This window comes from Accipiter gentilis, chromosome 8, assembly GCF_929443795.1.
Source record: "Accipiter gentilis chromosome 8, bAccGen1.1, whole genome shotgun sequence".
NCBI classification, from domain to species: domain Eukaryota; kingdom Metazoa; phylum Chordata; class Aves; order Accipitriformes; family Accipitridae; genus Astur; species Astur gentilis.
Genome location: NC_064887.1, coordinates 31,291,645 through 31,580,002, shown reverse-complemented (window position 1 = coordinate 31,580,002; position 288,358 = coordinate 31,291,645). Strand labels below are relative to the sequence as shown.

The following is a 288,358-nucleotide window of genomic DNA, read 5'->3' as shown; positions in this document are numbered from 1 at the left end:
CTCAGGAGACTATAATGATTATACAGAGAGTTTCGGCTCCTAAGTTAACCTAAGAATAACTGCTTTGTGTAACAAGATGTTCCGTAGCTTTTTGTTTTCCTACACTTCAGTCCAGAAATTTGGTCAACAAGTAGGGACTTGTTTTCTCCTCATGGGAAATTCCTGTAGAAAAGCTTGCACTGGATTCCACCATGGTGCAGATTTTGTTTGGGGTTTTTTTTCAGCTGAACCTTAGCTCAACCACTAAGTCAAACAAAAATAACAACTGTTTCTTTTTGGAATCAGGTTCAGCTTCTAGAAAATTAGCAAATCAATCCTTGGGGCAGGTAGTAAAAGGAACTACATACCCTAATCTTTTGAAGAAATCAAAGTCAGGTGAGGGTAATTCATTGCTCTATACCACGATTCCAGCCCTCTGTGACACTGGGTTCTAGTTTTGTCATCATTTTCCACTTTCTGTGACTGTTGTTATTGATACTAGTTATTCAACTAGTGCCACTTACTGCAATTCCCTTCTTTTCTTTGAATAACTGATACAAATAAACAGAGGATGATTATTTTTTTTTCCAGCCTTTGTTAGCAGCAAGCCTTTGAACTTCCATCCCATTCATAGCAACTGCAGTGAAGGGTTGAGTCAGTTGACAAAGCTGATATGCTTAATGTTATTGTAGATGACTTTACTGTATGCTTGAATGCAAATAATTAAGTGGTTTATTAGTCCTTTGGATGCTACTAAACAAAAGCTAGTATCTTTGCCAAGCATTGTGGTGCAAGTTGTTGTGTGTGCCCAGTCATCCTTATGCTGGAAAAACGTTGGGAGTTTCATGGAAACAAGTCAGAATTACTTTGCCTGTATCAGCAAGCAAAGTCTACTGCCATCTCTCTCTCCTAAAAAGCACCTTGGAAGGTCTCTTTCAATGCTACTGACTTAGGCATGCTAAAAAGGAAAAGACACATGCGCAAAGTGGCATTTATCTCCTGCTCTCCAGACGTTCATAGATATTCTGCTAGCTCTTGCGTCAGACGGCAGAGCCTGGGCTGTGCAATAACTCTTGCATGGTGCTTCGTCCCTTATCGCTTAGAGCTCACCCAAGTGCTCGGCACCCACCAGCGCTGGATGTGATCGCTTCCCTGCACTGCCTCTGGGAGTCAGAAGACCTTCAGGTTCCCAGCTGGCAGGCACTTCCCTGCCCTCTGACACTTGTCCAGGAATCGCAACGCATACCCCCGTTGTGTACAGCCAGCAAACTGCCCAGTGCACTCAGTGAAAGGAGAAGCAATTGCTGCCTCTTCTCCCAGTCTCCGAAAGAAATAAATGCCTTCCGCAGTGAGACCCATTATAAGACGTGTCTCTGCTTTGTTGCTGCCCAGCACGTCAGTCTGTGCCTTCCTCAGGCTCCTTCTGCTCCTCATGTAGTCAGAGATCAGGTGAATCTGGTCTGGACCTGAGCCTTAAACTTTTCCGGGCTTTATAACAGAGCTGAAACAATGTTAATAACTTGGCAGGTTAACACTGATTACTTCCCCAGTTACTTACCTTGCTGAAGATTACCAGGAGTTGTTACCTGAACTTGGTGGTTTGGTTCCTCTGTAGAAAGAGGTTGTAAGTTGAGCAAGATAAAGCAGTATATTGTACTGATAATTTAAATTACAGCGGTGGCTTTCTTTTTAGCCCACTTGTATAGAATTGCTTCATAGTCCAGCACAGGCAGGAAGTATCTTCCAATTTTTTCTTTTCAAAATCTTACTCGCTGCACTACAATGGAAGTTATTTATTTTTGAAACCGTAATAACAACATGTATTTATCAGTTGTAGCTACAATGACCTTGAACTTCATTTTTAATGAATAATGAAAGTCAGCAGAATAGTAGCTCTTGATAATCTGTAAAAGACATTTTAAAAAAAAAGAGAGAGAGAGGTTAGGTAAGGAAGGCACATAAAACCAGGTAATAATCATTTAAAGAGTCCTGTTATTACTATTTATATTGTTACTGGGAGCTAAACATACTTAATATAGCTTTTCAATCCTTCTTTCAAAATTAAGTCTTGTGGGGTATTTTCTTAACTAGAGAGAAGGACAAAGATAAGCAAAAAGGAAAAAAGTCAAACCAAGGTCAGAGATTTAGTCCAATATAAAAAGAATGTAATTCAGTAGGATATTGAACAGTGTGTATTGAGGGGGAGGGAGAGGACATGTGTCAATGTAGAAATTAAGAAAACCATGAAAATATTATTAGAATTGTTTTCTTTATAAACTTGCTGTAATATGCCTGCCCATTTCTTCCTTCCTTTTCATAATCTAGGTCTAACCAGTTAATTACTGTACAGGGTGGTTGCCTGTGGCTTTGTTCTTGTGGTCAACTGCCTTTTAAATTGTCAAGGGCACCTACAATGCTGTCTAGGTACCGTTTTGGTCTGTAGTTAAAAAACCAGATAAACATAAGTGGAAGTTCTACTTGGAAAAACTCTGCTGTTCACAGAAAGTGTATTTATAAACTTCACTCTTGAATAAGTCTGAGCAGTTAACTCTGAATTTGCATTCTGCAAAATATCTTACAAGTTACTTATCAAATCAGAGAGCAAGAAAAAATGTAAGGGACTTGGAACCAAACTTACTTAAATTGTAGTTTGAGAAATTAATTTTGACTAGCAAGCAAATATGTAAAACAAGCTTATCGAAAAGCAAAAATAAGTTGGTTTTTTTTTAATTTAAAAACAACCAAGAAAATCTCAAACAGACATACAACAAAGAGGAGTGATATATTGTTGGATGAGCTGTGCAGTAGGTATTTCACTGAGTGGTATGCAGCACTGAACATGTGACAGAGTCTAAAATCATGCTGGACATTTGCAGAGCCTCTGTGCTCTGCAATGAGGACATAGTGTAGCAAAGTACTGATTTACATCTATGTATGCTATGCACTCCCTCTTCTGGATAATCTTGTAGTGGCTGTGCTAGTGGAATTTCCTCCCTAAACTGCTGAGCCTAAAAACTCATCAGGGCTGAAATTATGGCTGCATACGTGCTGTTACTGGACTGTGCTTGCTAAAAATAGGAGCAAGTACAGGAGGAGCAAGCAAGCACAGCAAGCAATAGGAGGTCTATGAGCTCCTAGGTTTATGACCTCTAGGAGGTCTTATGACCAGATCACAAGCATATAGGTTGTTATTATTTGTTTGGAAGGCTTGTATGTCTTGAAGGTAATGGTAGGACACAGGGGACCTGACCAAGTTTAGGCAGGTGCTGTCAGAACCAGCATTTTAGCACTGACCACTTCAAAAACTGAAAATCTGGATCCAAGTGTGGTGGCTGGCCTCTTCCTTTGTAATGAATCACACTGAAACAGTGTTTTGAATGCCCTAGGTGCCAGGCATCCAAAACTCTGATCACAATATGGGCACTGCAGCTCAGACTAATCACTGTGAAAATACCAGTTTCATTTAGGAAAGCAACTGTGATCTTGCAGTTATAGCATCTAAAAAAGACAGGACTTTGACCCTTTCCCACCTCTGCCACAGACTGCCTGGCTGACTCTGGGCATGTCATCTGGTCTCTTTTTGCCATAATTCCCTTCCTGTAAAACAAGGCTGACCACATTTCTTGTTACCCTCTGAGGAAAATGAAGCCACATACTTGAGGTAATTTGATATATGGCATTATGAGCTGTAAATAATCTTGTCAGGCAGAGAAACAAAAAATTTTATATGAAATATTTTTTTCCATTAACTTCATTTATTTTGAGCTGACTGTTCACTTTGGTTGGGGAGGGACTTCACAGTATCTCTTCTTGTAATCTCTGCATTACTCCCCTGCTGCCCTCCAAGCTCCACAACTAAGCAAAAAGCCCCAACTCTCCATTGCTCTCACGGCTTCTCCACCTGAAGCACACTGATAAGCATTGCCTAATTAATTCCTTAGGGTTGGAGAATATACCAAACAATTTCTTCCTCACGGAGATACTTTGTACCCTTCCCTACACACCCCCAACACCTTTAGCCTCCTCCACTCTCAGACTTCCAGAATTTTCCAGTCTTAAATGCATTTGAGGAAAACAGAATTTGGGGGTAATCTGTTGTTCAGTCCCTTCCTTCCCACACTCCTTATGGGGTTACAGATGTTTTAAGGCGCTTGTTTCTCATATGCCCCCCCAAATAACAAAATCATTAATAACAATCTATTTTCAAAGTGTAGTTAAGACATCAAAGTCCTATTTGGGCCATGGAATTTCATTGCTAAGCATTGTGCTGCTGACAGAAGGGAATGTTTCAATTTGAAGCCCATGAGATTTACAGGAATAAAGTAAAGCTTTGCTTTAGGTTTTCAAAAGCCCAAACTATGCCTGTGCAGCCATTATACATGACAGAATGATTATACTAAAAAAGAATAAAAATTACATATCCAATCTTCAGTATTTTGGCTGCAGGCAGTTCAGCTCTGTCTGGTTGAGTGCACGTTGCGTGTTCTTCCTTTTGATACACAAACAACTCTAGGTTAGTGATGAAAGGGGCAGGGGTCTGAAATCACATTAGACTGTTTTCTCACTGTGTTTAGACAATGCAAGAACATGCACTGCATAAAGAGGAATCTCTGTGGATCATCAGTTGCTGTAGGCAAACCCAGTCTCCCATTGCTCTCATGCAAAATTAGAAATATTGGTTCATAATATGTTGAAAGGTTTCTGAAAAAATGACGGAGTCATCAAACATGTGGACTTGCTTTCTATCAAGACATATATCCACCTTCTGCAGTTGCATATCAGGCCCAGCTAAACCCATACAATTTCTAAGGTAAAGAGCTCAATAATTTGGTAAGGGTTATGTTGATGAAATCAAACTGTTACTTACCTGCCTGCTGCATTTATGTACCTGGAATAAGTGTTCATATACAAGTAGGTGAATTGCTCAATATTTTTAGCATGACATTCTTCTACAAGCAATTAAACCTACAATCTACCTTCTACAAGCAATTAAAACACAAGGCTCTGAAGAACAGCGACTTATTTCTACCCACTTCAGTGAAACTATACTGGTGTTTGAAATGCTTCGTGTCCTACAGATATAACTGATACAGCTGAGGACTCGTTAACCCTTTGGCATGAGTAGACAGAGTTTGGGGTTTTACAGATTATCTGATGTGAAAGGAGAAGTTTGTGATCAAGTCAGGTACATCCTTATGAACTAGCAAGGCTGTATCTAGGTATATATAAATACCATTTTCCAGAGTGCTGGAGGATAATTTTCTTGTTTTTTCTTTCAGCTGGTCTTACTGATCCATAACATACCATTGAGCCACTCGTTCAAAGTCACACTGCAGGCAGTCCTCAGTCAACCTCTTACCTCTGTCACATACATATCAGTCTTGCACACAGATGTGTATAAGGTGACATGTTTGTGTACTGCATACACACACTTGTATCTGGGTTCCCAACAAAGCTGCTCATCTGCAAGCTTCAAATTCCCAAATGGACTCACATGGGACTGTAGCGTTTTCTGTCATTTATTTCAACCATCTGCTTCTTACTGATGTCTTGCTCCTATGGTAAGTGAAGGACAAGTGTTACACATGCTAGCCTTGACAGGGCTTGAATTTTTTTCCAACAGAGAGCTGGTTTTGTTCCAGGTTTACCAACATCTCTTGCTTATGTTGTTGCCCATTATTTCAAAGTGTTTTGAAATACGCTAGCACTCTTTTTATTTTTCTTTTTTTTTTTTCTCCTGAGTTGGATTTACTGTGTGCAGGGGTAACAAAAGTAAAGGAGAAGAATAACTACAGCTCCTGTTAGTCAAATGTGGAATGTATGCTATAAATCACACGTGATGTGGTCACTGCTGCACTGGTAATACACTGGACTCCTTTCTCTCTCCCTATTTTGCTACCTCCAATCTTTTTTTTCTTTTTTTTTCCCCCCTCCTTCTTCTCCTTTCTGCCCTTCCCTCAGCCCCCAGAGGATTTCTGTTTTCTTTGCTCTGCTCTGCCCATGGTTGTCTACCCTATTATCTACTGAGGAACAGGATGAGCTGAACCATTCCTCATGTGAGGAAAGGCTGGAGTGAATATAAAACTGTATTTTGAATACAGTCTTTCTCCAGTGAAATCAACTGGAGGTTAGCTACTGACACCAGTAGGATGTATCTAGACCTCTTCAGGTTCTCAGCATCTGACTTTTTGCAGTTCATGAAACTCAGGTTGAAAAAAGGGTGTTTACTGCTTCCTAATGCAGGGATGAACAGTGAGTTACTTCAGCTTCAAGGGCCTGAGAACTCAGATGATTAATAGCTGACTTTCCAGCCTCTTGTAACATCTAAACAGTTGTGAGGTGAAAAACAAAGCCCCGTGCTAAGGAAGGAGGAGGAAGTTCAGACTGTTTATGTGTGGTTATGGCTTCCTTTGTTTCTTCCTATTTTGCTTTATGCCTGTTTGGTTTTTTCCAAGTTGCAGAAAGCAGACTTCACAGTGCTGGCAATAATATTCACTGAATATGCTGGAAAATACTGTTAACTTATTTTTCCTGGGATACAGAGCTGTGCTTGCGTTTTTCTGAAACCTGGGCTTCTATCAGAGGTCCTAAGACCTGTTATAGAATACAAATAGAATAGAACTGTACAGAATATAAAATATGTTTTAGTTGCTCAAGTGGATAATTTCAGTCCATGACAGGTAAAGGCCAGTTTCAGATTGAATTAGCTGTTCTCAAGCAGTGAGTAAATCAATTAGGCTGTGTGGGAGGGGTGGGGTACACCCTTACACGGACAGTACTTTTCTATTCAGTATGCTCTATCTTTGCCGGGCCCAGTTTCAGATGTTTTTCTCTCCTAGCGTACTCTGTTTATAGCTCTTTTGTGACTATGGTCAAAGGCCTCTCCTCCCACTTTTCTGTCTAGTTCATATCACATTTAGTTTCTCATTTCCAGATACTCCCTGGCGCTATATCTTTAGATGACGTGTAGTATATTGCAAACATTAATGCTGGTCTTTAGTAATATATGTCTTTTTTTTTTTTTCCAGGTTCCTTTTCAGTGGAGGGCCACCGAGGGTTTCTTTCTGGACTCTTCAAGCAAAGCTCAAGCAAAGTAAGTCACTTACCTTCTGGGATGCACTGAACACTCATTGTTACAGTTGTCTTAATAGATCTGAAGTTTGCTCTCTCTAAAATTGCTAATCATGCCTCTCTCTGAGTCAGCAGCACTATTATGTGACTTCATTGCCAGCCAGATGTGGGAGTTGATCTGACTGGAAAGCAATTTATTTTTTTTTTTCCTCTGTTAATTAGCAGATGGATCTTCTGACTTGGGACAGCTCTGAGGGTAGGAATAGGGAAAGGTGGGTACATGCCTTTTTTGCAGCACTAAATTTAAATTGGCTTAAACCATTTATAAATAACACACCTATTCTCACTCATAACTTTGCCCGTTTTAAAGAAAACATTGACCATAGGAAAATGTCTTCTTGCAGGTGCAATCACAATGCCTAACTCAGAAATCAGCTTGTGTTTATTGCCTACATGGAAGAGAAGGAATTCTGCAGCCCATTGCTAATGGTTAACACGTTATAACTGCTAAGTCAACAACAGTGTAAGTCCTATATCTTTTGATGTTGCTATTTTCAAACTTATGTCTTCCAATAATAAGGCTCCAATAATATTTTTCAATGAAAATTTAGATTTTGTATTCAAAAAGCTGGGAGCAGGTGAAAAGCAAGAAAGACTGCAGTAGCTAGAAGGTGTAGTAACACTAGGATGTTTTAACACTAGGGTGTTGCAATGCTGTTTGTAGTGTGTGAGGAGGAGGGTGTTGACACCCAAGTGGAAGAGACAGACTTGATCTTGCTGAAAGCAAGAGGACAGGGCTGGTATATAGTAGAACCAACACTTCAGAGCAACCATGTCAGAGTGGCAAAAGGCCACCGCTCTCAATTTCTTGTAATTGCACGTGCTTGTATTCCACTGTAGTCTGGTTGTAAAAAGAAGTTTGATAAAGAGCTTAGCACTTAGGTGAACAACCTGATTGCTTTTACAAAATAATAACTTAACTGCAAAATTGCCACATGTGTGAAATACATAAAACCTTGGGAGATGCACTTGGTTCCTTCTACCTCCCTCAGTTCTTGTCTTAAGAAAGTCACTCTGTTCTGCCACTGGTTTCTGAGATTTTGTGAGCCAAAGGCTGAGTAATGATGGCTTAAGGCATGGCTTTGAGCCCTTGCATGTTGGCATGATGTCAATGGGGTGGAGTGCAGGATGTAGGTTTGCAAAGGTCTCAAAAGAGCTATCCCTCCTTGTGGTGTGTTTGGCTTTCTGATGACCTAAAGCCATTCTCCACCCATCTATGAAGTAATTTGTCTGAGTTATCTGCTTGGACGTCAGTTAGAGTAAGTAATATCCCGGTGGTCTAATTCTCTCCTTTTAGTGACCTAATAACAAATTAGGAGTTTTGTTCAGATAACTCAAAAGGATTTTATTAACATAGTGCTTATAATAAGGCATTTTAACAGAAATGGAAGGATGTCGCTTAAGTCAGAGCTGTACCAGGGTCACCTAGCTCAGTTTCTCTTGAGATTACTGTGTACAGTGTGAATGGAGGTGTGTGTTTTCTGCCTAGGGGAAATTAGTCCCATTTTTCATGTTTTAGGGTATCGTTTTCTTGAGGTGAAATAGAGACATACCTGGATATGTATTTTTGGTGGATATAGGCTATTTAGTGCATCTTCTAATAATAATGCATATCACTTTGTTTTAAGAGAGATAAATAAACATGGTTCATCCCCTTTTGTCTTTGTGTTTGCAGTGTCTTCCTGGGGAGTGTTGGTTAGGTACTTGCCACGGATTGTGCAATTAAAACACAGTATATCTTTGTATATAAAGTCAATGACCTAGAGCATTACGGAGCATTGCTGTACTCTTTAAAATGAATCTACAGGCTCTGAAAACTATTTCTGTAGCACTAATTGTTCTCCTTGTATTACATGTACATGCTCTGAAACAGCACCTGCCTTTGGTCTTGGAGTTACAAAGCCATCTCTGATGCTTTTGAGGTGGTGAACTGCGCCTTGAGGGTTGTGGAAGTGTACTGTTGTTACTGTAAGTAACGGATGAAAGCACTGGCAGAAGTAAGGCTGTAACTCTTAAAATTGTGCAATGGCCAGACTGTTATTTTTCCCTGAGGATAATTTGAAAGAAAAGAAATGTTTATGCTGGCTTTGAAATGTTTCAGTCCGGTCCCAAACCACTGACCTCCTAAAAACAAAACGGAAATATGCCAACAGCTCACTGAAAAAAGGCCATTCCCCAAGCATGTGCTAATACCAGTCAGTGTGGCTGAATACTCACAAATAATAAATAAAATGAGCCACATGTCTTGTTGAATCACAGAGCAATTAGGAACCTTGAATGAAGGTTTGCAGATGCTGGCTTTGCGATTTATGGTTTGCACATTCCTGCTCCTACACTTTTTAAAGACTAAATGAGAGTATTAGATCAATGAGGGCTGTCAGCATATCCTAGTTGCCCTAATATCCTTACTTTTAGCTCTTAATATTTCTATTTTGAGTATGTGTTTAAATAGTGAAAGAGAGGAATTTCATGCCTTCTTGCTGAATCAGCAAGGCCTTAAAATCTCCTGTTGCTTTTCTTTTCAGTTATTTATAGCTAGGGTTGTCTCCTCCCCAACACTTCACTCTTGGATCCTGTAAATCCAGCTAAGAGTCACGTAAGACAAAAGAAGCCATGATGATACAAATTACAAAAGCCCTTGAACTTCTAGTTTTAGACTTGTGTTGCCTATATGACTTTGTTACCTTTTCCTCTTGCTCCCGTTGCCTCAGTTCTTCTCTCCCTGACCTGACCTAAAATGTTTCCTCTTTCCCTCTGTTCTGAAGGCTGCCAGACAGCAGATATGCTCCTGCGCATCAGTACTGCTTTCAAATGCTGCAGCTCATGACAACTTTTTTTATAAGTCTACTTGTTGTAAGTAACAAACAGCCATGAATCTCTGTTCTGCCCTAACAGACTAGGGTAAACAGTGGGCAGAGAAAATGTTAATTGGAGTCTTGACAGCTTTAGCTTATTGGAAGGGAACAGAGTTAAACTGCAAATGGAGAAATGTTCTCTGAACTGTGCTTTCTCTTAATACTGGTGCAAGAGAATTGAGGATGTCTGTTGTCTATAGCATGTAATGGCTGCCAGCATGTTGAGGAAAGGCTTTGCACAAAGGACTTTGAATTGGGCTTTCAGCTGGATGCCTTCCTACTGTAGGCTGAAGGAGAAGTCAAACCAAGGAACAAGAAACAACACAGTCCTGAGAAGTATGTGGCTTTTGTCTCCCCACAGAAAGCTGTATCACTGGAAAAGTATTGCATTGTTTAGGGCAGCAGCTGACTGTAAGCAGCATGATTGCTGTGGCATTGCTGGTTTGCTTTACAGGATGGCTGCTGTAAGGGAAGGAAGGGAGTGGGGTGTGTAGAGCAGGATCTGCCTCCACTTTTATATCTATTCCTGGTAGTAGGATCAACAGGCCAACTCTAAGTCTTTCCTTTTGGCTTTCCATACCACCTCCCTCTCCCCATCTTATGGTGGAAAAAGAACCATTCCTCAGCCTTTGAATACCAAAATCCAGTTTTTGCTATGCTTCTGGTGTAGAAATAAGGCTTCCAGCAAAGGCTGGGCAAAGGGCCAAAAGCACAAAGGACCCCCAGCAGGAACCAAGACAAATCTGGTTGTGTGGCTCCAAGAGCGAGAGGGTTGTAGACGTGTGCATTGCACAAGAGGTCTGCTCTCGAGATCAGAAGTGAGCTCTTCAGCTGGGCAGGATTTGCATGTGCACAATGTTCACAAGTGCTTCTTTTTGCACACTCTCACACAGTACTTCTAACAAAACACAGAGAAGATCATTTGTGGGTGTAGGAGTTTTGTGTGAGTGTCTTTGATCTCTTTGTACCTGCAAATCAAGGTTTAGTTCCAGATTTCATGTTTGCTTACCTACTTTCAGGGTTGTTCCCTAAGCCACTGTTTAACGTACTTTCAGAGTGATCCAGCAATAGGCAAATGTTTTACCTTAAGCCACTAAGCTACTGATTTAAAAGTAGAAAAGCACCAGCTTCTGGGGTTTAGTCACTGCAATTTTCCATCTGCTGTAAATTATAATTGCAGGGCACGTAAGGCTTGATCGGCAGGGGCAAAAAAGTTGCTCTTTCAGTTTCTTACGTACCAGAAATTAAAAGCCAACTTGCATTTGTTTATCAAGTTTGTGATCACAACTATGGGGCAGTGTCAAGCTCTGAGTCCCCCTGGCTGGCATAGAGCACTTTTAAGAAGCTCTATATAACGTAGCTGCCTCCGCACTAGATGAAATCTTCACCTTGCAATAGTTACGCACATAACCGGTTGTGCCTCCTACCTATACATGAGGCTATTAAGATACTTGAACAGAATTATCTTTTTCCTCTGGCAGTGATAGTGTATCTGCAACCGTTCCTATCAGTAAGGTACTGCATACAGATCCTGGTAAAATATTATTTGAAACCAGGTAGATGAAAGGAGAAACACCAAATATGGGCACACTGTCTGGCATCTGAAACTCATTTTCCATTGAGATGAAATTCATCTGCCATTGAAAATCCCTCCGAAACAGATGTCAGCATATAAAATTATTTTTAAACTTGTCTGCTGTATTTGCAATTGCAGCAAAATGAGATAAGACTTAATGAGTTGTTTTGAAATGCAAGTACATCTACATTGAAACAAAATAGAGCCAAAGTGTCACCCCAGCAAAGTCTAGGTAACCTCATCTACTGATTAAGATGACTTTAGTTTTAAGGATGAGATGACTTGTACCTATTTGGATATCTAAAAACTGTTTGTTTAAGGAAGGTAAGTAGTTTTTCAAATAGCGTACCATGAGTTTGGAAGTGAGGTGCTTCTGTACAGTGTGTTATCTGTATTTGTTACAGTATTATATCAAATGTATTGGAATAAGTCCTGTTGTATTTGTCTAATGAAACATATTAGTAAGTAAGCAAGGGAGAGGGGGATTTCCCTTTCCACAGTACATCACCACAGTCTGGTACCTGACTGGGTAAGCCAAACAGTCTGGTTTTTCAAGTTTGATATTGTGATGAAAACAAACAGGCCTTGGGGGAAACGACTGATGGAACATTTTCTACTGTTTTCCTTCACAACTTAGCATATCTGAGGGACTGGTTATAAACCAAATTATATGGGTATCTGGCAGTCCTGGCACAGACTTTCCCACAACACTTTCTTTAGGTTTCCACCAATTGTGCTAGCACTGCTTGCTCTATTTAGTTGATTTAAAAAAAAAAAAAAAAAAAAAGTCAAACAAACAAAACCTCAAAACATAGTTATGAATTATTTTCTCAAATGATTTTTCATCATAATGCCTTGAACTCTTCCATATCACCACGGTTACAAAATCAGCTGCATTAATTTTATTAAATACTCTGTTGAAATCAGTACTGAGATTTTTTACTTCACTGAATGGGCATACTGAGGACATTTGCACATTTGAATGATTCCAACGTCCTTTGACCAGCATCTTCCAGAACACAGTGAAAAAGGAAATGAAAACCTTTCTGTGTTACATGAAACAGTAAATTGTTCATTGAAACACAGAATAGGAGTTACAGTCTACCCATCTGGTTGTCCATCCATCTGAAATACTAGTTAGATGATCAGGCTCACAGAGACATGGTTCTCTACCTGGAGGCTGATAAAAAGTGGAGTACCACAGATACCTGTACTTGGACCTGTCCTGTTTAACATCTTTATCAGAGACCTGGTGGAAGCTATGAAGAGCAGTCTCACCAAGTTTGCAAATGGCATCAAACTGGGGGTACCAGGTGACAGCCTGAGAGCAGGGCTGCCGCTCAGAGCAAGCTAGACAGCCTGGAGGGGTGGGATGAAATGAAGCTTCTGAAATTCAGGTCAGTGCAAAGCCCTGCCCTGGGAAAGCAGTCTTTGGCAGTGATCCAGCCTGAACCTGCCTGGCTGGGGGCAGCTCTACAGAAAAGGTGCTGTGGCCTGGGGGCATCAAGGAGAGGGCAGCCCATAGTTCCCTGGCGGCACTGAGGGCAGCAGCATCCTCAGCAGTGTGAACAGGAGCATAGCCAGCAGATCAAGGTGGGGGTTATCGCCCCTCTGCTCAGCACTCAGAAGATCACATCCAGATAGTGTGCCCAGTTTGGGGTTCCTAGTACAGGGAAGACTGTAAACGGAAGTGAGTTCATTGGAGGACCTCCAAGATGCTCAGGGCTAGAGCACTTCCTGTGTGAGGACAAGCTGAGGAAATGGAGGTGGCTTAGCCTGGAGAAGAGACAGCTTTGGGGGGCATGTCACAGCAGCCTCCAGTACCTATGAGGAGGTTATTGAGAAATTGGAGTTCTTCACTGTAGTGCAGGGTGGGAGGAGCATAAACCTCAATGTGAGAGGTTCAGACTGGATATAAGGAGTAACTTTTCCACCATGAAGATAATCAAACCTTGGAGGCTGTGCAATCTCCATCCTTCGACATCTTCAAGACCCTACTGGATGAAGCCCTGAGCAGTCTGGTCTGACCTCAGAGCTGACCCTGCTTTGAGTAGGAGCTTGGACCAGAGACATCATGAGGCTCCTTCCAACCTGAATGATCATATGAAAATTACAACTTGGAAGGATCTCTGGAGGTCAAGGTGAGCTTAGATAAGGCTCAGTTGAGTTCTTAATATCTCCAAGCATGGAGACTCCACAACCTCTCCAGGTGACTTGTGCCACTGTTTGACTACTCTCAAGCATGACAAGACTCTGCAGGTAATTGGGATTTGTCACATACTTCATGTCTTTAAATAGAAGTTTTGGTAATATAGGTCAAGGTGGGGTCAATACAGATAGGTAGGGTAGGTAGCATCAGTATAGATAATGTGGCACAAAACTTCAAGATACTCTTAAGAACTGAAATAAGATTAAAAGTTTGCATATTGTTATTATCATTGCTGATCTGATAGTTAAATTGTCTTTCTTTCATGTGTTTAGATGCATTATCATAGTACACTTATCTTGTTTTCTCTCTGATCATTTCCTACTATCTCCATGGTTATACAAAGCCACTAACGTAGTGGATTCATGGTGGATCTGCAGCTCAGAGAGCGGCCAGAAGTGAGTAAAGTCTGCAAGCAAATGTTTTCCTCAACTAGTGCAGATGTAGTGCTAGCAGTTGTGCTTTGTGTTGGAGTTGATACACATTTATTGGGTATGGGGAAAGGCTGGGGGAGCTTATATTGCCTCAAATGGTGCTACACTGGTCCAGGACAGGGGGTCTGAGTGCCAAGGGCATTTGACTGGTGCTTCAAAGGAGTTTTATGTTGGAAGCAGTACGTACATCTGAAAGATTTTATTTCCCACTCTGCATTGCACTGAAAATTTCTTTTCTATCATATAACTAACATATAGTTTAACAAATCATTATGTGGTATCTGGGGGAAAAACAGGTCAGTGGAAATGCAGAGATTGAGGATCATTTCCATAATCTTCATTAATCCTTTCCTTTGAAGTAAAAATATTCTAAATGGCAGTAAATGTCCTTACAGCATTTTGGCACTAGCAGCCAGCCTGTGGTGTCTTGAAATTCATTGCTGCATATGAATAGATATGAGTGGATAATTTAGAGCAGGGGGTTATAGTTCCACAGGGACAACACATAAGAAAGCAAAACAATGGCTTTGCGTGAGACCCTATTAAAACCCTGTAAGAGTTTTTCTATAAATAGTGTGTTGTTTCTCTCAATCTTCTTTGAGAAAATATTAAATCCAGCAGGGCTGGCATATAAAATCCTGACTTATGAGAACTACAAATGTTGTTTCTTTCTAAAGAGATGCTAGAAAGGGGCATAATCAGTAATTAGGGTTACTTAAGGGTGGTCACTGATCTGGGAGATATGAGAGGCAATGTGTTGTGATGGACAGTTTGCATGTTTTGAATGACACTGTGAAAGTCCAGCATGGGAAAGAAAGCACAGCAGGAAGAAAGGGGAGTACCAGCCTTTTTGCAACAGCTGACTCTTCATGATTTAGTAGCAGTGCTGTCATGCCTGCAAGGAAAAGCAAGCCAGGTGTGAAGGTAGAGTCAATATCCCCTAGGAGACCAATTACTATAACTGGGGAAAAATAGACAAAGGTGTAGTAAGACACGCAGTTCTTGAGGTTTTGATGAGGCAGCACTCTGATTGCTTTTAGCTCATTAAAAGCATTAGCTGGCAAGGGGTGCTCCAGAGTAGAACAATTTTTAGTCAGGTTTGACAGTTTGGGCCTGTAAACAGTATCTAGCTAATGCAAAAGGCCTTATCTGAAGTCCATGAAATAAGTGGAAATAAATAGATTGGTTGGTATATCTATGATCTGGCAGTGGTACATGATGTTTATGAATGCTACTACTGGTAAGATGGAAGAGAAGAGAAAAGGATGTTCTTGGGAGAAAATGTGGGAATCCCTTCCTAGTAGAGTTAGCCCAAGCAAGACTTGAGTTTGTATGTGTCTAGGCTTTTGCCCTCTAAAGATAAAAAAAACAATCTATGTAAATTGGTTGTTGAGACTGAATGGAAATTCTGGCTCTTTTTTTTAAAGTAAGAATCTGTGCGAGGAGCTGGAGACAGTGAATTTTCCTCCACCCTCTTGTTACAGATCATAATTGGTCCATTTGTATGTACCCCCAATTCATCAATCTTCCCTGAATCCTCAGGCTGTCTGCAGAGGTCCTTCAACCAGCTGTGTGTACTAACCAGATCTGAAAATACCTTCCCTTTTTATTATTTTGAGTAATTTTACAAAAAAACCCAGGTTATTGCCCATTGCAGCCCAGAAGGTTTCTTTGCCATTTTAATGCACTATGTTGGACAGATTTAAAAGTTAAGATGTTGTGAAACAGGTGGAGAAAGACCACTTAAATGCAAGGCCTCCTTTCTTTTGGCCAATTAATATTAGTGAGATTTAGGAGTCGCCTTTACAGGAACACTCAAGCAATAATCTAAATTAACCAAAAAATGTGATTTTAACATGGATTAGTCAAACTGCATTAAGCCTCTGGGTGGTTAATCATAGTCAGAATTAAACTGGCCTTAATTTGACATAGCTGGCTTCATTTCCAAAGTCAAATTAAAGTTACTTGACTTCTGAATAGAGATTTTATTAATCTGCTTTAAAATTTAATTTCTTGAATGTCCCTGTTTACGCAAGCTCTTGATAAATACAGGAACTTTAAAAAGAGTTACTCCTGTCTTAACTTGGTTGAATCACCAGCATTGGTTATTCCCATGTTTGGTGGTGTGCTAGCTTGTTCTCTTGCTGTAGTCATTGGCCACCTCCTTTGTGGGTTAAAGAGGGAGGATTTCCCCCTTTTGCTATGAAATTTTTACAGGTGCTCAAAAAGTTTTCTTTCTTGTCCTTCTCATTTTCTAGGACAGTGAATAATTACCAATATTCTTACCCTACCCTTACATTTATAAACTCGGATTTATTTCTTCTGAGCCACTTGGCAATCCCTACAGCATCACTTGTTTCATAGCTTCCTACCAACATGATCTAATTAATGCTTTTGCATTTGGCTTCCGGAAAGCATAACCTTATCACTGCTCTCTTCAAGGTGCAGGCTGCTTCCAGGATGTACTCAAGGTAGTGCTGATGAGTGAACCTCAATACTTCCAGATTCTCAAAGAGTTTGGATAATCATCAGAAAGTTTGGATGTTTATCTGAACCTTATTTAAGCCCCTTGGCTCTGCAAATTTAGGTTAGAAATCTTTTATGTAAGACTCCCGGTATTTCCTGTTTCTGACAAGGCCAAATACGTTCAAGTATCTCTTTGAGGTGATATTTGCATCCTGTTTTTACTACCGTTACAAGGTTATCAGGTCACCAGTTCTTGGATTCTGGTTCAGGAAAAGCCTTAAACATACTCTTGGTTTTAAGTATAAAGTAAAACAACAAAGACTAGAAAATGTGCTTTAAAGGAATGAGATAGAAAATAGGAAAGTATATCAGAGACAAAAAGAAGTTATGACAGCTGGGGTGCACATGACTGATTTGAGACAGCAAACATCTGTAGATCATGAGCCTTTGATTAGTTTGTGGGAGAAGAGGAAAGTTACTTATAAAAGATAGATAAATTGAATGAAAAGATGAATTAAGAATGTAAATGAACATGAGAAAGTGCATTTATGTACATCTTATGGTTCACATTAAGCTTTACCAAGAAAGAAGGAATACAAATATTGTACACAGAAGTATGGAAACTGATAAAAAAAACTGCATTCACCTTTGTTGAAGATCAGAAAGGAATAAATCTAAACTTACAATACAAAAATAAATGAGCTGTAAGGGCTATATATTACCCTCTTTTTCCTCTTGAATGAGCTTGGCATCTTAATCAGGCCTCAGAATTCAGTCTTGTGGGTACTGGAAATATGTGCTTTCTGGGATTTCTAAAATTACAGGCCTACATTTTAGGACATAATTTATGTAGGAGTCACTTTAGGATTGAACTGCTAAGGAGCCAGAAGAGAAAGCATGTCTAATCATCCCCTAAAATACTCAGATTTTAGGAAGTGCCTTGAGCAAGGACATCGTCATCTGAACTCCTAATGCAACCATCCTGGCTGAGGCTTTGTGAGAGAAAGGTGCAGTTGTAGAGCAAAATATTAATCTCAGCCAAACTGAGAACAACAAGAAAAGAAGTTTTGTTTGTGAACTTAATAAAATTTTTAAAACAAGCTAACTATTGAAGAAGTATCTGAAATTTGCCTTTGAACGAGAATAGCTTTCATGTAAACTCAACTGAAGTCTTCTATGTGATAAAGTAAACAACTTTTTACCAAACAGATATTATTTTAATCTTTGTCCTTGAAGTTAGCAAATTAACTTTCTCTGTGATTTCCCCATTTGTGACAGCCTCTGGCTGTGTTTTTACTGTCGTAACAGCTTCTGGCAGACTGTGTGTCTCTCACATTCACTACAAAGTAAACAGGAATTTTTTCCAAGGGTAACTGGCCACACTCCAGTGGAAAAATGCAAGTTATTAATAAGTTCTGGTAGGCTCATTTCTGCTTAATATGGTCTGTTTTTATTGTGGATTTTTATGAAGAAAAAAAAGTTGTGACATTTTTTCAATCCCCTGGGATTATTTTCTTCAAACTAGTGGGAAATAATTACCTCTCCCCCTCAACCCCCAGCACATAGTTACATTGCTATTTGTCCTGACTATGTTCATCTTTTTTTCCACCTTCGGTCAAAAGAGGCTGCCAGAAGGTTACCAAGATGTGGCTAGGACATGTCACACTATTTTGAGGGCATAACTGATGTTGCAGACATGCACAGCAATCCATCATGGTTCTGGTGAAGGTCTGCTGGAGTGCCAACAGCATTGTCTGCCCTGCAGATTCCACTTCCCAAGCACAGGCAGCAGTGGCAGGAAGGGTTTTCTTTATGTCTGGCATAACCCTGGCAGAAAAGAGAGAAAAGTACTTTAGGGGTTCAAGCAGATTCAATATTAACGAGACAGATCAGGATCAGGTGAATCCTGCTCAGCGCCTGTGTCTTTTGTGGCCTGTGGCACCAGCAGGTCCCAGGTACCCATGCAGCAAAACCCGGTTACTGTGTTTTTCCTGCTTTTGTCTGTTTGGGTCTCTAGAGCTGCTGGGTTTACTTTGTGGTTCTTTCTGTTTAAATGAGCAGAGCAGCCCTTTGGTACTTTCCCAGGGACTTGTGGGAGTACATGGAATCATTCCTGTCTACAGATAGAGCGGGGCAGTGGTGGGTGTGTACCAGAGGGCAAAAAGCTATAAAGCTGAAGGCAGTTGTTGACATAGGAACAAAAGGATATGAATTGTCCAAGCATAAGCTGGAAATTGGATGGAGGCTTCTAAACAGAGTAATGAGGTTCTTTTCTTAGAAGATTTCCTAGTAGGAGGACTGAGGGAACTTGACGCATAAAGAAAGGGATTATATAATAATTACACAGAAACACTGTTTGTGGCAAAAGGACACTGAATTTGATGAACAGGGAGGTCCATTTCAAACCTAATTTCCTCTTTTTTCCTGGGTACACAAGAACGACTATAGAACTAGACTATAACTGAGGACTATTAGTACTTTATTGACTTTGTAAAATGGGTGGATTGTTAAGCCAAGTGAAAGTGTTATGACTCTAGCCTACATACTGGATAAATCAGCTGGTTGTAATTGGAAACAGCGCTACACACAAGTCAAAGTGGTTTGAATGTTAATGGGTGTGGAATTCAGGACATTTCATTAAAACCAATAATAAACTGAGTATTTAATTTTAATATTGGTAATGTTTCTATAATACCTTTTAGTTTGAAATTTCAAGCTGCTTTACCATCAAAACTGACTTTAAAATTACAAAAGTCAGTATATAATTGTATTTTATCTGATTTTGTGTATGGGGAAAGCAAAATAAAGGTGATTTCATAGAATCATATGGTTTGGGTTGGAAGGGGTCTTAAAGATCATCTAGTTCCATCCCCCCTCCTGCCATGGGCAGGGACACCTTCCACTAGACTAGGTTGCTCAAAGCCCCATCTAACCTGACCTTGAACACTTCCAGGGATGGGTCATCCACAACCTCTCTGGGCAACCTGTTCCAGTGTCTCACCACTCTCACAGTGAAGAACTTCTTCCTTACATCTAATCTAAATCTACTCTCTTTCAGTTTAAAGCCATTACCCCTTATCCTGTCACTCCATGCCCTTGCAAAAAGTCCCTCTCCAGCTTTCTTGTAGGCCCCCTTTAGGTACTAGAAGGCTGCTATAAGATCTTTCCCGGAGCCTTCTCTTCTCCAGGCTGAACAACTCCAACTCTCTCAGCCTGTCTTCATAGGAGAGGTGCTCCATCCCCTTGTTCATCTTCGTGGCCCTCCTCTGGGCTCGCTCCATCAGGTCCATGTCCTTCTTATGTTGAGGCCCCCAAAGCTTAAGGCAGTACTCTAGGTGGGTTCTTACAAGAGTGGAGTAGAGGGGCCGAATCATCTCCCTTGATCTGCTGGTCACGCTTCTTTTGATGCAGCCCAGGATATGATTGACTTTCTGGACTGCAAATGCACATTGCTGGGTCATGCTGAACTTCCCATCAACTAACACCCCCAAGTCCTCCTCCGCAGGGCTGCTCTCAATCCACTCAACTCCCAGCCTGTATTTGTGCTTGGGATTGCCCCAAACCATGTGCAGAACCTTGCAGTTGGCCTTGTTGAACTTCATGAGGTTCACATAGGCCTAACTCTCAAGCTTGTCCAGGTCCCTCTGGATGGCATCCCTTCCCTCCAGTGTGTCGACTGCACCACAAAGTTTGGTGTCGCTGGAAAACCTGCTGAGGCTGCACTCAACTCCACTGTCCATGTTGCCAACAAAGATAAGCAGTGCCAGTACAATATCAATCCCTGAGGAATGTCACTCATCACTGGTCTCCACTTGGACATCAAGCCATTGGCCAATTCTTTGAGCGCAACCATCCAGCCAATTCCTTATCCACCGAGAGTCCATCCATCAAATCCGTGTCTCTCCAATTTAGAGACAAAGATGTTGTGTGGGACAGTGTCAAATGCTTTGCACAATTCCAGGTAGGTGGCATCAGTTGTTCTTCCCTTATCCACCAACTCTGTAGCCCCGTTGTAGAAGGCCATCAGATTTGTCAGGCACAATATGCCCTTAATGAAGCCATGCTGGCTATCACCAATCACTTCCTTATTTATCATGTGCCCTAGCATAGTTTCTAGGAGGATCTGCTCCATGATCTTGCCAGGCACAGAGGTGAGACTGGCTGGCCTGTAGTTCCCCGGGTCTTCCTTTTAAAAAATGGGTGTTATGTTTCCCCTTTTCCAGTCAGTGGGAACTTCCCCGGACTGCCACGACTTCTCAAATATGATGGGTAGTGGCTTAGCCACTTCATTCACCCATTCCCTTGGGACCCATGGATGCATCGCATCAGGCCCCATGGACTTGTGCACCTTCAGGCTCCTTAGATAGTCTTGAACCTGATCTTCTCTCACAGTGGGCAGTTCTTCATTCTCCCAGTCCTTGCCTTTGTCTTCTGCTACTTGAGTGGTGTGGCTGGAGCACTTGCTGGTGAAGACAGGCAAAAACGTCATTGAGTACCTCAGCCTTCTCCATGACCTGGGTAACCAGGTCTCCTATTTCCTTCCAGAGAGGGCCCACATTTTCCCTAGTCTTCCTTTTATCACCAATGTACCTATAGAAGCTTTTCTTGTTGCCCCTGATGTCCCTGGCCAGATTTAATTCTATCAGGGCCTTAACTTTCCTAACCTGATCCCTGGCTGCTTGGACATTTTCTCTGTATTCCTCCCAGGCTACTTGTCCTTGCTTCCACCCTCTGTAGGCTTCCTTTTTGTGTTTGAGATTGTCCAGGAGCTCCTTGTTCATCCATACATGCCTCCTGGTGTTTTTGCCTGACTTCCTCTTTGTTGAGATGCATCACTCCTGAGCTTGGAGGAGGTGCTATTTGAATATTAACGAGCTTTCTTGGGCCCCTCATCCGTCCGGGGCTGTATTCTATGGTACTCTAACACGCAGATTCCTGAAGAGGCAAAAGTCTGCTCTCCTGAAGTCCAGGGTAGTGAGGTTGCTGTGCACCCTCCTTGCTGCCCTAAGGATCTTGAAGTCCACAATTTCACTGTCACTGTAGCCAAGGCTGCTCTTGAACTTCACATTCCCCACCAGCCCCTCCTTGTTGGTGAGAACAAGGTCCAGCATAGCACCTCTCTTTGTTGACTCCTCTCTCGAAGAAGAAGGAAGTTATCATCAGTGCATTTCAGGAACCTCCTGAATTGCTTATGCCCTGCTGTTGTCCCTCCAACAGATATTGGGGTGATTGAAGTCCCCCATGAGGACGAGGGCTTGTGAAGATGAGGATGCTCCTTTCTTTCTATAGATGGCCTCATCAGCTTGGTCCTCCTGGTTAGGTGGCCTGTAGCAGACCCCCACTATAAAGTCACCTGTCCCTGCCCTCCCTTTAATCCTGACCCATAAATTCTCTGTCAGCTCTTCATTTCTCCCAGGTCACTCCAGGAGAGCTGTATAAAGGTGAGCCACAGAACCTTTTAACACTGGATTTTTAGGTGGAAGACATCCTACAGAAACTGCATGCAATGAAAGATGGGTGTGATGGGTTGACCCTGGCTGAACACCAGGTGCCCACCAAAGCCGTTCTATCACTCCCCCATCCTCAGCTGGATAGGGGAGAGAAAATATAACAAAAGGCTCGCGGGTCGAGATAAGGACAGGAGAGATCATTCACTATTACCGTCACGGGCAAAACAGACTCAGTTTGCAAAATTAACTCAATTTATTACAAATCAACCAGAGCAAGGTAATGAGAAATAAAATGAAATCTCAGAACACCTTCCCACCACCCCTCCCTTCTTCCCGGGCACAACTACACTCCCGGATTTCACCACCAAGCCCCCCCAGCGGCACAGGGGGACAGGGATGGGGTTTATGGTCATCACACGTTATTTTCTGCCGCTTCACCTCCTCAGGACGAGGGCTGATCACACTCTTCCCCTGCTCCAGCGTGGGGTCCCACCCACGGGAGACAGTCCTCCACGAACTCCTCCAACGTGGGCCATTCCCACGGGCTGCAGTTCTTCACGAACTGCTCCAGCATGGGTCCATTCCACGGTGTGCAGTCCTTCAGGAGCACACTGCTCCAGCGCGGGTCCCCCACGGGGTCACAAGTCCTGCCAGAAAGCCTGCTCCGTGGGCTCCTCTCTCCACAGATCCGCAGGTCCTGCCAGGAGCCTGCTCCAGCGTGGGGTTCCCACGGGGTCACAGCCTCCTTCGGGAACCCACCTGCTCCGGCGTGGGGTCCTCCACGGGCTACAGGTGGAGATCTGCTCCACCGTGGACCTCCCTGGACTGCAGGGGGACAGCCTGCCTCACCAGGGTCTTCACCACGGGCCGCAGGGGAATCTTTGCTCCGGCGCCTGGAGCATCTCCTCCCCCTCCTTCTTCACTGACCTTGGTGTCCGCAGGCTTGTTTCTGTTACATGTTCTCACTCCTCACTCCGGCGGCAGTTTTCTCTCCGTCCCAACTTTTTTTTCCTTCTTAAAAATGTTATCACAGAGGCGTTACCACTATCACTGATTGGCTCGGCCTTGGCCAGCGGCGGGTCCGTCTTAGAGCCGGCTGGTATGGGCTCGCTCTCTCTCGAACACAGGGGAAGCTTCCAGCAGCTTCTTACAGAAGCCACCCCTGTAACCGCCCCCCCCCCCCCCCCCGCTACCAAAACCTTGCCAAACAAAACCAATACGATGGGCATCAAACTTGGCATGCAATTGGTCAGGGCCTGTGAGTAGGCCTCATGGGATATTTTGTGGCTAACATGATAGCAGCTAAACAGAAAATTATTTTCTTCATCTGCACTTTGGTTAGAGTTGAGCAGACAGGTTAACTCAGTCCATTGTCCCAATCACCTCTCTTCCCACTTTCTGTTTTTCCTTTGACTGTTTGAGTGCCTGTCTTTTGTTTCCACTGATGCTCAAAGAGGAGGTTTTAATTTCACATGAAAGAGCATATTGATGTGTGTTGCCAGGGATTTACACCAGCATTGCTGGCATACTCAGCTCTGTATTTTGGCTGCCTGTATGTATTTGGAAATTAGGGTATTAAAAAGAAAAGGGAGATTATTCATCATAATGCTTAGCATTATGTGGGTCTTCCAAATGTTCAAAGCACTGTCCAGACATCATCTAAATAATCCCATGATCTTTCTAGGGAACAGGAATTTAAACAGAGTTTATCTCCTTCTCTGACACTGAAGTAAAATGCTCGAGGCCAGCAGTGGGAGAGGCTCCCCTTCACTTATCACTGCCTTCCTTCTAAAATCATTGGTACAAATACATCTCTTCAGGTTTGGTATGTACAGCAGGATGAACGAGGAAGGGATGCTAGAGGAGAAGGCAAGGTGCAAGCAACTCAGAGATAAGAGTTCCTTCTGGGTGCCTGTGTGATAGATTAAATATTTTAATACATATAAAACACTGCTAATTCACGCTAAGCAAGTCTCCTTTTTGATGCCTTTCTTAGCCAAGAGGTGAGTTGAAAGGAGGTGAAGTAAAACTATATCTTCCCTTCACTGAATGGCAGGAGTATGACCAATTATATAAAATGTTTATGATATGCAGCTGGAGAAAACAAGAAGAGGTAGCCAAGAGACGAGGTGTACTCAAGCTGTTGTCCTAAATGGAGGGTGATATTTCATTGCTTTTCAAAGAGAAAACCAGAGAAGCCAACTTTATGGCACAAATGCATTATTTTTAGATATCACTGCAACTGCTATATCCCACAAAACTGACAAGATTCCTTTACCAGCAAACTTTGAGAAAGTCTGTATTTATTTACTTTTTAAGATCGAAGAACATGTATGCCACTCAATTTAACATCTGTGCATGAAAATTGTAAAAAGAATATACCTTGACTGCTGCAGAATTTGTTCATGAATAGGGTCTGAGTGTGCCTTGGAAGTAATGCTACATCATTTCTGCTCTTAAAGCACTAACTCATCAGCTCCTGCACCAGAGAACAGTGGAGAACATACCTTTAGGCACCAGGATTTTTGTACCAGAAAGCTTTATCCAAAGGTGGTCACAGGTCAAGGAATTTTTTTTATTCCTCTCCTTCACTTTATAAAGAATGGCAGATACGGGGAACTATTCCTACATGGAAGATGTTCTCCTTATAAAATTTTGGGGAACAAAAATATTTTTGAGGCAGGCTATAACAAAGATGTATTTAATTAAGGATGAAACTAAACTTCTTTTCTTTTTGTTAAAATGGAGATTTATGACATTGTATCTGGACGAAAAACATTTCTAATAATTGCAGTAAAAAATGGGGATACAAGGTGGTAAGTGTGTACCACCCGATGAGATTACAACTCAAAGTAGCTTGGCTAGCAGAAATTTATTATTTTTTCAGCCTATGCATTTGAGATAGAATGAACCTGTTCATTTCTGAAGTTCACTTAGGCTTGAATTTTCAGATTAATTTGGATTGAAGGTTGTGAAGGAGTTGGCTGGGAAACTTGCCAAGCCTTCCAGATCAACTCCACTTTGTCATCAGGCTGCTTTTGACCTGTCTCACTTTCATGTGCCCCCAAACAGTGCTGTTTGCTGATCTTGGTTTGTGTATGAGCCTTGGGTGCTGGTTCAGTGCTGTGACTAGCCTATGATGTTCTCTGAAAAGTTTGTGTGGTTTTTTTTTCATTTTCTCCTGACTTATTTGTCTTTTCCTCTCTCATGGATGTTCACTCTTTTTCTCTTCTACTAGAGATGAACTAATAGTCAACTGTGGGGCAGAGTTAAAACTTTCTGCTGCTTGGATAGAGCCCATATAATTTTTTCCTTGAGAAACACTAAAAATTAATGTTAATTCTACAGAAGTAATACAAAAAGTCACCAGATGATTGCCTCTCTTTAAAATTGCCTCATTCTCCCTCTCTCTCTGTTTCTCTTCCTCCCCCCATGACTTTGTTTTCAAAGCGTAATAAATTCCTTTCCTTGTTCTGGGTGTTTTCATACACCTGTAAAATTCACTAATGAATCCTTTGTGTTAGTATTAGCCTGATCTTTCAAGCAATAAATAGGAATAGAAAAAATGACAAAGCCAGATTTCAGGTTTCTGTATTTCATACAAAAACAGTTAGTAACATAATATTTGAAGATGCATTTTCCTGCATCTGCTTTGTTGTTACTGTAGGTGTTGCCTATCAGGTCTTTGAAACCACAGCTTTGTATTAAGCTGTTGTCAGTCATGGGTCTCTCCAGCAGGAGCTTCAGACAGGAGGGAGGTGTAATGTAACAAAAGATGAAGTAATGGCTCGGTTTTAACCATTGAACCATCTCAAGACCTTAATGTATGTTGATGGTCTGTCCATCTGGGCAGGGAAGTTTCCAGCTCTTCTGCTGTCTTGTGTCCTTCGATTCAAACCACATAGGGTAAACATATTTCCCACTCTCATGGATTTTAAACTGTAAGGTTTGATGAAGTAATCCTTTACGTACCAGATGGATACTATAACAGGGTCCTGTTATACAGATGGTACAGTACTGCCATAGTTACAAAATTTCTAGTCATAGCAAGAATTAAAGAAAGATTTTTAAAAGGTGGCTTCTTCCAGAAATCTCAGAAAGGGCCTCACATTCAACGAGTTGGCCATTCTTTCAAAATCGGTGCCTCGGCACTTAATCATTTTAATAATCCTTATAGAAATAAAACAATAACCGCAAAACCCACTTCCCCTTTAGGAATTTTCTTTATAAATTACTTCTTTTAATCCCTAGAAAGCACATTTTTCCTGTCTGAGGCATGGGAAATGGAGTCTCTTCCAATTAATAACATCATCTGTGTGTTTAATGTTCTGGTGTAAAGGCAGCAGCTATACATTTGAGAAAGGATCTAGTCCCCAAGACAGACCTGGACATTCAGGGCTAATAAATGTGCTCCTGTGGGTTCTCAGCCATTAGTACCAATAGCTGCCTAAATACATATCAGATATGTCTATGTGTGCAACAGCCGCACAACTATTTGTAGCACACATATAGGCTAGAAGTGGGAAACAGAAGTAAAAGATGTAATAGCAAAGTGGAGGAGTTCGGCAAAGACGATCTGTGTAGCATGTAGCAGTCACTTTGGAGCTCCAACAATTATCCAATGCAAGTTACAAAAAATTTCATGTGGCGTTAAGATGGCCATCACACAGCAGAACAAATACAGTCTCATTGCACAGCAGAAGAAATACAATTTTCCCCTGTAAATATTGCCTGTTGATATATAGTTGCTTTTCCTTAAGAAAATTGTGAGAAGACTAGGTTTCTTCTGCAATACAAAAGGCTTTTACAGTTACTTTGTAAAATATTTCCTAACTATTTGCTGAAAGAGCCTAAACTGTACCAGTGAATTTCCTGGGTATTGAAAGGCAAATTTCCTTTATAGGTTCCTCAAGGAGAGTAACTTTTCAGGTTGTTCTGGTTATTTAAATCAAATTAGAGTTTCAAACAAAACAAATCAACAAAAACAACATCAAGAAACCCCACTTGAGAGCAGCATAAACACACTTGTTTAGTTTCTCAGCGTTATTTTATACAAAAGATAGACACAATAGAAGATAGGGGTGTTTGTTTTTCAGCAGTTTTTGCGCAGTTGCCGAATGTTTCATTCCCTGCTTCCCTGGGTATGCCATGAAGGAGTAGTTCCCAGAGAGAGTTCAGTTCCTGTTTGGCCTCTATTTCATTAATATTTATGTACGCAAACATACTGACATGCAAAACAATAGATCTTCGTAGGGCGCACTAACACACATAGGCATATTAGGCTGCCAGCATATTGTTTTCTACGTGGCAGGAAATGATTCCCAAGTGTACTTTGCAGTTAGCTGGGAAGAAATGAAGAGTTACATATTCTTCTGCTTCAAATCTCATCCATAGCTGGAGTCAGGAAGGTATTTCTTATTTGTTTAATTGGACAAGTTCACCACTGGTCATGGTGATGGTGGGGGGAATGGTAGGAAATTGCTGATTCTAGTATTGGCTACTAAAAGAAATTGACTTTCTGATAGGATTGAGGGCTGACCTATTTCCATGTTTTGACAGCCTACATTCCCTCCTGTTAACACCCTCCCACTTGTGGAAGAACTGAAGTCACAGCAGCCAGATTCCCCTCTGGTTCCCTCCCAGTGACGTAAGTGTAGCTTTTCATAGGACAGTATTCTCTTTTTTTAATACAAAAGTTAAAATTTAAATTCAGAACTGTGAAAACTAACTGCCATTCTGTCTTTGAGACATTAAAGGTTGAAGTTTCATGGATGAAGTGATCTGGTCAACTTTTGTTAGGACTCATGTAGTCGCCTTCCCTCTGTAAACAGCATGAGTTTCTTCACAAACTTTGGGATGTAGATCAGTTTTTGCAGAGTCCTGGTGTCTCTGTTGAATTTCCACTAATCTGCCTGTGATAAAGAGCTTGTGGAATGGGAACATACTGGCTTCTATGAGAGCTTCCCATGCCACACACCTTTCTGCTTAGAGGACAGATCCCCAGTGCTAGATGAGAAAAATAATAAAGTAAAATAAAAGACTGGATAATCCCCTGAAGTTTCTTGCAGGTCTTGGGAGTAGTGAAGAATTAAACCCTTTCATCATGCTCCAGGTGCCTCCCAACAAGCAGAAAAGCTCTTATAGCCCCACAACATGTGTTGCACTTCCTGAGTTCCTAGGAGCTGGACCTTGAGTTCAGCTCAGTGCTGAGGTTACCTTCCAACCAGCAAGAGAAAGGCTTTGTCTTTCTGTCCTTCGTAACAGTTTAGTCCTCAATTCATTCTCTATTTCATCACTGTTCAAGAAGATTTTAAAAACCTCATAGAACTTTTCTAGAAGTGTGGGTAGGGCAGGAAAGAAAGGAATATGTTGACCCCCAATGTCTCTGCTAACAAAAGAGTGGTCAGTCAGGTTTGTAAGCAAGCTGGTGCTTCATGTATAAGAGCAGTTCTGCTGCCTGTTGTATGTGGCTACTGCGCTGTGGGAGACTGCATTTGAGAAATGCAACAGCAGAAGAAATTTTGAGGGCTTTGAGAGAACAACATGGTTAGTTAAATCTATGAAGGCAGTGGAAAGAGAACCCTCCCAAGAGGTAGGTAGGAAGTTATTAGAAGAGGCCTTCCATCGTTACATTAGACTTGCCCAAGTCAGCAGCGCCTGAAGACCAGCAACCCTGTGGAGAGGTTTCTCGTGGTGACTCTGCCCCATCAGTTACCAACATTTGCAATCCTTGTTAGAATTCACAGCACATGGGGTATGTGAGGAGCCATTTCAATACGAATCCTTCCACTTTGGTGAAAGAGGGAATGTGGCTCTAGAGCAGAATACAGACCCGCTTTAAATGGGGAGACTTAGTGGCTGTCGCGTGATCAAGAAGTTCACTTGATGCTGTGGTATGGCTCAATTTTTCCTTCCTGGGACATTCCTGATCAGAAGTGTGGGTGCCTCCTGCATACACTGGAGATACTCCATTTGCTCAGAACAACCACTGGGGTTGTGCACCATGACCATTCATCTGTGGCTTCCAGAAAAAACTGCTGGATGGAGAAAGATGGCAGAAACCTCTTGGTGCTGAGAAGGCCGGTTTTACTAGAAGGTCCCTTTTTTACCCCCCCCCCTTCTCCCTCCATTTCTCATTCTCCTCCATTAAACCCACAGCTGGTTGGTTCATTCATCTCAAGTGGATGTACAGTAGCATTAGCGTGTAAAAAGTCTGCATTTCAGTTTGACCTGCTGCATCAATGGGAAAACTTTATCATCTGAAGCTATCAAGCTAGTACCTTTTAACAGGAGCTCTGAAGTAATTAAAGGGGGGAAAAAAAGAAATAAAACTGTGCCCCTGAATTGTGAGCCCATCTTCCTATAAAACTAAGCTAAATTATTCAAATACCATCTAACCTCAGGCAAAATAACTCTTAACACCAGAGTGAGCTTGAAAGGACGGAGAAGCACAAACAGAAACTGGAGAGAGGAACTGTCTCTGTTAAGCCCCCCATGTTTGCCCTCAATGTTTCTTGTCTCATGTTTTAATGACTTGGTGTAAATGGGAAGAAAAAAAATATGCTAGGCATGTTGATGATCATAGAAAGCAGAGTTGTGACTTTTCTGTATACAGAGCTCATGTCATAGATATGCATGAGAAATTTATCTCATTTTGGAGTGAAAAGTATTTAGTGAACTTTTGGGAACATTCCCAGTTCTTTATCTTCCTTAATACTCATAATGCTGCTCTGAATATAGAAATGTAATGCTCCTTCAAATATAGAAATGCAGATAATCTGTCTTTATTAGCTGCTGGTGATGGGTTCTCTATTTTCACAATCATTTAATTTCACCGAGTTTCTCTTCCATTTGTTTAAGCCAGAACTTAACAATACTTCTCTATGTGCAGCGGTTTTCAGTGTACAGTGCACTTTACTGTTGTAAAGAGATGTGAACCAAGTTTTGACCTTAGCAGTTAGAGTGGTGTAGGCAGGCTGTGGAAGGATATGTCCCCAGGGACAGTTTCGGGAAATGTTCTGCCTACAGATGAGAAGAGATGGCAAGAACATTTCTAGGGGAGTGAAGCAGGAGCAAAGCTGCTCTGCTAATGGAATAATATTAACATTTTCTGAGACTGCAGTCTGGAAAGTTGCATGACCCCTTGCTAACTGAGAAGGTTTGCTCTTATTCCACTTGCATTCCTCATCAACAGCCATCCAAAAGTTTTTCCTCACTGTTGAGGCAGGTACTTGTATAAGAGGAGGACTGGGCTGAGTAGCAGGAAATTGGATGTACCGAGTTCTCTTTTAACAATGAACTGCAAATTGTGACTGGCAAGTTCTTTGACTGCTTTTTGTGTTCAGTATCTTCATGAATAAAATGTGCTTTGAGATCTCTAAAGGAAACAAGTTACATAATAGATAAGTGTTCTGGAAAGAGAGAGACAATGGAGACTATTTTAATGTAAATGTATCATCTGAAAGCAGTGAAACTGTTGGGAAATGAAACGAACAGTGCACCTTAATCCAAGCAAATGAACAAGTCTGTTTTCTGTTTAATGAAGTGGATCTTTTTTATTATTATTTTCATTATTGTTTAACCAGGTTCGAAAGGTAATTAAAACACCTCTACTAGTAAATAACACCTAAAACACAGACAGTAAAAATGGGTGAGTTGGGACTTCTTACCAGAAACTAGCATAATTCCAATGTAAGAATACAAAATGGTCCAGCTCACAAAATTTAGTACTGTATTTGGAGATCATCAGAGTATGAGCATCCTTGGGCCTATGGTTTTCATTTGGGCTGTTTGCAGAAAAATCAGGATTCCCACTTAACTTTAAATTCAGAGTACTACCTGATGATATGAAGTGGGAAAACAAACTATGCTATTCAACAGGCAATGAATTAATCACTGTTAAAGTAGAAAAGTTGAAGTTACCTTGGAGGTGTTCCTGGAGAATGTTGAGTTTGGCATTTAGCAAAAATATAGGAAAAAGGCCTGGGGACAGGAGAGAGGTGGTATGTTGACACAAACTACCTTCTCCTGCTCTTTTAGTTCCTGGAATATTCATCTAAGAATAAAGGAATAATTGTCATTGAATCACAGAATAATTTAGGCTGGAAGGGACCTCTGGAGGCCATCGAGGTCCAATCTCCTGCTCAAAGAAGATCCAATCAGGTCTGCTTTCTCCAGGCCTCATCCAGCCTAGGTCTGATTATCTCCAGTAACAGGGATTTCACACACGCTGGACAGCTTTGACCACCTTCATTGTGAAAAAGACTTTGTAGGTGACTGGAATTTCCCATGTTCCAACCTGTGTCCGTTGCCTCTTGCCATATCACTGTGCACTTCCAAGAAAATCTGGCTTTATCGTCTCTACACTTTCCTGGGAGGTGGTTGTAGACATGTCCCCTTTAGTCTTCTCCTTGTAAGGCTGAACAAACCAAATAGATTCAACCTCTCCTCATGTGTCACGGTCTCTACCAGGGGAATGTGGTACCTGGAAACTCGTTGCTGAATTACTTCATTGGTATTTGCTTGGAGATGTAAGACTATAGACTTTGTTTTTCAGGTACCTTGAAAATACTAATTCAAGTTGGTTTTGCCATCTTCAGCAAAGCAACCTGGGTCATAAAAGAGTTAAATATCTTGCCCAAGGTCCAGAGCTGAGACCAGTATGCAGAAATCTTGAAATTCAGCCATGGTCCTATAGTCTGTCCTAGGAAATGCTTCACAAAATAGGCTTTTAATAGAAGTTGTCACTTGTTTTTACAGTGCTGGATCAGTTTTTAGGTCCATCCTTACCAAAAAGATGGCTATGCAGATTGATAAGATTAACAGTAAATCACCTGCTAATGCTTTGCAAAGAAAATAATCTTCCTTAAGCAATCAAAGTTGCAAAAGTACATGTTACACAGAGGCTGACTATAGTGAAACACCCAGGTACCAGCTGCAGCCAGCCAACATGTACCTTGTTAACTTGAACATATCCTTTGGTTAGAACAGCTTGATGCTCCTGCTTTGACAAAGCAGCAATGTATCCTTTCTTGATCACTGTGTACCATGAAAAGAACAGCTATGTTGTGTAATAAGCTTTTGTAACAAGATGAGCCACGCAAAAATCAGAAGCTTTACAGATTTAACAGCCTCTACGGGTATTAAAGTGGGTTGACTGACAAAGCAGAGGAACAAAAGATAGCACTGAATGGAATTATTAAAATTTGAACAATGGGGTTACATACCATTGGCTTTAGTGCACAGTAGATGGGTATGAGTCACTGTTTTCAGATTTATTTAGATTTGTGTTGCATAAGGGAGATATCTGGGTAATAAAGAGGAAAGTTGTATGGTTGTAATTATTCACACTTAATATCTAATCGCAGTGTTGCTTAAGTCATATGGCAGGACATTGCTCTTGCTAGATTATTTAACTCCTGCAGTGGAAATCTTTAAGGTAGTTCCTGAAAAAAAAAAAAATTTATATTGAAATGTCTTTGAGAATAAAAGATAGCCTTTCTTCAGAAAGGGAAATGCTGCTTTATTCTGTGCCCATTATGTTTAACCTGATAAATTCGTAGCGAGATTTGCAAGTGTTCACGCTTCTTGCATTAAAGTTGAAAATGCCTGAAATGTTCTAACTGGCAGAATGTAGAAATGGAGAACTGAGAACAAAAAAAATTAAAATATTTTTTGCTTATTTTTTTGTTGGTAAGAATTACAATGTCTGTGCAAGGAAAACTCTCTCATCTGAACGTAGTCTCCTGACACTGATTCTGAGTGAGTGGGGGATATCTCCCCCTGGTCTTTCATGTATACTGGGTAAAACCTATGCTATAGAAGTTCTCCTTTTGCTGAAATGGTTGAAGTCTACAGGTTTGAGCTGTGTGCCCATGCTTTGTCTTCTAGTCCAGATGTCCACAACATGTGACACTTGTCTTGTCAGGCTGTATAGATTTGTTTTGAAAGGAACTTCACAAGGGATGAAGGTGAAGCTTGGATAATGTGCTAATATTCATAATCCGTGAGTCAGAAAGAAATCAAATGTCCCTTTCTGTTTTAAGCATAAACATATCCATAGCCATAACAAAACTTTTTTTTAAATGGATCTTTTTTTGACTCCCTTCATTACCTGTCAGTATTCTTAATATCCTCTACCCTAAAAAAGGATTTCTTTCCTTCAGCCCAGTAGTTCTGCATTTGGCAATATGCAAGAGCAATTTGTGGATTTTTTTGCTGTTCATATTCATCTGTTTCTTACAAGTTTGGGCATCAACTTAAAAAAATTATTACAGAAGTTACCTGCAGAGCTAAAAAGTTCATCTGTCCGCTGAATAACCAGCTCAGAGTTGAGTTTAGTACCCACTTGTACTTAACTGGGACCAGCTGGTTGGCTTCCTGCGTATTTTGTTTGGTTTTGGTTTTCCTTTTTTTTGCTAGTTTTTCCAATGTAAGTAAGCTGGCTTTTTTTGTGATCTTTCTTGAAGCCTTCCTCTGTACCTGTTTTCATTTGGAACGTTTTTTGCTAGTTTTTATGATCAAAACTGTATACAAATGAAGTCTCATGGTGTCAATACAATGGTACTAGCACCTCCCTGGTTTTAATGGAAAGCTGCTTCTAACATGCCAATGTTTGGATTTGCTTTTTTCTTTTTATTCCTCGCACCACATTAGCAATTTATATACATCTTTTTCTCAGATTAATGCATTCAAATACTTTTTTTTTTATTTCTTTCTTATTTCCAGCTGGAAATTTTGTAACTGCTCCTCAAGTGTGTCTGCATTACTTCGTACTGTAAAATGTCATTTCATTTCTACTATAATACCCTGAGCCATCCAGTTTTTTCTGGAGAAACTGTAATCCTCCCCAATCCTAGAAATTTACTGCATTTTTGCTCCATCTGTGTCATCACTCTTTTTATTGCTAAAGGAAGCAAAATGTTCATTTACTTTTAGGGGCTATATCTATATCACATTTAACCTCAGTTCCATCCTTGTTGCACAGTAGAAAGAGATTATCAATTTTTTAAAAGGAACTGCTTAGCCTTTTGGGGGAAACCCAAACATATGAATGTAGTTCATGCTGTATTTTTGTGTTTACAACCAGCGAAAAATTAGCCTAAATGATTCCCATTTGTTCCTCTGTTTTCCTCTGTTTTACCTGTTTGTTTGCTTACAGGAGTGGTAATGTATGTGTGAGTTTGTTTTCCTGTCTAGTCATTTTGACACTACGTGCTGATATCCTGGGGACCACTAATGGACCACAGGTTGAGAAGCAGTGATAAAACAGGTCTGTATTTACTTTAACCAATATTTTCATATGTCTATTTTTATGCTTTTTCAGTTTAAGACCTTTATTTTAAATCTTTCATTTTCATTTCATTTGCAAGGTCTAACTCAACCTCACATAAACAATTTGTAATTTACTGTACATCTGGCCTCCAAGACACGTTTATTGTCCCAGTTCCTTTTCTGTTATGCTTCCATCTAATATTATGCAGTCTTTTGCCCCTTTGATTAAAATAAACCCTAAGCCTTGTACGTATTAAAGCTCCTGACCTCATCAGCTTCTGATTTCAATATGTGGTGTGTGTATAAAATCAAATATTGAGGAAGATACACTGTGTGTTTAGAATACAAAAGTGTGTTGTACATAAAACTAGTTGTAAAGGGAGGTGCATTAGTCGCGTGGAAACACGTGCCTTGCTGCTGTTGCAAGACAAGCTCTTCTGGAGTAAGGTTTGCCTTTGGTTTATTAAATGTATATACCCCGCATTCAAGAAAATACTTTACCTAGCACAGAAGACCACCTGCCTAATGATACAAGCAGCTTTGCATATGGGCACCCCTTATTTCCTTATTAACAGTTATTCTATTCATTTTTGTTAATGTTTATGTAAGAAAAGAAGACTTTGTACATGCGTAAAGCTCAAGAATCCGAAAACTATACAGCATCAGTACATGTCATCTGATTTTGTAAAATGTCAAAAGGCAGTGCTAGAAACGGAATGTCTTTCTCTGTGGGATGTGTTTGGTGTAGGCAACATATACACAGGCACATTGCACACTGGCTTACTCTGTCTTAGATAGCTTTAGTGTCTTTCAAGCTGATTCTGTAGAGACATGCACAAAGTTGAGCTATTCCAGATCAACCAGTCATTGAATACTTTATGAAGGCCATGCCTCAGCATAAGCTTTATACAGTGTTTGATTTTTGATGCAGAACATGCTTCTCCAGAGCTAGGCTGAATTTATGGATTCCTCTTCTGCTTGCTAGGGAAACAGGCATGAGAGACTCCATGCTTTCTATAGCAAGTAAGTGAGGACTTGTGCATTTATGAATATAGATCTGATGCAACTTCTGTTAAGAGTCTGATACTTTGCAATTATTATAATGATCATATAGCAATGTAAAAAAGTTAATTATAGAAATTAATGTAAAAAAGCTGGCTATGACTTGCTTGTCCTACGGACATCAGGTTTTTACATTGTCTTTAAAGTGAAAATACTACTTTCAAATCCCTCTCTAGGTCTGTAGATGCACTTTATTGGGAGTCAATGGATGTGAAGCTGATTTATAAGAATGAATATTTTGTGTTGAAAAACACTTAAGCTAAGTAAACACAAGACATAAATCCAAAATAGCTTCTGTAAGGAGTTGAGTAACTGTTTCTTGAAGTTCTTCTTATCATAATACTCAGCATTACAGAAAGGTTTGTGCCTTTAAATGACACAAAAGATTTTCTATTAATTAAGCATCTATTACTATAGTTGTAGCACAAGATTTTAAACTTTAAAAAAAAGCTCGATATAAGCTCTTGAGAGCTCACGTGTTTATGAGCATATTCAGCTTTATTAAAAAACGGACATTACAGCCTGTGATTTATCTGCTAGGGAAATATAAGACAGTGAATGGAAATGAACAATCTCTATTGCTTTCTGCTGCAGGTGCCTTCAAGATGATGTGGAAGGACTATGTCTCAGGAAGGGAGTGGCTGCATTTGTGTCCCGTGATTTATCAACTGTAAGTATGGAAGAAACAAGTGAAAGAAGCAAATGTTAAAATTGTTTTAAAATTTGTGACTGCTTTTTTTGCATTTTTTTCTTACCTTGGTGGGGGAGGTCAATTTTGTAGGACTGGCTTTTTTGGAACCATATAGATGCTCCAGAGGGGGTGGTCTTCACAGTTTTGATTCCTCTTTTATTTATGAAAATTTTGATTCTTATGTGATCAGCTAAATCTGAGTTCTGGGACTAGTTATAAAACATAACGAGACTTGGTAACTCTGTAAGTGTTTGATCAGCAATTGCCAGATGTGTTAAATAGCGCCAGATGGTGGTGGGTTTATTCATGAAGAACAGTAGGTTGTGCTTGGAAGAGTTGGGCATGGAGAGGATATTGCCTTTATGAATTTGATGGTACTGAAGAATTCAGAGCATGATTTCTGGGTTTTGTAGCATAAATAATACCTCTTGTGCATTACACATACTATGTATTTCATAGCCCTTTCTAGTCAACTTGTAGTAGTTGCTTATTTTGGTTGTCAATTTGTAGACCATTTATATTGAAGGAGATTATTCCTCCTGAAGGAGACATTTTCTGTGTTTCATCAGATTGCAGGGCAAAGATCTTTAGCCCTATATTTTTTCCCATATGCTGGGAAAAAAATTCTTTTTCACTGCTTTAATATACTTAATCCTAGAGTCTGCAATTAGATCCATGGCCTGCTACTTCCTATATATAGACTATTTATAATCCTGGTTAATGAAATTACAGCTGCTTCAATGTCAAAGCAAAAAATCAAACACGAGTGTATTAAATTTAATTTTCTGCTCTTCATGTAGAGCTCATCTGCTAAGACAAAAGTACAACGTAATTCAAAATACAGGCAAAAATATGGGGGAAGTTGAAACAATTCAGTCTAGCTCAGCTGTTTTTAATTTAACCAACTACCTTCTGAAATTCCTCAGAACTGTTAGTGTTAAATTTTAACAAAGCCTGAAGAAAATGGGGAAAATATAAATGGTCTGGAGGTTTGCCATATACTTGCAATATTTAAAAAGGGTAAAAAGGTGACCCAGAAAATTACTGGACTGTTTGCTTGGTGTCAGTTCTGGTAAAAGTCGTAGGACAGTTAATTCAAGACTGTGTCAGCAAAGAATTAGAGGCTAATAATGTAGTTAATACCAGCCAGCGTGTTTTGTGCAAGGTAGGTTTTGTTAAAGAAACTTAATGCCCTTTTTTGGTAGAACAATGGGACTGGCTGACTTAATGTCATATGTCATTGTGAGTGAGAAAACCTGCACTGGGCAGAATAAAGAAGTTGAATATTAGATGAACTAAAAGCTGCCTTACTGCGAGTGTTTGATTATTATCAAGGCAGTGAGCAAGCAGAGTCCCTTGGGACCATATTTCTTTCCTGTATATTGCAATCTCCTGCTGACATCATCAAAATCCAAAAGCATATCTGCAGTCCCTAACCTGAGCAAAGACCTGGGTAGGGTTTCCTCAAATTCTAGTGGGGCCCTCAATGATGACGACAACTCAAAACTAAAAACCTGATGCCTAGTTGGTCATGTAGCTCTTCCTCCAAACCCAAGTGATCAGGCAGCCCTCACTTCAACTGCTGGTACTTGTTCAGGCCTAAAGGGTCTCTAGTAATGCCTGCTGTAGGATGAACAGGGGCTTGCCAGTCTGGCATATTCCATAGCATGAAATTTATATTTTTCCATACAATGTTGCTAATATTGTTTTCACATTTGCTCATGTTGGTGTTCCTTTTAGGTTTCTGTATACAAGACAATTAAGAATTTGACTAACCTTGTTGTTACACTGAGTATTTTTGCCAGTCTTGGGTTAGGAACAATAACAACCTCATACCTTCCACAAAACTTGTTCTGCCTGTAGTCAGGCATTCCTTGGTTTACTGCTGCCTATCGTCTACCTCAGAGAATTGAAAGGAGGAAGAAGAATGAAGTTTGAACAGAAGTGACATCTTGCAGTATGTCCTATTGTTTCTATTTAAGAGTAGGTAAATGAAATAGCAATATTAATCATTATAATTTCTCAGCCTTGAAGGAAAAATGAAATTCCTTCAAAATGATTCATAAAGTAGCAAAGTATATTATTGTATCTATTTTACTGTTGGAGAAAAACAAGTTTAAGTATTTTTTTCAAAGCCACAAAATGAATCTATTTTGGAAGCAGGAGTTTCTAGCTAATGATTCTGTTTTATATTAATTTGTTCCCCCTCCCACCATTTTTTATTAAGTAAGGGAAAAGAATAGGAATAGGAACCTATAAAATAGTATAAACTGATGTTTTCAAAAGCAAACTTTTCAGCCCCAAGACACCAATCTCTAAGAATCTCTGTCAAAAAATATAAACAGATTCCAGAAACACAGATGTGTTTCTGAACACAAAGGAGACGGTTCTCCTTTACCAGTCACATCAGTCTTTGTGGCACTACTGAATGTCCCTTTTAAGCCGGCAGTTCCTTGGCAGGGAAATACCGTTCTTGCACGCTTCGTGTGCTGCATGTGACTCTTAACTGGAGAAAGCAGCACCTGATACAGCATTTCCCTGTGCTAACCTCTAACACCAGCATTACAGGAGACATAGGTAGAGGTGCTAGCAGCCCCAGCCTCTTGATGGGCAGGTGTACATATTCCCAGCAGCCAGTCGTTTTGGGACTAATCCGTTGTAAAGGTCTCCACCTTGTGGCTGCTACTGTAAAATGTGCAGCTTTTTGAACTGTAAGCACCATTAACATCTTTCAAAAAAACTTAAGGTCAAGCAATTGTCTTCTTACTTTGCTAAATAGCCTTTTGAAAATGCTTTAAAAGATACAGTAATGTGAAAGATGGCTTTAAAGTAGTGGTCTCCTGGGCTCTTCAGTCCTAAGATTCATCAGAGTGACAAAATTATGGTGTCCAGCATAAGGGAGATGACATGTGCCAGAGCTTTACACCATGCTGTGCATCAAACCCAAATTTTCAGACTGTGCTCCATTTGCAGGGCAAATTAGTTTCACATCTGCTGATTACCCTAAAACAGTAGAGAGTAGAGACATAATGAGATCTGCAAGCCCTTATTTCTAGGAAGGTTTGCAAAAAGAAAAAATCCTGTGTTTAAGTTTTAGAGCTGACAAGTAGAAAAGTTGTCTGTGAGCATATTTGGGATGCAGTAAGGGACAATACACAAAGTGTGTATAACACTATAGATACAGTTACTTTTCTGAGCGGATCCTGAGTGAAAATTTATGCACAAAAGGAGAATCCATCTACACAGAAATTGTCACTGAAACAGCTAACTCTGTTTTAATTTAATACTTTGTTGGTGTAGACCAAGTCTGTATTCAGTTGCTGCTGGTGGGTACCGAGACATAGACTCACACCAAGAGGATACCGAAACAGAAGTTATTTCTGGGATGGTGTCTGTAGAGCTGAACTCAGAGGATGCTATATCCAAACAGCCTGGTGTTGGTGATCAAATCTGTTATCGTGTGCTTGTTCTTCAGAGACCAGGATAGGAATGAGTTCAGTTAGAGCAATCCTAATCTACTTGATGGCACGGCAGGTCACTGTACAAACCAGGCAGGCAGGTCATCCACCCTCATGAGTAAGAAAAAAAAAAATATACACCATATAACAATAGGCAACCTCCTTTTGACTTTCTAATTGGCTGCATGGGTGACTCACCACTAATAGGTTTTAGAAGCTGTTATTATAACACTCAGTTTTTATTTTGCCACTGAATGCTGATGGTGGATGCTATAAAAGACTACTGCTTTAGATAGACCTAAGCTTTTGTCTCTAATTATTGAGTGTCATATGGAATACCTTATTTGTGTTCATAGGTTTTTGTTAGAGATGACCTTGTAAAAATTTTTGCCAGTCTTTCAAAGGGTACCTGTTAAGGGAAAAAAGTCAGTGGCTTTAAGAGAGAGCGACTGTCTTCAAAGGTAGATTGTCTTCATTTCACATCAGCCTTTTTTGTGGTATTCCTACTGAGGGCTAAATGATGCACTGCACTGTTGGTTGCCCACTTGAGAATAGAAAGAATCTATTGTGTTGTTTAATGGACAACGCAGTGCTATTTATAAGCAGTGGATTGCCAAAGCACTCGGTGTGCAATGAAATGCCACAGGCTGGAAGCTCTACTGAACTTTTTGCTGAAAAATAATGTCACTGAGATATTTTGCCATTTGGAGTCTCCAGACACAATGTGCACATCTACCAGTGACTCAGTTCTCTGTCATGTTCCTAAAGGAGATTGAAAAGAGGAGGAGGATGCTGTTTGCATTCCTTTGCATTGCTGTGCACACTTTGCTTAACCTTTAGCAGACATATGGACACATCAGTCTGGATTGGCCATGCTGATGTGCTGTGCAATCCTATATCTGTAGCCAATTAGGCATCTCATATGTGCAGATCAGGACTGCAAATCACCAACTGTGGAAAAGAAGACTTTATGGTGGGGTAAAGGGAAAAGCAGCTGAGGAGTACTGCAGGAAAATACCTCAGAACTAAGATACAGGACAGATTTTGTATATGGTTGTTTGCTAAGAGATGACACTGGAAACGGCTTGTAGAACCCTTTTGACCAGATATGGTTGACCAAGTTTAGAAGTTTAGAACGGAATGGAATGGAATGGAATAGAATAGAATAAAATAGAACAGAATAGAATATTTCAGTTGGAAGGGACCTACAATGATCATCTAGTCCGACTGCCTGACCAATTCAAGGCTGACCAAAAATTAAAGCATGTTTTTAAGGTCATTGGCCAAATGTGTCTTAAACACTGACAGGCTTGGGGCATCGACTGCCTCTCTAGGAAGCCTGTTCCAGGGTTTGACCACCCTCTTGGTAAAGAAATGCTTCCTCATGTCCAGTCTAAACCTCCTCTGGTGCAACTTTGAACCATTCCTATGCGTCCTGTCCCTGCATCCCAGGGAGAAGAGCTCAGCACCTCCCTCTCCACTTCCCCTCATCAGAAAGCTGTAGAGAGCAATGAGGTTGCTCCTCAGCCTCCTTTTCTCCAAACTAGATAAGCCCAAAGTCCTCAGCCGCTCCTCAAAGGACATGCCTTCCAGCCCTTTCCCCAGCTTGGTTGCCCTCCTCTAGGTGCATTCCAGGACCTCCACATCCTTCTTAAACGGTGGGGCCCAGAACTGCACACACAGTACTCCAGGTGAGGCTGCACCAATATTGAATACAGCAGGATAATCCCCTCTCTTGACCAACTGGTTATGCTGTGTTTGATGCGGTTTGCCCTCTTGGCTGCCCTGGCACACTGCTGGCTCCTATTGAGCCTGCTGCCCTCCAGCATGCCCAGATCTCTTTCTGCTGGGCTGCTCTCCAGCCACTTCTCTCCCAGTTTATACTTGTGTCTGGTTATAATATCTGATGGAAAGACAGTAGAAACTCTGGTAGCATTAGAGAATTATTCATGATTCATGTTGTCATATCATATAATTATTAGTGTAATATAGAAGATCAAGCAAAGTCATAAACGTAAGTAAAGTTCTAGATGCCTTCACAAAACATGTACTACTTTTTGACTTTGGAGTAGTCTTCTCTCCAGTATTTTTAGCAAGTTTACAGCCATCCCATGTGACAGAGCAGCCTGAGCCAGAGGATGACTGAATCTTTGTTTTCTCTCCCAACCCTGATTAGCCGAACCTTCCGAAGCAGCTATGCTGTGTCCCAAATGTGCTGTTCCTAAGACAGAGGAAAACACAACTGTGGTGCATTAGGGCACCCGTTTTAAGCAGAACCTGTTCTTTCATTCTCAACTCCTCCATCTCTGGCCCCTTCTCCCAAGGAAATATGAACTGATTTGCAGTACGGGTCCTGTATACAGCTGTGTTTTAAACAGTTGTGTTTGAACATGAAAGCTGGTATTCTGCTGTGATTACGTATCTGTGTTTAATCATGAGAGCTGGTATTCTGCTGAGATTTGTACTAATTCTAGCTCCCCACTTAATAAGGCCTTTGAACACATTCTGAAAAGAGAGCCTTGTTTAAAAAATAAAATACAATTGATCTTTGGAAGTCCCAAGGTACCCTGATGACCTGAATATTCTCAACTTGTATGTATTTTCTTGCTCTCTAAAAGCAAAAACCACAAGCTTCATCAAGACTCTAACTAGATTAAGCTATGTCAAAACCAAACAGATCCTCTTTCTTTGCCAAGTCAGTTTTAAAAGAATGTGACAAATCTAAATTCTATAGTTATTGTTATTAATTAAAAACAAACAGTGGGTCACTTCTTGATTTCATCCCTCTAAACCTTCAGTAGGTCATACTATTTGTTTCAATATTATCTTTCTGCAGAAATCCAGTGAGAACATAAACAACTTAGAAATTTATCTAACTTTCATTTTTTTGTACAGATAACCTGCCTTTTTCTTCACAGACCTCAATTCTCTGGCAAAATTGACCTGGACTGAAGATGGTCATACCACATTCTTTACCCACTGCTTCCATTTCAATGCTCAGAGGAATACAAGGCCCAGTATCTTAATAATTGAGTTGTGCCTGTGGGTTTATGCAAATGCTACCTTGTTCTGGACCACGAGATCCAGGAACTGCCTTCACATTAGCTAGCTTATCTAATCTAGACCTTTGTTACTATGTCCTGGCACCAGAAGATACACTTTGCATAGAAAGCAGAGCTGTAACTGTGCTTTGTGAGCAGTATTTGGTGCAGAAGCTTCTGCTTGGTTCATAAAAATGTAACTTGGTGATTTAGACAGCTATTACTCAAAATCTGAATGTCAGCTAACAAGCAGCTTTAAGCTCAAAAGGGAAGCCAAAGGCGTATCAGGGAAATAACACAACTGTTTGTTAAGAGGGTAATTGTCTTACTTGAGAGCTCTGTACATCCAAACTCCATTCAATATATAGAGAAACCAGCCCTAATCACTACAACAGAAGGTTTTAGTGGTACCAGTGCACCGTTTATATCTGATGTCTCACCCTGAAAACAAGATCTTATTGCCTGGCTATTTCTGAAAGCTGTTTTGTTAGTTAAATAGCTAAAAATACTGCGGAACAAACTCAGAATCAGTGAAATAAAATGCTTTTGTTTAAAACCAGTTCCTGAAACATTTGAAAATTTTATTTTGCAAGAAACGGTAAACCTTCTATTTCCAGATGGACTTTTTAATTGAAGACGTGCAAGAATAGTCTCTTGATGAGGCCATCTACAATAGACCTTATTCTAAAATACCTTTTTAGATATTGCATACTAATATTTATGAATCTACAAAGAAGATCCATTCCCAGCTCCTGGAGTTACTGAGCCTGTGCTGGAAAAATTATGCGCATTGTAGTGTGGCAAATAACAGAAAAGGTTAGTTGGATGCTGAATGTTGCAGTTTAACTGTATATTCTTTCTGTTATACCTGAAAGTAAACTGTCACCAAGGTAGACGGCCTTCTCAAGGACGGATATGTGTCCCTGCTCAGACACTGTGCTGCCATCTGAATGTGTGGGCATCAGGGACTTGGCCTTGGGACCTCAGGCTGAAAGAGTCCACAGACTGGTCTCTGCCAGTGCCTTGGTGCTTCATGAGATGGCTCCGCTCTCCCCAGCCCACCCTCCTATGACCCTGTGGGAGGGAGGCTAAAGCTGGGCTCCCCCTTAGAGCTCTGGGGGTGAAGACAATGCTTATTGATATAGGGGAGTAGGGAAGAATTGCTATTCTTAAGTATTGTGCCTGTGGTCTCCACATTTCTTGGGACTGTGCTCTCTGCTTGTGCTGAGGAGGCTATAGTCATGTGAGAAAGATTTCACTACTTTCTGACCATCATCACTGCCAGATGGGTGTAGGCCATGGAAAACAGCAGTGCTTTTAGTGCAGCCTTTTGTCTGTAAGCATGTATGATCTTCTGCACTATTCTGTGCATGTTTGTCCTGGACATAACACATATTTTCATCTTCCCCCATTTATACTGTCCCTTAAAGAAAAAAATCTCTAATAGTTTAAACACCACATGAAAAAGCAAAGTGTCTTTGAAGAAATAACAGCTGAAATCAAGCAGAATTAGTGTAGTTATACTGAAAGAAAGATTAAGAAACACAAGATACGGGGGTGTATTTTTGCCCCTCTTCTGTTGAGATCCTTCTCTGAATTCTCAGATGGAGCTCTTTCTTGAAGGGTACACACGCAATCAGAAGACAACTCCTAAAGGTAATATTTCTCTGCAGTCATGCATTTATTGTGTTTTTGAGGAGTAGGTCTGGAAAAACTTTACCAAGAACAAAAGATGCAGCAATAAAAACTCTGTAACTGCAAGAAATAGTAACTTACATAACTGAAATAATCATCCCAAAAAGGCTACAGAGAAGCTCTGATCACGAGGAAATTCACAACCCCTGCGTTACTACCACTGGTGTTATTAAGCAGGAATAAATTTTATCTTGGCGTTCAAGAAGTGTAACAGAAAAAATCTGCTGCATTACATTCCCATGAATAATTTTATTGTGCACACATAAGTTTATATTTGAAGTTATTAAAGTGTGAAGATCTTAAAAATTTTTACAGTAGCTCAGGAAGGCTGGGCAAATAGAACACGTGTTTTACAGACACATGAAATGTGCTGTAGGCAGCAATTAAACCATATTCCCTAGATTTAATTAAAAAAAGGGAGATGGGGAGAAAGTTTAGTAGCAGTAGTGACTTTTTTAAAAAAACTAAAATCCTTTTTATAACTGTTAAAATTCACTTTCATTTAGACAAAATGTAGCTGATATGTAAAGGACATTTTCCCTCAGCTTCTGCTAGCCTTCAAGCCTTGGAAAGGAGAGGTGTCTATATATTTTACTGACTGGATTCTAAAACTCATTAAAATGATCATGTTTATTAGTGGGCACAGACAGAGGTTGAAAGAAGTCATGCAGAGATTTGCCAGCGTACCTACGGAGTTAAGCAGCATTCCTGCTAGTCTAGTCCCTATATTTTTTGAATTATTATACATGACAGTATACATGGCACCCTAATCAGTGGATTCAGAAAACCTCATAATGGAAATTAAGTGCACAAATAGCAGAAATGAGAAAGTTGATCAGACTATTTCTGTTGTGTAGCCTCTCATGCAGTCTCTTGTACTGAAGTAGAGCTTATTCTGGGTACGATCACATTGCCTGTATAAAAAGCAATAGTCTGATCCAAAGATGGCTGAAAATGAAGTGAAGAAGCCCATTAATCTCAGTAAGCTTCAGTTCAGGCCAGTAATGAGTTACTGTTTATATTTAACTGTAATCAACATTATTTCTGATGCCTTTCTACGTAACAGACAACCTCTTGCTTTTAGTCTCTTAGACCCAGGAACTTGAAGACAGGAGGTAGATCTAACTTAAGTAGATAACCACATGGCAAGAATGGAGCATTTAAATAGGATTTTGTCTTTTTAAGCATAGCCATTATTGTTTTCTTACTGAAATTCAGAAACTTTTTTTGTGTATAGGCCAGCAGCTGTAGTTGCAGGAACAATTAGTTCTCCCAGCTCAGCTAATGTTAGTTATTCAGGATGTAAACTCATAAAGATCTGCTGGGGTTCTTCAGAAAGGGCTTGTCATCAAGTTATACAAAGCAAGGAGGATATGCAGCTAACTCTTTTGGACCAGAGACAAAACACAGGCAATGACCAAAGTGTCACTTGATGCTCTACTGAGTTAGAGTAGAATGGGCTTGCTTGTCTCACATGCCACTCTGGTTTGGCTTCAAACCAAGTTTCTCTCTTGCAAGTTAGACTTCATAAGAGAAGTTTAGCTTGTGACATGGCACTGGCAAATCTCATTTTAGACTGAAGTCTTGAACTAGTGACAGCAACCACTGCTGTGCTCTAACAGCAGCCGAGCGATTCAGTGACCATAGGAAAATCACTGCTGCTGATTGTAACTGGCTTTAACCACTACACTGCTAACACACAAGGGGTTTTGCCATGCTGCATCAACCTCATGAGGTCCATATGGGATGTCATTTTACACCTACTATACTCGCAGACAAGCTTGTATGTGTATTTTGTATGGTAAAGCTGAAAATCCTGCAAGGGCTGTGTAGACCAGCTGCAGCTGTGGGTATTTATGCAAACAGATATTCTCAAGTCTCAGAAAATAAGCTTGAAATCCTGCCAACATAAATTAGTTTATAACTTCTCAGATAACTCCTGCTTTTAGTTAGTCTGGAAACATTGTATGAACAGAGATTTTTAAGGGTACGAGGATCAGAGTTCAGTTCTGATCAGATGCACCAGCTGGTGAAGCACTCGGAGAGCAGGAGAAATGGAGGGAGGAGCTGCCTGACAGCTCTGAGCTGTTCAGAGAAGTCTGTCTTCTGCATGTCACAGCACCTTAGTGGGTGGGTATGGGTACAAACCGAACGTAGAGTTTGACAACTAATTCATCTTCATTCATTGGGAGCTTTACATGGCAAACCAGGGCCAGTGTTTTAGTTTTTACTTAGGAAATATCATATCCTTCCTCGCTGAGTCCTTTCCGTAGTCTCTCTGAGGGACTAACAGACTCACAGTCTGAGCATCCTTATCTCTGCAGTGGTAAAAAGAAACAACCAACCAACAAAAAAAACCACTTTCTCATACTAACAGCTTTTACAGTTACATATTTAGTAAACACAATTCATGATACCATTCTTTCTCCTCTATCCTTACCTGTTTAAATAGGTGTGTATCAATGAAAAGAACACTAGGTTCTTCTACAGCTGTGTATGCAGGAAAAAGTTTCTCTACAGAGTGGTAGACTCTTAGGTGACCACTAAATAATACAATCTGATCCTTAGTGCATCAGTGTATGTGCTTTAAAGGACACTTGCACACTGAAATAGCAAGGATCTGATAAGGATAGTTGTGTATATGCATCATAGCACACCAGTAAAGATGCTGAGTGGTATTTGTTGCATATGAGGAATCAAAAGTATGAAATTATGCATGTCAGAAAGTATGCTGTATACAAGGAGACCTGTGGCTTGTGGTCTCCAGCTTTTATAGCTGGATGGCTGTACGTCACTCTGGCTTTTTTTGTTTGAACAGACATTTCTCCTGCTTCTTATAGTGCCTGAATAAGAGAAAATCTGAGCCACAATTCTGAGTGGCAAGATGTACTTGTGGTGGGAGGGACTGCAGTATCTGACTGGTGGCAAATACAGAACCTTGTAGGACATACTAAATTTAAAGTTTTTAGTCCGACTAAAGCAATTCAATTTTCAACAAAGTAAAAGAAAACAGCTCCTAATAACAGGGACCTGATTGCTAAGACTGCTCGGCTGGTTCAAGGAAGTCAAGATCAAGGGCTGTGCACTTGGACATGCAGCTGCAGTCTGGACGATGCCGTCAGCACCAGTCTGAGCACCTCGCCCAACACTGGTCTCAAGAGTCCCTCTCCATGGAGCGTGGGTTGCGTTCTCGACGGGGTCTACCCTGCAACCAAACAGCAGCCATGATCAGAGCGGTGTTGGTCCACTTGTGCTGACTCTGGAGGTTGTATTCTTTCCATCAGGGATGCAGAGCTCCTGGTACCGGTGGTTCGTACTTTGGGCACCATTTGGCTCCCTGCATTGTGCTCTGCATAGGTCTACTTTTAAAATCCATTCAGAAAAGTATACAGATGGTCTTTTCTGGGGCAGTGAGTGCTCTTGGAAACACCTGAGTTCTTTCAGTTGAACAACAACAAAATTCCCTCAAAGCAGAGATTTTATCTGGAACATGTCAGACCTGGCCATGAGTCTAACAAAACAACGGAGGCCTGAAAACAGGGTTGTAATGGAAACTGCCAGGTAACTTGATGACAAATGATGAATTAGCCTAGCCATTTGTGTATGTAATGAGGGCATGCATATAACAACTATATTTTGTAAGGGGAAGCTTTTTTTATCACCCTTCCCTATGAAAGTGGTTTTAGTCTTACTATGAATGCCTTTGTATTCTTACTATGAATAAAAGCTCAAGTCCGTTTTTATTTAACTCATCCATTTAACCCTAGAAGATGATATGCTGGACAGAAGTCTTCCATTTCCCAGTAGAAGGAGCATCAGACTATAATGAAAAAAAAATGATGTGAAAAACATTCCAAGTTTTAAGAACATCTCCATTATGCCAGGAAGAGTTTGACTGTGCAGAATATAGTCCATTTTGGTAGTAAAACTAGCTCTCCACTACTTTGAGGTCTTGGAAAGTTATACTTGGTAACTACTGGTGAGGTGCTAACTTACAGTCTGGCAGGATTATAAAGGACACTTTGGTCTTTATAGGTTTAAATGTAAAAACTGAATCTGCAGACAAAAAAGTCACTCAAAAATGATGAACTTATAAATTGGGCGACCTTTGTTTTTCAAATGCCAGGAAAACACACTTCACATGCCTGAAGATATTTAGTGCTGTCTTGCTGAAGAAATTTAAAGCAGGATATTTAATAACGTGAGAAATATTTCAGTCAGCCAAGTCTACAAAAGAAAAACCATTGAGATCAGAACTGTGAGTTAATTCTTGTAACACTTTCATGGGGATGAGGATAGGTAGTGGGAGAAGTGCCATGTAGTTTTCATCATAGGCTTAGCCAGTATAGACAGGTTCCCGGAATTTGGACTTACATTTGTTTTTAAACAGAATAAATTTCGTTTAACAGGCTTAAAAGGAGCAAAGCATATAACTCTGGAGAACTAAACGTTTATTTACTTATTTTCTTCTTTGTTATGTGAATGGCATAAACACCCGAACTCTGTTGTTGTTTAAAGGAGTAGTTTTATTTCATGATTTATGACCAAGGAAGTCTAGATCTCTCTTACTACAGCTTTGTCAGAATACACCTATAGGTCAGCTGTCTTAATTGGAAGGCCTTTCTGTCATGAAGTGTTAATACAATGTTGTACCCTAACTAGCTCCTCCTGAGAAATTAAAAATAGAAGAGTTCATTCCAAGGCATGAGGTGCAGTAATTAAGCTTATGGGCTTTAATCTGCCAACTGCATTCCAGAGGATAGCTCCTAGTATGAGAGGAATGGGATGCTTTTTGATGTTATCTATTTTTTGAGTATCTATCATTGACTCCAAAACAAGCTTAAGTCTGTGGACCGAAGTAGCAGTGCAGCTGCACTTTGTAACAGAAGATTATGATACTTGAAGTAATTTCCTCTTCTTTTGGGAACTTATTCTGGTTGTCAGCCAGGAAATATCACTGCTTGCTTGCAAGATAAGAGATTGCAGAGCTATATTGCTAGGCTAACTCTGTTAGAACTGCACCAAATATCGAATCTAAGAATCTTCTTCAGCGTATATGACTTCCTTATAATATTAAGATAATTGAGAATATTTCTTCATAACGAAAGTTGCTGTTTGCATGTTATAGACTATAATGTGGTGGAAGTTTTGTAGATTTTCAGAGTTCGAAGAGTCTATTGTAAATAATTCAAAAGTATTAATTAGCCAACATAAAACTACTAACAAATGCTAGACTTTCTCTGATCAAATTAATTAAACAAATATATTCTTTGTCCAGTTTTGAAAAGAATATGCTTTGAATAAATATCTTTTTTTTCCAAAATGTAAAAAGTACACTTGCTTTTTGAATTCTTATATCACTAGAATCTCTCTGTGCAACTAAACTTACTTTCCAGAAAAACATTTGGATGTAACAATGGTGTCTGTGTGTGTTTCTGTGAAATTCTGCGATATTTTAAGGTTGGCTTCAACCTTAACTCTGAAAAATAATTTCATATTATATTCCCTAACTTTATTAAAAATAAGAGTAAAAATCCATACTTGTAATCCATTTTCAAAACATTTCATTTGGATTTACCAGTAGAGGGAGATAGTGTTCTTGAAGCTCAACTTAAACTTGCTCGTTACTTCCATAATACAGCCAGGTTGCCTAATTGTTTGTAAACTCTATTGAAAATCCTGACTTGGCCAATAGAATATCCTGAAATTCTTGAGAATACATTCATTGTCAATGACAAAATTTCAAGAATACCTTTGTAGTAGTACTGCAGGAGTTTTGTAAAAATTCCTATATCCAACAGGCAATTACTCAAGCTGTGAAAGCAGTGACTGTGTTGTAACATTACCTTATCTATTTTGCTACATCTATACATTTATTTCTCTATAACTGTAATTTGATGAGAGTTCATGAGTGCAATTTAATGTACATACATGGGTATTTCTTGGAGAAATCAAATGGGTGACTTGGTGATTCTCCTCATTGATAGGGGAGATCTCTACTGGATTATGTTGCATATCTCTGTTGTGGTAGCCTCTGCTTTCTCTTATAGTTGCAGTGAAACAATCTAGTACTGCTTTATGGAAACCTAACTTGGAAAAGCCTTGGTAAAGTTATTTCAAGAAGGACCTTCAGGCCACAATACTGAAATCCTGTATATAATCCTGTCTCAAAAGTTTAGATTAAAATGCAGAAGTAAAGAGATCTGTAAGTAAAACAGAAAGGACACACACAGTCGCACAGAACTGTTATTGTATAGGTGTCATTCATCATCCATAGGCTGGATGTAGGTAGCTGCTGTGTAGATCACCTCTGATTCTATTAACAATAAATTGAGGCCTAGCTGCCATTTACTATATTGATCTCATCTCCGTGGTCTGGAAAAGGTACTTAGGCTGGATGTGGACATCTATGGTCAGTGGAGATATTTGCATTTTAGGTGTGATGAAGCCCACGCTGCCTCATGCACCATATTTAATATACAACCATAAGTAAGGTTTGCATGATGACATGACTGTGGGTAAAAATAGTTCTGAATTGTGGATAATTAGCATGTATTCCCCATGTGCAGAAATTTAAAAATTCAAGTATAGGATTTATTGATCTTCACGGAGCTGATCTTGAAAAATGACCCTTATGGCATGGCTCTCCTTTTGCATTCAGTGTATGATACTACTCCCATTGTTTTCAGAAGGAAATATATTATCTTTCTCAGTAGATATTTAATATCTTGAAATAGCACTCTGATATAGATTAAAAAGAAGTATATTCCTTAGTAGCTGTTCAGACATAGAATCATAGAATCATTTAGGTTGGAAAAGACCTTCATGATCATCAAGTCCAGCCATCAACCATGCATGGTGTAGATATTTCTAAAACTGGCAATATTTGGACTGCAATTAAAAAACAGAAGTGGTTGTGAGTACAGGTTCTTTTTAGTCAAGAGAATGCCAACAAATCATCTTGCAAATAATAAGGAAAAATTTAGTCAGTGGTAGAAACTAAGCTATAAAACCTTTTGAAAGAAACTAGCAAAACTTACAAAACTCTGCAAAGGAAAAAATTTACTGAAATACAGAATATTTTCACTTTCAATGCTATCTCTACAGCAAATAACAGGTGTTTTGTATTTTGCTGGCAGTTCCCTCCCTACAAACATTCAAGGGAGAAAGAGATGCATAATCCTCTTTTAGTGCCAAAGAATCTTGAGGACAGAGAAAGGTGAATGACTATCTTAAGCAAGGTGAAATTTAGGTCTATGTTTCTCACTATTTCTGCTTCAGATTTCCTGTGTGACTTTCAGCAAGTCATTTAGTCCTTCTCTGCTTTCATTCCTCATTTGATGGGAACTATAGAGCTCAAGGTTATGGACCCTACAGATTTTTTAAGGACATATTGATTAGAAATGCTTTTGCACTTTGTGCTAAGCAGTGCTATAATGCAGCAAAGAAAGATCAATAAAGAGATCAAGACTGCTTTGTCCAGTAGGTACAGGCCCCATACTTTTGATTATTCTGTTTCTCCATCCATCATTTCATCTGCTCTTTTTTTTTCCAAGTAAGCAAGGAAGTAGCAGAGCAGGGCCCAGCTTGGTCCTGATTTTGATACATACTTGTATTAATAAAGGCAACAAGTCTGTTTCTGAGCCAGAAACAAAACTTTTGGCCCCTGGCTTTTACTTCTATGTCATGATCACAGAATGACTTGTTTTATAAAACAAATTTTTTTATAACCAAAAGCAAAGTGACTTCATCTTGCAGATGATAGGTGATTCAGTGCTATAGCAGGGTGAAATGGGTTCTTGGCTCAGGCACATGGTTTATTAAACAAACTACTCCAGTTGCTACAGCTAGCTCTTTTTCACTATTATAAGATATTTTTAAATGTGTTGAACTGTGAATCAAACTGAAATTTATATTTAAGCAAACTTCTGTGGAGCAGAGAAAGAAGATTGAAAATGGCAAAAGATTATCTCTGTGGGACTTCTAGATTGTTTACAGTGTTGTGGTGGGTTGACCCTGGCTGGACACCAGGTGTCCACCAAAGCTGCTCTATCACTCCCCTCCTTGGCTGGACAGGGGAGAGAAAATATAATGAAAGGCTTGTGGGTCAAGATAAGGACAGGGAGAGATCACTCACCAATTACCGTCACGGGCAAAACAGACTCGACTTGGGGAAAATTAATTTAATTTATTGCCAATCAAACCAGAGTAGGGTAATAAGAAATAAAACCAAATCTTAAAACACCTTCCCCCCACCCCCCCCCCTTCTTCCCAGGCACAGCTTCGCTCCTGATTTCTCTACCTCCTCCCCCCCAGCTGCACAGGGGGACTGGCAACAGGGGTTGCAGATGATTCATTACACGTTGTCTCTTCCGCTCCTTCCTCCTCAGGTGGAGGACCCCTCAGTCTTCCCCTGCTCCAGCGTGGGGTCCCTCCCACAGGAGACAGTCCTCCATGAACTTCTCCAGCGTGAGTCCTTCCCACAGGCTGCAGTCCTTCATGAACTGCTCCAGCGTGGGTCCCTTCCATGGTGTGCAGTCCTTCAGGCATAGACTGCTCCAGCGCGGGTCCCCCACGGGGTCACAAGTCCTGCCAGAAAACCTGCTCCGTGGGCTCCTCTCTCCACAGGGCCACAGGTCCTGCCAGCAGCCTGCTCCAGCACAGGCTTCCCATGGGGTCACAGCCTCCTTCAGGCGCCCACCTGCTCCGTCACGGGGACCACCCCGGGCTGCAGGTGGATATCTGCTCCACAGTTGACCTCCCTGGGCTGCAGGGGGACAGCCTGCCTCACCAGGGTCTTCCCCACGGGCTGCAGGGGAACCTCTGCTCTGGTGCCTGGAGCACGTCCTCCCCCTCCTTCTTCACTGAGCTGGGGGTTGTTTCTCTTACATGTTCTCACTCCTCTCTTCTCTGGCTACTGTTGCACAGCTTTTTTTCCCCCCTTCTTAAATCTGTTATCCCAGAGGCGCTACCACCATCACTGATGGGCTTGGCCTTGGCCAGCAGTGGGTCCATCTTGGAGCTGGCTGGCATTGGCTCTGTCGGACATGGGGGAAGTGTCTGGCACCCTCTCACAGAAGCCACCCTTGTAGCCCCTCCACTCCCAAAACTTGCTGCGCAAACCCAATACAAATGTAAAACATACAGCATCTTAAAAACGTCTCATTTTTACAACGTTTACGTTAAAAGCTATCCATCATCTAGAAGTGTTTGTAGAACACAGAGAATTGCTAGCATTCACCTGTCTGCTCTGATTTTGCTGTAAAGCATTAATTGTCAAAGCCATGAAAAACTCCAGCATCACTGGGCTCATGATGCAGACTGAGTTTAAAAAGGAAACAGTAACCATAAAATACAGGATGGTCAGAATTCAGCCAGACATTATAGGTATGAACAGTTCAAAATACAATTCTGTTTCCAGCATATCTCTTTACACTGATACCTGAAGGGTAGGAATAGGGAATACAGCCCATAGCTTAATTTCAGATTCAAAGAAACCTTTTGGTAAAGTGGAGATCAGAAACTTGCAGTTCTTCAGAATCTGGATTATCTAATAAAAGCATCAATTTCTACAGACAGGTGGTCATGCTAGAATCCCAGGCACGGTTTGTTTTCTCAGCAAAAGCAGGTGGTTTCTAGTCATGTGGATTTTGGATAAAACTTAAAATATATGACCCCTCTGAAGATTCAGAAGCCAGAAGTCAAACAAAAGTTACATACATGCCATTTTTATATTAAATCATAGGTTTTGTATTGTTGGCAAAGCTAATGTGTCTCACAGGAAGATGTGAATCTACTGTGACTAAAACACTAAGAGGCATCGAGATTATTGGGTATAAAGGCTATCTTGTTCTGTCTGCAGAAGAGTTTTTAACTGTATCAAGCAAAGTGCCTTAGTCACAGAGAGGAAAGACAAGACGAGTACTAAAAGCATACTGTCTAAATGTGAGCCCAGCTGCACAGTTGAAAAATACAAGTCGCTGGCTGGAAAAAGGTCAGTGTTTACTTGATCACTTCAGAGTTTGAACTCTCATCATATAATGGCATTCACGTGAGAAAATCTCCCCCTAAAAGTAGTGCTGGTCTTTTCATGGTCTTTGCAGATGAATGTGAAGATTTTGCTACATATAACCAAAGATTAACCTATCAGTCCTTTCTCTTTTCCGCTCCTTGTTTATCTTTCCTTGCAGATCTGTTAGCAGCAGCTCTAGTGAGCTGCTTTACCTGGTTTCAGGCTTCTCAGCATACCTGCTAATTCCTGTTGCAGCATTCCTCTCTTAGGATGGCATTTTAACCCCATCCTTCCCCAAAGCAGCATAAGTTCTGCCTGTATACTTCAAAGCACAGAATTTGAGACCCAAAACATTATTTCCAGTTTTAGAATAGTGAATGGTTTTGATAAAAACAAAATTGTACCTCTCATATGAAGGACTGGAGTGTCTATATACATAAAATACAAAGAGAGGACTGAAGACTGACTAAGAAAACACTCCTGTCTGTGAACTGGAGAGATCTTACTATACAAAACATATACTTCTTACAGAGAGAGACAAAGCCAGATACCCAAAACAAATAGCAATGATTCCCTCCTTTTCCCCAACAATTAATTAAGTTCAAACAAAGAAAGGAAAAAAAGGAGGGATGGGACTTTGAGGAGGAGTGGGAGTAAAATCTTTAAATGTATATGGAGTTCCAGAGGAAAAAAATATTGTAAAATGTCTGTGACAAAAGAGTCCAGAGTATCTGGTATACGTGCAGAACTTGCTGACCAGAAAAGAGGTGTCGTGAGAAAGAGCTCTGGTAGATGCAGCCTGCTGAGAGTGGTCCATGGGATCCCAGGAGGAGAATCTGTTTTGGTATCAGCAGTTTGCTCTGTAATTACAGAGTAACATCAGCTTTAAAAACAATCATTTTGATATTCTCCTTCAGATGGAAACTTCAGGTTTTGAAGTGGATGCTCATTTACTATGAACAAGAATGAAACTGGCAACTCTTTCTTCATTAGCAGCCATTGGATAGTAGCAATTTTTAGCTGCAAATTACAAAATGGAGCAGATTCAGACACAAAAGCCCAAAGGGCGAAAAGTACTTTTTTTCCTTCCCAATCTTCTAAACTAGTATATTTCCCCTACAGCATACAAATGTTATGCTTTTTATATTTGAGACAAGCTAGGAAGAGAGAAGGAGTTAAATGACTTAACTCTTTACTCCACCTCTTCTAATAATTTACAACTATCCAGGATAAATAGTCATAGAATCATAGAATAGTTTGGGTTGGAAGGAGCCTTTAAAGATCACCTAGTCCAGATGGGTAACGCTTTGCTCACACTCAGAGTGGCAGTATATGAGTATGGTGGGAAGGACAAGTCCACATCCGTTGAATTCTCCTGTGCTACCAAATTGCATAAACAAATGTGAAATTCCAGCCCCAGAATAGGCATGAAAAGAATATCAAGGTTAAGTTAGAAATGCTCAAAATTAGGAAGTAAGTGTCCAAGACAACTATAATTACTGTGCATGCAAAAGAGACACTGAGACTCTATTGGAAATTGTGAGGGTGGTAGCCTGCAGTGGCAAAGCCAGGTCTGCGGGGACGTGGGGGACCTCTGCCCCACGGGTGTACCCTGACCTGGCTGCCATCCTTCCCCCTGTCCCCGGCCCCCCATCCTGATAATCTCCAGGTGTTTGTGCTACAGTGTGCTTTGACAGTGGCATGGGCCTGACCTCGGAGTGTTTGTGCTTAGTTATTATTCTGGCATGCTGTCAAAACCTTACTGTGGAGCATGTCAGAAGGAACATAGTGATTTTTTTTTTTTTCAATAGATGATTTTTTGGCAAACTATGAAAATAATTTCATTGGAGAAGGAAAAAAAAAAAAATCCTTCCTCTTGCTTCAGGGCTTTCTTCCTGCAAATTTCAAAGGCCTGCTGTGAATAATAGTGTTCGAGCTTCCAAGCTTCAAGGATATTTTATAGTGGAAAGTGTTAGGCAACCAAAATAAATATCAGTTTCCACTGTTACCAAATAAAGGGTTTTCTTTATCTTGTACCTTAAAACCCATGTTAAATGACATTTTTCTAGAGATGCAGCTGTTTGTGTCTGGGAGGGTTATTTTTTTCATAGAAGACACTAGGTTTGTTCTAGCTTGTTTACATTTAAATGAGAAATAATTTAAGACAGAAAGAACATGATGGCTTGCTTTGTGAGGAAAAATGTAACAGGAATTCATCTTCATAAAGGACTGAAGGAAATCCTTACATCCAAGTGCTGCCAGTCTCTAGAGTGTTCAAAATACATATTCCTATTTTATGGCTTGAATGCCTCTCTACTTACAAGATTTGTGAATATTTTTGACAAACCTGGTCTGAGTTTTCTGCTAGCAGAGTTACAGATGAGGCAAGTTTTCCATGGTTTGGTGTTTTATTGCGAATGCTTTGCACAGCTCTGGTTATGTGCTTCCTTCTCATGACATCAGTGCTGAAGGGGAGAAAGAATGTAAACATCTGTTTTTTATAACTCAATTCCAGGCTTATAACTTGATTAGGATAAGCAATGTTTCTACATGATTAATTTTCCAGTCACAATATGATGGTTCTGAGTGTGCAGTTTTAGCACCAATTTTAAGATTAGTAAAATAAGGAGGGAAACTAATGAGGTAAATTCTGCTTTGTGGTCTACCTTCCCGAGCTGCACCAAATGCCGCGCGCCTCATCCACCTCACTCGTCCCGCTGATAACAAAGGATGCGATTTCCCTCCCACTTGGTGTTTAAAATGATGTCCCGTTGCTCCCCGCAGCACCTGGTGCAGCCGGTGGGAAGGGAGGCTTGTGGTAGCAGCACTGAGGTGAGCGGGGGCAATGGGGATTCGGCTCCTGGCTCTCCCCCAAGAGCTTTCGTGTGGCGTTGGGTCAGCCCCGGGGTGTTCAAAAGGTGCCTGCTGAGAGGTGGCTGCATCCTTAAACAACTAAGGAGCTCTGAAATACATATATACCTCTCTCTCCTTTAATCTCTTCCACCGCCTGAGCAGGACTCAACCACCACTCTGGCCCCTTTCTTTTCTTCCTTGCCCAGCCTTTCTCTTGCACCAGACTGTCAGTGCCTGGAGCCATGGTCGGGATCACATCTTGGGCTCTTTACGACGCACTTTAATAGTCACTGTAAGAAAACATACATAGAAGCTGAGGAGAACCGAGGCTGGAAGGGGCCTCGGGAGGTCCAGCCTCTGGGTTTCGGGTAGCACTCGTGGAAGCGCAACCGAAGCGAGGGGAGGACGGGGGCAGCAGTGCACGGAGGAGCGATTTCAGTCTCGTATCAGGCGTTTATAATAATAAAAGAATAAATACGCTCCTGTGCCTTCCCAGGGATGAGCTCGGGTCAGCACCGCCGTTCTCTCCGCCCCGGCAGGTGGGGGCGCAGACCCCGCTCCGTGACGGGCAAGTCTCTACCGCACCCGCCGGCGCCCCGTTCCCGCCAGGGCTCTCCCGCGGGGCTCGGCGGCCGCCGGGGCCGAGGCCGGGGCCGGGGCCGGGGCCGGGGCCGGGGCCGGGGAGGCAGCAGGCGGGCAGGTGTGAGGGGCGGCCCCGGCGCCGGCGCCTGCCCCCGCCCCCGAACGGCCGCGGCGGGAAGGGGCCCTGAGGTGAGGGCAGGGGCCGCGGCGGGCCACGGGGGGCGGGGCCGGGGCGGGCGCCGCCTCAGTCCGCAGCCGGGGCTCCTGAGGCAACTCCAGCCCCAGCCGCGCCGGCAGCAGCTCCCGCACCCCGCGGCATGGCCGGGGCTCAGCCTTCTCCCTCGGGGCGGCGCTGCCCCAGCCGTGCCCGATAAGAAAGGCGGAGCGGGGCCGCGGTCGCGCGCAGACAAAAGCTGCGGCGCTTCCTGCCCTCCGCGCGCAGGGGAGCGGGCGGGCGCCGGGCTCCTGCGGGCGTCGCGTCGCGTCGCGAGCGCCTTTCTCGGCCGCCGCGGGAGCTGCGCGGGCTGCCGGGGACAATGGCTTTCCGCGGGGGCAGCGGAGCGTGGGGAGCGGGTCTGGGCGCGGTGCTGCTGCTCGCGGTGCTGCTGCTCGCTCTGTGCCCCCGCGCTGCGCCCGAGCCCGGCGGCGAGGCGGTGCCGGAGGGAGCCTCCACCCTGGCCTTCGTGTTTGATGTGACCGGCTCCATGTACGACGACCTGGTGCAGGTCGTCGAGGGGGCGTCCAAGATCCTGGAAACGTCCCTGAAGAGACCCAAGAGGCCGCTTTACAACTTCGCCCTGGTGCCTTTCCACGACCCAGGTAGGGGTTTCTCCCCTGAGGGCGCGGGCGGGGCCCGGGCAGGGTCAGGGGCGCGGGGTCTCCCCCCCGGCCGCCGCAGCGGGGAGCGCGGCGCGCCCCGAGGTGGGCTCGGGGGCGCGGAGGGAAGGCAGGGAGCCCGGGAAGGGGAGCGGAGGGGGTCCTGCTCGGGGCTGGCTTTTGTGGAAGGCTGGGCTTCCTGCGCTCCCAGGGGTCTGGAGCGTACGTGTTTCTGTCGCATCTCGGCCGTGCCTGCCACACGAGTGTCTCCGCTGCGGTGGCTTGCCAGGAGCCAGCAAAGTTCTCCGGACCCCCTCCCTGACTCCGTGCGGACGGGTACCAGCAGACCTTCCAAAAGCCTTCAGGGTAAAGCGAAGCGGACGCGAAGTGCGTTCGTTAGGGCATCAAGTACTCCTCTTAACCATTCTAACTCGAGCTGAAGCGGCTTCAGCGACCTTCTGTCCTAGTAGAGAGCAGGCATACTAGTAACAAAGCTATCAAGTTTTTTTTTTCGGTGCCCTTCTATGCGAATACGCTTACGAACGTACATAATACCGTTGCACTTTTCCTCCAGTCTTGTCCCATGTTTACATTGAGAAACTTGCACTGAAATGATCCAGGAGCTTTACATGATGTGCTTTTTGGTTTGGGTTCTTCTTTCTTTCTCTCATTTTACCCTTCTTTTCCCTTCTTTCTTTCTGCTATACATCGTGTGTTCCTCTCTCTCAGCATCTGTTTTCTATTCCTGTCCTGTCCCTTTTCTCTGGCTTTCTTACTCTTTCCTTGTCAAATATCTTCTGGTGACTTGAAGAGGAAATAGGAACAGGGTGCCCCAGGCTGGTAATGTGTGCTGTACTATGCAGTAAAAACTCTTTAAAGAATCAAAGAGTGGGAAAAAGCCCTGGAAAGTGACCTCTCTGATTCTAGTTCCCATGGAATGTCTCAGAATATGATATTTCAGAAGTCAGTTCTTAAGAGTTCAATTTTTGCAGGGTTGTCATCACATGAAAAGACACCCCTTCTATTTCCTGTCAGTCATAGATACTTATGCTTACAAGATACATGTTTGCTACTGTTATAAATACCTTAAACCAAATGCTTGGAAAACTAGAGAAAAATTTGTCTGTGCAAATTTTGCTGTTTTGTTATCTATAAGCTTGTATAGGTTCTCAATTTTTTTTTTTCCTTATAGGGAGTCCATCATGGTGGTATCAGAGTGTCCTATCTGTTTATGTACCTTACTGTTTTCACCTTTGGTGTCACTTTCTTCCCCCCCCCCCCCCCTTTACCTTTTTGTTATTATATGGAACTTAAAAAGCATCATGCCACAGAAGTAAGCAAGAAGGAAAATATTTTGGTCAAGTGTAGAGCCTAGAACTCTTACATCCTTTTGGAGAATCAAGCTGGTAGTTCTCCTTGGAGCTCTTTCTCCTTGGATGGGGCAGAAAATGAACGTGATGGGCTGGGAATGTCTTGGGTTTATTTCCTCTCCATAACCACATTTTATACATCTTCCCTTTCTGCTCACCAAAGTGATTCACTATAAGAATTGGTAGTTCCCTTTTTTTTAGAGGGCTTGGGTATCTGTACGAACCATGGGAGCAAGAAGATGATCTTGCGTGGTGCACTTCTAGTTTGCAGGTTTGTGTGGATGGTCCTCTGTTCCTGTGTGTCCTTGGTAGAAAGAAGTTCCAGGTTTTGTATCACAAGTAGTTCCAACACTTAGCTTTCATCACAGGCTGCTTTCAAATTCTTTGTTTCAGTAGTTGATTTCTTCTTTCTCATCCCACATGTTTTTTCTTCCTCATTCAGTTTTTCTTCTGCACGTTTTTACCTTTTCATTCCTTTTCTCCCCTCTCCCTGACCCTCTTGCTTCCATTGGCTCTCCAGGATCTTTGCTTCTGTTAGACTGATTCTTTTAATCATGCTTTACTGTACCACCACCTTCTTGCTCTGTACATACCTCACCAGCAACAAATCTGCTGCCACCTTCCTCCGATTCACATTTTTCCTCCCTCACGGACTTTTTGCTTCCTTGCCTCTTCCCCCCTTCCCTCTCTTTCCACAGGAGATCCCTTTCCTTGGCAAATATTAGATTTCATTCAGTAGAGTAACTGAAACTTAAACCTGCAGAGAGTGACCTATACAACAAAGAACTGCAGGCAAACGTGTATTGGTGTATCCTGTTATGTGTCTCTCTATGGAAGTCCAACTTCCCTTCACAGCCAGAGGGGGCCTTACTTTTTAGCGTGATGGGTGATTTGTGAGGTCATAAAGCTGTTTGAAAGTGAAGAATGTATAATTTTAAACATAATTTTGTCTTAGTTTCTGAAAACTATTTCTGTGTGTCCTTCTTTGAGTTAGAAGGACCCTTCACAGTCCAGTGTCTTGAATCTTGTGGATGTAGCAGTTCAGACTGCTGGTAATCTGGTATTTTACATCTGATGATGACCAAGCCTAGGCACTTGAAAAGAAATGCAAAAAATACTGTTGTGACCAGTTCAACATCTTTTTTGAATCTATAGAGAAGTAACTTTTTTCTCAAAAACCTCAAATAATAAAAAAAATATTGCTTGGCTTGTGTTTCAGAGTGTCCAATTTGTTTACCTAGTGTTGTTCTGTCTGAAGACTGCTCAACTAAATTGATGAGATTCCCCCCCCCCCCCCCCCCCCCCCAAGTTTTCTGGTTATTTGCTCAACTGATAATTTTTCTTCAAAAAAGAACTTTCTATGTAGCTGCCCCACAGACAGACTTTCATGATGTTTCTGTGGGGTACTGTGGTCCATGAGGCAAACGGGACTCTACAAGGAGTCCAACAGTTGGACCTTGAATTCAAGGAGCTTCTTTTTGTATAAAGCTGTCCTAATCCAGACACACTCTTTATTGATAGGTAATTACAATTTAAAGTTGGTATGGATTTGGCTTTTAACTCCATTGTTTTCTTAATTTATGTTGCACAGTGTATGCTGAACAGTGCCCCAGTCATTCAGTTTGAAGCACTGCTTGATTTGTACTGGTTAGTGAAACAGCTCAAGTGCTTTCTAAATACCATAAAGAAAGAGCTGTTGACAAGGAGAGTGTATTCAACAAAACCGTATAAGAACCTGTCTTGGAAGGGTACTTGACGTCACACAAGGTACAGCTGAATTATTTATAATTTTAGTTATTTAAAAATCCTCTCATATTCTACTGGACTACGTTGTTACCAAAGTGCTGCGTGTTAATACTGCATTGTGATATACCAACACATTGTGGCCTTTGGTAGATTTAAATGTAGTGTTATGACTATTGCAATGGTATTTTGCTCAGACTATGATGTTTTGGTAAAACAGTAATAATTAAAATGTGTATATTTTTTAGTAACAAACCTGAGGTTTTTAGCATAGAGTTATGGCCTACAGAAAAAATTTGTAATGGGTTTCGCATTCTGATACTGCTGTACCATCTGGTGGTATGCTGAGATCTCCATTTTGAAAAAGCCTTTTGTTTTGGATTCTACTTCGTGTGTAAGCATGTCCAATGCTTTAACAGATTACAGGAATTTTTCTATTGTGGTTTTTCAATGCCTAAAGATGATCACAGAAGTTTTGTAGATAGTGAAAAGGCTGTTGACAAAGAAATCTCTTGCCAGACTTGTGTTCAATGGAAAAACTGGAGGGGGAAAAAAATGAGTCCCAAATTAAGAAGAGTTGGCACAGGAAAATTTTGAATTGGAGCTAAAGCTTAAGATCAGCAAATGCTTTTGTTGTGTGTTGTGGGTCCTGATCTCCTAACTCCCATTGTATCCTGTGGAAACGGGATTGGACTCAAAATGTCTTTATTTAACATCTGTGGCCAGCTTTTTTATTTTTCCTTTATGCCATTAAGGAATTTTGGAATGGAAAATAAGCTTAAGAGAACGAATTAATCCCTAGTATTTTTCTGTAAAGCTAATGGAATTATACCAGTAATAACTTTGACTCCGTGTGATTTAATCCAGCATTCCTTTAGTGTGAATGATTATTTTATAGACCAAACTCCAATAATATTAATTACAAGAAAAATGAAGGGAACGTATAACCTCTGGACTCCCTAGTGCACAGGATGATGTTTGCCTGTTAATACTCTGCATGTCTACAAATCTCTGATATGAGCATCTTCTAACCCTTTTTCTTACAAATCAGATCAGCAACATATTGCCTATGTGAGAAAAGGGAAGACGTTAATACTACTTTGTTCAGATGGGAAAATGGTATTGAACTTCAGTCATCTACCTAGGGTCACATAGTAAATGGAGAACTAGAAATACAGTATTTTATTTTTTTTCCTTGATCCCGCTCCTCTTTTTTTGGGAGTAAAGCTCTAATTATATCATGGAGTAAAGGCACATAATTACATTTAACTTAATAACCTGGGGTCTCCTTTATTTAATAGACTTGCCGTGCTATATCCATAACAATGATTAGGCTGCTGAGCCACATACTAGCTTGGAACAAGTTCAGGTGGTCATATGAAAGGTCTGAGAACTTCGGTTTTTGCAGGTTTGATAGGTTTTTTAAGAAATTGTAATGAAGAAGAAATAATGTTTTTTTCCAGAGGATGAGCATAAAAAATTTAAATTAGGCTATTAATGGAATTAAAAATTTTCAAGCTTCCTGATATGAAAAGTATTGTGGTTATACAAGTGGATAGTAAAGGGAGATGGAAAGCCGTGTGCTGACATGGAGAAGTATAAGCTTTCCTTTACATGTTAACTTCTGCCTTGAAAAAGACGCTTGTGAGTGATGAAGAATAAATAGTCCTTCAAGTGTAGCAATAAAACTTCCACCCCTGCTCAGCTGAAATTCTTCCTGGTTTTAATTCAACTGCAGAGGCTGCATAGCCAGCCTTCCCAATATAAGCCACCAGTTTGTCATTTCTGTATCTACAGGTAAACAGTATCGCTGCCTCTTTGCTGCCCAGCAGGTTTCTTACATCAGACTCTTCTGACAGCTTTTCTCCAACATGTTGCCCTGCACTTCCCCTTTTGCATTCTTCTTTCACTTGAGGCCTTTGGCCACAGGCTTTACTCTCAGATTTATGGGTGTCTATTAAACTTTTCAGGCAAAGGCTGAATGTATATAAATCAGTTGTCTGAAACCTTTTCCCATTCGGGAGAAGCTGAATGGTCTGGTATAGCCTGAAGGTCACTGTCTTCAGGATTCCCTCAGCTTCCTTTGGGTGGGGGAAGAAATCCTTCAAGACTTGGTATTAGTTTTACTAAAGAACAGGAACATGGCTGTGGAGAAACTGTATGGCAGTTGTTTTCAAAGCAGGGAGGACAAGTTTAAAGGAAGTACGGTATTTTGTATTGGTACATTGAGTTTGCTAGCACCACAGAAGTGTCATTCGTACAAGGGATGGGTGCAGCATGAGAAAAGTCTAGGAGTCCTGCGGTGTGCCGTTCCCTTGCAGTTCTCATTCTGGGTCATGTAGACCTGTTGGTGTCATTGTGTTTGTGGGTAAGTAATAGCACTTATTTGAAGTTGGTTTGTTATAAGCCATGCAGTGGTGGGGTATAAACTTCCTTAGTGGGTGACATTTAGGACTGTGTGGGTGTAATACAGTGGTTTTTAATTGAGTTTTGAGTACACTGTGATGGAACTAGAGGGGTTAGAGGAGGGGAGGGATATTGCCGGTGTTTTACGGTGTATCTTTTACTTGAGAGAAAGATTCAGTGGGTTGCTGCTGTGTGTGTGTGTCCTGGGCAGATGTCTCATCAGTTTGTTGTATTCTGCAAACCACACAGTGAGATGGAAATGGGAATCTCTGCCCATCAGGAACTGAGGACTTGGTGGATTCTGGGAAGGTCTGCCTGTCTTTGGGCAGTAGCTCTTCCTGTCCACATTCAGTGGGTCTCCTCACCTTCCTCAGTATGCAGAACTGTTTGAAAACTGTCTAATATTTGAAATAGACAAAGTATTAGGTTGGCAAGGAGGAATAAACCGCTTGCCAATGAAGTTCCTGTGGGGAAATGTTTTGTAAACACTGGGAACTTACAAAAATCCCATAGTTTTTATAGGAAGGAAAGAAAAGAGTTGCCCCAGTTCTGGTTGGTAAAAGAGTAAGGCCAGAGGCAAAGAAAATTATAATCTCCACTTAATTCAAATGGTTTTCTTATTTTGAGCGTTGAGTGGGTTTCATATTATTCCTGAAATCCAAAGTGGGGCAAAAAAACCGGGCTAATTTAACAAGTCGATTCTCCCGGTTCTGGTGCACTAGCTCTACCAATGCGTCACAGAATATCAGGTTAAAGTTGTCACAGCTGATCTTTGAGTAGTGTTCTTTGGTGGCCTCAGAAATTTCTGAAAATCCTACCTGAAAAAACTCAAGGTTGTGTAAGGTTTTTTGGGGTATGATTTATTTTGGACTTCCTTAGATATATAATGACAGCAATAATGAGTGCATATCCAAGTTTTGAGTCTGTCTTTCATGTTTTAGGAGACACAATGTAAATTTACAACTGTTCAGTGCTGTCTTGGTATGCCTGAAGGCAAACGATAACCAGAACTGGGCATAATAACTGTTAGATCTGCCCTTTATGATATAACTGTTGAAGTGTTACTATTACTTATTATTTCACAGTTGACAATTTCAGCAGGAAATACTCTGTTTCCTTAAGGATTAAATACTGCCTCTTTATTGTTGTTACTACTACTACTACTGAATTTTATTGTTACTGTTATCAGTTGAATGACAATCACAAATACTGTATAATAGCGACCAACTCTGAGTTGATAAGGATAAGGTCTAAAGCACCTACAGATATTTTCCATCTCTGAGACTTCTGTGATAACTATACTGACTGTATGTAAAATAAGTGCTTTGAAACTTTATTGTCATCCTTAACAGAGATGTTGTGATATCTATAAAATCAATTTTATGTGATTACATGGCTGTTTTCTTGATCTTCCGGAAGGATTTGTCTGGGGTCCCTCTAAAAGTAACTGTTTATATAGATTACAGAAGACGCTATTGCTAGTGCCAGAAGCTCCAAGATCTGTGAGACAGCCAAAATGTTGCGACATCATCCAAAAGCCTACTAGACCATCACTTAAAACTTATTTTTCTGCTGTCGTAACTCTGCCTGTCCAGCCCTGAAGGTATGCACAATGGTAATTTTCCCCCCAATTCTTGTACCTTTTTTTGCAAGGGAAAGAATTTTTATCCCTGTTCTTACTTGAAGATATACTGGAGATTTTTTCCTTGGCAAAAAAAGTGGTAATGCCTCAAATATGTCATTCTCTTCTGCTTTGCATTATGAATTATTTTTCTTGTTACTTTTGAAACTGTTGCCTACTGAACTTACACAGAAGCTACTTGTTCTATTTTGCTTTGCTATCCCCAGCTCCAAGTGGTGACAATTACATGAAAAGCTCTGTAGCTCATTAGTAATGCATCCCAATGTTACTCTGTCCCAATAATTATTACTGATGTTGTTTAGCAAATGAGGCTTGCTGTTCAGCAGCATACGCATGTTCTCTATCGCTTCTGGAGTTCACATAGAGGGTACTTGCCCTGTTGTGTCCCAAATAGCAGTCACTGTTACAGTGCCATTGCAAACTCAACCATTAAATATGCAACGATGTAGTAAACAATTGTACAGAGTTTTAAATTCACTCCCAAATACAGTTGTTTTGAGCTTTCTATCAGTTGCCTTAGAATCTTTACTTTACTATTATCCCCCCATGCACCTGAAAAACTCTTTCACTTCCCAGTACAGTAGGTTTTCCTGCATATCATGTACTACTATTGTATTTTCTGAAGACTATTAGATAGCAAAATGCAGACTTTGCTGGAAGATTACACACCTTGTTGAGAATGGAAGGGTGGTGTGTAGCTTCTGTAACTTCCATTCCAGATACGGTTGTGTCTTTAGATCATCTGCAGTGAACTGAACCTGTTGAGAAGCCACTTGTCACTGTTTTGGGGACATCAGTATAGAAGTGTAGGTGTACATCACAAAATACACATTTAAAGAGCAGCATAAATCCACACAGTGACAGTATGAAGGTCTGGTTGGTCTTTCAGCTGCTGTTCTTCTGCACAAAAAGATTTGTCCCTGCCTTCCCATTAGAGGTTGCTGCCCCATTATTTCTGCTACTTCAACTATTTGCCAATTCTTCTCAAAGTAAATATCACACAATACTGAACCAGATTAGAAAGTGATCAAGCTGGTGCTAGTTAAACTGAAAAACCAGTGAACCCTTGCCCCAGATAAGAAGTGGTTGTAGAGTGTGTTTCACCATGCCCTGCATTACCCAAGCAGTGAATATGGCTTGATCCCTCTGAAACACTGTGTGAAAGGAGGATCTGTTGAAGCTGTATTTTCTGCTTGCATGGGCAGCTGGGGACTGTGCCTTCTCCTCCTTGTGAAGCAGGGAATGGTAGTTGCTCTCATCTAAGTTAGCAATGTCTGAGAACTGGGAGCAGTGGGGAGAAGGTAGATACCAACAGTGTAAGAGCTGAATTTTAGTCTTCTGCCTTTCTCCATTCTCCTTCCCCTCTTCTCCCCATTTTCCATTTATTTCTCAAAAGTTGCGGGAGCCTGCGTTTCCACACAGTCATGTATGGAAGCCAAGTTAATCCTATTCATGGTAATAATTGTTTAACAGTAGGCCATGTTGGCTATGATTCTTGATGGGAGCTCTAGGGTATGGAAAGAAAAGAGAAACTTCTGATGATGTATGCGTCTACTGAATTGGTTTAAATGCCCACAAATCAATTTTGTAATGATTTATAAAATTAGATGCAGATCATCAAGTGCTTTTAACCTATCACTAAGCTGTCCCTCCCTGAGATTGATATATTCTGTCTCTTTCTTATCTGGAGAAAGCAGTTATTTTTCTGAGAATGCACAGTAATTAAATGAATGAAGAGGCATAAATATTATATACATCTTTATCTCACTTTAACTGGGGCAATAGTGTTCATTGCAAGATGAACTGTCAGTGAAATATAGAGGGGGAAGTTGACAAGGAGGCCAACCAGAGAACGTTTGCCTCTTGAAATGCCAACCTTGCTCTTTTAAAGCAGCAATGCTAGAAGATAATGATGAAAACCAGTGCCTTCTGTGGTGGGGAATTAATAGCAAATGCCTTTACTGAAGACAGCAGCTTGAGTTCTCAGAGGAGAATAAAGGAAAAAAACCAAACAACCCCAACAAACCAAGAACTGAAGACTGCTGAAACTGAGACTGTGATCCTTAATCCTTGCTCCTTACTACCATCTGGCAATACCAACTTGATCTGGATCAGGCATGAGGACACGTTCATATGCCTTTTGAAAGCTCTGTATCGCGTGATAACAGAGCTGGGCCGTGTGTGAACTGCAGGGTGGTGAACAATACTTGTCCTATGTAGGGAGGCATGGACTGATGAGACTTCATTTGCTGGTAGAAATTGCTCTTTAACTTTTCTTAACCAACAGTGAGCAAAATGAGTTTATATTGGGTTAGTGCTTTATATGTCTGTGACATTCTTCATCCTGCTGTACCAACTTGTTAGGAACCTCAGAGCTATTTCTGTTATGCTGTGTGGACCTAAGGAATGTGTCTCTAGTCTTTTTCTGACTTGTGCTTTACACTTTTTGTGTGTGTATTGGAGGCTGCTTGGAATTTATACTAGAGTGGATTCAATTCAGTCAGTTGAGGATCTCGATAAGATGGATTAAGGAGTACAGAAAAGGAGATATTTCATTTAGTTAATGGATTTTGAATGTGGCCTGAGGAATGACAGGAGGCATCCTTTAGACAGAGAAAGCCCTCACATGCCAGTTGGTATATATTTTCCAATCAATGATTTGATTTTTGGCATGTGCTGTGGACTTTGGTTTTGAAGGAGATGCATACATCAGAGAAAATATTGAGAACATATGTTTTTCAGTTTGCAAATGGCAAAACAATTTCTCTGTTGAAAGAGACTGATGGTGATACTTGATCGGCTCACCATGCCTTGATAATCAACTGTTCTGTAAGAAGAAATAGGATGGATTTAATGAAATGTGCTCTGGGCTGGCTGCTTCATATGCTTTCTTTACTACTGCCAGAGAAAATGTGTTTTACCCCTCAATTACATTGTTGAATATAATTCATTTTTTATAACTATTGCCAGTGTTTGGTATTTCTTCTTTTAGGTGTGTTGCGCTCAGATCTGATTTATGAGATCCTTCAGTTATGCCTGTTATGAATTCATGCTATGCAGTTGTTTTTGGGTGAGCTCTGGGCCCAAGATTTGCATTTTGTATAGGGATAGTTTGCAATGTTATATTTTTAAGTGGGATCAGAGAGGTTTAGGTCACGCATATCCCCTTGTGGTCTATGGTTAAACTTCTCGTTGCCTTTTGAAGAACATATGCAACTATTCTTGGTAACTGTAGATGTGAGCTGAGCTTTTCCCTGTTTTTGCCAGAGAAAAAGCACAATGACTTCATGTTCCTGAAGCACTTGAATGGGGTCATGTTATGTCATGACACTGAAGACTGGATTAATCCCATTTCACTTCAGGTACTCAACTGGAGAACCTCAGCTGAGAGACCAGCTACCCAAAGGTTCTTTCTGTAATTCACAAAAAGAAACTGGCACCTTTATGGAGCAATTCATGACCTGTGAATTTTTAAATACTCTTTGGAGGTCTCATTTGCTTTTGCTGGCTGCACAGGGAGCAAAGGTTAGTTCAGTTGAAGCCCTGAATTTAGGAGGTATGAAGTCAAGTGATAGGCTTTCTGCTTCTAACTTTTTCCTGATCTGGGGCTGACTGTCCAAATAATAGTCCCCGAGATTTGTTTCATACTGTTTTTCATCCTACCATATAGATATTGAGGGCTCAGATGAGCCCAGCTCACATGGGGTAATAGGTTGTGCCCACACTGTGATGTCCTCTCTGGTTCTGATCTGACCCCAGACCTTCAGTCCTGCTGAATAACTTCTACTGGTAGGGCATTTTGAAACTTAATAAAACTGAGTAATGCTCAGAGGCAGCCTGTGCAGGCAGCTCCAGCATAAGATGAGGGGCTTCTGTGAGTCTGCTTTGCAGAGGGTTTTGGTGGATGCCTAATGATGTGGCTAAGCAGAACATCTTACATCTCATTTGCCCTTACCGCAGGTTGTCAGCAGGGTTTGGACCTTGGGTGTTCAGCAGAGACTGTTCTGTGTAAGCTAAAGGAGTAATACTGGCAGCTATGAGGATGATAATCTCTGTGGGGGTAAGCCACAAATAGGGGCTGTGATGCACATTGTTAATGTGTATTACAAATGTAAACGGGCTGTGTGTATCTATGAAGATATGTTAACTTATTGTTCTGTATCCCATGTACTCTTCCATCTTGGTTTTCTTTGGCATCCTTGGTACTTCTCTTTGCAGAGACTGTGTGCAGTTTTCTAGCTCTGCTCAAGTTGTAGCCCTTTTCCTAAAATATACTTAGCTGCAGATTTCAGTCTGCAAAGCATTACTGGTAAAATATATGCATATTTGAAAATGACATGTTCCCAGACACCAAGCCAACAAGCTGCATACATCACATGCAACGAAAGATAATTGAAAGTGTTGAATTTATTTTCAGTAATGTATCCCTATTAGCAGTTTCATCTGTTTGCTCTGGAATAGTGGCTTCCTTACCATATGCTTTTGGTAATACAACAGTTAGTGTGTGGTATTAGGTACAATGAATCAACCACATTAAGTGTTCAGAGCCTGTGTATAACATAATGGGTGTCCCAAAATAAACTTGGATGTATGAGTGTTGTACAGAGAGAATTTTAAATTATTCTTTCAAGGTGCCTGCATGAATCGGCTCTTAGAGAAGACAGCTGGCCACCTCACGGTACAGAAGCTGTTGCAGAATTGCAATTGAGAGGGAGCGAGCTTTAGCTCTGTATTTCAGTGCTTCAGTGTTTTCACGGGAGCTGTAGTGTGTCCTTCCTCTGCTGATTTTTCCCCAGCCATAGGACTACAAAATACAAAGACAGCTTTAAGAGACAGTTTCATGTAGCTTGATATATCGTAGAGCCAAATTCCGAGTATCAACTTTATAACTATAGGATAAATTACAACTAGTAGAGCTTGTTCTGCAATGAGGTGTAACCAAAAGCAGAATTTCAGACTGGACAAAACCCTGCTGAAGTGGAGTGAGTGGGGGTGGGTTTGCATAATTAAATGAAAATGAAGGAATGTCTTGTGTTGCTATAGTCCCAAATGTCTGGTCTGTTTGCTCAGGATAGCAGCTCTGATCTATGACTATAGGTTACTGCTGGATTCCTGCCATCTTGTTTAAATTAGATTCATAGCCTGGGGGGGTGGGGGGTGTAAGCAGGAAGCCATTGTAATTTTCATGCTTTGGACACCAGTGTATTTTCATGAGCTGGTTAAATCTCTCTGGGGATGCTGAATATCACTGAAACATTTCCTGAGTTCTCCTAAGCTGCACAATGGTATGTCCGAGTCTGTCTTCCAAAGGACAGAGCTTTTTGTTTAGTTAGTGAGGTCTTAGTTAGTTCACTGAACTAGCATGCTTTTGCACTTGCAGTTCATTGAGGAACAGAAGAGGAGGAAAGTTGTGCAGGAAAAATGAAGTCCTCTGCCTTAAACTAGCTAGGAATACCGTGGTTTCTTTTATGCCCCTGTATGAATTTATACTTCTGTTTACTAAAATCCTCAAGAGATTGTGACTTTACAGCTACTGTGTCAGAGGTAGTTTTTTAGGCTGTAAATGGGCGAAATGGTTAGGTAGGCACATGGTTTTAGGTAAAAGAGCAATAGCTGGAGCACCCAGGTAGAGAGGCTATGATTGCTGCCAGTCTTTGGGCAAATCACTTTGCATTGTGGCACTTCTTTTCCATTTTATGTTACTTAGCTTGTACAGCACCAACACAATAGTAGTGTGGTTTTAATTAGAGATCTTTAGCGTCACTGTGTACACACTTACTGTCTTTTACCAGACTCTGAGTACTGGAAGTACTGCTAGCCCCCACCAAGTGGCACAGGCAAAGCCAAGCCCCAGTGTCGCTGCTGGTAGACTGCTGAAGCAAGACGTGGTGTGCACTGGTTGGGATAACATTTTGACTGCTTTCCTACAGCATTTGGAGAACACAACATGGTGCTTAGGCAGTGGTACGTGTCCAGGATTGCTGCCTCCTGATTTAACAACAGTTAAGTAAACCTTAAAAACCTACATCATGTTGTTTTACAGCATTTCAGATGAGTGGATTTTTGTTTGTTTTGTTTTGGTCATGTCTTCCTCTTCTAAATTTTACATAAACTGAATCAAAGCACAGAGAATTCCTGTGACTTACTCCTGAGTCAGTCTTCTGTGTTAACCACAAACCCACAAATCACTTATTTGTCCCTGAAAAGTTTTACTCCTCGTTTTCCTTTCTTTCCCAATCTGTCAGACTCCCACATCTTTTTATCTTCGTCTCTGCCTTCAGCCCATCCCTTCCTCAAAATTTCCATTGACCCTTTTCCCTCAGAGGTTCAGTGTCCCTTCTCAGCACTCCCCTCCTTTATCTCAAGATTTCTTGGCAGTCTGGTATCTTTTGCATATACAGACTGGATCCTGGCGATGAAATGTGTTGCTGCTAAAGGCAGCATAGCATATTCTTGCTGTGAAAGAAGTGCTGTGTTAGCCACAAATAGGTTTGTGCAGGAGATGATGGAGAAATCTTTCTCTTGCTGCTTTCAGTGTGTTTGATGGCTGATGTTTGCCTTAGCATGAATGAGGGTGGTAGCAAGGACACGTATCGTTCTCACTTTGCATATTGGCCATGTGAGCGAGTATGTTTCTTGAGCTTGATCTGGGTCTCAATTAGACCAACAGACTCTGATGTTTTGTTCTCTGGAATTTTGACTGAATCTGTAGGCATACCTTTTTGTTAAAGGTGTAGCTGTATCTGATGAAAAAAATACTGCTCTGTGCTGCTATCTGCTTCCCTCTTCTTTGAGATTATGGCCTTTTCTTATCCCCAGCCATTAAGTGCTGCTTTGCAGTTCCAGGTTCATTCCAAAATGGTCCAGGTTAGCAGAGACTGCTGAAACTCTTTGAGCTCACTAGCTTGTTTAAAAAGGGTGTGCATCAACCGCTTTGCTGCCCAGTGGCAAAGGCGATGACTTGTTTTAGGATGGTTCTGGATAGCAGGGCTGGCAGTTTGTTCGGCTGGCATAGCTGCAGTGGGAAGGGAATGAGTGACCCTAGCACTAATGAACTGAATTGAACTGGAAAGATTGAGTTACACAGGATCTGTGTTTGTGCAGATCTAGACAGTCTCTGTGAATGTTGACAATGGGAGAAAAAAAAGTGTCTGCTTTGTTCTAAATACTATTGTTGTTGTTCATGCCTAGGGTGTGAAAAGTAGAGATCATGTCATTACTGTAAAAACTCAGCCTTTTCCCCACCCTTGAAAGTGTGTGTAATTGAGTATCATTCTGCTACCTAAAGTGAACTGTGGTATACGAAGATAAAAATAATCCGTGTTGGCTAAATTGCGTTTCAAAGAATTTGGCAATTTTATCTCTTCAAGCAAATCTTTTAAGGTCCTGGTGGTTTAGCATAGCCACCTATACTGATATGTACCCAGGTTTTTTCTTTTAGAGGGAAGGCACAGAAATACTCCACAGTGTAGAGGTGTGTGGTAACTTACACAGATGGACCTCTAGCTTAGCAAGTGGTGTGAGAGGATGAATTTGGTTCTGTAAAGGGTATAAGGGAAGCAACTTAAGAGTTGCTGTTGCATGCATACTTCATGGGGATGAGTCTTACTTTGTAAAGAGTATGGTTTGAGATGAAACGAGCAAATAAGAAAAGCCCTAAATAAGTGAAGCATGTTTTGAGTTAACTCTTTAATTTGTATAAAGTTTGTTTAGAGGCAGATTTGAAGTGCATAAAACCTTTCAAACTTGAGAAATTTTGGCTGTGGGTATTTATGTAATGACTCAAGTCCACCTCACCTTTTGTGTTGTAGCTACATAGCATTAAACAGTTTCTTAGTTACTTGCAATGAAATGTCCCATTGTGTAGATATAAAAGCCATATTTTCCACTTCAATATTCTGTCTCCTTGAACAGGTTTTGATCTCAGTTAACATGGAGTAAATCCAAAGTAATTCCATTACAGTCAGTGATGTTAGTTTGGATTTACACCAGTATAACTGAGGTCAGAGCCTGGCTTTGGTTGTCTGCTTTCTTAATTTGCTAAATATTACATATTTTGCAAATATCCTTTCACATCTCCTCTTCAGACCTTGCTGGCTCCTCCTACTTTCCCAAATTCCAAGAGTAACAATGTAGGTGAAATTTACTTGATGAAAGATTGTTTAAGCAGGGTCTGTTTTTTATTAGCTCAGCTGTTTTTCATTCTTTCAGCACTGTTTGAAGTTTCATTGTACTCAGGGTAGGATCTGAATTCATCATGCTTTTTCTACTTGACTCTATTTTGTCAATTAGAAGTGTGGTGTTTTAAATTATAGGGTGCTCTGTGACGGTATCATTGAGTAAGAATTGTATGCCTCAGTGACATTTCAAAGGAGTTTCTAACTCCCAAGATCAGAAAAAGGAAAAAGGTTGTGCCTTAAGGCATTACTGTTAATCAGCAATATAACATGTTTGAAAAAGCTTAGTAAATGCAAGATGTGACACTGGAGAATGAGATGAATTAAATTTTTCCTGGTTTTGTTTATATTTCCTGACATTACGCTAGTTTTGTAGAAGTGTACTCTGAACTTTGTTACAGAGTATTTTAATTTACCATGTGTGAGTGACATCTGGAATTTCATCTAGGTTACTCTGTTAGTTAAATTGGGTTTATTATTAAAGTTAGATGTTTGGACAGTTCTAGCCGTGCTTATATAGTTTAGCTGGTACACTGGGGTCTTGGTCCACATAATTATACCAGAAATGAATCCATAACATTTGTATTAACGTCTTTACAGTTGGGCTTCTACTGGTACAGTATCTCTATCTTCATATGATGATAAATAACCCTGCCCAGCATATCCAGCTTTTACTCTAGTGATAAAGAAAGGATGGGAGATGGGAAACACCACCTCCTTCAGTCTGGAGACCTTGGTCACAAACAAACTCTGTCTGTAGTTAAGCAAAACACTTAAGAATTTTTTTGTATATATTCTGTTGATTTTGATACAATTTTCATATACGCTTAAGTGTTTTTCTGAGTGAGGCCCTGAAGATTTGCCTCTGGCAACAAAGATAGACTTTGGCAGAACTACTGATTTAAACCTGAGTGATAACAGTCTTAATTTGGATGCCATTTTGTACTGCAGACACCTGAACAAAAGCTTCACAGAAAGACTGAATCTCTCCTGAAGTCCGTGCAGTGGCAGTCTTCACCATGACTATACCAGTGGGTGGTTCATAAAAACAGATGGTTCCTTGATCCTTCACAACAGACTGTTGTTTAAAGAGTTAGTAATGCACTTACAGTTCTTGTTCCTTGGCATTAGTGTTCAAGAAAGTTAGCCTGACTATTAATGTATGTAGGAATTTCATGTTGGTTTGTGAATGCCATTAAGAACTGCATGTTGTTGCTGTGGTTTTGAGCTTTCTTTTTGGATGCAAGAACTAAGGCATAAATGAGTAGCTCTGAATAGTTGTAGCACAGCCATCAGTTCTTATACCTGTGCTTTTGTTTTAGAAATGACTGTGCTAGGGGCTGGACAACTGCTCTGGTTTCTCAGGCAGCTGGCTGTGGAAGCCTCATGGCTGGAATGAGAAAGTTCTTGAGAAGATGTGCAGAAGCAGAAGGGGGGTTGGCAGAGACTGCCTTCTAAAGAGACTGCTCTTTGAGGAAGAGAAGCTATTCCATTATCATGTGCTGTTCCAAGGCCTGAGACTTGCATGGGGCAGTAAAGTCCCACTGAAGGGGGTAGCATTCAGAAGCAGGTTTTCTTCAGATCTGAACTGCTTATGCTGTTTAAAAGTGTCTGTGGTTAAGATGTTCCTTTTCTAGGACTGTGTTTCCTTGCTTTACTGCTAGGTTGTGCCTGGACAGCATAACTAGCAAAGCAGAGCTCTGAGCACTAGCAGGCCTTTTGTTGGAAAGTATGTTTGGAAAAGTCTGTAAGTGAAGGTGAAATGGGCAGTTGAAGATTCAGTTGTTGAGTCACTGGGTGGCTGGACTCCTAAGTCTTGCTGCCTGTGAAGGATGTTGGGCATGAGATTGGCACTTGAGGGTGTGCCAGAGAGACTTTGCAGCAGGAGCACTAAACAACCCACATTAGTACAAAGACAGAATCCAATCTATCAGGGCAAGATCAATCTATTTTAAAACTAGCTTCAGTGAGAAGAATATATTCCGAGAGATGTATAACTAGTGCTCTTGTTCTTTAAAGAAAGATGAGTGACATGCCTTGTGTGACAATTTGGGACACTTTAGTTGTTAATTCACATAGTCTATTAAAAATTATTCTTTTTTTGTTCTGTTTTTAATGGTGTAGAGTTTTTGGACGAGTTTTATTTTTTTAGCACTACTGGGATCTTATCAAGATCTCATAATTTTAAAAATTGTTCCATGTTATATGCTAAGCCACTTTGCTCTGAAGAGGCTGAGGAGTGCTCACTTGCCAACTCTCATATGACAGTAGTAGTGAACTACTTGAGGGTGGACTTTGCCGTAGTAACATCTAGAATAACTGCTGCTGTTTAGTAACTGAAGTCTTAAGTCTTAATGATAATAGAGGACTACATATATTGTGTCAGTCTGACAAAAGAATATGAGAGATGAGAAGCCCATGGAAGATGTAAAATAAAGAAACACTGAAACCATGCCCATACCTGCTTGATTCTTTGCTAGCACAAATAGGGTGGGAAACTTTGGTAACAGAGCAGCTGAAAATGCAATCAATTGAGAGCAAACTTCAGCTGATGAGATCAGCCTGTGAGCCCCTTTATTTCTACTCAGCAGTAGTGGTGAGTGACAAAAATCTTGCATTGCACTAAAAGCACGCTTTCCATGTTCACTGAGGTGGTATCCTCAGTTAATGTATGTGGCTGCCAGCTGCAGCAACTAAGAAATTAGTACCTACCTTTCACTTGTGTAGAATTGCAAGGGGAGTGGTTAAGACTTAAAATATCCCACCCTAAATTGTCAAAGTGTAGTTGAAAGCACCTGCATGTTCAGAGAGTCAATGTTTTTCAGGGTCTGCATTGTGCCTCAAGAAAATACACTTTTGATTGACGTACATAAAACAGTACAGGTCAGGTTGTAGCATTGATTTTTTGGAGCTTGATGGCTTCAAGGCCACAGATGCAAACTCTCCAAAGAAGAAAGCTTTGTGCTCTGTTGTATAAACAGGCTGAACAATTTAGTGAAAAAAAAAAAAAAAAATTCGTGGTATATGTTTCCATTTTTAAAATTTAATAATTGTTTTAGGAGTAACTTTGGTAATTATTTAGCGATTGATTATTTTATTTGCATGTGAGAATTCCATGTTTTTCCAGTATTCAGCTGAGTACAACCTAGTCTTGTTGGGCTATGCCAGACAGAAGGTGAAATTGGGAAATAAAGGGATCAAGGCAAATGAGTTAGTCTAAGTTAATTTCTGTCTAAACATAAATAGTGGCATTATTTTGAACAAATTTTAAAAGATGAGCAAACAGAAAACAAGGTTTCTGCATAATGTATTCCTGTTTAACCGATTTAAGTTATCCTCGTGTGAAATGAAAAATGCTATTTTGTTTAGGGTAAAAAAGTTAATGTTCTCATCTTTTTTTTTCCGCCTTCCTCACTCCTCACATCTGCTTTTTGAATTAGTTTGGAACATGCTTGCATTTTTACACTAGTAAAACTCAGTGGAATTTTATAGTCCACAGATAATATTTAATGTTTCCCTCTCTTCCACAGCTTCCTAAAAACTACTGAACAGTCAAACCTGCATCAAGAGCAGGAATATTCTCATGATTTTCCTTTTTCTTCTTCCAAAGCCATGAAACAGCTTTCCTATAGCCATTAACCTCCTGTTCTGTTCAGGCATCCCACCGCACATTTGGATACGTCATGTCATGTTCCCTGCGGTCAGTGCCAGGGCAATGAGCCCTTGCAAAGGGGTGATAGAAATCTGCACAGAACGTGATTCTGCCCCTGCCGACACTGCTAACTGCAGCCAGTTGCGCGGAGCTGTGGTGTGTAGATATGTGTGGGTAAATCTGGATGGATTAGGAGCAACACAGTTAAGCTCTCATGAATCTTGCTGTAATGAGCTGCCTAAAGTTATTGCTTGCATAGAAGAGTTGGCAAAAAGGCAGTGTATTTGTAAGTGAGCTGCCAGTAGAAGGGAAACAAATGCCACTTCTGGGACTCATAGATGGCGTCTCGGTACTGCTGCAGGCCAAGTGACAGGGCCAGGCCCTGTAACCTAGACATGGCTGTGTTATTTTTGTGAAGCTGTGCTTTGTGGCCTCAAAATTAGTTTCTTGTAAAACACTTCTGGTGGTTTATTCCGAGTTTATCCTGAGCCAAACGTGCAGGTTTGGCTGCCTCCTCGAGTTGGTAGCTGCTTACACAGGGAGTGAAGACATTGCACGGTAGTACTGCTAGTGGTTAGCAAAGGCTCTTGCTGTACCTGCTCTGACAGGGGGAAGGGGTAATGGGTAAAGCTGAGAGTCTGTTTATTTTTTTGCTGCAGAGTCCAAAACATTGATAGTCTATTCAGCTTTAATCCATACGATTTGTGAAATACTTGTGTTCGTATCTTTTCTGTGGAGATACCAGCAATGTCCTTCAGCTTAGTGGAGCAGCATCATCTACTTCAAAAACTTTTCATACCCAAGAGATTTTAGGTAGAGCCTGAAGGATGATGCAGAAGGTGACTGATGAGCTTTTAGGATGCTGACTCCTGAGTGGAGCTAGCTCAGGCTGAGATGGTGACATGCTGTGCGTGCATGGCTGAGCTGTTGGTGGTGAAACCCTGGAGTTGCTGTTTCACAGCAGGAGAAGCAAGCTGAGATTGGTGCTTTCTGAATGAGTGCACAACTCTCTTCCACGTTTGGTTCTCTTCTAGTCTTTTCTCAGTCAATTTTTAAAATTATGATGTTACATTATAAGGTGTTTTGCTGGCTGTCTGAGCCTCAATTTTATACACCAAATGACTGTCAGCAGAAATGGTGCTTAGACATGAATTGGGGGATTGTTTACATACCATGGAACTTACATAAGGTCAGTGAATTTGCAGGTTCTCTATCCAAAGTGATAAGTAAACATGTCTGGCTTGCAGCCAAATCCTGAGCAGCACAGTCAGAATCGGAGACTTCTGTGCAACAGGACTTATTTAACAAATATTCTCAGAGATTAATTGTGTGACTACTGTGGAGACAAGTTCTGGTTTTTGATTCTTCCGCCAGATTAAAAGGATGAAGTAAGTGCGATGCTACAGAGGGGGGAGAAGAACATTTTGTTACTTCCCGTGTGGTTGTTAAATGGCTCCCAGCAGCTAAACTTATGGGGACGGCAGTGTGATAGTTAGGACGGTTGACTGTGTGGCTGGTCCTCCTGTGTGCAGCCTGCACCGCTGCTGCGGAAGCCTTTGCATGCTGCTGTTCCAGAGCGAGAGCTGGGAAGAACCAGAAGCCACACCGTAAGGCATTTTCACTGGTTTGGACCACAGAAAGGAAGGAGAGACATAAGACCGTTGTCACCACCAAGCTATTCTGGCAGGCACGGAGAAACTCCTCAGCCTGGCTGCATGACTCCTTTTCCCTTACCCTGAGGTTGTGGTGGCAATTTGAGTTTCTCAGGCTTGGTTCCCTATAGTTCTGCAATAAGTTTATCCCTTTCGGAATTATTTCTGCTGCTTAAAAATGTTTTCGTTGGTGCCTTTTAGAAAATGACACAATTACAAATGATACAGGCAAAAAGTTAAGGGATGGGAGAAGAGCTGCTTTCAGCTGCCTTGACAGTTACCAAAGTAAACAGTGCTCTAATGAAGGTTTTGAGAGGCTTATCTGGCCATGAAAAACTTGCTATATCTTTTTTTTAAATTGACATTTAAATCCAAACCACATTTTTAAGAAAATAGAACTAAAATGTTTCAGGATCCTCTTTGCCCAGATTGGCTCTGTCAGATAAGCAATTTTGTCGTCAAGTTTTCTGCAGCTTTTCCCCATCACTTTCTTGTGCAACGGAATCCTACAGCAGCCCAGGTTGGAAGGGACCTCGAAAAATCATCTGGTCCAACCTATCAAACAGAGCCTCCTCAGGAGTAAGAAATCTGTCTGTTAAGTGGAAATAGAAAACAAACTATTTACAAAGTCTTCACTGTTAAAATTATTGATAGATTTTTAAAAGGACCAGAAAGTTCACTTTAACCTGGTGTACCAGTAACTGACCTTCTTCTAACATCTTTAAATAGATGGTTCAACTTAACAAACTAATTGATGCTTCTTTATTCACAGCAGTATTTGAGGCACCATTGAACTGTTGTTAGAGCCCTGTGGGTAATATTCACAACTGCATATTGTCAGAGGGAATAATAGGTGTATACAGACAATGTTATCTGCTGTAAAATTCCATGTTCTGTCAGCTGCATATGGATGAGTTTTGTGAAGTAGACATTTATTTAGAATGATGCATGGAGATTTGCATTTACAGTTATAATGGCTAAAAGGAAACGGTTTGGGTTTCTAATGGTTTTACACTGGTAATCCTTTAGCAATTCATTTTATAGTGTAATACTTGGAGGCAAGCTGGGACCTGTTCTAATTGAAATCAATAAAAACTCTGTCATTGACTTAAAAAGAAAGCAGATGCATTTTTAATAGTAAAAGGAAAAAGGAAATTTTTCGGTACAGAGTAAACTCATATGCAGAATACTCAGAGTTTTATACTGAATGTGACACAACTTCTTTTTCCTAGCAGCTGCTCTCAAGTTACTTTATTTTTGTTGTGCTTGAAAATCTCTGTTCTTAAAGGATGGCAACTGGATACATCATAAAACATTTTATATAGTATTGAATCGATTATGTTCATGCGCATGTATGTATATACACGCATGCACACACACAGACGATATCATCTCGTAAAAGCTTGGTTTTATTCTCCTAGAATTTTCTAAAAGAAATAAATATTTTTTTTTTCCTTCTTTGTTCCTTTGAGAGACAGGTGGCTTGGTATGAAAAAAGAGGAAAATCCATTTAGTTGTGTTTTAGTTATGCAAGTGTGGGTAGGTCTGTGGTTAGAGTCTCATCTTTTGTATTTGTTTAGGGCTAATTGGCTAATGTGGTTGGCTGATAATTTTCAGAGCAGAATTTATTTAAATAATTTTTCAAGGATTTTGTCAGGCATCTGAAGGATTTTTAGGTCAGTCTTTACTTTTTTGTGATTATTTTATCCTCTACAGAGGAAAAAACCCTAAAGTTTACCACACTGTGTATAGGCTTCGTATCTAACAGTTGTGCTGTTCTGTTTTGTGCCAGGTCATGTAACTCCCTCTTTTCCAAGAAAGCCCAATAGACCCATTTGAATGTGATACACCATATTCCATCTACGATTTTTAAAAAAATTCTTTTACCATGTGAAGGCATTACTGGAACATAAGCCTGTTAAAGAACAGCATAGGATTAATATGGTAACTTTGGAAAGTCCTTGTTTCCATGGTCTCTTGACAGTTTTAAGCACCAACTGATTAGTGCTGTGGTCTCCATAAAGCTTGTTAGGAGAATGGCTCCTTCAAAAAAACATTGACTCCTGGTTTATTAATAACTGGGTAGTAATTACACACATTAAGAATGGTTCCTGACTTGGGTTATCACTGTATGCTACATAGTGTGAATGTAGAGTATTTCTCATTATGACAGACTGAGCAGTACTGGGTTGTCCTGCTCTCAGGATGCTCAAGTTGCTGTTGGTAACTTTATTTGCTTACATGGTCTGTTTTTATGTAGATGTCGGTGCTGAGTGCATTAGTAATTCCATATCCTTCATGAAAGCAATGTGGCTGCAGTTTCAGCAGGAAAGAGCCAGTTGATTTTCAGTTTTGATTGTCTGATGATCAAAAAGCTGACTTGGCTTGAGTAAGGTAGCCCTCTCCAAGGATCTTGCAAATCTCTTTGAAGGAAGTAATCTGTGAGTATAATCTTCCAAGCAGCAGAAGCTTTTAATTAGACTTTGTAATTTGATTCCTCTGTTCTGGGGGGGGGGGGGGGGAGGGGAAGAGAAGCTGTGATTTTTTTTTTTTTTTTTTTTTTTTTTTTTTTTTTTTTGCCAGTCGGCATATGGACCTCTCCTATGGTGAGATACATTTGGGGACACGGTGGGAACCAGAGTTCAGTGAAGAAAGCCAAGGAGCCTTATGTGTGAACTTGCAAGAAAGCTGCAGTGCCAAGAGGCTCCCGATGGTGGAGCTCGGCTATTCTTGGCCGGCAGCAGGGCAGCCAGCAGTGTGGGCAGCAGCTCAAAATGAATCTTTCCTAGATGTTGCAGCAAATAAGTTCATTTTGCAATGCAATACCAAGTATAAATTTTGAATTAAAAATTTAGTTTTAAGTAGTGTTTGATTTAACTTCAATGGTTGAGGTTATTAATCACAAAACAACTCTGTAAAATTTGTTATTTATGTTCATTCCTGCCCCTATTCTTTAGTGTAAGTTTTATCCAGCGCTGTTACAAGTGTTGAAGGAGTATTGCCAAAATACACAGACCAAGAGATGAGACAGAAATAGACCTGGACTGAACTGGAGTTCAGTCTGGAGAAGGAATTTAAAGAGCATTACGAACTGAATTTTACTCAGTTCAGATTGTTGTTAACAAGGGGAAATAAACAAAACCAGAAAGTAATCTGATGACCTCTTCAGATGTTCAGTGTGAGCTAAGAGCATGGGCCAGCTTCAGTAACTGATTGCTGTTCTCATGCTGTACAGTAAGGAAGCTGTGGTTGTCGTCCTTATCAGCTGTTTATTCTTTACTGTAGACTGAGGGAGGCAAATTAATCAAAGCTTGCATGCTGTATAGCATCAACAGATGCTTTTTTTTTTTTCTTTCTTTCTTGTGCCTGCTGGTGCTTTGCCTTGTTAGAAAAGAAAAGAAGCAGTATGAACTCCTGTACTCTTGGCGATACTGGACTGACAAGCGTAAACCCAAACCCTCTGTGCACAGAAGCGATGCGTAAGAGCGTGGGGCAGCAGTTTGGTAGGTACTCGGTACAGTGGGGTGGCTCAAGGCTTGAATGTAGGGGACCACCTAGTTGCAAGAGACTCGCATAATCTCCATGGCTCTTTCAGTCCTCTGGCCTCTCAGGGACTGTCAGCTGAGTTGCCAGCTGTGGCTGTGTGTTTTGTGATTTGGGCAATCATCCATTGAGAGCTGGCTAGAGGCAGCCAAAGTCATTTCAGAAACAATGGCTGCTGGCCCCCGATAACAACAGACCTCCAGGGCTGTTCAGAGAACCAAGGAAAGGGAGGAGGAAGGTGGGTCTCCTGCAGGTGCCAGGATTCTGTATGTTTGCTTGTCCCCAGAAAGGAAAAAATCTTGCTTTGTGTCAATCTCTTTACATTTGGGACATTTAGTAGCCACTGGCATTAAATTTTAACCACATGGAGTCAAGTTTTCTGGTCTCTTTACCTCTTATTTGTGCACCAGCAATAGACAAAATCTGGCCTATCAGTGGAACTAGAGGGGATGTTCAAGTGGATTATTTCCCTGAACAATAATCAACCTGTAGACTTATTTAATTCAAGCTTTCTGATTTCCAGCCTGAGGGAGTAGATTTTTCTATCAATGGTTCCATGGTGAGTGTGATATAGTACCACTCATCCAAGGGGCTGGAGAAGCTCTAAGGCTGTTTTGTGCATCAGCCATTTAAGACAGAATTTGTAGCAAAACTAGATTTATTTTAATGGTCTCTGGGTAGAAGAGGTTACTCTGCACATCCCGTGGTTTGTGACTAGTTCTCAGAAGGTAGAGTTAACAGTGTGCTGGCTGTTACTCTGCTGGGCAAATTGGCACCTGATTTTATTATTTATTACCACATTTGGTTAATAACTTTTTAGACAACTGCACTTGAGGCTCATAAGCTAAACTTAGTGCTTGTTGCAGTAGACAAAGTTGATAATATTAGATTTTATCCACTGTAGGTCTCCAAGCTAGGTTTTCTTTTCCAAGAAAAGTAAACATATATAATGCCTTTTTTTTACCGTTGCTATTTTCCTTTTTAAAAAAAGGAGACACAGGCTCATAAATGTTATAACAATGGGAAATAACAGTATAAACATTGTACTTACTAAGGCACATCTTTAGTAAAACTTCTGTTAAATCTGTGGTCTCTGAGTTTAATCCAGGCTTTGGTGACTGCCCTGAGGTGACTGGTGAAGAATTTGATGTACAAGTGTGATGACCATTGCCATCCCTGAGGATGGAGCTTCAATGGTGCTCCACTGATGCTAGGTTAGGCACCTTAGCAGTGCTTTGCAGTTTGCCTGGACTATCTATCTGTTTTTTTATTTGAATAGCCAACTAAAGAAAAACTGTGTGCAGTCTGACTCCTTCCAGTTAGTTGTCGCCTTAAGCTGAAGCTTGCATATTAAAGTTAATAGTCATAAGTCATGTGGCTGAAAAAAAAAAAAGAAAAAAGTGACTGCATTAATGAAACACGTGAACTTGCTGGGTTTGTTTGGCTTTTTCCTGTCTGGTTAAGAATCTGGTAAAAGTTGCTCACTGCAGTTCTTGGGCTCTTTAAAAATTTAATGATACCCAGGTTAGACTCTGAAGGCTAAAATCAACTGAGTCATGAGGGAATATTATTTAGGAAGAAACTTTAAATAGCTTATTACATGTTCTAGTGCTAAGCATCTTGGCTTACTCCAGTGCTCCTGAGTCCATTGGGAGGGTCTTTCCAGTGGGGTGTGCGTTGGCCTTGGAGGACTCATTGTGATTGTAGGCAGCATCTCCAATGCTGCTTGTGCTTCTGGAAAAATTCAGCAAGGTGTTTATTACACAGCTCCCATCACCTTTAATACGAGCTGAGGGTGACCTTCACTTTAGAGCGCGAAGCACAAGGCCCTAAGTTTGGGTTTGTGGTTTTTTTTTTGTTTTTTTTTCCCCCTAGGTGGTGGTAAATAATCCTTATCTAGCTTGTATTTTCAGAGTCAGCTGCTTGGGTTTAGTAGTCTACTACAGAAATTTTCAGTTAAATCAGTTAAAAGTGGAGCAGCATTTTAATTGCATTAATGCTTAATACATAATGGTAAAAAAATCTTATGTTTCTGTGTACATATGTTTGTCAGCTGTTTGAGGAATAAAAATGTTCACTATAATTTGAGATGGCAGTTAAAAGTATTTTTCTTTTATTCAGTTGCACCTGTGAGGTCACACTGATGTTGGAAAGGACAAGAAAGCACTGTGAAACATTTCTGATGGCAGCTCATGAGTGATCTGTAGTGAGGTGAAGTCCTGATGTGTAGGACCCAATTTGCTGTTAGGAAATTAAAGGTTTCTTCTCAAGTGCCCTTAGTACAGACAGCTAGCTGGAGGCTGGTTAAGAGTAACTCTATCATTCTTATTTTCTTAATCCTTGGCAGGTAGCTACTCCTAAAGGTCTTAAAGGAATTAAGAGGAATTAAAAGCAAGAGCTTTACAATGAATTGGATACAGAGAAGGAAGCTTGAGCTCAATGCTCAGCACTGTTAGTAAACAGCTTTTATGGAATAATTGCACACCAATTGCTTTTGGCAGCAATCCTGGCTTAGGCATTTTAGCTCTCATAGCTGATTATTCCTAATCCTTTATCATCTCTTCACTTGTGACAGAAGTACTTGAGAGTGTGTAAAGGAAACAAGACCAGAAGGTAGATCTGATACAAAATTTTTTTTGTGTGTGTATATATATATAAATAAAATATGAGCAAGCAGGGGTATGTATGTATATATAAAACCCACATTAGTCTTCTAATCTCAAAAACTGCCAAAATTGCCATAGCTAGGAAGCAGCACTCGGATGGAAAGGCAAGATGAGAAGTGCTTAAGCTGGCACTACTCATGGAATGAATGTATGTAACCATCCCAGTGTGTGATTTTTTTTTTTATTATTATTATTTTATTTTTTTTCCCCACAATCAAACATACATCTCGAGAGGTAAGTCTTGACATATGTTAGAAATGTATGCTAGAGTACCTCCACTGGGTTACCTAATTCCCATTCACATAATTGAAAATCTTTCCTTCTTCCCTTCCACCTCCGTCCCTTTGCCACACATGTATTTTCAATGATCCCAGTAAATCAGAATCTCCCAAAATTGTGTTGAAAGAAGACATTTGACAGCCTGAAGATACAAAAAACTCATTTGCATAGTTTGACCTGTAAATTCTTATTCGTACTATTTCACTTGAATCATGATACTTAGTGTACAGTGGATGGTGAAACCAGTGATTGCTTTGTAAATGCAACTTCCTGATGAAGACGTAGCATACTTATGTATACGTATGTATACTGCCAGCTCTGAAAATGATTTTTCATGGGGATACCAAAGTTCTCATAGCACACTGTCCTGGTTTCAGCTGGGATAGAGTTAATTGTCTTCCTAGTAGCTGGTACGGTGCTGTGTTTTGAGTTCAGTATGTGAAGAATGTTGATAACACTGATGTTTTCAGTTGTTGCTCAGTAGTGTTTAGACTAAAGTCAAGGATTTTTCAGCTTCTCATCCCCAGCCAGCAAGAAGGCTGGAGGGGCACAAGTAGTTGGCACAGGACACAGCCAGGGCACCTGACCCAAAGTGGCCAACAGGTTATTCCATACCATGTGATGTCAAGCCCAGTATATAAACTGGGGGGAGTGGGAGTGGGGGGATCACCGCTCGGGGACTGGCTGAGTGTCGGTCGGCAGGTGGTGAGCAATTGCCCTGCGCATCATTTGTACATTCCAATCCTTTTATTATTGCTGTTGTCATTTTATTAGTGTTATTATTATCATTATTAGTTTCTTCTTTTCTGTTCTATTAAACCGTTCTTATCTCAACCCAGGAGTTTTACTTCTTTTCCTGATTTTCTTCCCCATCCCACTGGATGGGGGTGGTGGGGGGGGGGGCAGAGTGAGTGAGCAGCTGCGTGGTGCTTAGTTGCTGGCTGGGGTTAAACCACAACACACACATTTCATTTTTCAAGGTATGCCTTTAAAAAATGTGCATGTTTTACTGAGTACAGATCCTTATTTTTCAGATGCCTACTGCTAAACTTGTCTGTCCACTCCATAAATAAAAAAGCATGTGGGAGATAATTGCCACTAAGGTATTCTTTGTGCTAGAAGTTGGGGCAAACTATATATTTCTTGAGTTCTGTACTACATAATGAAGAAATAACTAAATATACTTTGATCTGTACAGTTCTAGGCCACAGAGTGCTATACTTCTACTCCATTGCAAAGATGCAGCCCTGGTGAAAATCTGCATTATACCAATAAACTAGTAGAGTTGGGATGACATATTGTTCTGTGTAGCAAAACAGGAATGTAGTAAAAGGGTGTTGTAATTACATTTGTTATTAAAATACCTTTTTTTTTTGTTGCTCTTGTGTGTGGTTTGGTGGTGTTTTGTTTGGCTTTTGTGTGTTGTGGGTTCTCTCTTTTTTTTTTAAGTTTTCATTTGTAGTGTACTAGTTCTGAAGGTTGTGTTCTTTGGAAGTATCCAAAGTTGTGGGGGCTTCCTGGGGGGATGTTTTGTTTTGTTTTTTTAATCATGGATATGCTTTTGCACCAGGGAAACGTCTTTGCTCTGAATTAGAAGAAGGAATTCTGTGGGTGAGAGTGTTCCACAGGATTTAGTCTCTCTTCTGAAATTCCTTCAGCTACCAAGTATCAAGTAGAACTTTTTTTTTTTCTTCCAGAACAAACAAATTCAGTGTTCTGAGTTGATGAGAGGTAGGCAAATGGCTTCCATATTCCTTTGCTAGATCTCCTAAAGCATCCTGCTGTCCAAAACAGATATTTGGTGCAGATGTCTTATGGTCAGAATTAAGGCAGTGCCAAATTCGCAGTCACCCTCAGTGGTAATTATACGTGATTGTGTGTCATTGGGTAATTTGTGGTTTTCCCAATGTGCTGGCTGTTCAGCTTGTATATAAACATGTTGTGATTATTTGTTTAGTTGCTTAGGTACGAGCTCAAACACCATAGTGGTTATGTTGAGTTTTGTGATTTCAGTTTAGGAAGTCTGGGCTTTGTTCAGTAATGTACAACCATTCCTTTAAAAAAGGTGTCCTTTCCTATGTTATCAGTTTTGTGTGTGTGTGCATTAAGTCTTGGATCACCAAGTCAGTCTGAAAGAATTGACATTGTATTGGCTTTGTGTGGCAAGGTTTTGGTAGTGTGTGTGGGGGGGGTTAGAGGGGTGGCTTCTGTAAGAAGCTGCTGGAAGCTTCCCTTGTGTTCGAGAGAGAGCCCATACCAGCCGGCTCTCGGACGGACCCGCCACTGGCTGAGGCTGAGCCAATCAGTGATAGTGGTAACGCCTCTGGGATAACATTTTTAAGAAGGAAAAAAAGTTGGGACAGATGGAAATGGCAGGCTGAGAGACGAGTGAGAACATGTAGGGGAAACAACCCTGCAGACACCAAGGTCAGTGAAGAAGGAGGGGCAGGAGATGCTCCAGGCGCCGGAGCAGAGATTCCCCTGCGGCCCGTGGGGAAGACCATGGTGAGTCAGGCTGTCCCCCTGCAGCCCATGGAGGTCCATGGTGGAGCAGGTATCCACCTGCAGCCCGTGGAGGACCCCACGCTGGAGCAGGTGGGTTCCCGAAGGAGGCTGTGACCCCATGAGAACCCCACGCTGGAGCAGGCTCCTGGCAGGACCTGCAGATCTGTGGAGAGAGGAGCCCACGGAGCAGGATTTCTGGCAGGACTTGTGACCCCGTGGGGGACCCACGCTGGAGCAATGTGGTCCTGAAGGACTGCAACCCATGGAAGGGACCCATGCTGGAGCAATGTGTTCCTGAAGGACTACATGCCATGGAAAGGACCCATGCTGGAGCAGTTCGTGAAGAACTGCAGCCCGTGGGAAGGACCCACGTTGGAGAAGTTCGTGGAGGACGGTGTCCCATGGGAGGGACCCCACGCTGGAGCAGGGGAAGAGTGTGATGAGTCCTGCCCCTGAGGAGGATGAAGCGACAGAAAGTAACGTGTGATGAACTGACCGTAAACCCCATTCCCTGTCCCCCTGTGCTGCTGGGGGTGTTGGTAGAGAATTCGGGAGTGAAGTTGTGCCTGGGAAGAAGGGAGGGGTGGAGGGAAGGTGTTCTGAGATTTCATTTTATTTCTCATTACCCTACTCTGGTTGATTTGTAATAAATTGAGTTAATTTTCCCCAAGCCGAGTCTGTTTTGCCCATGACAGTAATTGGTGAGTGATCTCTCCTGTCCTTATCTTGACCCACAAGCTCTTTGTTATATTTTCTCTCCCCTGTCCAGCTGAGGATGGGGGAGTGATAGAATGGCTTTGGTGGGCACCTGGTGCTCAGCCAGGGTCAACCCACCACAGACATTTACATTGTACTTTTGAGACAAGAGAATTTAGTTGCTGCCTAAGACAGACATGCTGTCATGCTGTATCTGTGTCAGATTTTTCATGTCTTGCATAATCACCTCTAGAGGACCAGGAACAGCTTTGGAGTAATGAGCCATGGGGAGACCTCCACAACAAACTAGTCCCAAATATTCCAATATCAGTGCCTAAAAATGGATTCATAGTTCAGCATCAGAATGGACATATTCTGTTAGAGTATTTCATGTGTCAGTCTTTGCCTAAAGAACTGATTAAGTTAAAAAAAAAAAGTTTTTTCTGCTTTACTTGGCATGCTTGCAGGATCTAGTTTCTGAGTAAATATTCTGTATTTAGAATGATACATTTGTAACTATGCTTGATTTGAGGAATGTCTGACTTGTGTGTTTGGCTTCTGCATGCAGTTATTAAGACTTTGGGCAATTTTGGATGTGTATAAAAGTGCAGTTAGACCTATGAGTTGACTGACTACATGGTACCATTAAAGATGCGCAAAAGAACAAAGTCATGCCTTCACTGCTTTTCTCAAACACCAGAAACTATTTTGAGTATTGGCACATTGGTCTTTTTATTTTTACAGTGTCTACTATTGTCTGTTAACGTGACTGTATGCTTTTTTGATAATTTATATTAGTTTAATGCTACAAAGCTTTTCAGCATTGTTTCAATGAAAGCTCTTACACAAGATGAACTTGTACAGTGTGGTACTGTAAAACTGTTAAACCCTTTAATTTCCTTCAGAAATTCTGCCATGAACTCATGCTTCACAGTTAGCATCTTGAAAGTTCTAAGAACAATTCTCCATCATGGTCTGTAATAGTTTTTACATTATTAATAGTTCTGTAGTTTAGCATTGCACAGGTATTGCTGTCTTAGCTGCACTGAGTCTCAGACCTGCCTCTCTGCATTTGTTCTAGAGAGCCAGATCCAAACTGATGACTGCAACTTGATTTAGACTATACAGTTTTTGAGGTTCTTAGTGTATCATTAATTTAACCTTCTCTGATGCCTTGTGAGAGAACTTGCCAGTCTTTCCCAAAGTCCTTTTTGGTAGTAGTTCCTAGCTGGCAAGTAAACTTAAAGCACTTCTGGTAATGTCTTCTTACTTTTGTCTATTCTGAATGCTTTGAAGGGCTGTGTTTACCTGCACCGATGAAACTGTCTTGCATGGATTGCACTTTGAGGTAGCAGAATGAGGATAAAAGAAAATGAACTTGGTGAAGGCTATTACAGCTTTTTTGGCAAGTGGGTCACACAAGCTGGTGGCACAACAGCATGTGAAAGACAGTAGATGCTGAGTTTTTTGGTACAAGTTGGTGAGCATTCAAATGGTGAGAATCAGTCCTATCACCATTTAGACCTAGAACAATGGGCTTGTAAGCTCCATGGGAAGAGTACTGAATAACCTTCATACGACTGAGAGAAGATCAGATCAAGTGGATGGGGGAAGCGATACCAGTCCAGAGTTGGATGGTTATTGCCATTCCAGATGCCTTCTGTATCAGTACTTGATTAGTTTAATGTTGGCAAACTGACTGTAGCTGTAGGTTTACATGAAGTACTAGCATCATTGCTTACAACTGGAAGTATTCCTGATGTCCCTAAGATAAGAGCTGACGTAGAGAGACATGGTTGCTGTCTTACACTGGGAATGTCGGTGTCGTTCATCTTGCCGCTGTTTGTCCCTGAGAAGAGATCGTTGTTACTGAAGATGTGAATGATCCTATTCATTCCTTTCTGGAGCCTTGCTTGACCTCAGGGGAAGCTGATGAACTCTGGCCTTGGTTGCGGGGTTGGCTGGGGAGATCTGCCCTCAGCATGGCTCTTGTGAAGTTCTCAGTTCTGTCCTGACAACTGGTAACTCTCCGCTTGATGCTGACTAGGCCATGCTCCCTTTCCAACCTCTGATCTAGGTGCCATTTCAAAGATCTGCTCTTTACTGAGCTCACACCACAGGGCAGCCAGAGCCTTGGCAGGATCTTGTGGCGTGCTGGCAAGGGCTTGGGCTTGGCATCTGCGTGTGCCGCTGGAGCGCGCCCTTGCTGCCTGCGGAGAAACAAGGCAAAATTCTCATCCGATCTAAACTGGATGTGCTGTCTTTGCTTAGCTGAAGTAATGTTGCTGTTCAGATCTTTATTTTATAGGGAAAGAAAGCCTTTCCAAAGGATTTACTGCTCTAGAATTGAAAAAATATAATCCTTCAACTGACAGGGAATAATGGAGCTAGTGGTTTTACTGTATGTATAAAACCCATTCTATTATATGCTTTAGAACAATGGTTGGCAGGGGATAGATTTGAAGCATAACAATTTGGAGGTAGCTTTATTACAGACATTTGCTTTAAAGAATACCCAGAGGAGGGTGATACCAGGTGGAGTGGTAGGAGTGGGAGTATCGCGGTATGAAATACGTGGAGGAATGGTGAGTCCTTATAATTGCCTTTTTGATGATACTGTAGTATTTTGGTAAATAACGTTCACAGACAAATGACTCAAAACCATACCAAAAACCCCTTGAGACAGTTTAATATTCTAGGAAAAGTTTTGTATGATCTCCTGGGTGACTTTGAAACAAATTAAAACCTACACTTAGCAAAAGGCACTCATAAATAGAGCCCCCCAAGCAAACGTGTGTGTGATTATAGTAGACTTCAGCGATGGCTGTTGTTGAAACTCCAGTGAAATAAAACTTTGGACCATTTAAAAAAGAAAAATGTCTAGATTATATGAAAGATAAGTATGTATTAACTTTTATAGAGCTTGGAAAGGGCTGTATGGTCTGCTGAGGCAGCACTTCCATGTAAGCTACAGCTGTGTTTAAATTGGTACCACTGCAGTTTCATGTTTTCCTTTCACCCTGACTGCATAATTGTACCCCATTTTGCATGCCAGTACTCAGCTGATCTCTTCATGAGTGGTTTGGGGCACTAAACTAGCGGAAATCTATTCACTTTTTTTCTTTTTGTGTGTGTGTGCCTTTATTTATTTATTTTTGGCTTAGCACCCTGACCCAGCTTGCTGAGCTAGATGAATGCCATTACTGGCACAAGGACAGGGCAGGAATGCCTGCCCAGGACAGGGGAAGAATGAACTGCACGAGTGCCAAGACAGATCAAGGTAAACTGTCAGGAAATCACAGCTGTAGGAAAACAGCTGGTTAGAATCACATTTGATACCAATTAGGAAGGCAATTGTTGAAGGGGCAGAAGGAGGCTTGTGGTACAGCTAGTGTGATTGGGAAATGCTCAAGTATGTGCTGCTGTCACACACCCCAGTCAACTTCAATTTGGTGTCCTGCCATTTCTCAATATACAAAGACATGGGAAAGACCACAAATAAAGTTGGTTCTGCTTCAATTCTTTCTGGCAACTGCTGCTAGATATGCTGCATTTGGGCATTGGGCTCACACCAGGCTTTTCCAGCTAGAGGGTACATGTTCTTTCAGGCAAGAGATGTGGCACCTCTTTTTTTTTTTTTTTTTTTTTTTTAAATGCATTGGTCAGTGAAGCTAGTATGTATATTCTGTTCAGAGAGGCCTCTCCTTCATGTTTACCTATACAACTGTTTCTGAAAAAAATACATAATTTTTTTGGTGCAGCCACACTTGTTTTGGGGATTGTTCTTCCCTTCTGATTACTAAGAACAATTAAATGATTGGTCAAAATCAAATGTGAAAGAAACACAACACAGAATGCTTTATGTGCCTATAAATGTTTAAGACACCTAGAAGTTGGTAATACTGGAATGATTTTAGAGTTACTAGATTTGGAATCATGGATTTCAGTGCTGTGTATATCATTCTCAATTATTCCTTTTTGTTTCTTTTTTACTACCAGATTTTTATTAATCTAAAACAGTTTCAAGCTCTTCACTTGAAGTTGTCTTTTGATAACTTTGCGTTTTCATCATAGTTTCCAATTGTTTTCATCCTAGAAATTGGTCCGGTGACGATAACCACAGATCCCAAGAAATTTCAATTTGAACTCAGGGAACTTTATGTTCAGGTGAGTAACTTGTGTGTTCTTTATGTGGTTCTAGCAAAGGCCCTGTTCCCTCCCTCTAATCTCTCCTCTCGTGTTGATGTTTCTGCTGCAATGCTTCATCAGGATGTAGGCCACTGGCCTCTGTCACTTTACCTGCACAAACTGTCATCTTCTTGTTCCCTGGTCATCTTAGTTTATGATTATAATTAATTAGTTTGTCTTAGTTTACGTCATTGTGTGGGGACTCAGTTCAATAATACAAGAAAGAACAGTTAGATAATGCTAACATTTATTTTGCATTTTAACTAGTCCTGCCACTCGTTCACAGATGCTTTTATGAATGGTTTTACTGTGTTCTGGAACTTATTTCCCATGATAACCCCTCAGCTTTAACTAATTTAGGTACAAAAGGACTGTAAGACCCATCAAGTATTACTTAGGTACAGCCTTCACTGCCATGTGTTACTTCGCACCTACTGATTCAAAGGCATCAGGCTGGCTTGGCTACTCTTGTCTTACGCAGACACCGTTGAATTGTTTCTGTAGCTGTGCTTAGGAGACAAGTAGCAGTTTTTAAACTAGCACACCAATACATCTCCCTTGGTGAAGTTTCCCTGGGTGAGAGTGAACCACAAATGACATCTGGATCACGTGTTGGAAAGAAAGGGAAGTATTGGAATGGAGTTACCCTTACTGAAAGAAAATATGATCCTATTGTCTTGTCATTTAATCAAGCAAAATGCTTCTAACCTGCGGAGAACCTTGTTGGAGTCAGTAGTGCCAGACAGACTCTTCCTTAGAAACTGGCACATGCTGTAATGCCTGTAAAAAAAGATTGTTTGAAAGCCAATAGTGCTCTTTTGGGAAGAATAAGTAGTTTAAATGTTGGCAGAAAGCTTGAAATTCAGAGAAGACAATAGTAAACTTTCAAGGAGGCAGAAAATGCCAGCTGTTATGCTTTTCTCCAGGACATCCTTCATGGGGAAACGTAAACTTTAAAAATCCTTACAGTCTTCACCTTTTGTTTTCTAAATAGCTATACTGGAAAATAATTGCAGCTATTTCTAAAAAGTATATGATTTAAAGGAAGCTTTTGGGAATTTAAAACTCTTCATTTTTAAGTTGTTTAAAAGTTACTAATGAATTTACGATTTCATTTTTTAATCCTGATTTTTATTGCATATTTCATAATTACTTTCAAGATATGCTCATTCAGCTAAATTAAGACTTTCACTGACTTGTGTTCATTCATTATATTGGTGAAAGGCCAAAATATAAACTAAAAAAGTGATTAGAACAGGACTGATAGGTCATCTTGCAGTAGTTCTCAGAAAATGTAAACTTTTCCTGCATGTTTGGTATTAGTTTTTTTCCTAGAAAGGCAGTTAAGATGGAGGAATAAATATTGTGGAGGTAGGGGAAATTTTAAGATAGGTTTATTTTGATAAATGGTGTAGAGCAAATATTCTCATTAATAAAAAAAGCTAAAATTAAGGTGAGGATAAATTATTTTAAGGAGTCTTATGTATAAAACAGATCAAAATATGCTGTCCAGAAATACTGCAAAATTTGTCCTCCCTGGACATCAGGGTAAGCCCATCCCTTGTTTTCCAACAAAATTCATCTGGTCACAGAACAACTGGAGGGTCTGTACATGACATTAGAAATAAGCTTTTGGCTGGCATTTGACATCAGGTAAAAATTAGTCTGTATACATTTCACTGAAGAAACTAGGCCCTGTTTCTTTTTACATTCAAAGTGATAAAAGAAGTATTCCTTTGAAACCTCATAAGTTGATCCTATTTTTGCCTGTTTCATCTGTAATTAACTGTGAATCATTCTTATGGACAGCATGACAATAACTTGTACTTGGCAGCAGTGGCTTCTTAGTGTCTTCTTTTTTCCTGAGTTAAGCAGATTTTTTTTTGTGTATTCTTGTATTAAATACTGTTTTCACAATGGATAATTATTTGCATAAGCAATATACTTAAATCTTGTCTATATAAAAAAATTCTAAAGTTATATTCACATAGTTTGAGTGTTACATGATCCTATGATACAGGTGCCAATACACTTGCATCAACAGTTATGAAAAGGCCTTACCTGAGTATTTCTCAGTGTAAAAAGTAACAACGAAAGTAGTATTCTGTAAGAGTTGTTGATAACACTTTTTAAATCTCATACTAAATTATCCATTTGTAAGTGGATACAATGGCATTTAAGGAAATAGTTATCTAGATATTAAATTTAGACATAAGAAACGTCAATAGTACAGATGAGCTGAGCTAAGAACCTACATTTCTGAATGCCTCTCCAAACCAAACGGAAGGTGAGACTTGCTGAGCTTTACTCACATCTGTCTTTCCAGAAAACTTCACGAAGTGATTGTAACCATATTTAATTGCAATTTGGAGAGAAAGGCAGGAAACACTTAAGGGAATTTTTTTTTTTTTTTTTTTTAAATAAAGCTAATACATTTCTGTTTCATAGTTTTACCTAGCTGCCTTTTGAGAATACCTCTCTTCTATGTTATGAGAATAAAAAAGTTCATGCTTATTCTCAGAATAACCATTTAGCTCAGCAGTGCTTTTCCTATTATATGTAGAAAGTAGATGCTGCCAGCAGTACTTTTCCTGTTATATGTAGAAAATAGATGCTGCCGTATAAAATACTACAGGAGACAATAATCAAGTAGACTTGAAGTGGGAATACAGATTTTCTTGTTCCAGGTAGGTATCTAAAAATTAGCTATTATCTTGATTTGGCCTACAAATTAAAGCTTTACTTGGAAGTCTTTTGCTGAATATGATACTCACTTTGCAGGAGCAGGAAAGAAATAACTTGGATATACTGATCTGTCCCATAGGATTGTATAAGCATTGCCAAGATAAAGTTCTGACGTGTGTCAAAAATGTTTTTGGAGAATTATCTCTTGAATTTCAGGCTGTCTGGAGTCTGCCACTTACTTTTCCCATAGAAGTTAGATTACATTTAGAAAGGACTGACTTATAAAAAAAGAAAAATGGCAATGTACCTATTCTTTAATATAGCTGAGAAGTTTATTGATATTCTTGCTTTGAAATGGGATTAAAGATACTGATAGATTAAAAATTGTTACTGACATGAACATTTCATTGGGGACAGCTGAACTTCTTAAAGACTGGGGGACTGTGGGACGCAAAGTTTTTTCTGGTTTATGTGTCTGTGTGAATGTTTAACCTCAAAACATAATTTTTGATGGCATCTCAAGGATTAAAAATAGACTCAACAATTGTGTTATCTTTTTCCTTCTTCCTTGCCAGCATGTGGAGATTTGTATATAAGTATGTGTGAAGGCTTGTTGATTGTAGAAATAAAACAAATAACTCCTATATTTAATCTTGAAAGTGCAGAGATCTGTTGCTGTTTACAGGGGCAGGCTTTACAGTTCGTATTCAGCTCTTTGGAAACTTCTGCCTTCAATATGCCAAATTAGTTTTTATGTAAGTTAAAGTGAACTTTTATTTAAACAGTGTTTTCCTCTAATTCTTAATTTAGGAAGAGAAACTGAGCCTTTCATATAAAGTTAAATAAAGTCATACTTGGAAGCATTTTGATGGAAGAGATGGACTGAAAAATCTCCAGTTACGCAGCTGTCTACTTAGTGATACAGGTCACTGGGAGCACATCACCTGTAGCCCCTCTGCTGAGCTCCCTGCACTGGCTGCTCTGCGGTGTGAAGTCTAGGTCAAGTTCTAGCTGTTGTGGTATCTGAAGGTCCTCCTGGAGCTCAGCACTGCTTGGCTGAGATCATTTCCCATCTGTGTCTATGACCGTGACCTCCCATGACTGCTGCATACTACCGGAGCAATTAAATTGTCAGCCAGTAAGGCAGCGTGTGAGTATAGGAAAAGGAGCTGTCGCAAGAGCTGGAGCTAAACAAAACATGGTGTTCCCAGAGAAAAGATAAGAGTGACCATGACACCAACCATTTTCGGAGCTAACTACAACCCTCCCTTTGACTTTATTTTCCCTAAGGAGTCGTTGCAGTTGCTGCTTGGGAGTGCGAGTCTGTGACGGCACTCTGCAGAAACCATACAATGCTTAGGATAAAAAAAGTTAATAAATTATTAGAATCTGAGAAAGCATCTGTCCTGAATATTGCAAAAGTAACTTATTTGGCATGTTCCTTCTCAGAAAAATGTTTTGTTTTTCTTATTGTGAGCAGGGTGGTGGAGACTGTCCAGAGATGAGCATCGGGGCAATAAAGATTGCTCTAGAAATCTCTCTTCCTGGTTCATTCATCTATGTATTTACTGATGCACGGTCCAAAGATTATAGACTTACCCATGAAGTACTTCAACTCATTCAGCAGAAACAATCACAGGTACAGAGGGGATTTACATTGAGCTGGCTTATGTATGTAATGCCCTGTTTTCTCAATATTGGAGTGTAAAATTTTTCTATGTGAGGCTCGGTGAAATCTTTTTACAGAAGGGAACGTAATACTTCAATTCTAGGGAACTTTTTTTTTTTTAAATAGAGAGTTAACTGATCTGGTTAAGAAAAAACTTAAAGGAATATTCCTTTTAATGTTGTGAATTTAAATAGTGCAAGTGAACCTTCTGCCAGTTTATGTATTCTTGGTCAGCTTACTACTTACATGGATGTTTTTATATTGTTCTGAAACAAGTATTCTGTGAAGTGCTGATAGATGAGTATCATTTCTAAAGTAATTCTTGGTTGTTCCTTTTCTTCTCCATTGCTTTTTCCATCAGTAGTGAGTGCAATATGGCTGTCCTTCATGCAAAGTAATATGAACCCAAGCCAAGTGATACAGTTCTTTTGTCGTCATGCCTTAACGCTGTCTTTGCAATGTTTTCCTAAATTTTGCACCGTGTGCCAATTGATTATTATGGTTTTTTTAAATACAGGTAGTATTTGTGCTGACTGGAGACTGTGATGACAGGGATCATATTGGTTACAAGGTCTATGAAGAAATTGCCTCAACGAGTTCTGGTCAAGTTTTTCACTTGGACAAAAAACAAGTTAATGAGGTAACTTTGCTTGAACTCTGCAATATATATAGAAAACAAGGCAGAGGCTTATACTCTAAATCTTTAAATGACCTGATTGTGGGTTGGGGAGCATAAGGGGAAATTCTAAATGTTGTACTATTGATATGTGGACTCCGTTCCACCTTTCCTTCTTTTTCCATCTGCTATATCAGGATGCAATTCTGCAACTTTTATTTACATTGGGGAAGTGTGAACTGCCATATCTGAACAGAACCTTGCCAACTTCCCTCCACCTGTGCCAGAAGGCTTCTAGGAGGAGAGCCTTTAAAATAAAGAGCAGTTTGGTGGTCTGAGTAGCCCAGTGACTTTACTGCTCTGAATGAGAGTGCAGTATTATCTTTAAATAAGCATTTTGTTAGCAAGCAAGGAATTGCTAGTAAGCCTGGACAAAAATGTTCTTCACCTTATGGACAGATGGGTGTGAGCTAGCAGTTTTCCATTGTTCACAAAGTAACTGTGGCAACTTTTTAATTGAGGTTACTGTTTCAATACTTTTGACAGTTCTGCTGACCTGCTGTTAACTGTGATTGCTGACTCACAGCCTTGAAGGACTATTTTCTTTGAAAACTCTAGTGAGTCTTAGGCAGAAATGAAATTTCCATAGTGTATGACAAAATAATTTGGAGAGATGAAATCACTTGTTAGGTATCTGGAGAGCTGGAATTGTTTATAAATGTTGTAAATGTTTTCTTTTGACTTCCTGGTATAGGCAAAAACTAGATGAGTGTTTTTTTAATAAAAAAACTACTTCAGTTTGTTCCTTCTTCTTTATTTCCTAGAATGGACAATGAGAAATGTTGGAAATAAATCGCAGTTTTCTACTGTTGTTGCCTAGAAAAATTGAAGTTCTTATTGGGGATGTTAGGTTAAAAGTCACAGGAAAAGAAATTAGCTGTTGGGACTGTGCAGTTCCTGACCTGTGTTTTGCTATGAATTGCCTATGAAGGGTAAAACTTCTCTCTGTGAGACTCCATGAAAACCCTTTATACAGAAGGGATCATGATGCTGCCAGTGCGAAATGCTTTTTGCCAGGACTGAAGATTTAGGATTAAGTTTTTGTTTGATTGTTTTGGTTTTGTTTTCTTCTGCTTTTGGGAGGTAGAAGTGAGGTGAAAAAGCCACTTAGAGCAGCTAGACAACACCATGTTCTTAAGTGGAGCTACATGTACTGTTTTGTTGACTGCCTGCCTCTGCTTTTTGAACTTCTTGGCACTTCTCTGTTTCTAAGAATACCAGCTTTTGCTTGAATCATTAGTCTATATGAATTTTGAGTAAGGTTTTAAGCTGGTGGTTTCAGTAGCCACTTTTACCTCCTTCCTGCTTCATCTCAGCATTTCCTTTGAGCGAATAATGGGCTCCTCATCTGTGGGCTAGACAGCCCATGGCTGCACAAGAGCCAAAGATTGATATCACTTGATATAACAAGGTGCTACTCATGCAGGGTCTTTTTTGAGGGGGAGGGAAGACTACACTGCTTTATATAATTGCATCTCCTTTCAGTGGCTATAGGCTGTAAGAGATCGCCTAGGTTAAAAAAACAAAACAAAAGCTCTGAATCATTTCCAGAAGTCTTTGACAATAACTGCTGAACAATTTGCATTAAAACCAAGTCCCAAAGACTCTAAAATAATTTTAGTGATCATTGACCTTACATAAAACTGCATCTGGGCTAAGAGACTGTGAAAATGAGTTTACCAAAACACTGTCATCCCAAATAAAACCTTCACTGCAGATTTCAGTTCTGGATCAGAAATCCTATTTTCAAGGAATGTATCTGCCAATGGGTGGATGCAAATGAACAGGAGATGTAGTAGTAATCTGCATCATCTGTTTATGGTATATCCTTCAGGCAAGATTCAACAGAAATAAAACTTGCCCTCCTTTTTATCTGAGTAGTCAATGATGTGTAAAGAATGAAGTTTATAAATGCTAAAACATATTCACTGTTTTGGGCCTAGAGACAGCTAATGCTAAATTGTAGATTAGGAAAGAGCTACAAATTCACTGACTGTGAATACTCTGCCAAACCAATGTCTTGTTTTGTTAAAACATTTTTGATTGTTCTACCCCCAAAAAACCCAAACAAAACTATTTTTAGTGTGTAAAGTTTCAAACCATTACTCTCATGCTTGCCCTTTGTGCATTAAGTGGAGAATGAAGCAATATTATAAGCTAGCTACAAGGAAACACAAGAAAACAATACTTGATACTTATCTAATTCTTGTGTTATTGAGAAGACTAAGAAAACATTGCTTTTTTTCACTTCTGAAAAATATGTTATGATCTCAAATACTACAATTAACTTGGTCAAAATTATTGTCAATTGACAAAGTGGTGTTGGGTTCAGTCCAGCGATGCGCTTTGTGAAATATATAAGTATCTCCGCTTATTGGCTGAATGAAGCTCCTCTAACAGTCTGACAGGAAGGTCATATTTTGACAAATTTGCAACAGTTTCTATGCATTAGATTAATAAGAATATTCTTAAAAGTCAAAAGCACAAGTTGTGTTTTTATTATCTAAAATTCTTCTAGATTTTTCCTTTATTTGGGATATTGGATGTACCATCATCTCCAGAGGTAACTCTGTATTGAAAAACCATGACAGGTTTCTAATAGTAAGAGGTGAAATATGTTTGTGTCATATTTGGTAAAATTTGATTAATTATCTGATTCCAGGTCTGTAAGAGAGAAAAAGTATTTTGTGATCAGAGTCCTTAAAAGGGAAAGGTTTACTGTTCAAATTTTGGTTTTGAAGTTCTACTTCTATTAACAATTTGTAAAGACTACCATTCTTAAATACGAATTAAGTGGTCTCCAGTTTGAATTTTTTTTCAAACTGCTCTCTAGTTTTGAGGTTTTTATCCTATTGAATCAGTTCTAAAATGTATGTCCATCCATTCAAAAGAATGGTAGCAGTCTCATTTTGCCTCCAATGTCTTGGAAAGGTAATTATGCTTGTTCTGTCAAAGCATTTAAGTCCTGATCTTGAAAGATGTTTCTTTAGGGTGTGATTTTTCTTGGCTGCAGTGAGGTTGCACGTCTGCTTTTGTAGGCTCAGGGCTTAATTTGCAATAATTGCTCGAAATTAAAATGCATTGAGAATACTCAGCAAACATGGGTTAAATTCTTCTGTTAAGAACAGATTCTGTATTTTCATAACCATATCCAATTTTATTTGTATCTTTCCAGAAGGTACTAATTTTGACTTGAACTGAAGTTATATTACACCACACTTACTTACTCCCCTCATAATGGAATACTTTAAGGAAATTCCTGTAAGTGATTCTGATGCCCGAAGGTTTGCACTGATGCCAGAACTGGTGTTAAGATGAACAGTGATGATCAGCAGAGTATGAATTTGGTACAGCTTAAAAACAGTGGAGATTAATTAGTCATCAGATCATGCCTCCAGATAATTTTGATTGTTTGTGGTAAAAATGAGTCATTACTGTGTCTGATGAATTGGACTGATCAGTATGGCTAAAGCTGGGAGTTCACAAGAACTGGGCTAGTGAGTGGTAGTTTTCCATTTCTTTTAGTATTGAAACATTTGATTTTTCTTATTTTAACCTTCCTGCAAGAAGGGAAAATTTACCCTGGGCTGCTTAGAAATACAGCTTGCTTGCTGATTTCTGAAATAAGTAGTAATTTCTGTACCATATATGGAACATTGATGGGAGGAGAACTGAGAATGACTGTGAAGGAGATTGGAGACATGGTGTTGACTTTGGTAGAAAAAGGGGGTGTTGTTGAGTGACTGAAAGTTGGATGAGACTAGATGAGGGAAAAAAAAAAAGTCTGGAACTTGGGTGAGAAGCCTGTGAATAAAAGCCATGATGTGAATGAGAGAAGATTGGGAGGGGACTGAAGACAGGGATAGGACAAGACTAGTAATAGAACACGTTAAAAGGAATGGTGCAAAAGGGGCCATTCTTATGGGGAAGTTGCAGAAGGCTAATGTCTGTAAGATCATGTGGATCTGGAATGGAGTCCAGTACACTTCACACTCATGAATGCTTTGGTGTGAACAGAAGTCTCTCAAACTCACTAGAAAAGCATCTTCTTTCTCCTGGCTGTTAGTCGTCACGGAGGATGGCAACCTAGCACTTAGGCCTACAGGGCTAGGTTAGTGTTAAAGGTCTGTAGTATGTATGAACCAAGCATATGTTTGGATGATGGTACATGATGAAGCAATTTTAAATGTTGTTTCACTTTGTTAAAAATGTAAAAGGCCCCTCCACTGCTTTACAAGAATCATATGAAGGTGACAAAAGCTCAAAAATATATATTAGAATTAAGGTTTGCTGCATAACCCTTTTTTCTTGCTTTCTCTTCTCCTTCCGTCCTGTCGTGGTTTAAGACCAGCTGGCAACAAAGTACTATGAAGCTGCTCGCTCACTCCTCCCCTGGCCCTGGTGGGATGAGGAAGAGAAAATATAAATAAAAGCTCATGGGTTGAGACAATGACAGGGAGGCATCACTTGCCAATTATGGTCACAGGCAAAAACCAGACTCAACTTAGGGAAAAACCAAAACCAATTTAATTTACTACCAATAAAATCAAAACAAGGGTAATGATAAATAAAACCAAATCTTAAACCACTTTCTCCCCACCCCTCCCTCCTTCCCAGCTCAACTCCACTCCTGACTTCTCTGCCTTCTCCCCCCCAGCAGCACAGGGGGACAGGGGATGGGGGTTGGAGTTGGCTCGCCACACCTTTTCTCTGCTGGTCCCTCCTCATCAGGGGGAGGACTCCTCACTCTTCCCCTGCTCCAGTGTGGGGTCCCTCCCATGGCAGACAGTCCTCCATGAACTTCTCCAGCGTTGGTCCTTCCCACAGGCTGCAGTTCTTCATGAACTGCTCCAGCGTTGGTCCTTCCCACGGGCTGCGGTCCTTCAGGCACAGACTGCTCCAGCGCAGGCTTTCCCATGGTGTCATGGCCACCTTCATGGGCATCCCCCTGCTCTGGCGTGGGCTCCTCCACAGGCTGCAGGTGGGCATCTGCTCCCCTCCATGGGCTGGGGGGGGACGACAGCCTGCCGACTCACCACGGGCTGCAGGGGCATCAACACCCTCTGGCGTACCTCCTCCCCCTCCTTACTGACCTTGCTGTCCGTGTAGGGCTTTCTCTCACATTCCACTCTCCTTCCCCGCTGCAGGTTTCCCCTCTTAAATCTGTTCTCCCAGAGGCAAGATTGATGGGCTCAGCCTTGGCCAGAGGCGGGTCCAACTTGGAGCCAGGGAAGCTTCTAGCAGCTTCTCACAGGAGCCACCCCTGTAGCTCCTTCCCACTACCAAAACCCCACCACAGAAACCCAAACCATGTCCCAAACAGTCATTATCCATTTTCATAGAAGAAGAAGGAATGGTTTCATGGGAGAGGCAGCTGAATGCTGCCTTGGAGAGTATGCTTCTACTCTGAAGATATGTATTGTACAGTGAATGCCAAACAAGGAAGGAAAGAAAAATAGTTACAGCTGTCTTTTCTCTACTTTATATGGAACTTGGATTCTCTGGAAGAAATAGACTGTGATTGTGTACATAAGCACTATCATAAAGCAACTGCAAAAGGATGTTTTAAACAAAGTTGAAAGCAGGCAGGCTTAATTCTTGTTTCCTAACTTTGAAGAGCTTGAGATTCAACACTAATAAACTTTTCAGTTGTGTGTTTTTTATACATGTAATTATATACATAATTTATGATTTATTTTCATGGCATAATTTTCACATGCACTGTCTCAGTCATATTTTTAGATGTGCATTTAAAAGCATTCTTAGAATATTTTTCTCTTTGGGTGGAAGTATGAACCCATATATACTTAAGCAATGAAACAGTTAACTTCAAATCCTGTTGGTTTGACTGTTTGAGAAATATTCTTGAGACCCAGAGTAAACAAATGGGAATAGAGACCATGCTCCATAGATTTTTCCAGGTTTCAGTATGCATTCCAAGAAATGACCTGACAGCAGGGCAGGTTGCAAGAGCAAATTCTCTGGTGAAGTGTTATAAATTATTTCTGTATTTGCCCTTCCCCCTCTAATAATATTCATCAAGTCACATTTTGGCAGAACAACAGAAGCTGCTGTTGTTTTGTGGGCTTTCTGTAAGGGTCCCAAAGGAGGGGGAAAAAAAAAATATATCTACTTCCAAACCAGTGTTACAGCAGTATTGCAAACCTCTTTGGAATGACAGGGTTGGGAAATGGGTGTCCCAGAATTGCTTATTGAACTTTGGGGAAAAAATTAACTATACAAGCAAGTTACTGCTGGACTTAAGACAGCTGGGTCATTCTGTTGCCTTCCATTTTCATTTTTTGAACATGAAAAACTCTTTCACTTCAGAAACAATTCCTTCACATCCCTGTACTCATGAACTACGACATATGAAAAAGAACATATAAAACCTGAGCACCCCAAGGAAGTAACCAATGGCAAGATGATAATTTGGCTCTAGGTGCATTTTATAATCAGTGTGATTGCTGTTAGGCATTGCTCTATATCTTTTGGTAAGAGGTGCTGGAATAGTGTCATTGCCAGTACTCTGATTTTAAGATGTGCTTTTTGTGTTGCAGTTGCTGTCAAATGTCAACAAAGTGCTTTGGGATCACTGCGATCATGCATGCTTTCAATTAGTAATTTTAGGATTTAAGTTTGTTATAATTATTTCTCATTCAATGCAGGAATGGCTTAGAGCAATCATGAACCACTATCTTGTGTTGGTTTATAATGTGGAGAGATAGTTTGTAAGCTTTAGTAGTGCTTGTAAATTGACTTAGATAGAATTGTGTGTTCTTTCCATCTGTGTTTTCTGTTCTAGCTTGTTTTCACTGTGAAATAATGGTTTCAATAGAAAACTGAACTAATTGTAGAGAATCTTTTCTCATGAGGCTAGAGGATGAGAGTGAGCTAAGCTACTGAAGGCTTGGACCTTCTAACTCTTTCCAACCATGAGCAGTAAACACAGAACTGGTCCAGGACTGCTGGATGGGTGGGTTGCCATGTCCACCCTGCCGGCTGCTGTGCTTACTGCTCAGGAAGAGGCATGCCAGGTTGGTCATGAGTTGGGCATGAGGTAGTGATGACTAGAAGACCCCAAAAATGTGTTATGGGGGCTAAAACTGTTACCTAATTTTGTTGTTTAAAAAAAAAAAAAAGTAATTTGGGAATAACAATTTTTTCCCTATTGTATCCATGTTAAAATGTCATTTTACCAAATTTTCAGGTAGGTATTATTAACCCTTCTGAGCTTAAGAAAGAATTTTGTGTATCAATACCAATGTGATTCCAATTCTTATATATATTGGCAAAGCTCCTGCAATGATGCTTTACCTTGTGACTTGATTTATTTTGCTTAAGTCTTTTGAAATGAGTTTAAGCTAGACTGGAAAATTCCTTTCTTCTGAAAATTTATACAGGTTCATTAAATTTTACAATTCATTTAAAAACTTACCTGTGGACTTAAGATCCTGGAATTAAATGGAAACTTTTCCATATACCTAGTACAAAAAAGCGTCATATTCTTCTCAATATAGGTGAGTAGAATAGATTGAAATTTCTTTTGGGAGCATTTTTGGACTCAAATGTATAATTTCTAAAGGTAAAACTTAAAATTAGCTGGATCTTTTTGAAGCCTTGTGATTCCTGTTCCAGGCTTGTCTAAAGTAAACAGAGTTGCTGAATAGCTGGTGTCACTAGCTGTTGCAGAAACAGTATTTCTCTCTTGGGTCACATTACTTCAGGGGTTTTGAGTAGTATAGTTAATTTTACTGTGATTTTTAGTATGTTCTTTTGAAAGTATGCTTAAGTACCTTGCTTATGCAGACCCGTGTGGAGAGGGCACGTGGCACTGTTGCTACATGGTCAATGCTGTTTCACTTCACATTGCGTTGAGAGCGTTCAACATGTCTCAGGTGAGGCATTACTAGTAGTGGAGGGATAATAATTTTTGAAATCATGCCCCTGCCATTTCAGATGCATTTTGAATGATGCCCTTCACTTTTGTAAACTTTTCACATTTGCACAAAGGTTGCTGGGCATTCATTCTCACACAGAAACCTATGGTATAACCCATTTTTTTAATGGACAAAGTAGGCAAGTTATGCCCAAGAAACCAAGGAAATGAGGCTCTTCAGGGCTAGTGTGTTGAATTGGGTCCTAGAGCTAAGGACTTACTCAAGCCCTCCATTGCTGATAGATGACATGTCCAGGTTAGTTTATTGTTGGTTTCCAAGTCTTGTGCACTGACCAGTTGAACTGGCATAATCAAAAGCTCCTTTAAAAGATGTTTCTGAATGCAGCCATGGTTAACTGTAATCTAAAATCATGGTTCAATATTACTGTAAATCATACTTAAAATGTTACACGAAACCAATATTGCTTCAGTGGGGTTAAAAAAAACACGCTGCAGCTCTGTGACATACAGAGCTGATGTAGTGTAATTTATTTTGACAGGGCAGGTGTGTTTTTGGGGGGTATGTTGGGTTTTTGGTTGTGGTAGGTTAGCCTTGGCTAACAGCTGAGCTCCCACTCAGCTGCTCGTTTGCTCCCTGCAGCCAGGCGGGGGGCGGGGGGGGGACGGGGACGGGGGACGGACGGGACAGGAGGAATGGAGTGAGAAAGCTTCTGGGTCGAGATAAAGACAGGGAAATCACTTACCAATCACTGTTGAGGGCAAAACAAACTCAACTTAAGGCAAATTAATTTGTTGCCAATTAAAATAAATATTTAATTACTCATTCAGGTAGTGGGAAACAAAGACAAGTATGAACACCTTTCCCCCAGCTTTCTCAAGCTCAACTTCGCTTCTGACTGCTCCTCCCTCCCCACAGTGCCACAGGGGGATATGGAGGTTGTGGTCAGTACATAGGGGTTTCTCTCTGCTGCTTCTTCCTCTCCTTCAGAGTGGTCTCTCCCATGGGCTGCGGTCCTGTCAGGAAAAATCCACTGTGGTGTGGGGAGGTTCCACATGCTGCAGGGAAATACCTGCTTCACCTGGTGTCCCCTCAGGCTGCAGGGAGATCTCTGCTCTGGCACCTGCAGCACTGCCTCCCTTCCTTCTCTCACCTGGGCACTGCAGGGCTGTTTCTCACACTTTTTTTCCTCACCCCTCACTGCCTAGGCAGCATTTTGCCCTTTCTTAAATGCATTTACACAGTGGTGCTGCCAGCGTGGCTGAGGGGCTCAGCTGTGGCTGTGGTGGGGCTGCTGCGGAACTGACTGGGACTGGCTATGTCCAGCGCAGGGCAGCCCCTGGTTTGGTTTTGGTCACAAAATTTCTCTTCTGAAGCATTGTTCCCCTCTATTCTGACCTGTATGCTGTGCCTAGTAGTAATTTGTATTGGGTGTTTTAGGGGAAGGGAAAAAAAAAAAAGTAGTCCATAGATGGTAATTACTCAGTATATCTGGGTGAGGGAGTTTTCCTTCTTGCTTCAGGTGATTAATAGTTAGTTGATGACCAGAAACATGCATAGATTTGTATCCTTAATTCCTTTTTAAAGGTGTATGTGTGGATGTTGTGTAGCCATGTATCCAGGTCTGTTTCTGTACTGCTTTAAATGTGATGGTGATCATGGCTTCAGTACTATCTTCTATTAAAATTGCATGTCTTCATAGTGTTAATATTTTTTCAAATATAATTGCCCTAATGTGGCAAATAAGCCTATTCACTTCAGAACTGGTAACTGCACTGGTAAGACAACATAGTTTTGGTCCTTGTTTTTCCAGGCTGTCTGTTTTGTCATATCACATGTAGTGATTCTTACATTGAACGGTAGAAGTTGAAGCTTACCTTAGCTTTGATGTTGCGGTTTTGTTTCCTGTGTGTTCCTGGCATGCTTTCTTCTTTTCTTTCTGTATTCCTGTGCTCTTGTGTGTTCCTGATACAAGTTGAAAACCTGTTTGTGCTGTCGCCAGAATGTCTTTTTTGAAATGGATGCATTGGGCGATTGTATTAGGCAAGTCCTTTACCACTGTGTTTGCTCAGGGTGATGCACTAGCTGCATATCATCAGACAATAGGATCATAGGTGAAAGTAGTGATCTTCTATTATAATAGAAGTTAACATGGAACCTCTACAAGACAGTAGAGACAGTATTTCAGCAGAAGACATTTCAACAGCAAATACAGTTGACAGTGTAACAACTGTTATTTTCTTTTCTAGGTGTTAAAATGGGTTGAAGAAGCAGTTCAAGCCTCCAAAGTGCATCTCTTGTCCACAGACCATTTGACTATGGCTGTAAATACTTGGCAGATCCCTTTTGATCCAAGTCTGAAAGAGGTTACAGTGTCCTTGAGTGGTCCTTCACCAGCAATTGAAATTCATGATCCATTAGGTGAAGTAGTTTATACCTTCTTTTGTGATAGCAAAAAAAAGTGAATAAAAAAGCCAAATCATCTCCAACTGTCTCCAGTAAGGAAGGCCATATTTGTGATTCATAAATGTCTTTCACATTTTGAAAACCAGTATCAGGATTTCAGGATATTTTTTTAATGTTATTTTACTTTCAAAATACAGGATTATTGGATATCTGCACTTCTGATATTTATTGTTCCTGATGTTCCATTTTTTTGACTCAGAAGAAACTGGAAGTCTCCCCTGTTCTGACCACTTCATCTTGCCTCCATCTACTTTCTTACTGTTTGTCCTTGCATTTCAAATTTCTGGATGCTGTTGTTTTTCATGTATTTATGTAGTCACTGAACCATCATTTAGGGGTTATACATGACAGTTGTTTTTTATGTGGTGGAAGGTAAACCAAGGTCTGGATTCTTTGAACTATGAAAAAATTCAGAATCAAACCCTGTCTCATGCCCATCTCTAGCTGAACAGTGTGTGATGGGGAATGCAATGACAGATTTAGATGCTAATTTGTAACTGAAGATATTTTGAACAAATCTACTGTTCATTATTATGTTGATGCCTGAAGAACCTAGAACAGCTCTCCAAAACCAAATTCAGATCATACTTTGTATTCTCTGAATTACTTTTGGCTAAGGATATAGCTTAGGTTTTAGTATCTTGGAAATATTTTATGCACAGGATGGGGTCCATGCAATATAACTTGGTCTCTTCTCCACTGATGCATTCTTCTTTGTTTACAGGAAAGAAATTTACTCAGACTGTTTCTCTTCAAACCATAACAACACACAGTCTTGGGCGCAACTGTCAGGCTTAGCTGAAGTTTTGACCTCATCTATAAGTTTTCCTTTCTCATAGGTCAGCTCCATGCACCTAAATCCACACAGTTTCACTGAAGTTAGTTGAGGCATGTCTAATAAGGTCTTAAAAAGTGACACTGGGACATCCCATTCTCAACTTCACCTTTCCCTTTCGTGCTCTGAAAGAGCCAGATGTGTTTTTAGTGCTGATGGTACTTTGTAGTCAGCCTTGAGTGAGCAAAATGCTTATATGGAGAACTAGTTCCTGCATACAACCATCCATATATTTGTATGCATACATGTATGTATAAAGTGTGGTATGGCGCAGTATGAAAACTTGCATTCTTTTATTGATGTCTGTGATGTCTAACAGGCTAAATTCTCTGTGAGGATCTCTATGCATTCCCACCCTTATTCACATGCTAATGCCCCTCTGCCAGGAGAAACCTGGCTTATCAGTATTTTTACTTGTGGAGTTTATCCTGCTTGAAATGGGTCTAGAGAATGGAAGAGTGAGTGGGATGGCAGCTGACAGGCAGGTTAGGGTAAGTCTGTTGTAAGATTTCCTTCGAGGGAGTTTGCTTCTGTGCTGCCTCCTTTCACTGAGAGCTGAGTATTTTCTGTGAACAAGATAACTTATTTTACTTATGCTTTCTGGGTTTCTCAGAGCTCTGTATTTTTGCAGGATGTATTAAATATCCCAAGTGAATAAAAAGAGTGAAAATAAATGAGCATTTTTAGTATTCTGGCAAAGAATTACAGGGAATTTTGACTGTTGTAAATGTCATTGACTGCTAAGTAGTAAGTCAAGTATTGTAAAATACATCAGTACAGAAGAATAATATTGTATTTACTCTCTGTTGTTGTTGTTTTTTTTTTAAGGCAATATTGTATTTACTCAATACTGTATTTATTCCTTGTTTTTTTAGGCAAGCAGATCAGTAAAGGATCAGGACTGAATGAATTGCTAAATATCCACAACTCTGCAAAGGTAGTAAATGTCAAAGATCCAGAGCCTGGAACGTGGACAATTAAGGTAAAGTTATGGCAGAAATCACATATGACTTGTCCTATAGCTTATAAGGGGGTTCTATAATGATCTACTATGCTATTTATCATAGATACTCATAGATTAGTTTGTGTTTATGGATGTCCTTTCTGACCTATGTGTTGTGACATATTCTGAAGGCAGTAGTATAAAATTCTATTGAGATGATAACGAATTAAACCCCTAATTTAGCAGACATTCAAGTTAACAGTGTATCAGGCCGAAAATTGTTTATCTGCAATCATAATAGGGAAAAAGGATGAGCAAGAGCACTCTTACTATAATGCAGTAAATTGGAAGATGAAGCTTAGGACTTGGCTAGACCTAGGGAAATGTATGTATTCATCATTTTGTTTTACGTGTTCATTATGTCATTTTAATCAACTGTTCAAAATGTAATTGCACCAAATGTAAATAGAATGTTAAAACTTTAAGGATTGTGCTATGGAAAAGATACTATTTAAACTTCAGAACTAGCCACAATGCTGTTTTTATGGCTAGATGCTGATGTTTCAAAACACTTGAAATGTGTTAGTTAATAAATGACACCCCACTACCACACCTTAAAATCTGCACAAGGCCTACCTGTTTATGTAGAAATCGCACCATTTAACTATGTTTTGTGGACAGATTGTCTTCAAACAAAGTCGATCTGTACCTTGAGCTGGTTTGTAGGGAGCAGCATGTGTTGATATATGTGCTTAGAGTGGGGTAGAGGAAGGGAGGTATAATGAACTGTAAGTTTTTACATCATTTTGTCAACTCTTTTGTGTAATTGTGGCCTAAACTGACTCGTGCTTTGTCTTATTGTTGTATACTTCTTTACATAGCTAAAGCAGCTTTCCTAAATTGATGTGGAAACAATCATACTGGTATAGGTCCTTTCCAACTGAACTATACTATTCTAGAAGTATAAATACTATATTGTCATTTTTGGAGGGGATGTCACCTGTGTAAGAGTCCTTTATAGGCAAGTTAACAATGAGGTGTGCTGAATGGATGCATGCTGTGTATTGTTCGTGCCATATGTGCAGAGGTGGTTTGAAAAGCATTATTAATTTACATACAGAACTGTAGGAAACTATTGATACTGCTACAGAACTGGAACTAGACAAGCAGGCTGAGCTCTGCAGCTCTATGGAGAATCGTTTGAATGTCTGTCTATCCTTCTGGGACCAGAAATGCTGAAAAACCTGGTGGTCTGTTTAAAAAACAAAACAAAATAAACCCCCAAACACCAAACATGTTTGGGTCCCGCTGGATGTAGTAACATCAGACATTGGGTACTGAGAGAACTTTTCCTACAGTCAGTGCCTTAGTATTCAACTCTGTAGCTCGTTGGAGTCTTTTAGGTTAAGCCTGCAGTCTAGTAAACATTCAATGCCCTGCAACACAGAGGAACAGAGTACAGAAAAAGCAAAAGCCCTGCGTGATCTCTCCCTGGCCCTGTATAGCTGTTGCTGAGCTGAGGCCTTTTTGGATGTGAGCTGAACCATGTGGAACCACTTGTGTATGCCTGCACTGCGTTGCCCAAATTTCTGGATTCCAGAAATTGCTGAGAGAGGAGCTTGCCACTCTTATGGGCTCAGTGTGTAACACCCTTCAGACCTAATAAGCTCTCCTAAAGCTGAGGCTGGCATTCAGTGTGGTGCGAACTGCCAAGTGGCTCAGCTGGAACCAGGCCAGCATGCTCAGCTAGATGCAAACCAGTCCCGGCCAAAGCATCAGGCTGCTCCTGCAGGAAGGGTTTTTAAGGTTTTTGGTTTTTTAAGCTCAGCATAATGCTGTTTCCAATTCTGTGGAGAATAAAATACTCAAAACTTATGTATTTTGGGTAGCAACAGAAAAAAGAGTCTTGAATATAGTTGAAATATTTTAATTAGTTTTATGAGCAAACCAGGTCTTAATTAGGTTTGTGCAAACAGCTTATACAGGTACTTGTCACCTGGAACTGCAAAAAGTTTTAATTTTAGTATGATAACAAATGATGGTGAGCTAAACACTATTAGCTGCTATTAAATCAACTGCAGAATGATCAGTCCAGGAAGATCTCACCTTAATCCACAAACAAGTGTTAGTGCGGTTTCAATGCTCAGTGAAGTCTTTAAACCAGAGGTTTGAGTAATATAAAACACACAGTATGCAATCCAGTAGCCTCCTGTGCTGCAGGAGGCCTCCAGTTGCCTTCAGGTACTTCAGTATGAGGGCATCAAATCTATGCATGTATGTGTATTTGATAAATAAGTTTTCCTTCCAGGTCTGCTATAGTACTCTTGGTTTACAAGGTGACAGGAGTCTTTCCAAATAGCAATAACATGAGATGAGCACGTGGCTCCTCCCTCCATAGTGTATCAGCGAAGGAAGCATGCTTCTTCAGAAAGATACTTCTGCTGTTGCTTGTGTTTTCTGCACCTCAGAGCTAGCTGTGAGACTAAATTCATCTGCTGGTCCTACTGCTGAGATACCTACCAAGAGATGGGCCTCAACAGGAACTGTTCTGTTAAACTGGCTCTGTTTAACAGAAGAGGGAGCATACTTTTGCTAACTCCCTCCCACAAAGACCTGCCCTGTGGACTCCTCTTAAAAGGTTTCTTTGGAGCAATTTGGGAGGCATCCAACATCTTGCAAGTAACAGTTACCTGCACACTCCAGGACAGCAGCATTAGAAGGCAGTTGTATCTAATTACACCTGAAAGGCCTTGGCTGCCCCGTGTTTTCAGTTGAAAAGGCTAGTGAGTGATGGGGGTGAATCAGTGGGGGAGAGGCAGGGGTGAGAAGCCATTAGCTGCTGTTTTGCTCTGTTCTTTCTTTGGTTTTGCTCTATTAATCAATAGCCCACAGCTTTTTCAGCTGAGCAATCCCACAAAAACTTCCCTGCTGCCTAGAGTTAAATGATCCTCTGTGTGGTTGAGAAAAGGAGAGGAAAATCAATGAGAAATCAGCAGAGAAACTTGGCTGTTCTTGTGATCAAGACAGGTCTTCAATGACTGCTGTTGTTCTTACTCCCTTACATCCCTATAGCCAAATGCAGCTGGTTTGATGGAGTGTAATGACAAACCAGTCCAGAGTAATTTCCATTGAATGAGCACATTCCTTAAAGCCTTAATTCAGCTGCATAAATATAAATATATAAATATAACAGTGCAACAAAAATTTATTTAGCCATTTTAGCTTGGTTTTTCTGTTGTGAAAACTAAGAGTTTGTTTTACAAAACCCCGTATATTTTTTTTATGTGTTTGTTTATAGATACCTGCATTTTGGGCAATTTTATTTTGTGTGTGTTTGCAAGACAGGAAAGCATTTTTTTCCTGACCTCTGTGACAGATACATGTTTGCTCTTTTTATCATATTTGTCCAGACTGGTAGGAAAAACACTAATGTACAATACCAGTGATCCGTGTTAAACTACAAATAACGAAAAGAGACTTGACAGACACTAATTGGAAAGCAATCTTTGGGATGAAGTTTATTCTTAGGTGATCATGTAAGACTGCCAGCTCCTAGGCACGACAGTGACAGATGCATTTATTGTTACTAGCAGATGGTGAAATTTTGTAAGGTTATTCTAGCCTTAAAAATTCGCAAGTATCCAAAGGTCTGAATAATTCTTAAAGATAAATAATTTCCCAATGTATTTTTCTATGGATTGTTTACTTGGCTTTAGTCACTGGCTTGTTTTGTTTGTACTAAGATTTTAAGGCTGTGACTGAAGACTTAAAAAAAAAACAACCCAAAAAGCTTTGTGAAAAGTTTATTCACACCATAAATTCCTTATACAGATGTATAAAGCTATAAAAAGAAAACTTTGTCACTGAGTTTGTCTAATGAAATTTTAACTGCCAATTAACACTTGATAACATAAATTGTTTGGCACACTTAAATATTTCTTTGTACTGTTAACAGCTGGTTTATATAAAAAAGGCTTTAGTAGTGATTTTTCTGAGGTGAAAGGCTAACCAAATAGAAGCAAATAGAGGTTGTTTTAATCAGATAGACATCAATTTGTCATAGTGTCTAAATGGCTGTCCCTAGGCATTTAGTTGTAAGAAACAACTGTTTAATATTCACATGCAGCTGTATCAGAGGTGGTTACTAAACTGAAGGAATTATGTATTTGAGAATGGATCAGATAATACTCTCTAGATAGATGAAGCTCAGTGGAATTATTTCGTTTTAATACTGATTTTCTTTCACATTGCAAGTCTCGTGTGCTGTATCGTCCCCCTGAACAAAAACTTGGAGTAGATTCTACTAACTGCAGATTTGATCTTGGCTTAATATAGCTTAGATACACTCTTCACAGCCTTTTGAACTTTATTTTTTCCTGCTGTTCTGGTTGAAATTGACTATGGGTTTGTCATTGTTAATTAAGTCTGTAAAAATCTAACTCCTAGCTTAGTGCAGTGCAGCAGTGTTTTGTTTGTTGGGTTTGTTTTGTTTTGTTTTTTTTTGTTTGTTTGTTTGTTTTCTAACATCTGAAGGGTGTGGAAGTAGGGGAGGACAAAAAGCCTTGGGTTCCTGTGCACTCTTGGCCAGAAGCAGTTGTCCTTTTCTTTCTCAGCATAGAATGATAGAAAGTAACTCAAGATAAAACAAAGTAATTCTGATTGAGGACTTGCATAAAAGCTACTGTAGTCTCAAACAACATAAAGCTAAGGCTTTTCAAGAGTGGGTGGATGGGTGGGGGTGTGATTTGTTTTTTGCTCATTCAACCAGAATGACAAGGTGAGTGGGGGTGGGGATGGAGGAAAGGGGTGAGAGGTACTTCTGCATCTTCTGCTTTCTCACTAAGACCTTGACTGGGAAAGAAAAGTCTTTAATATACAGTGTTTGTTGAGGTTGCCACTTGTTTCCTGATATACAGTGCCTATGATGTTTGCATATGCCTCATGGGTAAAATTAGTTTTGTGTATATTTAAAAAGGGAGCTTACTAATAAATAGAAAGGTAAGATAAATTATTGTCGCGCTGGAAGTTGTTCATATATATTATCAGCAAAAGTTTTAAACTGATTTTTCTGTTGACTTGTGTTTCACTTACTATTTTACTGGTATACTTTAGAATGGTCAAAATCCTAACTTCCAGGCAGTCTCCTGTTATAGTCACTGGCATGTGACAAGTAGTTGTTGATCTTGTGTGTTTGTGTTGTGATTTACCTCCAAGACAAATTGGCTCTTTTTGCAATGCTACAATTGCAGGGTCCGGTATCTAAGAGTAAAGCTTTATTAACGGCATTTTTACTTAAAACTTTTGACATAAGCCTCCTTTCTATCTTGTTTTTAATGAAGACTGAAGTCTGTCTACTGAACTCAGTGGATGGATCAGAAACTTTGCAATTCCTGAAATGCTAATTATGCACATGATCTTTCACTCTGTTGCTTTTTCAGACCTCGAGCAGTGGAAGGCACTCTGTTCGGATCACAGGTCTCAGCACTATAGACTTTCGAGCTGGGTTTTCTAGGAAGCCAACATTAGACTTTAAAAAAACATCCAGCAGACCAGTGCAAGGTTCGTTTCCATCTTAGTCTATGTTAAACAATAACCGTTTTTTAGACCCCCAAAATCAAGTAGAACTGTGATGATCTCTCTGGTGAATTTTGTGATAAACCTGGGGCTGCTGTTCTTGGGCCTTGAATGTGTGAAAGCAGCCAAGGTTCCTGTTTTATCATACTACAGTATTTTCTCGTATTGGCTTGGTTTTTTTTTATGTCATGTAAATCCAGATGTTTTTATGAAATGCCTCAAAATTGCAACACTGTTTCTGTTACTTTTGGAGCTTCAGGAAAAGCCTTTGGCTCTGGGGCATGGTGAGGAGTTGATAAAGAGGCTGCTGTTTCAGAAACACCTGTTGGAAATCAGTAATTTAAACCCTGATAATGAGTGCTGTGTCTCCTGACAGCTAATAAGCAGAGCTCAGCTTAGCATAACTTAGTTTTTTGCTACTTAGTCAGGGTTGAAACTGAATGGTGCATTCATGGAGTAGTGAGCCATAAATATGAATTTAACCTTTCCTCATTTATTTATTAACACTTGAAATAGCGTGTTTCTGTTTTCCTAGGGATTCCTACCTTCGTGCTGCTAAATACCACGGGGATCTTTCTTCCAGCTAGAGTAGACCGACTGGAACTTCTGAGTATTACAGGGGAACTTCTTAAGACCTTGCCTGTGAAATACTATCCTGACAGAAAGCCCTATGGACTATGGAATATTTCTGACTTCATTCCACCAGATGAAGCTTTTTTTGTTAAAGTAATGGGCTATGACAAGGATGATTATCTTTTTCAGAGAGTTTCAAGTGTTTCATTTTCTAGTATTACTCCTGGTAAGAGATTTTAACTTGAATTGAATGGATGTTTGTCATATCTGAATCAGTTAAAATTGATATCTAGTATCTTTTTCTAACCTATACAAGTACTTTCTGTGCTGTTTCCTTCCAATGTTCTATCTCTAGATCATGATGAACAGGTTAATATTATTATCTACTAAGTATAACTTTATCAGAAATTGAATTTCCTTTTAATAAAAGGAAAAGATGGGATGTATGTTAGTAGCTGTGAATAATCTCTTGGGAAATATTTGCTTTCTTCAGCTTCTCCAAAAGTTACAATGCCCACCAAGACTCCAGGATATTATTTACAGCCAGGATCTGTTCCTTGCCACGTAGAAAGTCTTATACCTTTTACTCAGCGTTTTACTAAAAATGGAGTAAAACTAGGAGTGGATCAGTTCTTCAAGTAAGTAGTGACTTTTTTTTCCCAATACTGTTTTACTTCCTATTTATGTCCTGTGATTTCTATTTATTATTTACTATTATATACTGCTTATATCCTATTACTTCCATTCTGTTATTTTTTGTGATATTCGTTAGGGAGGCTGTATTCTATGGAGAGATTTATAAAATATATATATGCATGTTAGAGGAGGGTGTACACTCTGTACAGATGATGAAATTATATGTTTCTGGCCAAAAATCCCCCTGTGTTCTTAAATGTGTGTTCTTAAATTATGATAAACTGGGTCTAAAAGTCTAGAAGGGAAATGCTTTTAATTTATATTTTTAAAAGTTATGTAAAGTAGATCGGTAACTAGCTTTTTTTTCTGGAACACCACCACCTCCACCCTCAGCCTCCTCTAATGATACATAGATGATTCTGTAGCATACATTAATGTTTGCCTCTTTAATGGCCTTTCATGGATGCCCTAGAAGTATATCATATGACCTACTCTAGAAAATTTTACTCTTCAGAAAAATCTCTCAGAATAGGAAAACTTACACTGAATATACCAGAAGGCTCTTCAGATTTCTGTATAGAAAATGGATCGCATGCTCTTTCTCTGTAGAATGAGATAAGAATAATAATAAAAGAAAAAAGACATAAAATACTCATAAAGTCCATCTTGTAATTCTGGTAGTTGAAAACAAAAGGGAAGTATGTATTGGAAAACAGTGTTGGTAGCCTCTTGCAAAGGGTTTTGTGTTTTTTTGTTTTCTTTTTTTTTTTTTTTTTAATGAGGTGTCACTTACATTTAGTCAACCCCAGCACATACTTTAGCAGCTGTTTAATTTTTTTCCATTCAAACCACACACTTCTTTTTACTCCTTGCTTTTCATGTATCCAACACCTTTATGATTGGGCTGCATTTTTCATTTTTTGTGTTACAGACCAGATAAATGAACAGATCATCCAAGTTAATTTAACAAAATATATCTCAAGCCAAATATTATTGATCACAGTTAAATACGTTCTAATTCAGCTTGGCTTGTCTGCATTTCATTAGAAGTGAAGTTCCATACAGGATTTGTCCAGCTTACTAGTTTAATGCAGACATGAGCCTGTATTATTGCTCTGCATTGAATGAGTTTGAGTTTTGTTTTGGTGACAAGATGTCATCTTTACTCAATTTTTTTTTAATACTTATTTCAAAAAGTGGTTTATAGTTTGAATATTATAGTTCTATTATGACAGTTATCTATGTGAAAATACCATTGGAATGAATATAGATTTAGGGTTCTTGAAGTGAACATACTTTGAAAATTTTATTTTCTACTGTGATTCCAGAGGTACTATCAGCTGTGATAATAATTTCTGATTTTAAATGAGTAATATGTAGGAAAAAGAAATTTCTCTAAAATTGCAACAGCTTTGTTTTTCTAGATTGCTGCATCCTGTGGTGGGTGGTCTAGTAGGAAAATCTGGATTTTGATTAATATCCTAGTGCATTTCTGACAAGTCTGATATAGGAGACCAAGAACGGTAGTTAAGTACCTCATGCCAGTGGGAAGTCAGTGGGCACTAAGCACTAATGTGTCTTTAAAATCCATTCTGTATTATAAATGGCAGATCTGACCAACCCTGCAAAGGTCAGAATTGGCAAAAATAATGCATGAAATTCTCACAAGAAAGCCAATCAATTTATTTAGTTAAAATACTAATTATAATTGAAAATTTTTTGCTCTGAATCAACTGATATTTGTGGTTGTTAGTCAAGTCTAGTATCTGATTTGTGAAACCATGCAGAATATATCCCTCCAAACTATGTGTTAGCTAGTGTGGTACAAGTGAATCTTAGGTTTTAGTTCATTCATGTGAGTCATAGCCTGCTGCTGGTAACTTCCCAGGTGAAAACGTGATAAGGAGCATGGTGGTTTGTGGTGACCAAGTGGTGTGGTTAGATACAACATGAATATCACTGTGCTCTCTGTCAGTGTTTCTACAGTAACTAATAATCAGGATGTAATTTGGTCTTCAGATTTTGCAGCTTGGCTAAAGGAGCATGTTTGTATTTTCTAGACTGACTAGGTAAGCAGCTTGATCAGCAAATTGCATATATTGTATAATGATTTGGGTAAATAAATGACTTGACACTGAAAGGTTCTGTGTTATCCCAATAACACATGTTGTAAAGAGTTGTGTGCAGTTACTGCTTTTTAGAGTCAGTGCCAAAGTGTGCAGCATATGCCTTGAGGTGTGTATTATTCATTGCTGCCATATTTAGTTATTTTTAATAGACCACCACAGGTCTCTGTTTGCCAAGCTTTTCCACTCTGGACACATTTTCTTTTATGCTTCTGTTCTCAAGGCGTCCATGTTTGACATCTGGTGTATAGCAAAAGTCAGGAATGAAGAAGAGGAGGATTGCGTAACTTCACTTTTGACATACTTTCCATGAAAAAGAGAAGTTTCCTACTTTTTACTTGGAAGATGCACTACCTAATTCTTTAGTGTTGGCAGTTACTGCCGTGTCCATTTGCCAGCATTGCATTGTAAAATGTCATAGATTTGATATATGATATATTAGGTTATCTAGAGTAAGTATGAATTAAGAGACAATAAGTAGGAAGCCATTTAAGGTCACTGTATACTGTTTTCATTTGTGGTGTAGTTGGATTGTCTGTCTCATGGTGCTACAGCATTGAACTTTCACTCATAGTCCAAGTTTCTTTCTCTTGTTCTTTATGTGTTTTTTAAGCATTGATAAATCTATTCAGACAAACGAGAGAGAGAGAGACAAAGGTTTCACTAATTTAGTGTTTTCTCATAATGTGTCAATTACTTGCCAAAGCTATCACAGATACTTCAGTGCTCATCAGTTTTGTTTATATGCCATAGCAACAGGCCACAGGGAGTGCTGGGACACTGCAGAAGAACCACTGTTTTGCTTATTAATGTCATCATCTGTGTGTCTGTTGCACCATTAGTTGTATAAAATGTGGTTTTGAATCTTGAGAAGCTGAAACTGTTTTTAAGCACATGTAACCACCAGTCAATGGACTTATACCTTTATCCTCTCCTTGACTTTGACATTATATGTGATAGATACATGGTATTATTGCCTATCAGCTTTGTCCTTGTGATTGATAGAAAAACTGCAAGTATTTCTTTGGATTCTCGTTATATTATCTTGCTCATCTCTCTTCTGTACTCCACCCTCCATTCTCAGTCTTGAATCTATCAATTCTGTCTTTATATGTGTTGTGCTGTTTATTTTTGTATGGCTAGGCAATGTGCAGAATATTGGATTATCATAGTTATTGCTGGTCGTAAGTTCGAAGGTGCAGCTGGCAGAGCAGAAGTCAGTGATCTTCATACCATCTTCCCATTCTGCTGGATTGTAAATGTTTGGGATTGAGGTAGTCCCTGCAGTTTAAAAAGTACAAAGAGAGCTGCCTAGATGTAGTCATCTTGTGGTAGGGTAGATGCTGCTGTCTACACTATATGAACCTAATAGTGGATTTGCATATAGGGGGGAGAAAGCAGACTATATCTGGTAAAGAATGTGGTCTCCTTTATGTGTAGCCCCTATCTGTACCTGTGAGTTTGAGAAGCTCAGGCTGGGAGGATGACCCCTTGTCACCCTTGCTAGTAAGAGCCACAGGTTTGGTACCACATACTGGGTCTACATAGAAACTTGTCAGTATTAAGGAAAGTTGTCTTCTCAAGTAGTAAATATAACAATAGAATACGAGGAGCTGAGTGCATGACTGCAAATACAGTGGGTTTAGTTACTGTGTGACAACTGTTGACATATATTAAAGGCATATTTGTAGATGTGCGAGTGAGACGTTCTGCAAAAACTTTACATTTCTTTATATTTATAAGAAGCCTGACAATGTATATACAATTTCTTTAAATAAAATCCATAAAGCTAGATCCAATTTGATTCATCAGAGGGGCTGTTTTTCCTCTTAATTGTTGTGAAACCCTCCTATGTCTGTAGTCAGGAAACCAAGTTCTTGTACCTCTTGATTTCTTCAGGAATTTAGTGAGTATACCCTTCTCTTCCTCCAGAGAATCATCTAGTATGAGTTGGGAAATTGCCAAGGTTTCCTTGTCTGATGAAGGCTTCTATGAATGTATGGCAACTAGCAGCGTAGGAACCGGACGTGCGCAGACATTTCTGGACGTATCAGGTGGGTAGTAGTCCATCCTTCTATGCTGAAGTGTGGTAATACATTGTACTGGAACACTTAACGAAGAGCAATGGTACTTTGGCCCAATAAAATACATTTCCAGTTCTAAATATATTTTTAATTTATGTGTTTTTTCTCACCCATGTACAGAAGTGTGCTGATGTTTATTCAGCAAATCTGTTTTAAATATTAAGATTGGATTTGTTTTAATTAGTTCCCACCACCAGTTGGACTTGCAGAGTAGATATGGCCTGTACAAGCAGAAATTGAAATCTCAGATTTCAATTGTTATCTTGACTGTATGTATGTATTATCTGATGGATGAGGAATTACAAAAGTCACATTAAAAAGTTTTCTTTTTTTTTTTTAAACGAGATTCAGTAAATTGTTAGAAATCCCTTCTCATCTATTACCTTGAATTTTTTAGAAGTGAATAATTAGGATGAAGGAAATAAAATTAAATGAGAAATAACTTGGGCTAATCATGAAGATAATTTTGAATAAACAGTAGTATTTAGTTGCTAGCCCCAAAATGGCTGGCAATCAGTATCTATCCAATAGATAATTTTAATCACTGTTTGTTTGGTTTTTTAAAATTTAATTTAAAATATTCCTAATTTCATTAAAATCTCAATTTAAAGGACAACTAGTTATAAATCTATCTGGTCATCCATTTAGTATGATTGGTGTGCTTTATGTGTTAAAGCCATTTTGAAGCTTAAAGCACTGATACTCCTCTTGCTGAGGGAGAGGGAGTTTTCCTTATGTAAGTTAATGACCTGTTCAGACTTGGGGCACTAAATGATTATGCCCCATTAATTATTACTGAAAGTTCAGTATGGTAAGAAAGAATCCTTCCTGAAAAGTGAATAGTATCATCCAGCTCAAGCTTTGGACTTAAAAATTTGGAGTGGGAGAAAGGGAGAGAGTAAAGTTGGTCTTCTGTGTAGACAAATGTAAAGCTATGCTCCTTGTGTCCTGTCAGGCTGACCGCTGGGACATGTGGACTTTGGTTATTGCCTGCAGATTATGATGTTGCAAGTTTCAATTGCAGATCAGCTAGAAAAGTTTCCCAAAGTAAAACAACAGGCTTTACTTCATAAGGTTAATCCTTTTACTCTGTCAGAGGAATTTAGTTTAAATAACTGTAAACCAAGATGCACCCAAACACAGATGGAGAAAACATAAACCCAGGCATGGTCTTGAACTGCTTCAGCAGACAGTAGAGGTCTTCTGCAGGAAGATGACCTGCAGGAAAAATTAAGAAGAGAAGCTTATTTATGCACATGGGTGGCTGGATGAAAACCCTGTCCATAGTATAGCATATTTTGTCACTTAATTTTTCACAGTTGCAATGGAGTCTGAGGGAAAGGGAAAAAGATTTTCTATTTTGAAACAAAAATCCATTCTATATAGCCTTCTGTTTGTGTTGATCAGACATTTGTCATGCAGCAGTGTAAGCAACTTACTCTTGACTAGGGAAAATACTGAAGCTGAGTCAGTCAATTTACAGACGCAGTGAGGGTAGTAGAGCTCAGAAGAACAGTTTGAATTCAGCCTCAAGGTTTCATATAACTGCTTGAAATTGAAGTTGTCTTGTCTTTTGTCTCCTGTAGCAGCTAATTCAGGTTAGTTAACCTGGATTACGAATCATAGAATCACAAAACCATTTAGGCTGGAGGGATCTTTGGAAGTTACCTAGTCCAACTCACAGCTCAAAGCAGAATTAACTTCCAAGCTTGATTGTGTTTCTCAGGAACTTGTCCAATCGAACTTTGAATGTCCCAAAGGATAGAGATTTCACAAGTTCCACGGGCAGCCTTCAGTGCTTAAGTACCCCCACTAGGAACATATCTTGCATGTCCAGTCAGAATTTCCCCTGGCTATGACCACAGGATTTTGCCTTTTTTTTCTTTCTTTTTTTTTTTTTTTTTTTTGATGGGTGCCCTGAGAAGACTTTAACTCTGTAGTCTTTAAAACAACCCACTTGCTAGTTGAAGAGGGTGACTATATATCTCTTCACCTTCTCTTTTCCAGGCAAAGATGTTCCTCTCTCTGCGGTATGAGCAAATCCAAAGAAACCAGTGTGATATAACTGATTCCGTGCCAGGCAAAGTTTGTAGAAAAACAGCCCTCTTACACCAAGTGGTAAATTTGAGGAGAGGAACATCCTTTTAGTCACACCAAGTACTCAAGTAGAACAGTAACATCAATACTTACCCAAGTCCTAGCTCTAGAGCACCATTTTATATTTTGGCTACAAAAATCCTTCAGGCAGATAGGGTATTCCCATATGCTTATCTCAAACCATGTTTTGGAGGACAAGAAGCTGTTATATTCTGCCGCAGAAATTGTGGGCATAAAGATTCTTGGTCTGGAAATTGCAACCATCCTCCTTCTCACAGAGCAAACAAAGAGAATCCTAACTCTTTTCTTGTGATGTTGGTAGCACTTGAAAGTCAAGAGTGAGGAGGGGAAAAATTCCTGTATCCTCTCATTTACAGAGCACTGAGAGATCTCCTGAGACTGACTCACTATGTAAACATGAGCAATTAGTTCTGTTTTGAGCCGTGCAGAGGATTAATGTGAGGGAGATGCTTTGAAATCCTTGTGTACAAATGTTTGGAAGAAAATTACTTGAAATTTCTTCTTTAAGCAAAGTAAACAATCTTTTCAAATATTCTTAGTTTGCCCAGCTGACAGTGCATCACAGATAATCCATTTTGTCAACTGCTGTGTGAAAGGTATTGGAACTGTGTCAACACTTTCTAGTTTCAGAAAAAGCAAACACTTGAGTTTAACTTTGTCTTACTAGTATTAAATCTTTAAAATTCCATATGGCTTGTTAGCTTGTGCAGGCACCTTAAATAAAGTGCTGGTAAATAAGTGCTCTAAATTCTGCTTAGAGTTTGGCTGGGGGATTGCTATGTGTGTGCACTATTGCGGTAAGAGGCTGGTGTAGTGTAGTCCAAAAGATGTTGTGCCCACTGGACTGACATTCAAAAGATGGGGATTTTAGTCCTATACTGGCCTTCATCTCTCTCTTTTTTTTTTAAAGTTTCTTTAAGTAATATACTTGGTGATATGCCCATGGAGAGCATTAGAAGCTTTTTCTTTTCTCCCAAACAAACCAGAACCTAAAGTGCAGGGGAGAAACTCCATTCTTGGTAAGAAAGGGTAGCTTTTCTTGGCTCTCCTCTGCAATTGTTAAAATACACAGCTTTGGTAATAAGGGTGATTGCTGTTAGGGACTGTGCTTGTAGAAAAGCAGAGCTGCACACCCAGCATGCAGAGTGTACGAGTGATTCATTGCTATGCAGAGATCTAGCACAAAGCTTGTGAACCTCATCTGAGACCCCACATGAGACTTAAATAAGGAGGAGTTATGGCTGTCTCTGAGCTTAGGAGTAACTTTCACCCTTAATAAACATAGACATTTTTTATTCCTGTTATCCTTGGTTTTCCTAGGATAATTGTTTTGTAGTGTGTACTGATAAAGATCTGGTCTTGCTCTTACAGCTGTCTTATTTCTGCTAAAGCATGCCTCTCAGAATACTATTCATTGCAGATCTTTCTTTTTTTCAAGAACCAGTCTGGGGAAAAGCAATTGGAATATATATATGATTTTATGCATGAAGTGATACCTGGTGTATTTTCTTTCTCGAACATTTAAATGTTGCCTCCTTTACCAGTGATATCTCAAGAAGGATCAGGATGACTGCTCCTGTTTTAAGCATCTGTGGTTTCAAAGTTTAATTCCAGTGCAAAATCATTGCTTTCTTCCAGGAGCGTGATAGAACTGTACAGATGAGTAGAGTGGAAAGCAAATAATAACAAATAGTGGAAGTTACAACATAAGATATGTAGAGATAGGAAGAAAAAGATAATTAAATTACCAAATATTTGAATGGAAACTGTTAAGAGATTTTTTAAGGGCTGCTGCCTAGAGCAACTCCAGCCTAGGAATTCCTCCTGTCTGGCTGCTGGAGCTCAGCCCCGTGCGCCCTGGGATCTGAGGGTCTTTGTCCCAGACCCTTGGACACGGCTGCTGCTTTCGTGTTTGCATGTTCGTCAGTAGCAAAGCTGAGCAGCTATCACAGAGACACATGCAGGGGACACTGACACAGCTGGCCCCACAGACTGCCACAGACAGGGTGCTGCCTTCAACAGCAGCTACATGTAGGACTTGCATAAAGCATGGGACAACCAGCTCCCCTCCTCCTCCCTGGCTGGTAAGGATTGAAGCTCACTAGTGAGAGCACATATGCACTGCTCTCTAGAGCCACACACACATTCACACATCCCTTGAGTAGTGGCATGGCCCCTCTGTCTCCCCGATACCCCTGCCTAGATTCAGGGCCCTCTTACCTGCTTCTTGCCAGCTGTTCCAACTTGAAGTTTGCCAACAAACTGCAACCCCCTCACCCCTGCATAACTGGTTTGGGGAAGGTACAGAATTGCCTGAGATCCTCACCGGCTCCAGTAGCTGGTATTAAGACACCCGTCCCTCTAGTAGCTGATGCCACAGGTCTGGGAAGCCTACAACCCCCGGTCTGACTCCAGTAGCTGGCACCCAGTCCACTCACACTGGTCCCACCAGTAGCTGTCACTTAATCCTTACAGGACACACACAGAAGGGATAGGGAGTGAGATTACACAGAAAGAGAGTTAAAAAAAGATTTAAGAAGATGACAGAACAGACTGTGGTTATCAGGTGCAGGGATCAGTCAAGACACGACTGGCCATGTTTTAATGCAACAGGTCCCTTTTATGCCCCTTTCCACCTACTTCCCCCTTTGCTCCTCTCTGATTCACTTCCCCTGCATATTCCTTCATCAGCTTGCATAGTTTGACAGCTTCCCCTGCCATATGTGGGACCCTCAGGTTTGTGTCCTTATCGGTTGCAAAGTCTAGGTTGACTTTGAAATTATGCTTGTGGCTTCTTGATAGCCCATCAATTAGCGTGACAAAATTGGTTTCTTGTAATTGTCTCTGTTATTGTTCATCTGTCAGGTTTGTGTGTCTGTATACTCTGGTTATTACCTCCCCTTTTCCTTATCCCATTTGACAAGGTCCTTGATCAGATAAACTTAAGGGAGTAGATGCTCTCTCCTTCCACATTCCCTTATAGAAACCATCATGGAAAGAACTCAATAGTGATGCTTAGACCAGCTGTTGACTTGGTTTCATTGTTGCTATAAGAAGAGCTTTCTAATAACATGTTGGGGTTTTTTTTCATGTAGAGCCTGTAAAAAATCTAGTGCATAGCTCATTCTTCCATGTGTGGTCATATCTCAGTCAGAGATCACACTGAGATGTGGTGGCGGTCCTGTCTCTTCCTTCTGTTGCTGTGGCACTCTGATCTCTTGTTGGCTTTCCCCAGCACAAGATGACCTCAAAGAACACAGCGCTACATCCTCTCATACATGATGTGATCTTTCATCCTATGTGATATGATAGTTTTGAGCTGAATCAGGTGTGTTCTTGTGATGTAAGCTCCTGTCGGGTAGCTTGGCATCCAGGAGTGAAGATGCTGCCCTGGGTTCTGTTTCATGGCTTCAGCAATGTGAAATTAAACTAAATGTTAAACAAATGGTACATTTTATATTTTTTTAAACTCTATAGTGTACTTGAAGTTGTTTATCAAGAATTCACAAATGAAGCAAAGGTTCCCAAATCTTTTTCTCTTACAATTTTGCTCCTTGTTCTTTCTACGCAGAGCCTCCACCCATGATTCAGGTTCCTAATAATGTCACGGTTGTCCCTGGTGAAGGAGCCATCTTGACCTGCCTAACTTTAAGCACAGTGCGTTACAATCTCACCTGGCAGAGAAATGGCAGGGATGTGAGGCTTAAGGAGCCCCTGCGAATAAGGATGATGAGCAACCTGTCTTTAGAGGTGAAGTCTGTAAAGCTCACGGATGCTGGCAAGTACAACTGCATCGCTTCTAATGAGGGTGGATCTACCACAGCATCAGTCTTCCTTACAGTGCAAGGTAACAAGGAAACTGCATGTTAGTTAAATTTACTCTGTCATGGTTTGTATTTTCTTTATCTTGTGAGCTGTCTCTTTTAGTAAGTCTTGTACTTTATTTGTGCTTGTTGATAAAAATGCTTGTAGACTGATGAACATTATGTAGTTCTTCCCTGTCTTAAAATGGTGGTGGGAGTCACCAAAGCGCACTAGTGCTCATTTTGCGAGACTGCCTTGTACTGTGTGTCTCTGAGCCATGGTTTGATCCTCCTCCTGTAACTGCCAAATTAACTGCTGCACAAATGAATGGAGGTAGTTTTGTTGTTAGTGCCTCCTAAAGAGTAGAGCACAGAAATAGCTACGCACGTGCATACTACTCCCCAATATTTGTAGCCAACCTCTACTTTGAGAAAATTTACAGGCTGGCTATGTGGATTAATTTTATTTTTATTTTTTTCAGTGAAATCATAACTATAATTATGTATGTGTAACTAAATTGGTAAAAGTTTCTGTGATCATCTGGGTTATTTTATGTCTCTTTATAAAAGAATAGTACTTCTAAGTTTTTCTGTGTATCATGTTATTGTATCTGGTTTATAGTGCTAAGCTAAGAACTAATCACAATTTTATGAAGGGCTAGATTTTATGAAGGGCTAGATTTTATGAAGGCAAGGACTTTAAAAATGTCAGAAGTGAAAATGACAGTATGGCTGAGACCAAACAAAGTCTAGATCTGTGCTCTTGCTGCATACCAGGAACAAATTTTTTTAAAAAATATGTATAACAGCAGTAATCTCTCTTGGAGCTAATCCTTGTAAAATTTGAAAGTACTGCAAGTTTCTCTCTGTCTGTCTTGGTCATGTGGAGGTTTGAACCTTTGGTTCCTAGCTACCCATCTGTGGATAAGAAGAGGCAAAACTCAAAATATTTTAGAAGGAAAACTATTGTCTGCTTGTAGGTGACTCTTGACAGGATTTCTGCTTGGTGATTATACTGGGTCACATTCTGTGCAGAGTGAGTAGCCTCATTAACTTTGCTGCTGTAATTCTAGTACTTTGTTAACTGATGGAAAACTTAGAATTATTGAAAGAAGAAAAATTCAATGGAATTGCCTGGCTTAAGGTGCTCCAAAACAGACAAAGGTCAAAAGTGGAGTTGTAACATTTACTAATGGGATGTAGTTTTTCTTATAGGAAGAGCATACTGGTTTATCAAGGTGGAATAACGAGGTGTGCAATCAATTATGTAGGACCTATTACAAAATACAGCAGAATGAAGTGTTTCTTCATTGATCTGTTCGAATTACCCTTAGATGGCTACAGCAGAGTGTAACTGTTAAATATCTAGCAAGGCTGAAGGCAAAAAAGCCATTAAAAAAACCTCAACGCCCATACGTTTGGAAAACTTTGTTTTAAATTCTACAGGATTTTTCCATCAAGACAGTCATTCAAGCATGTCAAAGGCAGCAAGAGAAGGCCCCCCCCTCCCTTGTTCATCTCTTCCTGGGATTTAGATTTTCCTCCCTAATGTCTGTAGACCAGCTGGGAGCTTTAACACAATGACCAAATCGCTTCTGGCAGTTTTTTATAGTAAAGTTAAAGAAGTTTACTGCTGCCACAGCAGAATATTGAGTTTCAAATCACTTATATATGTAGAATGATTATATCAAATATTTGGGAATTACGCTTTGGCTGGTACTGGTATTGCTAACAGCTTTAAAAGATGTTTGAGGTAACCCTCTTGGACAGTTTAGATGGGCTTAGTTGAGAGTCTGAGTTGTGTTTTCTTTCATTTATGATGAAAGGATGCTTAGAACTGAATAAATATGTAGAAAATGCTAAGCTGTGGCTGAATTCAGATTTCTGCAGTGGTGCCTGCCTCTCTTTGTTTAGAAAAAGTAATCTACTGCCAACCTTTCAAACGGCTATATGCAAAAGCTGAATGGTGTCAGGATGGTTGTATGCCCTATTATTTGTGTTCATTTTAGTTTGCTTGGACAACATGATTTCTATCAGATTTCTGGAGGTGCTCTCGTGTGTGATTGTCATGTACAACCTATAGTGCTTGACAGGGTCTAGAGTAGTATTCAAAAGAACAGTTTATTTTTGGCAGGAAAAGATTAAAGGGTGGCTATGTGTACGAAGCGAAAGCTTTGTAGTGTCATTAACGTTCTGAAGAAGGAAATCTGAAGTCTTGTTAATAGATTGAGATGGTTTGTGCTTTATGTAGCTGCAAATTAAATTCATATTGAAGCCCTTTATTACTGTTGGAACGGTTCCATATATATCTCTGAATTTTGGATCATAAGAGAATAAACACTGCTTTCACCCCCATTTTCTTTCTGGAGTGGGAGTTAAGGCAGAGAACAAATGTTGGTAGGTCTAAAAATAACCCAGCATCTGCTTCACATGCTTAAGTGGACTGTAGTAAACCCTCATTTTGAAAGCTTTGTTTGATGCTGCTGTTTCTGAAAGAGAACATTCATCTGATTTTGGGTTGTTGGTGGTTTGTGGGGTTTTTTTTGTTTTTTTTTTGTTTTTTGTTTTTTTTTTTTTTGCCAGCAGCTGTACAAATACAGACTGAAATCTTGAATGAGAGTTGACTTTTTCCCCCAGTTGTGTGTTCTGTGTTAGGGAGAACATGCTATATAAAGTCACTAATTGTCCCACACTAATACTGAGCACAGCTAGATGAAGATCCCATTTAAAACTGGTGTCTACTTGTGGAGGAGTGGTGTCCTGTTCAGGGTAGTCTGAAAGGTCACTGAATGCAGTTTTATAAGTTTCAACGAGTATAAGCTTTTGAGCCTTCTAGGATTGTATTGGTGCTTATAGAGTGCTATGACTAACTTTTAAAGTACTTGCTCATCTTTGGACCTTGTTAAATGGTGGCTACATAGTGTGAATTGTTCAAGTCCTTCCAACAGATTGGTCTTATATGGAAACATAAATGAATTTGTAAGGGCAGTCACTACTTTTTCATACTCTTCATATAATTTGTCAGAAGCCTGGAGGAGTGTATTGCAGCTGTGTGAGGCTAGAGATTGGCCAGGAGTATGAACCATTGGTGATGCTATAAACTTTTCAATGATATATTTCTCACTGATGAGGGAAATTCCATCAGCATGTAAACTTTTTCTTTCCAGTTTGTGACAGTCTTGTAGGCAAAATATGAATTTGCTATATGCATATTTATCAGGTTGATTTAATATGGTGTGTTTTGATAGCTTGATATTTTGTTCTTGATGTTTTCATACACATAAGTAATATTGATTGAGGGGGGGATTTTGAGGCGCTTACGCTTTTTTTTTTTTTTCAGTTGAAACAGTGTGCATGCTGAGGAGATTGTGTGGTGGTTTTTTTGTTTCCTTCCCCCTCCAAGAATTTCAAATACACAATTAAAACCCAGATCCCTGAAATTCAGGTGATGCTAAATGTGATTTTTATGGTAGTCTTGGTTTTGCATGTTTGCTGGTGTAAGTAAGAGTAGACAGTGAAGCACTTTTAATGGTTGCAACTGTGTTTTGCTGCTACAACACAGCTGTATAGTATGTAGAAACTTTTATGGCTTTTGCTTGTATTTATGTTGGCGATTAGTAGAGATGTTTGAGTTTAGTAATCTCAGCATACAATGAATTCCAGCAGTAGATTAACAAGAACTGAGGCAAGACTGAACATTTGTCTTATTGGGAGCCATCTAAAGTAATCATCTGCCAGCTGCTGTGCATTGAGCTCATTGATGAACAGCATGCAGGTCAGCATACTATTCAGATATATTTCTTTATCTGTATGTACAGGTAAAATGAAATCATACATGCTGTAGTTACTATGCTGTCCATAGCATAGTGGGTTTCCTTTACCTGCTTATTTTAAAATGTTTGAATGCCTGTCTGTTATCACCATCACAACTGAAAGGCGTTTTTAGCACCTTAGAAGTAGCACTGCTAAATAATTCAGAGCGATCTGTGCTAGTGGCTAAGTGCTAAAAGCACCTAAGCTGCACCTGCAGAAAAGAAGCAGACATACTATGTGTTCCACCTGCCCACATAAGTAAAGTGTATGTTTAACTTTGGGCACTGAAGAATTGTCATTGCTGTAATAACAGTCTGCTAAAGGATCTTTTGTAAAGCCAATGCATGGCCAATGCATACTCTTGCTGTATGAATGGAGTCAACTACATTAGATGTGCAGTGGGGTAAAGTGGGACCTATTAGCCTGACAAGATGCAAATGTGCTGTCTGCTGTAGGGAACTGATGTGGACACTTACCAGCCAACCAATAGCTTGAAATCCAGGTTGAAAAAAAATTGCCCAGGTGACAGTGTATGTGACTTGGCTCAACCAAAGCAATGGTAATACTTAGGTACATCCCAGACAAGGAGCAGAAAGCAGAACTGAACAAAGGAGCAGAAAGCAGAACTGAACACACACAATAGGACCTTCAGCATGAATGTACTTAGATGTGGAATAAGTCCAGGAAAGAAACTGTCTAGATGAACAAAAGGTAAATCGCCTCCTTGGCATAACCCAGTGCTTTGTTCCCTGAATTTCCTCTGCTTTTTTGTCTGAAAAGAGACAATACAGAAATAAACATCTTAGTCTTTGAGATAGCTATATAACTGATTGTGTGAATATCATTCACTTAGATACACGGATACACACTGTAATAATGGGCAAGGAGCAGTTTGTTATACTGTACTGAGTTCTTAAGCATGGAGAAAACAAGAAAGGGAATGAAATTGAAGTATTGCTGCTTTACTTGCTATTTCAAATTTAGAAAGTTAATTAAATGCAAGGTATCTGTCCTGAAGAATGAAAGGAGTTTAGTGCCTTCTGTGGTTCTTTCCAGGCTGTTATTTGGAACTGTCTGAGAAGATGAGTTCATGGTTGGTTGTTTTTTTTTCCCAAGCTGCGTATTTCAAAGATACTACCTGAAATCTGTTATCACTGTGACACTTCCAGCCCTGTTAGAACAGGAAGTAAAACAGTTGAACTCTCAGCAAAGTTCTTTAATGCAAATGTCACTATTCTTTGAAAGAAAGAGAGCTGAATCAGTAGGTATCCTAGATGCTAATTATAATTCACTGCAGACTCAATGATAGTCATTAAGCTGTTTTTCAGAAACTAGACTCTTGCACAGGAAATGCAGGTTAGCAGAAGGGTCAGGAATTGTTTGAGCAGCCTCTCTAGAATTCTCTGCCACTCAAGAAAATTAATGAGTATCCCCAAGGTCACTTGTCTTCTCCACACAGCTGCCGTTCATAAGAGGTTCTTTTCTACATTTGCTGAGGGGGAACTGATGGGGAAAAAATTGTGTTATTAGACCAATCACTCTTATGGCCTGATTTCATGAGTTGGACTGAATTTATTGTTTGGGGAGGTTTCTTTTGATGGTATTCCCTGGGTGAGGTTTGTACAGGTGAGTACAGAAGTGGGACAAAGAAAGCCCTTTTATCCAGCTAGAAGTATCTTTAAATTTTCTGTGTCTTTTAGATAACTTGTCACAAATTCAACTAAATAAGTGATGATTAAGCTTTTGCGATTTTTCATAGTATTCAGATCATGCATCGTAGGAAGAGGTTTTACTCCAAGTAATTTTTAGTCCTAACTTGATGAAAGATAAAAAATTAGGGTATTAAACAGGAAATTAGTGTCATGCATCTTAATTTCTGTCATTTGATTTCTTGCTCATTATTTTCTTGCTGCTTTCTCACAGAAAATGTAGGCCTTTAGAAAGATTTCTACGAAGAGTTTTGGAGGAGTGAAACCATAACATGTTCAGAAATTGGCATTTCTAGATGTCTTCTGACCTGCACAAACCTCTGGTTCAAGGCAATATTTTATACAGATCTCTTGGAAACTAGCTTCTTGCAGGATATTTGATCTCTGTTACTGCAACAATTAATAAAAAGCACAAGGAAATAATTAATTAATCTATTAAGTATTGTACTTGTAGCTATAGGAAAGGTGTTGGATTGGCAACCCTACCAGGAAGGCTACGTGCAGTCCTTGTTTATGCTCCTGTGCATTACCAAGTTCAATTTACACGTCAATAAAGTGAACTGTCTCTCATGTGAAGATGGGGACACATCCCCTGAGAAGAAGCCACTAAGTTTTGGATGTCAAAGTCCCCCCTTTCATTTTCTGTAATGTACTGATTTTCCAAGATGCTGTTTCTTTATCTACAGCATGTCAGGGCTGCTCTGCTGGAACAGGAAGCCTTGACATTTTCATTTATAAAGGTGCTCACCAAGTGTTTTTTTTCTGGAGTCTACCAAGTTCTAGGGCTGACACTAACATAATGTAGGTTTTCAGACAGTTTGAGATCAAAGCCATTCACTTCCATTTATATGTTTCCCTGTGGAAAAAACTAAGGCATATCTATAAAACTCACAGTAACACAAGAATTAGTAGACATCATTGTGGTCACACAGGACTTCGGTCTGAAGAGAATTTTTCATACCAGCACTACAGTTCCTGTATTACTAAAAGCAGGGCTTTGTGATAAGCATCTGCTCTTGCTGTATCTTGGTAGTTAGGATCCCAAGTAGGTCAATTCAGACCCTTTTAATTGATGCAACAGGAGTGGGTTGTACCTATAGAGAACTACTAGGGAGCAGACTGGACAGAGGGATGGGGCTCCATCTATTCTCTGCCAGTATTTGTGTGTGTGTAGGAGGATCTGGATGGTCTTGAAGTGAAGTTTTACAAAAACCAAACCCTTGTGAAAATTTGCAATAAACATGGGCAAACTGCTGCAGTGGTTGCATTCTTACATGGTGTTTTTTTTAATCTAGATACATTTAAATAGTTAGCCTTGTTAATGCATTACTTGTCAGGTGAATAGGTCAAATCATTCAGTTTTCCAAAAATGTTCTTAGTGTAAAAGGCGAGAAAGAATCTTGAGGGTGCTGCACAAAAATATTGGTACTTTGAGTAATGATTCAATCAAATATCATCTGCAGAGTGGCTTTTGGGGAAAAGTTTCTCTCAAAAAAGAAAAAAAATGCATACAGAAAGTAGTGAAAAAGCATCAGCAGTAAGTATGTTTTTTACTAATAAAGACTGATAAGAGGGGTTTTTTATGTTGTGTGAAATAAAAATTTGGTATTTGCTGTTCCTTTTTCATGCTAAGTTTAACTGCCTGAAATGGTTTTAATGACTACTAGGGCCAAGGATGGTTACAACTATGAATGCTTCAGACTCTGAAATTCTCACCAACCTTCTTTCTCTTAAGAAGTGTTACATATTATCTGTGTTGTTTAAGAGGTTTTATTCTGCAGCCTTGGCACTGTAAGGAGCTTGTGCTTCTCCTGACCATGTATGAATCTTCTCCCCTATGATACAAAGAACAAAGCAAAAGAAATCAAATTGGCCTGTCACACAAGAAAGCCTGTTCTATGTGCCTGCCTGATTGCTGGCTGTTGAGCAAGAAAACAATGTGGTTAATTAGTGGCAAATGTGGCCTCACTGATTCTAGCTGGTAGCTTGAGTATTACAGCTATACATATTGACTTCTTTTTTTTCTCAATTAATTTAATTACTTTATGTATTAAATACAAATATTTCTTCCATCTTCTGCTCTCCTGGTAATATTATTGTGTGAAAATAACTGCATGGACAATGGTGTCCTGCCAAAGCATGATGTGTAATTGCTATATGAGACAAACAGTTTCCTGATACCAACATGAGAGGAGACCTTCCTGAAGACCAGAGCATGCAGAATATCTCCCAGTGTCTCTTGGCAGGATTTAAAACAAAATTTAAATAGCTGAGAAAGCTGTGCACATCATGAATTACTTGAGGGACTGTTCTGTAACTTGCATCCATTTCTTGCCTCTCCCAGCCCCCTTGTATGTGGATTTAATCCTAGTACTTCTGGAACTATGGTTCTGCCTTCCTCTGGTGCCTTTCCTGCTCAGAGGTTTCAGACCCATTATGAAATGTAGCAGTGACTTTTCAGGACCCTGTAGCTTTTTATTAAATCTACTCCACAAGTGAAAACCTAATGACCTTGGGGAAGGTTAATGGCCGTAAATTTCAGAAAGGAAATAAGGCATTATATGCATCTGTGTTTACAATTTTGCAAATGTGTGCAAATTAGTTGCTGTTTATTATTTAATTCATTCTTGTCTTTGGCAGTATAGCTGTCTGGTTTTTCATACACTTTTACTTACAGATCTCGGAATCCTTTACAAGCTCACACAGCTAGTTAATGACTGAAAACAGAGTCATCAAGTCCTGGCAATAATAGTTCTGCTTCCCAGAGCACCCGGTGCTATACTGCACCAAAGAGCCTTCCTCAAAACAGCAATTACATTTCTCTTCAAAAGAGGGGGTTTATGTGCTTAATAGGGGCATGCAGATAAATTTGCACGAAACACTAACAGATGTGAATTATTCATGAAACTCTTAACACAAAATATTTTATTTAAAAGTATGCTAGAAAGGTTAAATCAAAGTTATGTCCATACCTGTATACTGATGTTACAACTAATTATATTTCAAAACTAATATTTTTTGTGGTAACCTTGCTCTCCTGTTTAATAAGATGTATTACAGGACAAATCATTCTACAGTAATTGTGATTGTGGCAGACAACAAAATGTCTTGTATCCATGGGACGCTTAGGTATTTCCCTGCCTTCCAGCTGTAATGTGTTGTAATTAGTCCATATTATCAAGTGAAGTTGGACCTGCAGAGGCACAGACACCTTGTTAAAGTCAGGATGTGACTCAATTGATAATATCTTTAGATTTGCCAACCTGTATTCCCCAAACCTATGCTACTCTTGATAAGCCCTTCCATGTAGAAGGTGAAGAGATCTCCTGCTGTTCTTACCTGTGTTCTTAATTTGATGTTTGAGCATTTGAAAATCGTTTAATTTCTCATTATGTCATTTTCTGTCAGTCACTAATCCCCTGTCATTAGGTGTGCTGAGATCACGAGGAGGAAGATTGTTTTCTGAGTTCTGTGTTTTAATGCCATTTGCTTAAAAGCCTGCTGACTAAACCCCATGGTGTTTATGCCCTGCAAGGAGCCAGAAGCTGCCTCGCTTCTGTCCCATAAGCAGCACAATCTTCTGCAGGGAGATTATTCTTCCAGGCCAGAAACACTGTGGGTTTTAGTTAGCTCTTTAAGCAAATGGTATTACAACACAGAACTTGTATGATAATCTTCCTCCCCATAATGACAATGGTATTAATTCTTCCAGAAAGGCGGTTGTAGTAGCACTCTGAATTGTTGCTGTTTGCATTATGACAGACTGAACTAGAAAGATTTATGCTGTTCACCTAGAAGTTGCATAGTATCACCCCTTCATCTTGTCCTCGATGGATTATGCCGCACATAAATAGATTGTGTGTACTGGCTCTTACATACATTTTTCCTTGGCAGCCACAAAAATGTGCCAAATGTCACCTGAGTCTATAGGAAGGTGTAACTCCCACTGAAGCTAATAAAAAAAGCTATGCAGAGCAGCCCTGGATTCAAAGTAACCTCTGTGTTACATGTATTTAGCCTCTTTTACTCTCCCAAAAGGGGGAGTTAGGCTTAGGCTTTTCATTCTATGGTTGCCACTAAAAAGATCAGCTGCAAAGGAATACATGTTAATACAATACGTGATTCACAAGAGGCAAAGCTCCTAAGATGAAGATTGATACTACTGATCTAATAGTAGCCAGTTTCATGCCATAATCAAGATGTAGTACTAACTGCTGCTACTTCAAGTTGCTACTTTTTCATCCCTTAAGTGGTGTGGATCATTTTCTTGCCACTCTAAGCAAGACAGTCATATGTACCATAGAAGAAAATGTCAATTGCCACAGTGAATTGTTTTGGTGGTCTTTTTGACTGAGGAAATCTGTCTAAGGATATAAGTGCATGAATTCTATGAAGTTCACCTAATGACTTTTCTGGTGAAAATGCAGCTGAAATCCATAACATCCACTGGCATGGTTAACACTGCAGATTCAATTGTCTTCAACATGATTTTGGTATTAATTTCTTTCTGTGTGTGTGTGCACATAGATTGTCACTTTTATTTTTATCACCCAGGTTATATTCTTACCATCGGCATGCCTGAAGATTTGTGGTCATTGGCTTTAACTTTCAGGAGCCTGCACAAGTTTGTCTTACGTTTATCAAAATTGGCTCTGCTGCTGCTTTGCTGAGTTTTAAGCATGCATTAAAAATTCTAAGTTAGTTATTACATTCAAGTTGAATCCATGTGAAACCACTAATGCTCTCATAGTTTCTATTCAGAATGATGCCCTTGTACAGCTTATGCCTATTTCAGCCTGGCTTTGTCACCTTGATGGATCATGTTGGTGAACTTTGCTTGGTTCTGGCAGCTTTTTGTCAGAATTGGTGCCCTCATTTGGGAGCTCCAAATTCTGCATCTCAGAACAAAGCTAACTGTGTAGGCCTGTGAATTAACTTGGTCTCTGTACCCTGAATCCTGACTTGCATACCTTTATAAAAGTTAGTATGTGTTATGCTGAGGAATTAGTAGATTGTTCTAGAGGAAGCGAGAGATGAGTGGGCTCTGACCTTTATCAGGATTGTTTTCTCACTATAGTACTGTTTGAAAATGGGAATAAGGTCATTGTTATAATCTGTGTTTTCTAAAAGTATAATTTTAATTGCTCTTTTTAATTTCTTTTACTAGAGCCACCTAGGGTTGTCATTTCACCGAATAATCAGACTTTTACGGAAGGCTCTGAAGTGTCTATCAGGTGTTCTGCAACAGGTTATCCAAAGCCAACAGTAGTATGGACACACAACGATATGTTTATTATTGGTTCAAGCAGGTAGGGGTTATAGCTTTCTCTATTTTTATTTGTTTTCCTATGCGAGCAAAAAGTTTTGAAGAATGCCAAAATATTCTATTTCTTCCACAGGAGTCTGAGTTTTGGAAATAGTACCTCAACCTTCACTTTTGTAATTCTTTAATTTCAATTTTCTCATCTCTAAAAGAGAAATACTTCAGTTCTTTTCTTCAGAAGGCTTTTTACAAGATTAATTTAAATGCTTTTCACAAAATGCATTGATATTCTCTGGTAGCTATAATAATACTAATATTATTGTTTATCATGAGAAAAAAACAGCAATACCTGTTTGTAAACCATCTGGTCATGCTGCTGCTGTTGCTGCTTGGAGTGTGGATGTAACTGTTACTCTCTTTTCTTTAACTAATCGTTTTGGTTGGTTCCCTGTGTGTTTCCCAGGTATAGATTGACCCCAGAAGGCACCTTAATCATAAGAAAGGCAGTTCCAAAAGATGCAGGAGTTTATGGTTGCTTGGCAAGTAACTCAGCTGGCACAGAGAAACAGACATCCACCCTTACATACATTGGTAAGTAAAAGAAACAACGTAGTGAAATTAAAGAAGCAAACTAATACATCAACAGGAAGGAACTGTTAAAATTGGTAGAACCATGCAGAATATACTAGTAGAAATTTCAGAAAACTCAGAAAAGATGTTGAACAGCTCACAAATGTCTTTTTTGTTTCCTATTCAAATCTGAGTACTATTGTTAAGTGATATTTAATGCTTAATGTTTCTTCTTATGCTGTTTTTAAGGAAAAAAAAAAAAACCTAACTAAAATTGGGTATTAAATTGAGGTAGGCTTGCAAACCTGAGTAGATCTTTGGAGAAGGAATTATGTGTCTGTAAATTCCTGTAGCATGCTTAGCACTCTGGAGCCTTAGTCCTAATTGTGTACTCTAAACACTACATTAATATATTAATAGACTACTGAAATTTTTGATGACTAACATCTGGTTGGAGTGAGAGAGAGACTGAATCTTTTTACTTTCTACATGATCAAACTCTTCCAATTCTTTCCTTAAATTCCCATATAGTCTCTGTATGGTCCCAGTGCTCTGGACATTCCAGGCTCTACTTTTTCCTGTTTCCTGGTGTTTGTCACCTTACATGATTTTTAAGGCTTTCTGACTTTTAATGCAAATACTCTTCCATATAACAAGAGAAAATTCGAGTATTTCATGGTTTATGTCTTAAAAATGGCATATATTTTGGATGAGGAACTTAATTTTTTCTGTATTGTTCCTTTTTAGAGGGCCCAACTTTGACCATAGTTCAAAGCGAAATTCTGATTGCTCTTGGAGACACAACTATTATGGAGTGTAAAACAACTGGAATCCCACATCCCCAAGTTAAATGGTTTAAAGGTGCACTTCTTACTTTGTGTTTGGTTTATTTACTTTAGCAATAACATTCAGAACAATGATCTTGAAGTGACTTATTTTCTCAAAAGCTGTGTAATTCCAACTAGTGACTGATCTGTGAAATTCTAAATCTAGAAGATGTGGGCACTTAACCTCTAGGGCATAAATTCTTGCTCCTGTTTAAATACAGTGAATGAACATTCTGTAGCATAATTAGTAAAAAAAAAAAAGCTGAGCTTTTTGCCTACTTAAATAAGGTTTATTCTTGTGACAGAAAAGCTGAGGTTTTTGCCTACTTAAATAAGGTTTATTCTTGTGACAGAAAATGGTTAGCTATATGCTACAAAAATTGCAAAATGTTTTTCTGTTTTTCCTATTGGATCTTTGCTTGAATTCTTTTGAAATGCCTAGGGAACTTTTATTTCTTCTTTCTTCCAAATCTCAGAGTTGTCTACTACAATTTCTTAAATAGGGGACCAGGATATTGGGTATCACAACTGCAGGAGTTTTCATAATATTAAGTCAGAGAATCCTGTCTCAAGACTGAACATTTGTTCTCACAAAAAGCAGTTGATGCCTGTGTGTTATTGTATAAACCACCTCCCTGCTGATTTTCTGGAAAACCAGTAATCTTGTTTGGTAGATATTGCTAACAGATAGCTTATCCAGTCCAATCCTTCATCTCCGACAGTGGCTGGAGGGAAGCACAAACCCTGTTGTGGTCTGTTTGCAAATAACTATCCCTCAAAGGAAGCTACGTCTGAACTCACTGCAGTTAATGCTTGCCTTGCATTTTAAAGCAGGAGTCAACAGGCTTTGATACTCATGCTAAAGAGTACATGTGGGTGAATTCTGAATGTTACATATCAGTATTGTGGCTTCTGCTGAGCTTGAGAGGTAGCAGAGCTGTTTTCTAGGTTTTGTGGAGTTCCCAACTTGGTACAGAACTGGCAGACAAGTGGCTGCCACACATAGTCTCTTAACTTGGAAGGAGAAATATAGCCTGGTACACTGTCCTAATGCTGATCTCTGTCCAAAGCTACTTGGGTTTGTGTTCTCCATGTGGAACAAATAAATAAAAAGGGATTGTATCTAATGTAGTAATGAATTTTCCACTCAGTTGAGCAGAAGTCAGAATGCTCATCTGCTAAATGAGTAAAGGCACATTGTGAACTAATCTCAAACTTGCACCCTGTTTCGTTGGAATAATTTTGGTAAATACCCTGTTTTATTTCAGTTACTTTTTTTCTGTCTGGACTTAGGTGACTTAGAGTTGAGGGCATCAGCATTTCTCATTATTGATACTCATCGGGGTCTTTTGAAGATCCAGGAGACACAAGATCTGGATGCTGGTGACTATACTTGTGTGGCTACTAATGATGCAGGGAGAGCTTCTGGAAAGATAACTCTAGATGTTGGCTGTAAGTAGCTTGCAATCTAAGGCAGTAAATACTCTAATTTCAGTGTTTCCATATCTGGTCAATGGTGCCTTGTTTATTTGAACCTTTCTCACAAATACGTGTAAGTCTGTGTGTGCTGGGAACATCTTTCTGGTGGTGTTCACTAAGCTGTTTCCTCGTCATATTTGGACTTCAACTTTCCTTCGCTCTTACCTCTTTTGCTAAGCATAAAAGTTATGAGGAGGAAGAGAGGCAGAGACAGAGGAAACTGTTCAAACCTCAACCTAACATAGTTCTCAGGTAGAGAATATATTATACTAACTTATGTTACTACATGTAACTTAGCCCTTCCTCTCCTCTTTTCCTAATTCTTTCTAACTGCTTGTAGCCTAACACATCACATCTTGTTAAATGCATGTTCCTGTCAGGCACATACACTTTCTGAAGCAATGAGCAATACTGTTTGACGGAGATGAGGAACTTAATAATGCTAACACTTGAGCATGCATGTTCATCTGATGGGGGTGGCTGTATCTTTATTTCTTTGAGGTGTTTAGCTTATTTCTGAGCTCCTCGTTGTAAGTACAGAGCATGCAAGGCTGCTTTTGTAAGGTGTTGCTAGAGGTGGGAATCTGTTGTTAGAAGAATAATTGTGCATGATGGGACATAAATTGAGGTTGTCAATAGTGCAAGCAGAATGCTAATGTCATGATGCAACCCCAAATCACTTTCTGTGTACTTTTTTTTTCTTTTTTTTTTTTTTTCCCCCAGCTCCCCCAGTTTTCACGCAGGAACCCAGTGATGAATCTGCAGATATTGGTTCAAACATCACGCTGCCATGCTATGTTCAGGGTTACCCAGAACCAAAGGTTAAATGGAGGCGGCTAAACAGTGCTTCCCTTTTCTCAAGACCATTCGCAGTTAGTTCTATCAGTCAACTCAGAACAGGAGCTCTATCTGTTAACAGTAGGTAGACTGAACTTTTTTAAAAAAAGATTCGAGAAGGAAATATGACACATGCAATGCATTCAAGTTACTATACTCCTTTATAAAATTGTTAACTTTGTAAAAAGACTGGATTTTTATCAGAGATTATATTTCTGATAATGACTTCATTGCTTTTGACATGCAGTTCATTTTCCTATGAGTTTGTGAATTCAGTGGTGTTTGGTCATGGGGCTTCATTCTTCTTCATAGAAACTATTACACCTTTGTTTAAACATATGTGGGTTATGGCCTCTGTTGATACTGAGGAGCCATGGATTATGGATTTTCTTTTCTTTTCTCTCTCTCTCCTTTTTTTTTTTTTTTTTTTTTTTTTTTTTTTTTTTTTTTGTTGAGAGAGAGAATAATTTCTAAACTCACTGTTTTAGACAAGTCCTAATTTGGGTAGTAAAAAAAATTCTGCAAGTGGCTTTGTAATTTTACTTACTTAGAGCATTTCCATCACCCTTACACTAAGTAATATTATTCTGTTTTCTTAATTAGCTTTTTTATTCCTTTCTAGACATAATCAGGTTGGGTGCAGTAATTCCTCGCTACTGTACATACAGTGGGGTAGCTCATGTCTTGTGTACTATTTTGTGGGTGTCTGTTCACATATAGACACACTGCTGTATGTAGCAAGTAATATTGCATAGTCAATGCACTACATGATAGCATATGTACATGTAGGTATATAGTGTACTACTATATATTATTTGTACACATTAGTATATACTAAAATATATGCAATAAAGTGATGAAAATTATACATATATATATGTATATAATGCTTTTTTTTTACTCAACTGCTCATATAGTCATTGCTCCTGTACTTGGTGACAGATGGAAAGGAATGATCTGACCAAAACTGAGTATTTGAAACTGAAAGATAAAAGGATAGGGTATCCATGTATTGCAAACTTTTCAATATAATTTCAGATGCTGCAATCAGATCTCTTTTTTTTCCCCCTCTAGATTTGTGGGTCAGTGATGAAGGAACTTATATCTGTGAAGCTGAGAACCAGTTTGGAAGGATTCAGTCACGGCCAGTCACGATCACAGTAACTGGACTGGGTAAGACTGGTTAATGTCAGTGACAACAGTGACAGGAAAGACTGGCAGCGTTTCAATACCTGGAATACACTGGAGGAGGTGATAGTTGGTGGTGTTTGTACAACAAATAGGATGTCTGTGGGTTATGTACATACATCGTGACGTATCTACATGCTATATTTACACATATGTAGTCATCCACACAAACTGAATCAGAAGACTTTTGCATGGATATTGTAATGGATTTCTAACCTGCAAAATTCACCGAACATTGTCTTTTGACTGGCTACATTAATTTGAATTAGTTCTATCTACACTTTATAGCACAGCCTTTAAAAAAGTGATTTATCTTGTCTTCTGTTTCTTATTTCTAAGTAAATTTATTAAGGAATGAAAAATCACTGTAATAATGAATGCTAATGATGGGATTTCTACCATTTAATTCATCTTAAAAAAAAAAAAAAAAGAAAAAGGCAGCAATGAACTTGCTTAGGTCAGTGTTTTGATGTAACTGGGAAGGAATTTTAGTGATTTGACAAGACAGTAAATGTCTAGCTTTGACAATAGCTGTGCTGTTAAGGAGTTGTTTATTACTTCAGTTGGACAATTGAAATAAAAGGAAAAATAATGCTATGGAACGTATACATCTGCAGGAGGATAAGAATGGAGTCCATCTGCCATCAAAGAAACCATTTGTTAACTTAGAACATGTAGTGGGAATCTGTAGTGCTAGCAGTATTTGATAGACATGTTTTTACTGATTTTAAAAGTGTTATTTAATACCCAGTACTTGAAATTAATTTACCAAGCATGTGCCCAGGGGTGTTTCCTGTTGGGTCTTCACAAAGCATGCAGAATTTTCTGCTGTGTTGTTGACCTCTCTTCTAATCCTTTAAAAATTTTATGCCCGAAAGAAATTACCGCTTATTTTTTGTCCTCTCCAAATCTGCTGCTTTTGGTCTTTGGTGTTTTGCCTAAGTAAGGAAAAATAATGTATCAACTTGGTAACAGGGGAACATGAGTTTTTAGGGAAATGCTGGTTTGGATCCAATTTCAGCTGGACAACGTCTTCCATTTGCTGGCATTCCTTAGTCTTAGGATCATTGTACGTGTATTCTTCCAGCTTCCTTTCTCTTCTATGCTACCCCACCCCTTCATTTGTTTCTTTCTTTTTTCTTGCCTGCATCGTTGACGTTTCAGATAGCAGAATCCTATCTGGTATTTTTTGTTGTAAAATTATGTTGGAACTCTCATGCTGTTTGTTGATGGCAATTTTTTTCTTGCCCCTTTTTTTCCTTTCTACTTAAATTGTATAGTTTTTATTGTAGGAAATGTTTCTTGCTCTGTATTTCTATAGTACTTTGCACAAGGAGACCTTTGTCTGATGCTGCTGCAAGTAGCATTAGTGACAAAAATAATAATAAAATGTAATACTTTACATGAATATATAAAAACTCCTAATAATTTATTCTAATTCTTTCTTTTGTTCAAGTTACACCTCTGATTGGAGTAAGTCCAGCCACAGCTAATGTAATTGAGGGGCAGCAGCTTACTTTGCCGTGTGTACTGCTTGCTGGAAACCCCATTCCAGACCGGAGGTGGATTAAAAACAGTATGGTGGTAAGACTGTGTTGCTTCCTGTAAGATTTATTGGCAGAGAAAATCTATGACTGACATTTCAAGCCACGATAACAACTTGGTTTAATTTACAAAAGTTGATGCACAAATATACTGATAGATTTTATGCTTAGAAGTAAAGATGCTTCACGAGATTGGACTGGCTCTCTGGAAACAAGGATCCAATGTCATCACGGTGAATTACAGCACATAACCACCACTCAACAGGAGCTGCTGCCACCTCAGGAGAAGCCAGTTGTCTGTATCTGTAAGACAGTAGCTGTTTCTGAGTTTCTGCCAGTGCTGTCATTCAGAGTACAGTCATTCCCCTGAGAAATGATTGTTTATTATCGTTCAAAATATGAAAGTGGAAGTGTACATCCTGACGGTTATGCCTCACTGATCACTGCCGTGCTAGGAAATTTCTAACTCTGAAACATAGATGAGGGAATAGGAGATGGTAGTGGGGGATGTGAAGGTTTAGAAAAGAACTTGAAACCAAAGTATTTGTGAATTGTTCTTTTATCTTCTATTTTACTTAACTTTCAAAAGCAGTTTTATGCATTCTTGTTAGCTCTTGGATTTCAGCCTTGGGCTCTGAATATAGGAATGCTGGTGAAATATACCTACCAGAATGACAAAAGTACTGGAATTTAAACCCTGGTAACTGAAAACCTTTTCTTTTTCCCCATTTTTTAAAAATAAAGATAACAGAAAATTTCTGTAGATTTAAGGTTTTTTTTAATATCATAACTTTTACTGTTGCTGATGGGATGAGATAAATATCAGTATCCCTGTACCATATACTCCTTTCCTAGTGGTCCACTGCTCAGAGCATGAAAGAGCGTGTTTTCTTTCCCTCTTGGGAGCATGCTGTTGCCAATTTATAACTCCTGCAGACAGAAAGGTGGTGTAGACACTGCGCCGAGGTTAGTTGTCTGAGTGAAGTTTCATTTCTTTAGTAGTAGCAAAATTACTGACTTTAACATCCTTACGAAGCTGTGCTTTTTATCTTGCTTGCTAATTTCTCCCTAAAGCCATTTCTACACAGCTGTAATTAAAAAATAATAGCAAAATTTTTTATTTATTGTCACCAAGCAGAACCCTGCCTGGCACTACCTGACCCTTTACTTGCTAGTTTTCTGCTCAATTTTTTTTATCACTGAGAATCATTGGCCTTTTCTTTAGACTGTGTAAGTGCAAGTAGCACAGGCTGTAACTTCTGTGAGAAATACTGGCAGGATCCTCCTTGTTGAGTTGCTAATTCCTCTGTGTAGTAGTGCTAGTTTCCTGTAATTGTAAGCTCATGGCAAAAGCTACACTCCAAGGAAAGTGTTGGAGTAAGTTATATTTAGAGAAGAATGCAGCTTTTTCTGATCATGGCATGACTGGAACAATTTTGCATTCTAACAACCTTTCTGTAAGGCAAGTCTATGTTGCAGAGCTCATGGATTTTTTTTAATGTTGCTACAGGGTATATAACTTTTAAAAAATTACTCTTTGGTGAAAGTTAAAACTTTTCTTATCTTTCACAATGGTATGCTTCAGAGCTGATCTCTTCTACTTGATAGATATGGCACGTTTGAAGTTTTTGATAACTGTAAAAAAAAAAAGGAACTATTTGTGGAAGAAGAACAAGTCATTGCACTCATCAAGAGCTGATCTATGATCAAATTTGGTTACTGGAATAACATAAAAACATGCAGTAAAATAATTCAGCTAAATTTGGTTTTGCTTCAGTGCATGATTATAAGCATGAGTGGCAGTTCTATATGTGCTGCGGCAGAGTTGCTGTTGCAGATCTTAATCTCGCTCCAGCAGTAAATACAAGGTGATACAAAATTCTCATTTAAAATTAGCTTTTTATGAAAGATGGAAAGTAGGAAAAGCTCTAGTAAAATTCTTCAGAAATATATTATTTTTAAGAATGTGAAACAGTCAAGTAAAGCCACACTGCATCCCAAAGTAAATATTACTAATGAGTATTTTCTTCAGTAAAACATTACATCGCTCTTTTGGCAGCTGGTTCCCAATCCCTACATTAATGTTCGCAGTGATGGAAGCCTGCACCTTGAAAGAGTTCGGCTGCAGGATGGTGGTGATTATACCTGCATGGCAAGTAGTGTTGCTGGGACAAGCAACAAAACTACTACCGTTAATGTGTATGGTAAGAAACACTGTCTTGTTGCTTTTGAATGCAAGATGAGAGTGCATTTCCTACGAACAGCAGCTTTCACTAGAGCTTTTTTGTTACAGTTATACTAATTTCTCAGATTTCCTCTTTTGTCATGATGTTACTTCGTAAAGTAACATGCAGGGAAATTGGATCCACTGCACAGGAAAGAACTGAGTGATTGAGACTGTTTCTAAAATAAAAATAACACCATTTTGTGAATTTTGTAAAAGATCCTTATTGTTAAACATCTACAAAGGTTGGGCTGTGCGGTCTTCATCTCTAGCTTTATTAAAAAAAACAGATGCAAGTGGAAATCTACTGGAAAACCATGAAAAGTGCTGTCTGTGTGTTTCATAATTGGTATAAGGAAGCACGACTCATGGGAGAATTAGAATTAAAATGAATTATTAGTTTGGCAAAATGTGTTGGGGTTTTTTTTTGTGTGTGTGTGTGTGTGTCCCCTATTTTTTTCTTTAATTAAAACATACCAAAAATTACACTGACAGCAAGACATAGTGTTAGCATTGTGGTAACCCATCTGTATTTCAGCTGAAGATGCTTGTATTAACTCTGTGTGGGGTCACAACCACTTCGTGGTTTACAGCCTGAAATTTTCTCACATGTTAAATTAATCATGGGAGATTTATTTTAAGCTTCACTGAAGATGCTGGAACATCCTTTTATGTTAGGAATAGCTGCTATTTTTTAACACAGGCAAGTACTCAGTGTCTGATTAGGTCTTCCATGTCAACACTAGTTTCTGGCGTATTTCAGAACTTGAGAACAGAAAGGAGTATATTTGTATGTTTTTAGAAAGAACTAGTTTTTTTGTATTTTGGCCTTAAATTTGATCTTTTTTTCCGTTGTTAATTCAAAACCAGCTCAGTTAAGTAGGGGATCTGGGGTTGTTGTTATCTCTTGTTACTGATTTTGTGAACTGATCTGGTATTTTTATTCAAGTTCATCAAGACTGACTGCAGTCAGTCCCTGCAGAAACCATCACTGCAGTTAGCACAACTTTGTAGCTTTTATAACAAAGACTAAATGAACTTGGAGTGTGATCAGTTCTTCACTCTCATATCTGCTCTGTTCAAAATGTTGTCTATCGATGGAAACTGATTCAGCACCAAAAATGCCGAAAGGTGCTGTATAGGTTGAATCATGTACAATTCTGTTTCAGTAAGCCTAAAATGTTGTCAGAGGATATTGTGACACAGCCTTTCTAAAATGATTGCAATCAGCTATGTGAAATACCTACAGCTAGTTTAAAACTATATGTACCTAACCCAACCTATAGCTGACATGCTTTGGTATGAACAGGTATTTATTCTGTTATGAAAGACTGGAGAGTGGAGAGCAAAGTGGCTGGTCATTGTCAACATTAGGATTCAGAGAACAGGCTGAAAATGCCCAAACCCTGCTGCCTGTATGAAGTAGTAATTGAGTATAAGGATTTTATTGTAAGAGTTGTGCCATGGTTTGAAATGTCTCCTGCGCTTGTTTAATATTTGCATTCATTTTTAGTTCTGCCTGTTATTCAGCATGGACAGCAGATATTCAGCACCATTGAAGGAACCCCAGTAACATTACCGTGCAAAGCAAGTGGAGTTCCTAAGCCATCTATTGTCTGGTCCAAGGTAATTTTTCATCTTTGAGCTGTTCATGGTGAAAGATGAATTGAATGTATCATTTAGTTGTCATGAGAACTATATGCAAGAAACATGGCCAAAAGCATCAGTTGTGAGGGACCTGCAAATCTCTATTTATTCATATCTGCTTTTGTTTCTTAGAGCAGTGCTTTCTGGCCATGGTCCAGCCATAGATCAATGTTCTGTTCTTTAGAAGGGCTTTGGTTATCGCTGTGTCTTTGTTTTTAACACTTTAGAAATTGCTCGTATTCCTGTTGTGAATTGATAATTTGAGATTAGGCAACCTGCCACAGATTGACAGTTCATTTTTGTTTTGGAGCCTTACTTTAAGGTGAATTTTTCCTCTGAGGAAACTGTGTCTAATAATGGCATTCTGGGGTTAATGATCTATCACTTTTCAATCATGTCCTTGACAAGGTGTCTACTGAGGAGGACCTCAAGCTTTTGGAGAATTTGTCTGAAAGTCAGGCTCCACCCCCCCTCCCCCACCTTGAACAGCATAATTTCTGGTAATAACAGTTATTTGGGATATGTTGCAGTTCGCATGACATTGCTGTGAAGGCACTATTGTGTCTCAGAAGTTGTGCAGATGTAACTGATTGGGACCTTATGAACAGCTTTGTGTAAAAGAAGGAATAGAACATGGTTAACTGTCTTGGTTTGGTAGGGAGGAAAACATGGGAGGAGTTTTTTCTTACCACTTACAACATTCAATACAGACAAAGAAGGATCTGCTGACTAAGAAACACTTTATATAATGTATACAAGATCCATCTGGACATCAGAAATCAATGTCAAAATTAACTCAGTTGAAATCTTGACTTCTTAATTTTCTTTTAAGAATTGGGGTCTGTAAAATGTAACAAGCTTTCTGCATAAGAATCCCTGTGCTTCTGCTCTTATTACTGCTTAGACAGTGACACTTAAGGAGTGTGAAAAGTTAGTTGAAGTTAGTTAATTTGTATGGAAGGAATTTTGGGGCCAGGCTTCTTAGTTAATATAAAATATTTTGTGCATCTCGGCCATAAACAATGGAATCAGTACTGTAATATAAATTAAAACATTGCTCAATGTAGTCAGACTGTGTGCAGATTGTTTGGTCTACAGAACTGCATTAAAGAGCATAGAGCATATTGCACAGTAAAAAATTAGACCCAGTGTTATATTACAAATACGGTATCTTTCATACAAAGAATGGGTTGCAACAATGGGGTAAGCTAGGGGGGATGCTACAGGCTGTAACAATTTTTATATTCTTTTAATAATTTTAATGTTTTCATTAGATTTTATCACTGTAAGCTTTAGCTTTCATTGAATTAAACAGTTGTAATTTGGTTTATTTTAGAAAATCCATGCACTGTGGACTTTTTTTTTTTTTCTTTCCACAGAAAGGAGAAGTAATTCTTCCTGGCAATGTGAAATTTTCTGCAGGGTCTGATGGAAGTCTGTATGTAGTTTCACCAGGGAGTGAAGAGACTGGGGAATATGTGTGTACTGCAACAAACGCTGCTGGTTATGCTACACGGAAAGTCCAGCTGACTGTCTATGGTATGTATGAGCTAAAATCAAATAGTGTGTTATTGTCTGTCTCCTGTTGCATTCTACTTTAGATGGTAAAACCCACTCAGGTGGATTGTGAACTAGGATACCCACAGTGCAAACAGAATTTAAACTAATCTCTAATTGGTGCTTTTGACTTTGTCCTAGATCACTAGATCCACATACTAGGCAATTTTACAAATGGCTGATTCTGAAAGGCCTATTCTTCAGCCATTATGATTCTTTTGAAACCTCCTGATTCCTGTTACCTTGAGTTCATGGACTAGGATCTTGGGCTGATCATAATTTCATCTTTTATGGAAGTGGATAGGAAATATCTGTATAGGAATGGAATTTCCTGCTGGTAGAAGAATGAAGATGCATTAATCCCACCAGTCCCAAAGCTTCCTGCCATCTCCCAACATTACAAAAAGTTTGATTTAGGTGTAGGCTTGCTTTGCAAGGCTTTTATGGCTTGTAAGTATTGGTGCTGTAGTGTAACATAGTTCAGGTATTGGTTGCAAACTACCTATGCAATACAGAGCTCAGCATGTGTCTGAACTACATCGATCTGTTGCTATCCAGCTTTTTGGGTAGATAGTGCAGTCTTGCTGGTGTTTGTGGTATGACATGTAGGCATCAGCCAGTGTCTGAGCTACAGGCACTGTGTATCAGCATTACAGTGATTTATGTCTATTGCAGACACGTCATTAAAAATAAGATTGTAATGTTATAAACCTCATTAAAAAACTGATGTTTAATCTGAAGTAAAACTCTGTGGTGTTACATTTGTACAAATACATATATTCATTGCAGCTTCTTAACATGTTCCATGTTATAGTGAAACCTAGAGTATCCAGGCCTGGCGACCAGCAAGGAAATGCGTATGATAAACCCATAGAGATCTCAGTCATTGCAGGGGAAGATGTCACACTTCCATGTGAAGTGAAGAGCTTGCCACCCCCCATAATTACCTGGGCCAAAGAAATGCAGCTCATATCTCCATTCTCTCCAAGGTAACAATGTTTGATGAAAACAAAAGGAAAGTGAAATTGTGTCTAAGCTTTCAAGACTTTGGAAGGGCATATAATTTCTCATCACCACAGGATCAATCAGAAGGTATTAAGTTGTCCTGCATGAGGACCCTGTTTTACTAGGTCTTGAAACTCTCTTTCCTGAAACAAGTGTATGCCTCTTTCGAAGGATACTAAGACCATGCATCATTGTACAGCTTCCATTCCAGTGCATGTTTATATGCAAACGCAGGAGGCCAAGACAAAAGACATCCTGTTATATTTGTACTGTGGTGGTGCTTAGAGACCCACATAATCTGTGCCTGATTATAAATGTTTAAAAACTGTTTTTCTTTTCTTAAGCACTTCATATTTATGCTCAGGGGAGCATTGTCTGTTATTCATATGATGTCTGGGCTGCCAGTAGAATACGGATGATTATAAATGTTTGGGAGTGCTTACAAGGGCTTATAGTTGTCTGTGTTTTGGATCCAAAAACTCTCCAGATATTCTTGAACATGTGAAAACATAGCTAAATGCTGATAAAAATGTTGAGTTGGCAGCCTTAGAGAATGAAGAGTTGGGGACTGTCTTGTATACAGCATGGGCCACAATGTTGGAGTTCTTCCTTATTATTTTAGTATGGTGCAAAATAAGAGAGGAGACAAGTAGGTGATTATTCTCTGTATGTTCCCAGTTGAAGTGTCAGGTACTCTCATGGGGCATGCTAGTGCTTTCTAGAATTCAGGATACCTCAGAAAGGGTAAAGTCTACAGCTGTATTCACAAACCAGGAAACGGAAATGCTGGCCAAGTGGTCCACTGTAGCGATTGCTGTGCCTGTTGTCTAGTGTCTCTCAGTGATCTAAGTGGAGGGAGTCAGCCAGTGTCTGAGCTGAATTAAGGAATCGCCCAGACCTGAAGGTGAGCCTCTTTCCCTTGTGGCCAGATCTATATATCTCAGAGCCACCCATTCCAGTGGGTCTGCGACAGCCTCGGCAACTAAGAGCTGCTGGGCCAGCATATTTGGTGAAGGAGGCTTGTGCCTAGAGAGTTGATTTGTAGTTAGTAATCTGCGTGTAATTTTCTGCTGTGTCCGACGAGCATGTTGCATGCACTGACGAATCCATGTTCTTGGCCCCTTACTTATCCTCATTTTACCTCGGGAGACATTGATAAATTAGGCTACTTGCTTATGACTGTTGTGGAGAGATCCAAGTTGTCTAGAGTAACAGAAGTCCAGCTCAGCCCATTCCATAAAATTGTTTACAGATGTCAGCAAAGGTTAAAGAATTAGTCCAAACGAAATTGTTTGAGACCACCCAAAGATGATGTTAGAAATGTGACCAGTAAACAAAAGATGACTGAAATCAGAAATGAAAGAAATTTATTGGAAAGCAAATGTAATTAGTGCACAAAATTATGGAAAATAAGTTGCCCCAGCAATCTATCGTTTGGGGTTATTAAGAAAGAAAAGAAAAAAAAAAAAAGGTTTGGAAAAATATAGGCAGCAAAGGAGGAATCATAGTATCAGACAGATTTGGGTGGCCTGGAGGAAATACACTTCACTTTCTTTCCATTCATTTCTCTGGGCTGTTGCAGTCCCCAAATTCACCATTTATGCTTGTATGATAATATTGTCCTAATTCGACAGTGCCGGAGAAAGGAAGACAGATGATACCACCAATTCCCACCAAGTTTGCCTAAATTTTCTATGTAACCTTGAGTGCTAGACTTGAATTTCTTCTTGTCAGTTCTTAGCTGTCATTTTTTCTTCCCTCCTCATTTATTTTCCCTATCTTTATTACTTTTGACTTCTACATAAGATTTTGGCTTAGGTGGCCAATGTATCTTGTAATGTTACAGGCCTGTGACCAGAACTGTAGCAAAAAATTAATGCTATGTTAACTATTTACTGATGAATAATGACAGTTTCTATAAACACCAGAACTGGCAGTTTTGAATCAGAATACTCTTCAGAATCCTCTTTTCCATCTTGAATCAACGTAACATCTTTTTTTGCCAAGATGAAGTAGTATCAAAAGTTGTTTAACTTTCTGATCCTGCTGACCTGGGCTGAGCAAAAAATTTGATGGGAGGTTGAAGGGCTCCATTTCTGTACCTGTTTGTTTTTGTTGGGGTGTTTTTTTGTTTGTTTGTTTTCATTTCTAGAAACAAGACAGATTTTAATATGTCTTGTAAGTAGCTAGAACCAAACTTTGTAATTTGGATGTTACATTTTAGATATTTGCTGTATATTCTGAATGTAGTGGCTCAGTAAAGAGTTAGAAAAAATTAGTAAATGTAAGTCATAGTTCACTAATATGGCACAGCTCAGTGTGCCTTGTAGAATGGTGGTCTTTTAGCTCATAGCAATAATTAGCAATGTGTAAGTGTAGAGGTCATTCACCTTTCAATATGTGTTTATACAGTGTATCTGCTTCTTATTTTTCCAGACACACTTTTCTACCCTCAGGGTCAATGAAGATCAGTGAGACACAAGTTTCAGACAGTGGAATGTATATCTGTGTAGCCACAAATATTGCTGGGAATGTGACTCAGTTAGTGAAGCTAAGTATACATGGTAAGTTTTAACTTAAAGGGTAATCATCTGCAAGTTTCTGCATGGAATTTAGCATCATGCAGAGCTTTTCAAACGTTTTCCCTTATCTACATTAAGTTACTATTGACCTATATTATTTCAGGTCATATTATTTTCATGTGCAAGTTTTTATTGATTATGTGGAAAGGAAATACTGTATACATACACGCATATGTGTACATATATATTCACATGCACACCCCCGTTCTTTTAACGTTCCTTAGACTCGTGAAAGAATTATAGCACAATATGACATTTTACTCTTTTTAAAGTCAGCCAAAGGGATTTTAAGAGCTGAAATCTTTTGTTCTAATGCACTTAGATGTTCTCTGTGCAAGAGGTTTCTCAGCAGTAAGTTTGCAAATAGTGGCTGAGAATAGCAAAGTTTGATGAGGCTTACAGGTATCAAGTTCCCACCAACTTGATGGGAATTAAATATCCAAACTCTTTTGGTAGCAAATGTCAGTTTGCTTGCACACCTGCTCAGGTGGTAGTGAAACCGGTGTGTAACTCTGTCACCTGTTGATAGGCAGCTGCTCCTGTCTTTGTGCACAGCTATATGCATATACGTTCTGCTGTACCCACCTTTGCAAATGAATACCTTAGCCCACCTTACCATATTTTCTCTATTCCGACCAGCACCCTGTGCTTGTGCCCACCTTCCTCTCCCGCTCATTAAAGGTGTCTACTCACTCTTGCTCAAGCTAGGGCCCATGTGCCCTTCCCTCTCCTTTTTACAATAGATCATCACGTTGTCACTCCCTTGTCTTCCTCCTACTCTCCCCATCCTGGGGCCCCAACCACAGTCTCTTAACCACTTACACAATGTCATGTATTGTAAGCTCAATGCTCTCTCATTTATTCCTCCTCACCTGTGTCAGACAGAAACACAGGTTGTGGCATATGCACCTCCTGCCAGTGCTAAAGCACATAGGAGAGTGGGTGCAGGAGCAATGGCCTGGCACAGCCCAGACAAGGCTGATCAATAGTAATTGTAGGTGTATAGATAGTTGTCCTGTGGTTCATGTTGCTGTAGTTTGGAAGTGTTGTCGCCAATGCCCATTGCCAGCTCATGTCTTTGAAGTGGACCACATACCATAAACGTACCAGATTGGAACTCCTACTCCCAGCACCTCTGAAACCTTCAGATGACACTAATTCAATTATAATGGCTGTAACAAACTACTGTCTGGTTCTGTGTATAAAGAAGTCTGATATCAGTGCACATCTTTGTTTATCTGTAATTGTACATTAACAGAGGGTCTGCAATAATGGCACTTGTTATTGTGTCAGACATTCTTTATAAGTCTTTTTATTGTCAGAAAGAAAAACATTGTGGCAAAAGAGTTATGTTGGATTTATATTATTCTTTGGGACCAGCAAAATCTCTTCCAATCAGATTTTATCTCCTTGTCTGAACTTGTGTTTGGAAGTATACAAAGATCTGGGAGTAGGGGAAGGAAATTAAAATATCAAAGGGAAAATAAACTTTTTATGATAAAAACTTTTGAATTGTTTTGTGTTATCAAGAGCCAGTCCTCTAGCTCTTCAAAGGTGCTTGGTTTAACAAGATTTCACCACTCTTGGAAGTCATGCAGTAGAATTTGAAATGTAGCTGCTCCAAATAAGTTAAGCAGTAGAGTATCGTACATCCTATCCTATGTAGAGAACATGCAGCTCTGCTTCCTTAGTCACCTGAGGGAATTTGGTTTCAGTGAATAAGGAAGGATGTTTTCTAAAATGACAAAGAAACAGAAAAGAATTTCCTTCAAGAATGTTGTAGTACATCAGTTTCTTCACATTCTATGGACTAAACTTGTCTTCCCTAGTTCCTCCAAAGATACAGCGTGGGCCTCGAGTTTTGAAAGTCCAAGCTGGCCACAGAGCTGACATACCCTGCAGTGCCCAGGGGATCCCTCCCCCAACAATCACTTGGTTCAAAGGCAGAAGTGCTGTGCCGATAGGTGGTGGGCAGTTTATCCACAGCCTGAACGGAGCTCTAAGCATCAGCAACGTCCAGCTTCCTGATGCTGGAATCTACAAGTGTGTCGCTAGTAATGTCGCAGGCAACGATGCATCAGAGATAACAGTACAAGTTCAAGGTATTTATATTGGAGCTGTAATCTTGTCTCCTGCCCTGGCTAGGTGTGATTTCATGCCAGTGCATCTGTTTTATGTTTTGTTGTTGTTGACTGTTACATGATGCAAAATCCAAATCTGTTTTAGATGTTATGTTCTGATGTTAATTAAGGAAAATTAGAATAGGCAAATAGTCTTTGGAGAGTTTGCAGAAATAAGAAAAACAAATTCAAAATATATTACTTTAATTAAAAAAAAAATCTTCAAGCTACTTATGATTTGGTTTTGTAGTAGGTAATTAAATTCAGATTCCAGTATGGGAAACCTCTTTTTCAAATATTATCTCTGTGTATTCAGTTGTCTCACATTTTCACAGACTGTCTCTGAACCTCAGAGCCTGGTGTCTCAGCTTTAAACACAGAGGAATTTTTCATGAGCTGAAATTGAGCTCTTCACTCGATCAGATGGTATGCTACTGAAACGGTGACAGGGCAGCAGTGGTCAATGTACCAATTTAAATATGTAGTATAACTCCTCACCTGATGGACTGACAGACATCAATGTAGCATGACTGACTTAAGCTATGCAGGCATTATTTCTTCTTTGTAATAGTCGGAAGGCAACATTCTGATCCCTTTGGATTAGAGGTGCTGAGAACTGCTTGTTACAAACAACAAAGAACTGCCAGTAACTTTACTTAATTATAAAATTCTTTGTATAGTCTCAGACCACATAAAAATTTAAAATGAGATGGAAGAACAAAGGATGGTAGTACTACTAATACGTGGTATGAGGAAAAACAGTTTAAATAGTATTTTTCAGATTTTGCACAAAGTCTGTCTCTGCCTTCAAAACAAATACAGTGGGTTTTAGAGAGAACCAGTTTCAGTCAAAGCCTCTTTGTACTGCTTACTTCCTAAATATTCCTGTGGACATCAAGACTGCTTGTGTAGTATGCTTCATCAATGTAAAGAGGGTTATTGGAATCTGACCTTCTGTGAAGGAGAGAGACTTAGAAGTGTTACGTATTGCCAGACTGTATTTTTCACATTTGGGAGCAGAGTTCAAGAATTTTTTTGGGGTCTAATTTTCTTTCAGAGTCTCCTACTATTGAGGATCTGGACCCTCCCTACAATAGTCCCTTTCAGGAAAGAGTGGCAAATCAACGCATTGCATTCCCATGCCCAGCAAAAGGTGTGTATCGTTGTTGCCACCTTTAGTGACAGAAGTACATTTTCCTGCTGACCATTGAAAATTACTAAGTTTCTGTGTACTCCTTGTCATGATAAAAAATGTACAAGTTGCATAGTGTTTTCCATATATACTTTTGTCCTGGTTTCAGCTGGGATAGAGTTAACTGTCTTCCTAGTAGCTGGTACAGTGCTATGTTTTGAGTTCAGTATGCGAAGAATGTTGATAACACTGATGTTTTCAGTTGTTGCTAAGTAGTGTTTAGACTAAAGTCAAGGATTTTTCAGCTTTTCTTGCCCAGCCAGCGAGAAAGCTGGAGGGGCATAAGAAGTTGGCACAGGACACAGCCAGGGCACCTGACCCAAACTGGCCAACGGTGTATTCCATACTATGGGATGTCCCATCCAGTATAGGAACTGGGAAGTGGGGGCGGGGGAATGGCCGCTCGGGGACTGGCTGGGTGTCAGGTGGTGAGCAATTGCCCTGCGCATCATTTGTACATTCCAATCCTTTTATTACTGCTGTTGTCATTTTATTAGTGTTATCGTTATCATTATTAGTTTATTCTTTTCTGTTCTATTAAACCGTTCTTATCTCAACCCAGGAGTTTTACTTCTTTTTTCCCGATTTTCTCCCCCATCCCGCTGGATGGGGGAGAGTGAGTGAGTGGCTGTGTGGTGCTTAGTTGCTGCCTGGGGTTAAACCACGACAACTTTATGTAGAAAAATTCAAACTAACAGTGATTTAAATAACCACCATGTGCAGAAGTTCTGTGAAAAGTCGTTGCTAGCCAACAAGGATATTATAATGTTTAGGACTGAGATTTTTAATGTTAAAATCATACTTTAACAGTGGGGGCTGCCTCTAAGTTTGAAAGCTCATAGCCTCCCTGTGCATTGTCCTCGCCAGTAAGACTTCCAGCAAGCAGTGGGAATTGTTTGAACCTTTCTTATTCTGAGCTGAGCGAACCGTTTCTTGAAGTGTCACTGTTTTCTTGTTAGGTATTCCAAAGCCCGTTATCAAATGGCTACGTAATGGAAGAGAGCTGACAGGCAGTGAACCAGGGATTTCAGTTCTGGAGGATGGGACACTGCTGATCATAGCTTCTGTTACACCTTCTGATAATGGAGAGTATATCTGTGTGGCAACCAATGAAGCTGGAAGCACAGAAAGGAAATACAAACTGAAAGTTAATGGTAAATAATAAATGCAACTATCGGGGAACTGTTTTTGAAGAACATCTTCTCTTTTATTGTTGGAAATTGCATGCCCCAAATCTGCCCATGTGCAGTTAAATTATAAAATCTAATCTGAGTACTTGCATTTGTATTATTCTGATTCCCTCTATAATTTTTCTACTGTTTTTGTTTTGTGTGACTTTATGCACAAACCATCTTTGTTTCACTCGAAGAGCTAGGTGCATCTCATTTCCTCTAGTTATACTTGAAAACTTTAATGCAAGTAACAAATGAAGACTTTTGTGCGGTAGAAATTAAAGATTGGGTGATGGATCTGCATTTCAAATATAAATATGAGAAAAGTTATTTAACAGAATGAACATAGAATAAGAGAATTCTTGCTCCTGATACTCTTTTTCCAGAATCCTAATTGGAAAATAGAAACTCTACAGGTGGCCTTGAGATATGCTTTGATATTTTGCTTCTTACAGAGTACTTTTATTTCAGCCTTGTTCACTTCCTATGACAGTTGGTTCTGATGCCTGAGCAGGATTATATCCTTACCTTTATTCTGAAAAAAGCAGGAATTCCATTTTGTACCAGCAGGGCTCATTAGTGGGGTTTGAATTTTCTAATCCACCACATGATGCCATTCACTTCGGATTCATAGTGGGACAAATGAGAGGCAGATGGTCTTGGGGATGACTGGAGCAGTGAGGAGGAAGGATGACTCTCTAGAATCTGCTTCTAGAATATGTTAAGCAAATAACGTGGGATTTTAAAACTAAGATTAAATTTAAGATTAAATCTTAAGATTATTTTCTTAAAATGTTGATGGTGATTGTGTTTGAGTGTATTTCCTTGGGAATCTGTTACTGGGCAAGAGAAGACTGTTTTTTGATAAAGAGAAGAAAGGACACAGGGAGGTATGTCCAGATCCAAAAGGCAAATGGAAGCATTGGGGAGGGAATGAAGAAGGTCTGAGAAATTTAGATTACAGAGTCACTTGACTTGGGGAGAAGGAGGAAGTGGGAAATCAGTGGAATAGAAGGCTTAATACATGACTTTGAACTTTCTTGTAGTTCCTCCTGAAATTAGAGATCAAGAAAAGGTGACAAATACATCCGTAGTTCTTAATCACCCTGTAAGTCTCTTCTGTGAAGTATCTGGTAATCCCTTCCCAATCATTTCCTGGTATAAAGAAGATATCCAGGTATGTATGATTAACCTAATTGAGGTAACATAGCCATCATCAGTCAGTTTTCTGTTGTCTTTTGAGTGCTTGCTATGAGAGCTCACTTAAAGTAAATACAAGTACATGCCTTTACGTGTATTTAAACTGCACTGAGAACTCCCTCATGGAAAGCCAGCCAAACATGGCTAATCCATTAGTTCAGCTGTTCGATAAGTTAAAAGTAAACTCTTTATTTTCAAGATTCCCCTAAGAATTAGCCTTATCAATCTCCCAGTATTGTAGATGCTAGAGTCCTTGCAGAGGGGACCAATAATGGTATTTTCTTCATTCTATAGATGGAGAAATAAAAACTCTTGGAGGTGATTTGGATTCTTTAGGATTATCCTTGAGTCCTATGCTTCTACTTGTTGCTGATAAGTGATAGTTTAAGATGAGGAGAGACCCCTTTATGCACCTTTCTGCCTGAACATTACCAATAGACAAAGAATTTCTTTGGTTTTCCCACTCTATTGTATTTTGAGCTACGAGTCATATTGAATAGATTGCAGAAGTTGAGGAGATTAGTGCTGTAACTGAAAGGGAAAACAGATTATGCTTAGCCTAAAACTACCATTTTCTTATAAAAATCCAGCTGTGATATTTGGCTGACATAACTTGGATCACATAAGGCTAATATCTCGGGTTCTTTTAAGGTTGTGGAAAGCAGTACTCTCCAGATTTTGCACAATGGGAAGATACTGAAGGTCCTTAAAGCTGCTACTGATGATGCTGGACAATATTCATGCAAAGCCATAAATGTAGCAGGAAGTTCTGAGAAGCTGTTTAACCTAGATGTACTAGGTTAGTTCTATGTTTTTGGTTTTGTTTTTTTGTTTGAGTTTTTTTTTTAAGATGGTGATCTGAAAAACAGTTGATATTTAACAAGCCAATAAATTTAAACTTATTATAAATATGTTTTTCTTCTTACTGCCCATTAAATATTGGGTGCCAAAGCACTCATCATGATGGCTTTTGAACACTTAAAATTTGCCATTCTTGTAGTAACACAGACAAAATGCTGCTTTTCATTACTGGATTTTGGTCTTTGATACTTTTTTTTTTGTATTTTGAGTGTACAGCAGTCTAACATAGGAGTTGTTTTACATACAGTTCACCACCAGAAGTGTGGAAGTGCTTGTCATGGTACAAATGATGTTGTGATCTAGCAGGAGTCACTTTGCAGTGAAAAGTAAAGTTGTTTCAAGGGAATAGTATGATCCACTACTGCATTTCTTCCAGTTTCATAGCATACCTTCTCTGGTTAAATACCAGTTCTTCCTGTAATGTTTGTCTTTTTAAAGTTCCACCAAGTATAATAGGTGCTGATATCCCCAGTGAAATTGCAGTCATCCTCAACCAGGAAGTCAGTCTGGAGTGTAGAGCCAAAGGCTTCCCTTTTCCTGACATACACTGGTTCAAAGATGGCAAGTAAGTATATTACAGCTTTTGTGATTTGTGTCTAGGTTATTCCTCCCTTAGAACATAGAAGGTGTACTATACCACCAAGCTCTTCTTTTAACTAGTGTTAAGTTATTGGCATTGGATATAATTTGTGGTGGTGTGAGGTGATAAGTTCTTTAATGAAAAGTTAGCATCCTGCTTTTCTTTGTGAACTGTCCCATTCCTGACACTGGCACTTGCAGAGCAGACCTACAGTATTTGAAGCCAGACAATACTTGAACCAAGATAAATGTAACCATTTCTATGAGTTTATTATATCTGGATTATTTTAAACATATCATTAGTTAAAATACAGTTGTTTTGCTGACATGATTTTTTCACTGGTAGACAGTACCCATGTGAAACATTTTTCTAGCTAATGCTTTGTGCAGTTCTGCATATATACATTAAAGGTTTTAAAACATTTGTAGCCTGCATGTTTCAATTCTTTGTCTCATCTTCCAGGAAAGCTTGCCAAGACAAGAATTCTTGGTGGCTTTAAATATTAGCTGAAAACCACAATGGGCTGTAAATGTTTTTAAATAGTGTTGGTGTTTAACAATGTAGTTCAGTATAGACATTGGCTAGTACTCACAGATATTCCAATATGACAATTCCTTACTCTTTGGTATTGATATGTTGACAGTTTCATCTGGTAAATGCAGACATTTTGTTATAAGCAAAGGACTATCATGACCTAAGTAATTAAAAAAAGGAACTGAGATCAGGATTAGGACCATGGCTCTGATGCTGGTGTCCCAGACAACCCAAGGAAAGTACTTCTGTGTAATTAATGTTGAAAGGATGGGGTCAGAGTTCCGTGAAGCAAAATAATCTCTGTTCCAGGCCCTTGTTTTTGGGTGATCCCAATGTTGAGCTTCTGGACAAAGATCAAGTTCTACACATAAAGAGTGCTCGAAGGATTGACAAAGGTCGTTATCAATGCAGTGCCACCAACACTGCTGGCAAACAAGTTAAGGAGGTCAAGCTGATCATCCATGGTAAGTTTATAGAATGCCTGATCCTAGAAGATCCTTTAATTCTGCTCATAAGGTTTCTTTTTTGAATGGAGATACTCAGACAAATATAAATTAAGGCTCTGATCCTGCAAAATGTGTGTGTAAACATAACTTACCACTTTGTGAACAGATGAGTATTCTTTTTGAGCGTTAGTATGTATCAAGTTACGTATGGATGTAGTCTTTGCAAGCTTGGCTTTTAAGTGGCGTTTATATGCTTTTTATTAGTTTCTAATTGGTGAAAGCCAAAAATCTTGAAGGGCCTTCTCAAATTTTGCTATTAGTTAGTTTCAACTGAATTATTTTATTATCACATTGGCATCATATTTTAATCTGTCTTAGGGAGGAGAAAATTAATTAGAAGACTTTTATTTTAATACATTTATGGTCTTATTTTCCTTAACCTAGGGCTATGAGTAAATTCAGCCAGGAATAAGTTAAAGTTAGTGCAAAAATATAAAGCAAAGTGAAAAGTAAGAATCAGACCCAAATAATCTTTGAAAAAGAATGTTCCAGATGATTTTCAGGTAGTGTGCTATGTCATCTTGCTTAAATTGTTGTAAATGGAGGTCATTTATAGCAAGTGAGGTCATTTATAGCAACAGAAGAAGCACTAGCATGAGATAACCATGTTAACATTATTTTTGTGAAGTATATAGCACACTGAGTATACTTGTGTTTTTATAAGCAGTGGAATCTTAGCAAAGACATGGAGAACAGGCAGTTCCTGTGATTAGTGTAAATAAGTTTAATGTAAATTAGGAGATTATCAACTGGGAGAAAAGGAGGGGAAAGATTCATGGAAGAAGGAAGAAGCAGTGTTTGAAGGAAGGCTTCAAAGGACACAAGAGGAAGAGTTTTTCAATTTGGAAGACAAAGAATGTGTGAAAGCCCAGTCAAACCTGAAAAATGAGAGAGCACAGTGCTAGCAGAAATTAGGGCAAAACAAGTGCAGAAATCTATAGGTGGCATAATGCTCTTGTGCCCGGAGTACGAAGGGTGGGGGATTTAAATCTGTGAGCCCTTAAGCTGATGAGTCCTCATTTACTATGGATTTGCTTCTGAAGATTGTGTGTCTTGTCTTCGGATAACTGTGAACTTATTATACATTATTTCCCTCATCTGGGATGTTTCTGAAGCATGGAGCAACCACAGGCACAGAAATATGCCTGTACACCAGTCATAGTGAACATAGTGAAGTCTTTTTTCCATCGGAAGCAAATAAAATGCTGTGAGAACTTGCAGGTGATTGTGGCTGTTGTGAAATTAGAGGAAATACACCCCCCACCCCCCCCAATAAAATCCTCGCAGATGAGTAGACCTTACTTCAGGTTCTTCAGAAGAGAGGTGAATTTGTCATAGCAGAATGGGATCTCTCTTTTAAACTTCTCATTAATCCTGGTTGAACAAACAGAAGCCCATGGAATGAGGAACCTAGATGCTAATTCTTGCTAGTTTTTACTTGGTTTTAGCTGTTTAGCTCTACTTTTGGCTTTGATATTTTCCCAAAAAAGCATGTTAAAACCATTCCACATCTCTGTGGATGAAAGCATTTGCTGATAGAGAAATGTATTCTCCTTTGAACTGGGTGTGTTTCAGCATATTTTAGAGGTTTGTGTATTTTTGCACACAAATTAGTTAGGAAAATATTTCAGCATGGTTTGATAATCTGCAAGACCCATCTCATAGGTGTAGACCCGTTCACTGGCACTGTGCTTTACGTTTCTGCAGTGGCATTTTAAATGAACACTATGGAAGTCAGTGGAAGTCTAGGATACACTGAGCATGTTTGGCAGCAGAGGAGTTAATGTGTCTGCCAGATGTGTCTGGTACTTTCAGCAGTCATAAATTTAGTTGTTGCCAATTGCACTGTGTTTTTATTATTTCTACAGAGATTTACAAACTCTTTATATTGGCTGATTTACACGAGAGCTTGTTTGCTAGAAAAATCCAAGTACTGCTACATAGTGAGCAAGGGAAATGACTACGGGCCAAAAACTTCAAAAATAGGAGCATAAAGCTAGACTGTTAAGCTCATATTTAGTCTCAAAGTAAGTGACTTCACCTTCAGAAGTTTTGTGTACTGAGCAGTTCCCACTCCAGTCATAGAGGCTCTTGGATGTATGTGGTATTTTAAATAGCAGGTCGCTGTTTCTTGTTGAGAGGATGCACCTCCCAAGGTATACAGGGGTTGCTCTTTCTTTACCCCCCTCAGAGGCAGGGAAGAGGCAGAGCCATGCCCAAATGCATTGCAGGATGCGTGGAGGCCCACCTGTCCCATGGCAGGGGGGGTGGACTAGATGATCTTTAAGGTCCCTTCCAACCCAAACCATTCTCAGAGTCTGTGTTGGAGCCTAGAAGATAAAAATGTTTCCACGTACCTCTAGTGAGGCAGCAATGCTCTGCAGTGCCCCTTGCTCTGGCACTTGTTTCTTAAATATATGGTGGCCCTTTATGTTGTGTTCTTGTCCTGCTTTCAACTCTTTGTGTGCTCCAGAGAATTGTACACGCAATGTATAACTCTGCTGGGAAAAAAAACAAAGAAAGAACACCAGGAAGGACTGGAAGTCTGATTAAGCTAAAATCTTTTATTCTAACAGTATTCTAATGTTTAATCCATTTAAATCTGCACAGACTTTTATACTAAGGTTTTAATGTTGTTGTTTTGTCTTTTGAAATAGTCCCTCCTAGTATTAAAGGAGGAAATATTACCACAGAGGTATCAGCACTTCTTAACAATCTTATAAATTTGGAATGCGAAACCAAGGGGATCCCTGTTCCTACCATTACATGGTACAAAGATGGACGCCCGATTATTTCCAGCCCCCAAGCTCTGTATGTGGATAGAGGGCAATTCCTGCAGATACCTCAGGCCCAAGTATCAGATTCTGCAAAATATACTTGCCATGTGACCAATGCTGCTGGAGCTGCTGAGAAAATATATGATGTCGATGTCTACGGTAAGTGAGAGTTTATTGAACTTGGTTATTTGCCAAGTTACAGGAAGTGCATCCTGAAAGCTTTTGTGCCTTTGTAACGTCAGCAGGCTTTGCGGGCCTGTCAAAGGTGCACAACAGTCAATGGCTGCATTTAGAGACAGGCCTGTGTTAGCAGGGCCATGTAGGGGGAACTTTGCACCCTGTGCTTTATGTGAGTCTCAAAAAGCTCTTGACTTCACAGGCCTTGATACCATGCCTTAGTGAAGTATGCAAACGATTTCTTCTCCATGTATCCTTTCTCTTTCTCACATGTGCATGCCGAACAGCACTTACCTGAAATACCTGCTCTGGGTGGGATCTTTAGTGTACTGTTTTAAGACCTTCATATTTAGTTCTTCCATCCCAAAGCCCTGCAGATCCTCTATTTTATACAACTGGTCAATGTTAAACTACATCATTTGACTTCTCTGTTTCTCCTTTGTCTTGGCTTGCCCCGGCAGCAAATTCTCACATAAAATTGTGTGTGACATAATGGCATAGAGAGCCAAAGTGGGTGGGAAGGAACTAACCCATTTGCTTTTAATACATTTTCTGGCTACAGAATTAATCACTTGCAATACATTTTTTTCCTTTCTACAGTTCCTCCGGTAATTGAGGGTGATGCTGACACAGCCCAGAACAGGCAGGTGGTTGCTGGCAGTTCACTGACATTGGAGTGTAAAGCTGCTGGCAATCCTCTGCCTCTCCTTACCTGGTTAAAAGATGGTGTGCCTGTGAAAGCAAGTGACAACCTCCGCATTGTATCTGGTGGGACCAAGCTGGAGATTCTGAATGCCGTTGAGGCTGACCGGGGCCAGTATTTGTGTGTGGCCACAAGCATAGCTGGAGAACAAGAAATCAAATATGAAGTTGAAATCTTAGGTGTGTGAACAACAGAACTACTGATTTATCAGATTTCCATAAGCCTGATAAAGTATGTTTTTATTTTTGTTGGTATCATTATATGAAAGATCAGTTAGGCTATATATCTAGTCCTGAGCACTGCACTGCACACAGGGTTACAGGATGGTTTGAAGACTCTTACTTTCAGGTTAGTTCTTTAAGAGTTTTTGTGCTCGTAGTAGGTAAATAGTATTCTCAGTAACCTTTAAAATTCTCCTAACTTGCCTTTGTAGAAGAAAATCATGGATATGAAAGATATCCATTAAAAATATCAATGAACAGTTACCTCTGGGGAGAGAACATCTTTCTCTGAATTTGAGTTGTGTTGTGCAAATTTTGAACCTCTTCTTGTAAAAGATTTTTTCCTTCTTTTTCCATTCAATCCTTTACTACAGTCTGCATCTCAGCAGTCCCTTCTGAATGTCTCTAGGTAATGAATTGTACAGATGTTAATCACATGCTCCTGACATGGAAGGGTTTATTTAAGAACTGTAAAGGCTTGGTTTTTAGGCTTTGAACTGCTCTCTTGAGTATACTATTGCATGGAGATGTAGAGCATCCATTCTGCTGCTCAAGGTATATCTCACAGGTCTTGCTAGTCAGTGAAGGAGCTGGGAGGAGCTGTATGGCAGTGCTTCCTCCCCAGCCCACCCACTCCTGGGAGAGAATGAGAGAGGGTGAAGAGGACCTGGAAGAGGGTCTTTTGCACTTCCGTTTTCTCCTGCTGACAGAGGGTGCTAGAAGTCATGTACCTCCCCCCCACCCCCCATTCACAGGATCGTTCTGACAGAATCTGGAAAAAACCAAACAAAAAAAACAAGAAACAATGGAGAAGAATGAGAACATCATTAGGTAAATGTTTCTCTTCAAAAAGGAGTAGTGGTTCATAATGAACTATAAATCAGTACATGTCCCAAATTGAGGTAGATGTCAAAATTATTTTGTTTTTAACATTACTATTTGAGATACTTTTATGATATTTCTGATGCTTAAATGTTTCTGTTGATGGATTTTTCTCTTACAGTCCCACCATTTGTGGAAGGTGGGGATGAGCTCTTGGACTACATTGTGATTCTCCATAGTCCTTTGGAGCTGGATTGTTTGGCAGCAGGGACACCCTCACCAACTATCACGTAAGGGGATTGGTATGACAGTAAAAAAAAAAAATAAATAAAATCTGCTGATTGATTAGGTTAGCTTGGAGGTGGTCTTTATGAACTGCCCATGCTATTTACTGATGGTTAATGTGTGGAGGAGAAACTCCTGGCTCCACTGAAGACAGTGTCAGGCACACACATGGCAGGATCAAGATTTTATTTTAAAGTAGTTTGGTATGTTGTACCCATATGCATGTCCTGGAAACTAGGATAGATAACAAGAGCTGACAAAACTCTCGTTCCCTTGTTAATGCAACCATGCACTTTTCATCTCCCACCAGTGATTGCTTTTGGTTTGGAGATTTCCATCTGCCTCAGTTGGTGACATCTGCTTTCACTACTGCTTCCCAGCTGTCAACCTTTCTGACTTCTTTAATGCCTGTTCCCCTATACTCCATTCTCCTGATAAACCATTTTGGTCCATGGCACTACGAAAAGCAGAATACTACCTGACATCTCCAAACCTTCCTGGAAATTCTGTTTAGTAGAATTATGTGTATTTTAGGAGTGTTGTTGATCTTACTTTCATAGAGATCTGAGTTTGTATTTTCTTGTCGGTAGGTGGTTGAAAGATGGTCAACCAGTTGAAGAGAGAGGTGGACATAAGGTCTTACTAAATGGACAAAAACTTCTCATCTCTCGAGCTCAAGTGTCAGACGCTGGCCGGTATAAATGTGTGGCTGCAAATAAGGCAGGAGAACATGAAAGAGAATTTGATGTTACTGTGCATGGTAGGTTACTCAAGGGGTGTGGTGGGGGAAGAAGCAGACTGCCTTTATTTTAAATTACTGGCAAGAAGGTGCTCAAGTTTTCTGTAGATGTTTATTTGTATTAGTGAGTTGAAAACTCGGAGATGAGAGTAGATGAAATAGAAGTAGAGCTGCTCTTTTCTGTGGGATACTGCTTCTATATATTTAAATGTGTATGTTCAAATAATACTTCATTTTTGTTTCTGGTGCTTCTTCCAGTTCCTCCAACCATCAAATCAACTGGGACTTCTGAGACAGTTGTTGTGATATACAAACCTGTGACACTGCAGTGCATAGCCAATGGCATTCCCAGCCCTTCCATAACTTGGTTAAAAGATGGTCAACCAGTAAACACAGCCAGAGGAAATACAAGAGTAAGCACTACTCTTTTATGGGATCCAAACCATGAAAGATAGTTACAATAAATATACATGTTAGTGCTTCTTTTCCTTTTGCTTCCCTCATGCTGTAATATAAAGATGCTAAAGATCCATCCTGGAGAGCGATGGGCTTTTTACCTGAATAGGACAGTATCTCAGATTGAATAGCACTGTTTAGTAGACTGAATCCTATTAGACACCTCCATATCAGAAGAGTCCATGACTGTAAATTCAGCATCCAGCTCCTTTCAGTTGTACTTTAACCTTCAAGGTATGGTTGTCTGCCGGTTATGAGCTGGCTCTACCCACTTGTCACTGTGAAGCAGGATGACACGAGTTTTTCTATAAGCACTGCTATTGCAGCACCTACCTATACATTCCCTTCTCACTGAGATTCTGAGTTTCAATGAACAGCCTTTCCCAGTGCTTGCATGCTCCAGGGGATTGAACGCTTGTAATGGCTTTGATTTACTTCAGGCTGGAGCAGTTTTGACATCTTGCCAGTGGCAGCTCTCTCTGCCTGCAGCCTCCTCTTCACTTTGCTTGCCTGCCCCTCTGCCATCTAGGTCTCCTTAATCCTGATGTCCCAGGAACACTGAAGTCTCTGAACTACCAAGACACCTTTTGCATGAATATTAGCCCCAGGTTAGAAGAAATATGAAACTGGCTGTATTCGGTGTAAGCGTCTGCTTTCCCATTACGCTTAGCGGCTCTGCCTGGGATTATTTTGTAAAGTGGTTCCCTGCTCTCTGTTTTGGTACAGCTGGAGTCTTCAGGCCGTATTCTGCAAGTTGTCAAGGCCCTGCTGGAAGATGCTGGCCAATACACTTGTGTGGCAACAAATGCTGCAGGAGAAGCCCAACAGCACGTTCGGCTTCATGTGCATGGTAATGTTTCTGCTTCTAGTTAGAAGCTAAACATGGCTGTTTTAAGGCAGCTTTTTCACATCTGTATTCCCTTCTCTTTTAAGCTCTGGCATTTTTGTTGTCTCTGCACATCCATCTCAGTTTTCTTTCTTTGTCCCACTCCATTAGTAAGAAGTCAGGGCAAAAGCTGTCATTCTTGGGATTTAGCCTTTATCGTGTGGTACTGAGGGCCACGAAAATGAATGCCTTTCCATTTAACTCTTCTGTTCAGAGGTACCCCAAGAAGCCAAACGCATTGCCACTAACCCACCACTCAGAAGGGTACTTTATGTTTCTGAATCAAGATACGATATTTGATCCAAGTCTTCTGGGGATAACGGCATTCCCTATGACCTTGCAATGGGGAAATTTTAGAGGAATGACTTTTCTGAGAAAGAAACATTCTCTAATGAGGGGATTTTTCAGACTCTTTAAAAAGAATTTTATTTCACATCTAAAAACAGTATGAAAGGAATCAGGGAAACCTGAGAAGCTGCTGTTTGCATGTGAATTTAATCAATGCTCTCGCCATGATTTATGTATATTTGCCTCAGAATTGGTCACGAGGTATTGTGCATTCTTGATGTGACCCAATCCTCAAAGGATACAGGAGGTGCAGGAATCGACTGTGGCAAAATGCTCATGATGATTATGATTATGTTGACTTTTATTGTCAGATGGAGTCAGTAACTGGAAAATGTTAAACTGAAATGGAGATTGCAGCATCTCCATGGGTGAGACTTAGAAAGAGAAACCACACTCATGTTATACTGTGATAATTGCATCATAGTTAATTTTAGTGTCAGTCCCATGCTCGTAAATATCTCTTTTGCTCTCAGTCTTCATGTTTTAAGTGTCATTATCTGGTGTTTCTGTCATGTTACAAATTCATAAACTTTAGTAAGTGCACTTGCTGTGTACAACATTCTGTTTAATTTTACCAGTTCAAGTGAGATGAGCTTGCCGCATTAGAAGAATTACTGTTCTGTGTTGCGCACCCATTTCCTGCAAGTCTGTTTTAAGTGCCGTTTTTTGTGAAAAAATAGAAAGTAATAAAAATAATGTTTTATTCCTCTTAACACTAATGAGGTTATATAATTAGAAAGTATTCCCGTTTTAAAGACGAACTTTCTTGAGAAATTCCTTGGTTATCCAGCAGTTAGTTGAAGCTTGTACAATTCATTGCCCAAAGTTTCTCAGAGGGCAGATTACTTTGTGATTGGATGTTCTGCTAGCTGGGTGGCTGGATTAATGAAAACCTGATGCCTTTGTCTTTTCCCAGAACCGCCCAGTCTGGAAGATACAGGGAAAATGTTAAATGAAACAGTGGTGGTGAATAATCCAATACATCTTGAATGCAGAGCATCTGGGAACCCTCTGCCAGGTATGCACGTGCACCTTTGGGAACATGAAGCAGATCTGATAAAAGGTTTTCACTTTTATGTGTCTTTTGATAATAATGGATTATCTGAATGTTAAGTTAGTTCTGTGGTTTTTGAACTAGCTAGAAACTATTAAACGCTATGTATAATGGGAAATCTCAATATATCAACTGACGTGGAGTAAATATTGAGGAATTTGGTAATCCCCACCATTTTTAATTAAATGAATGAAAAACAGAAGGATAATCTACTCCCTTGCCTGTATAACAATGTCCTGTCCATAGACAAGAATATTGTGAGACTTCTGCTAAATCAGCTTTAAACACATCCACTCTTTTCCCCTGTCAGGTCAATATTTTATAGTGTAAGACAGAGTTAAAACAATACCTTGTGTATTGAGTGTGCCTGTCAAATGTGACCATGTCTAGGACTTTAGATAAAGTCTATTGAAATTTATAGGAGGCTCTTTGGTCTGGGCCCTTTGCCTGTGAAAATGAGTAGATTTTCTGTGTGCGTACAGTGCTTTCTATGGCTTGCCCCAATGATAAATTATACTAATGAATTTGTAGGTTCTCTTTATATTCTAAGCTTTGAAAACTAGGCTGTGTATACCTGTTTGTGTTTTGTTTTTTCCTCACATTTTGTAGAATTATAAATTTTTTCTTTTTTTTCTTTTTTTTTTTTAAAGGCAAGTTTCCCATAGAAATCATAAACATCTACCCAAGCGAGAGCTGAATGAGTTTGATTCCTGTTTACACTAATGGATCTTTTGAATTATTTCTGAACTTAAAAAAAATCTAAAGCCATCTGGATTTTAGTTACTTCATTGCTGGGATTGTTTCAGTGCTAGGGTTTTTGGATTAGCTTTTTTTTTTTTTTCAGTTAATCTTTTTTTGTTGTTTTTATTGAGATGTGCAGATAAAAAATGATTGCCTTCTTTTTTCTAATGTGTGCTTTTTCTTCCCACCTTCTTCTGATAGGATATAAAAATAACATGTTAATACGAGAATAATTTTCTGTATTAATTATTTTCTGTATTAATTATTGTAAAGCAAAACTTGAAGAATAATGTATAATGAATATCTTATATCTAGTATAGCAATTTATTCTTGTGCTGATGATAGTCCCGTTTTCAGAAGAACGGTGTTACTAAATTTCAGATGATCATCCAGGTTTACCTTCTCTACCTTTTTAAATAATTAATTCTCAGCAAAGTATTATTTTCTAGAACAATTTATACGTGTATAAAACAAAATCTGAAATTATTGGGGGTATATGTAAAATTTTATAAAAACATAAGGATTTTATATCTGTTTCGCACTCTATTTTTCTCATCAAATTGTCAGTTATTTTAGAACATACAATCGAAATGATGGAGTTCATATAATTTATACACTAAACCAGTTTGGTCTCCTCTTCTATGTATGATGTGATGATATATACTACTGTCAAGATATGACATTAAAAAAAGTGATAGCACAACATCACAATGAAAAAGAAAGAAGCTTGCATGCACTCTTATTCATCAGTCAGGCCAAATTACTTTTTGAGTCTGTGTCTTTCACAGAAAACTTGTGTGCTACAGAAAATTATTCAGTGAGGAGCAGTTTCATCTTACTGAATAGTGAAGTGATGCCAGTAAAGCATTAGTTTCACGTTCTGCTGATGGAGGGTGCCATCTTTTGGCTGAGATGCAAAAAGCCCCTCAGATTTTGTTGATATAAAATTTTCTTTTGGAGTAATAGCAGTTTTTCTGGCCTTTATTTTCAGTTTTTCCATCTGCCAGTTGAACTTTGATTTCATAGCTTGCATCTTGATTCTGTAAACTTTCCCAGGTGGTTCAGTTTAATGTATCAATACTTTAGGTAAAAGGTGAAAAAATGATTCATATCATATTATTGCATATTTTTAAACAGCTGCTGTTGACCTTGGTATGAGATGAATAAATCCCCTTTGTATCCCCAAAATATACTTTGTGTGATAATTTTTTAACTTCAGAACATTTTTTCATGAATATATGGTGCACATGGATGGTAGTGTCAAGTTTGCTATTGAATTCTGTAAGCATAGTCAGTATTTTACACAAATGTTACAGATTTCCTAATTTTCTAGTTACTTTTTATTGTTATTAATAATGAGTAGTATTGATATTGGTTTTTAAGTTTTGGTGTTATGTTGGTGTTATCTGAAAACTTAGATGGAAAGTTGGAAGACTGTTCGGTCCCATTGTTCATAATGGGGATATTTTTGGCAACTTTTCCATCTTTCCTTTCATTATGCAGCTATCACGTGGTACAAAGACGATCGTCCACTTACCGGTGCTGCAAGTGCCACTTTTCTGAACAGAGGGCAGGTTCTGCAGATTGAGGGTGCTCAGATCTCTGACACTGGTGTTTACAAGTGTGTGGCTGTCAACACAGCGGGCACAGCTGAGTTATTTTACAGTCTTCAGGTTCTTGGTAAGTATTCTAAAACTTAGGAAAAACATGTGCATGCACTTTTCAAGTTTCAAGTCTGCTTAGCAGACTTACCATCGCTCATTATACCATCATACTGGAAGAAATACGGCAGGAGTCAGAGGGAAGAAAATTCACTCTTCTGTTTTTCAGTGACATTAGAATACATGTTTTGAATTAGGAAAATGTGGTAAGGGAAGTAAGAGAAGTAAATTCTAGGAAGAATGAGCAGAGACACCAGATTTGTGGAAGAGTTATTTATGTTACCACTTCAGCAATTTGGAAGATCTTGCAATTGCTTGGTTTTGCTGTAGATGACTTTAAAGCTCACAGTAGATAAAGAAAGGACACAGATCAAATGGTCTTTCATAATCCAAGAGTTTTAAAGAAAAATGTACTGTATCTAATAAGATGAAGTAGAAGTGTGGGTGTTTGCAGACATCAGATACCTGATCAAAAGCCAAACTGGAGCTTTTCCACTGATTTCAGTGGTTTTTGGATGGGGCTGTAATCCAAATTCTTATCTTTGATACATGCATATGCATGTAGCTGGTTTTCTGTGGGAGTCTTTCATGCAAAACTGTGGCCCAAATTTGGCACAGTGTCCCCAGCTGAGATGCATGCAGAGTATGTAGTTCCTATTAATGTTAATTAACAAATAATGAGTTGGGCAGTACATTTCCATCGAGTTAATGACCATCATGGGAAAAACTGATGGCTCAAGACATGGTCAAAGGCAATTAACCCCACCCAGTGATTAATTCCCAGGAAATATTTAGAGCCAAGGTCATTATTCTGGTTAACCGAAAAATGAAAAATAACTCCTAAGTATATGTGTGTCTTTTTATGGGTGGTGGGATTTCAGTGGATATGTCTGGAGTTTTCTAGGGACTAATACTTTCTGACTTAGACACATAAAATTGTTTCCCCTTCCAGAACAGAATATATGCACTTGCAGCCAGAACTAATTGCATCAAAGGAAGCTGAAACACCTATCCATGAACCTACTTAATTCAGCTTGTGTAGTTCCAGGCTTACAATGGAGTGCTTTTTTAATTTACCATGAACAAATTTATCATTCAGTTTACTTAGAGTTTATGAGTCTGAGAAGAGAAAAATTGAGTCCGTCCGTGTCCCCCCCCCCCCGTCGTCCCCCCAATAGTGGAAGCAAGAATGACTGCTTAATGGAGAACAGACCCTGAAGCGTCAAGCACAGAAAGTTATGCTGCGTTTACTGAAAGCCTGCTCTAGATTACTGTATGGTAGCTGACATTGTGAATGAGCACCTATGTTGGTTGATTACTGATCATATTCAACAGCTTCTGTTGTTAATAGTGTTGTGGATGCAGTAGCTATGGTAGAAACTATCAGATCATTTTTGCATTAAAAACAATGCTTGATACTGCATTAAATAAAACTAGGCAGGCCTACTGAAGGAAGCAGGTTGAATTCCAGTTGAGTATATTCATATGATTTCATTGTATTAAGTTTTTTCCACTTCTTTCTCACCACTGTAACTTTTCCAGGCATTTTGAGAACAATGGATGCTTTTGTAGTGAAATAGGGGAACTGTGTACATGTGTCTGTGGGGAAAAAACATTATAAAATCACGCTTGTTTTTTTCCTGCCATTTCTGCTATTACTGGAATTTATCTAAGAGTAGGTAGCCTGTTACAGGCCGTTAGAGGTTGCTGAATTTATTAATGAATCTTATTTTCACTACAGAATTTTATGCGCTTTTTTTTTTCCCCCTCACATAGGATATGTGTGAGTAGATCAACCATCCTCATCTCTTTCTAGGAGTGACTTACTGATACTGACTGTAAAGCTTTGTAAATAAATTATTAGTGGTAGGAGCAAATAAAATTTTTTCAATTCTCCTGATAAACAAAACATCTCCCTTTTTTAATACTTCTTATCTCCTTTTTTAACATAGCTCTACAAAATTTGCTAGACTGTATATCTATAGTAAGTGTTTTGAGATGTTCCAATATGATGTTTTTTATCATCAGACAGGCAGATGTTATACAGTCTAATCTGGTAAATGTTCACACATGCTCTGCAAGGCCAATTTATTGCTCTGTGTCTGTATTTGCTATATGCGGCTTATATGATAAACTTCTTCCTTTAAACCCACCACTCTTAATGCCTTTCACAAGGTCTAAATGGAGTATTATAAAAGTTTCAGGGAATATTTTCTGGTTTTATGTTATGGTTCTTGGGTTTCGCAGCTGTCCTCTGGGCTGTGGGTCCAGTCCTGCTTACCTTGCTCACAGCAGTTTCATTGAAATTATCTGATTGCTTATGCAAGAAAAGAGCAGGATTTGGCACAGAGCAAACAAATGACAAGAGTTCAGTAGGAGTGACATGACAAATCTTTCCAACAATGTAGTGCCTTGCAGAAAGAGAAATAATGTCCAAAAGTAAGCAGCCCGTTTCATTTCATTGTGATTAATACTCTTATGTAGCTGTTTCAGCTTTATTTTCTTTTTTTTTTTTTTTTTTTTTTTCAGTCCCACCGTCGATCTCTGGCAGCAGTGACATGGTGACAGTGGTGGTTAATAATCTAGTGCGACTGGAGTGTGAAGCAAGAGGCATCCCTGCACCTATTCTGACATGGCTAAAAGATGGTAGCCCGGTTTCCAGCTTTAGTGATGGACTCCAGGTACTGGGTTCAAATCCTGCTATCCGTGCTGTTTCCTGTTGTGGTAGGAGACTTCTAAGCCAGTGCAATTTAATGGAACAGAATAAGTTAGAGGATTTGGAATGGAAGTATAAGGCCTTTTGCTCAGGTTATTGGTGCGAGTTTAGCTCCCGTAATTACTGTGTGAAGTGGAAGATATAGATACGTTGAAATAAGGTGGTCCTTTCAATGGATTTCATACTGAGTAAGAGTTTGCAGCAACAAATGTTTCACTTACTGGCAAGAAGAGGACACTGGACCATATTCCTATGCTGAAGAGATCTGTAGAGCTTCAAGATCATGTAATACCTCATTACATAAAATAGTAATTCAGAAAAAAAGACCAACCACTGATGTAAGGATATATCTCAGAGTTAAAAGGAGAGGGCACGGTTGCTTTTTGAAAGCTAATTTTACGATCTGAAAGGAAAGAGAGGAAATTTGTGTACTATGGGGACAATTCTGGGCACAGACAAAAGGTGTGACAATGTTTGAAACTGATAAGAGGGAGAAATGTCCAAATCCTGCAGGCTTGCGAATGCTAGGAGTTCCCTACAGACTTGCATGAAGATAGACTACTAGCAACAGAGTGCAGGGAATAGTGTAGAGAACAGAGCGATGGTGGGAAGCAGTGGCAAAACAAGTACTTCATTCTGAAATGAAACCCAATAGTTCTCTCTGCTTGTGTTTTACATTGTATTCTGAATGTGTCGTGCTTGTATTGCAGGTTCTGTCTGGGGGCCGAGTCTTGGCATTGACTAGTGCTCAGATCAGTGACACAGGAAAATACACTTGTGTTGCAGTCAATGCTGCGGGTGAGAGCCAAAGAGATATTGATCTCAGAGTTTATGGTGAGATTTTCTGACAAATCTTTTTTTTTTTTTTTTGGTCACGAGAACTGTTCATGGAGCTTTAACTAAGCACACTGTGGCCCAAACCTTTAGCAACATTGAATAAAAATGATTCCAATCCATAATGGAAAGCAAAGTGATGAGGAGATGTGTGCATGTGTATTTGTAAGTAAAAATATACATATGCGCATATGTACACATGTATTAAAGTATGTAAGTATGTTCTTCTTTGTATCTCTGAAGAAATGTAGCTGCAACAGTGAATTTAAAAGTTTAATACATAAAGGGTCATTTATAAATGATAGGGGAAAAATATGTGTTTGTCTTTGTGTAAAAAAACATCTTTTCCCCATGGGATCTACATATTATTGGGGCCAGAGCTCAGTTGTCTTTACTGAACTAGACTGAGTCAATGTGAGTTTGCCGTACAGCTCTCCAGTTTCCATTCCATTTTCAAGCCTTGCTATGCCTGCCTAAATGGTGGTGACTTTTTTAGTTCTAATAGTGACACTGTATTGAGCTGTACAGAGCCCAACCAGTCAAATTTGTCTCTTTCAAGAAGCAGGAAATATATCTCTTTTGTACTTTGTCAGTTTTCCACATTATGTCAAGTTAATTCTGAAGTCTTTTTGATTGAGCTCATGTAAATTCATCCTTCCTTCTGATTTCTTGTAACTTGTATAAGCTTCATCCTGATTTTTTTGCAACTTGTATAAGATGCCTTTTCATATTGTGTTCTTAGAGATCATTGGTGATATGCAGATACCAAAGACCATAACATGCTGCCAGGAGGAATGCCAGGGAGTTTGACTGTAGCAAGATTTAATTTTCCTTGGGCATCTCGGTGGTTTTCTGTACCAGTGGAATGAGGATGAACAATGATCTGCCATTTGTTTTAGAAATCTTATGGTACCAGATATGGAGAGAGTGGTTTGGAATTGAAGAGCATTTGTATTTTTGCTTCTGCTTTCAGTAGGTCAGTAGAGAGAGAACTGTTTTGGCTCTGCCATTCTCTAGCTTTATGGCAATCCTAAGCAGAAGTCTGGAAAATCTTGCAAGAGAAGTTAGAAGTTCAGATGTTTTCTAAGGCGAATAGGGACAGCTGGCCCGGTTATTTGTTTTTTGAGTTTGGCTTTCAGAATTGACTTCCTTGTAAATGCAGTGTGGTTAGGATACTCGTGACTTGAGTCATGGCTACTTTTGCATCTGTAAGGGACAGTTCAGAAAGTCAGGACTCTGGCATGGCAAGCAAGCTCAAGGTTAACGTAAGCTGGAACGTTTTATGTCTGGAGCAAGGAATATCAAGGTCCCTTTTGGAATTTGGCATGTATGTATGTGTAACCACAAAAGTGGCATGGATATATTTATTGTTTCTCTTTTATTTTCTGGAACCTCTGTCCATTTTAGCTAGATGAAATTAAGAGTTAGTTAGAATTTGTGTATGTTTAAAATAACTATTGTATTAGAAGCTGGCCGGGGTTGAGCTCAGCTGCAGGGCCATGTTGAGTGAGGCTGTCACCAAAAAGTAATATTACTCTTAAGATTTGCCTCATATGGGTAATCTAATTGTTCTGGTTTCAGCTGGGATAGAGTTAACTGTCTTCCTAGTAGCTGGTACAGTGCTATGTTTTGAGTTCAGTATGCAAAGAATGTTGATAACACTGATGTTTTCAGTTGTTGCTCAGTAGTGTTTAGTGTAAAGTCAAGGATTTTCCAGCTTCTCATGCCCAGCCAGCGAGAAAGCTGGAGGGGCACAAGAAGTTGGCACAGGACACAGTCAGGGCACCTGACCCAAACTGGCCAATGGTGTATTCCATACCATGGGACGTCCCATCTAGTTTTAGGAACTGGGAAGTGGGGGCAGGGAATCGCCGCTCGGGGACTGGCGGGGTGTCGGTCGGCAGGTGGTGAGCAATTGCCCTGCGCATCATTTGTACATTCCAATCCTTTTATTATTGCTGTTGTCATTTTATTAGTGTTATCATTATCATTATTAGTTTCTTCTTTTCTGTTCTATTAAACCGTTCTTATCTCAACCCAGGAGTTTTACTTCTTTTTTCCCGATTTTCTCCCCCATCCCACTGGATGGGGGGGAGTGAGTGAGAGGCTGCGTGGTGCTTAGTTGCTGGCTGGGGTTAAACCACGACACTAATTAAGAAGTTAGAGGAGGAAGATAATTTGGAGTGCAGTTGGAGCTGAGATGGTTAGAAATGTGCGGTGCTCTGGGCTAGTCTAGGAGTTGGAACAATCTGGGTAACATGTAGTTACCATGGGCATAATTAGATTAATTTTAAACCCTGTTCCTTCAGAAAGAAATGCTTTAGTGTCTGTCTCTGTTTCATAAACAGTTTTCTTTTGAACACATTTCAATTAATTTAGCTGAGAGGAAAAGTAGTTGGTGGAAAAGTATTTGGAAATAAATTTGCCTTCTGCAGTAATGTATCAGCTTCCAATATTCAGTTCCACAACACTTGTAAAGTATCTGGGCCTTTGTGAATTCTACAAAGAAAGTAAGATAAACAGATTTTTTTTTTTCAGTTACTATATTTCTTATCCACAGAGACCAGACTTTTCCCTAAATTATTTCCAAACTGTGAAATCAGCTGCTCTGCTTAGTACTTCCTGTGCAAGAAAAACAAAGCTTTATTGTTAAAGTTATTTTTCAGGACATCTTGAGAATTGTATTTCTGGTTTACTGAGTATCACATTGGGATGTTTTATAATCTCATGTGTGCTAATTAATTTAGTATCATTTTGTTCAGAGTGAAGCCCAGAGTATTTCTCACAGACAGTCCCACTGCTTCCCTTCTTCTTTCCCCAGTATTTTGTGCAATCAGACATGCAGTTTCTGGAGTAATGGATTGCAAAACTAAAAAGCAAAGCTAATGTGACAATAAAGGTTCTTATATCTGGCCCTGGTTAACTTTTTTTGGGCAAACTGAACAGTCTTAGTACAGGACAGGCATAAAAATCGCACTGGATACTTGTAACCAGACAAAGTAATTCTTGCTGGGAGTGTTTTGATTTTGTAAATATTTTAATTGCAGATCTAATGTTGCATTAATGTCAAGAGTTTACAATGAACATGCTTTATGTTTTAAAATGACAGGAAAGGAAAGGGAATCCCTTTTAAGGATTTAAGAACCATGTATGCCATTAAGGGCATGAACAGCAACTCTCTTCAGGATCATGCTTGAGCAGCCCAGTAGAAGCACTTCTGCTCTCTGCAGTTTGCTGCAGTCACCTGTGTTAGTGATGCAAACGAAGGGACCTGACTTGCTGTGGTGTGCATGACAAGCACATCCAAGTTCTGTCTCACTGGCTCTGATCTCGGAGAGGGAACCTGTGGTATAGAGCTGGGGGTGAGCAGCAGCAGTGCAGGGCATGATAGCTTACACCACTCTTGCTGTTTTCCAAGTCAGCGTATGTCTGACACTGGAATACTTTGAAACTCTTAATGTGGCAATGTTCTGTCAACAACTCAAAGCTGCCTGAGGAGTCTCAGAAAATTTCCTCTGACTGATGGTACAGCATGCCATTACAAAGGACATGCAGGTCAACCATTAATACTGATGCAAAGCCATAGATGGCAAAAGTTTTTGGTCTGTAATCTTTTCAGTTGAGTGCATCTCGTCAGTCTAATACTTCCTCTGTGTTTTTTTTACTCCAGCCATGAACACTTTCCCCATGGAAAACTGCTGACTTGCTGTGTTCCAAGGTTTAGTTCTCAGTTGCCTTCTCAGTTACTTTGTTTTTCTGAGTATGGAAACAAAAATAATCTTAAAAATGGGGGAAAAAAATGTGTTTTCTTAAATCCTGATGCTGTTCAAGAACAGCTAATGAGCTTCAATTTAAATGTCCAGAAGCATTTTCTTTTTTCTTCTACACGGAGAACTTTCAATCCAAAAGCTGATTTTTCTACCCTATAATTTGGAAATAACAGTGTAATAATGAAGTTATCACTGAAACTGTAGTACAAATCTAAATATAGTGCTCAGTGCCAACAATTGCAATAATTAGCTAGCAGATACTACACAAAACAGATAGACAATAAAGTAATTGTAGATTATGACTTGATGGTTAAGTGATTAACCCATTCACTTGGCTGGAACCACGTAGGATCTCATTCTGTCTTCTGTATTTGGCCATCTCGACAAAATTCTTCTTAGAGTTGTCCTTAAAGCCAAGTATCCATCTTGGCACTGTCTGGAAAAGTTTAAGGCATTTTCAGCTTCTGGGTCTGATTATTATCTTGTGAACCTTTTCACTCATCAGCTCTTTTTCTTTTTAGCAGGAATGTACTTCTCCATTCTTTATACACTGGTGATTTTCCTTTCTAGCCATATTTCAAGTATTTTTTTGCTAGTCTTGGCTTATCTACATGGTTTCTCTGTAGCTGATATCTCACTAGCATAGATCCTGTGTAGAGGATATTCTGTTAAGTAATAAAAATTATTCCAGCGCTCTTTGTGCTATAAAAGAGACTTAAGTTGTGTGTCAGAAAAGTAGTAATTGCCGTTTTATTTTTGTTAAATGAAGACTGCTAACTCCACAGTGCGGTTCCTCTGGGAAGTCTGCAATGCCCAAAGGTCCTTTGTTTTGATTTGTTGCTGTAGTTCCACCAAACATCCTGGGAGAGGAACAAAATGTCTCGGTGCTCATCAGCCAGGCAGTGGAGCTGCTCTGCCAGAGCAATGCTATTCCCCCACCCATGCTGATGTGGCTCAAGGACGGACGACCCTTGCTGAAGAAGCCAGGTCTTAGCATCTCTGAAGATGGAAGTGTACTGAAGGTAAACTGGGCAGTCACGCTCTGGTGGCGATTGCTTTCTGGGGAGTTATACCCACCGTGACAGCACTAGATACCCTTTGAAGATTGGATAGCATTAGGCCCTCTGGTGCAATAGAGAGCAGTGGGTGAGGAGGGAGGGAGGTCATAGACAACCTGGATGTTTGCGTACAGATTTTGCAGGAGTAATACTGTGTTATTAATATTTAGAGAAACAGATGTAAAAATAAAAATTGAAATCTGAGCAACCTCTCCCTACAAGTTTCATGTATAACAATGTAAGAAGAAGAAATCCAGGTTTTCATTTTCTTCCTAGATTGAAGGAGCTCAAGTACAGGACACTGGCCGTTACACTTGTGAAGCGACAAATGTTGCTGGGAAAACTGAAAAGAACTATAATGTCAATATTTGGGGTAAGATTTATTAAGCTTATTCCAGGAATGGGAACGGAGCTCAGAGTGAAATCATGATGCGAGACACTAAAATCCTCAGTAGTTCATAAACACTTAATTGCTGAGGCTCAGGCAGGGAGATGTTATTTTTATTTGTTGTAGTTTAACAGTCTCAAGAAAGTGCACACGTTTTTCAAACTGCTTTGGTTCTAAATTAATACCAGCTACTTCGCAGGCCTTTGTCAGGCTGGATTTGCATGCATGATAGTAGTTTAGAGCTGTAACTAACTGGTTTGGTATCCATAGCTCCTATTTGTGCACTCTAATGCCATTTAAAGTAACCTACCAACTTTCCACTTTTTTAAATGCTGAAGCCTGGAAACTCAGATAGATAAAAGCTGGTTTACCTAGCTTTATTTACTCTGTAAAGTTATCAGCACTGAATCACAAAAATAGCTTTAGTAAAATTTTTCTATGGCTAGATGATGAGTGTGGCTTAGGACATTTATTTTAATATTTGATTTTGAGTGTTTTTGCTGCACCATCATTTTCTTACTATATGCAAATTGAAATGTGCCTTTTTTTGCTATTAGAAATTAATTTCTTGCTTTGAAATCACAAGACTGGAATTATCCAACAGGGTTTGTAATGATAAAACTACAATTTTTAATATAGAATTCTGTCATTATTTATTAAAAAGAAACATTCCTGATGTTTAAATTAGAGGTGGATATTGTAGTACCATGCAAGACCGTGCAATTTTCCCGTATACCCATTCACTGTGCATGTCATCGTTAGCTCTCATCTCTCCCTTCCCAGATTTGTAAGATCTGCAGTGTTGCAGACGACCTTTGCTGCTGGAGGGATATTGGATTTGTTCTTTTGCGCAGTAAGACCGTTTCAGTAGGATTTTGAGAGGAGGGATAATTCTTTGCTAGTTAGCAGCTTTGATGGAATAAGCTTAGTAGAAACCAAAAGTTGCCTCTGAAAGTCATCTGTGGATAACAGTTTAGAATTATAGTCTTTGTTTACACCGAAGGACCAAGAGGCATGCTTGCCATATTTTTAAGTTTTAAATCCAGGAAATGGATTTAAAATCTGAGGATTGGTGAGATCCTGAGAGCTAACTCTGGTTCCAGGAACCAGGCCATGTGTTAAATGGAAGATGTACTTCCTTAGAGAATGGCACAAACTTTTTGACAAGAAACAGGACAAATAAAAGGTTGAAGCCCTTTGCAGTCAGTTGTTTTGAAACCCATACATCTGGTTGCTGCTAAACAAGAGTTTGAATTGTCAGAAGGAGAAGCCATCTACTGTCCTTTGCATAAAAAAAGTGCTGGATAAGTTACTAGTGAGATTTTATTTGCCAGTTTCAGCCTACATTGTCTTCTGATTTTTTTTGGTCTCTTTTCAAGTGTTACCTATGCTATTTTCATCAGAAGAAAATGGTTCTTCCATTTCAAGAAGGCAATTATCCCTTTTGTAGTGATTGAACCAAAGTTCTTTAAGACTTTGACAATCAGACTGAAAACAGTGGTCCCTTTTGTCTGCAACTGATTTACAGTCACAGAGTTGTAGAGCAAACTGGCACTCTGCTACAGTAGGGCAATTGAAGGGATGGGGTCCTTAGCGTTGAATGTGGCAGCCGCTGTGTTGATGCAGGAAAAATTCAAACGAAAAACTTAGGCTGACTTTTAAAAGTCACTTTCCACCTAATGATGATATCTGTAGGTTTATTAGCTAAGGCCATGAATGAGGCAGGCTCTTAGAGTTTGAGGCAGTTTACATCATTCACAGAAACGGCTTTGTTCTGTGAAGTCCATTCAAAAGTCAGCCAGAAATAGAGCCTATGCATGCATTAGACCTCAGAGTCTGGAAGGACAGATGCAGTCATTCGCAAGTATATTATTCCCTACCCAGGGTCTGGTTTATGTTGTCAGCAAGAGAATACAGTCCTTGTAATTGCTTCAGAGTATAACAGGACAAATTTGTATGAGGGTCATTTGGGTCTTGCTGTTGGCCGATAATGTTGTGTTTCAAATGCTGCAATTATTTGGCATTTCTTTTCAGTGTCACCAAGTATTTATGGCTCAGATGACATCTCTCAACTGACAGTAACTGAAGGGAGCTTGATAAGCCTGATATGTGAGTCTAGTGGCATCCCACCACCCAGTCTTACCTGGAAAAAGAATGGTGGGTAACTGCCCATTGTCCGTTTTATAAAGCAAATGTGATAATTCTGACCTGCCAGTTTTTCTTTTTTCCTGTGGGCATTTTAGATGGTGTATTCTGAGGAGTTCAAGCGTTCAGATATCTAAACAGTCCTGATATTGAGTAAAATGAACTACAGTAGTAGATTATCCCCTTTTCTCTAACTCACCTCTGCTTGTATTAGGTGTCGTTAATCCTAAAGGTGTGCAACAGAAGCACAGTGCAGAGATTCTTGAGCTGACTTAAAAATGGACTGTGAAGCACTTAACTCCTCTCAATATGCTTATTTACCGTGGTGCAGCAAGGCAGCATCAAGATGTATTTGTGGATCCCAGCCGGCAGGGCTGTGAGTCACTGAAGTCCTGTGGTGTGGAGTCAAGGGTCTCTCCCCTGTGATCCACTGCATAACATAGACATATTCTCTGAATTATTTTTAAATTTGCAGCCATGGCATACTACCAAGTGATGAAAACGCATCTAGTTGTCATAATTGCTTTTGCGATTTACTGAACTTTTCTCTCATCCCATCTTAATATTTGAGTAGGCTGTGCAACCTTTTTGCTTTAGGTGTTAAAGTAACATTGACAAACATCTTCTTATGAATCAGTAGACAAAAGCAGGTATTTTTAGCACCTTCTTTTAAGCATGGACACTGTTGGAGAGGGAATATTAGACAAAATAAGATGTTGAACTCTTCTAGTGTGGTAATTAATCAATCTTACCTATTCATCTGTCTTTTTCTAACAGCACAATTCAGTGTGGTATGTGCCTACCTTAATTTTGGGTTGTGGAAAGAGCAGATTTTAATTAAAAAACACTTTTTCTAATGCATAAAATTGTCAAAGAAAATGAAGTTTATCAAGTTCTTTTTAAACCCTGTCTCTTGGAAGCCAAAAGGCATTATGACATGTTCTAATAATGTACTGCAAGGCTAAGGTGTGTACACTTAAATGGCCGAAAGGAAACTTAAACCTGTTGGAAAGTCTAGAAAGGCAGTTAGAAAGTAGTATAGTTTTGAATGTTACGCAAGAGTCAGATTTTTCATCATGTTTGATATTTGGTGCACTTGTTCATAGAGCAGGTTTTAAATGCACAAGTGGGAAATGAAAATTCAGCTTGTAAGAATTATCAGTGGCAGGTGTATTCCTTTTGTCACAAAGTCTCCCTGCGGTTTTTAGAGATAAAGATAGCTGCCTAACCTGAGGTCTCCAAGACTGAAAATTCTGCTCAGAGAGTGCAATATTATTTTGCTGTCATGCTTCTGCTGAGGATTTCCTGGGCAGAAGTCTATGCATGTGCTGTGTGACAGAAAACACACAGATGGCCTGGCTGTGAAAACTAAATTATATGTTTCCAAGCACTGGCTGTGCTGGGTGAGATAATTATATACTGGACAATGAGTCAGATTTTACTGAAAGTGTTGAATTTGCTGCTCAGTGGAAGTATCCAAAACTTTCTGGATGGATGTGAGTGTGGTGAGAGTTGCTGTGTTTTAGCTCAGGTTGCTGTGTGTCATGAAGTCAGCAATTAATATGGGAAGTCTTCAGAAACTGCTTGTGTGAAGTTTCTGATGTCTGTGAAAAACTCTAATAGAGCAGTTCTGAAATGGACAATTGTGGCGTGCAGTAATTTTTAAATGAGCCAGTCAACTTTACACCGTGTGAACAAGCTCATTACCATTTTTGGTGTTTTTTATCTGAAAGAATGTCTCTTTCAGGCTCTCCACTGGTGGCTGACCTTTCAGGAAGGGTGCGGATATTGTCTGGAGGCAGACAGCTACAAATTTCAATTGCTGAAAAGTCTGATGCTGCATCCTATACTTGTATTGCTACAAATGTAGCTGGAAGTGCAAAGAAAGAATACAGTTTGCAAGTATACAGTAAGTTACCATGAAAAATTCTGTTCATAGTTTACCAGTTCTGCAATAGTTACATTATGAAAGTGTTATCAGTACAGTGATGTTAAGCTGCAAGATTTTCAGAGAGTAATGTCTAGCTACAGGACAATTTAAGGGTACTCTGAGGAGAATGTTAAGTAATTAAAATTTTGGCAATCTGGACTTGGAGCTTGACCAAGACATTGCATATACCTGTTGAAAGTTCATTTGACGACAGATGATTACAAGGATGTAACCCCTTTAGGTAGTGTAATGTTTCTTGTTGCCAAACTGTAGCAGTGATGACAATTAATTGAACTTAGATTTCCCTTAGATTTTACTGCTGCTTCTGTGTTTTGGTCAGGAATAAAAGGAGGTATTTTTAAACAATCCCATGAAAGAGAAAATCTTCAAAAAGCTGCATGGATTGACAGCATTTGGGGCAATCTTTTTTAATTTAATTTTTTCTCCTGTTTGCATCTGTAAAATTGCCTGTAAGCTACATTTTAAAAAACATTTTTACTTTATAGGGTGAGGTGAGGGGAGAGGAGGTGACTCGTTTTGCCTCGGTCCCATGGAAAATGCTAAGAATTGCACAGTGCTCCTAACTGATTTGCCAGCAGTAACCTGCAGCAACTGGTCTTTATTAAAATGCTGATCTGGCAAACTTGATTGTTGTTCTGTTCAGAAACAGGTGAAGATCCTGAAATGTAGCTTCCAGTTGACTTCCACACTGTGTTTCTTTTTCTTTCATAGTTCAACCAACTATATTAAATAGTGGTAGCCACCCATCAGAAGTTGTCATCACCCAAGGAAATGAAATTTCCTTGGAGTGCAAGGTACAGGGCATTCCAGAACCAGCAATAACATGGATGAAGGATGGCCATCCACTGGTCAGTGGAGGAAACATAGTGATACTTCATGATGGTCGCTTTCTTCAACTGAAAAATGCCCAGGTGTCAGACACTGGCCGCTATGTCTGTGTTGCTGCCAATGTGGCAGGGCTATCTGACAGAAAATACGATTTAAATGTTCATGGTAAGTACGTGCAAAATGGGGCAGGCATAACAGAAACAAATTAGACCTTTAAATTCACCCAAGGACATCCAAGAAATAGTTGTGTACCTAAATGCACCACCTATATCTGTTGCAAGCTTTACATGTGATGCAGTTTCAATTGCAGGTCAGTGATGCAGTTTCAATTGCAGTGTTACAAAAATCCAAATCCAGTTTTATAAGTTCTGAATATTTTGAAGTCTTACCTCTCTCCCTGTTAATATGAATCCACCCCTAGTTGCTGCATCTCCCATGAGAAGAAAACCAAGATATGGTATAATTTTATATGATACTGGAGTGAGTGTCATGGTATGAAGTATTCTATTGTGGGAGATAGAAATCAAGGTTAAACCAAGAACTCCCTGTTAGTAGCAGCTACCAGAGGACTGTTACTGGAGGGTAGCGAGTATCTCAAGTATCTAATTATCAGGTTCTCTCATTTTGCACAATCAGAAGAATTTAAAGATGGTATGTCCAAATATAAATCATCTCCATAATTTGACTTGATGGCATTGATCAGAACATCACAGTATCTTACAGCCACTGTAATGCTTTTGCTTTTGACTTTTTAGGCTTTGTCAAACACTGAATATTCATGTTTTACTGTGAAAGTAAACACAGGAATTCTTATTATTGAAAATGAGATACAAAAATTGTTTACCAGTTTTCTTTTTTTATTTGGAATATTTGCTGTACTCTATTATCAAACTTCTGGGCAGTAGAGAGAAACTTCAAACGTCCTCAAGCTACTCAGAGTGCTGAAGGATGTTGGTCATCAATTCTTGACCCCAGGCTTTATGTTCTAAAGTATGAACTGTAGAACTGCAGAACTGCAGAACTCCAGTTCCACTGCTTCCAAAGTGGAAATATTCTTAGTTCTAGCAAAGAAAAGCTAAAAATAAATTTGTGGTAGTTATTTTAATAGGGGGTTGTTCTTTCCATTAGAAAAAGCATGTAATTCTGTCAGTGTTATAATTTTCCCTAGTGTTTCATTAGATACAGGAAATTATAATTAGCATAGAATGGACAGAACTACTATAAATTTATTCACTATAGAACTTAAGCCATAAAATAAAGGTGATAGAACTGATAGAATTTAATTTTAATATTTCCGTGCCATTACACAGTAAGAAATTGTCATTAACATGTAGTATTAAATGTCTCAGTTTCATAGCTCTTCACTTGCCAAACTTATTTTAGCTTCAGTGAATTATTATTTGGATAACCGAATGTTTTGAGAGCAAAATTAATATTTATTTGTTCTGAAGCATGGCATTTCTTTACTCTGTTCTGTAGTTCCCCCAAGTATTGCTGGTTCCCTGCAGATGCCTGAAAACATCAGCATTGTGGAGAAGAATCCCATTTCTCTGGTTTGTGAAGCTTCAGGAATTCCCTTGCCATCAATAACATGGCTCAAGAACGGATGGCCTGTCACTTTGAACAACTCAGTGAGAATCCTCTCAGGTACAAAAGCTGTAGTTATTTAAAAACAAACAAACAAACAAAACCCCCAAAAAACCCAAACCAAAAAAACAGGGAAGAGGGTGAAGGGCCCTCTGCATCTACAGTGCAGGTATGTCACATGAAAGAAGGTTTGGTTTAATAAGCTGTAAAGACAGGGAGAGAAGAGAAACTGTTGTTCAATGCCAAGCTTTTCAGTAAATGGGGTCACATTGGCTGGAGTGTCTGGTGAATTGCTAATGTAAACTTTTAAAGTTGTTACCAATCTTTATGTGTTTGGGCCAAAGGTGTGGTAACTGTTCGGTCTGTGACATGGAATAAGCCATAATTCTGGCTGTTAGTGTATGTTAGTCCAATGCTTATTTCCAGAACTGTGTCAGATGGTAACATCTTGCTTTGTCAGGACCAATACATATACTCCATTAGCTCTCTCATTTGGTTAGTTTTCTCTACATCTTCCTCTTCACAGTTATTTTACCTTTTAAAGAGGAAAAATCTTTAGGAGAGAATGAATACAAATGACAATAAGCAAAACATATCTTTCATTTCTGTGGGTCTGTATATAAAAACAAAGGGAAACCTGTTCATGAGTGTCGGAAATTAATGCATGTAAATACCTCCCTGGCCTTGGAGCTAACTGAATCTGATCTAATGTCATCTAATAAAAGCTGGAATTAGGTCATCAGTCAAAGATAGCACAGAACACTGTATTAACAAGAAGACTTGTCCAAGGGATCTGGAGAAACTTATGATAGGCAAGTGGAGAAACAGATGCAATTTGTCAGGGATCTCAATTTTCAAGCTGGAATAACCTACAAAGAACTAGTTCAGATGCCTTTTTATGTAGTAATTGACAGAGGTGTCCAAAATAGGAGGGGCTCGGTACCTGTTCCTGTAAACCACCTTCCTACAATACCACAGGGAAGTGAGAGTACTTGAATGGCAGCTGCAGTGATGTTAAAGCTTTGTGTTTACAATAGGAAATCGAGTTAGCTGCCTTTGAGGTTACAAATGGAAAAGTGTACCAAGTGGGCAATATATTTTGTGTTGATTTCATGTGTTTGGGGATCAGCTTTGTGGAATGCATAGAAGTAATTAAGTATCTGGTTACAAGTGAGATGTATAAACGACAACCAAGATGTTTCTTTGATCTTGGGCTTGCCACACACGGCTAGAAATCTCATTAAAATAAGCTTTGATGAAGTTTCTTATACTCTGACATAGCCACCATGCAAAGCATGGACACAAGAAAGGTATCAGACAGGTAAAGGAACTGGAAGGTGTTTAGAAGCTCAGCTAAGACTGGATTTGAAACTGAATTTTTTCAGGATTTTTTTCATCAGTGTAGCTTTTAACATTACAGGTAGTCCTGTCGTCTGCTTTCCCATTCTTACATATGGTGCATGGAAAAAGGAGTGGGTGTCTGATTATTATCCGGTATAAATCTGACTATCTGAGTTGGTATGTGTTCCTTTTTGTGCAAAGTTGCCATCACCAAAAATAATGTCTTCTGGGCTTGCTTCTTTGTGTTCTGTATGTTGATTTCTACACCCACACTAATATCACCATCTGTATTGCAGAGTCAGGAAGGGTGAGAGACAAAAAGATGTTTGTTTTCTCCGAATGTTAGCTGCAGTGGGAGTGGGGAAACAGGCCAGAACTCAGCACTTTGTTTTCCAGTAAACTTTGTGCTTCTGCACAGTTCTTCAGAAAACTGCATGTTATGGTAGTGAACTGTAACAACATGGCATTTAGGAATTTATTTGTGCTTGTACAGCTGTAAAAAAAAAAAAACAAACCCAAAACAACAACAACCACCAGAAAATCCCCGTCTTCGACTAATTTAGGAGGTAAAATACTTTGCCAAAGCAAGATTTCGGTTCTGTTGATTGAAAACATGCTTGGCATTGCAGATGATTTAAATGTGTGGACACACACTGCTGGCAAGTTCTAATTTGTTAATATAGATACTATGCTGATGTTTCCTTTTGATGATGCTTCCTACGTATCCTTTAAAAAAAAAAAAAGGGGGGGGTGTGGAAAATTCCACCATACTACACCTGCTTTCCTTGCAGACCATGCATTAAGCTGCATACTATCTTAGGAAGGAAAAAAGCTTTTATTAAGTTTTAGCTATATCTAGAAAATCATATCCTGCCTCAGCACTGGAGCCCGGGGTGTGCTATGGTATGTGATACCAGAGAAGGTTACAGTCTCCTGCAGGCAGATATCTGCTTCATTTTGCTTCTTACGTGGCTTTGTTCAGGGTGTGGATGGGAGAAGGGATCAGGGTGACATGAGGCTGCAAGAAGTGAGCCTTCCTCAGTCTCACAGTACTCCCTCCAGCAGGTAGAATTCCTTGGGCAGAGGCATATCCATTAACCAGGTCAGCAGTTTCTTCCTTCAAAGCATGTGAGCGGGAGCATGCATTTCTGGGATATATCCCGATAATGAGACCCTGTGGATATCCGCAGACAGGAGATACACAGTTCAGAAGTGATGTACTATGTGGTAATGATTGCTAATGTGAGAGCTGCTAATGAGAAACTGGAAAAAGCTGAGGGACGGCCACCACTTTTGTTTTCACACTTAAATGCTCATTGATGTTTGTTTTGTTGTTCCTCTCCAAAACAGGAAGCAAAGAGAAGTTACTCTGCTATGGCAAAGTGGGGATATTCTTGGTCCTTTGGTCAAACGTACTTGCACATCTTCTTCCTTTTAAACTAGTATGCCTGTGCAAATGTGTTCTGACAGCTGCTCTGCTACAGTGTTAAGAGAAATCTGTTATTTTAAAACATTACATGTAAACCAGTACTGTTGTGCCATCAATAACAATAACAGGTGACAATTAATACAAACACTAGAAGAAAGGAGTGGAATTTTATTCCTTGTCTGTAAAATGTGAAAATACCTTTAAGGACTGTTTGTATGTTTATAAAAATAAACTTATTTTTATGTGTACACACCCCCCTACTCTGACGAGGCTTTATTTTTCCTGTATAGTCATCTAGATTCTCAGTATAGCAAAGTACTCGTGGACAAAAATCCTGCTGAGACACTGCATTCTGTCAAAATTTCCTGCATAGAAGTACGTGCACAAATACTGCATATTGCAAATGCAGTGTTCCTGCCACATGCAAGGTGCCTGTGCTGATCAATGAATTATGTATGCACTGTACCCCTGCACATAGTTTGAGTGACCTGTGTATAGCAGGTTTGATTTCTCTGCACAAACTCTACAGTTGCATCTTGAAGTTTTCAGGGATTGTTCTGATTGGTCTTTGACTTCTTCCAGAAATTCTCAGAAAATGGCTGAATGCCTCAAAGTTCACTTAAATGTAATTTCTGGAGCAAAAAGAAGAGATATGTCTGGGTAGTTTAGAAGTTACTGACTAGAAAGAATAGTATGATCAATATTAAGCAAAGATCTAAAAGCACTGAGGAGCTGAGGGCCTGAGCAGACATACGAATGATTGCAGTAGGAGTAAGGTCAGTCACTTTCTCTTACTGTTTGTTCAATAAAACAAAGCACCTTAAAAAATAGACTCTGTTAAAAAAATCCTCAGCTGTAAATTTAACCACAACATAAAAAAAAATTAAGGGTTAGCACAGACAATTTAGGAGCATGTTGGTTGAAACAGGACTTTAATGGTGGTACGTTTTTTGGCTTTCTCCTCAGGAGGCAGGACGCTCCGTTTGACACACACGAGTGTATCAGATGAAGGTCAATATACTTGTGTAGTAACCAATGCTGCAGGAGAGGTGAGGAAGGATTTTAACCTTTCTATTCTAGGTAAGTGTGTGATAATTTTTATTACAGTAGAAGATAAAGGGGTCTACTGTATACTTTGCTGGTATTTCAAAAATTATTATGCCAAAACATATGTCCTTAGGGGGAAAAAAGTGAATTCGATAACATGGTCAGAAAATCAGGTTTTAAAGAGAATTTACTTCTACATTTGAATTTGCTTTTCATTTAGTTTCTAAAATGAAGATTCTTCAAGCATAGTTTGGAATAACTGGCAGCTTCTTCTGTTTTGTGTTTTGTTTCTTTTCTGAAAAGGACCTATGTCAATGTAACTGGCTTCAGTTAGGTTGTTATTTCAGTCGGATAGAAGTCTGGAAGATGCTTACAGCCAGACTCCCATCCTCTCTTCTGTTTCTTGTTGCTCATAGCTTCACTCTCCTTGGGCAAGATGAAAAAGGTGAATCAGTTTATAGGTGATCCGGAAAGGTGGATTTTTGTGTTTTCCTGGTCAGGTTAGTTTTCAGCCAGATCAGTTCCTGCTGGTTCACCACAGCCTATAAATGCCACTGTTGGTGAAAGGAAGATGACAAGAGTGAGTGGTCAGGGGAGCAGTGCTATTTCTTTTGGCACTGGCCTGAATTTAAGCTGGTTTAAGTCAAAAGAAAGCTACAGCCCCAGGAAACCATATGAAATTCACATGAATCTGTTGCATCTAATGGTCAAATGCAGAAAGGTGCAACCCCATGCGATAATACTCATGAATTAAAACTAGCATTACTGTGCAGCACTGGGTATAATATGTATAGCTGAGTGGCATGGTGATAATAAATGTGTTGCAAGAAAGATGTGAAGGCAAAGCCAAGACCGTCAGGGAAATTAAACACTGGAGCTGGAACTGTTTTTGCAAAATAGAGATCTCTGATCCAGTGCAAACCTTCAGTCAGTAGAGCCTTCGGTATTGTAAAGGATATAAACCAGGTGTAGTAGTAGGCACTCCTGCTAACGTATTTAGACAAGGACTGGTACAGCAAGCTCTTTAGATGGCTGTTGGGAACCATTATTGTGTAATTTTGTCACGTTACTTATTTTTAACAAACAGTATTTTACCCAGAAAATACTGCTTTTTGGTTTAGTAACTATTTGTTACTTTTACTAGTAATTACTAGGCCTGATGCAGGCTGTTTTACAGCATTACTGTATATAATTTTCCTGTAAGTTTCTTTTCTCTAAGGTGCTGACTGCTGTCAAACTTCCCTTGCCTTCAGCTGACTTATGCATATTCAGCCTGTAAATGATAACTCACATTCATGTCAGTTCATGTTTATTTGATGAGCTCATGGAAGTGTAAGTCTCATAGAATGGAAGAGATGGATAAACACTGAAAAGCATTCATTGTTTTACTGTTTTCTTTGGAGGGTTTTAGTAGCAGGGTGTTCTTGAGGGTTCTGGGAATCTCTATTGCATGGGCTTTGTTTGCCTTGAAGAAAAATGCTCCATGAAGCTGATTTCAAGTGGGCTAAGTAGAAAATTCCATTGTTCAGTCTTATCTTCCCTCCCGCAGTAATTTCTTTGTCTTTCTAGAGGAAACTTAGTGGAATGTGTCCTTATAGTGACACAGAATATTCACCAGCATACTGTAAATAGGAACTGTACAGAGACATACCAGTGTTACTCTAAATTGTAGGAGGTGCAACAGGCGAGCCAGTTTGCTTGGAGAACTTGGTGTAATAAGCATAATATTTATATATTTGCAAAGTGTTTGGTGTGGCTTTGTCATATTTCTGAAATTAATATGTTTTGACATCTTACTGTATTATTTTGGGGCCAAAGTGATGAGTTTCTGTTTGTTTATTAATAGTGAATTTTGGCCTGACTTAAAAGTCCTGAACTGTATGCATTTAGGTTGTATTTTCCCCCTATCTAATTCCTTGTCTGGTTGATGCATCTTTGTCTCATTGCATTTGGATACTAGAATCCATACAAAAGTCTGTTTTGTGTTGCTTGTACAGTCACAGCAGAGAATTTGATCATAACTGCATCACAAGCTGGTGAGAGTGCCAGTACTGGCCCCATCTTCCTGCATGCTAAATTCTACTAACCTACATCTCACCAGATGTCCTGTTCAGAGGCCAACTTTTAGCCATGCTGAAGTAGTATCTTTGCCATTCCAGTCAAGTGAGATGCAAACCTCTTTCAATTTTTTTTATTTCTTCACTCTTGTTCGTACCTTTCATTAGTATAAAAAATCTGGTGTAACATTATTTTTTTCTGTTGACAATGAATTGTGCCTATTACCAAGATTCTTATTTTTATAAAATTTTTGCTTCCAACTTAGTGGTAGATCACAAATAAGTTGCTGAATATATTTTAATTCCTCTCCTTTAGGTCTTCTGTCTAGGTTGAAAGTTTGCATTTTGTAGGACTATTGAAGTGTAGTATCTGGCTCCCTAGTCCCTCATTTTTGTTATAAAACTTTCCAAAATCTCTTGGAGATTGGGCTTGCTTTCTTATAACTATAGGTCTCCTTTTCAACCTGTGACACCCCATGCCTACTTTGATTTGTAGTGCCATTTTCTTTTGACCTGAATCTACAAATGCCTCTACTTTGAAAGAGATAGTTGATCAGAGCTCTTAACCACCACAGTGACTCACCAACACATTCACAATCTGGTCTCCCTCACCCAAAAGCACATGAGTCTGTGTAGTCCTGTTGACCAAGATTATTTGGAAACATGTCATCAGGTGGTCAGCCATACGGTAAGAGTTTCCTTGTATTGAGTTAGCTATTTGGGGAGTGGATAGGTATTTTAAGGCTATGGTTTTGTCCTCTATTTCCCTAGAGAAACATAGTTTGTACCACAGCAAGATGCCTTTTTAGACCTATATGGTTTGTTCATCTGCCTGTATGGAATTAGCTGTATTTGCATAAAAAACATGTGTGCCTTTACACAGCATCTTGTTTGTAATCTACTGTACTCTCTGAGCATGCTGGTAAGGAAAAAAAAAAAATCCACATGGTATGTGAATAGACAAGATGACCTTTTTTTTTTTTTTTTTTTTTTTTTTTTTTTAAAATAAATCAGTTCTTTCCCTAGAGTTCTAGATAGATGCTTTCAATTACTGTTGGAAAACAAACAACTCTTAAATACATGGTTTTGAACAAATAAATCACTTGCTGCTTTATATGGGTGATAGAACTGGTTTACAAATTTATAAAATCTGCTGGTACATACAATCAAACTTGGCTCCACTAACAAGTGCTCATCACCATTGCCCTACTGATCATACTCAGAAATACTGCCCTACAGATGATACTCCTTAGCACCCCGAGTATCTCTCTAGCTCTGAAGATGAAGTCAGGTGAGTCCTTTATGGGTCTGTGTTCCTCTCTTGCCCTTTTGTGTGGACTTGTATGGTTAAGGGGTGCAGAACAGAGTGTGTAGCTGTTGTCCAGGCAGCTTGCCTCTACAGTGTCTCACATCTGGACCCATTTCTGGTAGGTCTGAGCTGTTCATTGATTGATGTGATTAAGGGAAGCATACACTGAGATATAGCCTGAGCGTGTCTTTGTTGTATTTAAATCGGTTGTAAGTAATACTTGCTGACGTTGTAATCTTGTCCGTTTGCAGTGCCTCCACGGATTGTGGGTGAAAATAAATTGGAAGATGTGAAAGTGAAAGAGAAACACAGAGTTACCCTAACATGTGAAGTGATAGGTAAAAGTATACAATATTACTTATATTTACTGACCAAACCCACGGTGTCAATCATCATTGGTTCTGGACAGCTTGTTTTTAATGGAATTTTCAGTTCAGTGAAATTTTTAAATTTCTGATTTAACCATGGTGCTTATAGCAGGACTAAGCACTCCTGCTTATAAAGGTTGTATAAAATGTAACCAAGAGGGCAGTTGCTGTGATATTTCTTCTCCAAAGGCCTGTTGAATTTAAGAGGAGGTTCAAAGAGTTTAGAATACATATTCCAAAACATCTCCCTAAAGGATATATTTTAAAAGGGCACCTGAGACTGTACTTGTCTGTTTTTCAGAAATCTTGGCATATCCTAGAGGCTATGCAACAACTAATATTTGCAATTTTCTTTACTCCATTAAGGGAACCCTGTACCACAAATCACCTGGGTAAAGGATGGGCAATCTCTAACTGATGATGAAGATCACAAGTTTCTGTCCAATGGGCGTTTCCTGCAAATCACCGATGCTCAAGTCACTGACACAGGGAGATACACATGTATTGCATCCAATACAGCTGGAGATAAGAGCAAAAGTTACAGTCTTAATGTACTTGGTAAGACAGCTGGGCTGGCTCTTGCAGAGCAAATACTCATCTCAGGAAAAAACAGATAATCACGTTGGAATTTTGCAGTTCTTTAAGTACAGCAGTGCTTAAGTTGCCTGGCTACAATTAAAATTTCATAGCTTAGTAATTGATAAATAATAGTAGTTCAACAGAAACAGCAGTTCTGTGCTTTAGACAATATAGAGCTAGAAAATGCAGAGCTATAATAGGACATTGTATGAAATGACCAGGACAGTACATTGGCTTAGTTTGATTCAAGGAAGGAGTATCTGAAAAGCACTTCAGATTGTGATCTATTCATAAAAGCTGAAACCATCTGCACTTCACTTTTTTCATGACAGTTATTGCATAACCCAATACAAACAATGGTGAATTTGTTTTTCACATCCTCGTTTCCTAGGCTCATGCCTCATACCAATGTGCTGCTCACAGGATCATCAAGTAGTGGGTCTGCCAGCTGCTGTGCCAGAAGTGGTGGCTGGCTTCCTGGTGACCTGTGTTTGACAAAGGCTACGGGTGGATGGATTCCACCGAAACGGACTGACTGTTGACTTTAGGACAAGACATAAAAGCAGATGAATATTGTCTGGTTCTGGGCTTCAGTGTGCCTCCCAGCTATTTAAGGCTGCAACCAGATTCGTAGGCTGAACAGGAGAACAGAAAATTGGCTTTTCATAGAGGTCCTTCCTCTTCCCACTGATTAATGACTTTGTCGCTCCTAGTGTCTCCAACCATTGTGGGTGCAGACAGCCATGGAAATGCAGAAGATGTCACTGTTATCCTCAACAGCCCAACATCACTGGTTTGTGAGGCTTACTCATATCCTCCAGCTACAATCACCTGGCTGAAAGATGGTAATCCTTTAGAATCAAACAGAAATATCCGCATTTTGCCAGGTATAATTTTTGTTGTTATTGAGGAATAACGTAACACTTTATTCTTTTATTGTTTAGTTTCCTGTTACAATTGTGGTTTTGGGTTTGTTTTTTTTTTTTTTTGGAAAATCAAGGATATATCTCTATTAAGGGCAATGTTTGTACTTTTGTAGTGCTTGCCACTACAATATTTTTTAGGTGCTTCAGAATTAACTGATTATTTGCTTGTATTTTATTTGTATTCAGGTATTTATCCTTTTGTTCTGTAAATCTAAATTCATTGGAGTTAATGATTAATGCAAATAATTTGAAATTAAGTATGAAAATCAGATGGAGAAAGATACAAACAACAACATTAGTAAAAATCATGAGGTGGAATTTTTCTTAGGTCATTAGTAGTTTGCCATTTTTAATCGCTGGAGTAACTCTTACCTAGCACATTTATGGAGGTGGAAAACAGGAACAAGCTTCACTGGTAACACTAAAGTAATGTAAATGAACAAGTACTTCAGCATTGTTAACTGCAAGTGTTCAGAGGAAGAATGAGATTATATTGATAGCAAGGAATTGAATTACTACATGGGGGGACAATTTCTAGGAATGCAGTCTGAAAAGACCTGCAGCCCAATTAAATAGTGACTCACTTCTGAGAATGCAGACAATTTAAGTCACAAACAAACACAGGATACTATAGGAAAGAAATTAATGGATGTTAAAGTTGTAGTGGCCACTGGAAGTCCTAAATTCCACCAATTGATTCATGTTTACACTTCTCACATTGTGGTTGATGCTTCTGTCCATTCTTCGGAGGGAGTTAAGTGCCTCTTTCTTATGAAGTACTGCACTGAAATAGAATGGCAGTTCAGAGACTCACATCTACCCTTGTGTGTTGAAGAGGCTGTTATTCCTTAGTCTTACCTATTACTCCTCCTTTCCCTTTTTCTGTGAATGAAGTGCAGAACCATAAATCACTTCTTCATATCTGAATACCTTCAAGAAATTTCTTGTACAGAACTGTTAACAAATTTTCCAAGAATCTGTAAGCAGCAGGAGTTATGATCCAAAGCACTCCTACAAATTATGGACATTTATTACACAATATACATGGTGGTAAGCAATCAGTTTTTCATGTTCATCTAAGGGCAGAATTTGGACCAAAGGATTGAAAGTAGGCTGCAGAAACTATTTAAGTAATTGGGAAGCAAGAGCATAACATAGATGCTGTTAAAGAATGATGTCTTTTGGCAGGTGGTCGAACCCTGCAGATTCTAAATGCACAGAAGGACAACGCTGGAAGATACACCTGTATAGCTAGAAATGAGGCTGGAGAAACTTTGAAACACTATGAAGTGGAAGTCTACAGTAAGGAAATGCTTCCAAATTTATTTAATTTTTTTCATTCTTCTATTTTTTCCCTTTGGATTGTTACCTATCCAGGTGAACACAAGGATTTCAGTTAGTGGTTTTGTTTAGCAAACATCTGCATTAGCTCATGGCATTGCTTGAGGAAAAACACGGGAAAAGTTTGCTGTTGCATCCTTTACAAATGCTGCTCTTGGGCTAAAAATCTTTGTATCACCTGAGGGAAGACATTTAAGAAACGTTGAACTCCAGTTTCTTCTGAAATGCTTTTTGGTAATGATTTTCAAATCAGACGAGTGCAGCACAATGACAGGAGATGTGAGCAGAGCATCTTGTGAGCAAAGAAACTATTTTAGGAAAAAAGGAGGACAGGGGATCCATAACATCTAATGGGAAACTCTCTTGAGTAAGGTAAAATGGGAGGATACTATTTTTATATCCTTACATAAAATACCATCTGCACAAAAGCTTTCCCATTTCAGGCTTCCTGTCAGCATATTGTCCTTTGAGCATCTGTGCCTAATACTCTATTTTAATGCTCAAACTCTTCATTATGGGCTTAGTCAAGCATGATCTCTCTCTCTCTCTCTCTCTCTCTCTCTCTCTCTCTCTCTCTCTCTCTCTCTCTCTCTCCCAAGTCTGAATTGGACTTTCGTTTGCTCCCTCACAGTAACCGTGCTGTTATTTTAATTACACTAGGTCCCTAATAAGGCCCCACTGGATTTGGAATAATGAGAAGATGACAAAAGAGCTCATTATTGAAGTATGGCTATGTAGCAACATACCCCCCCTCCATGCCATTGCAATTGTCAGTTATTATGTTACTGTAAGCATTAGGGAGAACTTAAAATTTCCCATTGAAAAAAGAATGGAAAATGCTTTGAAAACATTTAAAATAATTTAAAAGAAATTATGAGACCAGGGTGGGGGGTAGCTTAAGAATATTGAAATGTTCTGTTTTCATTCTGATTCAGAAGGAAATGAGATTTTGCAACACTGGGATTTCAATGGAATGGAAATGTTGAGTTTTGACCAGCTACTCTTGATCAACCATACATTTCTGAGAATATTAGTTTCCATTAAAATGCTTTTTAATGACTGCAGTAGACTGAATTTTATAGAATTCAAGCCAAACACATAATAAAGTGCTATAGCTAGGTAAGGCTATAGCTGGGTTTACATGTCTAAAACTGTTGAACACAGTTTTACATAGTTTTATATATAATATGTATGCTAAAAATAGTTTAAAATACACACACACACACACAGAGATATATATTTAAAAAAATAAAAATTCTGCTCTGGGGAAGAGGCACATTATAGAGGGAATGCACTTGCATTCCTTGAGGTTATCATCCAGGCTTTCCCTTTGTCCAGTTAATTTTGAAGACAGTAAGTGATGTAAGTTCCTCTCACCCCCTTTGTTTTTGTGCAGTTCCACCCACCATTAACAAAGGGGATATCCCAGGGATGGGTCTCTCCCCTAAAGAAGTGAAGATCAAAGTAAACCACAGCCTCACCCTGGAGTGTGAAGCTCATGCCATTCCTGCTGCTGCAATCAGCTGGTACAAGGATGGACAGGCCAGTCACAAACTTAATTCCTTCTAATGTTCAGTACAGAAATAACTGTATATTCACTATCGCTGTTAATGAACATTGATGCAGCGTAACAGGCTTACTTGCACTGCTGGAGTCAGCAGGAAGTCATCTTCCCACTGTCCTGCCGGCAGGGTCACCCCTCATGCATCTGAAGACATTTGCTGTTGGCCAGACCTCTGCAGGTTGACACCCTAATTTTTCTGTGGGTGCTTGGCAGTGCCACTGAGACATCAGTGCTGGAGTTTCCAGGGCCTGCCACTGGCCTGTGCTTTAAAGGGGGAGGGCCCTGCCTAGCAGTAGCATCCCATGGTGTGACCACATGTCTTTTGCCATTGTGTAAAGTCCCTATTGTAGAATGGCCCCATGCTTGGTTCCTCTAAGTGCTGCCCTTGCAGAAGTTGCAGAGAGCCTCCCACTTGGTTCTGGCAGAGCTCACAAAGCCACAAAAGCATCTGGATCCTCTGCGAGGGAGAATGAGGCGTGGTTCCTGCCACATGTGGTCTTCACAACATTGGTCTGGAGGAGAAGTGATTTGGAAGGGCGATACCACAGAATTGTACTCGTGTAGTCTACTGGGGGCTGGCTATAAATAATTCCCTTCTGTAAGAAAGGAGAATATAACATATCTCGCTTTAGTTGTCCTTGGTAGGGCACTTATCACATGGCAGACTGCTGCACCTCTGCAGCCGGACCAGCCCTTGCTGGATTTACCAAGCATGCAGAAACAGCCTGGAGTCACAGGAAAGACTGTATACACCCTCCGTCTGTTTCAAGCATATGCTGTAATTCTAGAACCTCCTGGGTGTAGTGATTGTATTGCCAATGAAAAATTATATTGGGGAGAGTTGAGAGGTCCCCACAGAAAGATGGTGGCTATAAGCAGCTTGCTGCCACTGTCAGAGCAATTAATCCATCCAGCAGCTTTTTCTTAGGTTGCCCCTGGGTAAATAGCTTTTACTCACATCCACGGACTAAATTAATTGTCCCCTGCAGGCCAGGAGTTCAGTGCTGACTCCCTAATGCTATTTTCATTACTGAGAGATACAGGTTGTATTACTGTAGTCTCTACTGTCATGTGTGATGTAAATTCTAGGGACAGTAACGTCTAATTCTGTGTATCTCTGCATTGCTGCTGTATCTGTTTTCTGTTCACACTGTGTTCTTGCTGGGCAGCAGATACTAGTGGTTGTGTGGCTGTAGAGTGAGTTAGATTGAATTGTTCACCTCATAGAAACCCAGTAGTTTTACATGTGTAGGTTTTCCATCAGCTCATCAACTTGGCCAGTTGAGTTCAGGGATTGAATTGGCCTGATTTAATTCAGATGTCATGAGAGGCTTTGCTTGATGGGGATGGCATTGCTGAGGAGAAGATGCAGAGTTTCTGACAACCATGAAAAGAAGACTGCCTCCAGGAACTTGGAGCTTGATCAAGCTTACTCAGGGAGGAAAAGCTTTTGGTCTGAGGGGAGGGAAGAGCAGATGAGAGGAGAGATGGGCTGCACTGCCTGTGGCCAAGGCTGCCATCCCAGGAGCACCTAGCTTAGGACTCTGTCCTAACTGGTGACCCGCAGTAATTTAGTGTCCTAAGCAACTGCTTTCTTTGCATAGATTGAAAGCGGGCCTTGCTGGAAGCATTAACAAAACCTGAAGGATGTTCTGTTAGAGTGGTATCAAAGCAGAGGAAATACCAAAACCAACATGTACTGCCTTAGGAAGGATTTTGAAAGAACCTGAATTTGACCAAAAGAGAGATGATATCATATTACTTCCATAAATATGGTTATTTCTAGTGTATGTTTGCCAAGTATTAACTTCCATGTAAAATTACATTGCAGCCATTTAAACCAGATGATCATATCATTATCCAAACTAGTGGCCATACTCTGCAGATTAAGGAGGCTCAAGTATCAGACACAGGTCGTTACACTTGCCTGGCATCCAACATTGCTGGAGAGGATGAAGTGGAATTTGATGTAAATATACAAGGTAAACAGAGTTCTGATAATAAAATTCTTCTGATAGCCTCCTTTTCTAATGTTGTGGGATGTTGGAATTCTTTATAATTTTGTATTCTTTACACCTGCTTGGTCTAATCCAATACTTTTGTGTTTTGTGTGATTTTTATTTTCATGTATATTTTGCTCATCTTTAAGAAATACACTATTTGATTATTCTTTCTTTCATGTTTTGTGACATATGCAGTGTTTCTGAAGTCAGTGGAATAACATAGTGTTGTGGTTTAACCCCAGCCAGCAGCTAAACACCATGCAGCTGCTCACTCACACCCCCAACCAACCAGTGGGATGGGGGAGAAAATCGGGAAAAGAAGTAAAACCCACAGGTTGAGATAAGAATGGTTTAATAGAACAGAAAAGAAGAAACTAATAATGATAATGATAACACTAATAAAATGACAGCAGTAATAATAAAAGGATTGGAATGTACAAATGATGCACAGTGCAATTGCTCACCACTGCCAATTGATGCCCAGTTAGTCCCCGAGTGGTGATCCCCTGCCCCCTACCCCCCAGTTCCTATACTGGATGTGACGTCCCATGGTATGGAATACCCCGTTGGCCAGTTTGGGTCAGGTGCCCTGGCTGTGCCCTGTGCCAACTTCTTGTGCCCCTCCAGCTTTCTCGCTGGCTGGGCATGAGAAGCTGAAAAATCCTTGACTTTAGTCTAAACACTACTGAGCAACAACTGAAAACATCAGTGTTATCAACATTCTTCACATACTGAACTCAAAACATAGCACTGTACCAGCTACTAGGATGACAATCAACTGTATCTCAGCCAAAACCAGGACACATAGTAACTCTGATCTTCCTCTAAACGACATGAAAAAGTTTCAATTTTGCTTAAATTAAGACATCGTATTTTATTTATCTCTTGAGTAGTACTTGGAGGCCCCAGACATAAGCATCCTGTTGGCCTACACGCTGTGTGTAAATGCAAGAGAACAATCATTAGTAATTTCTGAAAACTTAGACAAAATTAGAGCTTGAGTGAAACCAGATAGCTTACTATTTAAGTATTATTGTTGATTAATACCCTCTGTGTTTTGTTATCAGGTCTTCTTGCACTGTTATTTATTAGTGTTCAGAAAATATTAGATTGCTCAATTGTTCATTCTTATGAAAAGAACTAGAATTTTCCTGGGTAATTTAAGTTGGGGAAGAGGTTAATTTAATACACTTAATTTTTCTTGCTGCTATTTAACAATTACAGTATCTTTTAATTTCTTGACTTTAAAACTAGCTGTTTCTGCTGTAAAAATTCTAACATTTTCCCCCTCCTTGGTTGTAGTTCCTCCTAGTTTCCAAAAGCCTTATAAAGAATGGGAAGCTGGTAACACAGTAGATACAGGAAGAGGTGGAGAAAATAAAGACGTGATTGTCAACAATCCCCTTTCACTGTATTGTGAGACCACTGCTGTTCCTCCTCCAGTTCTTACGTGGTATAAAGATGGCTATCCTCTGAGCTCTAGTGATAAAATACTAATATTACCAGGTGAGTATTAAAATGTCACTCTCTTAAGAAATGCTGTTAGTGCTAATATTTGTATAGTAATAACAAATTTTTCCCCTTCAAAACACTGCTTTAATGTTCTGTTCGGACTTTCTTGACAGGAAATGTTTCTCTCCAGTCCTTGGACTTAAGCTGTTTCCTTCTTTCATTTAAAAAGTAGTCCCTAAAATGGCGTGAATGTGACCATTTAACTTTCATATGATGTGTTGAAAAATAAAATACGACGATGATACCTTCTCTCTGATGCGTTCCTGATTTATTTCCTTATCAAGTTTTGCTTTCGCAAAATCATAATTGGAGTAGAAAAGCCTCTTAACCAGGGAGTGAGGCATGGAAAGAATGTTTCCAGCAAAAGAAGTGGCCAGGAGCTCCTACTTAACCTCACAGGGGAAAGGGAAAGAGAGTACAAAAAGGGAGCCTTTCTGTGCAGAGGATGGTTTTGGGATGGTGTGTGTAAAGAAGGCAGTGGTGGGGATAATGTCTTTTTGTCTATCTATTGCTTATCTGTTGGGAGACCAGTGACAACCACTCCCAAAATGTATTCCTAATATGTCCTCTCTTTATGAAGCTATTTATGTGGCTATGCTTGAAATGAGGAATAGAGTACCTGAATGGTAGGAATACAGAAATAGAGGAACAGTACCTATAAGCCTCAGAAGTAAATTTTTTTCAGTTTGGAACAGCTTTACAAGAATATTCTGTGCTTATTTACTTTTGCCTATTAGTTCTCTGTCACCTTGCTGAGAAATATTTCTGTTTTTAATTGAAGGTTAATGTCTGGCTGCATATGTCTGAAGAATGTTATTTCTTTATGTGGAATTAATTACTTTTTTCTAACATTTCAGTATGAACATTGCTGAATTCCAAGTATCTGCCAGTAGAAAAAGTAGCTAGGAAATAAAAGTCTTTAGTTACTTATAATTCAGAACAAATGCTGACCATTCATCAATTTGCTTGCTCAGGTGTCTAGTGAGATGTGGTGTGGAAATGACTGCTTGACGCTGCATTTAAATCTTGAATTCATTTTCCTTCCAGGAGGCCGAGTGTTGCAGATTCCACGGGCACAGGCTGAAGATGCTGGGAGATACATGTGTGTGGCAGTAAATGAAGCTGGGGAGGATTCCATTCATTACGATGTCCGCGTGCTCTGTGAGCTTTCCTGCTTTTCTTTTTAATGACAAAAAAAGGGTTCTGTGGAAACTAATGAAGCATCATAGTCCAGATTTACTTAATGTTTTTACAGTTTATAAATTCTGCATGTTTGTAAACTAAGAAATAAATGTGGTTATAAAAGGTGCTAGAGTTTTGTAGAAGTATACAGAATTGCATGAAAGTAGTATTAATATTGTTAGTTCAGTATGTTTTTACGTTATTGTTACAGGAGCTCAATTGTGTTACCCCTATCACGCTTCAACAGAAACAAAAGTATATGTAGAAATCCAGGTTTTATCTTGGTATCTCTTGTTGCCTATCCAGTTTCCAATTCAAACTTCTGACCTACTAGACTTCTCTGTCCTTATTTTGGTCATAGTTTTCTAAAATACCTGCAGAACTCCCAAAGGCTTAAAGGAATGGATGATTTAGATCAACCATTGAATGCCTGCAGAGTCCATTTTGTGTGATCTGTTTACAAACATTGCACAGAAAGCTTTTGTATACTGCTTGCATTGTCTGTTGATGTACTCAAGGTTTTTGCCTTGGGAAACATTTATTTTTTCACTTCTATTTCTCTATCTACCACTGAAAACACTGATTTATTGTTAGGAAGGGGTCCTGCCTTGGAAATCCTCTTTTGTTCTGACAACAAAGAACATGATAGACTAACTGGGAAATGAGTTTTCACCTGTTCTTCTTTACAGCCACTGTGAATAAGCATAGTACTCATGCAGTCCTTTGAGTTATACTGATTTGTTCCAGCTGAACTACTCTTGGGATTTTACTGTCTTTCACTGTATTCTCTGAAGATTTCACTACTTTCTTCTAAAAATCCAATCTAAAAGATTGGTCTATAATCTTGAAAAAACAACAACCAACAAACCAAAACAAAACCCACAACAGAACAGAAAACACTGAGAGGTACTAAGTCACAGTATTCTTATCACATTTTGCTCTTTTGTAGTACCACCGTCCATCAGTGGAGCTGATGGTGATCTGCCTGAAGAAGTGACTGTGCTTGTGAACAAGGTTGCAGTGATGGACTGTGTTGCAAGTGGCAGCCCTTCTCCAAGTATTACCTGGCAAAAGGATGGCCATCTCCTAGCAGAAGATGACAAACACACATTTTTGTCTAATGGAAAGAGGTTACAGGTAGCTCTTCGTGAAAAACTGATTTTTAACATCACAAACACAAGCTGCCAATAAGGACAAAACTGTTTAGATTTGCTGAGTGTGCGATTCTGAATTTTTTTTTTCTACAGGGTGCAAACCTAAGGAGTTTTTGTCCCTTGTTCCTGTCCTTCAGCTGCTTCTTCTCACTCCTGTGTAGTTCCCTCCGTTCTGCTGACCCAACTGTTTGTCGGGTCACCCTGTGAACTCCATCAGTGAAATCCTTGGTTTAAAATAATGTTGACTTGTGGAGGGCAACCTGTTGCTGTCAGTTTTGTCCAAGTTTCCTTAGTAGAGTTTAATTATTGCAAAATGTACTACATTTTTCTTTTTTTTTTTAAGAAAATAGTGCATTCTGAAGAACTCCCCCTTCCTATCAATGAATTAAATTGGATGAAGCTATTAAAACAAAAAAAGACTATTAAAATAAAAGAAAGCCGAGCTTAATTGTCTCCACTTGGTTCTTTGACTGTACGTTGTCTTATATATTAGCTCAACAACCATCTTTTTTTTTTCCTCCCCCCCTCCTGCCCTTAGATTTTGAATTCCCGAATAACAGATACTGGCAGGTACGTCTGCATTGTGGAAAACATAGCTGGAAGCGCCAAGAAGTATTTTAACCTAAATGTTCATGGTAAGTACAATAATCCGTAATTTTCTGATTGTATTCTTTCAAACGTTAGTTTAGCTTGAGTATGTTAATTTTAGCAGAGTGCTTAGGCACATACTTAGCTTTATGCATGTAAGTCATCTTACTGGGTGTAATGGAGATTCTGACATACCAGAAATCAAATGTAAGTTTAAAGTACCTTGGCAACACATGGCTTTTGATACCACATGGCTTTAGCTCCCTTATATGTATTCCACGTAGGTGGAAATTATTATTGAGGGAGCCTTGTGTAGTGGCTCTGTGTGTACACTGTGTAGGGGTTGCTAAGCCCTGAAATCATGAATTACAAACAGGTTGGATTATAATCTGTTTCAATATGTTCATAAAATGCATTTTCCAAGAAATTTAATGATTAGAAAGCGTTAAACAAAGTTACAGCATTGTGAAAGCTTACTTTTTAAAAATTTACCCTTTAAGATTCCTTTCTGTTCTCTATTTTTTGTTTTGTTGTGGAGTTAGAATAGGGTTAAAATAAATTTTGGCCTTCAGCGTCACAAGTCTAAAACAAATATGATCAAGAAATTAAGACATTTTCCATTATTTAAAAAAAACAATCTCTCCATCACCTTCCCTTACCTCTCCTGATAGATTCAGAAAATCACGGTATCTCTAATTAACATTTCAGAGTAAACTCTAACTTCCCCTTTTACCCACTCTTCATTCCGCCACTTTCAGCTTTCCATTCTGAATTGAAGATCAAATAAGCATTATTCCCACAAATCCATCTCCACCATTATATTTTAAAACATACCAAGGAATACTGGCAGCTACATTTTTATCTGCTTTCACAGTATGATTTGGAGACTTATATCACAGTCTTCTACATATGATCAGTTTCCTTTTTCACATCCTTGTTAGCTAGCTAATCTTATGTATTACATACTGGCTAGTAAACCAAGTGCTGTCCTCTCTCTCTCTCACTTAAATATAGTACCAGCATCCCAGGAATCTGATGATTCAGGTTATTACATACAGAAGAAATAATTTTTTTCCTCATTCACACATGCAGAAAATTTACATACTAAATGAAACAAATTTTTATAGTGCTTTTTTTCTACTCGTAATACAATTAGCCCAAAATAACATTGTCATGGGAAGAATTTGCCTTGGAGTCATTCTCTGAGAAGTTATTTTCTTTCAGTGGTGTCTATCCAGATTTCTTGATGTCTGAGTTATGTTTTTAGATCAAAATATTTTGCTTTTCTTGACATTTGTGTTATAATTAAAACTTCCTGTCTTTAAAATATTTGTTTATAATAACTATTGTCTAATACTATTATTTTAAAGGAAATATTTGAATGAAGTTTGAATTCTAGCTCAACAGTATTACCAATTTAGTTCTGTTATTCTCTATGAATGTAGTTTCATTTGAAAAATTAGACTATAGCTGTTCAGGAAAGGACCATGCAGGGTGAAGCCCTGATGAAAATGCGTTATCATTAAGCAGCATGATCTTTGCTTTGTCAGTGTCAAAAAAAGGTTATTTTCCAGCATTTTTGTATGTTTCTAATGGAACTGCTTTCATAAATTTAAATAAAATATTAAAGATGATGCTTTTTAATAAGTTGAAAAATTCACTTCTTGTCTCAAAGGTGAGTAATAAAACTAGAATAAAACCTTCTAAACCATTGAATATAAGCATCCAGTTTTAAAGTCTCAGTGCCTAACCTAATACATAGGTTATATATAAATCTCAACCCTTACATAATAAATAGGTAATTTTCATGCTGAATACTAAAACTGAGCCCACTACTGCATCTCTATGCACATACAAAGACATTTGCATATGCAGATGACCTGTGGTGCGTTTGTGAGTGCTTTGTGCATGCAGTGGGGGCTGCAGAATTTGAAATCTACCATTTACATAGTTTAAGCAAAGTTCATTAAAAGACAGCTCAGATTTGTCCCTGTGTATTAAATTGCCCACTCTTGCACTGCCAATAATCACATCTGGGGGAAAGTAACTGTAAAAGTAGATAAATATAAATGACTATAAAATGTCATCAGATCAGAATTCTCCCATTTAGTCAGTGAACCATTTTATGCTCATTATCAGGGAAATAACCTTCAGTTATTCCAAGCTGAAAAATATGGACTGAATTCACCTATTTACATTGACTCCTCTTGTTTCTGCAGTCCCACAGAGGAGCAATAAACTTGGCTTAATGACTGTTTTGTGTCATTCAAGTGACAGCAGCTGGAGTATTTTTGGTGGATATGGTCCAAAATACTTTAACATTTCTGTCTTTGAAGAAGAAGATTCCATGTGTTCTTTGGAATGATTTTTCTACCCAATAGAGCCAAGAACATGCTTTTGCTTTCCTCTTAAGTGTTTTATATATCCACACTGCAAAAACATGGAAACTAAAACTTGGGGTTTATTAAGAGGAAGAGATTTACAGCTATTTCATTTTAAATAGTTCTTTTAGAAAGGTCAAATGTCAAAATATTCTTGTATTTAAAAATACTGGGAATTGTAAGCTTAAAAATGCACCCCTTAGAGCAATGCTTGCATGCCAGAATTTTAAACTGCTTAGTTTACTATTAAACAACAGGTTTGTCTGGTTAACAAAAGAACTCTGAACTGTAACAGAAGGAATCATTTTTTGTTCTCTGTAATGAGAAAATGGACTATTTCAGAAAGAATAGGAGCAATACAATATCAGGAAGAAATGATACTAGTCATACTACATATCCTGACAAGGTAAATGTAATCAGTCCTGCCTTACATAGCAAATGTCCTACGAGTACAGCATTTTAAAATTGATAGTGCATTAGCCAGGAACTGCAGGACCTCTTATAGGTTGATTAGCCTTCCCAACCTCAAACACAGAAGGATTGCAAATGAAAGCATTGAAATTTTCGTGATTTATAGGAACAGGAATGATCATTAGATGGGCTTCAGTCATATTTCCAGATGCATCCAAAAAGCAGCGGATCCATTCATAGGATGTGAAAGATTCTTGCAACTTGACCCTTTGGCAAAACTCAGCAATTCAGCTTTATTTTAGTAAATCAGGATCTTGTAGAATATTGTTTGCTGATGCTGTGATAGATACTGTTAATGTATCTCTCTCTGCAGTTCCTCCAATTGTTCTTGGTACTAATCCTGAGAATTTGACTGTGGTGGTGAATAATTTCATCTCTCTGACTTGTGAGGTCACTGGCTTTCCACCTCCTGATCTCAGCTGGCTCAAGAATGGAAAACCTATCAGTTCGAATACCAACACTTTCATTGTGCCTGGTGAGGAATCTCAGCTATTTCTACAGCCTTTGGACTCAACTTCTGTCTGTTTTGTCTTGATAAGGACCATGGCCACTATTTATGGAGCCACTATGTTCTTAGTATTGCTCCAGTGAGTAGACAAGACACTTGGCCTACTGTGTTTAATAATTTCTTGGCTGTTGGGTGGGTTCACTTTTTTAAAGAAAACTGGCTCAGACTGAAAGCACTGAAATAAACTGTGTGGAAAAGACTAGAGGGCAAGTCACATAACAGAGGTGCTCTGATATAGGTATTGATCAAAATTGAGTCACTTTGACTCACCTTTCAAAGAAATGATCAGAAATTGTGACAGAGGGTAAGATAAATTCTGCTGGGTTAGATGACAAAAAGTGAAAAGCTTCCCATTGACTTCAGTGGGAAACTGGATTAACCCTGCTGAACTCTCAGGAAGAAATCCTTGTATTCTGAGGTCTCCTTAACCATCTGAAGCTCCTCACTAAATAAGGTCCATGAGTGTCTGTGTCATTTCTGCTCCTGCTGCTTATCTTCAGCCCAGGGTATCAAGTGAAGATCATTTGTGTGTTGCTCAGGCCTGTCTTGCTGGTATCATCTGACTGGGGGCTGTGTTACAGCATAAGCTAAGGCACAGGCATGGAAATTGCTTAATGGCAGTAGAGGCATCTGTGCAGATTAGTAATGTAGACACAGGCAGTAAGTAGCTTCACGAGTGGAGGCAGGTAAGATTGGGGAGTAAAGAATGGGATAGTGACAGAGGTAAGGGGAAAGGGCATAGTTATGTTGGGAGACAGCCATTAGCAGCTACTAAACAAACAGGTCTAAAAGGAGTATATGTGGCCCAAACTTGTAATTAACAGTACTAATGAAATTTACCCTAAAATTTTACTTCTCTTGTCTGGATTTTTTTTTTTTTTTTTTTTTTTTTTTTTTTTTTTTTTTTTTTTTTTGGTAAGTATTTAAGAATCTTAAAAAGCAATGGCAGTGCAGGGCTTTTTTGAATCTGAGGTTAATTTAGTGCCTGTGCTCAGACTGTTGGACCTGGAATTTTAAAATAGCATTTGAGATTGACACAATAACCACGAATAAATCTCAAACCTTCTCTCTTTACTTCAGGTGCTCGGACTCTGCAGATTCCCCGAGCCAAACTACTAGATGATGGTGAATATACCTGTGTTGCCAGAAACCAAGCTGGGGAAAGTCAGAAGAAGAGTTTCCTAACTGTCCTTGGTTTGTTTTTTACTATTTTCTGAAATAATACCTATTGCTTTGAAAATGCAGTAATTTATATTTATTTTTATTAGGTTGTTTTCTGCCCTCTCACCAAAAAAAGGCAAAAATAACTCTGAGCTTCTTCTACAGTGCCCCCAAGCATCAAAAACCATAGTGGAACCTCACTGACAGTGCTGAACGTGAGAGTGGGCACCCCGGTGATGTTAGAGTGTGAATCCAATGCTATTCCACCACCAGTCATCACCTGGTACAAGAACAGGCACCTAATTTCAGAGTCTGCAAATGTGGAGATTTTAGCAGATGGGCAAACGTTACAAATCAAGGGTGCAGAGGTAGGCCAGGCTTTTGGAATGCTGCATCTGCCGCTACTCTGCTACTGTTAAGAATTGTTTTGCCCTTTATTGGTGTTTTCTACTAGCTGTGCATAGGAGATGTATTTGCTGGAGGCCTTTCATTCTGTGAAAAGGACCTTGAGCTGGTAGAGGCAAAGGCTGTTAATTATCTCTAAATTGTAACATTAAAATAAGACTCCGTAATAAGTTTTTTTTAATTTATTTTTATTTTAGGTTTCTGACACGGGCCAATATGTATGCAAAGCCATAAATATAGCAGGGCGAGATGATAAAAATTTCCATCTTAATATTTATGGTGAGCATACTCTGCATTATCTGCAGTAGTTATTATAATACCATAGACATTGTAGAGTAGACAATTCAAAATCAGTTTACAAAAATATTTCATAACCAAACCATTCTTATTGCTTCCATTCAATTTAAAGTGCCACCAAATATAGAAGGCCCTGAACAAGAGTTGGTCAATGAAACTATCAGTAATCCTGTTACCTTTGCGTGCGATGCTACTGGAATTCCTCCACCAACATTAGTGTGGCTTAAGGATGGAAAACCAATAGGTAACATTCTCTCACGCTCTTTCTGCTCTTTTTCCCCCCTCTGGGGCACCACTGTGCTATTTGCTGCCTATTTTTTGTTTCTTCTTCATCTGTCTCTAGGCAGACTCTTGCGTTAACTGATCTGAATCTTTGTTTTGTTTTGAAATTTTGATGAAAAAAATTCTCAAAATGTGTTTGCTCTCTTTGGCCTGGTTTGGAATGACTACCTGTTTACATATTTTCAGAAAACTCTGATTCTCTTGAAGTTCATATTTTATCTGGTGGAAGCAAGCTTCAGATCGCTCGCTCTCAGCTTCTAGACAGTGGGACCTACACATGTATTGCTTCAAATACAGAGGGAAAAGCTCAGAAAAGTTACGTGCTTTCTATCCAAGGTAAGGCATGAGAGTGCAGTGAGCAGAACTGGTTAATAACTGGTTGAGTATGACACTGTCTCTGTACTAGAGACACTGCGATGACATAACTTGAAAGCAATCGGGAAGGCTGTGTGTGTTTGTTGCTGATCACATCCTTCCTCCTGCTGAACACTGAAGCTACACTGGTTGATTGAGTGTGGAGCACCACACATAAATGGTTTCAGAAGCAGTGATACCACTTGCCTTTTTTGCAATAGCAAATAGGAGGACATAGCAAAGAAATACTGGCAGAATTTCCTTATGATTCCCCCCCCCCCCCCCCCCCCCCCCCCCGCTCAAATGAGAAACCCTTATTTGTTACGGAATTGCCTACTGCCTTCCACTGTAACTATCTTTGTTTTCCTCTGTTCCTAATGACTCATCCCCATTAATTGCGCTTGTTCCTTCCCCTGTCCAGTAAGACACCTATTGTATAGCATCTCCGGACATCGTCCTTTCCCACACCAGCAGTTGCTGGTTGAGGAAGAAGAGGGAGCATCAGCTGTGAGCTGAGTGTGCAGGCACACCCATTTGTGATAGCTGGCCATCTAGTAACTCTTTGTCATGGCAATCGTTCCTTGGGGATGCTGGTTTTTTGTATGTGTCCCTGCCTGTCTGCCAGTTTTTCCCCAAGTTTAGAAATTGAATATCAAGCTGCTTGTTTGATCAAATGTGACTGAAATAGCTTGAAATGCTCAAAACTTACTAGTGGGACTGACAGTCTTGATGGATAGCATGACTGTCATCCTTGTTCTTTGGAAGAACAGGCTAAAAATGGCTGCTGGTTAGGATGGAGTAAGTGTGCGGGTCTTAACAGGAATATGATAGTCTTGATGCAATAGAGCATATGACTGTGCACTAAGTACTTGCTCAAGAGTTAAACAGGCATTTAATTGTTACAGTGCATTGTGATGTTTAATGAAATGGGATTTTGTCATAATATTGTATGTTAGCATTGTTTAAGCAGATAACTGTAGATATTAAATATAATGGCAAAGGTACATGTTTTTTATAATTTTGTAAATTAGCTGTTTTAAGGAATTATTAAAGTAGCTTTGAATTTATTTTCGCAGAACCTCCTCTAACAACAACATAATCATGTACTTTCTAAACTAGATTTGAATGAAGGTACTGCAATAAATGCTAGTACTTATGAGCTACTGCAGTGTAAGTTTTACAGTTTAGATTATGTTTCTTGCTGATGAATCTTCTCTTCCCTCCATCATATATTTCCAGTTCCTCCTGATATTGTTGGCTCTGAAATACCTAGTGAGGTCAGTGTCCTCCTGGGAGAAAGCATCCAGCTTGTCTGCAATGTCAATGGAGTGCCCGTGCCTGTTATACAATGGCTTAAAGATGGAAAAACAGTTGCCAGTGATGATTTACAAAGAATAAGGCAAGCAAAAATCAGCAGACACTGCATTGTCATCTTCTATAATTTTAAACCTCAGAGAGCTCTGAAGAGGGAGCATAAAAGAGGGCCCTACGGGGCAAGTGTAAAGAGAGCCTGAGTCTTAGCTTAGCCAGGTTAAGAACATCATCTCTCTCTTTAGCTTCTATAAATCTAGTATACTTTGTTATGACTTTGATTTTTATTTATTTTTTTTTATACAGAGATAAGTATATGATATCTATTCCTTTCTCAGCTAATAAATTCCATTAAAGTTCATCAGGTTCATTAAAGTTTATTAATGTCAGTAAGTTCCATTAAGTTCCTTTGGAGGAGAAGGATCTGAGACATGGAAACATTTTACTCTTGATGCTTTTCATCATGGGTTCTTCAAAAGCCTGCTTAGAATTGAATACTAATACAAGTTTAAATACAGGACATCTCTAGGAAAAACTCCCTAGCCTATCTCTAATAATAATACTTTGCAAGAAAACCAATGGTTCTCTCACCAAATTCCCAAGAGGATAGATACAGGTAGCTTATTTAAATGTTCAAAACTGTCGGTTTATTTGCCAGGTCATAGGAATACGTAAACAAACTCACTGCATTTTACAAACTTCCTTGTAGGGTAACTCCAGATGGCAGCACATTAAACGTTTTTAGAGCTCTCAGTTCTGATACAGGAAAATACACTTGTGTGGCTACTAATCCTGCAGGAGAGGAAGACCGAATTTTCAACTTGAATGTATATGGTGAGTTTTCACAGATGTGAAACTGAAATCTGGTCTATAATCCTATCTTTGTAAGTGCTCCCAAGAGAGGGCCAAGAAATGAATGCCTGTCTTCAGTGTAATACTACATGCATGTGTTTCCAATTTCATGTACTGTAGATATCACAGTATATTACACAGGATGTTCTGTCAATGACAAAACAATTGAAATCACTGGTGAATGTGTTTTGGGATAAACAGAAATTAATTCCTTTGGTGTATTTCATAATAGAGGAATTCTGCTTGTGGTGATTTTTATTTTTTTTCTTGCAGAGAAAGATACACTTGGGGCTGATTTACTAGGATACTGCTATCTTTTTTGTTCTATTAGTTTATCTTCAATAATTCCAATCGAAGCACATTAGCTAAAACAAAAGTAGTGTGGTAGGGAACTAATAGTTAAAGGTCCCTAGTGTTTAAAAGAAAAATTATAGTTTTGGATTAAATTCTTCTCTTGCACAATTTGACATACAGAAGATAGTGAGCATAATTCTTCTTTAGCAGTGCAGAGAGTAGACATTTTAATTTGTGAAAAATGTGTCCATTAAGTATAATGACTAGTGTGAAAGAGAGAAGAGCTCTGCATAAAGCAGTGTTTCACAGTAGTGTGTCTGTCCCAGTTATACAGAGACTCAGAATCAATTGGAATTATGAGCATGAGCAGACTAGCAGGAGATGACCTTTGACAAAATAAATAACAATACTGAATGACCACATCATATCTTTTGGGGATAGAATGGCACCACACAACAGTGGAGACCTTTTTGCTCAATTTGTATTCATTGAGGTTCAAGCAATAACCAACTTAGATGGTCTTATCTATGCAACTGTCATGGTGTGTGATGGAATCTTAAGTCAGCTAGAGCTTGGAGCTGCATGTGGCTGGGCCTTCTTTACGTAGTGAGTCCCTTCTTGCCCCCAAGACAAAGCCTTTCAAACTAACATGTAAAACCACCAAACACAAAAAGCAGTTCTTTTACAATAATCAGCCAGAATACTTAACCAAGCATTTTGAAATTTTCTATATTTAAAAATTAAGTCAGCATATACATCTAGAAGTTAACAAACTAACTTTCCTCCTGCATGATTCTAGCTTTCACTTTATTTAAGATTTATTTCAATAGGTAAGTTTGAGTGGCAGTGAACTGCTAAGTCCCATCTGGCCGTTAAGTGGTTCAGCCCATCCTCTGTAAGGCCTGACCACCTGCATTGTCATTCCTGCATTGTCATTCTCTACCCATGAGCTTCAGGCTCTGAGCTCCCTCTTGTTTGCCACAGCCTGACAAATCAAAGACATAATTCCACTATCATTCTAAAGTGCATCTGATTTTAAATATGTAAAATGATAATTTATTAGTGCTCAATAATATTGTTAGAGGATTTACTCTTTAAAAAAATGGGGATCTTCTTATTGAATTGCCTGTGGGGCATTAGGTGCAGGATTTCCTGCAAGGTAACACATGTGGAATGGTTTTAAGAGCCAGTTTTAATATCTTCCTTTTCAACATTTACAAAATGTAGTTCCTCCAACAATAGCCAATAATAAAGATGAACCAGAAGACCTCACTGCCCTTTTGGACACCTCCTTAAATGTTGAATGTACTGCTACTGGAACCCCACCACCACAGATAAACTGGCTGAAGAATGGCCTTCCTCTGTCTGTCTCCTCCCAAATCAGGTTGCTGTCAGCTGGGCAAATTCTCAGGTTGGTTTTCATCTATTTTAACTAGCTGAGTTTTCTGTTCTCTTTTGCTGTATCAGCGTAATTCTGCTAGTATTTTTGGAAGCAAGAATAAAATTTGATCCAAACCATGCCATAATAAAGATAATGTATTCCATTTACAGCTTGCTTAAAATGATTTTCTCTTTAGACTTGCCCGAGTGCAGATATCTGATACTGGTGTGTACACTTGTGTGGCATCTAACAGGGCTGGAGTTGACAACAAACATTACAACCTTCAAGTTTTTGGTGAGTTTCTCTGAAATGCTTTATGTAAAGATTCTTATTTCTTAATTTCTTAAACCTAATATTCAGTTTTCTTTCTCACCAACACAAAGTTGCAGACAAGCACAAGTATATCTTACATAGGTAATCATGAGGGAAAGATTAACTTTTCAATGTGGTTTTTTTTTTAAATGGAAAATGTTTTAACCCTAGAAGAGTCCTTACTTGAATTGGCACCCATAATGTGTCACAAGTTTTTTAGAAAGAATAATAATCTATAATTTCTAAGTTAATTTTAATGCATGTGCTAAACATGAATGTAAGTGGGGAAATGCAAAAGGGTAGCTGCATTCCAACTTTCTTAAGTTCAGAATTAACACTTGGGTTGTACTCTGTATGAATCAGATCTTTGTTTCTTGGCAGTACCACCAAGCTTGGATAATGCAGGAGGAACAGAGGATGTGACCGTAGTAAAAGGCAGTTCAGCTTCGATGAAGTGTCTTACTGGTGGCAATCCTGCCCCCACTATGTCTTGGTTTAAAAATGGACATCCTTTAAGCCTTGGAGCTCACCTGATGTCAAGTAACCAAGGAATGGCCCTTCATTTTGTAAAAGCAGAGATTGGTGACACAGGCAAATACACTTGTGTAGCATCCAATGAAGCTGGAGATATCAGCAAGCACTTTTCCCTAAAAGTGCTGGGTAAGTGTTAACCCCTCAGATGAACAAAATATGAGCTGTAAATTAGTATCTACTCAGGACAACAATTAAAAAAATATTGAGGGATAAGGAGTATTTTCAAGAAACATTTACTGGGATAAATAAGAGAAATAAGGAAATGGAATGTGCCTAAAGATGTGTGGATGTGTAATATAGTATATATTTTTTAATGTTTCCCGAGTACTGAAATATGCTATAATTAATAGTAAACTAATTTACAAAGTAATTTGGTTTAAATTAATAACTTCTGTTAGTAGAAGTTCAGCTTAACAGGATGATAGCACAGCAGATGGCATAGCTGAAGGTACAACAGCTAAAGGGCTAATAAATATATTCACTGATGTCTTATAATGTATTTCACGTGGGAATATGAAAACATTTTCAAATTCATAATTCCAACTCATAAAATATGCAAATTAAGAGGCAGATGGAAATTACGTGAGATACTCAGTGAGTTCATGACACAGTCAGAAATAATACTAATGTAGACTAATTCTGTGAACTCTAACCACAAGGCTGTGTATCACGTTTTATAGACTTTTTGAGCCAATAAAGAATTTGAATGTTTTTCCTTCCACAGAGCCACCTCACATCAATGGTTCAGATGAGCCAGCAGAGCTCTCTGTCATTGTTAACAACCCTCTTGAACTTCTCTGCATCTCCTCTGGTATACCAGTCCCCAAAATCTCATGGATGAAGGATGGACGCCCGCTTCTGCAGAATGATAATGTTCATGTCCTAAGAGAAGTCCTTCGAATAACCAGTGCTCAGGTAGAGTGTTTGTTTCAAATAGGCTCAGTTTTGCAAACCCTAGAGGAGTGCACAGAACTGCCTGCTATTAGGACCATCTTAAGAGATGTCCTAAAAAGCCTCTGTAAAATCATCCACCTGCCTTTGTGGTTAGAGAATATATTTTTCAAACCTTGCCTTGGAGTTTCCCATCCAGAACAAGCAGTAGTATTATAGGTTGAGAGTGCCCAAGCACTTCTGCCTCTTCTGAGCATTATTACTCCAAGTTTATTTCAGAGTTCTGTAGTTTTTTTATTTATTGGTACTTCTCGTTACAAAGCAGAACAATCAATGCTAGGGACTTGTCTTCTTCTGGGGTTATTTCTGGTTTTAGTCTGTGTCTTGTAATCTGTTCTTGTTCATTTCCTACCTATTTGACTCTTGTTACTATCTCTTGCTTTTCTTCTTTTGTGTTTTATAGTTCCTCCTCAGCCTTTTTTCACTTCTTCTTTCCATTAGCTTGGATTTTCCTAATATCCATTTGCTTCTCACATGTGTAAGTTGTAGATTACAGAGAAAACTGCATTTGCAGTCATCTGTGTGCAAGTTAAGAAAAAATAAAGACAATAGAAAGACTTTCAGATTAATTCAGACAATAAAGGAGTCCAGGGAAAAATAACCTTAAAAAACCTGCTGTACTCAGCCTAAACTAAGGCTGTACTCAGCTGTGGACAGCCAGACTGAAGTTCACCAAACAGAAGTAGGACAGGGCTTGGGACTGATTGCTGCTCGTTTTGTTTATAAAGCAAATGCTCCTTGTCTTTACAATGAAGAGTTTGTAGGAAGAAGAAAGCATAAAAGTATTAACAAGTATGTGTGCACAAAAAGATTTCCTTAGTACACAATACCTATAGCCAGTTCTATCTTTATTGATCACCTGCTGCAAAAAGCATCACAAAAAGAAGGGTTCTTGCTGAAGACACATTATCCAGAGAGATTTTATGGGGTCCTGCAACTCTGAAGCAATCTGTGTACAATTCTACCATGGTTAAATAAAGAAGTTTTCAAGAAATTAATGAATTTATTTCAGACATTCCTTATTTATTGTGTTTGTGTTCAAGTGTTGCCTGTTACATGTTGTTGTCCATGTTTATATTTCACAGTTTTTCTGAATTGTTCCCATATTCTATGGTTTCTGCTGAAGTTGTTTGTGTGTTTCTAGGTGGAGGACACTGGAAGATACACGTGTTTGGCATCTAGCCCAGCAGGAGATGATGATAAGGAATATTTAGTAAGAGTGCATGGTAAGTTTAATTTAGGAAAAGAAATTATTCCTTCAAAGAATAAACTGCTAAGGTACATATCAGTATCTCGTTTAACAAGTTATATATTACTGAAGAAGAAATATTACGTGTATTGAGAAAGTGATATTACACCATATGATCAGAATTAACATTTCAGAATAAAGGTAACAATTCTGAACATGATACACAATTAAAAGGAAAACTTCCACCTGATGCAACTGATTTCTATTATAATTCCAAGTCTTATAGTTTGAATACCTAGGAAGTTTATAGATACCAGTATTCAGTTGGATTAAGTTTATTGTGCTTACTGAGAAAGAATGTGAAGTATACTGATACCTTTTTCTACTGAAAAACTAAGATGATAATAGATAAGAAATGTACTTAGAAATGAGTACATAAAATGTAATGATAGTAAAGGAAGTATAAATGGGACTTCTGCAGTTCTACAATATGCCTTGGATTTCTTCTTGAAGATTTTAGTTCCCATGTTTATTGATAAACAGTTTATGGAACTTCGGTGATCTCTGCTCTATCTGGCTTAAATGCTGGTACTCTCAGTGAGAAGGGACTTTAATTTCTGTCACAGTAGTTTCCAGTGTGTGAATTAGGAAACAGGTTCACCAGTTAAACAAAAGTCATATATTTAACACAGGTATTGAAAAGTAGAATAATTAATGATACTGTAGCTTTGCATTTATTTTAAACTTAAGAGAGAAATTAGAAATTTCCCATTAGTAATTTTAATGCTAGCTCATATGTGTGGTGTTTATTTTTTTTTTCTTAATTTTTGTAACAGTTCCTCCTAACATTGCTGGTACCAGTGGTCCACAGGACCTCACCGTGCTGCAGAACAGACAAGTTATACTGGAATGCAAGTCAGATGCTGTGCCACCTCCGACAATCTCATGGCTTAAAAATGGAGAACTTCTAGAGGTATAGTGGCTATGTTATTTGAACTAGTCTTTTGCTCCCTTTATTTTTTACACACAGTGCTTGAGGTTTCTTATTCTGCTCACTTGCCCCTTCAGTGCAGTCCAAGTTATGGTGCCTTGAATTCAAGAGAAGCTGAGTAGCCCCAGAACAAATACAGTTAGTCCTAAATGAGTACCTGAAGCTAGCAAGCATGTGAAGTGGCCATCCCGCTGTTACTTGTTCTTTTTTCCTTTAGGGGGATCCCTTGCTCCTCCTGGATCCTCTGAACAATGCTAGAAGCCTTCGGTATACTCCTGAATGGCTTCCCAGGAAAGGTAGCTGAGAAAAGACTACACTATATGTTTCCTTTGGGTATATTATGCATCCTCATATTTTAGTAGTATTTAGAAAGGATTTAAATTATTTACGTTGGAAACAAAGAAAAGAGAATGGGTTGCTAATCACCACAGTTTTGTATCAAATGCATCTTTTTCACTCAGAATTCCATGTAGTGTCATGTTAACGCATCAAGTCTTTGCTGGTTGAGAGACAATTAGCAAGATGAGGATGGTTTATACAGAAATAATTTTTTGCTTCCCATCTTCTTTCTTGGGATCACTGAGGAACCAGGTGCTTTCCAACTGAACAATTTAAGTTCAGTTATTAATTTGAACTTAATTAATAATTTTCCCTCAATTGATCTTTATTCACCCGAAGTTCTGGTTATTTGCTTTCCTTCTGACATGCTATTCCTCAGACTCCTACTCTGTTGTAAATTTAGAAGAATGAAATATTAGTGGAAGGAATAGGAGTATGGTGGGTAATTATGTTTTACTATGTGCTGCTAGGGAATGCTACCTTGAATATAGCACAAGAACTAGCAAGAAACAAGTTTAACAGAAACACCTTTCTTCTGAATGATTAATTTTTTAATAGGGTCGTGATTATTTTTATGAAAGCAAGGTTGAACAGGGATTGGAAGTCAGAGTATGTGAATACTTTTTGCCTCAGTCTTCCTTGGAAAGCTTGTGTTTTAAAAGCAGTACTCAACGAAAATAAAACGTGAAAAGAAGCTAGGGTTACAAAATTCACCAGAAAACAAAGCAATAGAGGAACACTATGATAGACATAGGTACTCAGGTGATAACCTGTGAATTAACTTTTGCAATGTTAGTTTTCTTCTTGCCTCATGAATTCATGTCAGTATGTAAGGGCTGAGGCATCTTGGTTGTGTGGTATGGTCAATCCCCTACCTTTTGATTTATATTAGAGTAGGGAATTTCAATCTCTGGAGTTAGCTCTCCTCCAGCACTAAATTTAACCTATAAATTTAGTTCAGACACGGCACTTGTAATTTGTCACATGTATTTTAAGTAGCAGACTTGAGTTTATTCTGGTCCCTACCATCCTTTTCATTCTTCAGCTTAGCTTATATAAATATATCCTCCAGATATCAGGAAAACATTAGTGTCCTCCTGAATGCCTGGTTGCTTTCTCAAACTCAAAGTGTAACAGCCTACTAATACTAAGCAGGTGAGAAAGAGCTTTCCTTGGGTGTGGAAAGAGAAGTGCTCTGTGGCATATCATCTTCCTTATCTTGGAAAAATAGAGGTTTCATGGTGACAAGAGAGGATTGGAGAAAGTCAGGTTCTCAGATTGCAATGTTATTTCAATTTAAATCATCACTGTTTTTTGTGAAACACCCGTGTGGTGGAGGGTGTCATTCCTCCTAGTTTTGTTGTCTTCCACCGTGCAGATTTTGAGGTCTACTCTAGACCTCTGTATCCTTAATGATGTAATTGTGCAGTACCATGATTTCTGGTAGCAGAACTTGTCCCAATCCAATGTCAGGGAAGGTTTCAATATGATCCCAAGAGCGAGATTAAGACACAAACAAGGTCAAATGCCATATACCCAAAAGAGCTTTTATTATCAAAAGTATCAAAAGTAGAAAATAGTAGGGATAGGATAGAATGGAAGAAAAGGCAGAAATCAAGCAAGCAGTTGGGATAGAGTTGCAAGGATAGTCACCACCATGGATCCAGCGGCATCCGGTTGGTCCTCAGTCTTCAATTCTTCAGTGGTGGGTGCACACCATGGCTTGTCTACACTAGAAACCACTATCATATCTCAAAGACTACAGTTTCTATGAGAATGGTAGTCTCCACATTCCTGCATGCTTCGTCGGGCAGCCTGTTTCCTCCCCGGATGCCTCAATGGCCTGGTAATCATCCTTATGGGCAGAGGAGTGTCCTGCTTAAACAGGCTGTCCCAGAGGCAAATGGCTTGAGATAAATAGTTCACAGTTCAGTCTCTCAGGTCAAACAATCCTTGAGATGAATGGCTTGAGATGACAGTCCAGTCTCTCACACCTAACAAACTTTGAGACAAACAGCTTAAGGTAACAATTCAGTCTCTCACAGAACTATACAAAGATCTAGCCTCTAGCAGCTTTGGAGTCCTTGTACCTTCCTTCATTGATCTGGAAATACACATTGAGTGTTAAGAAAATTAGGTAGGAGTGTCTTGACCTAATCTGGCTTTATTTAAACACCAGAAGAATTGCTGAATTTGTATTTTTTCAAAGATGGGTTTTCTGACGTACCTTGAGTAGAGCATAAGGATTACATGATAGCTTCATTGCTTGTCTTTTGTCATCTGTATGCTTCTGTGTCTAGAAGCCATAGCATAGGCTATGTACTCAACAGTGACATGCAGAAACAGACTCCACAATCAGTGAGATTGTAAAGTAGGTATGTTCATTCGGCGCTGGGCAGCACGGTGGGGGGTAGTCCCACCAAAGTTGTGCGCACCTGACTCGGCAGTTCGCTTCAAATTTATACAGTCAAGTGTTACATATACATAGAGTTTCACGATATGCCTATACATAGGCATGATCTATCCCTGCTTCATATTAAAATTAGTTCCAAAAAGTCACAAGGCCGGTCTTGGCTGGTTCTTGGGGTGGACTGCTGCTTCTTCTCAGGGACTATCTCCTGCCCCAGCCAGCCTCAACAATGCAAACGTTAAGCATTACTGCTCATCCCCTTGGGCCATGTCTACCTCTACTGAAATTTCTTTAACTTCACTATAAGCTAGATAATTATTAAACAGTTCCTATCTACAACCATATATCTACTATACCTACTAAGGTTCCTTTGGCTCCCCGTTTCAACAGGAAATACCAGTTATTACCCCAAATCTGACTGTCTATAATTTACTCTGATGGTGAATCATTTCACCTGTGAGGCTCCAGCACTGCTGTTCATTCTGCACTGGTAGACTTGCTGAGTTGGTGCCTAGTATGAGACCAGCATAGTAGGGTACTAGTGCAGAGAAGTGCCGAACCGGAGGAGTTTCACCTATCTGTTGTAGTTGCTCTTCTAACCAAAAGAGTAGGTGGGAAAGATTGTCAGCTTTCAATTTTATCTGAAGTGTGGGTAGCACATACTGGAAAAGTTTGAGTTTCTGTTCTTTTTCTACTGTTTTTTTAATCCAGTCAGGTTTTTGAAAACTTGTAGTTGATATTACTGTCAGTCATTCATGCAGATATGATGCAGACTGGTTGTGGTAGAAAAGCTTTGACTTCAAATGGCTACCTAGCAGGTGCTGTAGAGTCACTGTAGAGCTGAGAAGAGTGGTATCCTCATATTCAGAAATGCTGGCTAGTAAACTTAGTAGGCTAAGTTTATGCTGGCTCCCACCTGATCAAGACTGTGATGTTTGAAGAACAGTGTAGAGAAACTTGTATTTCTTCTGCCTGTAGTGTGCACAGATTTTTCAAAAAAATAAATAATGTCCATTGTGTGCTATTAGCTGCCCCTTTCTATAAAAATTTAAAAGCTCTTTGGCTATGTAACCTAAAAAAGTTGCCTTTTTCAGGCACAAGTCCCAGTAGGGGTTTCAAGAGGGAACCATTAAACAATGATAATTTTTTAAAACATTGTTTACCCTATTATCTTCATGGAAGTGAACAAAGTTAAGCCAGCAATGAATTCAGTCCCTGGTTTGTCTTTGGCCTTCTTTCATGGCTTTTATTACTCTGCAATGAAAGAATGCTCTATCTTCATAAAGAGAACAATGGTAAAGTTAAAATTGTCAAACTCTCTCTCTCTTTCCCCTTAGGGAACTCCTCGAGTTCGAATCCTATCCAATGGGCGATACCTGCAGATCAATAATGCTGACCTCAGCGATACAGCAAGCTATACATGTGTGGCAAGTAATATCGCAGGAAAAATGACCAGGGAGTTCGTGCTGACAGTACATGGTAAAATCATGGATCCAGTCTTGTGCATTTTGATCTTTGGATGGTATTTCTGCAGGAGTTCCAATGGCAAGAAAGAAGCATTAGTAGTCTCTTTCTAGCCAAGTGTTGGCCACTTAGGCTGTGTCTAAACTATTGGGACCATGTGTATTACCTCATGTGTACCACCATCCGAGTCAACAGTTGTCCCCCACACTAAAGGACCTGTTGGGGACTCGCCACAGCTCGCTCTCCATCTCTCTGTGCTTCCTGCTAATGGAAGGTGCTGTGCATCTAGCCATCATCCTGATACGGAGTCACAATACGTCCAGAATGAACACCTGGATCCAGGACTGAGAAATGGTCTTGGACGAATTCAGATAAATTCTTAAAAGCATTTGACTGGCACCTTGGGGGACTAGGTTTCATAGCTAGCTTGGCCACCAGTTTTGCAAGTTACTTGAAAACTGTGGCTGCTTCTCTGCACCTGTAAGCATGAGATAGTAGGAAGGTAGGGCTTGAAGGGCCCTATGCATCTCCATACTTGTCCTGTACTACCTTAGGCCTGAATTTAATTTTAAACTTATTTATTTTCTCACCTCTAGTCTGATGAGAAACTATTCTATTCTCACACCTGGGTGATGATAAGAAACTTTTTTCCTATTTCTGTTCTGTTCACAGCCCAGTCATGTGTACCTGCATTACACAGTGTCACCCCAGCAACTGTCCTTACTGGTCCAATTAAAATTCTTTTTTCTCCTTAATTTGTAATTAGGAAGCAAGGATATCACCACGGCCTTATTTCGCTGAATTAAATATGCTGAAATCTCTTCCTGTTTTAGCTATATGATAACCTTTGCAGTAACTTGCAAAGGTGATATTTACAATGCATTTCAGACAAAATTTCTTCTTCATTCCCTACTGCATCATGGCAATTATCATGCACTACACAAAATAGTAAGAAACTTGTTTCTGTCTCTGCAGTGATCCCCATACCTGTTACTGCATCTGTTTTCATGTGCTTAGTTTCAATCATTGCAGCATGAAGTTTTTTTTTCTCTATATCATCAGCAATTTCCCCTTTACAGTGTCTCCTACAATCCAAAGCAGTCCTCAGACTGCTGTTGTGCATCTAAATGCTTCTGCTGTTCTGGAGTGTGTTGCAAAAGGAGTACCAACCCCGAGAATTACATGGAGGAAGGATGGGGCTATTTTTACTGGAAACAATACAAGGTATTGTCCAGTAGTCAGCATAAATAGTCTTCATTGTTTTTTAAGAATGTATTATTAATTACAGAAAGCTTAATTAGACCTCTGATTTGTAAATTAGTTTTGTTTTCATAGGTCAGAACTAATATTTGTACTATCATCTTGTAGACCCAAATGTGGAAAATAAGGTGATAGAAACACTAATAGGAAGAAGTTGTTCTACAGAAAAGTAGCAGTACTAAGGGTTTCATGCTTTTATTATAAAGTACAGAAAACTCCTTTGTCAACCAAATGTAGTCATAATTCTTCTGATATTAAAAATTTTGAACAGTAAATGTGAAAGAACTTTATTTTTTTTATATATATGGAGTTTTGGGATGAAGCCAAGCAATTTCATGCAGACCAAAAGCTACTTGAGTGTACTCTGTAGTTTCTAATATATAAAACTTTCTGTATGTGTTCTAGTATCAACTTTTATTACAGTGAATGGTTTCTCTCTTCTGATTGTTTTAAGGGGAAGTAGTTTGGCGTTTTCTAGAACTGAGCAAATGCTAAAGAATTCAGTTATATTTCAAAGAAAAAAGAAAATGTACAAGCATTAATTAGAGTTTTTTAAGGTTAAGAGAGAAACCATAAATAAGGGCTTTTGGATATCTTCTGCAAATCTGGCATCATTTATGTGGAATCACTATGTCAGCTAGATTTCATAATTTCTCTGGAAAATGGATGTGCTGGGACAGAGTGAAGTCAGAATAAGTGCAATAAATGAGAAAATTCTATGTGCCCAAATTAAGACACCATGTGTTCAGGATATTTGTTGTGGACCCTGAGTCATCTTTTCCTTCTGTACTACCAGGATAGCCTATGGTTGGATAGTAGAAAAAAATATATGGCTTTGTTTCAGATATTCCATGTTAGAGGATGGATCTCTACACATCCACTCAGCACATGTTACTGATACAGGAAGATACGTGTGCATGGCAACCAATACAGCTGGCACTGAACGCAAACGAATTGATCTGCAGGTTCTTGGTAGGAGTTTTGGTTTTAGATAAATATATGTGTTTTTACAAGTCTGAAGTCCAGTTACATCATTTTTCTTGTTCTGCTGGATCCAATTTTAAGTTTAGCCCCTTTTGAGCTGCTCTGGTTAAAAAAAACAACCAACCAACCAACCAAACAAAGGGGGGTGGGGTGGGTGGCTGGAGAAATTGATGGCCTTAGGAACACAACCCAAACGTTCATGACAAGAAAATATTTATTCCTGGTGCACTGGAACTAGAAAGACTTGACACATCCCATGCTACACGTTACTACTGTCAAGTTACTCTTTATAAAAATCAAGTAAATGTCTTCAGGCAGTTCAGCTCTCTACATATAGGTATCAGAGGGGTGTGGGGGCATATGTATATAATTATTCTGAATAATTAGGCTTTGTTTGTCCTTAGTTCCTCCAACTATTGCTCCTGGACATACGAATATTACAGTTACTGTAAATGTGCAGACCACTTTGCCTTGTGAAACCACTGGAATTCCCAGACCAGCAATTAGCTGGAAGAAGAATGGGCATCTGCTTAGTGTTGACCAGAACCAGAATACATACAGGTGAGAGGTGTTTTCTTTTCACCATGGGTTTAAAGTTTTCAAGGATGATTTTGGCACTTTAAAAATCTAGCCATGCTTAAATGTAATCTTGTATAGCCAGCGAATTCAGTGGTCTGATTACCTGAGAAGAAAAGAAGTATTTCAATGGCTTTTACTTTCTTCTCTTTTCTTTGTTCAGACTTCTATCTTCAGGTTCCTTAGTAATCATTTCTCCCACTGTGGATGACACTGCTGTCTATGAGTGCTCTGTGTCAAATGATGCAGGAGAAGATCAAAGAGCAGTTGAGCTCACTGTTCAAGGTAGAGGGGATATTGCTATTACATGTGTATGGCACCCAGAATTTCTTTGGGGCATTCTAATGTTGAGATGATATTTTTATATCATTCTTTTATGATACTGATATCCATAAGTCTCTGGTATTCCCAAGAAAGATAAGTTATTTCCAAGAATTCATAAAAATGAAAATGGGAAAGTAATCTTTACACTGATCTTCATTTTTAGTGCCTCCATCTATAGCAGATGAAGCCACAGACCTTTTGGTAACAAAGCTGTCTCCGGTAGTAATTTCCTGCACCGCATCAGGGGTTCCTGTCCCCTCAATTCATTGGACCAAAAATGGCATAAAGTTGCTTCCCAGAGGAGATGGCTACAGAATTCTCTCTTCAGGTACTGTGCATGACTGGAGCTCAGCCACCGAAAATCAGTGAAAGGGTGTGATTGTACACGTCTAGAAGCAAATAATCCCTCCCCCCTCAAACCCCTCTCCAATTCCTTAGAATAAAAATATAGGCCTCTTTAGATGGATGCTGTAAGATAGTTTTACTGTGAATACAGGACACTGCTGTATGTTCTAATGCACTCTCTCTCTGCTGCAGGTGCTGTTGAAATACCTGCTGCTCAGCTAGCACATGCGGGACGGTACACCTGTGTGGCCTGGAACGCAGCTGGCTCAGCTCACAGACATGCCACTCTTCATGTTCAGGGTAGGATGGGAAGCTGAAGTGGAAGTGCATTCTGTCAGTAAAGGTTGCCCTTTAAATACATACATATGCTGCAGAGCAATGGTGAGGCCAGAGTGGACCATCACAAGTAGTGTCTTGCTTAGCTGAATTGTCTTGTGGGTGCGTTGATTATTTACAAAGTCACTACTCATACAAAGTTACAACTCTGGTACTTTGGATAGAGCCCCCCAGTCCATGCTGCTGTAATTTATTTTTGTAAGATTTTTGTTTCTTTGCTTTTTGGTAAGTTAAAATGTATCTGTGATGGCAAATTGCATGAAGTAAGGCTGTGTTCTGTACCTATACTCATGCTGAGCATGTTGTTATATTTAAAAGCACTTCCACTGAGCTCTCTGTAAGGTTGGCAGAATGCAGCCGTTGCTAAGATAGCCTTCTCAGACTCTCAGGTTATGCAATTTTAGTATCTTCTGTATTTTCCACAGAACCACCAGTTATCAAAACTCAGCCAGGAGTGCTGGATGTCGTTGTGAACAATCCCATTCTACTACCATGTGAAGCAACGGGTACACCTCAACCCATAATAACATGGCAAAAGGAGGGCATCAATATAATCACAACAGGTATCTTCTTAAAGCCTGTAACTCCAGCCTACTTGCTGTAACTCAGAAGCTTATTTTCTCTTTTTGGAACGTTCAAATTTATATCTAAGGAACCCATTCGTTTAAAAACAAACAAAACCACACACACACACACAAGTGTCATACTTTGCTTATATTTGTTCTAGGCAACAGTTATATGGTTCTTCCAAGTGGCAGTTTACAGATTGCAAAATCAACTGTTGAAGATGCTGGCACTTATATGTGCGTTGCTCAAAATCCAGCTGGCACTGCTCTGGGGAAGATCAAACTGAAAGTTCAAGGTAAATTATCTTTTAAACTCTTGTAGTGATTTACAGCAAGAAATTTGTGCATGCTTTCTGCTGGTCAAAAGACATTTCTGAGCAATAGAAATGGATCCAATGCTTTCCTATTTGATGCAATGCTGAATAGAACCCAGGAAGTTTATTCCGTTTAGTTGTCTGTCTACTTTAGGATCAAAGTATGCTTTTAGTATTATTTTCACTAAGAACTAAAGTGTTCCATGCTTCTTACAACATCTAATTCTTTTAAAAATTTTCTTATTTCTTTTCAGTTCCTCCTGTTATCAAGTCCCACCTCAAGAAATATGTTGTTCCTGTTGATCAATCTATCACTCTGCAGTGTGAGGCTGAAGGCTACCCTGGGCCAGAGATCAGTTGGCATAAAGATGGACAGCAACTAACAGAGTCCATTAGAAGAAGAATTCTTAGCACTGGTGCTCTGCAGATTGTGTTTGTACAGCCTGGTGACGCTGGCCGTTACACATGCATAGCGGCAAACCTGGCAGGGTCCAGCACTTCTAGCATGGAGCTTGCTGTGCACAGTAAGTGGGTCTGTACGGAAACAATGTATGTTATCACAGCATGAATATACGGAGGGTAAGGAGCTAGGATGTAAGGGAGAAGTTCAGGAAAATTGTGCTACTTAATGGGTGAGTTTTATTTGGTTGTATTATAAGCCAGTTGGTTGAATTTAGGAAGAATATTATATTTCCTTAACTTGGTTTATACTTTGTTACAAGTATTTCACACATTTCTCTGGCATGATTAATGGTGGTCATTGATGGAGACAAGAAACGATACAGAAGATCCAGGCAATGGTTTCTTTAGTTCACTATTGTATGCTTTTACAGTAGTTCTTGGATAATACATGGAGGTAAATCTTTTTAATAAACCTTCTCACAGTTCCACCCAAGATTCACAGCACGGATGTGCAGTACACAGTCACAGAGGACTCCCAGGCTGTTCTGTCCTGTGTGGCTGAGGGGATTCCAACACCAACAATAAACTGGAAGAAGGACAATATGCTGTTAACACAGTCAGTAGGAAAATACCGGGCTGTGCCAGATGGAGACCTCATTTTGGACAATGTTGTTGTAAGTTCCGTAAATCTAAGCTATGACTTGACAGGTTTAGCAGTAATAAGACCCTGCTTCTCTTAGTTTTCACCCACTTCTGCATTAGTCTTTGTTTTATTTTGTTTTCTTGTTCTTAATGTTCCAGAGTCTTTATAAATGTTTCATTATCCTTTGAGGAGTAAAATATCTGTGAAGAATTTGTAGTGATAAATTCTCAGGAAGGGCAAAAAGACGTGTAGGTCATCTTTCAAATTTAGAGGAAGTGAAAGAGTTCAGATGAGCATTTCTGCTGAATGCTTGTCCAAACCTTTTGAGGTTCTCCTATTGTTACAGGTGGTAGCATTTTATAGGATGTATGACAGCTGAAATTTCCCCAACATGCTTTCTTTCAGCCTGAAGATTCTGGTAGTTACACCTGTATTGCTAACAATGCTGCTGGAGAAGACACACACACTGTCACCCTGATAGTTCATGTACTTCCAGCTTTTACGGAACTGCCTGGAGATGTAGCTTTGACTAAAGGAGAACAGCTCAGATTAACTTGCAAAGCAACTGGGATACCTGTACCCAAAATAACATGGACCTTTAACAATAACATCATTCCAGGTGGGTAACACTGGGTCTTACTGGGCATTCTGCTCTAGAGTTGTTTTCCCCCACATAGTATTGCAATTAGTTTAGGATAAGGAAGGAAAAAAATCTACAGGGAACAAACTTGTTAGGGAGTGCTTGTGTGGGGAATATCTTCAGTATTATGCAATCACACCATTAAATTGCCTCTGAAACAAAGCTGTAAGGAAGATAATTAAGAAGTTGTTCCTCTTCTGTTGCCAATAGTGTAACACATTAAGAACATTCAGTGTCTGATGATATTTACTCAGCATCCAACAACTCAAAATTAAGGGACTACTTAAATGAATACACGCATGTGGGCAAATGTCACAGCAGTGACTTTTCTGTGCATTTCTGAGGTGTCCCAGAAATGAAATGGCACAGTGCCATTGAGCTGTGTTGTTGAATAGCACTCTAATTCAAACAATCTTACAACATCCCAGTCACTGAGTTGTGTACGATTAAGATCATTGAAGTAACCCTTTACTGTGTGTTCTCCCTTCAGCACAATATGATGATGTAAATGGACACAGTGAACTTGTTATTGAAAGAGTATCTAAAGATGACTCTGGTACCTATGTATGTACAGCAGAAAACACAGTTGGCTCAATCAAAGCTATTGGTTTTGTGTACGTCAAAGGTATGTAAAATAACAGTAGTTGTGGTCACTATTGGACAGTTTCACACAGCCATCTGTTTTGATAGTAGAATCATAGAGTCATAGAATGGTTTGGGTTGGAAGGGACCTTAAAGATCATCTAGTTCCACCCCCCTGCCATGGGCAGGGACACCTTCCACTAGACCAGGTTGCTCAAAGCCTCATCCAACCTGGCCTTGAACACTGCCAGGGATAGGGCATCCACAGACTCTCTAGGCAACTTGTTCCAGTGAATTGCCACCCTCACAGTGAAGAATTTTTTCCTAATAACTAATCTAAATCTATCCTCTTTCAGTTTAAAAGTTACCCCTAGTATTTGTTACCTAGTGTATGGCTAAATGGAAAAAAATTGAAACAGGTTGAAATTCACACTTCAGAAAGTCAGAGATGAATGATGCCTACCAGCAATTTCATTAAGGGCATTTTATTTTGACTCTGCTATTTCTCTGCCATCACTTGGTTTTTCAGAGCCTCCGGTCTTCAAAGGGGATTACCACTCTAGCCGAATTGAGCCCTTGGGTGGCAATGCTATATTGAATTGTGAAGTCAGAGGAGATCCACCTCCAACCATCCAGTGGAGCAAAAAAGGAGTTGGCATTCCAATTAGCAACAGGATCCAACAGCTTAACAATGGTTCTCTTGCTATCTACGGCACTGTAGTGAGTCACTGGTCTGTTATGATATGTTTCTGCATTGTACTTGATTAATAAAGGTATTCCAGATCATATTACTTTGAAAGAGTGAGGCTAGACATTTAATCCACTTTTGCTTTTAGAATTAGACTCAAATTACTGTGACAAAACGCCCCCGGGGGAGGGGGGGGGGCGGGGAGGGGCTATTGTTCTCTTTAATTGTCAGAAAGACTGAATCTACATACTAATCATTGGTATGTGAAATCCTGGTCATGCCCAATTAAATGGGACTTTTGCTTTTGACCTTAAAAGAGCCTGGGTTCTACCCAGTCAAGTCAGCTGAAAAGCAATTGTGTTCTCCACGTGCAAACTTCTTAGCATCGAAATTCCTAACATGAATGGCAAGGCCCATCTTATCCCTATAAACCAATGCCTGTATTTTGGAATAGGGTTAGAAACAGCAGCTCCTTTCAGTTCATTTAAATAAAAAAAAAATTATCCTCAGAATTAAGGAGTTGAAGGAAATAAAAAATGGATTAGTAACAGTAAAAATAATTTACAGTATCAGCTTAATGTTAATAAAACCAAAATGTTGGGATTCCCTAGAATCTAACTGGGTGCCTCTTAAGATCTAGTGCATGCCATGTGTTGCAGAAAATTCACCTGCAGAAGGTGCACTGTTAACTGAAACCTTCATTACATGTTGACAGGTTATATGACTATTTGGTTTTCATTTCTTTAGAATGAAGATGCTGGTGACTACAAGTGCGTGGCTACCAATGATGCTGGTGTGGTGGAACGCAGTCTGACGCTAACACTCCAGAGTAAGACTCAAAGTGATAAGTTTAATGCCGCTAGATTGGAGTGATAACATACCTTTGGATAGTGCCCATTGAAGTTTTGGAGGTTGGGCAGTGCACTGTAGGTTAAGATTCGTCTCATCTTTCATCATTAATATTTCAGAGTCTAGTCTAAGCTAGCGATTGAGGTCAAAGAGGAGAGGCATACAGAGGGTGATTCAGCCTCATCTTAGAAACCAACTTAGAATGGGGTGAATCACCTTCTGAAAGGGCCTGTTTCTCTCAGTTGACTTGAGAGGATGTCTTTACAACTGGACTAAACTAGACATTTAACTTTTAAATTAAGTCACTTACGTGAGATGAATCCCAGCTTTCACTGACAGTATTTTATTTTTGGCAGAAGTGATATTTTAGAATTATTTTTTTCACTAGTGGTAGAATTTCTGAACATCCCTTTCCTATTACAGCCTCAAGCAGTATGGATCTGTGACTTATGTCTCAGTTGCCTCTGGACATGATTAATAGCATCTTCCTGCAGGTTTCATGAAAAGCAACACATTTTAGCAATAAAGACGACTGTGTGCTCATATAGTCAAGCCTCTCAATCCCACTTTGGTTCTCAGATTGCTACATATTAAAAAAAGCCTATCGTTGTCATTTTAACTTGCATATATTTTGACAGTGGAAGATCAACAATAATAATGTTAGTCAAAGTAAACTGACTTAGGAATTTTTTGCCCCCGTTCTGACCAGATCTTTAATATTCAATACAATGAAAAAAATGTAGCCATGTGCTATTGCCTAAAGAAACCTTTCTCTTTCAGGTCCTCCAGTCATTACTGTTGAACCTGTAGAGACAGTTATTGAAGCTGGTGCCACAGCAATGCTGAACTGCCAGGCAAATGGAGAGCCTCCTCCAACCATCAAATGGTCCCGCCAAGGTCATCCAGTTGTGAGCGATGAGAGAGTGACTGTTCTGTCTAACGGCTCCTTGCGTATTGTTGCAGCACAGAAGGAAGATACGTCTGAATATGAGTGTGTAGCAAGGAATCTAATGGGATCTGTTCTTGTTAGAGTACCACTGACTGTCCAGGGTAGGTTCACAAAATATAGGACTGTGACTATCAAACTGGTAGATTACAGCATTAATTGAGATTAATTATGATCAAGATTGTATCTTATTCATATATTATGGATAAGAGATTTTATCTTATCTTCCATATATGCATTAAGTATATGTTAAGCCTAATCTGAGATGTCAGTGGGTTTGTTTCATGAAATTTGTTCCATTATGCTCATCCAGCTGTGTAAGACAGATGAGTGTGAAGGAGTGAGAGACATAAATAACAATGAAAGGGTCTTGAAGTAGATCCCATTCTCAGAACAGATACCATAATTTAATTGTACCTCTAAAGAAAAGCATTTAGGAGCATAAGCAGTAACTATTTCAGAGCAGCTGAAGTATTCTCTGAACTGTAGTAAGATATTTCTGCAGTAATGAAGATGTGAAGGGAGTTTGATTTCCAAGTACGGCTTATGAAGTGCATTTTTCACTTTGCTGTATCAATTTAGGAGTGTTATAAGCACAAGCACGTTACAAATAGAGCATAATTTTTCTCACTGCAGTGCATGGTGGATTTTCTGATTGGCTTGAATGGCGAGCTTGCAGCGTAACTTGTGGTCAAGGTGTTCAGGAGCGAGTCCGTCAGTGCAACAACCCTCTTCCAGCAAATGGTGGGAGGAGGTGTGAGGGGCCCGATACAGACATACGCAGCTGCCACAATAAGCCGTGTCCAGGTATTTCTTTAACAAATTGATACTTTTAATGTACTTTATGTTAAGTGCCCTAACAGTGAACCGTTATCACTATGGATCTTCATGACATACTACTTTTTCTAAGAAGTTAGAATTCATTTTTACTTCTGTGGAAAGGAAGAGGAAATCTCAATAAATACCTTGAAAATATGTTTTAATTAAAACCATGGGGTTTTCTGTTTCTTAGTGGATGGCAACTGGTCAGAGTGGGGGCTGTGGGAAGAGTGTTCAAAGAGCTGTGGACAAGGCAACAGGACCAGAACCAGAACCTGCAGTAACCCGCTAACTCAGCATGGTGGGAAGCCCTGTGATGGCAGTGCTGTGGATTCAGTCATGTGTAACATTAGGCCTTGCCCAGGTAAGAGAAGATTTGGTTAGAATTAGTTGCATAAGGGGCTTTCTGTAGAGATTCCCCCCCCCCCAACGCAAATTCTCTCAGCTTGTTTCAGATTATTAAATTATAAAAGAATTAAATGCTGAATTTTTTTATATTAACATTACTTGTAATGTATCGAATGGCAGTAGTTCTTGGAAACTGAAGTCACAAAAGTAAGTGCAAGGAAAATTTTCAGCAATTTCTCTTCCCCCCACCCCAATAAAAATGTTAATTTTGTATTTTCATGTTTTTCAGTGTTTGTTACCCATATGCTCACTCACTACTCTGTCATGCAAAGCTAATTAAAATGAAAAAGAAAAAGCTATTAAAAAAACATGTAAAACATAATAGTTAATAATTTAAGACATTATCAGTATGTTTTTCTCTGTTGTTTTAGTTTTCAGCAACATCTTTCTCATAACTAGCTGAATGTTCAGGTTTCCTTCCTGTCTTAGTAGTGCTTCCTGCATTTGACAGGTTCATAACCCTTCACTGCTGGCATGTTTCCTTCTGTACAATTTTTACAATATTGATTTTTCCCTTTTTCACTGGCTTTGCTACCACTGTGGTGCTAAATGTTCATCCACCATCTAGAGATTAATTTCTCTAGATCTTGGCAACAAAATCAGTTCTGGCTCCTGCTTACTGCTAGCCAATGAAGCTGTGTGCCAGCTTTTAGCCAGCATGCCCCTTCCCCTGCTGAGACCCTCAGCCTAGCACAGGACAGTCAGAGCCAAAAACTTATGAAAACACCAGATCTGATCAATCGGAACTGATTCAGTTCTGTTGTTCCAAGATTGTAGTGAGGTGAAGTGATGTATTCAGAAAACAAAAAGGAAAGAATTGATCTCTCTTCTGAAAACTGTTGATTCATTTTAGCTGTTGCTCAAGGCAAAGGTTTTTTCAAGGGCTTATTCAGAATATTTCATTTATTGATATTGAACAGTGTAGCTTTTTTGCCTTAGGCTGTGGAGCTGTAATTTCATGTTAAAGCAGCTGTATAATTGAAACAGTTTTATAGCTGTGCTGCCTTTGCAGTTGACGGTGAGTGGAGTTCTTGGCTGCCATGGGGTCCTTGCAGCGAGACTTGTGGGAAAGGTACTCAGACACGACTGAGGCTCTGCAATAACCCTCCTCCTTCCCATGATGGATCATACTGTGAGGGGTCTGATGCACAGATGCAGGTTTGCAACAAGAGACGCTGCCCAGGTAAGATGCATTGGACACAAAGAGAACAATGACAAACTTGTCATTTCCTTTCCAAATTCTACTTTATTGAAAGCTTTCCAGTTCTAAAAGTGTAGTCCCTGAAAAAAATTAATGTAAACCTTTTCTTTTCACTGGCCCCTGTCACTATCTTTAGCATCCCTTTATAGACCTAACACATGGGATTTCTTCTCCTGTCCTTGCCTCTCTTCCTTTACCCTGCCACTGTGTGAAAGCAGCATTTTAAATTCTTGGCAGCAAAATTACAGGTTTCCTAAACATTTCTTTTTTTCCTAGGTTCTGTTATTCATTTATCCTTTTCTTCGACATTTCAATGAGTCGTCCATGACTGGATAGGAAAACTCAAGTTTTTTAAATCTGACCTCTGTATCTGGCTGAGTGCAGGGGTAACGAAGGGAAATTTCATGAAATGGAATGTGCAGCAGTTCAGGCTAGATTCTTCTGGCTTCACATTCCATTTTGCACATGCCAGATCCTAAGTTGAGTCCCCACTGTAACTGTCAACTGGTAGAAGAGAGAACTGACCCTGCAGTAGTCAAGCAACTGAGGGCTAAATGTTGCACATTTCTCTGGCTTGATGGGCTGCTGCTGAGGATGCTATTGCTTACAGCTAGTTTGTGACTGATCAGCCTCTTCTCAACCACCAACTCAAGTGCTCACATGGATATACCTATTTTTAACAGTTTGTGTCACCGCATCTTGGGAGATCAAAGGCCATACTATTCAACTGCTCAAACCTGGCTCACATGAGATAATTTAGTAATAACTCCTATAAACAGCTGAGCTGGTAAATCAAAGGTTGGTTAGGAAGGTGGGGGGAGAAGGTGGTGATGGTTACATCTTCAGACAGTGCAGCTGCAGCTAGACTGGTTTTTTGGGGATGGCACTAGTACCAGCCATCTGCCCAGTGTGGTAATTTCAGGGACTACTTTTTACATGTTTTGACTTGCTTACAGATACCTAGAAATATCAGACTCTCTGAGCTTGAGGACTGAGTGATCCCTGACCATGATTCTGGTCAGGCTTACAGGTCATTTAAAAGACACGTCACGCTTTTCTCCAGTTTCACTCCTGGAAATCCCTGTGTAGAAATCCTTATGTAGCTTAGATGCTCTACAGAGAGAGTCAGTAACATCCTACAGTCAGTTTTACCCTGATGTAACACTGATTTGCTTTGTTATTTCTAATGTCAGAGACTGTAACTGTACCATGCTATACCTTTCTTGCCAGTGGATGGGAAGTGGGCCACGTGGAGCAGCTGGAGTGCCTGCACCGTGTCCTGTGGAGGAGGCAGCAGGCAGAGAACACGCCACTGCTCAGACCCAGCCCCACAGTTCGGGGGCCACAAATGTGAAGGAAATGACATGCAAATTGATTTTTGCAACAGTGATCCTTGTCCAAGTAAGTGCTCTGGGTCAGGCTGCTTGTCCACTGACTGGGTTTGTATGTATGCATGAGAGAAAGGAAGCCCTCCACAAATCACACACTCCCACAGAAATCAGAGGGTCTGAACACAGGCAAGTGGTATTAGCTGCCTGGCAAGAGTGTAAGCATCTCTTCATCAGTCAGCGTGACTGGGACATTTTAAATATTAACTGTTAGGAGCACAAACCAGTAGCAGCTGGTTCATAAGGTCCTACCAGACTGTCAGAGGTCATGCACCTATCTGTGGTGGATTAACCCTGGCTGGACGTCAGGTACCCACCAAAGCTGTTCTATCACTCCCCGCCCATCAGCTGGACAGGGGAGAGAAAATAGAACAAAGGGCTCGTGGTTCGAGATAAGGACAGGGAGAGATCATTCTCCAATTACTGTCATGGGCAAAACAGACTCAACTTGGGGAAAATTAACTCAGTTTATTGCCAATGAACCAGAGCAGGGTAATGAGAAGTAAAACCAAATCTCAAAACACCTTCCCTCCACCCCTCCCTTCTTCCTGGGCACAGCTTCACTCCCAAAATCTCTACCTACCCCCCAGCGGCGCAGGGGGACGGGAAATGGGGGCTGGGGTCAGTTCATCACATGTTGTCTCTGCCGCTTCAGCCTCTTCAGGGGCAGGATTCATCACATTCTTCCCCTGCTCCATCATGGGGTATCTCCCATGGGAGACAGTCCTCCACGAACTTCTCCAACGTGGGTCCTTCCCACGGGCTGCAGTTCTTCACGAACTGCTCCAGCCTGGGTCCATTCCATGGGGCCACAGGTCCTGCCAGGAGCCTGCTCCAGCGCAGGCTTCCCACGGGGTCACAGCCTCCTTTGGGCACCCACCTGCTCCTGTGTGGGGTCCTTCACGGGCTGCCGACGGATATCTGTTCCACCGTGGACCTCCCTGGGCTGCAGGGACACAGCCTGCCTCACCATGGTCGTCTTCACCACGGGCTGCAGGGGAATCTCTGCTCCGGTGCCTTGAGCACCTCCTCCCCCTCCTTCTTCACTGACCTGGGGGTCTGCAGGGTTGTTTCTCTTACATGTTCTCACTCCTCTCTCCAGCTGCGGTTTCTGTGTGCCCTGCAACTTTTTTTTTCCTTCTTAAATCTGTTATCACAGAGGCACTACCATTATCACTGATTGGCTCGGCCTTGGTCGGCAGCAGATCCGTCTCAGAGCCGGCTGGTATGGTCTCTGTTGGACACAGGGGAAGCTTCCAGCAGCTTCTCACAGAAGCCCCTGTAGCCTCCCCACTACCAAAACCTTGCCACACAAAGCCAATACATTCCAACTATGTCCCCTCCTGTGGTGGCAGCGGTGTTAAAACTGTCCTGTCAGAAAGTACTGCAACGTGATTCTCTCATATCTCACAGTAAAGTGTAGTGACTCATTTGGTTAATAATATGTGTTGCGTACTTTTCTTACGACTGACAGTGTTCTGGAGTTGGTTAATACGCTCTGAGAAATCACAGAATGCTGGACAAGATAACTTCCTTAGATCTTTAATTGTCTGGGGGTTTTATTTTTATTTTGGGAAAAGAAATTTAAAAGTTACTCTCCAACAGGAATATTTTCCTAGCTTGACTGTCTGGTTTTAAGTATCTGTTATTAAGAGGAAGACATAAAATCTGACTTATTTTTACAGTTCATGGCAACTGGGGCCCATGGAGTAGTTGGGGAACTTGTAGCCGAACGTGCAACGGAGGCCAGATGAGGCGATACCGGACCTGTGACAATCCTCGTCCTGCCAGCGGTGGAAGGGCATGCGCAGGGGCTGACATGCAGATCCAGAGATGCAGCACTGAACTGTGCCCTGGTGAGTGCTCAGACTAACAGAGAAATTAAATGCAGCTTTCCCTGGAAGACTTCAGGGTATACATAATGTACGTGAGATTTTCATATTATGAAAGGAATGTAGGACATTCCTGTAATAACTTAAGATTTCATAAATCTAATGATCCGCTCTCACTTTTTCTTTAAATGACCGTCACCTTACAAGGATTTCCCCCTTTACATGTTAGATTTTCCCCAAATGAGGTGGACTAATTCAAAACAGGAAATAGCATATGAAAATCTCTCCTACACCTAATAATTCTACTTAGTTTTTACAGTAAATACAGTTTATGAGGCTCCCAGTGAACTCTCATAATGTATTCCAGGAGCAGGGAAAAATGCTCAGCTCAAATGCTGTAAAATGATAATCAAAGCAGTTAATTGCTTTATTGACAATACATAACTAAGGGGCAATCGGTGAACTTACACATTCAGGATCAGTATCAGTGATATGGAAGATAAACCACAATGCTAGAGACTTACTAAACACCTACAAATTTCTAAACACCCTTCTATAACTCATCCCAGAAAGGGGGGAGGGGGGGATGATGACGACGATGGTTATTATTATTGTATTATTAATTCTAATATAATAAAAATAAAAATAATAAATCATTAAATCCCTCCTCTATGCGCACCCCTTTACACACCCTCCTCCTGCGGGAGATGCACAACTTTATGCACACCTGTGCCACATGCATGCTGACCTACCTGCTGGTAACAAAGCCCCTGACGAGGCCGCATCTGCACACCGCAGGTGTGGGCCCCTGCTTGCTGCACCCCATAGTGTCAGCCCCTGCGAGCTGGATGCCAGCTGCTCGTGGCATGCGAGGACAATTCTCCATCAGGTCTCAATGGAGGTTACAATGTCAAGTCCGGTCTGACTGTTCCGTCTTTACCCTCCTCTTGCTTGGGTTTATCCTGCCCAATCACAAACTTTCATGCCACTTTTACAGTCCTTTTCAGTTCCCTTGTTACTGTTATTTTGGCTAATGGTTGTCTTAAGCAAAGTTTTAATTGTTACTTTCCTCTTACCATTGCTAGTTTTGGGCAAATATCGTATCAGATCAGGCATTTCCAGATTACTCTGTTCAATGTCCGGTCATGGCCCTATTGTATCACCTGTCGTTATCAAGGCTGTGCAGACTCCCACAAGTGTAGTTCAAGCCAGCTCTGATTGACCTCTTGTAGAGTGTTTGGCTAGTAGAACATGTGTTCCTTATTTGCAAGAGTTATGTTTTGTTTGGTTTCTTGTACTCTTCCATCAGTTTTATACCCATGCAACCTCAGATATTTTCTCTGTAGGAGTAAAAGCACTCAAAGCTCTAGACAGATAGGTTGTCTCTAGTGATAGGCTACCAAAAAGTATGACAGGAGACCCTGAACATTGACAGCTGTTCTTTATCAACTGGTTTGTGATGGGTCTGCATACATGTGACAATGTTTTTTCAGTTTTGAAATCGGTTTCTGTGGAGCCTGATGCTTTCAGGTAACAGATGCAGAGACTGGCAGGAGGCATCTCTGCAGAACCTCCTGGGGGGTGTGGCTGGCAGAAGTCCCAAACACCAGCTGAGCAAATTACCCGCACACTGGACCGACCTCTTGTGTGCCACCCTTAGGGAGGACTTGCATGATTGTGTGGAGTGACACATGTAGTTTATACCGTACAAAGCTTCCCTGGTCAGCCATGAAATGGTACCTCTTCAACGTGACTTAGGGAAGAATTTTATGTGGCTCTTGTTAAATCCCCAACCGTTATACTGGAAACATCCACTGGAAGAGACTCCTTGTTTCTGGTACAGCTGATAGACAAACAAAATTTTGAAGGTGGTGTGTTTCTGAGGGGAGAAGTGCTCATGCCTGCTCATTAAGGTGTTTTTGTCATCCTTTGAGCTATTTCTTTTCTCTAACACATTGGTTCCGTCAAAAAGGAATGACACTAAAGCATCACTGGTGCAGCCTGACACCTTTAAAATGAAAAGTCGCTTTCTTCATTCTTTGTATCTTCAGTGGATGGAAACTGGGGGCAGTGGCAAACATGGAGCCAGTGCTCTTCCTCTTGTGGAGGAGGAGAGCAGACCCGAATACGCCTGTGCAGCAGTCCAGCCCCGTTAAATCATGGACGTCCTTGTCCTGGAGACTCCTCCCAAATATCCAGGTGTAACACCCAAGCATGTCCTGGTGAGTTAATTTACAGCCTGCACGCAATGACAACATGGTGAAAGCCTGTGGCACTCCTGATTTGACCGGTACTCTCCCATGTCTTGGCCAGTTGACCAAGTAGTTTAATTTTTTTGACTTAAATCTGCCCCGCAACTTCAGCTGGATAATTTTTTTGTTAACCTGCTACATAGCACTAGAGTATGCTGTTAAAACAATTGTCGCTTTTCAGACAGGGGTGAGTGCATAAGGCAATTCCCATGTTACTGTGCATGTCTCCCAGACCACATATGTACAGCATCCTGTTATCTGCAGGTTGTGAGCTTTACTTTTGCAAATAAAGTAGTAATATATGCAGAAGTATCCTTACTTCTTAAAATGCTGGACAATATTTCTCAATTTTCTCTCCCCCAAAATATCAGACCGTAGAGTTTTCACATGGGCCTTTTTTTTTTTTTTTTCTTCCTTTCTCCCTTCCCTCCCCTGCACAGGTGGGCCTTCACGTGCCAAAGGCAGCATCATTGGAAACATTAATGATATTGAATTTGGAATTGCTTTCCTGAATACCACAGTAACAGACAGTCCTGATTCTGAAACTAGAGTAATACAAGCAAAGATTACAAACGTCCCTCGGAGCCTTGGTAGGCTTTTTATTACTTTTTATCACCTTTTTCCTTGACCCAGGCTGAATTCTGTGCAATGCCAGTTTTCAGCACTTCATTTCATTAAGTGTCACTAAAGAAACTGATCTAAACTTTCCATAGACAGAGAGAGGAAAAGGGAATCTTCAATATTTACTTCTAGTACATTAATATTTGTAAAATGGTTCCTCTGAATATAGCAATATCTATTTTTGCTGGTTTAAATCTTAAGGGTTACACTAGTGTTAGGTCTTCATATTTAACTCCTACAGATGTGAGCCACGTGATGTTAGGAAAAAAGCTCTCCAATGTTATGTTGCATTTCTTTCAGGTCCAGCGATGAGAAAGCTTGTTTCTATACTCAGCCCAGTTTATTGGACAACTGCAAAAGAAATTGGAGAAGCAATGAACGGTTTTACACTCACTGATGCAGTCTTCAAGAGAGAAACTCAAGTGGAGTTTGCCACTGGTTCGTTACCTGTGATATACCATCTCTCTGTTTCCAATAAGCTTGATAGATACCGTAGTTCTTAAAAAATAGCACAATAACTGTTGCTGAATTTTGAGTCTTGTGCTTACACCAATATTTCTGAATGACTATGGCTTTCTGAGGCTTAAATACAGCTTTTAGAGCTGTGATTTGAAAAATGTGAAGTTTATTATAGGCATGGTACGCCTTATAAAAATGAGTATAAAATAACTGGTCAAGGGATCCCAATTCAGATACTGTGTGGCTAACATGAGTCTCTGGTTAAGATGTTTTATAAATCAATGTGCTGTTAAAATTCATAGGTGAGGTTCTGCGAATGACTCATATTGCGCGGGGCTTGGATTCAGATGGAGCCTTGCTGCTGGATGTTGTTGTGAGTGGCCACGTGCTGCAGCTCCAGTCAGTAGCTGATGTTGATGTGAAGGTAAAGCTGCTCGAGATAACACCCCCTTCTCTCATCGATACATACTTCATCTCTCATCTATATTCAAGCAGTAGACACTAAGGCCTGAAAACTGTTTTATAGTATGTGACTTATTCTATGCCTGGTTTAACTGACAGATGTTCATATTGCCTTTAAAAACAAGAACTTGTCATTGGGAAGGTAGTACGGGTCACTCAAGGTTTTTAGATGTTAGAAGCTAGTGTTGAGAAGTGTCTTTGGGGCTAGTTATCACAGGCAGGCATGTCAGGCGTTGCTTTCAATAGAGCTATAAAGGTGCATCTTAATCCTGTCTTGACATTTTGCCTTCCCTAAGGATGACACCAGCTCTCTTATACCATGGCACCTTGCAGAAATTTCTCAATATTACTGATGATTCATTTGCAGCTACAATTACATGTAGTCTGGCAGAGAAACATTCCTGTGGCTGATGAAGTTGCAAAGACAGGGGATTAACAGATTCTGAATTGGATTGCAACACAGGGTGTGGTGTTATCGTGCACACTGTCATGATGCTGTTGATGTGCTCCTTTGTCTGCTATAGCATCAAAACTTTCTCTTGTGGAGATATCTATTATGGCAAACAGTCCTATTATGCAATTCATCTGAAATGTTTTGCAGAATTTGCTTTTTTCAAAGAATGACACTTCTCTATGACCTTTTTCAGGAATGATTAGAGAGGGCAGTTTGCATGATCGTATGGCAAAAGGTTATAATCTCGCTACTGAATTGCTCTGCCTGTTGGTTCTTTGAGATACTCTCTACTGCTCCTAGTAAGATAGCTTCTATCACTGACATTGTACTCCTGATAGAAAGATGGAATTCAAAGGAACTGTTCTTCTGGCTTTTTGGTTTAGTGCATCACATGACAAACATTTTGCTTAATACAATATGTGGTATTAAAGTTTTGGTTTAAAACCAGGTGCTTGATAATTTGTTTTACTTTACAAGAAAGAATATTCTTTACCATTGTTTCTATAAAGGTGGTAATTAGTTAGTGGTAGGTAACCAGTGAAATTGTTTTAATATATTAATCCCACAGTACAATAAATATACATGAAGTTCTTGATATTTCAATACACTGCAATATGTAGCATGTCCAATATTTATACCTTTTTTCAGTGGCAGAATTTTCCTCTACTGATTGTTTATTTAGCACATGTTGTCAGCATCTGACTTAGAAACACAAAAAATATTTAGACCTCGAAAGATTGTTACAGAACAATAAGATCATTTTCAGATTTTTGGAAATGCTCTGCTGAGGCCCCTGTCATCAGGTTCCTCAGTATCACAGCCTGTTTCTTATTTGAAGCAATGTACCAGATGCTGTTAAGATTCAACAGTTAAAATAAGACTAAAAAAGGCATGTGTTCTGTGAAATATGTTATGTTCAGCTGTTAAGAAAAAAAAAAAGTTTGTTGGAATACATCTCATACCACTTTAAAATACAAAAAATGTAGTGATGTTCGCTGTACTCAGTGGCTGATGCCTGAATTTTGCTGTTTCAGGATTATACAGAAGACTATATTCAAACTGGTCCTGGGCAACTGTATGCCCATTCTACTCGTCTCTTCACTATAGATGGAGTTAGTGTTCCCTATACATGGAACCACACTATCACCTATGATTACACTAAAGGAAAGATGCCTTTCTTGGTGGAAACGCTCCATGCTTCCTCTATTACAACAGAGTACAACCCACTGGAAGAAACTATGGCTTTTAAAATCCACGCTTCTATAGCAAAAGGTACAATAATCCTTCACAAAAATAAAACAATGGAAACATAATATCCTATCATCCTAAAATTCATTACCTGTATTCTCAAAAGCCAGTTATGGCCTTGAAAGAGGAAATTCTGTAAAACTTGGGTAATTTTATTGTAGATCCTGGGACCTATGTGTCTTGTTAACATACTTATAGACTAATACGTAAAAACTGTTGCAGTTTGCACTTACTCTTCACCTGTAGTTCTCATCGATGATGTACGTCTGCATTTGCTGATGCTGCTATTAGCATCACCAGTAGCTTCAGGTAGCCAGCCTAAAACATTTCTCCATTTCCTTGCATGTACCTTTCATTCTCTAAAATGAAATTACTGTCGCTTTTGTGTGTGGTCAAGCATTGGTGGGGTTTTGTGTTTGGGTATGGTTTTTGCATAGCTGTTGAGAAAAAGGATTGTGAATCTTCTTCTCACAGCAAAAACCACATAAACATAAGTAAGGTAGTAATGAGGTAGAAGAACATTCAAAATTTAGCACTAAATGGGTAAAATGTCCTAAGTCATTCCTCAGATTGAACTTCTCTGGAATTATTTGGCATATACAGAAAATATGATGCTGAGCTGCAGCTTGAAAACTTTACTGGTACTTTACGGATACATTTTTTAAGGCCAGATATGAATGGTGCACAGTTATGCAGCGCTGTGTAGACACATGCTCATGTACGGTCTGTAAATTTCCTGACTCCTAACACAGAGGTGGCAAGCTAGTAGCTCCATCATCTGTTGTACTGTGCCTTAGCATTGCTAACTGCTACCTTTTACCTAAGTGATCTTAAGGAGTAGGGCATATATTTGTGTAAGTGGGTTTTCCTTTGAGAAGTCATAATTGGCTGGCTTTTTTTAACATACTAAAGAACTGAGGTTTGAAAGTAAATGAAACAGTGGGATTGCCCATCTCAGTCTTTCTTTTCAATAACAACATTCTAAATGAAGTAAAATAATTATCTTCCCACTTGCCACGCTATGAAATGATTGTGCAATTTGGAAACCAAATAAGATTATTTTTTCTGTTTTAAAAAGAGGTCTGATAAAAGAAAGTCTCCAGATCAAGTTATGCCTATGCATAAATCTAGCCAGGCCTTTACTGAACTTGCATTTATTTCCTCCGACAATTAATATACTGCTTTTTAAAAAATTTCATATTCATTGAATCAATTTTCAAGCAGCAAAATATATGTGGTCTTTGAGCAGTATCTACCAGAGTTTTCCATTACAGTTCATAGTATGCACTTGTGTTCTTCTACAGTGACTTCTCACAATCTATGACATGGCGATTGGTTTGGTTTGGGTTTATTTCCCTCCTTTTACGTGAAGTGAAACTGAATGGTCTTTGTTCTTTTAATAAGGAAAACTTTATGGAGGAACGTTGCAGGATGTATTAGGCTGGGATGCAACTTGCAGTCACTCTGAGGGAAACCCCCCCCCACCGGTTTAATGTTTTTGAAAACAGCAAAAACCACGTACTACTGATTTTTACTGCCCAAGTAGAAAAACCACTCAAGTCTAGATTTTTAAAAGTTTCTATTTTAGTGTCCAAGTATAATAAATATTTTATAAATAGCTGGGCTGCAAGTCTTAATGTTAAAGGGTTTTTTGAAAGTAATAAAATGGCCATATTTTCACCCACAAGTAACATGTGCTTCCTTTACCATACAGGAGATCGTAGCAATCAGTGCCCTGCTGGGTTTGGTTTGGACTCCACTGGGCCTTACTGTTCAGGTAATGATGTGAAAAGGGTAGTGTGTAATCAGAGACTCATAGAATGGTTTGAGTTGGAAGGGACCTTTAAAGATCATCCAGTTCCACCCCACTGCCACAGGCAGGGACATCTTTCACTAGATCAGGTTGCTGAAAGCCCTGTCCAACCTGAGCTTGAACACTTCCAGGGAGAGGGCATTCACAGCTTCTCTGGACAACCTGTTCCAGTGTCTCGCCACCCTCATCATAAAAAAATTTAGTATTTATTTCCAATCTAAATCTACCCTTTTTTAGTTTAAAACTGTTACCCCTTGTCCTGGCCATTTACCAGGTCACCTACAGGGCCCAGTAAAAATTCTCTCTGTCTTTCTTATAAGCCCTCTTTATATACTGAAAGGCTGCAATAAGGTCTCCCCGGATCCTTCTTTTCCCCAGGCTAAACAACCCCAACTCTCTCAGCCTTTGTCCATAGCAGAGGTGTTCCAGCCCTCTGACCATTTCCGTGGCCTCCTCTGGAGCTGCTCTAAGAGGCCCATGTCTGTCCTGTGCTGGGGGCCCCAGAGCTGGATGCAGTACTCAACCACATCACCTTTAACTAGCGTTTCAAAGCATGCAGTGCATACTTCAAAAAGTGTAAGTTACCCTTGATGAAAGGGTGTGGATCCAAAGCCAGGTGAAGACTTCACTTCTGTGCTCATCTAGAATAGAAGTAGTGCCCAGACAGCTTTTCATCAGTACCCCAGGTACAACGGGGGGGACACTGAGCCACAGGATCTGCTGAGCCTGCAAAGTAGTGAAGCGCTTGCATGGTCTGTGTGGAGGGAAGGATGAATGTTGGCAACCTAGACAACTGCGCACAAGTTCCTGCTTGGGGGATGGAGGTCAAGAGAAGGTGAAAAGCATTTTAGCTGTCAACTGAGTCACATTTGGTTTAGGGAACAATCATCTGATATACTTTTGTGGACTTATTTCATTGCCCCTTGAAAGCTTACAAATTAAAGAAATTCTACAAGAAACAAACATTACACTATCTGAAAGGTTTAAAAGCAGGAAAACTGAAAATAAGGTCGCTAAAACAATTTTCCACTGTTGTGGTTTCAGCCCAGGCGGTAACAAAGCACCACGCAGCCGCTCTCTCACTCCCTGCCCCCCCACCCCAGCCACGGTGGGATGAGGAGAAAATACAAAGGCGGGCTTGTGGGTCGGGATAAGGACTGGGAGGGATCACTCACCTCTTACGGTTGCGCGCAAAAGACAGGCGCAACTTGGGGAAGAAACAAAACCAAATTAATCTACTACAAGTCAAAACAAACCAAGGGTATTAGGAAGTAAAACCAAACCTGAGAACACCTTCCCCCACCCCTCCCTCCTTCCCGCCTCACCCCCACTCCCGGTTCTCTCTCCCTCCTCCCCCCGGCGGCGCAGGGGAACAGGGGGTGGGGGTTGGGGTCAGCTCCCCACACCTGGTCTCTGCTACCGCTGTCACTGACGGGGTCGGCCTGGGCCAGTGGCGGGTCCGCCTGGGGGCCGGGGAAGCTTCCAGCAGCTTCTCACAGGAGCCGTCCCTCCGTCCCCTCCCCACTACCAAAAAAACCGCACCACACAAACCCATAACAACCACTTGCAGTATCATCTGCAAAACAGTATGAGTTCTAAAACTTTAATATGGCACATGTAGTAATCTTTGCATGTCTCCAGGAAATCTTAAGTCTAACACTGAAACCTATCTTTTCTGTTGTAAAGAGATTCTCTTGAGAAGATTGTCTCAAACATTCATTACCGCGGTAGTGACCCAGTCTTGCAGAGCTAATGCAAGATTTCAGCAAGCTGTGTTAGTGTAGGTTTGGTAACCGTAAAAATAAGCACGGAGAATGTACCGCTGAACCATTTCTGTGAAGCTGCTCCATTGCTAGTTCTAGTTTTGCCCCGTGGGTCTACCAGACATATACCTCTTATGAACGGTTTGTTTGGTATAGTTTCTTGTAAATTCTTGTGAAGTCTCACTGGTTTTTCGAATGTTCCTTTGTTCCAGACGAAGATGAATGTGCTGTGCGAAATCCTTGTTCCCATACCTGTCATAACGCCATGGGATCTTACTACTGCTCCTGTCCAAAAGGCCTCACTATCTCTGCGGATGGTAGAATGTGTCAGGGTAAAATAAGGATTGCTGTGGATGGGTTGGATACAAAAGCCCCACTGCACTTAAATTGCTAGGGAAATGTTCTGTTTGGGCTGGGCCATTTTCTTATTATAAGAGTATAATTTATTGGTGGTATTCTAATTATTTCGTATCTGAATATATTTGCAATCGAGTATTTCATAGTTGATTATGCTCAAGATGCTGCTTAATCTTTGTTTCACTTTGAGATAGTGAGGTTTACAGCTTGTTTTTAATTGTAGATATTGATGAGTGTGCGTTAGGTGGACATACCTGCCACGCTGGCCAGGACTGTGAAAACATCATTGGCTCATACCGCTGCATGGTTAGATGTGGGAATGGCTTTAGGAGGACAGCTGATGGATTTAGCTGCCAAGGTATGGAGAGTTCTCTGGTTTTTGGTGTTAGCTTTCAGAAACTGAAAATACTGTCTTTCACACAATTGAAAATAACTTTTTAAAAGATGCATTTCCCAATAAGGTATCTATAAATTTTCATGTTTAAGGTTGTGGGGTTTTTTTTGGGTTTGGGTTTTTTGTGTGGTTGGTTTTTTGTTTGTTTGTTTTTTAAACCTTTTGCTTTTTCCATCTTTAGAAATAAATTTTAAAACTTATCAGGGAATAACCTAACATTCTTGCTTTTGTGTCCCATGTGCATTTTCTGTTACAAAGAAATGAGAGAAGTAACCACTTCTGAACATACCTCAATATTGTAATAACTAGAGCTCAAAGCAGAGTCCCGAATGTTGACTCAACCAAAACACTGTTCAGGTAAATGATGACAAGGCAATTCACAGCTATGATATCAAGGATTTGTATTGTTCAACAGATGTTAATGAGTGTCAAGAGTCCAACTCCTGTCACCAGCGTTGCTTCAATACTATAGGAAGTTTCCACTGTGGTTGTGATCCAGGATACCAGCTAAAGGGCAGAAAATGCATGGGTATGAATGAATTTTTGAATGTTCATTCCCTCTTTCCAGTGGACATAGTACAAACATTTATTTGTTGCTGTATTTGTTACTGGAAATCTTTATGAATGAAAATCCTACTATGGATGATATACTTAGTATGCGTTTCTGAATTTGTAAAGCAGTACTAAAAGCCAGAGGAAGTGGGAATTGGGGTGACTGACAAATGTGCACGAAGTACATTCAAATGCATGTACACAGTATAATTAAAGCTAGATTATTCTGCTCGTTAGGAATTGAGCATAAGGAAGAGAGTTCATTTCCATTCTTGCCTTTCTTTTTTTTAAATAAGATGTAAATGAGTGCAGGCAGAATGTATGCAGGCCTGATCAACTTTGCAAAAACACCCGTGGTGGCTATAAGTGCATTGATCTGTGTCCCAGTGGAATGACCAAAGCAGAAAATGGAACTTGTATTGGTGAGTATAAGTGTTAATGTACTGTATGATGATGGTAAACACAGGGATAATTATGAATTTTTTCTTTTTAAAACAATAATCTTAGAGACAGTCCATCTCCAGTTGTGAAGACTGGCACATATTAAGGCACCAACTTTTTTTTCATTTATGGCAACACAGGCATTTAATTTTTTTGTAATTGGTATTAAAAGACTAGCTGTATTCTTGCCACTTCTAATATTCCATTGCTCTTAAGAAAGAACAGTAAGGTTTCCCACAGCATCTTTTCTGCACTGTCACCTTGAATTCTATGAACTGTTCATTGACTGAAATGTTTTGCCCCATGTGTGAATGCTTTCTTAAGAGTTTGTCTCGGGAGCTGTGAATCACAGTCACAGGTCCTTGCAGTTATCAGGGATGCTTTTAAACATAACCAATGTTATACATACTACCAAATCTTTTTTTCTAGTGGGATATGACAGGAAGATGGATTATGTCTCTTTGGAGAGTAGCTGATCACATTGGAAACCTCAATGACAAATTTTGAAAATTAACAGGAAAAGTGTGTGTAAATGCAATACAGTTGAAAAATTTATCTGTGTATCTGCTCAAAATCTGCTTTCAGATTGTGAAAGATTGTGATTCCTAACACAAACTGTTATAGAGTAATGCCTAATCCGGTACCAGGTAAGAAAAGAATATGTTGAGAGACTAAATCTATCTAGAGGGCGAAAGTCACTTGTGGCTTAACTGCATTCCTTCTACATTAAGAAGTTTAAAGCTGTAAGAATTTTCAGGAAAAATCTGACTACTTCTCCTTGCCTTGTTGCTTGCAGACATTGATGAATGCTGGGATGGAACCCACCAGTGCCGCTATAACCAGATTTGTGAGAACACACGAGGAAGTTACCGTTGTGTGTGTCCAAGAGGGTATCGGTCCCAGGGAGTTGGAAGACCTTGTGTGGGTAAGTTGTCGAATCACATTAGTATCACATATTTTCTGCTGCTGCTTTTGTCTGGCCTTTCTGCTGCAACATATCCAACAACGCTATCCCATTTGAAGACTATGCTCTATAGACAAATTTGCACTGAAGTTCAAAACTACCCATCTAAAACAAAGCATCCCATTCAAAACAAATAGTCAAAACTAAATGATTCCAAACAGAGATTGTTATAGGTCCATACTTTGAAAACAAAGCGTGCAAGGGTCTCAGAGTACTGGTGGATGGATGTGGTGAGCTACTGCTCCGCAAGAGGCTTCATTTATAAAAATCAAGTCAGATTGGTTAGTTGATTGGACAGTGAAATGTGCCTGGCTATACCCTGGACTGCATTGATTCACACCCGAAAGGAGTCAAGCGGGGGGTGATGGACTCCCCTAAAGGAGAAAACCCAAAGAAGTGTGTTGCAAGAGGCACGATAACACCCAGAACTTGCTTCTGCAAGCAAACGTGCTTACCCACCCATTTGAATTGCAAAGGGTGTTCCCCATATGGGTAAAGTGGAGGAAGCTGATATGCATTTATCTATCACTCAACACTCCCCATTCTGGTTTGGGTGGATCACAGTAGGGAAGGAGGATTCCTGTCAGTCACAGGAATGCTGACCATGTAGTTACTCCCCTGTGCTATCTACGTAGAACATTTTGGCATAAAAACATGCAGAGCTTTCTCCCACACACACATACGTAGCATTTGAAGGATGCTCTCGTAGCTCTAACATGGATAGCAAGAGAGTTTAACGTATCGTGTCAGTGCAAGTGCATAAAACACTTCCCCTGGCGTTTAACAGACCTCAGGATGGTACTAGGATCATTTAGATTCACCTTTTCTGTATTTATGTAGAATATTTAAAATATAATAGCTGATCCACCCTGATAATAATGATTTATGAATGTTGGTATATGACACTAAGTGAAGCTGGTTTCAGTTGGTCTCATGTATCATTATCCGAGAAGCATTCCTCTGTGATGACTTCTTAAAGATTAGCTTTCATAAGTGATAAACAGCTGCTTTGAAGAACAGAATTTTATTTTTTTCTTTTTAAACAACCTAAGATTTTGGAGTACCAAAAGCCAGGATTTTTTTTTTTTTTTTTTTTTTTTAAAAAGAGATTAAATTGCAGTAAGAAACTGTTTGGCTGTAGACCAAGACATTACTTCCACCAGCTGCCTCTCTACTGAAATAAAATCAATCCCAGACTCCTTAACATATATTAAAACCATTTAAATTTCTGACATTAATAAGCTTGATAAAGTATAGGACTACAGATTTTCACAAAACACTAGCAGCTGCCCTAAAGCTGCCTCTGACCAAGGAGCACTGAAAGCTCCCTCTTAAAGTATGACCTTTATGCACCTTTGACTTTTTATCTGCTTAAAAGTATATTTAAAATATAGATGCATCAAAGATATTAATTCACATGTGTTAATAAAATCCAGTTTTTACTGTTAATGTTTCCAGTGAGCACAGGGAAGTGTTGAAAAGTAGGGCCCCAGACTGAAACAGAAGAATTGAACTTTGTTCCTACCCTTACCCTGTATAAAGTCCTTTGTGCTGCAGTCCTGTCTGTCAGATGGGGATAAGGTGTTCATTTGTCATCACAACACCCATAGATATATGCATGGCCATTTAACTAAATTACAATATTACTGTGTTGGATCTCAACATGCCATATCATAGAAGGAAGGGCTTTATCAAAAGCTGTTATAAAGCATTTTTGCATATAATACATGCAAGGCTATCTAGAATTCAAAATGAAATATTATTTTTCAAGTTAAAAGAATGCATGAGAATTTAGCTATTTTAGTTTCAAAGTCAATTCACCTTGTTCTTGTAAATATTTAATACTCATAGTGCGTAATCAAAGGGATACTGTCCAGTGGAGACCTAGGCTTACCAGTCGGTCAGCGATCACTTCCCCCAGGGATGGCTATGGTATAAATGCAAGTGACTTGCTGCCTTCAATTTTGCTTGTATTGCACAGGAGGATCCTATGAAAGAAATTGCTCGAATCTTCATGTGTTTTCTTTCATTATTTCTATGGTAGTCTTATATTGTTTATCCACAATTTGTTCCAAGGGCATTGGTTGTTGTAAAGATCATAGGATAGAATCATAGAATCATTTAGGTTGGAAAAGACTTTTAAGATCGAGTCCAACCATCAACCATGCCCACTAAACCATGTCCTGAAGTACCTTGTCTACGTGCTTTTTTAATACCTCCAGGGATGGTGACTCAACCACTTCCCTGGACAGCCCATTCCAATGTCTGACAACCCTCTCAATAAAGAAATTTTTCCTAATATCCAAACTAAACCTCCCCTGCTGCAACTTGAGGCCATTTCCTCTCGTCCTATCTCCAGCCACCTGACAGAAGAGACCAGCACCCACCTCACAACGCCCTCCTTTCAGGTAGTTGTAGAGAGCGATAAGGTCTCCCCTCAGCCTCCTCCTCTCCAGACTAAACAGCCCCAGTTCCCTCAGTCGTTCCTCACAGGACTTGTGCTCCAGGCCCCTCACCAACTTGGTTGCCCTTCTCTGGCCATGCTCCAGCACCAAAATGTCTTTCCTGTAGTGAGGGGCCCAAAACTGAACACAGGACTCGAGGTGCGGCCTCACCAGTGCCCAGTACAGGGGAACAAAATGTTAGATGTTAGACAATAGCTATGCGCACTATTTTCTGCAGGTAAAGAATGTTAAATTCTGCAGTTAGAAAATAGTTGAGTGTGAGTTTCAGTATTCTTTTACATGTATATGAGTAACACGTTTTTCATCTTAAGCACACAATGAAGGAATATAAACTTAAAATTCATATTAGTTGTTGCCATACTAAAACCGAAGTTATATTACCCTAATGATATTTCAACTAATATATAAAGTTACATGTTTGTGAAATAACAATTGGAAAATACTGCAGTAATTATCACTGGATTTCCAGCTCTCAAAACATTTAATTATTAATACTCCCCAAAATTCTTTAAAACATATAAAGTATTAAAGACTTAATAAAAATGCAATCTAATATTCTACTACATTTCTGAACAGCATTACTTTTTAAATACCATTAGCGTGCATTTGTGTCTTGGAGGGTTACAAACTATGCTCAAAATACTATGTTCAGAGGGAACCAAAGTGAGACTGTAATAATGCTAGCTTAATGGCATTTTTACAGTAATAATTTAAAGAATACACACTTTCCACTAATATGAAATAATTAAACCCTTACTGAGCCACCATTAAGATAATCTTTAAATTCTATTAAAAAAAGGTTTACAATATATGTCAATTATAGATATGTTGTTATGTATGTTAATATCAGGTTATTTATTTCTGATCATTGCAGAGTTGCACATTCCTGTTTTGGAATTAGCAGGTTTTTATGTTTTTCTAGTAAAGAATGAATGTAGGTTTGAAAAGGAATACCGTATACATCAAATTTTCAGCTGGGCCTGAAGTAACTTGGTGCAAATTTTAGAAAATTTCTTTCTGGTAGCACTAGAGAAACTGTGGGAGAAGGTCTGGTCCTACAGTATCCCAGAGCATTCATATTTACTCTATTTTGCATGAAGGACACTCACTCATCATGTTACATCCTTAAACCCTTTACCATGCTTTGTATGCTCATCACCCTGATTTAAGGATGGATATTTACTGCTAGGGTTGGTCAAATTACTTTGGATTACAATTTAAAGGGAGGCAACTTCAAAAAAAATCCTTAGGAAAAAAGTAATTCTGTTTTTTAATTGTATAAAAGTGAATTAATGTTTACTGTTAAGTCTCTAACCTTTCATAGCTGGAATGACCAATAACAACATGAAAGTTTAGAACATACCTGAACTCCTTCCCCGTGACACCATCCGTCCTTGAGGCCCAATTTTTCACCTCACACAGAGTACAATAACTGTATTGGAGCTTCCGAGCTTCCCTCGGTGCCAGTTTGAATGAATTTCTAAAGCTGTACTTCTCAAGAATGCTCCGTGTTAAGTATCCTCCTTTAAAGAAGGGCCCAACAGCTCTTCCCCCATCCATCTGTGGAGCACTTAAGACAAAAAAATAATTACTGAAGTAGTAGTGAGCAGCTTAGGCTGAAATGATGACGAGCATGGGTCCTAAGGGCCACTTATTTCTCACACTGCATCTTTTCTGGTAACCAGCAGGAACTGCAGCCAGCAGCTTTCAGGCTGTCACACTGCCCCGCTTTTGCAAAAGCAGGGGAACAGGCTTGGATCCCAGTTTTATATCCACATCTTATCTTCAGTAACACTCGAGGCAAGACTTTGCGCAGAGTTCTTGTCCTATGTGAGCACAGTCTTATGTCACAAGCAGCCTTACAGCCTTACAGAAAGAGTAAAGGTGTGTTACTGCACAGGATAGAATAACCAGCCTACTTGGTAGCGTGTTTGCCGTATTTTACTGCCTTCAAGATCTCACTTTTATGTCTTCAGTTTGTTCTACAGACTGAGATAAGTATATATGTATATATATATATACACATATAGTTATGTGTTGTTGTTTGTTTGTTTTTTCTCCTTTCCACATGGTTTGTTGCTCTGGATCATGTCACATGAGCAGACATTAATGAATGTGAACAAGTGCCTAAACCCTGTGCATTTCAATGCACCAACACCCCCGGCAGCTTCAAGTGTATCTGTCCACCTGGACAACATTTATTAGGTGATGGGAAATCTTGCGCTGGATTGGAGAGATTGCCAAATTATGGTGCCTATTACAATAGCTATAACTATGCTCAATTTTCCCCTGTGAGAGACAACTATCAACCGCAACAATATTACAGGCACTCCTCAAATCTCTACAGCTCCTTCTCAGAGTATAGAAACAGCAGAATACCTTTCTCCAGGACTAGAAGGAACATTAGAGAAACTTGTCCTGAAGGCTATGAGGCAAGAAATGACAGATGTGTAGGTAAATGTCAGTCATATCTATGCAATTCTCTTGTTTTGGTCCTTATTCTTAGGTTACTGTTTCATATATACCAGGGGCTGATGGTTTGTGGTGCTGTGGTTTTTTTCTTATTACCCTGATAAATATTCAGAGAGTTCTGCATGTTCTTGTCTCCTGAGCATGTTGTAGCAAAAATGTTTTCAAACTTCCTCCTTGTAACCTTGTTTTAATTGCGCTGCTTCTTGTGTGTTTGCACATTATTTCCCTCTGCTATTCTTTCTTCCGATTATGGTAGCTCACTTTTGTGAATTTTCTCACACTAAAAAACACCAGTAGATCCAGCCTAGTCCTGGGGATGTTGCTTATGTCAGACTCCCACTGACGGTAGTAATAATCTGGTTCAAAAAAAGTTTTGAATAAAGATTTTAGAATTGAGCACCCTAGGGCCAATGCCAGCACTGCTACAGGACTGTTAGTCATGGCTGTACAGGCAATATAAGCAGAAGCTTTTAAATTGTCTGTAGTTATGATATATAGTGGGTTGTAATGTAATTCACTGAGCCTGGAAAGACTGATTACAAGTAAACTAATAGGGGGTTTGTCATAAGCTGTGACACAATGATAGCACTACCACTTCTTTTTCCATGAGGAGAGCAGGGTAGTTATTGTAACTGGGAAGCCCTGCCCCCCCCCCCCCCCTTTTTTTTTTTTTTTTAAGAGGTGCAAAGGCTCAAAGCACACTCTTATACCAACAGGAAACAAAGGTATTTGGCACCTTTAACCATCAAGCATTTAGTTCACTTCCTCCTTACTCTGTGAGCTTTTCTGAGGTTTTTCAGTGACATGCTGCTATTTTCACAGGTATCGAAAATTTAATTCAGCTCCTTGTGAAAGTCAAAGGAACAGCAGCCTGTACTGTTCATTGACCGATTTGTATTAAATGTGAAGAAATTAAGAAGCTAAAAAACCAACCAAAACCCCAACAAACTATTGCTCAAAAGCTAGAAATATCAGGTTTTTCTCATGTGGCAGTAGTTAGCGTCTGTGGATCTAGACCCTCAGTAACTGCTGGTCTAGAGCCAGAAACTGGGCACTCCCTCCCAGCCTCCCTGAAGCATGCTCCCCTCCCTGCCCCAGGCAGCTGAACAGATATGGGCTGGAGAGGGGACCACCATGGGGCTCTTGAGCCTGGGCTCGCCTTGTCTTCTGGGAGGGATCACCAGACCTGATGCTCTACAAAAAGGACAGATGGCAATAATAAAAATTAGTTCATCTTTTGAAACATGCTTATCCTAAGCCAGATTTTGCCAACTTAACTCATATTTTGAGTATCTTAAAAAAAGTATTCAGTTATTTTGCGATAATGCTGCTGAGTTGAGGACTAGGTACCACAGCGTAGGCCTTACTAGAGCTTGTCCCAATGCACTGACCATCGCAGTTTGTGGTGCGTTAGCTATGTGCCTCAACCTAGCATATGTGCCAATGACACTTCAGAGGAGGCACAATATCCTTCCAAGATAAAGACAGTGATCTTACAGCCAGATTCTAGCAACCAGAATTATTGCTAGAATTATATAGCAATATATAATGTTGGAAAATATGAATATACTTTTATTAATAAAAATTGTAGGCAGGCAGACATCAACCCTTGTATTTACATTATAAAGACATTTCGGTAGTTGTATACATGCAGTTTGTTATGGGTATAGCAATTTAATTGAAAGACCTAGGAAAATAGCTACTGCTGATGAAAGGGTTAAGCTGAAATCTGTGATCTTCACCACAGCTTCCAGTTTGAATTAGTTAATATTCTTGTACTTCCATTTCATTAGAATAACCACCTAAATTTAAAAATTACTGTTTAATATGAAAAATACACACAAATGCTGCTTTTTTTTTTTTGAAGAAAGTTATTTCACTAGGCAACCATCAGGATTTGATGCTAACATTCCATGAATTTCTCATCACATCTGTTTCTCTTCTGTGGTTGCATTTTTATCTAATGCAACTCCTGTAAATCAGACAGAGGGGAAGCAAAGACCTTCCTTCCCCTGTTTTAATCATGCAAGTCTTAACTCTCGTATGAGACTAACTTGAGTAGGGTCTCTACTGCTGTCCTGAATTATGCAGATGTTTCAAAAGAAATTATAATTATGTATGATCTGTGTCTAAATCACACTAGTCTGCTTTGAAAATTTTACATAAAGTGGTCTGGTACTTACATATTTGAGAGGAAGATTAAAAAAAAAGTTATGAACATTCACTGATAGTCTTCTCTGATACTGAGCTTAATTCATCCCTGTGGCACTTGGAAGATCAGTTTGGAGGGGAAAGGGCTTTGCCTGAGGAGGGATTAACTGTAAGAACAACTCCCCCATTGTCAAGGCTTCCTCTGCTGAGATAACTAATCTGGGCGTTTCCTAAACCCTCATCAGGCAGCTCCCTTTGGTTTTGGGGGCAAGACTGTATTTGTATAACCTTGTTGATGTATGCAGATTGCACCTCCCCCTTTCTTCCCAGAACTCTGTATCAGGACTAGTCTTTTCAGCTAGAAAACTTATTATGGCTGCTATCAAAAGAGGCGAGGATCCCCTCAAAGCTGACTTTAATTATTAAAGAGGCATAACGGTAAGGTGTGAAAGGACTTGCTAGTCTTACACATTCAACCCCGTCAGAAAACAAGATCCAGACAACTTCCGCCAACTCTGTCCATATGCTTGTATATAAATAGGACAAAAAATACCTCAGTTGAGTACCAGGGTCAAATAATCCTGATGTGTACATGTTCATGTTTCTTTCCACAGACATTGATGAATGTGAAACCAGAGATACCTGTCAGCACGAATGCAGAAACACCCTGGGAAGTTACCAGTGTGTTTGTCCATCTGGTTATCGCCTTATGCCCAATGGCAAAGCCTGTCAAGGTATGGAGATCCCTTGGAGTGCTCACAAATACATTTGTAAATAAATAAGATACAAATCATATTCAGTACATGTATAAGCTACCTCTTTGAATTTGCTGTACGAGATACGGCATTCAAAATTTCCAGTTTCAGAAATTTTTATATTTCATGTTTTAATGCTTCATAAAACACCAGCAAATTAGACAATTGCAACTTCTTATTCTCTGAAATTTCCTCATGTGACCTTACATTACAGATTTAACTCCAGGCAAGTAAACAGCAGCTCTAGCGTCAAACCCAATATAATCCTTAACCCCTCTCTGTCAAAAAAAGGTACTGTCAGATTTTTCTGATCCACAAAAAAAGAAAATTTACCTAATTAGCCTCTATTGACAAGAGAACTACAGTTTATGTTGGATCACGGCTGTAGGGCAGCTTTTGAACAATACGCCATCCTGCACAGTAATAAAGTGCCAGCAATAATAAATGCATGTTATTGTAACTAGTGGCTCCAGTGTCTCAAACAGCAAGACAAGATGCTGAAAGATTTCCCTGTGTGCAAAGGTACATTCTGTGGTCTGCCCAGCCTTTACTGGCCCAGCTGGTTTTTAACTGTTAAATTCATCTAAGTACGAGCAACTGATTATTTGCATGTTTTTTTACATTCAGATATCGATGAGTGCCTTGAACAGAACATTAATTGTGGATCAAATCAGATGTGTTTCAATATGAGGGGAAGCTACCAGTGCATAGACACACCTTGTCCACCAAACTATCAGCGAGAGCCTCTTTCTGGGTACGTTTTATTTTCAGCCCCTTTTCACCCACCCCAAGCTTGAATCCTTAACCTGTATTTGTCAGAAGAAACTTAGTATCTAAGTTTGACTGACCCCAGTGAAGCTCATACTAGCAAAAGGTAAAGCAGTAACGCTTGAGATGATTGTTGGTTTCCTGAGCAGCAGTTTTCCATGTTTCCCACACAGCAGAACCAGACAGCAGTGACCGCTGGCAAGCTGGCTGGTGGCTCAGTATCCACGCAGCACTTTCATTTTGACCCAACAGTAAACAGCACCAGAATGTTCCTTTATGATATGAACCCTGGTGGGCAACATACCGTGATTCCTTCTATCGATTCGGTGTCATTAATTTGTCACTTACAAGCATGCCTCTGCATCTAAGGTTTCTGACTTACTTCTCTGAAGGGTCAACTTACCATCAATTTCAAAGCATTTAAAATAGTCTTTTAGTCATGAAAATAATGCTACAGTGAGTAGTTTTGTTATTTTTAAGTTACTCTATTTCTCTGTTCTGGAAAAAACATATTAATTTCTTTTAATATACCCAAGGAAATAGCTTGCTACATAGTCAGAAATCATCTTTTGTGATCAAACTGAACTAGAATGATACTTAAGTTGAAATGGATAATGTCCTTTGATCTCTGTTAGCACTGACAAGCAGAGCCAGCAAAGATTGCCTATTTTGACTTTTGATAAATAGAAGTAAAATTTACTCTGCCCTTCTTCATTCCAAATTCTTTATTTTATGATCTAACATGCAGAAACCTCAAATGGAGTTGTCTGCTACCTTTTAAATCAACCTTTTCAACTCTAAGAGCAAGGTCACTAAACCATATACTATTGACTTCAATGACATATATTGTATCCAATGTCTTTACATTACATTACCTCTTGGTACTTTCCGAGATGATCCTGTTGAGGGGAAAATGGGAAATTAAACTGGGCTGCAACTTTAAAGGAACAGTGGATAAAGAGTGTATGAGCATATTATCTTTATAGAGAAGTTTTAATCTGCATACTGCAACAGAGGAAGAATTTCCCCTTTAAGACCTGCTGCGGTACTTACAGTATTGTGCCTTCTCCCTGGGCTAAAGTGCTCTGCTTATTCCTAGGTTCTGTCTCAAAAACTGCCCAGCCAACGACTTGGAGTGTGATCTGAGTACCTATGCCTTGGAATACAAACTCCTTTCCCTCCCCTTTGGCATAGCTGCCGGTCAGGATTTAATCCGGCTGGTTGCCTACACTCATGATCAAGTCATGCACCCAAGGACAACTTTCTTAATGGCAGACGAGGACCCAGCAATCCCATTTGCTCTGAGAGATGAGAACTTGAAAGGAGTCGTGTTCACCACCCAACCGCTGCGAGAGCCAAAGACTTACCGCATGGGAGTCAGAGCCTTATCCTACAGCATCGATGGAAATATTGAGTATCGGACAACTTTCATTGTTTATATAGCTGTATCAGCCTATCCCTATTAAACACCCAAACTACTTGACCAGTAATCGCAGTATTTTAACCACATTCATAAATGCCAGTGGGTATTACCACTTCCAGACTGACTCTACTGCCTGCCAAACAGTTGTGAACCATGTCACTTGAAGTGGTGCTATGCTCTTTTCTTTTTTCCTCCTTCCCTGAGGCTGCCCATTCAGTCCCATTATTCCAAGATGAAAATCTATGGCTTTGAGGACCTGTTACCACTTGCTTTATTTATTACACTGGAGTAGTCATTTTCCACAGTTTTTCCTGAAAATGAGCAGAAAAATCCAAGTATGAGCTGAAGTATGTGGTCAAAGCAGTAAGCAATGAGCAGTCTCTGTTGCAAGCAGCTAAAGAAAAGCCTAACCAGAAGAAAAAACCAACCATAATTTCAAGTGGTCTATGTATTTTAAAGGTTCCTAAGTGTTTTACAATTTTATATCTGTTAGATTATTTTTTTCCTTATCAAATACCTGATAGAATTAGGGCTGTAATACACTATGTTGTGTCCTCAAAAGCACTGTACCTGGTTGCAAATACTGAAACAAATGATATTAAAGTTTGTTTTCAGCTAAAGAATCTACAGTAGAATTTGGAATTGGTACATTCAATTTCCCTGAAAGTTTAGAGATGTCACTATTTTTTGGAATTAAAAACAGGGCTACATCTGCTTTATACTGCAGGTATTTTATAACTTTTTTTTTTTACTCTGACATTCTGGTATAGCCATTTATTTAGCTCAAAACCATATCCATTTCAGTACTCACAACTCAGTTAAAACCATATCCATTTCAGTACTCACAACTCAGTTAAAATGTTTTGGGTTGGTTTTTTTTGCAAATGGAACATTTTTCTCCAATGACGATGTAAGTTTGGTTCAATAATGTCAATACACTGTACACAAGTAATTTTACCAAGATGTATTCTATTTTTATGAAAGTGTATATATGTTTTTTTCCTATGTGTATTTTCTATGCAGTATCTCAAGAGTGTTTTACAGTTACGTTTGCATAAAAGGACAATGTCAATACATTGAAAATAATCAAAATAAAGGTTCCCATTGCCTTTGAGATTGCTGTGAGTTTTATCATTGGAAAAAAATTCTTTCCCATTTGTAAAGCAGTTGCCTTTAGTGCTGGTGGAGAACACAGAAGGCAGCATGCCCAGCAAAGTGGGGAGCAGCATGCACAGATGCAGCCAGGTCTCCTGTTTATTGCACTGCTGGCTTCCCCACATCCTTCAGTTTTTCAAAAAAAGTCAGGGAAACGGGTGCAGTTACTGTAAGACCTCTTACTTCAGCCAGAGCCAACTGACTAGGAGACATCTCATTTCCTCAGAGGAAATGGATTTTGCCAAGAGTTAAATTTTTGTTGCATATAAAGGCAGTGTTTATTCATAAATATACTGAACTCATTGCCAAACATTAAATAAGTCACTATAATTCCAATGCATATAAAAGAAAAAAAGAAACAAAATCATTGAGAGGCATTAAGATTGGAGCCCACTGGAAGTTACCAGTGTTCACTGTGAAAATTTTGCCATTTTCTAAGTGAGATAGAGACATCAGCAGAGCCCTCAGGTTGAGAACTCCACAGGGGCTGAACTGTAAACTCTCAGGTTTCTGTGCTGCATGATTGGGATGCAAGGATTGGACTAAGAATAACTAATTTCACTCATTTCAATTAAAGTACATTTTTAGCAACAGGGTAAAATTGCTCTGCAATAGAACTTTGATTCTATACTTTGACATTATTAATGATGCCTAGTGAAAGCTCCACCAATTTTCCCCTAAACTTGTTTTTTGTTCAATTTCCATTGCAACAAATGAGATGATAGTCCTGCAAAACAAGGATGGCTTAAAATTATTTTGCTCTTTATACAAGTGACAGGCTTCAAACAAAACACATTTGTTTCTTGGAAGCCTGACTTGAAAAATAAAATCAGTTTAGGAAGTAAAACAACATAACTTTCATGACAAAGACACAAGGGAAGGACAAATGAGAATAAGCTATATAGTAAGTACAGGTAGTTACCTCAATTTCTTTTAAAGATGACAATCACACGGAAAATTATGTCAGGGAATTTAACTCCACTGTGAGACAGGAACAAAAATAAAATTTCTATTATGATCTGTTTTCTGAGAAGAAAAAAAAAAATCCAATCAATAACAGAGTTAACAGGCTTTAAGGCAAATCTGTTTGTTACTTTTTAGGGTTAGGAACTTACCAGGCAGAAGTCACTTAAACACTCCCAGACACATACACAGCTTCGTTTCCACTATTTGCTTTCTCATTCTATGCTTTTCAGGTGCCCAGCTGTAATTTGAGAGGGAGGAGCCACTTGCCCATCTGGAAGCTGTTAGTTCCACAGAGATGATTCCACAGGATTGAGGGACCAGCAAGATCAATGTTATTGTGAGCTTTATTGTTTCACTTATTGATGGTTGAAGGGAAGTTATGAATAAAGGAGAACTTGTGCCATGCCCTTCTCTTCCTTGGACTGTGTTACAAATTTCCAGTCTCTTTTGTTTTAAGAAAAGAAAGAACTGCAAACATGTTAAATTAAATCTCAGAGCAAACACACCTGCTGCAGGTCTACCTCCACAAGCTATAGAATCATAGAATTGTTTAGGTTGGAAAAGATCCTTAAGATCCTTAAGGCCAACCGTAAACCTAACAGTGCCAAGTCCACCACTAAACCATGTCCCTAAGTGCCACATCTACACGTCTTTTAAATACCTCCAGGGATGGTGACTCAACCACTTCCCTGGGCAGCCTCTTCCAATGCTTGATAATCCTTTCAGTGAACAATTTTTTCCTCCTCTCCAATCTAAACCTCCCCTGGCACAACCTGCGGCTGTTTCCTCTCATCCCATCACTTGTTACTTGGGAAAAGAGACTGACCCCCCACCTCACTACAACCCCCCCTGCAGGTAGTTGTAGAGAGCAATAAGGTTTCCCCTCAGCCTCCTTTTCTCCAGGCTAAACAACCCCAGTTCCCTCAGCCGCTCCTCATAAGACTTGTGCTCTAGACCCTTCACCAGCTTCGTTGCCCTTCTTTGGACACGCTCCAGCACCTCAATGTCTTTCTTGTAGTGAGGGGCCCAAAACTGAACACAGTATTCCAGGTGCAGCCTCACCAGTGCTAAGTACGGGGGGGGGCGATCACTTCCCTGGTCCTGCTGGCCACACTATTTCTGATAGAGACCAGAATGCTGTTGGCTGCCGTGGCCACACTTTTCCTTCAAAAAGGTCCCAGCAAGAGCAATTGTTTTGGGGTAGTTCAGAGATGTGCTGAATAACCTGTTAATGCTTCAGTGCTACTTGGTGCCTGTGCTACCGTCCTCTTGTACAAGCCTACGATTTCCACTGCTCAATTGATTTCCTGGGGAGGCAACGTAGCACTTCCTCTCAACCCTATCCCTGAAACACCACCCCCAGCACTGGCTACCACCATTCCTGGGCCTTACCTAGGCATAAACATGACAATATTTAATTAACTACAATACCAAGATTAAACATACCCACTGAAAGATGGCAAATGTGTTTTATACATTAGATTAATTTATACATCCTGGTAGTTTAAGTGTGACATCTTGTGGCAGTCCAGCACCATGCAGCTGGGCACTCAAGTCTCCCTGAAGCTCACCTCTGGGTGAACACACACTAGATACTGGCTACCCACTTGCTGCAGTACTGCCCCCACACCCAGCCCACACCCATATTCCAGGAAAACATCCTGCCAGACCCACTTTTCCTCCTGCAAATGATCCTTCCTTATTAAAGCCTACAGGAAAATACATGCTGAGATACAGCACTTTTTGCAAAAAAAAGCACGCAATTCCTTCTGTGTATAAATTCTAGTAGAGGAATAAGGCAACAACAGGAGTTCAGGGACAAAACCAGGGTCAGTTGTCAGAGAGGCTAGAAAGTCCACAGCCATCATTTGTTACATGGCAGGTGTTCAGGAACTGAGGACAGGTAAGGTTCCTGCATCACACCTTCTGTAGAGATCCAGCTTGCCAATCTTTTAAGAGGGGAAATCCACTGAGGTTTAGGTTTTGGTTTTCTTCGCACGCTGGCTGAATTCAATAAGATATTGAATGGGTACAGCAAGGAAGCAATGCAGAATACATACATAGCACTGTGGGTTAAATGGAAAACAAGTTATCAGATGAGAGCAATGCTCAGAAAAGACAAGAGTAGCAGAGCTTGACAGATAAGCATCCACTTGCCAATTAAGAGCCAGACAGTCAATGCTAAATGAAGCAGAAGGATGAGTAAAGCAGTTGTCATTACTCTTACCTCAGCGTGGCAACTACCGGCAGGACTCTGCTCTTGGGGTGCAAGTGGGAGCTCTGGTACCCTTTGACTTCAGAAGAATTTCTAGTTCTGGCAGCTCAAATCGAAGGCTGCTGTCAATAAAAACTTGGCATGTTACCACCTTTGAAATCCACAGATTAGCTTATGAGGCTGGAATCCAACCACCCGCCCCCCCACCCAGTTGCACACAGGTGGGGAACAGGACATGCAGCACTGTGCAAGGAGGTACATCCAACACCATCGGCTGTGGTTAATCACCGAGGCAAAGAGATGCAAAAGAGCCATCTACCACATTTCCACTAGCTCCACCAGTCTTCTGGTTTTCAACCTCTGCTTCAGATGAGATTTTGATAAGAGTCCACAGAGTCAGCAAATGGATATCACCTGCAATGATTCAACACTGTATTGACAAGTCAAACACTGAGGCCTGGAAATTTAGAACACCTTCTACACCAATGTTCATTCATGCTGAAAAGCCCAAAAAGTCAACGACTTGCTCAAGCACAGCCGTATTTCTTGCTGGGAAATCAGAGACAGTTCCACCTCCTGCACACACAGCAATGCACACTGTGTCTGGAGCTGTTGCTCCACATGAGCCGCGAAGACACCTTTAGCGAATTACTTTGTTTGTCCTTTCTTTCGCTGGACAAGCTTTCTGAGGCACAGGGTAGCTCTGGGTGTGAGCTGAAACAGAAAGGAAACACCAGAAAGTGCCAGCCAATTGCCAGAGCTAAACAGGGCTGTTGCATACCACAAGTCCAGCAGCATTGCACCAATAAACTTAACATCTAAGCACAGCATATTCAGCCCTGCCCTGTGAATAACATTAAATGTAATCCCTAACTGGCAAGCAGATTTAACATAAACACATTTGCATGTCTGGACACACTTTTCCAATCACTTTTCAGATCACTGAGTTCCGCTATTCAGCATCTTCAGTGTACAACTGGGGCCAGACAGCATGCACAGCTCATTCTTCTGGTTCGATAAATTTAGTATTACAAAGAGAAGCAGAGAATACCTGCTTACAGATAAAAGCATATGGATAAAAAGAACCGTTCTTTAATATTTTACACAACCACAGACTCAAATGATAATTTATGAATAGCCAATGATGGGAGCATCAGAAACATGACCAAGCCAAGAAGTTGTTCAGATGACAGAGCAAAGGTTCAGAAGTGCTCGTAAGTAATGCTGTGTGATTGCTGCAAGAAGAGAATCTGATGGAAAGATAACCTCAGGTAATTTTTCACTATATGTGAGGATTATAAAACTGTGGCCATTTTGGGACTGAGAACAAGTTGAGATAATTTCTTGGATAAAATGTGTGTAAGAAAAAAAAGCTATAGCAAATACAGCACTTGCATTAGAAAGATCTTTCCTAAAATGGGAAGAGCTAGCACACAAGAGTAAGGACTGCACAATTCTTGTTGTTCTTGATAGCTTAACAAAATGGCTTGAAATTTAGTGAGATGCAGCTGACTTTCTTATTAATAATGTTACCAAATCCGGAATAAAACTCCTTAACAGCAATGAGAAGTTAAGAAGCAGGCACTCCTTTATTGCAGCGCTGGGCACATGGGGGATTGCTCCACCTATCGTGTGTACCTGGCTAGTCTAACTATACAGGTTAAATACAAACCTGTTATACATATTTACTAAATTTCTGGAAAATGTTATACATAATCATTAGCTTTCCGATAAATCATTACCATATGTAAATGTACCTTCATGCAGGTGCAGTGAAGGTCTCTGGTGGTCTTCAGAAGCCCTCTGGTGGTCTTCCATAGTCTTCCTCACTTGTCCACTTCTTGACCTCTCTTAGGTGATTCTGCGCAGTACAATTCTCACCATCATTTATATCAGTTTACATAAAAATGCATACTATGTCTATTCTTAAATTTAACCTTTCTAATAATTGGTCCTTCAGACACACCATCTTATTAATATTCTTATGTTAAAACAATCATTGGTTAATCTCACTTAACTCTACTGATTGAAATCCTCGATAATTAGATCGAGGTGGGAAGGGTAAGGGGTTTCCAAGCAGCAAACTAGTGTCCATAGTGGTTTCCTTAGTTTCCTAAAACAAAACACTACAAACCAACAAATCTTTGTCAAAGTTTCTGTGGTTAACTGATTTTAGACAATACTTGAGTTCTTATAGTTACACATAGTACATTTTCTAAAGTTCCTAAGTTCCAATGCTACATTTCAAACTTAACACTCCCATACCTATGCTTCACAATTTTCACTTCTTAATCAAACCAAACTCTTTTATATAATTAGATTTTAGTTTCTTTATCAAAATATTTGCAACAATAACACATCATCCCACTTGAAGTTTTAGACTAGTTTACATACAGGTCAGAAGACGACATCTTGAGTAGAATCTCTCTCAATCATGATTTTTTTAAAAAATCTGTATGCTGCCTATGAAATTGCACAGTAAATCTGATGTGCAGAGTTCATATGGAATTCAGAGGGGTTCAGGGGGCTACGGACCAAGGTGAGCAACCCTCCAAACCTTTTAACGGCTTACAGAAAAGCAGGACAAACCATAGTCCAGCCTTTCTTTTGCTTGGATCTCAAGAAGTGTCTCAAGGAAGCCTCTCTTAGAGAACGCCTGAGAGGTATCAAGAAATCTGTACTGTAGAGATACGATCTAGCCCATAATTAAAGCAAGGCCAAACTCTCTTGCTACAGAGAAACATAGAACAGCCGCTGGCAAATACTTAAAATAAAGTTGTACATAAAAGCTTCAAAAAAGAATGTATCTGATTTTGGGTCCACAACTTCAGAGGCAAAAACCAACCTGGATCCCTAAAGAGACAAATCCTGTAAGTGGCCCTAGTTACTGCTGTCCCTAGTTAAATACAGTGGTGCATAAACCACAGCTAGGTTCCAAGTTCCTCTCTCTAACAGCCTTCACAGCCATCACAGGTTTTTAGCCAGGGTGCCTCTAGAATCCGATCCCGTAGATCTAAAGAGTGAAGATGGAAAAGTTGGGAGAATAATGAATTCCCAAATGCCACAGAAACAACAAAAGTGCCCCAGCTCTTCACTAAAAGCAGGTGAACGAACAGGACTTCTCTGCATCCAAAGAGGAAAATGTGGAGTGCACTGGTGCAACTGAGTGACTGAAAGTGAAGAACCTAAATACCATGAGAAAACAACATTAAAAATGCATGCTGAAGGGACTACAGGAGTCTTAGTGATAAACTGGGGAAGGCAAGGCATTCTTCTACCAGAACAGTACTGCTTCCGCATAAATGTCCTGGCAGTTCACCACCTGTGGACAAATCTTAAACGCTAGAGAGCTTATGAGTAGGAGATAGGCTTAAAAGATGTTCAAAACTGCAGCAAAACTATCACCTCTTTGATGTCTCTTCTGCTTAAAGGATCTGAACTTTGAATACAAACCTTGTAAACAACTCTTATTACATCAAATTTATTCATCCTTCCTCATCATTGTCTGCTAACAGAATTAGCTCACAAATCTTCACATATTTACGAACCGTACAGGTCAGATTGCTCTTCTCTGCCCTGGCCTTGGTTTGAGAGAAATTATTTGCGGTTTGCTTACTGGTTCCTCTGCAATGCTCTCAGTGATGTGGAGACTGATAGACAACCTCAAATTGGGTGTAACCCTGCAAAGCCTTTGCCAAAATATTACTGCTAACATTTTGCAGCTCATGTTTTGAAAAGATTTTGGAAGCATAAATGATGTTGTCCTTTAAGAGTTGAGGCTGTAGCACAGCAGTGGTTTGTGTTCACCAACTGAAAAGCACAGCAAGGTAATATCATGGTATTTTTAGCATGCCCAGTAGCTTTACTATGGACAAGCAAAGAGCCATCAGTGATTACCAGTCACATCAAATGAAAGCCATTCACAACCTTGATAAAAACCCCTGCCTGCCTTCAAATTGGACACCTCATCTAATCAAAATATCTCTTAATCATATCAACAGTTCTCAGCAGATACTAAGAACAATAGCAAAAGTTAAGTTTTACTTAGAGCTGATGTGAAATGAATTTTCCTGATAGAGATTTGAAAATGATAAACAGGAGAGAAAGGATACATCGCAGAATGAATTACCATACCATGAAAAAGAGCATCTGCAAAGCAGCTAGTAAAAACAGTCTGCATTTTGCCGAGAACCAGCTTTTCTGAGAAGTTGTTACTACAGCAGCCAGATTCAGCAGTGAAGCTCAGGCTTTGCCAGACTAGCCATTGTTTATTTATAAAGCCGTGTTGATTATCTAAATAAATCACATAGCACTGGTTTTGCTCCCACCTTGTGTGCTAGAAAAGAATTAATAGAAAAGAACAATTGCTGCATCTCCAGCCTGAAACTTAAATCTAAACCAATCATGCTAAAATCTAAGACATTTTCCTGATCTAGAGACATGTGAGTAAATAACCATCAGTAGATTTTTAAAAGTATTTGTATGAGTGACACCTGGATGTATCTGGGCATTTAATTTGCATAACACTTTCTAATACACACTGTACTATCTTTGACCAGACAGTACTTTACTTGGTGCCTATTACACAGCTTGTCACTGTATGTCTCTAAATTGATTTATTCCATGCTTAACATGACCCCTTTGTGCCATGGTCTGGTCTTACCTAGTTTTCCAGCAAAGACAGTCCCAAAAATGGAAGATGCAAACGTTGATAGCATTTTGACAAAGACCTCTGTCCACTTAAAGCTGACCTGAGAGAAACCCATACCACCTTCTTCTAGCTAGGATAAATCTCAGCCTGACATCCCCTGATGGACAGATGGATGGATGGATGTCTGCTCAACCTGGCAAAACCAAAACTGCCTCTTCAGTGGCTTTTCTGCCAGCCTTTGTTTCTTTCAACAAATGCTTCTGATACTCAGATACACAACTTGGACAACATCTTCAAATTAGACATTTGGACTGAATTACACTGAAGTCAAAGGTTTTTTTTTTTACTTATACTTCGTAACAATACAGCCATCTCTATTCACACCTAAAAAGCTGAAATGACTATTATAGCACAAGCTTCATATGCCTGAGCATTGACTTTCCAGCCAGCTCTCAATAATGGCAATAACCTTTTTTCTGATGACAGCAAATCCTTTTTCCCTCACTCACAATAATTCCGATTGCTGCTAGAAAGACCTTTATCTTAGTCGACTAACATAAGCTGCTGCTAATTTGCTTTCAAGTCCTCTACAGCCTTTCTCTACTGTCAAGAAACAGCCTTGCTAAACTTTCAAATGTTTGCTTTTCCTCTCAAATTGGCCTTTTTACTTGGCAGAAGTTCCCCCCACACAGAAGCATTTAATTTTGCTCTTTCAAATCTTTCTCCAGAGTACTCCTCTGTTAGGATGTCATTAGAGATAGAACACAACAAAGATAGTGAAGTGCGTAAGTACAGGGAAGGATTCCAACATCTTTTTTCTGTAGAAGTTATCTAAAAATTAGTTTTGGAAGGTATTAAACATCTTCAAGTGTAACATCATGTTGGTAAACAGCACTTTTATAATGATTTCCCTTATGAAAGTGTTGGTTATTGAGTTGTTTTTCTTTTTTTTCAGTTTTACAAATTCTGTATCTAACGTCCAGATAAACTCTATTCAGTTACAGACAGAAAATGCCCAAGATGTGCATGCATGGATTTTAAGACCTGTTCTGCAACGTGCTCCTAGCGAAAGGGCAGGGGGTTCCTCTGGGTCACAATCTGAGGTATAAATGATGCACTGAAATTTGCCTTCTAATGCTACACCAAAACCTGTGATGCAAAAGAAGTATTCTTGGAAAATATGAACACTGCTATCAACAAAAACAGACTTTCAGCCAGCAGGGTTTGACTAAAATGGATCCTTGTTGCTGCTTAGTACAAGCACGCAGGAGTGGACGGTGACAGACTAGGGGTGCTGTAAGGAAGGACCCCGATTGGTACAATAAGCTTTGGACTGCAGATGACCCAGTTAGACTTTGCCACGGACTGCAAATAACAGCTGCTGCCACCAGCATTTGCCGGTCTCAAATGATGGTCACAGAGGAGAAAAATTCCATGTATCAGTGAACACCAATGAACATGAGTGTCTCTCATCAGTACCAAAAAACCCCAATAAGCAAAGAAAGACCTTCTCTAGATTTAAATCAGAAAGGGCATACGCAAACAGCAGACCACATTTCATGTTACTCCATAGATTTACAGTTTTAGTCCAAGTGAGAGCTGTCATTGATTCCTGACAACATCCTGAGCAGCTACTTACAGCATATGTGAGCACTTCGAAATGTGACCATACTTCCATAGCACACTGGACAACTTCAAATCAGAAAACAGAATTTCAGTCTATATTTGCTGAAACAATGGGTAGGATTTTTTTAATTTTTTTTAAATATGTTTGGGATTTTGTTCTTCTGTTTTAATTTTTCTGATGAGAGCAGAACACACACGGTATCAAAAAGCTTTGCTAATTAGCAAGCACGTCTGCAGTTATGCATTTGACCTTAGTTCTGAACTTCCGGCATGAAATTCTATTTTTTTTCAGTGTTATGCCAAGAATGGAAGGAATATGCATTTTTAGTATTTGTAAGACTGTCAACAGAAACAAGCACCTCACACTTCTTGCATTCAGGCTTCTCATGGTAGAGAAAAATATTCCATTATACCATAACATAAGGGAGGCAACCACAGATCACACATTTTGTAATCTAGTTTACCAGGCCAGACTTCTTTCAACTGATGATTTGGTTACTATCTAGTTGGAATTTTACGTTCAATAGAATTTTGCAAGGGCTAGTTTCAGTACCCTAGTTATATGTTTTTATTAATGATCAGGGTAGGGTGAATATTAGCAGATGACCCAAAAGGTAGAGGGCAAAATTAGGATTAGAGTTGCAAACAAAGTTGATTAATTGAAGATACTCCCCCAAAACCCAGGATGCTGTTCAGAGATCAAACCCAACACATTACACATGAAAATACAATTGTGCAAATATAACATGCACAATGTCTGGTTATGGCTGCTTTTCAAAAGCAACTGAGGTATTACTGAGGATCACCAGCTAAATGAGAGATAATATTCTCACACGGAGACACAGAAAGCTTCCTACTGATACCAGAACAAAAGTATTGCATGCAAGACATGCGATGTATTCTTATTTCTTTTTTATATTAGTTATTACACAATTTTGTCTGGAGTATCATGTCCAATTTTGGCCCTATGTTCCAAGCAAGCTGTAGATCACCTTTGAGAGACTCTAATGAGAAAAGTAATCATTGCTATTGCCTGAATTATCACAGGATAGATAGATCTTTCCTGTTGCTAGATGTTCTCGGAAGACATTGATTTATTTTTTTAGATTGAATCTGAGGTATTGCAACACACGACAATGTTTATAATATTTGATTTTTTTTATTTCTGCTGTCAGTAGCAGCATTGATATGACAGTTATTCAATGAATTTTCTACTCCAGTTTTCCACAGATAGATTTTGTAAGTAAAGAAAATACTTGATTGCATTCACCTATTATGCAGTGGGGGGTTTTTAAGCTGTTTTGGTCCTATTTAAATTAAGTTTACTTTGTAAGATGAGCAACATTACTTGTAAATCAGAACATATGGTAAAACCCTGCAATCTGCCAGACAGTCTTGTGAAAGAATAATCACTCCAAGTGTTATTTGCAATGCTCTTTAATATTATTCCAGACACAGTGATTATATAAATGTAAAAAGCTTAAAAGGATGGAAGTAACATCATATCCCTGAAATCATCACTAAGTGTCCATATTTTCTGAAGTTCACATATGAGTCACAAGTGAACTACCATCCTGGCAGAAGTCAAAGGTCCCAGAGGGTGAACATGCATTATGTCCACAGGAAAAAGAAGGAAAAAAAAAAAAAGAAAAAGGGAGCGAAAACTATAGATATTTATCATGCTCTATGGACATCCTTATTGTCCAAGTGACTATTCATAGATTAACTGTGACAGCCAAGTTTAAGACACATGAATTAAACTGCTTTCATTAACAAATGTAAGGCTAGAATAGACTTCAAAAGAACATAACCTTATTTTATGGTGGGGCCAAGACGAGTATTTCCTTTCATTCAACAGTTATAAGGAGGGACTAACTGCAAATATATCCACCTTCTCACTCACTATTTAGCGGTGTGATTTTGCTACAAAATATATGAACTAGGAAAGCTGCATTTAAATTATCTTGTATTAACCTAAACTGGTATTTGAGAGATATTTTTCAGAGAGATCATCTTTGTCATTAAGAAGATACAAGTTTAAATTTAGCTTTGGTGCCAAAACTGGATTAAAAGATGTCCTTGTACTGTGATCAAGATGCTCTAACAGCATCACCTGCAAGAATAATATAATCATCTTAAAAATTCCTTCTGATACTAAAAAAAAAAAAAACTAGGTGGGAAACTTTGTTGAACAGCAAGAATGAATATTTTATAAAATTTTATATGACACAAAGCTGCAGATGCTACATGCCTTATCTTTTATGACTACTGTGGTACCCATGGTTTTTCTTACTCTTATTCTCAACAAAATTTGCTTAAATTTCACTGGTTTCTTTTGCTAACTGTAAGTGAACCACAGAGTTCACAGAATTGGAAGGACAAAGTTCAAAGGAACGATTGAGGAGTTCTCCCCTCCTTGTTGCAGGTACCCCAAGCCACTGCGAAAGCTGCATCTACCCCCAGCAGGAAAGGGATTAAAGTAAAATATTAGGGCCATCTGTATTTGCGCTGCAGTGTCAAGAAGCTGGGAAATGGCTGTTGTTGCCTCTCCATGTAATTAGGCCACAGCAAAGTTTTATTGGCTGCCCAAATAAGACTCTTCAACAGATGGACATGATACATGACTTAGTAAATGGAAATTAATCCATTTACAGTGAAGTAATGTCTCTAAAATAACTGTCCCTGCTCTACCGTCTTACAGTAACAGGCTCACAAAATCACAACAGGTTAATAATACAACCTCAATTTCACTATTCTCTTTTAGTGATGCAGACTGAGAAGAGAGCAAGGGAGGGACACCAGGAAGGAACTCCTGTGTCACTGAGATCCTTCTCCCACAGCATTTCACCTCATTAAAAATTGCATCCAGCTCTATCTTAAAATGCATTTGATCAGAAGGCTGTTTCAAAACCTCAGTGATACAATGCTTTAAGAACCTTATTCTAATATCCTGCATAATCTTACTTACAAACTGCTTAAAACTACTTGGCTTTTGGCTGCTGTTGCTCTTCAGTTCAAGTAATTCTCTTCCTCTCAGTCCCCCAGATCCTTATCGCCTGGAGGTATTTACATGCAGAAATCAAAGCCCTTCTTTGCTAGAATTAACAAGCTAAACTCCTACGGTTTCCTCTTGCATCTTTCCATTACTTAATTTATTATCGCAGCCTCTATTTTCACCTGTGTTAGTTTCAGTAACTTGTGCATGGGTGGCCAAAAATGCTCACAGTATTCCATATCAGACCATGGGGTTTGGTTAATATTTTTAGACTGCTTTCTCTATTTTCACTGAATGCAGGACCCTGAATTTCTGAAGTGTGCTGGTTTAAATGTCACCAGAAACATCTCAACAACATGTCACAACAACCATGAAGTTTTATCTGGCCACATAATTAACTTCGCTGAGTAACCTGAGCCCTCAGAAGAACACTAGGGCGTTACCATTAAGTAATGCAGAGTCATCAGCCCAAGCCAGAGCCCTGGAACAGAACATTATGAATGTAACATCAGCCCTAAAATGGTGCCAAACTTCTGCAACCTTTGCAAATTCCACAGCCATCTCACCCAAGCCCCATAGGATTCCCAAAGACAAAAACATATAAACCTATCTGCTGGCAGTGACGGCCATTCCAGTTTCCTTCATGACTGTATATTCCAGTTAGTCCCCACTGTCTACAATTTGGTAGCTGATAACTGATGCCAAATTCAACTTCTCCTCACACATCCTGTGTCTGCAGCCCAACCCATTACCATCAACACCCCGTTGCCTAAACAAACCAATACATCATCTCCACCAATACTGAGGGATTCATTTATGCTTTCAGTGCCTCTCAGTCTTTAGTTACATCCTCCAAGATCTCCTTTAACTTTACTGTTCCAGGTTCAAGCTTGCCTGTAACACTGGTGCTAAGCTTCTTGTTAACATATAATATTTAAAGTTTACCTTAATTGGCCTAATTTGTCACTGGATCTAATAATGCAGCTGGTCAAAACATAAGGCAACTACCAACGCTGTATAGCCTCTAGTCACCATGTATTTCAGTAAATTTGAGGTGAAACAAAAGGGCTCATCCTGTATCTACACACCTACAAAAGAGGATAGTCAGATAATACTGCCAGTCTGTCCTTCATGTTTTCCTCATCAAAAATACTGGAAAGAAGTACCACAATAATCTCAATAAAGCCTCAAGACAATATTCAGGATTTGTACATATTCTGAAACTCTTTTAGAAGGGAAACTACTTACCTTCTTGCATAACTCCTGGGAATTTAAAAGCACTGTAAGGTTTAAAATTTATTACACAGAGGAAAAAAAGGCTTGGATCTTTTGTAGTTTTTCACTAAGAGGTAACAGGCTGGAGTACTTTACAATATAATGTATTATTTTAGGCATATATTTAACTGATGTATATAACTAATTTAGGGAATTTCCCTACTGGATGCCTTCCTAGGATCACTTAGTAATTACGTACAGCAAGGTCCTATATGAAATATTTATCATCACCTTTATAAAGTACTGCAGATAACTGAGTTTTCCTGTTTGTCCTTCATGCTGCAAATTAGGCACAACATTTACACACTCTTTTTCAATGTACTTTTAGGAAAAAGTGTTCAAGCTTCATCAGAGGTTGAATAACATGCAAATTTGTTCTGTCTACCTTACAGAGAACAAACTGAATGAAGCTCAGGTTTGTACCATGTTAATATCTACAAGTTTGAATTTATGCTAGTTCTTTACCAAGTTGCAGAACTATTTACTTTGCTGCCAGCTATACCGAAAACACCAGCAGTCTCAACTCCTCAATAAAGTGTTTGAGATAGCTTCATGATTAGAAAGCCTTATGTTAAGTAAAAAGGACAGCTCACCAGAAACTCTATTGCAGAGCAATGTCTGTATTCTGTGTTGCTCGTACCCAAGTAATGCTACATCAGCCCATCTGTCCATTTTCCTACTGGCCTACCGTGGCTGATAGAGACAACTCAAGTCACTGTGTTACTGTTTTGGAATAGTCTTGCACTTGCAATTAGTGATCTGCACCTCTGATGACATAAGCCTGAAAAAATACCGTATTTAATACTCTGATTTTTTTCAGAAATATAACCCTTTAACCTACCCTATTCTCATAACTCTTAGTATTTGGATATAAAAAAATAGTTTAATGCATTAAAAGTAAGCATCAAATGGATTTGGAAATTAAATGCCTATGCCTTAAACACTTTGCTTATAAAAGATTTTTTAGTCAAGCTTAATGGAGCTAAAAAAAACTCTTCATAGAAACAGGTAGTAGCACATATACCCATTTGAAAAGGTCACAAACTTATGCCTAAGCAGCTAAGGGCAGTACCTTATTTCTATTTATACTTTAGATCTTGCTGGTTTAAACTGATCTCATAATTTCACATGAAAACAGGTTTGTTTATTTTTAAATACAATATCTTCACAGGAACTCTTTCTTTATCTGCAAATAAAAGTTGCATATTGCTGGGAATTCTGAAATTAATTTCCTAGAATTTAACAGACTGACTGTAGTCCACCTGCTTTAGCTTCTCTGTCCTTACACCTTTCCTAATAATTCTTCCTATTAGTAGATGTCAACTTTAAGGATTCCAAAGATAATTTTGAAAGCATGGAGTTCACATCACATGTACATAAAATTACTTTAATCTGAAAGTTAAGCTAAACATTTAGAAGGAATTGCCGTTCTCCTGAAAAGACTGGCGAATTTGGACCATATCCTTAATTGAAACGTGCTATATTCTTAGATACTTGATATGCCTATTCGTAGCATACTTAAAGAAGAATCAAGGAAAAAAGATTAATTAAAAGATGAATTAAAACATCAAGATATCTGAATTTTCATTGAGCTTGGCATGAAAGGCTAAGCAAACTGCTTCCCTTTTCAACTCATTCTACTTTCAGTGGATTCAGGGCAACCAAGAACCAATGATCAGGTCCCCAAGAAATGACCACTGTAGCATTCTTCTTTGGGCTATTCTTCCTCATGTATTCCCACATTCACCTCAAAGTTAGTTTTCACTTTTATTTCACATCGTTATATAGTCACTAAGCTCACATAGGAGTTATATTTGGCATGCTGTTAGATTGAGCTTTCCTGAAAAATATGGCTGTCCATCCTGTTCATTTCTCATGTTCTGGACTTCATAGCAGCAATAATTGCTTTGAATCATTTACTGAAGTATAGGCAGAGGAGTGACTGTAATGTCTGTTGTCAATATTTCAGCACATGCACCTATAGATCATGCTCAAGGTTTTCACTTCTCAATAGAAAAGGAAAGAATTAACAATGCTATTTTATTAATGACATGATTTCTGGAGGGCCATGCTTTTAAGCAGCATAGTTACTGTATATTATTTTTGTCATGCAAATTCTTTGATTTGCAATCTGATTAAGTCTTTATAGATTTGTTTCTCAGGCACAGCATCCATAAACAAAGGATAAATGATGTTTTCTTATAAGAGTATTCTTATGTCAACACATACTCTTTATCCCTAGAATTTTCTGTTATTTTCTAAAAACTAACTTTGAGCAAAGGATGTTGACAATTCACTGAGCCTAAGACAGTTCTATTCCAGAAAGATTGAGTGGTGCATTATTTATAATTTTTATATTTAAACTAACTGCTTTGCTTACAAAAACATATGGACTCATTCTGAAAAGTATAAAACAAAGCTGCCTGTAAGAAGTCCAATCCTCCAGACACATCTCCGATGATGTACTAAAATGAGATTGTTAGATGCACAGGGTGAGGACTTTTTCTTGTTTGTTCTGAAAAGCACCTAACAGATTCTGAATAATATGAAAATATTACTATGAAACAATAGTAGTTAAAAAAACCTGATGTACTCGGGAACACTCACTGACATAGCCACATACAAAAAGACGACACTGGTTGCCAACTTAAGAGTGCCCAGCAGAGGACAGCCTGCGAGGCAATATGCTAGCAGAGGTATAAAAGCCAAGGACGAGATTTTCTTTGGAAGAACAGAAGCTTATAAGGATGACCTGCTACTTCCCTTAAACATGATCTTGTGGCATCCCAGTTACAAATGCACCTCCTTCCTCACTTCAGAATCTAACATCCAAAACCTGTTCCACACTCTACACCAGAAAGGGAATCCTCACAGTCCAGCCAAGGCAACTAAGTTATTTTTCAAACTAAGCTTTTATTGCAGACCGCCCCATTCAGAGACTGATGCAAACTCCTGAATTCTCTGCCAACTGGAGAGATTTTCTTCTACTCACCATCCTCATTACAACTCCAGAGTCCCTCAAAAATTTGAGTTAAAGAGCCATCAGCAAAGAGAATACTGATAATAGAAACAGAGAAGTCTATGTTTGGTGACACTAAGCTACTGATTCATTCTGAGATGTTAGTTACCAAAAACATAGGAATCTGTTTCCAGAATTCAGTGTCCTGTCCCTTCTTTTCAGTGATGACAACAGAGGTGCAAAAACTTGTCAGATGCACCAACACTTCAATGCTGTGCCTTAGGGGAGAAAGGTGTCTTTTCCTCTTGCTAACGGGAGATTAACGATGTCCCAGAGCACAGAAATTTATAGTCCTTATTCTTCTACTGCCTAGATACGCACCATGTTCGTGTATTCTACAAGAGTGTGAGTTTGTTGGGATGGAAAGATGTTTCTGTTTTCTCTTTCGGGGATAATTGCAGGGATTTGCTCCCTGGCTGTTACTAAGGCTACGCTTTGAGATGGTGTCGTGGTTTCAGCCCAGGCAGTAACAAAGCACCACGCAGCCGCTCTCTCACTCCCTGCCCCCCCACCCCAGCCACGGTGGGATGAGGAGAAAATACAAAGGTGGGCTCATGGGTCGAGATAAGGACTGGGAGGGATCACTCACCACTTATGGTCACTGGCAAAAGACAGGCGCAACTTGGGGAAGGAACAAAACCAATTTAGTTTACTACAAACCAAACCAAAACAAGGATATTAAGAAGTAAAACCAAACCTTGGAACACCTTCCCCCCCACCCCTCCTTCCTTTCCGCCTCACCCCCACTCCCGGTTCTCTCTCCCTCCTCCCCCCAGCGGTGCAGGGGAACAGGGGATGGGGGTTGGGGTCAGTTCCTCACACCTGGTCTCTGCCGCTCCTTCCTCCTCAGGGGGAGGAGGACTCCTCACTCGGCCCCTGCTCCACCGTGGGGTCCCTCCCACGGGAGACAGTCCTTCACAAACTTCTCTAGCCTGAGCCCTTTTCCGTGGGCTGCAGTTCCTCACAAACTTCCCTGGTGTAATGAACGGGTTAACTTTGTTCATGAAATCGGGAAGGGGGAAGAGACATATTGAGATTTAGCAGATACCTTGTGTAAGTAACAAGGCTTGCTTAAATGGTACATAAAAGTCACGGGAAGAGGGCAACAGCTATAACTTACTAACTAAGGAGGGAAAAGAACAACAGCTATAACTTACTAGATAAGGAGGGAAAAGACAACAGCTACAATTTACCAAATAAGGGGATTAATTCTGCCAAGACTGTACTTCTCCACATCAAAAGACATTCTACATCAAAAGACACTCGTCCTTGAGAAGATCGACCGAATCTGCCTGGTAACAAACCTGCATGAGTGAAGAAAGAAGAAACAGGACAAGGCGGAGACTTGCAAGACAAGGGTGCGTGAACTGTATATAAGGAATGTAACCATAACATGAAGTTGCGAGCTTTTGGCGTAGCACTGTCTCCCCGGCCGCCCAACACTGTTTTGCTCTCTTATCGCTTGCTAATAAATTCGATCTTTTTATTCACTACAAATTGGCTCCTCCAATTTGTCACGAGCATCTATAACACCTGGCGTGGGTCCTTTCCGCGGGCCACTCTTCAGTGACACGCTGCTCCAGCGCGGGCTCTCCCATGGAGTCACAGCCATCATGGGGGGCCTCCGCTCCCCCGCTCCCCCCCATGGGCCAGGGGGGGACAGCCTGCCGTCTCCCCACAGGCTGCGGGGGCATCCACCTCCTCAGGCGCCCCTCCTTCCTCACTGCCCTCGGTAGCTGCAGAGGGGTTCCTCTCACATTTCAATCCCCCTCCTCACTGCACGTTCCCCTTCTCAAATCTTTTCTCCCAGAGGTGCTACCGCTGTCACTGACGGGGTCGGCCTGGGCCAGTGGCGGGTCCGCCTGGGGGCCGGGGAAGCTTCCAGCAGCTTCTCACAGGAGCCGCCCTTCCGTCCCCTCCCCGCTACCAAAAAAACCACACCACACAAACCCATAACAGATGGGTTTCGTTTAAGCACTGGGTAGGATCAGTAATACCAATAACAGCAATCAATAAAATGGGTTTCTGACACTGTAGTTTCCTAAACATTAAACCAAAGTATAATGTACCCATCTATGCAGTAAAAAATACTATTACGTATTTATGGGCAATGAATGACATCAGTTCAAATTCCAGCTCTGTAAAGTACACCAAAAAAGCGGGGTCCTGGGACTTCAGGCTCCAAACACAAAGGTGACCCCCAACCACAACTAAGGGACAGGCATCTCAACAGTCAAAAATCTGCAAACTTCATCCCCAGAATCTATACCACAGAGGGAATACCTGCTCCAAATTTCATCATCTTAAACTCAGGGTCAGAGGCTATTAATTACCAGATTCATCTATTAGTTAAAGACTACTGGAGCTTTTAAGACCCCTACCAATAGCAACTCTTCTGACCCTGTTCAACTCATCAATGAATAAGGCTCCTGGGGTGTTGGTTTCCCAAACCCTAGTGTAACCCTATGCCTAAATTTACCAAAAAGCCTTCACAAAATATTATTTGCATACTAAGCCAGCATATAAAGCACTAGTCCTTCTGATGCTAAATCATCTTCTTTATGTCTTCAGATTACATGAGGGCCACAGATTTCTGGCCTTTGGGTTTCCAACTCTTAACCCTAAGTATTGGATTCATATATGCAAAATATCTACACCCCAAACATGAGACATTATCTCCTAGTAACATCAAACCACTGCTTAAGCATACAGTGTCTGTGGAATACAGTATGGCGCTAAAATCACCAAAAAAAGGAAACAATTCCTAATCCAAATATAGTTTTACCCCTCTATGTTTTTAACAGATAAAACAGGCCTTGAAATTTTTCATACTCCTACCCTAGCCCACCGTAACTCAGTTATGGGACTCAATTTTATGGGACTCATTCAAACTCTGAAAGAAAACATAAGATGCTAAGCACTTGCTGGTACCAGACAACTTCTGGAGAACCTTGCAATAGTATGTGCTCTTCAAGATTTGGGTTATGAAAGTTTTCTGAAACCTTTTTTTCAGCTCCCACCACCCACAGATTCCAGAAGAGCATCAGATTTTTACTTCTCGGATTTCCCCCAACTCAAACCCTATCTCTTAAGTCCCCAGATAACATATATATTGATGTGTTGAATTGTTAAATCCTTGAAACCTAAACCCAATCTTCTTTATAGCCAGAGATTAAACCCTTTATAAAAGTAAAATACAGGGCTGTGGTTCATATCTGCCCACACTTATTGGTTCTTAAAGCTGTAGATGCCTAAATACTAACTCCAGCCCACATCCTTATGCTGACCTCAATCATAAGAATGAGGCCGATCATTACAGTAAGTGACATGGAAAGCAAATAAAACATAGAAATATCTGAAAATGTAGGTTGAAACTGAAACATATAAATTGAACATTAATGAAATACACTGAAATGCTATTACTAAACATATACTGACGTCATGGTTTAAGCCCAGCCAGCAACTAAGCACCATGCAGCTGCTCACTCACTTCCCCCCACACCCAGTGGGATGGGGGAGAGAATCAGGAAAAAAGAAAAAAGTAAAACTCATTGGTTGAGATAAGAACAGTTTAATAGGACAGAAAGGAAGAAAATAATAATGATAATAATAAAATGACAATAACAATAATAAAAGAATTGGAATATACAAAACAGGTGATGCACAATGCAGTTGCTCACCACTCGCAGACTGATGCCCAGTTATTTCCCAAGCAGTGATCTGCCCCCCCAGGCCAACTCCCCCCAGCTTATATACTGGGCATGACGTTGCATGGTATGGAATATCCCTTTGGCCACTTTGGGTCAGCTGTCCTGGCTGTGTCCCCTCCCAACTTCTTGTGCCCCTCCAGCCTTCTTGCTGGCTGGGCATGAGAAACTGGAAAATCCTTGACTTAGCCTAAACACTACTTAGCAACAACTGAAAACATTCATGTGTTATCAACATTCTTCTCATCCTAAATCCAAAACATAGCACTATACCAGCTACTAGAAAGAAAATTAACTCTATCCCAGCTGAAACCAGGACAACTGAATGTAGCCATAAATGAGGATCTCAATAGCATGAACTCCCAAAACTTAATTTTACTTTTGAGATCAGTTCCTACAATAACACAGAAGATAAGATCTTCATCAAACCTCAGCCCTCCTTTTAACCTCTTAGTACCTGAGCTTCAAAGCCCTAACCCTGAGCCCAAATATACGCTTAGTAATATCAATATATTGATCAATCCCTACAGTACATGGGACCAACCGAGCCCTGCCAGACAGCTTCCTAGAACTGAAAACCACAAATTTAATATAACTAGAGTCTTATAATCTAACTTTAATTCAAACCATAAACTTAAGGTCTAGAAGGGGGATGAATCAAATAAACAGAAAACTCCCAATCCCTACTACTGCCTGTCCTCTTTTAATTCATGGCTTTTAAAATCCACAGATGTAAGACTCATTTTTCCCAAGCTTGACCTTGGCACCAACCTCAAGCATAGTCACACCTGAGGAAGGATATGGGGACTAATTCAGATCCCCAGACCTAACAGTAGCTTTTAATTATGTCATCCACGCTGTGAAAGAGGATTGTTTAGGGAAGGTAAAGAACTTAACTCCCTACCAGAAGGGAGCTACCATTCATGTTCCCAGCTATCTGTGCCCTTGAGAAACAGGTAATTAAGTGGACTTCCAGTTTTAGATTTCTAAAACCTAATACATATTTCAGTTCTAACCTCAGACTTAATTTTAGGCAAACAGAGACCAATGCCTAGAAATTTCCTGATATAGCAGAAAGATATTTGGATGATAAACAACCAAGGCTGGTTATTTTCTTAATTTTGCCTTGTTATTCCTTCAGCAGATCAGGTCAAGAAACCTGCCTTTGCTGCAGATTATTCCTTTTTCAGAATTAGATCAGCACTGCACAACCTGTGATGTACCATAGCCTTGCTGAATAATTTACATTTTTGCAATCATTTTATTTGTTGGAAGACTCTTCCTGTTATATTTAAACTGCAAACAGGCTGCTGTGTTCTCAGTGCCCTGTTTTGAGCTGCTGCAATCATACTTTGTGTGTGCAGCTCTTGCAGGAGGACTGAGAAGAAAACTGATTTCTCAGAGGCAGAGCTCATTCTGAAAGCAGTTAGAAGAGAATACAACTATTTCAAAGGTCATTGAAACTGAAGGGAAAACAAGTATTTTTCTTTTTTTTTGTAATATCTTTACCTTTGACAAAGAAAAAGGGATTTATCATGCTGAGACAATCCACCCTGCTAAATACCCAGTCAACTCTTGTTCACTGTAGGTGTCTTTTGCACAACAGAATCCTAATAGGCAGAAGCAAAGTACTGAACATTTCAGATAAATAATTCAGATTCTTGTAAAACTATGAATGATCAAAACCAGGTGTTTACAATAAGAAGAAAAAAAGGCATCTTCCACAAGCCTCTAGCAGCTTTAACTGAAGCTTTTTCCACCAGCATTAACATACAGCATTCAATACTGGCAAGGGAGGTTTTTTGTACATGAACTTACTATTTGACCTTTAAGACCTTCTTGTTGAATACACATCAGAAGTGTTACTGTTCGTTTCTCGCTCTGAAGGCAAACAACAGCAGAAAAGTTCAAAAAAAAAAAAGAAAAAAATAAATCTTCTCAGAGAAGTATAAATTAACAACTATTTGTCGCTCCTATGTACAATTATGCTGATCCAGCAAGTCTTTTCCTCTTGAATATACACATTTAAACAGAATATTTTTGTCTGAATACATAAGAGGTGAAAGCTTGAGAATGTGTTAAAAGGATTATTTATAGTAGCTTGAGTGTGATGTCTAAGAAAGATGATTCTCCTTGTTACAAGAAAATTACTTCATACCAAGTCTGAAAAAACCTGTCTCACTGCTATTTTACCAAAGCAAGGGTGTTATTCTTCAGCCACATAAAAATCGATGACTGTTTCTGGGAGTCTTTATTAACAGTCCTGTAGGTGGTAATGAAATAACCGTGGTCTGAAAGAATTTTCTGTATCTTTCATTCACAAATTAACCAGGAGCCAGTGCTAATTCAGCTACTACTGTTAAACTGATAATTCCTTGTTTAACTGATAGTTTCTTATGTTATAAAAAAATGTATAACTTCTTGCTCTCCTAGATTGACCTCTTTCTCCTACCTGAAGCACTCTTTCTCATGTTAATTTTCCTTATTCTTATCATGTGCCATCCTTCATATTAATCAAATCTTGCATGAAATTTTTTTTCTTCCTGTAATTGAATCTCTTGTTTTCTTCCAGCTATTATTCATTTGAATTAGACCATAGACTATACAAATGAAAAAGAACAATACGGAATATAATTAATTTTGTGAGACATTTTTATGAGGCAGTAGTCACTTTTTAATCAGGCTACCCGTATCCAAATCAATAACTATTTCACCAGACCCAAGTTAGGATGGGAATAATTCCTATACTGGGAAAGAAAGAAAAGTTGAATATTTCTGATTTAGTAAGGTCCTATCCTGCCAGACATTTGCTGAAAGATTTTCCCCTGTAACTGTCACTAAAAGTCTACCCTGTTATATGAGTCAGAGCACACATTCCACACAAAATGAGATTCCAGCCTAGTTCAAATAAATCTGTACTCTAGCTTTGGGATAAAAACTTTTAAAATTCTTTTAGAGGAAACTGTTAGGACCTACTAAGATGGTCTTAGGGCCAAGGATCCAGAGGAAGTCAAGTTACGTACATCTATAGATGTAAACTGCCAGCAGATCTGCTCCTCCTCCTGCTCTTCAAGATATTCAGTAGTGTCTGCAGCTGTACTGAGTTCAAAGGCTCTTCTGGAATAAAAAGATTTTTCCTACTGATTTCGGTAGTACCATAAAAATAACAAACATGCAGATTCTATCCTTCATCTTCCACCTATCAGTCTGTTACCTCTGTGAGGACAAATATAATTTCTAAGTCCTATTTTCCTCTTTTCTACTTTTAAACAATTCTCTCAAATGTTTAGGAATTGGAAATGCAGTAAGTCTATATTTACACCAACTGTATGACGCATGGGACCATCTCACCCTTATTACAGCAGCTTGCTACAGCAGAATCCATTGCAATACTACTGCTACTCATACTGTTCATAAATCACAGAAAAGCAATTAATTAAAAGACAATTCATTTGTCTTAAAAGTCAGTGTATTTAAGTGCTCTTCAAAATTAACATTTTTTTTCTATAATCAAATAAAATATGCCAATAAAATGTAGCCAGTTCTGTCATGGAAGAAAGTGACTGATTGTAGAAGTCAATACAGGGAAGCATCCTTTGATCAGTTATCAGATGTCCCAGAAGAATTAATTGTAATCCCATGCCCTTCCCACATTATGGCTTCTACCTCTTCTATGTTGTTCTCCTTCCTTGCCCCTCCAAGACTGTAAGGCTGAAAGTGTGTCAGTCCTTCCTGCAAGAGCAAGTTTTTTGTGATTCTTCATAATTTTTCTTAGTAACTCATTTAATGAGACATCTAGCACTCTCATTTAACTTTCAATTAAATTCCTTCTATGATTCCTTCTAGGTTAAAGATCAAAAAGAAGAACACTAATCAGTGAATATTTAACAGACAAACACTACTCTAAATACATGCTCTTTTGTTTTCTTTTCACTTTATTTGCTCTTGCTCAGCTCAGTTTCTCTAACTTCTGCAGGGACATGCCAGCTGCTCTTATAGTCAACTGAGTTCTCACAGGGATTCGGATCACTCCAAATGTAACTTCGTTTTTATATCAAAATTACATGATATTTTGAGGATACTGATGGGTTAACAATGGAGATCAATGATGGGACTGAAAAAGCAATAAGGCATCTGTCAGACCAGACCCAGATTAATACAACAACCATTTTGGGGGATTTCACTGGCTCACATTTTCCATGTGATCCCCAGTGGACATGAACACATCCCAAAACCACTATCATAAATGTGACTGACTGATGAGCTTCTGAAAAAGCCAAGGCCTGAAAAGGCATAAGAATACAGCTGAGTCACGGGCATCAACGTAAGTAATCCATTAATCTAAAATAAAAGATTAACAATAGTAATATTGTAACTGTGATGATCTTACTATATAAGCAAAGCAGGGTTTGTAGGGTAAGGCTTTTTTTTTTTTTTTAAGAAAATGCAATCAACTAATGAAGTTGGGAAATACAGATAAGATTTTGGATACACATGACAAGATTTACTGAAGGGTTTACGTTGCCTGAAACCCTTACCAAATTAAATGACGGGTCAGTTGATACCTAACTGAAGCAACGAAATATCAGATAAAAAATAATGTTATCTCTTTCCAACTGGAGTGGCTAGCCACAATATTAGGTCCCATATGTTGCTCCAAGACAAAAGAAAAATGGTGGTGAAGCCATGTATCTTTACTCATCAGGAATGTAAAGAGTCCTGCTTCCCTAAATGCAACAGAAATAAAAATAAGGAAATGGGACATTTTGTGCTTCCATTTTTTTTATAGCTCCAAGCCCATTTTGGATAGAGCGCAACCCAAAAATGGTTGACATGTATCCCCACCTCACCCTCCCCTACCCATGTAGCTCCCTGCTTACTGTTTCACTGTTACTCTTACGGCCCTTTTCACTGGCACACAAACCTTTGCATAACAGTAGCAAGTAAACTCTGTCCATCATGAGTGTCCTGACTATGTCCGTATTTGAGCGCATTTCTTACTGCCTTCCAGAAACCATAACAATAATTTAAAGCAGAATTTCAAAGTGCATCCCGAAAAATCAAGGGAAGACCAGCAGAAGCTGGTCAGGATACAAACCCCACCTCCCTGTTGTCTGATCACATGCTGTGAAGTGCCTGCATAGATACCATTTCAGTGCAACAGTGACACTACAATTTAAAGGTGTCTTAAGTGTTTTTCACGTACTGTTAATCCACTTACAGAATTGTTCTCTTCTCATTACTCAAACTCTGCAACCCCGTCTCGCCTCTGATGATCCAAAAACTTAATTCATAAGAGAAATGAAACAATAAAACCCTACCAAAATGAATATATCCATAACACCACAAATGTAGCAGCCAATCATGAATATCCATATTTTCAAGTTATGTATGTGCCTGATTGTTTTCATATGACTTAATTGAGTACTGGCATGTTAACAGAAGCATAATAATAATTTTGATCTTCTATTACTTTTTATTTACTACTTTATGTGTATTTTTTCACCTCAGGTAGCTAGCCAGTATTAACAGGGACTCACAGCTGTAGTGGCTGTGAAGTGATGGAAGTCAACAAATTCCTCCACATCTTGGATATCAAAGTAAGGATATACTCAATAATGTAGTCTTGCATCAAATTTTTTAGGTTTTGTAGAAAAGTACTAAAATCCTCATAACTTATCTCATCATGTTGATCCTATTTAGCTACCCTAACAACTATTTCTTCCCTAGGCTTTAAATATCCATAGATAGGTACCTTTCTTCTCCAACCACAGTTTCTTTATCAAGCTTATAGTCAGCTCCA

At 39.5% G+C, this 288,358-nt stretch overlaps 1 protein-coding gene across 1 annotated transcript; it reads left to right on the top strand.

Annotated features, from left to right (window-relative positions):
• The first annotated feature begins 58,300 nt into the window (after window positions 1–58,300).
• Window positions 58,301–262,060, top strand: HMCN1 (hemicentin 1). The gene is made up of 107 exons (XM_049809134.1): window positions 58,301–58,583; window positions 93,008–93,078; window positions 97,265–97,423; window positions 97,971–98,093; window positions 108,277–108,448; window positions 110,204–110,310; window positions 115,710–115,830; window positions 116,381–116,644; window positions 116,912–117,056; window positions 121,113–121,234; window positions 126,954–127,229; window positions 137,875–138,016; window positions 138,434–138,561; window positions 139,288–139,401; window positions 140,661–140,819; window positions 141,570–141,764; window positions 142,758–142,856; window positions 144,328–144,455; window positions 146,475–146,619; window positions 148,153–148,265; window positions 149,666–149,825; window positions 150,658–150,832; window positions 153,285–153,412; window positions 155,260–155,532; window positions 156,608–156,703; window positions 157,702–157,896; window positions 158,961–159,091; window positions 159,766–159,913; window positions 160,414–160,540; window positions 161,399–161,553; window positions 164,253–164,531; window positions 165,150–165,431; window positions 166,477–166,585; window positions 167,171–167,340; window positions 167,578–167,732; window positions 168,502–168,625; window positions 169,926–170,027; window positions 172,308–172,484; window positions 174,995–175,146; window positions 175,892–176,015; window positions 180,632–180,807; window positions 181,120–181,216; window positions 183,266–183,388; window positions 185,124–185,285; window positions 186,039–186,320; window positions 187,635–187,802; window positions 191,479–191,592; window positions 195,177–195,263; window positions 195,660–195,851; window positions 196,586–196,759; window positions 197,987–198,100; window positions 199,536–199,681; window positions 201,535–201,685; window positions 203,009–203,212; window positions 204,266–204,379; window positions 205,350–205,537; window positions 206,093–206,189; window positions 209,308–209,469; window positions 210,583–210,696; window positions 210,829–211,031; window positions 211,266–211,347; window positions 211,478–211,609; window positions 211,834–211,983; window positions 213,241–213,400; window positions 214,022–214,146; window positions 215,686–215,869; window positions 216,036–216,133; window positions 216,533–216,811; window positions 217,410–217,600; window positions 218,781–218,862; window positions 219,662–219,798; window positions 223,903–224,044; window positions 225,109–225,253; window positions 226,134–226,261; window positions 226,678–226,834; window positions 227,013–227,134; window positions 227,337–227,501; window positions 227,711–227,818; window positions 228,280–228,417; window positions 228,582–228,716; window positions 228,989–229,258; window positions 229,620–229,810; window positions 230,185–230,398; window positions 230,910–231,044; window positions 231,531–231,721; window positions 232,437–232,518; window positions 233,319–233,588; window positions 234,121–234,291; window positions 234,497–234,667; window positions 235,724–235,894; window positions 237,143–237,313; window positions 238,986–239,156; window positions 241,184–241,354; window positions 241,825–241,974; window positions 242,306–242,443; window positions 242,767–242,888; window positions 244,415–244,652; window positions 246,343–246,405; window positions 248,417–248,536; window positions 248,785–248,919; window positions 249,371–249,484; window positions 249,804–249,929; window positions 250,745–250,873; window positions 255,481–255,831; window positions 258,615–258,734; window positions 259,383–259,509; window positions 260,623–262,060. The coding sequence occupies exons 1-107, from the start codon at window positions 58,301–58,303 to the stop codon at window positions 260,987–260,989; spliced, it is 16,935 nt and encodes a 5,644-aa protein (XP_049665091.1). The 3' UTR covers window positions 260,990–262,060.
• The last annotated feature ends 26,298 nt before the right edge of the window (window positions 262,061–288,358 follow it).

Bases quoted from the DNA above. Each gene is read 5' to 3' on its own strand.
- HMCN1 (XM_049809134.1), top strand. From the start codon at position 58,301: ATGGCTTTCCGCGGGGGCAGCGGAGCGTGGGGAGCGGGTCTGGGCGCG. The intron at 149,826-150,657 runs GTATGTATGAGC...TCCATGTTATAG, and splicing joins AGTCCAGCTGACTGTCTATG to TGAAACCTAGAGTATCCAGG. The intron at 248,920-249,370 runs GTATGGAGAGTT...ATTGTTCAACAG, and splicing joins TGATGGATTTAGCTGCCAAG to ATGTTAATGAGTGTCAAGAG.